Genomic DNA, 203,689 nt, shown 5'->3' with positions numbered 1-203,689 from the left:
AGCTAAACAACAATAAGGACCAGCCCTTGGAAGACTTTCAAGAAGCCTTCTAAAAAATCTTTCTCTCTGCTGGTATCCGCCTTGGATTGGAACTGATTTTGCATAGGCGCTGTTGTTGTTTTAAACTATTTTGTTATATATATTTACAATTGTCTCTTAGATGTGTACTTGTTTTTACTGGTCTTATATACATAGCTGTTTTATATATGTTACTATTTTTTACTACATAGAACCACAGAATAGTGGGAAGGGGCCTATAAGGCCACCCAGTCCAACCCCCTACTCAATGCAGGAATCCAAGTTAACGCATACCCGACAGGTGGTTGTCCAGCTGCCTCTTGAAGCCTTCAGTGTTGGAGAGCCCACCACCTTGCTAGGGCATTGGACCCATTGTCCTGCTGCTCTAACAGTTAGGAAGTTTTCCCTGATGTTCAGCCGAAATCTGGCTTCTTGCAACTTGAGCCCATTCTTCCACGTCCTGCCTTCTGGGGCGATCAAGAAGAGACCCTGGCCCTCCTCTGTGTGGCAACCTTTCAAGGGCTTGGAGAGTGCGATCCTATCTCCCCTCAGTCTTCTGCAGCAGAGTGCAGAAATAAACCCGGCCTTCAGTTTCCAAACATTTGTGTAGCCCCCTTTTAAAGCCGACTGAGGTAGCCAGGACCATCACCCCGCCAGCGCACCAAAAAGAGGGAGGGCATAGTTCCGTGGCATCATCTAGGGGCATTATTGACACACACGCTGTTGGAATATGTGGTTCAACTCAAACTCGTGGGTTGAGGCTGCATGGGGTTAAAAAAGGGTAGCTAGAGAGGAGACCTCCTGGTTGCTAGGCTAATACCTATCCTTTGATCTCCTGCTGACTCTCCCTTCCTGTTGGACTGATATGCTTAGGATATTGACATCTCCTTCCTCCTTTTCTTCTTCTTTCTCTCGAGAGGGAGAGCAGATATCTTCTCTTTGTCTCTCCCTCTCCTCCCAGCATGAGGGCAAACTCTAGGCTTAGTGTTTGCACCTCCAACTCAGCTAGTTAGCTAGATGTAGAACTCTTTCCTATCAAGTATGTACTTCCAGAATAAAGTAGCCATTTCTAATTTTAAAGCTTAAAGTCTCTGCCTGACTAATTCCAGGGAAGGTGTAATCTTTAGCAAAGATTCAAATAGACAAAGCTCCTCAGACGCTCAAATATCTGATTTTGCTACTCTGCACACCGCCCCTCTGGTGCCACTCTAAATGCAGCCAGAGGACTCGGGCCACGCAGGGTTCCCAAACATCTTTTCCTGCGGAGCACTTGAAAATCGCAGAGGGTCTTGGCAGACCGCTGAGTCATTTTTTCGGCCCTCTGCAGCCATTGCAATGTGCCGTGCTAGGCGCTGTATGATTTTTGTGGGGGTGCTTCTTTCTCCCTTACAGTGTGTTTTGTTCTGTCACTATTTGAATTTCCATAAAATAAAAATACAATACGGGGGGGGGGGGGAGAAGCAATACGAGGGCAATGAGAAACAGGAATATTTAATGCCCTGCCTGGGCTCCTCTACTTGTGGCAGCAACCATGCCTGCCGTTTGCTTCTCTCTCTCTGCCTGCCCTCCGCTCAGCCAAGAGCCTCCACCCTCTGGGACAATCTGCCAGGGAAATCTGAGAAGCCAACTCCTTTTTCCCTGCAAAACATCCAGCTTTTGGGTCCCATGGGAGGACCTGGGTCACCGTGGCCCCCGTGAAAGCAGTGCCAAGGGCAAAACTGTTTATCTAGGAGTGTGTTGTTCCTGCACAGCTGGCCATGCTGACATTGCAGGGAGGCCCTTTCCCCACGCGGAAAAACAAGCTTAACCCCCTGCTCCCCTGCCTCAGTTTATATCTTGTCTTCCTGATAAACGTAAATTATAGAGCTGCTAGGACAGGCAATAATCATCTGCACGGAACCCATATCCGCTGTAGGACAACTGGGCTGACTGGGGCTGATGGGAGTTGTAGTTGTTGGGAGCAAAGCACCAACACCAGTTTCAAGCAACCTGAACCAGTGGGGGGCAATGGACAGAAAGGCAATCTATTCTTCCCTCGGCTGATTCCTCCTCTAAAGTGTTGTTGTTTTTGCAGGCTTTGCTCCTCCCCTTCCTCCCTTTGTTCTCAGTTAGTTAGTAATGGCCCCCTGAGCGGAAGCCACATGGCTGCTTCAGCATCTGTGATGTTACCTCTTTGGACCTTTAGTTACTTCTTTCAACTGCCGGTCTTAACAGGCCAGTTATTCCTGCACTTCTGCATTCCTTGCAAGATATAAATATCAACAACTGGAACGGTAGTGCGAAACATCTGGAGGGCATTAGGTTGGCAAAGGTGGCTGGAGGGCCTACCACAGTTTTGGCACTAAATAAACGTGAAAGGTGGATCAAAGTATACTCGGGCACTTGGAACGCATCAGCCCCAGCCAGCATGCCCAATGGGCAGGACAGCTGAGAGTTGGAGTCCAACAACATCTGGAGGAACCCACAAGTTGTTCTTCATTCCTGCCCTGGAGAATCGTGGGAGAGGGCAAGACTAACTGGCTGGCAGGGACCCTGAAAGGGGAGCAGCTTGCAGGCAAGGATACACTGCAACATTTTGTTGCAGGCTTCCCGGAATCAGCATTTGCTTGGCTGGTTAGTACGCCCCGTCATTTGCCTTCCAAAACACGGCCCACCTTAGCAAAAAAAAAAAAAAGCCATTATCTGAGCCATGCACAGCCAGGGGAAAGGAAGATGTGTGTACATGCTTAATCCATTTGGCATTTGTATAAGTTTTCTTAAGAAAAATTAAAATATTTTCAGCTTTACCCGAGTTTTTCTTAAGAACAACAAACAAAACATGACACTAAACAACTTCTGAAGCGGCTGCAAAGAGTTACAGGCAGGCAGATTGAAAGTAGGTCACTGAGCAAACACCTGTACGGAGAAAAGTCATCACACACGAGCACATTCTGAATCAGCTACTGAGCTGGAAGGTGCAACCCCACAGGAATGAATGTCAAGAACATCTACAGTTCAAACCTAGTGTGCTATAGCGGGTGGAGCATTGACCCAGGCCTGAAGAGACCCAGATCCCCTCCAGCCATGAAGCCCATTGGATGAGCTTTGGCCAGTCACTATGTTTCAGTCTAGCCTACTTCACAGGGTTGTTGAGAAGATAAAAGGTCTATGTGAAGACAGGCACGCTACGCATGCTTTGTGAGCGCCCTGTTAGAAAGATGGGGTAGAAACGTAAACATACAGCATCACAGAAATCGCTTCCGGGTCTACAGTCCCAACTTCCTAGGGGGATATTCAATGAAAGTCCTACTCGGAGTAGACCCCTTGAAGTCAACAGACATGACTCAGATTCTTTGATTTCAAGGGGTCTACTCTGAGTAGGACTTAGCTGAATACAACCCACAGTTCTTAAAATTAACTTTTAGGAAATGTCAGCGGGCCTTGCAACAAAATGTTGCAGTGTGGAACGCTCCCTGTACAGGATTCGCTTGCCCTATATATTATGTTGCTATCCTGCCTCTCCTCAAAGAGTTCAAGGCGGCATACATGGCTCTTCCCCTACCCATTTCATCCTCACGACAACCCTGCGAGGTGCATTAGGCTGAGAGTTGGCAACTGGCCAAAGGTCACCTAGTGAGCTTCATGTGGCTGAGTGGGGATTCGTACCCTGGTCTCCCAGATCCTAGCCTGACCCTCTAACCACTACACAACACTGACTTGCCCATATGCCAGCCTTCTCTAGCTGTCATCGCCGCTACCCCCCAAAGGCTTTTGGATGCTTGTGGAAGTCACCCCAGCCGCCGTGGGGTCTCAGAGTTAGCCAGGACAGATTGCAAGGGACCCACAACAGCTCCAAGGTTGGGGGGACGATGACTTTGGAGCGGGGAAACAGGTGAAGGCTTTCCGCAGACCGCTCTCAGCTTTTTCTTGTCAGCTGTCGCGGGGATCATAGAATCATAGAGCTGGAAGGGGCCTACAAGGCCATCCAGTCCAACCCCCTGCTCAATGCAGGAATCCAAATCAAAGCATTCCCAACAGGTGGCTGTCCAGCTGCCTCTTGAAGGCCTCCAGTGTCAGAGAGCCCACTCCTTCTCCAGGTAATTGGTTCCATTGTTGTCAAAGCATTGATCAAGAGGCTGGGTGAGGCCCAACATCGCGCTTCCCTTCACAGAGGTCTGGGGCATGCTGGACGCTGTGCCAAACTATAGCTAAGCAGGAATATGAGGGCATTCAGGTACACGCAGTAAAAATTGCATCTGCTGCATTCCCCCCCACACACACAGAGGTCCTGCTGCACCCACGTCACTTGGACCTAAGCTTTGGTTTGGCTTAGTCCACCTCTCCCCCCCCCCGACAAACCATGAGCGGTTCTCCTATACTCACCAGGCTCTTGAGAAGGCAAGAGGCATCCCAACACCAACACCAGTGTGGGCAACACCAAGGCAGCATCCTGGGCCGGTCCAAAGTCAGAGTCCAGCCACGCAGAGTCCTCAGCAACAAAGGAGTCGAGGCAAGGTCACAGCAGTCCACAGGTCAGGGTCCAAGAAGTCTGGGCAGAGCAGGACAAGCGGAGAGGCAGGCCTGGGCAGTCCATGGCCAGGTCTGGAGTCAGCAGGCAATCAGGGCCGGTGCCTAGACCTTGTTCCAGCAAGGAGTTCTTTGAGCTAGAGCTGCTGGAACCAAACCCTCAATCTCAGCTGACTCCTATTACTCACCTTCAAGCAGTCCTTTACTCACAAGGAGACCTTGCCTGCAGCCAGGCACTTCAGTGGACGGGCCGGGTCTCCAGCTGACGCCTCTCTCTTGGGCTTGGGACCCATTTAGCTGTGATGCCAGTGGCCGTGCTTGCCCTGGGTGCAGCCGGCCCTCCCGTGGCCTTGTCGCAGCACCCTTGCTCCTCACCCCCAGGTGGATCCTGACCCAGGGCTGAGTCCCAAGGCCAGAGTCTCCTGATCTTCCCCAATGAGGACACCCCCGGCTGGGACCTTAAACCAAGAACAAACCTTAGTTGCTGTCTGTTGGGGTGGGTGCAGAAGCGAGACAAACCATGAGCCTGCCTCGGATATAACGCTACGATAAACGATGGCTGAGCTCTGAGCAGCACAGTGGCGGCAGCAGCAGGGGAGGAATGCAGTGGACTCAGTTTTTTCTCAGTCTTGGCGCAAAAAAGGCTGTGTGTGGCTGTAACTACCATGAAGGGACCCTGCACGTAGGAATTGGCCACCAGGCTCCTGGTTGTCACTGCGCTCCTGGTAGTGCCATGTTCAATTCTTGTTCTGAACATATAAAGCCCTGAAGAACCCCCAAGCTGTTTTCTTGCATGTTTGTATTATTTTGTTTGCCATCCGTTGGTATGTTTTCACTGATGGGATAGTTTGCTTTGTGATGTCTTTAAACATTGCAACACACATGTCATCAAACCGAGTTATCTGTTGCATTGTTATGTCTTGAAATGGTTTAGCATCCATGTAGCGATTTCCATTGTTCTGCTGTGAGCCGCTTTGAGCATATTGATATGGAAGAGCAACATACAAATCGTAACAGTAACAATGATAAAAATAATAAATGTGCAGATTCGGTATGTTCATCTTTAAACGTGAACGGATTTGAATCCCTCTCATCTAGGGAGGACTGAGCACATTCACTCGCCTCCGAATGCAGAGCACCCTTCGCCAACCTGGTGCCTTCCAGATGTTTCCGACTACAGCTCCCAACCCTCCCAACTGGCACAGGCAAGGGGCCGCTACGCCGTAAAGCGCAGATTCCTCCTCTCTCCAGCAACCTGGCGAGGGGCCCAAAGTGACACGCGTCCTGACAGATCTGCCCCGTACATTTCCTCAGTCAAAAGCCGCGGTGTAGCCATTTGCAACAGGCCCGAGTGCCCTCGAGCAGGGAGAAGTGCAGTCAATCAATAACTGAGCTTCCTTGGGATTCTCTCCTTCGAGTCCTGCCTTTGTGCCTGCCCTTTGCGCCACTCTCCCAGGCCTCCCCCCACCCCACCCGCCCTTACACTACCCACACACGCTATCTTCCATTCCACAGCTTCCTCCCCATTCAGCTGGAAAACAAGAGTGTTTTGGTGCTTTATATAGTCCGTCCCAAGGCCCCAATAAATCTCTTGTTTATGCCTCGCGAATGTTTACAGCATCCGCTGCCATCCTAGAAAGCTGGAGCACTGGAACTTTCACCCTCATCTGTGAGGGCCGCTGAAGAAGCAGGCCTGTGCAAAAGGGATGGTCCGGATTCTTTCCTGTTTCACCCAGCTTGGAATTTAGCGCAGACGCAGAGATGGCAGCTGAGGCCATTTGAGAAGCCTGTGGGCAGATCCACACACCATCCATTTATAAGCACATCCAAGGCACGTTTAAAGTGCATCACTTTCCCCCAAAGAATTCTGGGAATTGTGGGAGCTACAAATTCCCAGCACCCTTAGTAAACTATGGTTCCCACGATTCTTTGGGGGGAAGTTGTGTGATTTAAATATGCCTTGGATGTGCTTTCTGTGTATGGTGTGGACCTGCCCTATGCAAGCATGCTTCCAGCGCACAAACTTAGGAATCCTTACAACAGCCCTGTGAGGAAGGCCTCACCTGGAAGAGGAAATTCTCCATACTCCAGATCCTTGTTCTGTTCAAGGACTGTGTGCGCCATGATGATCGTTGAACAGTGAAACTCTCATAGGACGCAAGCCTTGCTCGTAGAAACTCCGTGCTTTCTCCCAGATGTGCTAGATGTCTGCTGTGCATCCAGCCTCCTAACTTCCAGCCAATCGCATTTCCAGCTCTGCAAAATTCCTTTCTGTTCTCATATGCTCATTCAAAATCCAAATGCCATGCAACTCCCTGGGCTTGCCTATTTCATAGCTGCTTCCAAGCTCTACAGAATCACTCTTGGCAAGCAGACCTGTCAAATATCTACAGGGATTTTTATGGGGACGTTAACATGCACTTAGAAACCTAGAATGTCAGAGGGACAAGCCTAATTTCCTTTCCTGACACTCTAGGTTTCTATGTGCAGGGGTTATTATTTTTTCTTTTGGCACAGAGGCACATTCCATCATGTGAAACCCCGGCCTGCAGAGCAAAACAATGTAGGCCAGGCTTGGGTCGCAAAGCAGACGAAGGTTCAGCCTCAGGGTTTCCTTACAACAGCCCTGTGAGGAAGGCCACTCCAGGCAATTGGCAAGGAGAAAAGTCAAGGGATTTTCCCAAGGTTGGAAGTCTGTCCTTTACCACCCTTTCTACATCTGGAGCAACCTCTATTGTTGGTCATGTCTCTTCTCTGGCCACCAGCCCAGAGGACAAATATGTATTTTGCTTCACAAACAAACCTTCTTGCCAGCAGCTTGTCTATTAAAATGATCACATTAGCACTTCCAAAAAATATATATATGTAAGAAGCAAACCACAGCCATCTTTCGAAACTGACAGGCAACAGTTCATTTCTTTATCAATTGCCAAACTTTTTTGAAATGCCAACTTTGTCTGGACAGGGCCTATGTGAACTAAAATGGACGCATAGATGTTTAAATGTTTGGTTCACGGGAGCTGACAAGGAGTCTCCATCTCACCGCTCTTTTTTAACTCAATCTTTCTAATGAAATTGAAAAAGTAATTTCTTGTCAGAAATCAAATTGCCACCACAATTGGTCCTTCCTCTTCTCATTCCAGAGGCAACATCCTGCTCCCTGCTCGTCTTCACCTGTCCAAAGATGGACGGCCGCTGCGTGTCAACCGCATGCACGAGCAAAGCCATCGGCGCATTACCAGCAGAAACCCACCTCTGCTGCAGCCGCTGCCTGCTTTTGCCTTCCCAAGAGTTATGAATATTGCAACACCTCTTTTCATCTCAGCTTCGCCTCCCAGGGAGCCTCGATGGGGCACGCCGGATGCCAGCTCTCCCTCTCCCTTCCCAGGTCTTCAATTATTTACCATTTTGCTCCTCCAGAGCGGCCAGGCTTCCATTACAGCTTCCATGAAGGCCAGGCCTGGTGCAGGGGCAGCCCTTTCCCCCTCCCAGAAGGCCACATTTGCTTTGGGAAACCTTCTGAGGGCTGCATGCCCGGGGCGGGTGGAGGCGGCGTGACAAACGTCAATATTACCTTTGTGCAGTAGGTTAAGTTTTGACAAGACACTCGCACACCCCTCTCTAATCTTCCATCCAGGCAAGCAAAGAGGCCTGATCAGAGTTCAAGGACACAGTGGCCAACCAGGCACAAACAGAGAGGGTGTGCAGCAGAGCCACGGAGAGGCGTTACCTGGGGAAAGTCCCAAGGGCTAGCTTGCTCCCTGTCCCTGCACTAAGGTTTGTGCTCTGAAAGGCCCCTTAGAATCATAGAAGAGTAGAGTTGGAAGGGGCCTATAAGGCCTTCCAGTCCAACCCCCTGCTCAATGCAGGAATCTAAATCAAAGCATCCCCGAGAGGTGGCTGTCCAGCTGCCTCTTGAAGGCCTCCAGTGTTGGGAGAGCCCACCACCCCTGTAGGTCTTTGGTTCCATGGTCGTACTGCTCTAACAGGAAGTTTTTCCTGATGTTCAGCCAAAATCTGGCTTCCTGCAGCTTGAGCCCATTATTCCGTGTCCTGCACTCTGGGATGATTGAGAAGAGATCCCGGCCCTCCTCTATGCGACAACCTCTCATGTACTTAAAGAGTGCTATCCTATCTCCCCTCAGTCTTCTCTTCTCTAGGCTAAACATGCCCAGTTCTTTCAGTCTCTCCTCATAGGGCTTTGTTCCCAGTCCCCTGATCATCCCTGATTGAATTTCCCACTTGTCCACTCCCGGAGAATTCCAAGATTCCTCTGTCAACAAAGGTGGTGGAGGATTTTGGGAAGCTACGATGGGCGCAGTCAAAACCCGCAGCTCGACTGTGCGGTGGACATTTTGTGATCTGCAATTGCCTCCCATATTTGCTCCCACAGGAGGCAGCGACAGCCAACAACTCGGATGGGCTTAAGAGAGGCTCTGACAAATGCATGGAAGAAGAGACTATCAAGGGCTACTAGCCAGGATGGCTTTCCTCCATTGCTTTTTCCCAGTTGCTGGAAATCACACGCAGAGAGAGTTGCTCTTGTGCTCAGGTCCTGCTTGCCAGCTTCCCATAATGGGCATCTGGTTGGCCACTGTGAGAACAGGATGGTGGACTAGATGGGCCACTGGCGTGATTCAGCAGCCAGGCCTTCTGAATTTAGGACAGGGAGTAAGTCCCACAGACCTAAGCAGGGCATACTTCTGTACAGACGTGTACAGGATTGCACTGCAAGGTCTTTTTTTTTTTGTTCAAATTCAAGACGTCCCATCAATGATGTTGTTCAAATTCAAGATGTCCTTTTACAAAACTTTGTTTCAGGCTCAGTTCATGCAATTCAGGTTCATCCACATCATCCTGGGCTATTCCCCCCACCCCCCCAGCATTCAGAATGTTCCAAGATGCTGGACTGAGGATTAAAAATATTCCTCAGACAACTAAGGAAATTTATTTTTTATCCCACTCAACAGTAACACACCAGAAGCAAAATAGTGTCTGGTAATAAACAACCAGAAGCGGTCCTGACTGATATCCATTTTCACTGAACTCCAGACACTGATGCACCCCATCTCCCATCAGCCTCAACCAGAACAGGCAATGGCCAGTGATGATGGGAATTGTAGTGCAGCAGCGTCTGGAGGGCACCGGGTTGGGGAACAATCCAAACTGATGGATAATTTGGAGATACCTTCCTTTGATCTGAGCCCTCAGCCGCTCCTGAGCCCATCGATCGATGTTGCAGAGCTGATGATGAAAGCTTTGCCGTTACTCCTGCCCAGCAAACCCGTTCTAGCCATGTTTAAATTAATCATTAGCAGCACTCTCAGAATTTGTGCAATTTGGTACTTAAAAGGCATCATCTAGATGAAAAATTAATCACCCTAAATGATAGATGGGCTGGCTTCTTAGGATGTGTGGCTTTCCAGCGATGTATGTGTGTGTGTGTGTGTGTGTGTGCATGAGAGAGACTTTATACTCCTTACCCTGGGGAGTGTTACAGCAAGTTGTTGGGTCTGTTAGCCTCCAAACAAATTTGCCAAGCATCACTCCTTTGCTTTCTGGCTCATTCCACTTGAGCGGGGTTGTGTGTTGCATATCAGCTGTGAGTGCGCATTGCAGTGTGTGACCGTCTTTTTCTTTTTTTAAAGCCAGCTTCTAGTCCTCATTTTTTAAAAATTAAACCAGAACTGTCACTAGAAGCTAAAATGATGAAACTGAAATTATCATACTTTGGACACATCATGAGAAGACATGATTCACTAGATAAGACAATAATGCTGGGGAAAACAGAAGGGAGTAGAAAGAGAGGAAGGCCAAACAAGAGATGGATTGATTCCATAAAGGAAGCCACAGACCTGAACTTACAAGATCTGAACAGGGTGGTTTATGACAGATGGAGGTCACTGATTCATAGGGTCAACATAAGTCGTAATAGACTTGAAGGCACATAACAACAACAAAGTCCCCATTTTTACAGTTATTGCTGGAAAGGCATTTTGCCAGCATCATATACAGCGGCGTCTAACTCTGGGTGCTGCACTTTCGAGGGGAATGTGGGTATTTCGTGGAAAGGCCGGGTATAAATCCAACAAATAAATTTCAGGGGCAGAGATATAGAAAACAAGTCATAGGAGGAAAGTCTGCAGGAACTAGGTAGGCATTTGTCTGCCTTGAAGATTTCTATCTCTAGTTTTACACATTTTAGCAAAATGATTAAGTCTGCCACATCTTCTGCATTCTTTCCCATATGCAAGACAAACATTTATGACATGATGACTGATACCACACTTGTAGCAGGCCTTTGCTGCTATTACAGGCCTCTGTGGCATTTCCTTTTCTTGGGGGCTGGTAGTCGTGCCAGAACTCCATTTGCTCTGAGGCTGGCTTACTTTTGGCTTTTCAAAGGTATGTTTGCCCTGTAAGGCATCCATTTACTTTTGCCCCAAAATCTTTCATCTGTTTTGCAGTCACTTCTTCTGCCCTGCATATATTCACTGCACACTCAAGGATTAAATCACTCTCTCTCAGTAACCTGGCTCTCAATCTGTCTGAATGCCACACTCTATGCGATCCTTAATGAGAGAATCACACAGCTCCCCAAATTCACAGGCCTGAGCCAAAAGCTTCAACTCAGTCACGTATTGGTCTATACTTTCTCCTTCACTCTGTATTCTAGTGAAGAACCTGTGCCTTTCATAAGTAACATTTCTTTTGGGCACACAGTATGCTTCAAATTTATTTTATATTTATCTGCATCATCATCAAACTGGAAAGTATTAAATACCTCTCTTGCTTCTTCACCTGCCACATGCAGAAATAATGCTGACTGGAGTCTCTCATCTTTCTTATCTGCTCCACTTGCAATGCAGCACAATTCAAACCCTTGCTTCCATCTCCTCCAATTCTCTGCTGCGTTTCCTTCAAACACAAACTTTCCTGGAGGCTTCAACTGGTCCATTTTTCACTGCCTTATGTTTTTAGGTAGTCTTCTGACACCATGCAATATTTGCAAGATTTGAAATGAGCCACAAATGCTGGTTAGAAGGAACAAACTTTACTTAAGTCTGTTGCAGCATAACCAAGAGCTCTACTTCCGTTTTCCTACTGGTCCCTCTGCCAACAGATTCCCCCATACAACTATATCTCATTCACTTGAGTTCCTACTCACATTACATAGCCCAGAGAAGACTAATGGGGGACATGCTGGCACAATTCAAAAGGCCTGGGGAAGGGGCCGTAGTTCAGTGGTAGAGCATCCAATGGGGTTGAGCGACAGGAGGGTAGATTTTGGTTGCACATTAGAGGCAAGCACCTCCATTCCCCTCCCCTTCTATCTGTCGATTTCTAGATTGTAAGCTCCTTGAGGGCAGGGACTTGTGCTTTCATTCTTTATACAATCCCATCAGCACTGATAGTTCTAAATTAACAGTAAAAAAAAAAAGCCACAGTACACAAATTCATCTATTATTCCGCAGCTGTTGCCACCCTGGGCTCCTTCTGGGAGGAAGGGCAGGATATAAATTTAATAAGCAATAAAAAATAATTAAGTTATGAGGGCCACTGTTTCTATACCCAGAATGGCATCATCTATGCAACCAAGAGGTAGGATTGGGGGAATCCCAAGGTTTGGAGAAGCACACTTTTTTTTTTAATTAAAAGGAAGAACACCTTAAAGGGGAACCCGAGTCAGACCTTGGGTCTATCTAGTTCAGTATTGCCTTACACTGGCTGGCATCAACCCTCTAGGGATCCATTCAGACAGCATCAGGAACTGAAGCTGGGGACTTCTGCAGGCAAGGCAGATGCTACGGCCCCTTGCCCAATTGCTCAAGTAACATCATGCATTCACAAAACTTGCCTTCGTTACAAACGGTGAAAGGGAAATGGCTGTCAAACGTGCGCCAGCAGTGCCCCCTTGTGGCTGAAGACAAGACACGTGCGCATCTCTTGGGGCAAAGAAAAGCTCCAGGCAGTCATTTGGAAAGGCAAGCCCAAACTGCAAAATTTTAAAGGGAAGTACCTTCTAAGGCCCTCCCTACACAAGCAAAAACACAACAGCTGGTGTTCTCTTCAAGTCATTCTCCCTATCAGCCCCATGGAAGAAAAGGGTCAGCCGTCAGGTCAGAACATTAAGCACAGCCCTGCTGAATCAGGCCAGTGGCCATCAAGGCCGGCCTCCTAGCCAACCAGATGCTCGTTACAGCATGCAGGACCTGAGCCCAACCGCGACTCTCCCCTCCTGCCTGTGGTTTCCAACAAGCGGCATTTGGGGACATGCCACCTTCGACTGCGGAAGCAGACACAACCAACGTGGCTAGTGGCCAGCCTTGTTGGCGGCCGTCGCTGTCTCTTTGTGGGAGCAAATTCTGCAGTTTTAACTCTGCTGTGTGAATTAGTCCTTTCTTTTGTCTGTCCTGATTCTACCAGCATTTAGGTTCATCGGGTGTCCCCGAGTTCTACTGTTATGGGAGAGGGAGAAAAACTTTTCTCGGTCTACTTCCTTCGCGCCATGCCCGATTTCACACACTTCTATCATGCCACCTCGGACTCGCCTTTTCTGTAAACTAAAAAGCCCCAATGGCGGCAACCTGTCCTCCGAGGGGAGTCGCTCGTGACAGCAACAGGCAAAGCACCTGAGAACGTTACCTTTCCACATTAGGCTTATACGTGGCATTGACTATAAAACGTCTAACAGGGAATCCTGCGTAATAATTCCTCCTCATCCACTAATGAAATGGGGAGAGTTCATACTCTTGCCTCTTTGCTCCCTCCTCACAAAACAAAACTTACCATGAGGTCTTGAAGCTTTTTAATTTAACCATCCCTTCAAATTTCTCCCTGCCCCCCAAACAGAAATCCTGTAATACACCACCCTATTACACAACTGCATGGTGTTTTTTTAAAAAAACTGAAGTCTTTTATTAAAAGTTTTTATTCAGATTTCTTAACAAAAAGTATATATTTATATATAAAAAAGGACCAACCCCACTCCCTCCAAAAGATAAAACCAAAAGACACACACACAAACACAGGATAACTGTTAGTCCTTGGACTAGTTTCGACTGCATCAAAGCCTGGCTTTTAAATTAGGGTCAATATATATCAAAAAATGTCATGAAGGGAGTGATGCTGGATATGTCCTCCCAGGGACGATGCAACCACAACTCTTAAAAATGTATCTGGATTATTTGGGGGGGGGCAGAGAGAGAAATAAGTCACGTGTGCAGAAACAAGGCTTTGAACCCCATATCTCCAGGAAGCCGCTTGCTTCTCACAGCAAAAGTGCGAGGAAGGGGGCAGCAACCCATCTGGTGGTCGTCTTCATTTGCACTGCCAACCGCTCCCAAGCGTTACCATCACTGGCCCCCACCCCCAGCGCAAGAAACTCTGAGAATTGGCACGCTTTGCAAGGAAAGGCAAAGACAGTAAAGATTGCTTGACGGTCCCCCTGTTTTTTTTGCAAAGCTACAATTCCTTTCTGAGAAGCAGCATCGGTTGGTTTGTTTCAAGACGGAAACCACGCTCAACGGCAACAAAAAACGCAGTGTACTGACGCCTCCAGAAACTGCCCTGAATTTAAGGGTACCAATCCCATTATCTCCAAACTGCACTGGCTGGCACACCTCTCTTCTTCCTCAAGGAAGCAGGAAGTGGGGAAAAAAGAGTAGGACGAGCAATTCATGGAACTCTCCCCGACGGACGGAGGCTATGCACAATATAAAAAATGATTGCAAAAATAAAAAATAGGACTTGGTAGCTATAATCAGCAACATTCTTTCAGCACAGCATCCAAACTTTCTGTCTTGCCCCCTTCATAAACCCTTTTTTTTGGGGGGGGGGGGTTATCTTATAGGATAACCTGCTAAGCTACAAGCCTCCTGTGGAATTTCCAAAAGTAGGGAAAACCCACCACAAGGTATGTGGGAGAAAGATGACATTGCGGGTTTGGCTTCTAAAACCCTTGGCCTTGTGAATCGCAAAGAGAGTTTGCAGAGGGGGGTGCAGGGCAATTCCCCCCCGCCGCCGCCAAAAAGAGCCCACCTCTGAAATAATACAGATGCCTTCAGCAACAGCGAACTCTCAAACTGAAATTGAAAAATTATACAATTATTTCAGGAAGGTTAGGCAATGCAAGAAGCTTCCTTAAGAGAGATCCGCAACCTAAATGAGTTACTGTGGACTATCGGAGATTGACCAGTGTGTTTGTGGGGGGGATGGGGGAATCAGACGATGGGGGTGTACCACATTACGGATGGCCCACAGGCCACAGATCAGCAAGCTGCCTTTAAAGGATCACAACAGAACATCAAAAATTATAAAAAAATCCAGTTTTAAGCAATTTTATGGCGTTGCAACAGACCTCATCCGAGATGCCCAAGCCATCCAGGGCTCTTCCATCACAGCCAGAAATTCCAGCTGGAGCACTCGTGGCCATCATCATCACCTCACCGATTTCTTTTGTCACAGACTTATTTCCAAAACCCAACCAAAACAAAAACGTTGTGCGTATCCTGGATGTTCGGCTTTTGTCCTCAAGTTGAGGCCAACTCCAAATGATGCCCGCCTGGGAGATCAGGGAGACCTGGGTTCGAATCCCCACACAGCCATGAAGCTCCCTGCGTGACCTTGGGCCAGTCACTGCCTCTCAGCCTCAGAGGGAGGCAATGGTAAACCCCCTCTGAATACCACTTACCATGAAAACCCTGTTCAGAGGGTCGCCATAAGTCGTGATCGACTCGAAGGCAGTCCTATCCATCTGAAGTTTACAACCAAAGCTGCCCCCCGCCCCCAGTGGAGAAGTAGTCATACCTGAGCATACAGGGCTAGATCAGAGAAAGGGGGGTGGAGGAAAAATAATAATAAATTGCTGCAGGCTTATCAAATGCACCGTCGAATTATAAAGAAGCCTTTGGTCGCAAAATACCCAAATAGAGGAGAGTTGGGGGGCCGCGAGGGAAGGCAAGATGTGAGCATTTCCAGGAAGAGAGAGGGGAAAAAAGCAACCCAACAAGATCTCCTGACACACCTAAACTGTATTCTACATCTTAAAAAAATATACTGTGGGTGTTCCAGCGATACAAAGGGGGTGGGGTGGGCTGGGAAGCAACGCTAGAGGTGGGGTGGGGTTGTGAAAGAAGAAATTTGTCGTCACAGTCTCACTTGGGAGAAAACAGCAGGAGCCAGAAAAGTCACAGTCCGTAAAACGGATTGGCTAAGAAGGGCAGGCGCAGTCAGTCGTCTTCCTCCTCCTCATCAGGATCGTCCTCTCCCTCGCCTTCAACCTCTCGTTTCCGCTTCTCCCCCCGTCGGAGATCTACGAAGAATTTTTTTTAAAGATTATTAAGAATGTTCAAGACTCACCTTTTAATAACCTGCCTTTCCCATCCATGAAGGCAGCTCCCCGCAACAGAATGCAAAGAACGAGTCCTTTACACTAAGTAACATCAGACTTGCATTTAATTGCTTGCCTATTCGCCATAGACGACAAGGAAGCTCATCCAGGCAAGCAATGCAGGCTGCCAAAGATGGAGGAATGGCGCACTCCAGGGCTCTTTTGAATAATAATAGTGGAAAAAAAGCAGGCTGGTAAAGTTTCTTGCTGGGTTAGTAACATTTGGGGACTTATTTCAGCCTTGTATTTTTTTTTTTTTAACCAACGTGCCTGGTTGCCGTAGGTGACCATGATTTCCACGCAGGCGAGTGAACGGGGCTGCAGTCAGCACAGGCTACTTAGCCTCTTAGTAAAAAATATTGTGGGCTAGTTACTTCTGTGAGCTTATTTACAAGGCTAGCTTAAAAGAGCACTAAGGAGACCAGAGATCAAATCCTTACACAGCTAAGAAGCTCGCTGAGTGACCAGCAGCCAGGTGTGATGACCTACATCGCAGGGCTGTTGCATTGTGGAGTAACCCCCACCAATCTAGGTACACACTACCCTGAGGTCATGAAAGGCAGTTGTTTCATTCAGATGAAACACCACAACTTTTAAGAACATCAAAAGGGGGGGTGACCCCCAGCAGTCAGTTAAGTTGAATGGCAAATGTGGTTACCGAAAAACTCAAGTAGCAAAATGAAAGAGAATTTCAGAGTCTGGGGTGGGGAAAGCACTGTTTGGTTCCATCTTCTGTGACTCCATCTACTGATGGATTCACTTTCCACTTCCTACCAGCAAGTCAAAAGAGCATACATTTGAAAGCTACATTTGCATGCGTATTTTGTTATCAAGAATAAAAACTTAATAACAAACACCTTTTATACGCCGCCCTTCAATAAAAACCCATCAAGGCTCTGCGTGCAAAACTGCTCAGGCGACGTTCACAAAGGGCTTTTCCACACATTATCGTGGGCGTGACGCAACATGCAACAACTACCCCGCAAGGTAGGCCAGGGCTTTTTATTCCTGGGCTGCAGCCAGGAGGCTAACAGAGAGTGTTAGTTTGCTTAGGGCCGCCTAACAAGGCCACAGCGGGGGGAAGGATTTGAACTGGGGACTTGAGATTTGTAGCTCACACCAAACCAGCATTTTAAGCCAAGAATCTCCAAATTATCCATTCTTTGGAGGGTGTAGAGGGTTCCCATCTCCAAACCACAGTTCAGAGCCAGGAGCACTAACAGTAACGTACTCACCTTCTTCATAGTCTTCCTCCTCTCCTTCCTCCTCCTCATCTTCGTCCTGAAGTCAAGAGAGGAAACGTTTAAGAATCCCACCGCACAGTATCAACTTCTAACTCCTCTCCAAGGTGGGATGTTCAGCTTGACAGAACCCCCAAGGCGCTCACCAAAGAGAGGGCAAACAATTTTTTATTTTTACAAAAAGAGAACTAGACATTTTGGGGAGGGAGAATAGCTCAGTCATAGAACATCTACGTTGCACAGTGAAGGTGGCAGGCTGAATTCTCAGCCTCTCCAGGTAGGACTGGCCCATGCAGACAATACCAAGCTAGATGGCCCCCATTTAAAACCAGTGCTTTCTTCAGAACAATGAGGTATCTTGCATCATCTTTAGACGGAGCACACATATTTTTGCATGCAATCGGTCCCAGGTTTTGATCTCTGGCCATAACCAGTTACAACTCTCTTGGGTACCAAGACTGAGGGGGAAAAAATAGACATACCAGTGGCCTGAGGTGGCTTCCTGTGTTTGAATGATCACCTGCAGCCTACTTGCAAAAAAAGTATTTCCCCTTCTTGCAAGATATTGGCTGAGAGGGAAATGCTGTTACTTGACGGAACGCCCAATGTTGCTCAGGGGGGAAAGCATCAACAACAGAATGCCGACTAGCGTTTCTGCAAAAGGAGAGACACCCCTAACCACTTACTTCATCATCTACCCCATCCTCCTCCTCTTCGCCATCCAGATCATCTTCTTCTTCTTCTTCTTCTTCATCAACAACATCTTCATCCAGCTCCTCCTCATCTTCTTCTTCACCTTCTAAATTGAGAAATGGGGGGGGGGTGCAAGACAGAGAATGAAGAGAAAAAAAAGATATCCCATGAGAGACTTGAAAAAGGGGATTTGGAGAGAGCAAGGATTATTCTGCCCAAAAACCTATATACACATGCATCTGCCCATGTGCGATGCCCTCAAGACTAAGAGTTTTTTCAGATCAAAGTTTGCCCAGGGTTGACAATTTTCAAGTGTTCCGCACACGTGGCCCTGGGTTCAATCCCCAATGTCCCCATTTTGGTGGGAAAGACCCCACTCCACACACCAGTCTTCAACCCACTACCAGTCACCGTAGACCAGTGGCTGCCAAACTTTTTTCACTCAGACCCCTTGAAAAATCACAATGGCTTTTGTGTGTTTGTGATCTGTGCGACTATTTTGTCTGTCCTGAGGGCTTGTTGGAAGAAACGAGACTTCGACAAAAGCTACAGACGCTGAGGAATCAAAGCACGGAGGGCCATTCTACCTTAATTTGGATCAGGGCCCCCAAACTCCCCCCCATGACTACTTCAAAACTGCCGAGGCTCTTGGCGGACCGCGTAATGATTTTTCTGCCTGCCGCAGCAATTTCAATGCACTGTGCAAGGTGCTGTATGGTTTGTAATTGTAATTTTACTACTCCTTTTATTTCTTATATGGCATATTACAATTGCATCCTGTATAATTCAAATTGTAACATAATGAAATGCAAGGTAAGGAAGAAAAGCAATGGCCAATCAATATGAATATTTACTGCGGACATGACACAGACCACCTGAATGAAGCTGGCTGGTCCATGGACCAGTTTGGAAACCCCTGCTGTAGACAGTCCTCAGCTAGGTGAAGAAATGGTCTGAAGCAGTAGAAAGCATTTCCCTATTTAAATCAGCTCTTTATTCAGGACCATGAGGACTGGAACCTTTCTTAGGGGAGGGCCACAGCTCAGTGGTAGAATACCTACTTTCCACCCAAAAGGTCCCGGGTTCCAATCCCCAGGCAGGGAAAGACCCTGTCCAAAACCTCATGTTTCAACAGGCAGCAACAGAGTTTTGCAGTACAGGTGAAGTTAGGCCTGACTGTGCCCAGGACACACTAGCAGAAAAATGAAGCCCACTCAAGCCCCATCTGCACTATATCATTTAAAGCAGCATCACACCACTCTCAACTGTCATGGCTTCCCCCAAAGAATCTGGGGAACCATAGTTCATAAAAGGTGCTGAGAATTGTTAGGAGACCTCTATTCCCCAAGTTCCCTGGGAAAAAGAACTGATTCAATTGTTAAGCCACTCTGGGAGTTGTAGCTCGGCAAGGGGAACAACTCTCAGCACCTTTAACAAAGTACAGCTCCCAGGATTCTTTGAGGTGGGGAAGCCATGACTGTTTAAAGTGACATCACAGTGCTTTAAATGGAAGGTGCAAGGCTAGATGGCACCCCACTTGGCAGTTGTTCAGAAGAGTTCTGCACGGAGAACATAGCATCGCAGGCAGATTCTTACCCTCTCCATTTTCGTCATACTCGTCATCCAGCCCATCCACCTCCGGGTCTGAGTCGGGGGCCTCTTTGTCGTTCGTATCAAAGCCGTCCAGGTAAGTGAGCTGGGGGAGGAGGGCAAATATGCTCTCGCGGTAGTTGATCAGCGTCGTCACTTCGCAGTTGAAAAGGTCCAAGCTCCGTAGGTGAGGGAGTTTCTTCTGCAAAGATGCCAGGGGTTAAGTGGGACATGCTCTACTCTGCTCTCCCCTGGAAGGATTATGAGTTTGGGACCCCTTCCCCCTCCCAAAAAGAGCACAATCCCTCGCAAGGCTTCTATATCCGGGAACTGCAGGGAGCACAGAATGGGAGCGAGACCCAGTCAGCCTGCAACAGCCTTGCTCGGAGATCTGCGCTGGCTGTCAAATTGTCACCGGGCCGAGTTCAAAACGTTGCTATTGATATATGAAGCCCTCAACAGTTTGGGATCCGATTGTTCTGAAGGACCACCTCACTCCATTTGTGCCCACTTTGATCTTTTGCAAGTGCCACATAACGTTAGTTCTGCACTTGCAAGGAAATCAGTCTTTTAGCATGGTAGCTTTTACACTTTGGAACTCCCCGCCCATTGATATGAGGCAGGGACCTTCCTTGTATCGTTTTTAGCACCTCCTGAAAAATGCTTTTGTTCAGGCAAGCCAGGCATGTATTTTAATGTGTCATTTAGTCATGCCTGAATGAGGCGTGTCCATTCATTTTAATGGGTCTACTCAGAGTAGATCTTAGCTGGCTACAATCCCAAGACTCTGGCCTCCCCCCCCCAAGCCAATTTCAGATTTTAAGATCTCTAAGCTCATTTTGCCTACCCACTTACAAATATATCGCCTTTGCATCCATGAGGACTAGGTACTTGACTGGGGATTTTAAGGCAAAGCAGCAGCCAAATGCTAGACAGCACTGCTAGGAAAGGGGATGAGGGGGACTAGCTAGCTTTCTCTGGGGCAACTCTGAAATGTTCCATCTCCTGGCCTTACTCATGGGAGAAACACAAACAGGCACACTGCTTGTTTCAATCGTTTCTGAACCTGCCCTCTTCAAAATGCGGGCTGTCTGCAAAATATGGTTACTCACCAGTGGTTCCAAGGTATTTATGTCTTTGATTTTGTTCCCGCTAAGATTCAAGTGTGTCAGGTTTGCGGTTTTCTCTGCAAGGACTTCCAGGCCCCCAGAAATGCGATTGTCGCTGAGCTCCAGCTGTGGAGAGGATCACCGTGCCATTTCAGAGGGTCCAGAGCAAATAGCTAGAATTCTAACCCGCGCCCCAAAAACAATAAACCCCTCCCCATTTTATTCTGCAGTCATCTTCTTTGCTGCCACAAGGAAAAGAGAAAAAAGTCATCCTAAGCAGTTTGCGGGTTCAAAGGGCTTTGTGTGCCTTCACTGCCTTCCTTACAACACCCGGTAAGGTTGGACAGAATTATTATTTCCACATGAATGTGTGCGTGGCACATCAAGGCCACAGGAACAAGTGTTCTGCTATGTGGCAAAGCGAGATCAGACTTATGTGTATAGTAACAATTTTGCAAATGTAAGAGGTTTCAATAGGCAAGTCTGGTCCACACGCCAAGACACAAGATTTAACAAACTCCGTGTAGGATTCTGCCAAATCGATACCTGGGGAGGCTACTTGGAGAAACTCACCGTATTCCTCACAAGCAAGGAGGATTTATTCTTTGTAGGATTTGACAAATTGATAAAATACAAACAGGTGTATTTTATTTCAGATACAAAAAGGACAAAGCAAGTAATATTAATGCAGCCAGAGCTGTGTATAGTTGGTGCAAGGATAAAAAAAAAATTTGGCGCAGAAAGCACCCAGAATCTCAACTCTTTTCTTTTCTAAGTTTCTAGTCCTTATGACCGGGTGGGTGGGTGAATGGTGCATGGATAATTCTGATGGTCTTAGAAGAGAGGCAAGGAGGGAGCTAAGTATGATTGGAAGGGTGGAGGGAATGTCCTGCTTGGTGGTGGGGGGGGCCTACAACAATGCAAAATAGAATCTATATCATTTTGGCATGCACACACAAATGCACAGGACTCTGTCGCTGGCCTGGCTGCTTACCTTACGAAGTTTATTGAGCTTAGGGAGATTGGAGACAGAGAGGAGGTTCACATTGATCATGCTGAGGAATTCGAGGTTTTCGAAGTCAGAGGAGAGACCGCAAATCTTCCCATCGTCTGAGCGACAGTTGTCCAAAACCAGCTCCTTTACCTAGGAAGGGGTACGGGGTTAGAAAGGGACCATCTCTCGGCACAATGCCGGAAGCCAGTCTCTCACGGCTCCTTAAGACAGGGGTTCCCAAACGGTGGTCCGTGGACTGAGCTTTATTCAGGTGGCCTGTGGCACGCCTGTGAATTTGTGGCCAAAGACGGGAGAGGGCATATCCACTGCATTCCATGTTCATCTTGATTCTTCACCTCATTTTAATTGTTGCAAATGGTCATACAATGTAGTAACAGCAGCAAGAAAAACGTCGTTAAAAATTAGACAGCATCTGACACAGCGTATTACAACGGCTACAAGAGTCAGAAAAATCATGAAGTGGTCCGCCAAGATCCTGAGCGTGGGGAGGAGGAGGAAGTTTGGGAACCACTGCTCTAACCACTACACCACACCGACTCTGGTGTACCCAGGAAATTAGTACTGGAATAGTCCCAGGGAAGCAGTGATTTTACCCCAGCACCAAAAATACATGTTGTGAAGAACTGAGTGCAGTTCTTAAGACGTCGTTTGGGATGAGAGCCAGGTGAAATCTTGCTCCTTGCCATTGGAAAGGCAGCATTTGGTCAGAGTCAGCCTCTCCTACCTGTAGTTATGGGGATAACAGCAGCCTACCACACAAGATTGCTGTTAGGGTTACAAAGATAAAATGCGTGCAAAGAGGTATACCAGCAAAGGAAACAGAACTCGGCACTAGCAATGAGCAACTGGAGACAAATCTGACCCCCTTTCTCCAATCTCCAAAATTAATCCCCAGCAAAACAAGATGAAACAGCCCCCGTTTGTTATCAGGATCACGTGTTGTCAGAATGACTGAATGGCGCCACCTGGCGGCTGCCACCCATGGGAAAGAGCCTCTTTCCAAATTTCAGCAGACATTCCAACACACACACCCTGCAAAAAATAAACCCACAAAGCAGACACACACACAAGGATTTAAATATATATTGTTGTCTCAACACCTCCATTTTAAAGCTGCTTAGAGGACTGGCTTGAAGCGAACTCCGTTGCAAGCTGTCTCCCCATGCAAAGATTTCTGGGTGACAGCAAGTCCAGTGCCAGATTAGTTAGGAAGCTCACTTCGTGCACTGCTAAGCTCAAGATTCTGTTATTGCAATGCCCTCTATGTGGGGCTTCCCTTGGGTCTGGTTTGGGGGCCCCAGCTGGTGCAAAACACTGCAGATAGACCAGAGGTCCCCAAACGGTGACCCATGGACCAGCGAGCTTCATTCCGGTGGCCCACGGCATGTCCACATTAAACATTCATGGGCATTTTAACTGCAGTTCCGTCACTTATCTCGTGTCTTATATTGCATGGCCGTTGAATCTAGGGCAACGCAAAACACTGTGAGATAAAATGCAACAGAAAAAAATAAAAGCACCAGTGAAAAAGCAGTTCAAAAATCACACAGCAACATCACAATTGCTCCAACCGGCAGAAGAATAATTCCGGGGTCTGCCAAGGCCACCGGCAATTCTCAAGTGGTCCGTGGGAGGGGAATCGCTGAGCTAGACTATTGAGGGGACAAGCTACCTACCGCCAACGCACCACTCTGCTGCTCAGAACCAAGCACTGGCTGCCCATGCGCCAGGTTCAGAGTTCTTCTCCTCATTTGCAAGGCCCTTTGCAACTTGCACCCCAGATTATCTCAAGGACCGCCAGATCCCATATATCCCAACTGGATCACTGAGATCTTTTGGGGAGTCTTTGTTGCTCGAATTATGGGAGTTGTAGTTCCAAAAACATCTGAGAGGTCACCATGTTGGCTATCCTCCTGATGTATACTGAAATAGATGGGACCATTCGTCTCACTAGGGATAGTCTGTGTCGGAATTGCTTTTTTTAAAAAAAGGTTTAAAACAAAGATGTTTTGAAAGCTTTTAAAAATGTTTTTAAGATGTTTTGTTGTAAGGTATTTTAAAGTCTGCTTTTATGATGTTTTAAAGTGTATTTAGTGCTTTTGTTTGCTGACCCGGGCTCCTGCTTGGAGGAAGGGCGGGATATAAATCAAATAATAAATAAATAGTTATACAGCAACTCCCAATGGGTTGTATTTCACGAAGCCCTACTCAGAGTAGACCCAATGAAATTAATGAACCTGTTAGTTATGTCATGCCCATTTACTTCAATGGGCCTACTGCAAGTAGGACTAGCATTGTATATCACACCAAGAGCTCATTTAAAATCTGCTCTTTATGCAGAACCATGGGGACTAGAGCCTTGCTCTATCTTTCCCTGACGGAAAGGGAACAGCTCAGTGGCAGAGCATCTGCTTTGTGTGCAGAAAGGTACTGGGCTCAATCCACAGCATCTCCACGCAAGGCTGGGCAAGACTGTGGCGCCATCTACAGAGCTGGTGCCAGTCAGTGTAGAAGATACTGACTAGATGGGGCTGATGGCCTGAGTCAGCAGGTGGATGGCTGCTTCAACGGAAGGTGGCCGAGCGAGCACCAGAGCCTCTCGGTGACTCAGGACAAAGGCTGCATGACCTGATCTGTCCAGCAGCAGCAATAAACCGGCTGTGCCGGCGGCAGGCAGGAGAAACAGACCGCATTCTTTCGCACTGCCCGACAAACAGATTTCTCTCCCCCCCCCCCCCCAGTCAAGTGGAAGGTGCAACCAGCCGGATGCAGCAAACTACCACTGAGATTGTGGTTGGGGGGGGGGAAGGAAGGGAGATGAGGAATGAGAGAGTCTGGTTGAAGGAAGCAAACGCCAAATGCACAGCCCACCCCAGAAGGAGCCCTGCAAGGCGACCAGTTTGGTGGACCATTTAATGTTTTTTTCTGCCTGTTGGGAGCAACTGTAGCAGGCTGCGCAATGCTGAATTGGGTGGGCTGTCTCCTGTCATCAGATCTGCAGATGTGCCATGGACCACCCGAATTTTGCTCGCACAGCATGAAACCACAGTTTGGGAACCCCTAGTCACAACCTACAGAGAACCCGGCCAGCGATACTGCCAATTTATAGAAGGCGTTCCTTTCACCCTGTTGCAGAAAAAGTTAAGGTACAGTTAAGGCCCTTCATGTTGATATTGACATTGTTTTGACCACATTATATATTTTGTTTCGTATTATGTATGGGCACTGAGTTATTTTCAAAACTTTTCTGGCCTATTTTGCATTACTACATGATAACTCCTTTGTAGGATTTCATACTGTTTGTATACATTAAATTTCTGATATTTTTTATAACACTGTATTCATGTCTGTACCTTAACTTTTTCTGAAGCGCTATACTTACGTTGAGGTAGATTTTAACTTCACAGTTTTCATTCCTTTTACCCTGCCCTTTAGGAAGGGGGGGGGGAAAAGGCTCTTGGAGTGGCTTTCAAAAATCAGTGCTACTGCAGCCGCTTTTCTCAGGCTAAAAACACAGCAGAGAAGGAAAGAGGGACAAAGCAAACTCTTAAAAGCTACGTTTCCATAAGGGCTGTCTTGTCTTGGGCAGCATTTAGGCTCTGTGTGGGAGTGTGTTTGAAAGGTTCCCCGATGGCCCAACAAACACCAGCAGTGTGGTGTAATGGTTAGCATGTCGGCCAAGGACCTGGGAGACCAGGGTTCGAATCCCCCCAACTCAGCCATGAAGCCCTCTGGGTGACCTTGGGGGCCAGTCACTACTTGTCAGCCTAACCTACCTCACAGGGTTGTTGTGAGGATAAAACAGGGAGGTAGAGAAGTGCATGTGCCACCTTGAACTCTGTGGAGGAAAAGTAGGACAGGCATGTGAGAAATTAATAATAAATTAATAAAAAGCATCGGACTGTCTGCACATACAGTCGTTCACATGCAAGATTCAGTGAGTGTACAGCCTGTGTACGTTAACCTCTGAACCACATAAATCAAGACTGGGACACACCTTCACACAAATACCAGGACCTGCAGAGAGATAGCTTGGACCTGTGTTCACCACAACGTGCGGACAAGCCTGGGGCACCTTGCACACAGCGTGTTTTTAACCTCGCTTCGTCTGCAGCAGAGATGCCCAAACTGCGGTCTGTGGACCCCCAGCGGGCCGCCTGCTTCATCCAAGTGGTCCGCAGCCTGTCCCTGCTAAATGTCTGTATCGAGTTTTCATTGCAGTTCAACTGCTTCTTTTAATTATTGTTATATTGAACATGAATTGCAAAGCAATAAAATACCACACAACGAAGCAGCAATCGAAAGCCAGTTTTAAAAACCACACACAGCACTGAGTGCCACAATGGCTGCAACAGGCAGAAAAATCCCTGCGCAGTCCTCCAGGAGCCTCCGCTATTTCGAAGTGGTCCATTGGGAGAGAGAGTCTGGGGTCCCCTGCTGCAAATTAAGGTCAAACTGCTCGCCGTGCTCATCGTCTCCAGCGATTGCAGAAGCCTTGTTTCTTCCAACAGGCCCTTGGGGTGGGCAAAGCTGCCACACACGTGACAAACACTCCAGCAACCGGCAGCCTTTCCTTGGCCTTAACAGGAACGAGAGAGATCAAGCATGGACAATACCAACGTAAAACTGAGATGCAAGAGAGCGAGGCTAAGATTAGCCCCAGTGTGGACGGTTTTTATTTCTGAGGGGAGGAGCAAAGGGCTATAGAATCACAGAGTTGGAAGGGGTCTCTAAGGCCATCGAGTCCAGCCCCCTGCTCAGTGCAGAAATGCACCTCAAAGCATCCCTGAGAAGTGGCTGTCTAGCTGAAACTAGTTTTAAACCCTGGCTTCGTGACTGCAGCTTTTTGCTTCACACCCCCCACGCCACGCAGGCTCCCCAGCAAGCACAGCTCCCTCAAACGCCCCTGTGGAACTACAACTCCCAGAGTGCCTTGCTGAGGGGGAAGCCACGGTAGCATCCAAACCAGCTGCCTTCGGTAGCTGCAGAGGCAGAATGGGCGCAGGTGTGCCCGCAAGAGAATGCCGATCCGACCCCACCATCGCATCCAAGCCCCTAAACCTCTTCTGCATTCACCGTGGCTAAAAAAAAGAAAATAAAAAGGTGGGGGTGCAACTTCATTGCGTCCAGGGCTAAAGTTCACTCTCCTTTCAAGAAGCTCCCCATGGGACTCAACAGGCATGCAGACCGCTTCCAGGAACTGGCAGAGGGCTGGGTCCTGCTCCCCCCAAAAAAGGGTTCCCACGGGGCAGGGACTCAAGAGGCCGGCCTCTTGTCTCTCTCTCCAAGATCCTAACCAGAGACACCCGTCCCCCTCCCTAAATGCACACACACACACACACAAACCAGCAGCCCCAAAAATATGGCTGATCCAACCTGCATCCGAAACACCTCCCTGGCTAAATGAGCCAGATCTGCCTCTGATTGAAGACACACACACCCGGAAAAACGGTTGGCATTGGCTTAAGATCCGCCCCCTCTCCAAAGAAACCTTCACCCACCCGCTGCAAGGGGGAGTGAGGATGATCAACAAGCACGCAGACTTCGGGGGGGGGCTCCTCTAGGAAGCGCCCCCGCCAAGTCTTCCAACAGCAGTTTCAACTCCTCCCTCTCCCCAGCCAGGCGTTCAAGCTCCCGACTTCACCCACGTTCACTCCAACTGGCTCTGATCTCGGCAGATCTTCCCCCCCCCAAGAGTCAGGCTTGCACGCCCGTCCAAACCACGCCGCCCCGCTGTTAAAGCCCATCTTGGACGACTCTTTAAAAACCAGAATATCAAAGGGCAGCCCCCCCCCACGTTTGGCACCCTTTGGCCTCTCCACCAGCCGGCTGCCCCGTCTCCATTTTTCCCTTGCCCCACCCTTAAAAAAAACCCTACACGTGGACGCAGGTCGCCATGCATCCACTCCTCCCCCCACCGACACACTCCTTTCTTTGCATTTTGGCTTCCCCCCGAAACCCAGAAAATACCGCTTCAGTTTTAACCAACCCCCCCTTTTATTTTGACATAGCAACGCCTTATTTTGCCAACCATCAAGGGAACCCTTTCCTTGCGCTCTCAAAAGGTCCACTGTGCTTTTCTCTCTCCCCCCGTAATAAAATCAGGGTGGGGATTATAATGTGTGTGTGTGTGTGTGGAGAATTAACCCTTCCCCCCCTGATCTCCCCCCCGGAACATGAAGATCATCTGCAGCTATATATAACCTCGCAGCTTTTAAAGTTCTTACTCAGCTCCACGCGCGCAGATTATTTGGGGGGGTAGAATCGCGCTTTTGGAAGGGCGCAAGGAAAGTGTTTACCGACGGGGGGGGTCAGTTTTTATAAGGGGAGGGGCCGATCTCACCGCCGCCATCTCCCTTCCCCCCCCCGCATTTTTTTTTAAAAAAAGGCCACGTGCGGTCGAGTTCCGCCTCGTTTAGAGGAGAGATCGCGCAAAAGCAATGGACTTATCCCTCTCCACAACTCTGTCCCACGTTTCCCAGGGTCTGGGGGATGCGTGTGTCCTGGCCTACAAGACATTTCCTCCTTTTTGGGGTGGGGGTAGCGCGCTCCCCCTTTCCAGCCATTCTCAAAACGCTTTTTCCAATATTCCTGGGTGGAGAAATTCTTTTTTTTTAAAAACCCACAACACAACTCTACCTCTCCAGGCCATCTCTTCTCTCTCCCCCCCCAAGGTTTAGACGTGAGAAGTCGCCAAGCAGGCCTCGATTTGAGCCCCAGAAACACACATACACACAAACCCCGAGGAATAATGCAAAAGAGACTCGATTCCCCCACCCCTTGCAAGGCACATCGAAAAGGCTGTGGGGGAAAACAGCCCCCGCAAAATACATCCCAACCCTCTCGTCTATTTTTTTTAATACGCCTATTCCAAGATTCCCCTAAAACTACTCTCGTGCGTAAAAACGCACTTTTGTAAACACAGAACGTAAAGAAGCGCATTTGGGTTATTTTTTGGGGGGGGGAGGACTTAAACGGGGTTTTAAAAGAGGTCGCGAGGAGGTAACCGCCTCCCCCCCTTTGTCTCCGAGAGGAAGAAATCTAAAAGGGGGGAGCGAGATAGAAAGAAGGCAAAGCGAAAACGATGAGGCGGAAAAGCTCTCCAAAAACTGCGCGAAGAGCATTCAACCTGGTGCGCCCAGGAGGCCCCAAGCGCCTCTCCAACATGTCGGCCGGGCACACGTGTGTGCAAAGGAGGAGGGGGCGCAGGAGGCGGGGGGGGGGAGAAGCGAAGCAAGCCGGGCCTGGAAGGGAACCGCGGAGCTGCGTCAGCTCACCTCGCTCGGCTTCTTGTTTCGGAGCTCCAACGTGAGCCGTTTCTTCATCTCCATGGTGCGCCAGCAAACCTCTCCAAACCGAGTTTTCTTCCAGGCAGGCAGGCAGGACGCACCCGCCGACCCCGCAGACTTTCCGCCGCGAGCTCTGGCCCTCCTCTCCGCCGCGGCTTATATAGCACCGAGGCGCCAAAGCCAACAAAAGCGAGCGAGGGTTGCAAAAGGCAAAAATAGAGCCGACGAAGACAGGAAAAGGGGGACAGCGACCCCTGGCGGGCGGGATCCGCCACTGCGCCGCGCCTGCCTCAGCGGCACACGCCCGACAGTGGCCCCTGCTGGCGGATCCACACCATGCATTTATTCCGCTATGATTCCACTTAAAAGTCGTGGCTTCCCCCACAGCATCCTGGGAAGTGTAGTTTGTGAAGGGTGCTGAGAGCTAAAAGGAGACCCCCCTGTTCCCCTCACAGAGCTACAATTTTCAGAGTGGTTTAACAGTCAGTTGCTCTTCCCAGAGAACTCTGGGAACTGTAGTTCTGTGAAGGGAACAGGGCATCTCTTAGCACCCTTCACAAACTACACTTCCCAGGATGCTGTGGGGGAAGCCACGACTATTTACAGTGGAATAATAATGGAATAAATGTATGGTGCAAATGTGGCCTGAATGAAGGAACAAAGGAATGAACATATTATGTATTTATTTGTTATACTTGCTCAGGCACCAATTTCTTAAACGGAAACTGGAAGCTACTGGGTTAAGGCCAGGTCTTCCCAGTTCCCACACAAACAAAGTTGCTGAGGGGGTTAGTGGTCCACTTTCTGATTTTTTGGCCTGTTGTAGCAGCTGCAATGCGCTGTGCTCCAGAAGATGCCGCATGATTTTGAATTGCCGTTTTGACTGCGTCTTTTATTTATTGAACAAAACTGATATCCCGCTTGCTTGTAAAAAGAGAAGAATCTAATGAGGTATCCAGAACACAGTCTTGTCCGGTTTTATTGGATGAGTTTCAGTTGGTACATCTCGAGGATGTGGACAAGGTGCTCGGACAGGTGCGGGCGACCACTTCTGCTCTGGACCCTTGCCCCTCATGGCTAATAAAAGCTAGCAGGAATGGAACAGCCATCTGGGCCAAGGAGGTGATTAATGCCTCTTTATGAGAGGGAGTGGTCCCACTCTGCCTAAAGCAGGCGGTGGTGAGACCGCTCCTAAAAAAACCCTCCTTGGACCCCAACAATTTTGACAACTATAGACCGGTAGCAAATGTTCCTTTTCTGGGCAAGGTCCTGGAGCGTGTGGTCGCTCGCCAGCTCCAGGCTCTTCTGGATGAAACTGATTATCTGGATCCATTTCAATCGGGCTTTCGGCCGGGGTTTGGTACAGAAACGGCCTTGGTCGCCCTGTATGATGACCTCTGTCGGGAGAAAGACAAAGGGAGTGTAACTCTGTTGGTTCTCCTTGATCTCTCGGCGGCTTTTGATACCATCGACCATGGTATCCTTCTGGGGCGACTCGCGGACTTGGGAATTGGAGGCACTGCTTGGCAGTGGCTGCACTCCTATCTTGGGAATCGCCTCCAGAAGGTGATGCTTGGGGAGCATTACTCGAGTCCCTGGGTACTCCAATATGGGGTCCCGCAGGGTTCAGTTCTGTCCCCCATGCTCTTTAATATCTATATGAAGCCGCTGGGTGAGGTCATCAGGAGTTTTGGAGTGCATTTTCAACAATATGCTGATGATACGCAACTCTACTTCTCCTTTTCATCTTCCTCAGGTGAGGCTGTCAATGTACTGAACCGCTGCCTGGCTGCGATAATGGACTGGATGAGAGCTAATAAACTGAAACTCAATCCTGACAAGACTGAGATGCTGTTGGTGGGGGGGTACTCTGCCCAGGTGGTTGATGTCAGACCTGCTCTGGATGGGGTTACACTCCCCCTAAAGGAGCAGGTCTGTAGTTTGGGGGTCTTATTAGATCCGCTCCTGTCACTTGAGGCTCAGGTAGCCTTGGTGGCACGGAATGCGTTCTACCAGCTTCGGCTGGTAGCCCAACTACGACCCTATCTGGACAGGGAGAACCTCGCCTCAGTTATTCACGCTCTGGTAACCTCTAGATTGGATTACTGTAATGCACTCTACGTAGGGTTACCTTTGAAGACGATTCGGAAACTTCAGCTAGTGCAGAATGCTGCGGCCAGAGTTCTTACTGGGACGAAGAAATTCGACCATATAACACCTATTCTGGCCCAACTGCACTGGCTACCTATATGTTTCCGGGCCAGATTCAAAGTGTTGGTTCTTACCTATAAAGCCCTTAACGGCATCGGACCGCAATATCTGATGGAACGCCTCTCTCGCTATGTACCTACTCGTTCACTGCGCTCGACATCTAAGGCCCTTCTCCGGGTCCCAACTCATAGGGAGGCCCGGAGAACAACAATTAAATCTAGGGCCTTTTCAGTGGTGGCCCCCGAATTATGGAATGCCCTCCCAGATGAGATACGCCTGGCGCCTTCTTTGTTATCTTTTCGGCGCCAGGTAAAAACCTACCTCTTCGCCCAGGCATTTTAAACTTTTAAACTTAAATTTAATTTTATTTTAAACTTAACTGTAATTGTATTTTTATTTTATTCGTATTTTAATTTTGTTTTTAAATATGTTTTATACTGTATGTTTTAATCCACACTTGTTCGTTTTTTAAATGTGGTTTTATTTTGCTGTACACCGCCCTGAGAGCTTGTTGCTATAGGGCGGTTTAAAAGCGTAATTAAATAAATAAATAAATAAATAAGAAAACCCTGTGAGTTTTCAAATTGTATTTTATTTGCACTGCAACTTGAATTCCATAGAATACAGTGTGAAACGTGGATGCAGAATGAGAGCATGGTGTGAAATTTGGAGAAGGGCCACAGCTCAGTGGCAGAGCATCCGCCTTGCGTGCAGAAGGGCCCAGGTTCAATCCCCAATGGCATCTCCAGGTAGGGCTGGGAGAGACCCCCCTGATGCTGCCAGTCAGTGAAGACCGTACTGAGCTAGATGGACCGAATGGTCTAATGCAGGTTCCTAGGTTCCCTACGATTCCCAAAGCAAATGAAAACAAGCAACAAAAATGGAAGTCCACATGTATATGTAATGTGCTGCTGACACCATTCAGAGATGCTGTTACCATGGGCCACCTGAGTAAAGCTCGTGGGCCACAGTTTGGGGAGCCTGGGTTCAGCCCACACAGACTACAGCAGCAAAACAAAATCAAAGAGACAAGATGAAATGGCTCACCCTGGGACTGCAAGCCCGAAGGCAGCAACCTCTGCCCTCGGCCGGGTAGTGGAGAGACACAGCTCAGTAGCAGAGTGCGTGCTTTCCCTGCAGGAAGTCCCAGGTTCTGTCTCCGGCATCGGCAGACACTACCTGAAATCAAAGAATTTCCTGATGGATGGTTGATTGTCAATTGATTGTTAAGAATTGTAGCTCAATGAAGGGAATATAAGTCCCCTAACAACTCTCAGCACCCTTCACAAACTACAGTTCCCAGGATTCTTTGGGGGAAGCCATGACTGTTGAAAGTGGTATGATACAGCCTTAAATGTACAGTCCAGATAAGGCCCCGTTTAAAAAAAAAAGTCTTGCGTGGTATCCAATGCATTTGTTTCTAGTGAGAAGAGTCTTCTCACCTCCTTTCACTCTGACTGGCTCCAATCAGTAGAAAAGGACCAGGAAGCACACTAGAAGACTCTTCTCAATGGCTAACATACTCCCCTTTCTCGCTGGTTAGCTCACAGGCTGCTGGAGACATAAGGTCCCTCCTGGGACCCACCTCCCAAAAAAGGAAAGGGTCTGAGACCACAGACTACAGAGAGCTTCCCATCCGCTGCATTGAGCCTGGGAGAAGCAGGGAACAAACACGCAACTGTCACCAGCTGCTCCGCACTGAGGAAAAGAGAGTTGGAGAGGTGGGCAAAGGAGACTCCAGAGCTTGCTCCAGCTGAGCTGTCCCCTCTGTGCGCACTTGCATGCATGTCCCTGCACACGCACATTCTCCCGAGCGGCACTGCGGGAAGGATCCTCCCAACTTGCTTCTTTCTGGGAGTTGCAGTACTGTGATGTTGCCCATGCACGCTGATGTCACTCGGTCATGAGGGTCCTTGGAAGGATCTGTCCTCAGAAAGGCTGGGTCTAAACACTACCGACGCTAACAGGAACAACTGCTACTATGACTGCATGTTAGGGCAGTGGGCGGGAAGGGGTCCACCGGTCCCTCCATCAAGACCAGCTTGGTCGGGCTCCTCTTCTCCCTGAACTGCACCCAGTCCTGCTGGTCTTGATAAGAAAACAACTATTTAACTTTACGAAAGCGTGTTACAGTGTTTGCTTTTTTCCCTCTTCCCGCCCTGTCCTTTTTTCCTTTTCTGTTGCGTCTTCTTTGATTGTAAACCAGACAGGGCGGATCTTGTCTTTGTGGATTGCACGTAAGATGCTCCAAGAGCCTTTTTGGCTGAAGCACAGGGTAGAAATGCTCTAAATGAAAGATCTTTTTTCAAAAAAGGATCAACCAACAGGCCTTAGAAAACCACAAGGGGGTGATCGAGCAAGCATTCCTTTTGCACTGCAGACGCCAAGGGTGCAAAGGACAATGGCATTTGTGCACGTGTCTGTGAGAGCATGAGAAACATCTCCTGGATTTGTGTTCTCTTTGCAATTTAGATTACAAACTGTCTACCTGGCTTACAGTCAAAGTCATCGCCACAGGGGCAATGTGGAAGCCTGAATTTTTTGGGGTGGAGGGGCTGGTTCCAAACACTGAGCTCTCTGTTGTCTTTATAACACCATACATACCAAGTGTTCGAGTTTCTGGTAGATATATATTGCACAGGAGGGCAGAAATTACTGGTCTGTTAGAGCTGGCAGTTGAAAGAAGAAAGGAACTTATGGTTTATTACCCCAAAGTGGTCAAGTCACATGTGCTGAAGCAACCACGCAGCTTCTGTTCAGGGAGCCATGACTAACCAACTGAGAACAGAGATAGGAAGAGTTCGGGAAGAAGGGGAGGAGCAAAGCCGACAAAAGCAACAAATACTTTACAGGAGGAATGTGATGTTCCTGCTTATAGTGTAAATATGGTAAGTGCTGTTTATATAGAAGACATATGGTAAGTGGAGTGAAAGAGGAGGGGGGAGTACATGAGCAGTAGAATGCTGGATGATTGGCTGAGCGTTTGAATGGCTGGGAGTATAAATGGAAGAATGACAGTTGAATCTGGGTGGATGTTAGTAGGGCGGAGAAGAAGGTGTCAGGAAAGAGGGAGTTGGAGTTCTGATTAATAATAAGTCAAGTACAAAACAGGAATAGATGAAACCATACGCTTGTGAAACATTCTAAAACTAATCTTGTTATTTCTGATATTTAATAAATACTTATTTGGTTTACCAAAGGCCTGATCCTTGGCTGGGGGATATACATACCAGAAGGGAGGGCAAGGTAATTACCAAGGCTGAACAGAAACAGTATCTAATGGTGGCAGCGGTGAAGGGAGGAATAATAACAATTCAAGTATCCAGAGCAACCCAGAGTTGTATGCGTTATCTATAAAGATACAAGGGGGTTGGGAACAGCATAAGCACGCAGTCACAAAAGTAACCAGCTAGAGAGAGACTCAGGCAAAGTCTCTGGGAGTATTGGTTATAGGACGTGACTGGTGGTGCTGCCTAGCAGGGGGATCTAGTGAGATCTGTGCTAGAGCGGAGTGAGAAACCATATAAAGGACGGTCCGGACTGGTGGTATCCCTGGTGGTGCCTAGTGAAAGGCAGCAGCCACAAGCAGGTGGGAACCTGACAGGGAGAACCAGGAAAGGACGTCACAAGGAACAAGCAGAGGGGAGAATAGATTACCCTCCACTGCCTTCAGGTCACTTGTGACATGCATTGGCACTTTACTCCCAGCACAAAGCCTGCCTTGGCTGTGGAGCCGGCCAGAGGAGAGACTGGGCTCAGGGCAAGGCCATGATGTCTGGCAGCTGCCTGCTGGAGCTGGCTCACTTCGGGCTCGGCTTAAAAGCTAGAAGCAAAGGTGCTGCTTTGAATTTTGATCCTTTTCTCCATTGTTGGAGAGCCACATACCTGAAGGCTGCCTCTCCCTACGTGAGGCCACACACCTTGCGAGGTTAAGTCAGCAGACTCTGGTTGCTGTTCCATCATTGTGGCTTCCAGGGCGAGGAACAGCCAGAAGCCAGGCATGGGTTGCTGCTAAACAGGCCCTCCTGCTTGTTGGGAGTAAAGCACCGAGACCTATTACAAATGACCTGAATCGGCAGAGTAGTTTGTTAAGGGTGCTGGGAATGGTAGCTCTGCACGGGACAAGCCGTAATTCCCAGGAACTGTGCTTTAAACATAAGTGTGCTTTAAATGTATGGTGTGCCTGCAACTAGAGCTTAAAAAGACTCACTCCAAGACACCTCCAGACTGCAACCAGTTTGTGGATATAATTCACTCCTACAGCAAGCAGCACATTTATGCCACACAATTAAAGTGGATTTAGCAGGGTTGCGCAACAAACTCATTTCCAAATATTGAAACCAGGGGTGCAGTCGTCCAGGGTCTTGGGACGAGTGTCCCAGCAGGGTCCCTTTGCATGAGGCAATCAGAATGAAAGGGGAGCATATTAGCCACTGAGAAGAGTCTTCTCACTTGGCTAACAACATGCTTCTTGGTCCTTTCATGCTGATTGAAGCCAATCAGAGTGAAAGGAGGTGAGTCAGTCACTAAGAAGACTCTTCTCAGTAGCTAAGACACACTGATCTCAATGAGTCTGTTCTTAGCAGAAGTTAGCTGGGTTCAGCCTACTAGAAAGTGTGCGTCAACACCCTGTGCTTGAACTTCTGATTTCGTTGAACTGATTTGACTGTTTTCAGACTCCAGGTTTGCTCTATTACATATTTTAATGACGAGTGGAGTTTTTTCTAATGTTCTGACTGAATCGCAGTTGGACAGTTTAATGATGTGTGTATTTTATAATAGATTTTATGTTGTAAATTGCTTAGAAACAAAGCTCCCAAACTGTGGCCCGCGGACCACTAGTGGCCTGGGAGCGTCATTCAGGGGGTCCATATCACCTCCGCATTTAATATTCATATTGGTTTTCATTTTTATTGTAATCGCTTATACTGCATTTGATTGCATCACAATCTGAATTCTATGGAATGCAAATTGTAATATATTAAAATACAATGTAAGGGGCAATGAAAACACAAATAAAAATCATGCAGCATCTCGCACAGCGCATGACAATTGCTACAAGAGACAGAAAAATCATTAAGGGGTCCACCAAGAGCCTTGGCAATTTTCAAGCGGTCTCTCTGCGTGTGTGGTGTTCAAGAACCACTGGCTTAGAAGCCATTGTGGCATATAAGCAGTATGTAAGTCTATCATCATCATCATCACCACCACCACCACCACCTGCCCTTCACCAAAAGGTCCCAGGGCTGGCCATAACAGTAGGAAAAAAATCAAAAACAGTTTAAATTACAATTCACAACTAGAGTCGGTCCTCATTGTTAAGGTTATATTTGGGGGTATGTGTGTCTTTGAGGTGGAAATTATTGTTTCAGACAAGAGTCATAGACTCCTAAAACTGCAGAGGGGGCCTTTAGTGTATCTGATCCAGGGAACTGAAGCTACAGTATCCCCAAAAGGGTCGCTGACCAGCCTCTGATGGATGACCTCCACTATTGGAGATCTCGCCAGCCTACTAGGGTATTGGTTCCATGGTCACAACTGTTGTTACTGTCACAAAGTTTATCCTAATGTCCAGCTGATATAAACTATAATATTAACATCAATATTACAATATACTATATTAATATATAATATATTATTATTAATAATAAAATATATATCCTGCTGTTCCTCCAGTAGGAGCCCAGGGCAGCAAACAAAAACACTAAAAACACTCTAAAACATCTTAAAAACAGACTTTAAAATATGTAAGCACAAAGCATCCTCAAAAACATCTTCTAAAAGCAACTTGAAAAACATCTTGAAAAAGCCATTCCAGCACAGACGCAAACTGGGATAAGGTCTCTACTGAAAAGGCTTGTTGAAAGAGAAAAAGGTCTTCAGCAGGCGCCAAAAAGACAACAGGGACGACGGCGCCTGTCTAATATTTCAGGGGAGGGGATACTAACCCTAACAGCCCTCACCACCAATGCCGGGCAAAGAAATCAGAATGATTGATCGGTTATCATCAGCCTTGCAGAAGACTCTCCATGCACATTTTGTGTGTATGCAAATCGGGGTGAATGCTCAACGAGAAGAGTCCCAAGGCTACTGGAGGCTCGCCCGTTAGGGCAACTGGAGCAGTTCTCCATCAACCTCAGCCTGCACCCACTCACCTGGGCTTCTTACTTGCCACCAGTTGGGGTGGCTGTGCCTGTCATTGGCGCCACCTACTGTTGGTCCTCCTGTTTCCCACCTTACCAGTCTCAACGGGCAACGGCTGCTGCTGCCCAAGGTACCTGCGTATGGGATCATAGCTCTAGAAATGACAGCAAGCATCGCAACAGGATGGCCGCCTAGCTCAACTCAAAAGCAAAAAAAGAGATGTGTCCTGAAAAGCCAGCAAAAAGGGGGAGTGTATTCTTGAGGCAGAGAGTTCTGTTGTCTGCGCACTGAGCAAAAAAGCCCCTTGTTCTGCATCCCAGCCAATCACACAAGGGGGCATCGCATTCTGCAATGCACTCTGTGCGGGGCTTCCCATGCACTCGAGCCAGAAACTGCAGTCCAGTGCAGAATGTTGCAGCGCAGTCGCCGAGAGGATCGATACCCTGTCAGCGGGTAACACCCTTGCTCAGAGATCTGCGCTGGTTGCTAATTTGTTAGCAGGTCAAGTTCAAGGGGTTACGGTTGGTATCTGAAGCCCTTAACAGTTTAGGACCCGTTTACTTGCAGGGTCGCCTTACCCCACTATTTGTGGAATTGGCCCTGTTACAGCTGCTGCATCATCCTGGTGTTGTAGCCGTAAGAAATCGATTGTTTAGCATGACATCACCACCTACCCTTTGGAACTCCCTGCCAACTGGCCCATCAGGCAGGTGCCTTCTTGTAATCTTCTACTTAAGCTATCCAGTCAGAAACATGCTGATGTGTTTTAATCTTTTTCATTTTCATTATCTTACACATGCTTTTAATTTCTTGTTTCTCTTCTTAAAGATCATTGATTTTTTTTGGTAAACACCTTAGAGGTTTTATTGCAATCAGGCGATACGGAGTTTTTGCAAACAGAACAATCAAATCTTCCAAGGCCACACAGAACTAATTGTTTTGGAGGTAGCTTGCTTTATGTCTCTCATGTGCTCACAGTTCCAGACTATGGAAATTTGGAACCCTTTGTTCTTCAACATCTGCCCACAATTTCTACTTCTCTTTCTCTCTCTCGCTTTCCCCCCTGCAAGTTCTTAGAATAATCTGCCCACCATCTGGGAGGGGAAGGATGCCTTAAATTAGCCAACTCTAGTTTTGGAAACTGTTAGGAAACTTTTCCTCAACTCCACTCACAAACATCTCATGCTAGTCTGGATGCGCCAGAGGGCTCCTCCGCAATAATCGGCCGTTGCATAATGGGAGGTGGAAGAACAAGACAAGTCAGCAGTGGTTCCAAGGCACTGAAAGTGACACTTTGCTGACACTTTGCACCCTCGTTGCTCCTGCAGCTGGTCTGTCGCTTCTTGCCCAGGTTTTGTCGAGGGCCCTGCCCTGCCGCAAATCTATGGCGGAGAAGTTGGCGTGCAGTGTGGCTAACCTCCAAGAAACATTCAATTCTGTCGGCATCGAAAGCTGAATCTATCGAACTCCCCCTTTCCAAAACAACATGAAAACTTAAACACAGCCATCCTTCCAAGTTTGCACTTCTCCAGATTTTGCAATGCACTTCTCTAGGCAACATTTGCAAAAAAGGAGACGGGTGTGTAAAAATGAATACAAGGGAAAATAAAGGAAAATGCATTAGATAAGGAGCAATTTCTTGCAAACATGTGTACATGATTCAAAACCGCAGCCAAAAATGTGTTTATTGGAGAAACTTGCATTAAGATGCTGGAGAATTTTCATGAGGATTTAAAATAAAAAATGTGGAGAACTGAATTTAAGGTTGGAAAAATGAAGAAAGTCAGAGAACTGAAATGGACAGATCTCTTCATCCCTACCCGTAAGAATGTCAGGAGAGCCTGGCCACCGGATCAGGCCAAAAGGGGCCCTTCTAGTTCAGCCTCCTTCTCACAGTGGCCAACCAGATGCTCATAATGGGAAGCCCACAAGCAGGACACAAGAGCAACATCATTTGTTGCCAGTTTGTTTCCGGGCCCAATTCAGGTTACAAGCACACACATCCCTTGTTACAAGGACCTCTTTAGATATGTACAAAAAACAATACAAATTTTTAATTAAAACGTCAGAATACCGATAACCTCAAACTTCCAAAACCAGGAGACATTGCTTGCACGCTCAGAGATGCCAGGTGAATGCCAGCAGGGGCCAAGGAGCAGGAACCTCAAGAGAATGGGAGTTTGGCCCTTGCAGTGATGTGTGGGCCCTTGGCAGGTGCCCAGCAGTGCCTACCTGTGGTGCCAATCCTGGAAGCACCTTATGCCTTGGGGACAATCCAACAACAGATGCAATGATGAAATGGAACAATGTGCTGGTGCCGATTCAGAGAAAGAGAAGGCCTGATGCGGTGAGATAACTACCTTGAAGTGTGTCGAAACACGTTTTCAGAGTGTGAAACAGTTCCAGGGCGCAGCCTCTGTGCTCACCTCTCCTACCCCAGGTGTCACACTCCCTCTGGGCCGCTTTCGGATTTGCCTTGCCATGTAGATGTGTATTTAAATACATGTCAAGCCCTGCCACTTGCAGAGGCTACGCAGATGCTGGAGGGAAGCTCCTCACTGGCCCATCTGTTGCCTTGGGCTGCCAATCTCGTCAGCCTCTCTGCTGAGGTGGCCAGACAGGTTGCCGAGTCAGAAGAAAACTCCACAGGCTGCCTGTCGCGAGCAACTACTCCTGCAAGTTCTTTCAACACCTGGGGTTTCCATCTCGGTGGAGATACAGAGTAGGAGCAGGTAGGACAAGAGGTGGCAGTCCCAGGAATGATATTATATCTAACAAGAGAGGGGACAGTGGAGAGGTGGGAAGGGACCCTTGCAAGCCGAAAGCCGCGTTTTGTCGTAACTCCTGTGGGGAATTTCAGCGTGAGAAGGCTAGAGGAACCAAAATGGATAGGGGAGATCATCTGGATAATAAGGCTGCAGTTACATTCGCTTACTTGGGGGGTAAGCCTCAGTGAACTCAGCGAGGCTTAATTCTGAGCAAACATGCATCATTGCCACCCTGACTCCAAGTCAAGCTTTGTGGTAGGAGTCTGCTGGCAGAGAAGGTGACAACATCTCCAATCACCAGTGCCTACAGCTGCATTGGGAGTCAGAGCAACTTGAAAATGCACGTCTCGTCGGAATTAAGGACGGCGTGCTTTCAGATCCAGAGGGCTCACTTCCGTGTCGGAATGGAAAGCTCTTTCCATTTTGGTCATCTCCGTTTCTAATTTTCCCAAAATGAAATTCACTTCTCATTTCTGGAGCAATTTCTTGTACGCAGTCCCCCACCCCCCCCGGATATATTCATTTTTGTGGACCCTTTTCCCTAACCGATGCATTTTTGCAAACTTTTGTTTGGTTGGCAAACTGCGCCGCAAAATTCAGAAAAGGCTGGATTTCGAAGGATGGCTGTGAGTTTCGGTTCTCAGATTGTTTCGGAAAGTGCGCGTTGGGTAGATTTGGCTTGAACTGCGAACTGAATCAAATGTCACCTACTTCTACATAAATAAATATAGACTCCAGAAGTTGTGGCAAGTCACTGCAACAGATCCTTTGCAATCCTGCTTCTGAAACTCCTTTTAGGAAAAGCCGGGGCATTCTGTTTGGAAAGTGGTAAAACTTCTGCTTTTCATGCAAAAAAAGGTCCCGGGTTCCACACGAGGAATCTCCAAATTGGTCTGACTGAAACCTGATAGGAATCAGTTCAGTGGGTGGCATTGCCTTTCACTGGGTCTAGCACCACCTACTGTTCATGTCCTTGCCTTACCCCAACATTCCATTTCCTCTTCTAAACTTCGATTCAGGATTTTAAAGCCGAATCTATCAAATGAGCACTTTACAAAACAATATGGGAACCGAATCACAGCCATCCTTCAAAATTTGCACTTATCCAAGCTTGCAATGCAATTCTCCAATGAAAGAATGTCACGTTCTCCAATGAAAGAATGTCTGCAAAAATGCATATATTAGGAGAAATTCACACTAGCATGCTAGAGAATTTCCATGAGGACTTTTTAAAAATTGCACACTGACGTGGAAAGGTGGAGAATGGGTTTTAAAATGGGAAAAGCAAGCCCTACTTCAGGGAATAGGATTGCCAGGGATCAGAGACAACTTACAGGAGAGTCCAAAGAATTGAGGCCAGGTCACAGTCCAAGATCAAGTTGGGTGGATGGCAGTCAACAAGAGAGACAAAAGCCAGTCACAGGTCAAGGTCCTGTACCCAGAGAGCACAGGCTCACAGCAAGTCAACAGCCAGCCAAACAGGCGGCACACCAAAGTTGTTCCAGCAACTTTCCCAAGGAACTGAAAGCTTTTATCCTAGAGCCAGCTCAACCGTACCTTAGGTACAGCTGGAGGTCATGAGAGCCATCTAAGGAGCTGGGTCTACTCATAAGGAAGCAGCTCCTTATGAGTAGCCCATTCATCTTGAGGGGTCCTTGCCTTTGAGATGGGCACTCTGCATCTTCGAGCTGTCTTCAGCTCAGAAGTGACTGAGCTTCTGCCTTTGGATCTGGGCTCTCTATAGGAGGGGGGCAGCTGGGGGGAGGGCAGGGAGGGAGAAATTCAATTCAGTTCACATTTAAAACTGGATCTATCAAACTAGCACTTACCGAAACACAGCCATCCTTTGAAATTTGCACTCACCCGAATTTTGCGATGCAGGCATAGATCATGTATCAGTGGACACAGCATACAAAAATGCGTCACACTGGGAGAAATTGCTTGCTAAAATATGTTCTGCATACAAAAAGGTGTTGGTGAAGGGAAACCCACACTAAAATGCAGAAGAATTTCCACGAGGATTGTGAAGAGAAAGAAAAAAATAGCAAATTGCTGCGGAGACACAGAGAACTGAATTTCAGGTTGGAAAACTGGGAACCTGAGAGAATGCAGTAATGGCCACCAGCTCGGATGGCTTTAAAAGAAGATTAGACAAATTCATGGAGGACAGGGGTATCGATGGCTACTAGCCATGATGGCTGTGCTCTGCCACCCTAGTCAGAGGCAGCATGCTTCTGAAAACCAGTTGCCGGAAGCCTCAGGAGGGGAGAGTGTTCTTGCACTCCGGTCCTGCTTGCGGGCTTCCCCCAGGCACCTGGTTGGCCACTGTGAGAACAGGATGCTGGACTAGATGGGCCACTGGCCTGATCCAGCAGGCTCTTCTTATGTTCTTAACTGAAATGGCCTAGTGGCGACTAGCCAGACTTCAGAGTTATACAGAACGCTTTGGTAGGCAAAGATTCTCATACTCCAGCTAGCAGCCAGGTAGCACAAAGGCAAGGAACATTATTTAAGAGATGTGGAAGACCTGGATGGGCAGGTTTGTTCCCCCCCCCTTAGGTGCTAACTAATTTTTCTGTCTCCCTGCTCCCTCTTTTTGGAAGCTCGTGTCAGGATGCCTAGTATATTTGCCTATCAAAGTGCTGAAGTCGACTGGTGTGAGGAGAACTTTGTGCACTCGCCGTACATCGCTGAATACTACAACACGGTAAATCTCCGCAAGGCAGTCTTTCATGGTGATGAGACATTGTTCATGCAGACACACAGCCATGCTTTAGGAATTGATAACCCAGGCCAGCCATTCTGCAGCCTGCAGTAATATTGGAAGGCCATGCTAAACCCCCAAAGGCCCAGTTAGAGAGGGGGAGGATGCCTGTTTTATCCCTCTGGGAGTCCCTGTTCCTAGGCGGCCATCATGCAGGGAAAACATTGCTTGTGAAAATGTGGACCTTAGTCACAATGGTAATGCAATTCAATGCAATGGAAGAAGCAACGAAAGTACAATGAAAAAGCTGGATAGCCAGTATGGCATAGTGATTACAGCGCTGGACGTCAGTTCAAATCCCTGTTTGGCCTCGAGGCTCACTGGGTGACCTGGGGCCAGTCACTGTCTCTCTTAGCCTAATCTGCCTCCGATGGACATAGGGCTGTATCTTCTGACTGAAGGAGATATCAGCCGGCTAGGAATCAAAACAAACCCTCTTGCATTCCAGCAACCTCAAAACTCCAGCATTTCAGGGTCAAACAGTGAAATAAAATGAAACAATCAGTGTTAAAACGTACCAAGGATTCAGGAGGGAGGTCGCTGTTGTTTCTGCTTCGGCGCCATTTCCCCCCGAGCATGTCTACCCCTCAGGGTTGTTGTGAGGCTAAATCAGGAGAGGCAAATGTTTGTATGCCACCTTGAGCTCTTCGGAAGAAAGGCAGAAATGTAATTGTAAATTTGAAAAACTAAAGCTAACACGGGTATTTAATGTGGACGTGCCATGGGCCACCTAATCCGCGCTCCAGTTGTCCACAGACCAGAGTTTGGGAGCGTCTGTGCAAGATCATTGCAAAAAGGTGAGGTCAGAGGCCTCGGGAGCCACTATCATTTCATGTCTTACGCAGCCCTGCTATGGGGAAACAGCAACCAGCACAATAGACGCTGAGCAAGTCAAGCTGGTTTCATCTGCAGATCCAGGTCCAGCAGCTTTGGAAGTGCCTAGATGGAGATTTTGCCTTTCCCATGGCAGGAGCAAGTCACAGAAACACCACGCCCTCCGATTCCCCGGCACCCAACACGCCAGAGTGTGACTGAGAGGGAGGCTTGCTATGATCTCCATCTTCCTGCACCCCACCCCAAGCCACAACGGAGCCAGGGGTTTCGCAAGGGTTCAACACAAGAATCCAAACATATCCTCTGGGCAGAAAGGGATGGAAAGATCTGTCCCTTTCCGTCCTCATTCTTCCAGTCTTAAAGGTGCTTGTTGGCATTTCTTCAGTACTTTGTGTGTGGGTGGCTGCGTTGCTTTCTTAATCCTCATGAAAATCCTCGTGTGAATTTCTCCTAATAAACACGTTTGCACACAGTTTTGACTAATGTGCACAGTTTTGCACAATTTCACCTAATAGAATGCACCTTTGGGTGTGTTATTCACGAATATATTCATTTTGTGTGAACTCTTCCCGCCCTAATACATGCATGTTTGTAAACATTCTTTCATAGATTGATAGGATAGTAAAGTTGGAAGGGGCCTATAAGGCCATCGAGTCCAACCCCTTACTCAATGCAGGAATCCAAATCAAAGCATTCCCAACAGATGGCTGTTCAGCTGCCTCTAGAAGGCCTCCAGGGTTGGAGAGCCCATCACCTTCCGAGGTCATTGGTCCCATTGTCATACCGCTCTAACAGTTAGGACATTTTTTCTGATGTTCAGCTGAAATCTGGCTTCCTGTCACTTGAGCCCATTATTCCGTATCCTGGCCCTCCTCTATGTGACAACCTTTCATGTACTTGAAGAGTGCTATTATCTCTCTTCTCATGCCCAGTGTCATGGCCCCATCAGAGGACTCCTCAGATGAGGACGCCTCGGGAGTAACAGCAGCAGACCCAGGAGCAGCAGGAGACATGGAGGAGCCTCCTGAGAATCCAGCTCCTTCTGCCCCTCAGCTGCAGAGCACCCCAGGGACAGCAGAGGCCCTGCAGCCAGACACAGACAGTGAACAGGATACTCCCCCCTCACCTGCAGAACGTAGACAGCAGGAGGTCAGGCAGAAGAGAGGCAGGCCTGTCTCCTTAAGGCCCAAACGCTGAGGGCTCACACCTGCTGTCCATCCTGCTCTTTATAAGGCACACCTTGGCTGCAGCTTGTTGCTGACTGCAATGTCAGGCGTGGCTTTGTGTAGACCTAGTTTCCCTGCAGCATCTCTTTGACTGACCTCCTTGGCAATTGATCCCGGACCTCCACTGACCTCGCTTCTGGACTTCTGACTCGGCAAGTACGCTTCGGATAGGCCTGGCAGATTTACAACCCGACTGCTGGCTAAGGACTTTCCTTCCCTGCCAAAGACCCAGGAATTTCCAGCCCCCCCCCCGGACACTGCTGATGCAGTGTAGAGCTGACACCCAGCTCTTTCAGTCTCTCCTCATAGGGCTTGGTTTCCAGTCCCCTGATCATCCTTGTTGCCCTCCTCTGAACCTGTGCTAGTTTGTCTGCATCCTCCTTAATGAACTTGTTCCAGTTTGAGAAGTGCATCACAAAATCTGGATAAGCACGAGTTTTGAAGGAGGGCTGTGTTTCGTTTATCATATTTTTTCGGAAAGTGTGAATTTGATAGATTTGGCTTTAAATGTGAACTGAATCAAAATTTCCCCCATCCGTATGTGCAGGCCAGGACGGCGATAACAGGATGGTGCGTGTATCTCTGCAGATGAGAATCTAATGTTTGTGTGTGGGGGGAGCTCATAAGCAGCTGATGGGAGAATCTGTAGCAGCCGGAACCAGAAACTGGTCAAGCCAGTCCCTTTGTTAAGGCACTGGTCCTGGCCAAGTCTGTTAAGCATGACTGAAGAGCCAGCCACGTTGCCACAGGAATAACTGGCAGGTGATGCTCTTTCAGGAGGGGGTAGGCTTCACCTCCCCCTCACCTGGCTGGACGCCATCTTATAGGCAGGAAACCAATAGCCCAGGAGGTAGACTTGGCTAGTCTGGGGCTGGGAGCCAGCAAGGCACAGAGTGGCTTGCCTCTCTCTCTGTGCTGAACCCAAAGTTATGGGTCTCCCCCGGCAATGAAGCTCACTGCGGGATCTTGGGCCGGTCACTGCCTCTCACCCTAACCTACCTCACAGGGTTGTTGCGAGGATAAAACGGGGAGGAGGGAGAACCATGTTTGCAAACTGCCTGGAGCTCCTGGGAGGAAAGGTGGGACAGAGATGTAATAATACTTCAGTAAACAATAGCAACAACAATAACGCGGCTGTCTTCTCATTCCTTGTTCCAGTTCAGCAACCTGTTCTTTTTCATCATGGCGCCTCTGATAGTATGGATGAGCCCCCAATACATGAATTACAGTCCGGTGCCTGTCCAAGGCCTCGCCATTCTGCAGGTGTTTATTGGTAGGTTGTGGGAGTATTAGAAATGTGCCCATTTTTCTTTCCTCAGATCTCAGGTCAGAAACAAGATTGTCTGGGTGGGTGCTTGGGTGCGGCTCCACCAGAATGAACAGCGACTAATAAATCCTATAATAATAATAATAATAATAATGATGATGATGATGATGATGGCACCAGCAAATGCAGCAGTGCTGACTAGCCACATTTTGAAGGATGTTAACCAGCAGTAATATACGTTGCCGTCTAAAGAACTGGAGGCACAGCTTGACCGTCTACAGACGGGTCTTTCAGAAAGACCATTCAGTGAATATATTTGTGAAAATACTGTACAAAAATGCATTCTGTTAGGAGAAACTGCTTGTCAAAAACTTGTGCCTTGCTCAAAACTGAGCAGACAAAAATATGTTTATTTGGGGAAATGTTCATGAGAGTTTAAACACAACACAACAAACAAACGGCAAATTGCTGCAAAAACCTGGGGAACTGAGCGTCAGATTGCAAAAGTAAGCAACACAGAAAACCAAAATGGACAGGTCCTGTCACCCCTGCGGGGTAGCTGAACAAAAAAGGATCTCAGGGCCCAGCCCAGTCACAAAAGCTTTTGTAAAATTTGCACTAACTAAATTTTGTATAAAGAAGCATATTTAGCCTGATTCTCATTTTCTTACGTTGAAGCCGCAGACCATGAAAAAGACAAATAATTGGGTGTTAGAACAAATTAAACCAGAACTATTACTAGAAGCTAAAATGCTGAAACTCTGTGGACACATCATGAGAAGACATGATTCACTAGAATAATGCTGGGAAAAACAGAAGGGAGTAGAAAAAGAGGAAGGCCAAACAAGAGATGGATTGATTCCATAAATGAAGCCACAGACCTGAACTTACAAGATCTGAACAGAATGGCTCACGACAGATGCTATTGGAGGTTGCCGATTCATAGGACAACGTCCCTGGGACCAGGGGGCCAAACTGTGCCTGGAAACATTTGCGACAAATCCAAATGTGTGCATGCTGTTTGGAGTTACCCCGGGTGGCAATGGCGAAAGCATCCTGTGCACACTTATAGGCCGCTTGTTCTTTCAGTGGGCTAATGACCAGCCGCATTGTTCAGGGGCAAGAGCGGCACGGTTCTTAGGACAGAAAGTGGGGCAGTGTGGCTGGTGCTGATTGGGACCAGCAGGGCAGGAAAACAGCAGTAGAGAGAGACCAATGACAGACAGTAGCCACCTCCGGATTGGTTGTACAGTAAGTCAGACGGCAGGCAGTTGGGGCCACCCTCGGCGGGGCAGGGCCCCATTAACCCTGTCAGGCCAGACTCCAGTGAGGTGGGGTCTCCTCTAAAGGCGCCCCATCACAGGTTGGACGGTGCGAGAGGTAACACAGGTCCGTCTGTGCCATTACAGGCGTGTTCTCCATCTACTTTCACATGACCCTCAGCTATGCAGGACAGTTGCTTGATGAGATCGCTATTCTGTGGACGATGGGCTGGTGCTACGCTTTCTGGTTCCCAATGCGTCATTTCCCAGGATTCATCAAGAACAGGTATGTAATGGGGGGGGTTGAGGAGAGAATCAGGAACCAGCTGCTCCTGTTTAAGCAGGGGGTGGGGAAGCTTTTCCATCCGGAGGGCCGCATTCCCTTCTCGGCAATCTTCCCAAGGGCCACATGTCAAGGGTGGGCGGAGCAATGAATACAAATATTACCTTTGTGTAATAGGCTAGTCTGTGTGCACATACACGCACACTGTTCCTTTCTGCCCTCCACCCAGGTAAGCAACAGGCATGATCAGAGTTCAAGGAAAAATTTCCAGCCAGTCAAAAACGTTCAAGGAATAAAGCAAGGCCTGGGGGAAAGGGGGCGTGGCCTGGGGGAAAGTCCCGAGATGGATGAACTCATGGGGCAAGGCAGGTTAGACGTTTCAGCACCATGGATAGCTCCTACTAAGGAAGTTGCTCCTAAGTGTTTCAGCACCATGGATAGCTCCTAGTGAGGAAGTTGCTCCGAAACTGGACTAAAGGGGCTTTTGGCCTAACCCAGCACGGATCTTATTTATTTATATTTATTTATTAATTAAACTTATATACCGCCTGACTAGCAATAGCTCTCTGGGCGGTGAACATCAAAAAATACAATAAAATTACACAATCTCATAATCTTATGTCCTTAGAAGCTCCCTGCCTCCAACCATGGGGTCAGAGCACAGCCGTCATGGCTAATAGTCATTAATAGCCTTATTCTCCATATATTTGTGTCTTCACCCTGTTGCTTGTTTTGCAAAGGACCCTCAGCGATCCAGCACACATACTGTGCTGTTTTTACCCTGACAGGGAGCAGTTCATGTCGTTGGTGGCCATTCTGACTGTCCTGAGCAGCCTGATGACCTTCTTGAAACCAGCCCTGAACGCTTACGCTCTCAACTGCATTGCCTTTCACATCGTCTACTCGACCTGCGTGGAAGTCAGGAAGTAAGAATAGGTGGAGGGCATTGCAACCATACAAACATTTGAAAGGCTATTTCAGGGTCGTCCACCCTCCTGTTCTCTTGACTTTGCCCCATTTACAATCAGTAATGTCAATGACTGAGGGCTGGACTTGTTCTGCATCTGGGGCCCCTTTTCCCCCTTGGTGGACATCCGATCTGTGTTCCTGAAGCATGTGCTCCAGCCTCTGAGTGATGATGTAGTGGTGGTAGCAGTGGGATCCCCAGACCAGAGAGAGTTCCTAGGGAGGAGTCATGGGCAAGAATGAAGACATCACCATTCCTTGGGATTCTTCCTCAGAGGTGACTTCTGGCGGAGGGATTGTCTTACTCATGGCTGCTTGCTGGGATGGTCCAAACAGAGGACAATTCCCACTTCTGCAGGACTCCTGCACTGATGTAGTCATGTCCAGGGTTCAGGTCCTAGGCAATGAAAGCCAGAACAGGGGCTCATACAGAGAGAAAACACAGATCTGTTTTTGTGGGTAGACTCAGCAGAGTCTTCAATTATTCAATTAATTTGGTCCATGTTTTTTTCTGTGGGACACTAACGGGCCCAGTCCTTTAGGAACGCCTGGGCTAATGGAAGGCTCTAACCATCCTGAATTTTGGCCTCTCTTCCTTAGGTGTAATAACCCCCGCGTCCACCGCCTGTTTGCAACAATGGTAGCATGGTGGATCATCTCCATTTCCTGCTGGCTAACTGATAAGTTTTTATGTGGAGTCTGTCAAAAGGTCAGCTTCAGCTACTTTCACAGCTTCTGGTAAGGAGAGGTCAAATATTTGTTCTTGGCTGCCTCACAGGGCAGATTGGGTGGTGACAGACTTCGGATGGACATTAGGATAAACTTTGTGACAGTAACAACAGTTGTGACAATGGAACCGATACCCTAGTAGGCTGGCGAGATCTCCAGTAGTGGAGGTCTTCCATCAGAGGCTGGTCAGCGACCCTTTTGGGGATACTGTAGCTTCAGTTCCCTGGATCAGATACACTAAAGGCCCCCTCTGCAGTTTTAGGAGTCTATGACTCTTGTCCGAAACAATAATTTCCACCTCAAAGACACACATACCCCCAAATATAACCTCAACGATGAGGACCGTCTCTAGTTGTGAACTGTAATTTAAACTGTTTTCAGTATTTTTTTCCTACTGTTATGGGTCCTTCTCGTGAAGGGTAGGTGGTGACGATGATGATAATATATTCCTTTTGAACACAAGTATACATATATTCCACTTCAAAGACACACATATCCCCAAACACACAGGGCCTGCTCTAGTTATGAATTGTAATGTTTCAAATGCATTTTAAAGTTGTATTTTAAATCGCTGTGGCCTGCCCTGGGACCTTCTGGTGGTGGGTGGGTTACACATTTAATACTAATACTAATAGTATTAAATACACATACCTCCCAGACACACACTTGCCAACATGAGACACTTGAGAGAGAGAGATTTTAGGACCCTCTCTAATGGTGAACGCAATTTGTTTTAAACTGTTGTTAATATTGTTGTGACCCACCCTGGGACTTTCTGGTTATACATTTCACAACAACTACCACCACCGCCGCCAGTTCTCCTTTTCGCCACGGGTCTTCTGCCTGAAAGAGACACGTCCCCCTGAACACACACTCAACAAGGCATGTTTCTTTTAACCACAGGCATGTTTTTATCAGTGTGGCCCTCTTCTACTGTGCCAACGTGTGCATGTACTTCGACGTCGCATTTGAACTGCCAAGCGCGGAGCCAGACGTGGAGTATTGGCCCAGCAACACCAGCTTCATATCGATGCCTTACATCAGCCTCCCAAATCTGCATAAACAGTGCTAGCGTGGCCTCAAGATCAAAGACGGTCCGAGGAGACCTGTGCTGTCCCTAACATGTCCAAAGATTGCATCCAGTGTAGTGCCAAGTTAGAAGCCACTTAGCGGTGTGTATGTTCTGCTTGTGAAATGTTTTGCGCTAACCAGATGCTGTTGTGCACAAGCCGGCTGCAGATCACCATGTTGCGCTGTAGATTGTGCAATCTGTTGCATCAACAGGTTTCTGCTAGTGCAGCTGTTGGGTTGGATTCCTCTGTCGCGCAGTGGTGAAATTCACACACCCACTAGTGCAAGAGGCCTTGTGCTAGCAAACAGAGAACAGTGGGTGCAACTCAAAAGTATTTAAGCTATCTATTCAGGGAGGCCATTGCTGTGAGATCTGGAGGGGCAACTGGGAATGTGGGACGGACGATACTGGACCATACAATTTGCTCACCCCATAAGTGTGTTCTGCCTCGTTTCCCTATTAAACTACATTTAAAGAAAACTGCATACATGCATTTGCATGGGAATTTGTATTATTTACTCTCACAACAACACATTTTAAAAAGAGGATGCATTTCCTCTCCATACATTTGGAGAAGCACAAAATCCAGTGGAAATTTCCAATCTGCTCATTACTCTGAGAAGTGCAGATCAAGAGCCCTTCCAGACAGGTGTTTTATGGTGGGTGGGGTCTGCAACATCTTTGTGACACATAAGTGCATCTGTGACGGATTTTGCTCGACTTCCACTCGTTCTGCAATCCTTCAGCAAGGTTATACTACAACATTGCTGTCCGGAGGGTCTATAGTGCAGTCCAAGTGGGACACCACTTCTGACAAGCGGAGCTTATGACAACTGAGAGGCAAGATGGATCTGCCAGTCAGTGTATCCAATAATGAGTTAGGCAGAGAAATGATCAGGCTTGGAATATGGTTTTCTATATCACCTAAGAAAAACTCAGGGGCACTTTGCCCAGATACAGCGACTTCTTTCTCCTCAAGAAAAAAAAACAATTCTGTGTATGCTCAGAGGCACTTAGGTACCAGAAATTTTATAAGAGAAACAAAGGACCCAATCCTAGATGCTCCTGATCAGATCTTTTATTTTCATTCTCCATCATGCTTATTCCCCTCCACCATCCCTTCCTCTCCCATCTCTGAAGGCCTCAGAATGTTCTACTGCCAACCTGGAACCCTTTCCTGAGTAACCATCAAAACAGAACTACTTGTTCTCCATGGCAACAGCCTCCAGGAAGTCAGTCCTCGCGGAGACGTCCCCCCTCCCCTCCGCAAAGGGCGTCCAGATGGGAAGACTGCCCTTCAGCACCACAAAGGGATTATGCAGCAACCCAAACTCTTCTACCCGCAGCATGAGACGTACACCCCCAGGCCTTTAGACCAACCGGACGGCCACCCAAACCAACCCTTCCCAGCTTTTGTCCTCCCTGAAAACCTTGCCTCCGTAGGTAGGATAGATTTCAGCCAGTGGTGGTTTTCCCTTGGCCTTCAGGGATGCAGCTAGTGACCTCGCATCAAGCCCAGATGCAGCCTCCATGACAAATGCCTAGGGAGTCTGGAGAGCCAAAGGTTCCCCCACACCTCGTCCAGGTGTTTCTGGGCTTCAAGAGGGTGGCGATGAGGGAGCGTGTTCTTGGGTCATCCCCTCCCCTTCCAAAATACAGATTTGCTCCAACCTCCTTTCCTTTCCCCTGCTAGTGGCAGATCCAGATATTCTGTCGGGCCAATTTCCCACCTAGTCTGCACATTTTTTGTGATAAGCATGTCTTGCATATAATTGCACCAACGTGCCACATATGTTGCTGCAGACTGCACCATTTTGCTACAGAAGGAAACACGGTGACAGTGCATTCCACCAAAACAAATGCCTTTTCAAATGATATTCCATTATTTCTTGGTGAGGGGTCAAGCACAGGAGGATGAAATTCCATGTGGGATCCAGACCCACCCCACGCCACAAATTTGGTCTAGAAAAAGAGCTCTTCCGAAACACAAAACCACACGTAAATACACAACAGCTTTCTGATGCACAGAGGTAACAGGAGAGTAAAGAGCATTTGAGAGCAATTCAGACTCACAACTGAGATCTTGCAAAACTCATTGCAGAAAGATATGCACAAGAAGAAAAGAAAGAACGCCCAACCTGTTTGAAAAACAGATAGGAACAGAGGTCAGGACAAGGCCAAGCAAAGCAGCAGTCTAAAGGAGCCATTTGCTTTGATTTGGATTCCTGCATTGAGCAGGGGGTTGGACTTGATGGCCTTATAAACCCCTTCCAACTCTATGATTTGGCTGAGAACTGAGCTCTTGCAAAACTCACTGTAACACAGACAGAGAAGGTCCCAGCAAAAAGGCACAATAGTTTTGTATTCATAGAATAGTAGAGTTGGAAGGGGCCTATAAGGCCATCAAGCCCAACCCCCTGCGCAATGCAGGAATCCACTGCAGGAAGGTCGGCTATAAAAGGCAAAGCAAAGCAAACTGGCAGCGTAAAAGAACAAGGCAGCTTGCAATGCAACTCTTTTGCTAAGGGCCCACCCAAAGGGCAACCCTTCGCTGAGCCCCTTGGTGCTCAAGCCAGAAGCAGAGCAAGAAGGTCGTAGGGAAAAGCAGGGGGGGAATGACAAGAGCAGACGAGAACAGCGGACAGAGCACGAGGGGTTTCTTTTTATGTGTGTTGATGTTACAGGGACACCCAGTTTGTACCATCCCCACAATCAAGAGAAGGATCTACCCCCAGCAGGTAACGCTTATGCGGTGCGTAGACAGGAAGAACTAAGGGGAGGGAAGATCAACAGGTATCCTTGAAAGAAAATTGAGGGAATTGCCCTTCTGTCACCTGCTGTATCAATCATGCCAAATCCATCATTTCTGATATAATAATTTTTGGTCGGTTTTCTCTGTGGCATAAACTGGTTTCTGATTTTTCTTGCCATGGCGGGGGGGACGGGGGACGCACAGGAGCCCTGCTGAACATAGGACAGGCACACTCATTTTTTTCCACAGGGCATCTACACAACCATCCCATCAGTGACTTCCTGCGTTTCCCACCTAAATTATTCCATCTTTTCTCAGGCTGCCCTGCCAACATTTCTGACTTGTTTTGGGTGAGCAGAGCAGGAGAGCAATCTGTGCAGGTGCAGCCGGTCCCTCTGCCAGATTTTGCAAAGAGGCTGGAAAAATTTAAAGTGGCTTTGATATGCTGTTTTTTTAATGACATTTTAATTAATGCTAAATAGCTTCAAAAAAAAAAAGCCCAACAGACCTCACCGCCTCTCCCATTCGTTGCAACGCGTTCCTTCCATTTGTCTTCCGTCTTCCTGATTTTCTTGCCACGCTTTCGGACTTCTTAAACTATTATTTGCAAACTCAATGCAGTTTCCAGCTTTTTAAAAAGCCTTGGGAGCAACCAGGCAGCAGCACTGAAATAAAGCAAGCGCTTTAGCACAACTCAAAGAATCGGTTTTAAAAGAAAACAGTGACTTAAAATGATTTTGTTTTTTTTAAGAAATGGCTGATATGGGGAATTGACCTGATATGGCTAAGGTTATGCCTACTCTGTGGAACTGTCCTTGAAGACAATTTGGAAACTTCACCTGGTCCAAAATGAAACAGCCAGATTACTGGCTGGGGTTCCCTTTAGATCTCATATAACCCATTTTAAAACAACTGCATCGGTTGCTGGTTCATTTCCGGGCCCAATTCAAAGTGCTCACGTTAGCATGTAAAGCCCTAAACATAGGCCCCAGATATCAGAAAGGCTGCCTCCTACCCTACAGACCCTCTTGGGTGCTGTGAGCAGCAGAGGGGGGGCCCTTGATAGTTCTGCCACCCTCAGAAATTCAGGGAATGGCGGCCCGGGAAAAGGGCCTTCTCTGTGGCAGCCCCTAAGATGAGGCGCTCCCTCCCCGCAGAAGTGCACCAGGCAACTTCACTGTACAGCTTTCAGCAAATGCTGAACACGCACCTCTTCACCCTGGCCTTTGACACCTGAGATGTATAGCTTAGAGCTTAGAGCTGAAGAGTATGATTGGGAAGACGAGGAATGACCCGTCTGGAATCACCCTGAAATTCCAGATTTTCCCTTATTTCATTGGAATCATGGTGTCACCACCCTAGATTATATCACCTGAGAAAATTGTACAGAATCAGCCAAAGCCAAGAGACCCACATTTGGCCTCTCTGCCAGGGTAGGCAACAGCACTTATCTGGGCCCTGCTCTGTAATATTTAGGTTGCATCCATCATTAGTCATACTCAGAGCGGACCCATCAGAATTAATGGACTCAGCCGCTCTAATTTCAGTGGGCCCATTCTGAGTAACACTTAAGCTGGATGCTAGCCTTTGGAGTGTATTTACAAATAAGCAGCTTGAGCAAAGGCAAATCCACTGCCCACCATCACAGTCCCCCAAAGGATCCGTTACCAGAGCCCAGGGAAAACTGTCCTCCTTTCATGGCTTCCGTCTCAAAATTGCGGCTTCTCTTACAAACTTAGCCTTACCCTCATCTGCAGAGGGCAGCAGAGAGGAGACTTTTTTTCATTTGAAGCACTTTTAAATACACCTCCCTGTCCAGCTCTTCCGCCGAAAACGTCCCCAGTACAAACCACTTCTGCCAGTGCATCTCCCAGTCCTGGGCAGCGTCTGATGCTTCCTGCCCCAGTTGCTTGTCTCCAGCATAAGCAACTCAGCTGGGACTTGCATCCGGGTACATTTGCAGAGGGTTGCACAAGAGACACTTCCCTAAATATCGAGCCATTAGTCCCAAGGGTTAGGGACCTCAAATTTGGGGCCCAAATGAGGCCCTCAGAACTCTCCCCCAGGCCATGCCTCACATCCTTTTGGGGTGTTTTTGCTTGGCCAGAAATGAACTCCGATCGCGCCGCTTGCTTGTCTGGATGATGGGGTGTGTGTCTGTGTGTGTGTAAACTAGCTTAATGGCCAAAGCTAGAAATTGTTAATTATTCTGCCCTCTTTTGTCCTGGGCCTCTCCCACCGCCAGCATGCAGCCCCCTAGAAGGGAACGCGGCCCTCAGGCTGAAATATGCTCCTCGCAGGAATGCATGGGAGATCAGCACCGTACATTCAAAGCACATCCAACACACATTTAAATCACTTCCCCCCAAAATATATCATGGGGACTGTGCTTTGGTTCTCCTGTTGTTTCAGAAAGTGCGAATTTGATCGATTCGGCTTCACATGCGGACTGAATCGAATTTCTCCCCCACCCCTAAAGCCTTCCTAAAGTGTCTAAAGCCTTCTGTCATTCATTTTACTCTCTCCCTCCCCAGGATTCCACATGGCTCCCTGCGGGTGCTTCTTTGACCCCCGGATTTACCGCATCGAGTGGGCGACGGCCAACTTTGTCCAGCCCTCGGTGTACAAACTCTCCAGCGGGTCAGGTCCCCCAAACACGTACCTCCTGGACAGCCAGAAATACCTCAAGGGCCCTGTCCAATCAGTCCCGTATCCGGATTACCAGCCTGCCACCAACAGCCCTCAGTTCGTTTTGCCCTTCTTCAAGCCTGTGGGCCCCACGGCCCACTTGGTGGATCCCATCGGCTTTGTCGGCAACCCTGCCCATGGATCCTCCTTCATGGAGGCATCCTCTCTCCACAGCGGCCTGGTGCTGCAGACCAAAGAACACAAAACCCTCACCATGGTGCCCGGGCTGAATCTGAGTGAGCAGCCTGCCCCGGCAGGACCCTACAAGCCCCTGAAAGACTGCGATGATTTGCCCTTCCAAGCGTACAAGGTCTTCCCTCTGGAAGAGGGAGGATTCGAACGAAATGACCAGACTCTGGATTTCACAGAGGACCCTCCAGTCCTGAAAGCCCCTCCTGAAGACCACCAAACTGCTCTCAGCATGCCAAGCGCAGAGATCATGACAGAATCGGAGGCCTGCGTGGACTTGGAGAGCCTCATCACCAATGGGAAACCATTGGTAGAAGACGATAATGAAGAGTCCTTCAACCTTCCTGACAAGGTCCTGCTGGAAGATGCCATGAAGCTCTTCGACTGCTCCCCTGTCAACTCTGACACGGAGGCATCCCTGGATGGTTTCAGCAACGGTGGCCCCAGCAGGCACCTGGGGGACAACCTGAGGGACAGCTGCTTCTCGGGCGAAGATTCGACCAGCGACATCCGGTCGCTCAACTTGCCCGACGAGCTCTTGTCTTTCGATTACAGTGTGCCAGAAATCGTCAGCGCCGTGACAAGCTTGGATTACCTCTACGACGTGAATGTGTTTGAGGAGGAATCGCAGTGGGAAGGCCAGCCAGCCTCCCAGCCTCTCTCAAAACACGACTTCCACGAGGATCCCGGGGAGAAAACAAAGTCCAGCACTACAACCGCCAAGAAAACAAAATCTGCTGCTAGCAAACCAAAGGGGGTGTCCATGCAGGGGGGCGACAGTGAACCTCAGGGGCTGGAACCCACTGCCCTGGCCAGCTAACTAAACTTGGGGTTGTCTTGTTTGATCAAGGATGGGGACAGGGTTAGCCCCAGAGACCCTGCCATTTTGTCTATTAAAAAAAAAGAGCTTTGTAGAAATTTGAGTTGTCTCTCTGGGAGGACTCACTGTGTAAATTAAATCTTATATGGAATCCGGTTTTAACTTACATAGCTCCCCTGCACTCATGCGAATTGTAGTTTGGGTGGGTGGGGGAGTCAAGATCCTGCTCTCCTTCAGACTACAGTTCCCTGTAAAACAGGCCAAGGCTGCATTTTCCAAATGCACATTTGATCTGGTATAAGCTTATGCAGTGATAACAGGAAGCCTCTTTTCAGAATGATTCACCTTGCAATCTCTCTACGTCAGAAGAGATTTGATGAGCCAATCATGCTTAATTTTTAATAAATTGGCAGGGACCGATTGGAGGAAAACAAGCACAGAGCAGGGTTAGCTGTCTGCCTCCTGGCTGGCCAGAGGCTCCTCTAAACATCAGAACAGCCTGCTGGATCCGGCCAGTGGCCCACCTAGTCCAGCATCCTGTTCTCACAGTGGCCAACCAGATGCCCATTATGGGAAGCCAGCAAGCAGGACTGGAGCACAAGAGCAACTCTCCTGCGGTTTCCAGCAACCAATATTTGGAAGTATGCTCCCTCTGAGGGAGGCAGAGCATAGCCATCGTGGCTAGTCGCCTTTGATTGCCTTCTCCTCTGTGCCCTTGTCTGTCTCATTCTCTTTTGAAGCCCTCCAAGTTGGTGGCTGCCACTGCCTCTTGTGGGAGCCAAGTCCATAGTTTAACTCTGCGCTGCGTGAAGCAGTCCTTCCTTTTGTCTGCCCTGAATGCCATAGTGCAGCGGGATGAGGCAGAGAACTGACTAGGCTAAAGGGCAATACTGTACGGACATCTGGCTGCATCACTTAAAATAGGACGCTGGACACGCAAGGGGGTGGTGAGGTAACAGGGGCGTCGCTAATTGCACGGAAGGTTCAGGGCCCCTAGACACAAATTTGCATAAAATTTGCAAATACTATGTAAATGTACGGACACAAATTTGAAACTTGGACATCACAGAAAGCCATTCAACGTGTTGCCTGTCCATATAAATCCCTCAAGTTCATTTGCAGCGGACGCCAACTCCGTTCCTCTTCAACTAACTTGATTATTTCTGGAGAGGTAGAGGACATGTTTTTTCAAGCAATCAGATAAATACCTCCCACTCCCAGTTGAATCCCCAACAGATCCTGATCCAAATCAGTCCAGTTCCTCTTCAGCTCTCCCCATTTGTTGCCTCCAAATCCTCTCCAGATAAAGTCGCTTATAATTAATTTCAAAATTAATTTATTCCCGCAAATCGGTATTTCACTCGGTAACCCAGATCACACACTCATACGTTCAGTTCCCCCCTCCAACCCCCCCCCCCCAGAAACACTTAGAAATAAGATTAGTGACCTGTGACTTTTGGGGGAGCCTTTGAGCGCCCTTTAAAGGTGGCCTGGAGTGGGTTAAAGGAGACCCCTTCTGCAGTCCCCTGGCAGCCCTCATGCCCAACACCACCTGAGGGCATCACTATCTGTGCCAGGCCAGTTTCCAGCCCAGGATTTTCTGGCTTACATTGCCTTCCCTGGTGCCCATTTGACAGGGAGCCCAAGCACTGCATGGAGCCACAGCTGGAGCCAATTCAGCCGAATTTTGTTCACCATCTCACCTGTTCCCTCCAGGCTCCTGAGGCGGTAAGAGGCTTGCCAACCACACCACCGCCGCATCCTGGGCCGAAGCCGGAGTCCTCAGCAAGGGGGTCGAGGCAAGAGGCAAAGCAGCAGCAGTCCATAGGCAAAGCCGGGCAAGTGGAGAGGCAGGCCTGGCGTCGGCAGGCGATCAGGGCCGGCGCCTGGACCTTGTCCAAGCAGCTCTTCCAGCCCAGCACTGGGGCTTTTCAGCCGCAGCTGCTGGAACCACACTCTGAGCCTCAGCTGGCTCCTGTTCATCACCCTCAGCCAGTCTTTTACTCCCGAGGAGTCCAGGTCTGCAGTCGGGCACTTCACCAGACGGGCCAGGTCTGCAGCAGACGCCTCTCTTGGGCTTGGGACCTGTTCAGCCTCCATGCCAGCAGCCACGCTCACCCTGGCTGCAGACGGCCTCGTTGCAGGACCCTGCCTCCCCAGCCCCAGGGGGAGCCGAGCAGTGCAGTGGCAAATTCAGAAGTGCAGGGCCCTTCATGTTACTCACGGCCACAGACCCTCTCATTTTATTTTTATGCTGCTGGGTTGAGAATGAGATCTTTGTTAATGCCTTCTCCCACAACAACAGACGTCCCTAGGAGCCAATCAGCATGAAAGGGGAGAGGGTTAGCTACTGAAAAGAGTCTTCCCAGAGGCTGACCTGCCTCCTTTGACTCTGATTGGCTCCAACCAGCAGGAAAGGACAAGGAAGCATGTTGGAAGACTCTTCTCAGTGGCTAACATACTCCCCTTTCATGCTGATTGGCTCACAGGATGCTGGAGACATTGGGACCCTGCTCCCCAAAGAGTAAAGGGCCTAAGACCCCTCCCCAAGACTCTGGACAGCTACGCCGCTGGTGGAGGCTGACCGAAGGCTGGCTCTAAGGCTGGTGCTTCCTGATCTTCTTCTGATAAGGACTCCCTCAGCAGGGACCTGGCACCAACCATCCTCCTCCCTGCAGAGTTGTGCAAGGGGCAACACTTCGAAGGAGGAAGAAGCTGGCAGGCAAGGCCACCCCCTAGGGTGGATATCAGTAAGAAGGCCAGGAGGCAGATGGGGGCTGGCAGAGGGCAGACTGAGGTGGGTGGCACAGCAGCGCCCGCTTTGCCCTAATGGGCCAGCCTCCATTGTGGAAGGATTTAAGAAATCTTGTTTTGTTTTTTAAAAAATCCAGTTTCTTGGCATCACGCCAGTTATGACACACAATTAGCAACTGTGCAAATGGCTTTTTTTTTTTAAAGTTAAATTTGTTGGGACTAAAACACCAACACATGTTACAAGTGACAGAAAGGTAATCTACGGCCTGCTGATTCCTCCTCTAAAGTGCTTGCTGCTTTTGCAGGCTTTGCTCCTCCCCTTCTCCCCAGAGCAACTGGAGATATACTTTGGTTTGGGGCAGGGGCTTATTTTATTTTAGGTCTAACAGTTATAAGACCTTTGACATCAATGTCTGTCTCATTTCCAACACTGTCACTGCAGGCACACGCCGAGAGGTGGAACCCTTCCACTACTAAACAATTTAAGAGAAAAAGCACATTAGACTGTGCCACAGTGTAAATTTATTTGGCAAGTAGGGGGAAGCACAGAGGGCCCCCCAGACACTCCCGCATCTCTGCCTCCCCACAAGGCGCAACGAAAAGGAACGGGTCTCCAGGGAGCCAAGCGGATCTGTATCACAGTGGTATCTAGGGAGCCCTGAAAGAGACGGGCAGGTTTGGGGCTGCTGCCAACCACCCCCAACCCTGCATCACCCACCCGTCCCGCAATCCACTCAGGAAGTCAGTTAAGGCCAAGAGTGCACGGGGGGGGGAGGGAGGGAGGGAGGGAGGGAGGGAGAGAGAGAGAGAGAGAGAGAGAGACAGACAGACAGAGAGAGAGAGACAGAGAGAGAGACAGAGAGAGAGACAGAGAGAGAGAGAGAGAGTTCCACTTTCAGCACGGAAGGGATGCAGGCATCTCCTCTGAAGAAAACAGTCAGCCATTGACTCCTTTGCAGCAACTGCACCGGGTTCTCCCAGCCACCAGAGCCACCTCTGGCCCGTCTGTGAAGACCAGTAAGTGTTAAAGAGGAACTAAGAGGCACTCAGATTGTGCAGGAGATGGAAATCCAGCCTTTGGGATTCCAGAAAGCTTTGGGAATTTCTCCCCCTTTTCTTCTTGTTCCGGTGTTGGAACAAGATGGAGCGTCTCCTGCTCCGCTCCAACTCTAGATCTCTTGCAACGAGGGTGCCGGATCGTTCCGTTCGCGCTTCACGAGCGGCTCGCCGGAGCATCGGGAATCCCCCTCCGCCTCGCTCCCCAAGTCGCTGATGTCATCTGCAGGGAGGGAGAAGGAGACAAGCCACAGCCTCAGCACAGAACCACCAAGTCCAGGCTGGGAGGAGCGAGCGAGGGAGCAGATCAGAGGCAACAAATACCTTTATCCAGCAGGGCTGGGGACATGGACGCAAGGTCGCTGAACTGGAACAGAAAAGAGGGGAGTTAGCTTTGGCTGGAAGGGAGTATTCAGAGCCTCCCCTTTCCGCTCCTCTCCCCCTCACTACTCCTTGGGCATTTGACCCTCTGCAGCTGCTTAATGCTATCAAGGCCAGCATTTTGCTCACCCCACTTGGCTCCTCGGGGCCTTCCTTAGCCAGCAGTCTTTGGCCTCCCCACGCCCCACTTCAGAAGCCTCCAAGCCAAGCCATCGCCTCCCAGTGCCGCCCACACTGGGGATTCCCAAAACGCGGCCCGTGAGCTTCATTGAAGTGGTCTGTGGATCTGAAGACACGAGAAGAGCCCTCCCAACATGCTGAAGCTCCGCCTTGGCTTTTAACTACATTCTTCTTGTTTCTTTTGGCATTTTACTGTATCACAGCATGAATTCTAAAGAATTCAAGTTGTAACGTGAGAAAAACAACAGGCGAGAATAAAAACACAAATTAAAAAACACACAGTGTCTAGCAGCAGCGCAGGACAATTGCTACCACGGGCAGAAAAATCCTTAAGTGGTCTGGCAAGACCCTCAGCAACTTTCAAATGATCCAATGTGGGTGGGTGGGTGGGAGAGTTTGGGAACCCTAGATTACACTGTCAAGCAAGGGGCCCTCCAGGAGCTAAGATGCTGGGGGTGTAACCCTGAGACCTTCGTCATGAGCGACAGCACTTCCCTTAAAGATAAAGATCCCGGACCTCATGATTCTAAATAAGGGGCAGTTTTAACCCAAGTCAGACCGTTAGTCCTTCTAGCTCAGTATGGGCTGAAATGGATGTACTGAGGAAGGATTTAAGAGATCTTGCTTTGTTTTTCGTCTGTCTTCACAGTTTCAGGCAGGGAACATTGCCAGCCGTATCTGGAGGGCTCAGGGATTGAACCTGGCTGCATTCAAGCAATGAAGCCCCATAGCAGAAAGGGGGGGAAAGGCTACTTCTGGGTTGGCACAGCCTTGCAGAGCAGTCGCTTCCAAACTTTTCTTCTCCCACGGATCACCGGGGAACTGACAAGGGTCTTTGTGGACCATTGAATGGGAGGTATGGAGCACTAGTCCTAGTCAGAGTAGACCCACTGAAGTTAACAGACGCAAGAATGCATTTGAGTACAGCTTGATTCCCCCCCCCACTTGTTGCAGCAATTGTAATGCGCTGTGCCAGACGCTGTGTGATTTTTAATTGCATTTTTGATTGCTCCTTTTCTCACATTGCATTTTCTCGCTCATGCAGTTCTAGAAAATTCACGTTGCAAGCGTCCTTTACAGACCATGCCACGGACCACCTCAACAAAGGTCGTGGACCACAGTTTGGGAACCCCTTGCTGCAAGGCTGCCGGATCGGCTTTCGCGCAGGGGCCGGACCTGGCTGTAATTGGCCCTCACCTCTCCCATCACAGCAATGGGCGTCTCCCCCGTGGCTTGGGCGACGCGGTGCTCCACCAGGTAAAACATGTATTCGTCGTAGAGGAGGCGGATCAGGTGGAAGGAGCCAAAGCTGGCGGCGCTGCGCAAAGTGAGGTCGCGAATCACCATGGAGCTGTCAGTGGGGAACAGGAGAAAGACACAAGCTTTTCAGCACTGCGCAGAATGAACTTATGGGGTTTGTTGCTGCACAAAGGACAGGCAGATGACTATGAAAGGGGATAGGTCAGGACCGGTTGCGCAGAAGAGGGTGCAACTTCTCAGCAGACAGGAAAAAACCAGGGAGAACAGGAAGAACCCGTCCCAATTTAAACGAGGGTGGCAATGGTCTGGCTGACCTTTGCAGGAATTTATTGCTATCCTGGAGAAAGCCCTGATGTCAGGAATGATCGGGCAATCCATATAATCACAACTCAAGGTTCATCAAAGAGAATAAATATATTCTTGGGAGAAGACAACTTATCGGTACACCAGCGTAGCGGCAAGATTGGAGCACGTATTGGCCACCAAAGAAAACGCAACTGGTCCACAACATGACTGTTTGTCGCACAAGACGTGGCTTGTCCCACTGTCGCTGGTTGCATCAGCTGTTATTTGGATGTAATTCCACATGTATGTTCATAACAATGGGATTTTAAAAATGTTTTCCCATTGGTGTATCGGTTTTCTGTATTTTTATACACATACTATTTGTCTGAGAAGATTGAAGTTGAATATTCTTTTTGTGTTGTTTATTTATTTTGACATTGTATTTTCTAAACTTAGGCCACATTCACACCACGCAGTTGTTGTTCTATGATTCCACTTTAAACAGCCATGGCTTCCCCCAAAGAATCCTGGGAAGTGTAGTTTGCTAAGGGTGCTGAGAGTTGTTAGGAGACCCCCTATTCCCCTCACAGCTACAACTCCCAGAATTCCCTGGGAAAGAGGGTCTGACCATTAAACCACTCTGGGAAATGTAGCTCTGTGAGGGCAACAGAAGTCTCTTCATAAATCTCAGCACCCATCACAAACTACATTCCATTTTCTTTGGGGCTGCAGGGGAAGCCGTGACTGCTTAAAGTGGAATCAAAGTGGTATAAATGTATGGTGTGGCTCTAAACATACAAACCCAATTTTGTATGGTTATTCATTTCTGGAGGTTGGGCTTATATTTCCTTGTTCTTTTACGGTATCTGGCAACAGAGACACCTGTGCAGGGCTTACCTGTAGAAGGACCACTTCAGCAAGAACTGCCTGGCCGCCTTCGGGAAGTCGGCCCCTCCCTCGTGGTGCTTCAGGACGTGGGTCACCACGTTGTCGAGCCAGCTGGCCCACTGGTCCAAAGAGCTCTGACGCTGGAGGGTCAGCTTGAAATCCTGCTCCAACTTCTGCACCAGGCCCTCCTCGCACTGGCACACCCACGAAGCTTGCTCCTGGCCAGGGAGGGAGAGAGGGGCACGCAGACGCACGTCAGGAGCACGCAACCCATGCTCTGACTCTGCCAGCACTTGCCATTTGCCACCCTGGGCTCCTTAAGAGCCGGGATATACATTTAATGAATAAATAAATATATAACAGAAAGCACGTTTTAAAAATCCTATCTGAAATTGTTCACAGAGGTCTTCTGGCCATTTTGAGCGCAGGTCTGTTCAGATGTGCCTCATTAAGTTTCTGAGATCAGGCCACTTTTGAGCTGCTTTTTTTCAGCTAAAGCTAAAGATTTAAAGATAAATCCACCATTTGCCCGCCTGGGTCTTTAGGGGAGTTTCCATATCATGACTATCAAGCGAATGAACGAAGCCCAATCTGCAGATTCCCAACCACCCCTGGCATCAGCCTGAAGCCAACCCTACGTGAGAACCTCTGTTAACTGTGGAACAGTTTAGCATTTATTAAATTTGGATCCCACTCTTCCACCCAAGGGAGCCCAGGGCGGCAAGCATCAAAACGCTAACATAATACAAGTTAAAGTAAAAACATTTATAAAACATTTAAAAACATTTCGAGCAGCTAAAAATGTATTAGGGGTCAGGTGGAGATTGGGGGGGGGTTGCACCCTCTGCCCTCCCCAAATTCAGGAAATGCAGCTTTAGAAAGCTAAAAAATTTCCCAGAAGACACCACTCAGCATGGCTGCCTCTCACAGGGAAATGGCTTGGGCTCACCTGGACGTTAGTGAAATCCACCCGGTTGAGGTCGCTCAGCATCTGGTTGATTTGCGAGGTATTTTGGAGGACGGCACGGGCTGCCTGGGCCAGGTGGTTGAGAGATGTGTACCGGCGGAGCGTCTGTGCGAAGGCACTCACCACGCCCACCTGACGTGCCCCGGGTGGGAAAGAAGAGAAAGTGAGGCCAAAACTCTGAGAATGTGAAGTGGAGTGTGGATGAACCGTCAGTCATGCTTCCTTCCCTCCCTGTCCCCGCGAGGTCCTACATTTTACGAAATGCGGTCAAGAAAAAAACCCGGACAGGTCCCTGCCCTCAAGGAGCTTCCAGTAGAAAGAGGTTTGTGCCTTGTCTTAGGAGTCTTCTGCTTACAGACAAGCCTTCACAACATCGATCTCTCTGTTTAACCAACCCGCATTTACTGATGCCTTACTGATTTTCTAATTATGTTGTTTATAGCTGCTTTCATAGCTTCTAATTAGAATTTTGCATGTTGTATACTACCCTGACATATGAAAGTGCAGGTTATAAATACTTCAATAAGTAAATAAAACAAGGAAGAGGGGAGAGGGGGACAAGAGCAATTTTGTGCCTGTTTTGTTGAAGGCAAGGCCGGGGAACCTGCAGGCCCCCAGATTCTGCCGGGGACCAATTCATATGGGCTGCGCTGACCAGAACTGATGGGAGCTTGAGTCCAATAACATTGTAATAAACCATTAGTCACCCTTAGTCTAATAAACCTGGACATTATGTCAGCTTTGGGGGGGGGGATACAGAATTTAACTGCCTGAAAGGGTGGGGGTTGGGATGAGGGACAGATCCTAGGATAGGTGGGAGGTAACCAGCAGCTGGAAACTGCAGGAGGGGAGAGCGCTGTTGTGCTTAGGTCTTACTTGCAGGCTTCTCCTAAGGAGAATCTGTCTGGTCACCATGAGAACGGGATACTGGACAAGATGGTCCTGATCTTGCCGGGCCGTTCTTATGTTCTGTTCTGGTGTAGTTGGAGGAGCTCATGGGGCAAGGCAGGTTAGATGTTTCAGGACCATGGATAGCTCCTAATGAGCAAGTTGCTCCAGGGCATTTCAGAACCATGGATAGGTCCCAGTGAGCAACTGGCTCCAGTCCTGGACTAGAGAGGCCATTGCCCTGATCCGGAGGGGAAATCCTGATGTTCTTTACCACCCAGCAGACCAGGAAGCTACCCACCTTGGCTACTTATTCACTTTCCTATCTGGTGAACTGCCATCAGGTAACCTCCTGCTTTACTATAAAGGTCCTTTAAGCGCACCTACGACAGGCAGCAAGATTAAGATTGAGAAGGTCTCTGCCTGGCATCAGAAGGGCAATACATCAGGGTGGCAAGTGACTCTCTCTAGGGGATTCTGCCACCAAAAAGCCCCCCCCAGGAGTCAGATGTTTGGGGGAGGGAGGGGCTCCACTAGAGATCTTAGTGTAAAGGTAGATTTAAGGGGTAGTTCAAATACCCCATTGCTAACGGCTCCACTTCCCAATTCAGAAGCCACTTGGACTGGAAGATGAATCTCCTTCTTCACCACATCTGGAGGGAGGCGGGCTAGCTTAAGGGGCTCAGGATTATCCATGCATGTTCTGTCCACCACCTGAGGCAGGCACCTCACTCTGCCAAATGGTAGGGCTGCACCTGGGCTTTAAAACAGTCAAAACCAACTCTGTGGCTGCGGGACCAGGAGCCGGCACAGTTGGCATAGCAAGGCATATCATGACGCCCGGGGCCAGTTAGCGATCCAGCAGCCGCATTCTGCGCTACCTGCACTTTCCGAACAGTCTTCAAAGGGCAGCCCCACATACAGCGCATTGCAGTAGTCCAGCCTGGAGGTTTGCCAGAACATGGATAACTGAGGCCAGGCCAATAGGTTGCAGGTGTCCCAAACTATCCATAAGGAAGGAAGGTTGCCTTCCACACGCCTCTGTCAAGGAGCCCTTGTCACTTACCTTGGTCTGGACAATCTGCTGGGGGAACTCGCTCATGGCGTTTATGAGCCACCCTTCCAAACTCTTGGCGAAGTTGCGGATGGCCTGGGTCAAAGTGCCTGCCAAGGGGCAAAACTGGATGTAGAGAGCACAGCCTTGCCAGACTTTGTTTAATTTATTAATTCATAAGCATTTCCATCCCACCTTTCCTCTGAGGAGCTCAAGGTGGCATACAAACAAGGTTCTCCAGATGCTGTCCTCACAACAACCCTGTGAGGTAGGTTAGGCTGAGAGACAATTACTGGCCCAAGGTCACCCAGGGACCTTCATGGCCAACAGGGGATTTGAAACCGTCTTCTTCCACGGCATATTCTGATGCTTTAACCACTACGCTACACTGGCTCTTAACTGCTTAACTGGGAAAATGTTCATTGCATTCTGTATTTTTTCTCTCTCTCTGGGTGTGCCCACATCATACATTTAAAGCACATTTCTCTTTCCCCCCCCTCAAAAAAAAGAATCCTGGGACCTGGCACAGAGCTTCAATTCCCAGCACCCTTCACAAACTACAGTTCCCAGAGCTCTTTGGGGAAACCATGTGCTTTAAATGCAGTTGGAATTTTTATATGGTAAAGCAAATGGGCTTTGTCTGATTAATTTTAATTTGTAGAAGATCAACGACTGGCGGGGGATAAAAAAATGGAAGCCAGACTGCCGCAACTGAGATCATGCAGGTGCTGTCTTATATACCAAGTGAGACCCTTGGGCCCACCTAGCTTGGTATGGCCTACTCTGATTGGCAGCAGCACTCCAGACAGGAGTTCCGCCCCCCCAGCTCCGAGCGTACCAGGAAATGCCAGGGACCTTCTGCATGCAAAGCAGGTACTCCACCACTGAGCTTCTCCCTCCCACCCCCAACAAAAAAAATATAGCATGATCCTAGTCCTCATGGTCCTGAATTGAAGGGCTATGGCTCCGGAAACTAAAAAGCCACCGATTGCTTGCACAGAGTGGGCCCCTTCAGGATATAAATTCAATAAATAAATAAATATAGCAATAACAATAATAGAGACAGACAGACCGACCGAGAAAGAGAGAGCCACGCTCTGCTCCCTCTGCACTCACTGGGCACAGGCCGGAGAACATCTGGGATGAGGATCTCCACCAGGGTCTGGTACAAGACGTGGTCGCAGCTCCGCATCCATTTCATGATGGGGTCATACTTGCACATGGCCACCAGCTTGTGCCTTGGGATGAGGGCCTCACACGGCTCTTCGCTGCAGAGGGAGGGACAAGGGGGAAGAGGGGACTGAGGGGAGACAGGACAGCGCTGGTGCTCCCCCCTCCCTGCCCTCTGTGGGTCAGCTTTGGCAGGTGGGCGGGAGTGCCCGCTTATCCGTCACCTGAAGCCGTGATGACATGATTAGTTGGGTGAGGGGGGTGGAGGTCGGGCACAGTGTCAACCCGCTAACCGTTTTACCTGGAAGGAAGAGCAGCAGAGGCTTCGCTGGCGTGAGGCTCGGAGTTCCAGAAGGACTGCCACAGCTTCTCAATGTAAGGGAACTGAAGGGTCATGACGACTTCTACGTTGGCCTGAGGAGAGAGATGCCGCGTCAGATCCTCCAGGGAGCTTTAGACACCACGGCTTACCTCCCAGGGAACCGGGGAAGCAGAAGTTCACGGGGTTCCTTGGCCGGATGCCGACGAGGCAACCCGTGCGCCTTCAGGCGGCTGGTGCCCCGCTTTCTAGGATCACCTCGCAGTGCTGCCGGTAGAAGACCTGGAGAGCCTTGAGGTCGTTCACGTCGATTCCCTCCTGGAGGAGGTGGTTTTCCAGGTCCAGGGATGGGAATTCAGCAAGGCCGCGGGTGACATCTGTGAGGAAAGGAAAAAAGAGGAAAGAAATCCGGGCAAGACCTTTTTCAGGTAATCTGCCATGTCAAAACGAGCAATCGAAACTCAAGGAAAAGTGTCGTGAGAAAGGAGGATGCAAGTCAAGCCCCGAAAACCTGGAGGTTCAAATTCCTCACAGGCGTGGAGTGCTCGTTTCCATCTGACGCTCCTTTGCCTTAAACGGAGTCAGACTGTTGGGTCATCCGGCCTGACTGGTAGCGACTCTCCATGGTTACTGGCAGGGAGTCCTTCCCAGGGGAGACGCTGGGGATTGACCCTGGAAGCTTTGCATGCAAACCAGGTACTGTGCCACTGGGCTACAGCCCTTCCCCTAGAGATAAAGTAAGATTCCAGTCCTCATGGCTAGGAGCAAAGTGCTGACAGAACAAAAGCCGAAGTTGTATTAAGTCATTCCATCTATCACTGCGCTGGCTGGGAGTGACTCTCTTAGTTTTCTGACAGAAGTGTTTCCCAGCTCTAAGCTAGGATTAAACCTGGGACCTTTTGCATGCAAATCGCTGGCAGTTTCCCCCCAAATAAAATAAGATTCCAGTCCCCAAGGTTCTGAATAAAGGGTGGATTCAAACAGCAAAGTGGGAAGCTACTTTATACCGTTGGTCCATCTGACGCTTATGTTGGGAACCTTTGTCCCTCCAGATGTTGCTGAACAACAACTCCCATCAGCCCCAGCATGCATGGCCAGTGGCCAGGGATGATGGGAGTTGTAGTCCAGCAACATCCAGAGGGCCAAAAGGTCCTCCTCCCAAGTATATACAAACAGGGGATTCATTCTCTGCATGTGAATCCTTATTAGCAGGTTCGAGGGAAGCTCACAGCTTACAGAAATACAAGTATCTATATCTATATAAGGGAGGGGCACTCCCCCCAAAATACACAGTGAGGACTGAGCCGGCTCACTGGCCCTGGAACGCTGAGTGGCTGGTGGTGGAGGAATGGAATGTCTTGGAAGAGGGGCATGGCTGGCCGGCTGCTCTGAACAGGTTAGAATGCGCTGCAACATTTCGCTGTAGGCACATTATCGTTACCCATCACAGTTTCTCACCGATGAACTGCTGGTGATGCTGGCTCTGGGCAGCAACAGACTGCTCGGGCGTGGTGTGGAGGCTGCTGTTTGAACCACCCTCGGCCATGCCCTCCATCTTCTGGGAAGGTCTGTACCTGCAGGAGGGGTGGACGAAACAGCCAACGTCAGCTTGCATGCAGTTCAGTTCCCAGAATTCTTTGGGGAGGAGGAAAGCAGTGACTGTTTAAAGGGGTGTAATACTGCTTTAAATGTAAAGTGCAGATAAGGGCTGAGTCTTGGTCACATGTCCCCACAATTCCTTGAGGACTAGCAACCTGCTGTTATGGACTAGCAACTTGCTGTTATTTTTAAAACTTTTTTAAAAAAAAAATGCATGCAAGCGAGGTTTTGCACTCCTATACCCAACAGCCTGGGCTTGTACCTTTGCTTCTGGTGGACTGGTTGCTGCCTCATGGCCATAAACTGAGCATCTTCCTGCAAGCGATTGAGCGGGGAGTCTGGCTTGAGACGGATGCCATAGTAATGGTATTTGGAATTTCCCCTGGGTGTTAAATAAATCAATAAACCAGTGAATTCAACAATAGACAAGCCTGCTAAAACAACAATCCAGCCAGGACAGCCAGCACCATGCCAATACAGGTAGGCCCTCCTGAATTTCAGCAGCGAGGGCGTTCCACAACACTGGTGCCACCAGTGGACAGAGCTGTGCTCCGCCTTACCACACACCCATACTCAACAGGTCGCAAGGCAACACTAACTGGGTTCCATTTGTTCTGTCTAGCCTAGTATTGTCTACACTGACTGGCAGCAGTGCTGCAGGATTTCAAACAGGAGGAGTCTCCCAGCCCTACCTGGAGATGCCTGGAATTGAACCAGGAACCTTATATATGCAAAGCAGCTGCTGTAACCACTGAGCCATGGTCACTTCCTTAGGGACTAACCACTGAGGCTCCTTAGGCTCTAACCTTTGAGCCATGGTCCCTCCCTTCAACATTCTGAATAAAAGGCTGGTTTTAATGGGATCCGAGGGAGCTGCCTTCTGCTGTCAGCATATTGGACCATCTAGCTCACTATTGTGTACACTGACTGGCAGCAGCTCTCCGAGGATCTAAAACACATGGGGATGGGGGTATTTCCCAGCCCTATCTAGAGACGCTGGGGGTTGATCCTGGGGCCTTGGCCATGCAAAGCATGTGCTCCACCCCCTTCCCCTAAAAACAAAGTAAGGTTCCAGTCCTCAGGGTTTTGAAGAAAGACCTAGTCAGACCATTGGTCCGTCTAGCTCCATATTGTCAACACTGACCAGCAGCTGAAGAAAAGGCTGATTGTAATGGGATCAGAGGAAGCTTCTTTCTATCTAGTAAGATGATTGGTCTATCTAGCTTAGTACTGTAAACACTGACTGGCAGCTGCTCTCCAGCTTTCCGGCCTACTGAGAGTTGCCTGGGATTAAACCTAGCAAAATGGTGTGTGTGTATGTGTCTTAACCCCCCCACCCTCCAAAACACCCCTCCCCTCTCTCTGCAGACCTCGTCCCAAGCCGACGCGTCCTCAGCCCCATGAAAACAGAACGGATCAGCTTGCCGAAGGAGGCGGCGTTCACCGGGTCCAGCTTGTGCTCTTGGCAGTGGCACAAGTAATGGCTGTAGAGGGAGCTGCGGGGGAGGCTGACGCCTTCGGCCGTCTCGTAGTTGTCCAGCAGCCACTGCAGCTGCGGATTAAAAAAAAGAGAGAACAGAGCGCGGGAAATGAGGAGGAAAGAATTATTCAAGAGAATGTTGCCTTTGCGGGGGGGGGGTCCTGTTCATTTGCACACCTCAGGCACTCCCAGGTGGATGTAAAGGAAGCCCCCCCACACCAAATAGCCTATTTCCTGACTATTAAACCAACCCAGAAAAGGCAAAGGGGCAGTACGCCACGCTAGCTCTACTCAGAGTAGACCCAGCAAAGCCAATGGACACGACTAATTTAGGTCCATTCATTTCAACGGGTCTTCTCCGATTAGGACTCCGTTGACTACAACCCCAAAACGTCCGTTATAGCTAATGCATGAAAGGCCTGTCCCCCTTTTCCTGAAATTATTCAGAGAATCTTCCAAAAGTAGAGTTGGAAGGGTCCCATAAGGCCATCAAGTCCAACCCCCTGCTCAAGGAAGGAATCCACTTAAAGCACCCCCGACAGGCAGCTGTTAGGCCGTCCCAGTAGCCTAAGTTGCCATATAACTGCCTTTCGATAAAAACCAAAAGCCATCAGAACCATAAAACATTGACATTAACGTGAATTGCATCCCAGAGCTTCAACACATTTCCGGAGCTATTAAGACACAGGAACCAAATGCCTTATCGATGCTCCAAAAGGCATCATTAGGATACCGGGGGGGGGGGTATGCAAGTCAGCTCTACTCAGAGCTGAGCCATTGGAGTTCATGAGCCTAAGTTAGTCATATCCATCGTTCTCATGAGAGATGAAAGATGGGATTTGGAGATGTTCCTTCTTTTTGCAAGGTCATGTTTATCAGAAGGGGGAAAAAAATGTTGATAACTTCATTTGAATTAACAACACCTGGCTATGATTTTTTTTTTTTTTTGCATGCTTTATAATCGGGTGCCTTCTCAGTTGGTCATTTGAAGCATTTTAAGAAAAAATTGAACGTATTCCCAGAGATTCCTGCAGTACGTTTCCTCACTTTGATTTGAGTAAGTATACGACGTCTTTTTCAAATTAATTCTCTGCCGGCATCTTGTGATTTTCCACCTTTTTGGTCTGGCCAGGCTTGCTTGCTTCAGACAGGTGTTAAGTTCAGATTGGATTAGTTGTGTATTAACACATGGACCACATATATTTCAGCTCTTTGATTATTTACATATCAATTCATTCCATTTCCATTCTGCCCTTTCGCCAGAAGGAGTCCAGGCAGCAGCCACTGGTGGGTCCATGTCAGTGGGGCATCAAAATCAGCTTCGGGTTTTAGTCTGGCCTTTCAACGAGCTGTCCAAGGTGCTGAACCAGGTTTCAGCACCTTGGACAGCTCCTTGGAGGTAAAGCCTGGAGCAGATTCCACTGATCCAATGACATGTAGCCACCAGCCACCACCGGGCTCAGGGCGGCAGATGCATCAATGATAAAACATTTTTCTTTAAAAATAAATTCTGAAACCAATTAAAAGCATTCTAAAAACTGCTTCTAAAAACACTGCTTCCCCTTGTCACACCCCCGGTGCATTACTTGCCCCCCTTCCTTCTTTCCTGTCCCCCTGCAAATAAATTAGGGAATCGAAGAAGAGATTTATTAAGGACTAGGCACATGCAGTTAACGTAGCAAGGAGCGAGAGGAGAGGAAGGCAGAGGAAGTCTGCTGCAACTGAAGACGGAAAATGCTGCGGATACAGAACGCATTTCTGGAAGCAACAGCCGACCAGAAAGAAGCGCCTTTATATGTCGCACCCACAGGTGGTTGGTGCACAGAGGGCTGAGGTTTGCATTTTGCCTGTGCTACGATAATCCTGGATTGTGCACTTAAGGTGGCATTTTTAGGTGGCTGACTGCATTTTGGGGTTGTAGAGCCTGCGTGTGTGTGTGTGCTCACTTGTGCATGAAAGCAACGCGTGCACTGACAGATCCATTTTGAACTGTACTGTGTGTGCGCATGTGCTATGGGGTGCTATTTTCTGTGTTCCATTTCAGTAGGGCTTGTGACAGGGGAACATTCTAGTGGACAGGGGGCCCTTTCTGTCCACGTATGACCCTCTCCGCCACCGTGCCTAGTGGTCCCCCTCTGAGCTCGCCCCACACATTCATTGGCAGACTCGGATCAAAAGAGCCCTGTCATTTGGCACCTTAAAGGCAAGGACTGACTGGACTGACATTCAGGGCTGAGGATGGCTCCTGCCCACAACAAGAAAATGTGTTTGCTTTCTCAGGCACCCTGCAAGGCTTGGCTGCTTTTAGCTGCAGGAAAATGGGAGTTCTCCAAGAGACGGAGGCAGCGTGCAAAGGCCAAAGACCAGGCTCCAGCGGAGGCCAGTGGCTCCGATGTTGGTGGGGCGGTGGAATCCTCTTTGGGTTCTTTCAAGGAGCTGTCCGAGGTGATGAACTCCAATCCAAAAATAGGCTCAGAGCCTTGGACACTCCCTGAAAGCCGGACCTAAAACCCAGAGCGGATTCCGCTGCCCCACTGAGATTGGAGACGCCACCAGGCACTGCGGATGCACAGAGCGTCGGGAGTAGGGATGAGCGGGCGGACGGGAGCGTAAACTTACATGGCTGTTCAGCAAGCTGCTTTTGTGCGACGATATGCCTTCGGCTTTTTGGAGGTTTTCAATCGCCATTTCAAGCTGGAAAAGAAAACGGGGGCAGCAGGCCAAAGAGAGATGAAGAACGGGAATCAGATACTCCACAACAGGCAAAGGGACACGATGGCACCATTAACTAATGCCCGAGTAATGGTTAAGCCCTTCCTTCAAACGTGCAAAGTGGAACTTGGGGGGCGACAGACATGCAGGAAAACGTAAATGTGTTGGGGGGGTGGGAGAAGGCATGCAAAGCCATTCAGCGCAGGGAGGGGAGGGTGCAAAAGAGAAAAGAAGCGCATCTGCTTACCACCTTGCGCTGCAACACCTTGCGCTGCAAATACATACATACATGTATCCATGTATGTATGTATAACAGGCTTCTATACCTCATTGATTTAGACCAGGGGTTTGTAACCTGGGATCCATGGACAGGCATCAGGGGGTCCATGAACTGGGTGCGAAAAAAGCGGGGGGGAACAGAGGCCTCCTAACGACTCTCACAAACTACAGTTCCCAGGATTCTTTGGGGGAAGCCATGAAAGTGGCATGATACTGCTGTAAATGTGCAGTCCAGATGGGGCCTTACTTGTCTTTGTCTGGCATTGGCTGTGGATCCACCCACTGTTGGACCCCCTGCCTCCCGCCCCACCAATCCCAACAGGCACCAGGTGCTGTTGCCTTCACCCCTCCTGGACACCTAACACACAAACACGGCCACCCTCGAATGCAGCTTAATCCGACCTTCAGGCCGCACAAGGGGCAGCAGCACGGCCAGGCAAGGACGTACCGTGGCCGGGGAGGAGCGCGAGGAGTGCGAGAGGGCGTGCCTGGCGCTCTCCATCCCGCCGTGAATGAGGTAGGCGCCCGAGCTGGAGACAATCTGGCTTCCCCCGAGGTCCATCGCGATGCCCACCATGCCGTGCGAGGGGATGGCTGTGGGAGACGACGGGCCTGTGCTCACCTGAGCGCTGCCGCCACCGCCGCCTCCCCCCTGTGCTTCAAAGTAGGAAGAGGCGCTGCTCGGGGTGTAGATCTGGGCTTCTGTGTTGTATGAGTAAGCGGCACGTCTGCCCCGGGGCGGGAAGAGAGGCAAGAGAAGCAGTTTAGTTATGGGCACACACAGGGAGGCTTTTTCACCAAGCCTGTAAAAAAAACGGCTGGATCAAGCCAAGGGCCCCCCGTCCAGTCCAGCATCCCGTTCTCACAGTGGCCAACCAGACACCCCAATGGGGAAGCCCGCAAACAGGACCTGAGCGCACGACTTTGTGGTCCCGAGCAGCTGGCCTTCAGAGGCAGAGCACAGCTGACCTCCAGGCCCTCGTTAAGAAGTCAACCGTGTCACAAGAACTTGCATGGCAATGGCAAGCCCCTCTACACTAGAGGCAAGTCTCTTTGTGCTTAGTGGGGCTTCCTCCCAGGTAAGCGCGCACAGGTTGGCAGCCGCCCCTTCGGTTTAGGACTGGCCTTGGGGGAACCTGGGCTCTTTTGCCTTTCATAGCTGCATCTCTACCATCAGGACCAGGGATGGGAAGGCCTGTGCGTTGCAGCCCTCTTCATTTTTTATTTTTTCCAATTGGGGGACAGCTGCCTTCTCATGGTAAACGCGGGGTTGTCCGTGTGTGTGAGAAACAGCAATGACGACACTGTAATTTTGCGTTGCGCCTCACCCCCAACGGGACTGCCGTCCTCGGCGCTCTCTCAGGGGTCAAAATGTGGCCCCTGTTCCAAACAGGTTGGCGCCCCCTGCTGTAGGCTCCCATGAGCTCTTTGGAGGAAGAATTGGGGGGGCGGGCAAGAGGGAATGTCATGAATCTTGCACGCTGCCCCGTATTTTAATAAATGAAGGGGGGAGAAGAGACACCCACTTACATGGTCCCGTTGGTGTAGACGGCCTCTCCTGCCTCTACGTATTGAACTTGAGCTGGATAGACATGCTGCACTGTTGGCACCTAAGAGGAACAGCTGCACGTTCAGAGGGGCATTCGGCCCCAAATAACGAGGAAAAACGATTCCAAACGACGTGTTTGCCAAATTGCCTCCTCCCTTTCTAGTTCACAACAGGCCTCACTCGTTTGGGTGCTCTTAAAATCTTTGCACCGGGGACTGCATCTGAGCTCTACTCAGAGAAGGCACACGGAAATGAACAGGCGTGACTAACTTCGGTCCGTTAATTCCGACGGGTCTACTCCGGAAAGAGCCTCTTAGGCACATCAGTTCCAATGGGTCTACTCTGAGCAGAGCCGCATCAGCTACCACCCCGGTTAACCTTGGGTCATTTCAAAGCTGACTTTTATCTGTGCTGCCGCGTTTATGCTGGCTTTGAGATTTTGGGGGGCGTGCGCCCGGCTGCGTTTGTGTGTTTAAACAAACGAAAGCAAACAGTTGTTTTCTACTGTTGTTGATAAGCAGGCTGTATTTTGAATGAGTCTGTAAACCACCCGGAGGTCTTGACTGGCCGTCTAGACATTTAATTAATAAACATAAGCAAAGAAACAAGAGCAGGCAAATCGAGAGCAAATAAAGCGATGCAAGAAGACAAGGGCTGGGCAAATACGGCAACGTTGGCTTCTCATTTTCCCAATCCTCCCAGTTGGCTTTTTTTTTTTTTTTTTGCAAAGCACTCATGAAAACTCTTCAGAATTTTAGTGCAGATTTCCAGGCTGAACATATCTGCTTCCATGTATCTTTTTAGCTAGGGGAAGGGCTGTGGCTCAGTGTCAGAGCATCTGCCTCACATGCAGAAGGTCTCAGGTTCGATCCCCGCTTGCATCTCCAGCTAGGGCTGGGAAAGACTCCTGCCTGAAACCGTGAAGAGCTGCTGCCAGCCAGTGTAGACAAGACTGAGCTAGATGGACCAATGCCCTGACTCAGTCGAAGGCTGCTTCCTAGGTCCCTATTTAAAACCAGGTCTTTATTCAGGAGCATGAGGACTAGAATCTTTTATCTTTAGGTGAAGGGCTGTAGCTCACTGTCAGAGGATCTGCTTTGCACGCAGAAGGTACTGTGTTCAATCCTCAGCATCTCTAGGTAGGGCTGGAAGAGACTCCTTGCCCAAAACCCCACAGAGCAGCTGCCAGTCAGTGCAGGCAGCACTGGGCTAGATCGCCCAAGGATCTGACCCAGTATATGGCAGCTTCCTAGATCCCTAACCACATTAAATCCACCACTCCCCAAATCCACCTGCTTTAATCTGCTCCCACCTATAGCACAGAACAATAATATATGTTCCCACCTATAGCATATATAAAAGGAGAAACTGGAGTCCGGTTCTTAAGACGAGATTCTGAGGGCCAATTTGGCCCCAGGGAAGGCCAGCCGAGAATCTAGCCCGGGACAGGCCCTTATTTTGCTACCTGAAGCTGCAAAAGCAATCAGGGGCCAGAGAAACCGAAAGAGAGAGAGAGACTATTCTGCAATATATACTTGTGGAGTTGGAGAAGCAGCTGGAAAAGGCGTTAGCTGCATCACAGGGACACCTTCCTTCCCCGCTAGAGCTGAAAACAGAACTTTTGGGGGGGACTGGGGGAGAGACAGAAGAGCCTCAAGGAAGAAGTCTGAAGTCTAATTTGCTGCAAAAAATATCCCAGATTTAAAACAGAGCGTAGGGCCAGCATGTGCAAACACTGCCTCACCGAAAGCGAAGATTTAACCCCCGTTTTGAATTTTGCAGGGGACACCAGGCTTTTAAAAACTCATGGCCTGATAATAATTATTTGGAGAAGATCAGACTTGCCCCCCTCCATTCTAACAACGAGATAGGAACATAAGGATCTGCCTCAAACTGAGTCAGGCCATCAGTCCATTGCGCCCAGTACTGTCCGCACTAACTGGCAGCGACTCTTTCCAGGATTTCAGACGGGATTCTCTCTTAGCTCCACCAGGAGACGCCATTGGGGATTTGAACCCGGGACCTTTGCATACAAGGCAGCTGCCTGCAGCCCTTCCAGAACAACCATGGTTTTAAAAAAACAATCAGCAGTGGTTGCTGCTCCTCAAATATGGAACCGTTGCAACTTCAATGCTCTGGTAAAAGAGAGACACAGACAGACTTGGGATTTGGCGAGGGAAGGTGCAAGCGTTTCCAAAGAGTGCGCTGTTTTTCCCATTCATTGCTGCACCTGGAAAAATGGCAGCCTCTGACACAGGCAGCTGGCCACAGCCTCGTCAGATGCGGCGATGAACCTCTGGATGGTTCCAACGGACACCCTCCAGCACCCTTTGAGATGGTTGTTCCAAGGAACAGTCTTTTCAATTGCTTCTGGAGGTAGTGGCAAGCTTCTCCCGTTATCTGCAGAGTTCTTCCGTTTAGGGAGAGGCAAGATATTTGGAACAGCTTCCACACATGCACACAAAGAAAAAAAATCCCACCCTGAATATCTACTAGTAACCAGCAATGGATGTATTTATTGAAAAGGTGGCTTTATGCACAGAGGACCTTTGAGGATGTGGTAGATTATGTGGTAGATTACACCAGTGTGGTGTACTGGCTGGACTAGGACCTGGGAGACCAGGGTTCAAATCCCCACTCAGCCATGAAGTACACTGGGTGACCTTGGGCCAGTCACTGCCTCTCGGCCTAGCCTACCGCACAGGGTTGTTAAATTAGGAGGGGGAGAAGCATGTTCACCACTTTGAACTCCTTGGAGGAAAAGTGGGGTATAAATACAGTAATAAACAAACAAATATATCAGTGAGCAATGGCTGAATACATCTTCCAGAGGGGTAAATCTTGCATAAACCTTGACATTTTGGAGAGCAAATCATGGTAATTGTTATGACCTAAGGCAGTGGTTCACACTGTAAAACATATAAAAATTTTCTGGTGCACTTCGTGTACAAAATTAAAAATATATTAATATATTTTAAACTATGAATAAAAATATCTTAATAATAATACTTTCATAATATTCACGGCACACCTAGCCACCTCTTGCGGCGCACCAGTGTGCCCCAGCACACCGTTTGAGAATCACTGACCTAAGGTCTGGACTAGGGATGGGTAAGAATTCTGATTCAGTTTCCATTTAAAGCCGAATCTAGCAAATTCGCACTTTCTGAAACAGTAGGAGAAGCGAAACAGGGCCATCCTTTGAAACTGCACTTATCAGATTTAGCGGTGCAGTTTCTCCGAGCAAACAAGGTTGACAAAAAATGCATCTTTAAGCGGGAAAGTGTGCAAGAAAGCAAATCTGAGACTGAAACCAAACTACAAAAAGGCATGTTAGGGAAAGCTGCTTGCGGACACGTGCGCATTAGTCAAAAAGCCACACAAAAGTGTGTTTCATCAGAGAAATTTGAGCTGAAATGAAGATGAAAGGATCTTTTTTTAAAAAAAATTGCACATTTCTACAGAAATGTGAAGAACTTAAGATTGGAAAAACATGGAGAAACAATCAAAATGGACAGATCCTTAGTTGGAACAAATCGGTTCCATCTCTTCCAACGTTCCGATTTTCCCACTTGGTGTTCGCTGGCGCCCAGGCTTCTCGAGTTGGGCTTGTTTTTGGGGCGCTGGGACTTGACAGAAAGCGACAACAGAAAACAGCAACAGGGCATGACCAGCCGCGCGGTGGCACTAGAGATCAGGCACTGCAACTGAATTAAGGGTTCCCGGCAATTTTCAGAGCCTGTATTTTGGAATCGGGAAGGCTGATATTCACTGCAAAACCACGTTTTCCCCCCAGTGGAGTTTCAAGGTGCCATATAGCAATTCTAAGAGCATTTTAAGCAGTCAGTCAAAGGCTGTTCTATTTAGGCAGGCTTTTTGTGCTTGTTTATTTAAAAAATAATTTTTGGCTCTTGTGGTTTTCCATCTGCTTAAGGCAGCCTTTCTCAACTGAGTGCTCTCCAGATGTTTCGGACTACAACTCCCATCATCCCTGTGGCTGGCGGGAGTTGCGGGCCAGCAACACTGTGTGGGTGACCAAGTTCAGGAAGGCAGGCTTCAGATACATTCTGATTTGACTGTATATTTTCGGTGCCCCCAAACTTTGAGAATGCCAGTCAAATACCGGGTCATAAATATTCTTTTGGCTGCAGCACACCAAGCAAAATTTTATTTTTGCTTTTCATTTTACTGTACAATTCCACGTTAGCTCAGAGTACAATGTTGATTTGGAACAGCTACATCCAAATGGCTTTTAAAGATGTTTTAAAAGTTGTGGGTTTTTTTTTAAAAACAATACGTTTTGGAGATGTTTTATTTTGGTATGTTTTTAAGGATGGTTGTCTCAGTATGTTCTAAAGTCTTTTGTTTTTAAGATGTTTTAAAGTGCTTTTGTGTGCCACTCTGGCCTCCTTCTGGGAGGAAGGGTGGGATAGAAATTAAATTAAATTAAAATAAATAAAATAAAATAAATATTTTTATTTTCTGTAGTGAGTCTGTGTGTTATGAAAGCTTTTTTTTTTATTGCAGCTAATCTGTGGCCTTAAAGGAGGAAGGAGAGAGGAAGAAGAAAACTAATTCTTTTTCCCAGTTTGCAAACATTTCTCTGGAAACAATCTTCACTCATGGACAGTCAGCCGGCGAGAAGCTACTTACGTTCTGGCCCACAAGACTGAACCCGTCAAGTTTAAACTCATTCACAGGTATTTTAAAGAAGCGTGTCTCCAAACATTTAATCGCTGAAAAGGTTTTTTGTTGTTATGTGCCTCCAAGTCGATTAAGACTTATGGCGACCCTACAAATCAGTGACCTCCAACAGCATCTGTCGTGAACCACCCTGTTCAGATCTTCTAAGTTCCAGTCTGTGGCTTCCTTTATGGAATCAACCCATCTCTTGTTTGGCCTTCCTTTTTTTCTACTCCCTTCTGTTTCTCCCAGCATTATTGTCTTTTCTAGTGAATCCTGTCTTCTCATGATGTGTCCAAAGTAGGATGACCTCAGTTTCATCATTTTAGCTTCTAGTGATAGTCCTGGTTGAACTTGTTCTAACACCCAATTATTTGTCTTTTTAAATACATTCAAACACAAAACTCCGGACAGTGAAAAATGCAACTGGGGCATTACCTGCTGCGGGGCCTGCTGGACTCTGGGGACGGAGAGCTGCTGCATTTGTGCCCCTTTGGGAGCGGAGCCTGTCGCTTGCACCAAAACCCTCTGGAATCGCAAAACAAACATGCATACGAAAGTAAATGTCTTTCCATTTGCACAAGGACGTCCCTGCTAATGTTTGGGAAGGGCCGTAGCGTCTGCCTCACATGCAGAAGGCACCAGGTTCAAGCCCCCATGGCATCTCCAGGGAAGGCTGAAAGAGACCCTGCAGAGCTGATGCCAGCCCATGCAGACAATACTGCGCTAGATGGTCTGTTGTTCTGAACTTCCTATGTGTTAAGGGGAAGGCCGCAGCTCATGGGTGGAGCTTTGCACAGAGGAAGTTCCCCAGTTCAATTCCCAGCACCTCAAGGCCGGCCTAGGAGAGACGCCCTGCCCGAAACCATGGAGAGCCGCTGCCAGTCAGAGTGGACAATACTGGCTTGGTATAAGGGCAGATTCTGGTCTTCCTAATGCTTGAGGCAATGCTCAAAGCACATGTTAAAAAATCCTCCACCAGGAAACAGATCAGGATCCAAATCATACAAGCGATAATCCGAGAATTAAAGTGCCGTGTAGCAGGAGTCAACAACCCCAGAAGTACGGCCCATCCCATGTTCCGTTGAATGAAATATACAACCCCTGAACATGGGCCCATTCTTCCCAGCTCACCTCACAGGGGCACTGTCGGGAAGAAAGAGAGAAAGTTCGAATGCATACCAAACACTGACTCTTTTCAGACGTGTCAAACTATGGGTTGCACTAACCATGGTTTAGAGGCCAAACCATGAGTGGATGGATGGGAAGGAACAGGCTGAAGCTGAATCCTGATAAGACTGAGGTGCTACTCGTGGGAGACAAGGGAGGGTTGGGAGATGTTGACCTGGTGTTCGATGGGGTGAAATTGCCCCTGAAGGACCAGGTCCACAGCCTTGGGGTTGTTCTTGATTCCAAGCTGTCCATGGAGGCTCAGATTTCGGCAGTGAGCCGGGCAGCTTGGTATCAATTACACCTCATTCGTAGACTGCAGCCCTACCTTCCTGCTCATCAGCTCCCACTGGTGGTACATGCCCTGGTCACCTCTCGGTTGGATTACTGTAATGCGCTCTACATGGGGTTACCCTTGAAAACGGTCCGGAAATTACAACTTATACAAAATGCTGCGGCTCGACTACTTACAAACTGTCGCCGCCGGGAACACATCACTCCAGTGTTGTTCGACCTACACTGGCTTCCAGTTATTTTCCGGGCCCAATTCAAGGTGTTGGTATTAACCTTTAAATCCCTATACGGTCTCGGCCCAGTTTATCTGATGGAGCGCCTCCAGCGCCACCAACCATGCCGCCCAACAAGATCAGCCACACAGGACCTTCTCTCAATCCCGCCAACTAAAACAGCTAGGTTGGCGGGGACAAGAGAGAGGGCATTTTCAGTGGCGGCCCCCACTCTCTGGAACTCCCTCCCGTATGACCTTCGACATGCCCCTTCCCTGAATGTATTCCGCCCAGCTTTGAAGACCTGGCTCTTCAGACAGGCCTTTGGGTCTTCCGGGGAGGGTTAAATTTTTACAACGAATAGCCTACTACTCTGTACTGGAACTGTTTTATTGTTTTATTGTTATATTGTATTTTATGATGTATTTTATGATGATGTAATGTATTGTTGTTAAATTGTACGTCGCCTAGAGTGGCCATTGGCCAGATAGGCGACCCACACATTAAATTATTATTATTATTATTATTAAACCACAGCTTGAGCTTCCACAGAAAGCAGGCAGGCCACGGTTTGGAGCTGGTCTTTTCCCACCTGCTCACCTCTCCCATTTCTATAGGGCAGGGGCGTCTGGAGGCAGAGTGAGGGTATACCCATGGCTGGTCAAACGAGGCATTGCACCAAACCATGGTTTTCCAAACTCCTCTCAAGCCATAAAGAGCCGTTGTACAGATGTTGAAGAAAGATCTAGCCACAATAAATCTGTTTTAGGCTTTCAGATGTCACAAGAGTCTCCTGTGCGAGACTTAAAAGGTTTGCTACCCCTCTGGGATATCAAAACATGGTTTCCAGTTCTGACCTCCTGTCCAAAAGTATGGTTTGCTAATTTGGAGATTGCGCCAAACTGTAGTTAAGCTTTGGATTTGGCACAATGCCCGAATTAAAATTTGCACAGCCTTCTCAAGCGCTCAAGGTGTTTTGTGTTCAGTCATCTTAACGATAATCCTGTACAGTAGGCCAGTATTAGTCTCCCTTCCTATTGCAGATGGGGGGGAGGGACTAAGCTTTAGTGGGAGTGGCTTTCCTAGTGAGATCAGCAACATAACATTTATTAACAATATAAAACAGTTGTTAAAATGACTGTTAACGACTTGCCCAATTCACTTAACCACCCAGAGCACTTGCATGTGTGACGAGGACAGGTGAAAAGACAGTGACAGCAAGGGGCGAGGGACTAGACATGGGGCTCGATAGGTGCCCAATAATGCCTACTCCTGATGGCAGCTGGGAGGGGGGTAGAAAACAGATGACCCATAGACTGCACAGAGTATGATGACAGCTTTATAAAATTGGGGGTTGGTCTGGATGTTTTTTTGTGGATCCCCTTCCAACCTGTGAGTTTGATTCTATAGCTTGCATTGGGGAGGCCTGTTGAACTGGTCAAACCAGCTCTTTTCATAAGTTAATAGTTCTGGCCAAGCTAGTCTCTTTGTTCGCTTGATGGGCCTGATTTACATGTCTAAAGATTTGGTCCAGAGCAGTCACGTTGCTATAGAAACTCTTGCAGGAGATCAATCCCCTATCCCCTCCACGAAACAGTTTTTTTTTGGTGTGTGTTAGTCTGATGTGGGGCTGGGAGATGGAAAGACACAGGGAAGCTTGCTCTGTGTGCTGAATCCCAAGCTATGGCTTTGGGAAGCCTCCCCTAGAAAGCATCTGCTGGAGGGTTGATGCCAAGAATCTTGCCATCTCACACTCATGTTTATATGTTTCAATAAACCGAACCTGGGTAAGCGCTGGCACCCACGAATGTCTGGCAATGCTCGGAGACTGGAGTGCATGCAACAAGACATTTATCATCGATAAGTTAAAAAAAAGGTTCAAAGTTAAAGGAAGCCAGCAGGCATCACTCAGAGAGGACGAGGAGGGCATGCAACACCATACCTGCTGAGATGCCGGCACCGGTTGAACCACGGGGGCTTGGACTGACGCCGATGACCGCAGGGCCACGGGAGTTGCAGAATCTGAGCCACCCTCTGAAGCCTGCATGCCTGGCTCTAGGAAGAGAGATGATATAACTCTTAATTAATGGCAGAAGCTATTTCCATCATGCCACAAAGAAAGCACCCACCAGGAAGGAGCTGGCTGGTCTCTTAAGGTGCTCTATGGCCCTCTGGAGCGGGGGGGGGGGAGGGCTGTCATATATATTCAAAACTAGAGAAATAAAGAACAGTCCGCCAAATGGATTTGTGCCGAGTTTGGAATTTGGCAAAGGGGTCGTTTGGCTTAACACAGACCCAGCTTGTCAAGAGTTTTGTTTAAAAAAAAGTATTATTATTATACATTTATAGGAAGAAAAAAAGAAACTTGGAAAAGTTCCTCAAGTACAAAAATATAAGCCTCAAATGCTAATAATAAGAGTTTTGCACAGATTGGAAAAAAAGTCTACATTTTGCTAAGCTTAAGATCTTCAGAAGAATCCATTTCTTATCCTTCCTACCCCAAATTCAGCATGGGCCGTCCTGACCCTTCCCTCTCTTATCCTGGCAAACTCCAAAGTTAGTCCGCCGAACCATTTTCTGACTATAAGCCACAGAAGAGGGCTTCCCAAACTGCAGTCCGTGAGCCACCCCAGTGCTCTGTAAGCTTCACTCAGGAGCCCACGGGATGTCTCCGCATTAGACATCCATGTTGGGTTTTAATTGCATTTTTGTTACTTCTTTCACTTCTTACATCTAGGCACAGTGAGTTACAGTTGTTACAACAGGCGGAGAAATCGTGAAGTGGTCTGGCTAAGACCCTCAGCAATTTTCAAGTAATCTATGGGGGGGGGACTTTGGGAACAACTGCCATAGTACATTACCTCCCCTCCCACTTTTTCTCAGAAGCCTGAGCGAGAGAGATGACCTAGGCTACGTGGGGAATCCTTGGCAGACAGGCACAACTTGGATCTGCTCCCATAGCTCGGTGGTAGAACCTCTGCCTTGCATGCAAAAGGTCCCCGGTTCAATCCCCAATGGCATCTCTAGGTAGCGCTGGAAGAGACCCCCTGCCTGAAAGCCTGGAGTGCTGCTGCCAACCAGTGTAGGCAATACTGAGCTAGAGGGACCTACGGTCTGACTCAATGTAAGGCAGATTCCCCTACGCAGGGCTAATCGAGCTCCCTGAACTAGAACAGCCGGTCTAATCCACTTACACATCTTCTCTGCGTAAAGCGAAGCCACAGTACATAAGCGGGGAAATTTGCCAAGCAAAACAAAACATAACCATTAAAAAAATGTAAAACACGACCGCCCTACGGAATTATTCAGGAGCAAAGCATTCAGTGGGTTGCCCTAATATTTTTTAATTTATTACCCACCAGGTGCTCCCAGGGTGGGTCACAACCATGTAAAACACACCGCAAAAAACCCCACAACAATTTAAAACAAATTGCAATCGCAACTGGAGGAGGTTCCCCCCCCCTAAAACTACGGGTAGGAAAGAGAGTCACAAATAGATGCTGGCTCTTGCGTCATCGTCAAGCGAACTCTGACTTGCAAGCTAGCTCAGGGACAGATGGGAGTCCCTAGAAACCGTCTCTGTTTACCCTGAGCTTCTTCGGTATCCAGGCAGAGAGCATGCAACAGGAAAAGGAACTATTGGGGAAAAAAGGAGCAGAGGAGAGAGAAAAAGGAAGGAAACAACTTCTGGGGTCTATTTCTGGCTTTGCCACGTCCCGTGACCCTGGAGAAGCCACGGAGCATTCGGAACGGGCCCCCGTCACTCTGTTCTCCAGATTGCCGGTGTTCAAAGTATCATTATTACTGTTGCTAATTATATTTGTCTGTCGCTTTTCTTACGGAAGTGACCCACACTGACTTGGGTTAAAAAAAAAGTTAAAACCAAACACAACACAATCCTAAAACGCACCTATGCACTACAACCAGTTAAAAGCCAAACACAATCGACCTAAACAAAGAACACTTCAGCATCACCCCCTCAAGCATTTTAGCACCCCTTGCTCTCTGCCTTTTACAAGTGTAACTACATCTTTCTTTCCAAAACCAGAGCAACCTGAAATTCACACCAGATGCTACAACTGAGCGACGGGCAGAGGACCGCCAGTCTCCAAAAGAGGCATCACAGACAACAGATCTCCACAAGCTGCTGAGGTTTCCACTGTGCACCATCTCAGCCTGCAAAGAAAGGGGCAGCTTGTGGATATCCCAAAAGCGTTTCTTTGAATAAGACAGTGTGGTGTAATGGTTAGATTGCTGGACCAGGATCTGGGAGACCAGAGTTCAAATCCCCAGTCAACCATGAAGCTTGCTGGGTGACTTTGGACCAGTTAGCCTAACCTACCTTACAGGAGTGTTGTGGGGATAAAATGGGGAGAGTATGCCACCTTGAGCTCCTTGTAGTAGTAATAATAATAATAACTATTTCTCAGGGCCTGTTTGTGTTTTTTTAAAAATTATGAGCTGGCTATTATAAGAATTTAAGAATTGGGTGCCTCACTTTCCTTCTCTCCCTTTTGTGTCGTGTCTTTCCCCAGTTTTTCAGATTTCAAAGTCTGAGGGCAGGGACATTTGAAATGATAGACAAGCTGTTCTGGGGGCTTTCTGGATAAAGATCACCATAGAAATGCTTTGAATAAATGCAGTGACGACCGTGTCGTTTCCAGCCCCGGCAAACTTTCTGACCCCTCCACAGTCCTGCTAACATTAAAAAGCCACGTAAAGATTTTGCCAGCTCAGGCACAACAGCCCAGCTCCACGACACAGCAACAAAAGCAAAAATGATTCACGATGGTGGGAGACGGCACATTTCGGACAGCTCGGGAAGCCTCCTCCTGAAACTCAGAAAACATTTCCTCTCCGCCAGGCTCGGTTTCCCCTCAGCAAGAAAGGGGAAAAGCAGCTCCCCCACCTCCCCTGTCAAAGTGGGAGGGGGGCACACAACGGGCTTTGCAAAGCGATTTCGTTTATTGCTGAGCGAATTCAAATAAGGCTGAGGAGACAGGAAGACAGAGGAAACCACTTGCAGAACAGCTGTTGCCAACTCCAAAAACCAATTTTGTTGCTCTTCCTGGGAGAATCGAAGGATCCGGGGCTTGCATTCAACTAAGAAATGGACCCACTGAAATGGATGGGCCCAAGTATCGCGGTGTCCGTTCATTTCAGTGGATGAGTACGGCCAACGCTGGCATCCCCCTCCTGTTTTTCTTCTCTTGTGGCCCCCACCCCCTCTGCTTTTTTCTGATTGTTTCTAGGACGATCAGGTTGTTGCTGTTCGGTTGTGCGGGTCTGCCGTCCTCCTTGAAAAAAACAGATGAAAATTCCAGCTTCTTTTCAGTTACTATAGAGAAGAAATAATTATTTTGCTTCCCTCTCTGCACAACCCCCCCCCCATCAACCCCGCCAAAAAGCCCTCATCATCCGCCCTGGAAGGATTGACAAATCAGCCTGACATATTTAGTGTGCTTTCGAGCCAGTTTAATGTGTCTGTGTGTGTGGGGGGGGAAGTGGCCGGGAGTTTGTGGAGGGGGGGTAGATGGCATTGTTTAGTTTGGGAAGCATTCTATCCGTTGCTGGGCAACCGGCCCCTAGTTACGGGAGTGGACTGCGTCGCCCAGGGCAACCGTTGTTACTCAATCAACAATGTGGACTGGTGCAAACACAGCTATTGCTGGCTCCTGTCATTAATTGAACATCTGCATGTGCTTCTCTCTCTCCCCCTTCCACCCCTCAACCCACCCCCACCATTAAAACTGGTGGAAGACAGATAGATTTTAAGGCTAGAGTTTGGGGGCAATTATATTGGTGCACAAACGCCTGGCTCCAATTGATAATATTGTTGAAACCGTGGATGCAGAAGCTCCTGTTGTTGCGGGGGGGGGGTGTCATTTTTTTTAGCATCCAAAAATCCTGGCTAGCAAGGAGCGAGCAAGGGGGGGGCGCTGCAGGGTGGAGACGGAGAAGAAGGACTTTCGGGGAGAGGCGGCTGGTTTTTGGCTTCCAAAGCAAAACTTTCGCTCGGCCCGAATAAAGCCTCTTCTGACAGATGGGCAAGTCTGATGTGGCCTGTGAGGAATCCGCCACCCTTTTCCAAACAACACAACTACCTGGGAAAACTTGCTGGGAAAAACAGGAGCCACAATATACAGTGACAGTGCAGTAGGACAAGCTAGCTTGAGGACGGAGAATTAAACTCCAGCGAGAATTATATATATTATAATATACACACATGTGTATATAGATATGTACACACGCACACAACAAAATGGGTACAAAACATTGATGATGATGATGATTATAGACAACCCTTTATGTTTAAAACTGCTGAGAACTGTGCTAAAATGTTTGGAGAAAGTGTGCTATCCGGCCCATGCTCCGATCCGCACATTGGCCTGAGAGGTGCGGATCAGCTTGGTTTGTGTTGGATGGATTTCAGAGAGGATTAGACAAATTTGTAGCGGAGGATAAGGCTATCATAAGCTGCTAGCCCTGATGGCTCTGCTCTGCCTCCATGGTCGGAGTCAGGATGCTTCTGAATAGCCGTTGCTGGAAACCGCAGGAGGGGAGAGTTGCACTCAGGGCCTGTTTGCCGGCTTCCCATAATGGACATCCGGTTGCCCTCAGTGAGGGCAGGATGCTGGACTAGATGGGCCCCCTTTGCCCTGATCCAACAGCAAGGCTCTTCTGATGTTCTTATTTATGAGAATTTGCAACACTCAAAGTCCTTCAGCATCTCCAGCTGGGGCTTGAGGCGTAGTGCTCCAGGGTTCACATCCCGGTTTAGCCAAGTGTTGGGTGGGATGGGGGCAGACAACATCTCCAGAAACTCTCATTCAAACTCAGTGACACAGCTCACCCCCACCAAGGGAGAAAAGGTCTGTAAAGCAAGGAGGAGTGTGGACACGGGTCAATTCACTTATTCATTGAGAGCGAGTGGGAAGGGTTGTGTTTTTTTTTTTAAGAGTTTTCACGCCAGAGAGAATCACGGCAACGGGGACCTCCAAATGCTAAGGGCACATCCACACTTATAGAGCATTGCTATTGTTTGTATTTATTAATTGCTTCCCTTGCAAAGCAACCCAAAGCAACTCACAAAACATTAAAACCGGCTGTAACAAACTGACCCATTTCAAAACAACAAGCACATGACAACAGCCTAAAAACAGCGGAGATCAAAGACGGGTCTTGCAAGACCTGCCACATTAAAAGAAGCCGCTGATTGCTAAAGCCATTCAGATTAAAGGTCAAAAGCCCAGGGTCATAAGGAACGTTTTCGCCTGGCCTAATGGTGGCACCAGGCATACCTCCCTGGAGAGAGCGTTCCACAAGCGGGGAGCCACCACCAAAAAGGCCCCTTCTCATGACACCACCCTCTGCATCTCCCCTGGAGGGGGTGCATGGAGGAGGGCCTCATATTTGCACACAAATATATCATTCATGTGGAGAGAAAGGTCTTCTCTGTGAAGCCGCTGGTGCAACCCCTTAGTGCCAATCTTTGCCATAACTAAGCCTAAAACAGACGCCACTGAAACAGATGCAACTACCCGCCCTTGGTTACCTGTGTCTCACTTCCCCCCTTTCCTCTGTCCCTCCCCGTGTCACATTTTAAACTGGAAGCACCTCAGGGCAGGGACCCGCCCTATTGCACTCTGTAAAGCCCCACGCAACAAAGATAATGTTATATGCCAATTTGAAATCCCTGCATGTCACAGCCCAGCCAAGGGCTTCCCTCAAGGCACTCAAAGGGGAGGCGCGCAGGTCCACCGCGCATCAGACGGACGTGAGGACGGAAGCAACATCCACATGCCTTGCAAGTTCGGTCCCATCCAGCCCATACGTTTAAAGCTCACGGCGTCCCTACCCCCCCCCCGAGAATCCCCGGAGCTGTCGGTTACCCCTAACAGAGCTGCAATTCCCAGCACCTTTAACAAGCTACCTAGAGCCAGTGTGGTGTAGTGGTTAAGGTGTTGGACTACGACCTGGGAAACCAGGGTTCGAATTCCCACCTAGCCATGAAGCTCACTGGGTGACCTTGGGCCAGTCACTGCCTCTTAGCCTCAGGAAAACGCTATTCAGGGTCGCCATAAGTCGGAATAGACTTGAAGGCAGTATATTTACATATTAGAGTAGATAGTCACCGTCTTTGTTGTCTTTTTGGCCCCTACTGAAGACTTTCCTCTTTCAACATGCCTTTTTTTAAGCAGAGACCCTTATTGCAGCCTGCATCTGTATTGGAATTGTTTTGTTGTTCAGATACTTCTGTTTTCAAGAATTGTTTATAAAGATTTTTTTTAAAAAAAAAAACATTGCTTTAAATGTTTTGCTGACCTGGATCTAAGTTAGCCATGGCCATTAATTTCAGTGGGTCTACTATGGTGTTGGACTACGTCCTGGGAGACCAGGGTTCGAATCCCCACCTAGCCATGAAGCTCACTGGGTGACCTTGGGCCAGTCACTGCCTCTCATCCTCATGAAAACCCTATTCATAGTGTCGCCATAAGTCGGAATCGAAGGCAGTACATTTTTTTTTTAACAATCTACAGTTCCCAGGATTCTTTGGGGGAAGCCATGAGCCTTAACACGACTGAACTCTGGAGTTTGGGAGAGCTATTCAAATACTTGCGTTCGTGTCACTGGGTGCTATTTAACGCTAGTCTGACTCAGACACCAGAAAGGGGGAGGGGGAAACAGGACTGAGCGGAAATGGTTCCCAGCAATTCCTAATAAGTTTTCTAAGCCTTCATTGGCTCTTCCTCAGTGGGAATTCCATTGAAAGGGCGACGGTGGGGCGAGAAGGATTAGCCAAACCTTCTGCCAAAGTCATGAAATAAACACAAGAGTAGGCATGAGCGAATCTGTCAATTTCTGTTCCTCTCAGGCTCTCATTTTTCCAGTCTTAAAATCAGACAAAAATTCTGGCAAAGTCATGAAACAAACTCAAGAGCAGGCACAGGGGAATCTTGTCAAGTCTGATCACCCCCCTTCTGCTTCTCATTCTTCCAGTATTGCATTTCCATAGCACTTTGCCATTTATTTATTTTTTAAAAGTCCTCAACAAAAAAAACCTCTGAGATTTTAATGCAAAGGTCATTTCTTGCACGCCAATTTCCCCTTGCAGAATGCACTGCTGTAAGTTCTTTACACAAATAGATGAATTTGCATGCACACTTGGTCCACGCATCCTTGGATGCATTCCTCGGCTGCAGAACTGCACGGCAAAATGTGGAGAACGGCAAATTTCAGAGGACGGCTGTGTTTTTGCTTCGGATATTGTTTTGGAAAGTGCGAGCTAGGGAAGCTGCAGAGGGCAAGTCCCGTCCTAGGAGAGGCATTCTCTCTATTATCCTTCATACACAGGGTAGAACGTTTCTTCGAACGTGGCGCCAGCGATGGCTCAGAAATTTATTTATTTGCTTATTTAGGGGATTTATATACCACTTTTCAAGGGGGCCTCAAAAAGTGGTCTCCATTTTTTTACAAATCAAAGCGGTTTAAAACATATATAAACACAGAACAAAATCACAATTATTTTTGAGAGCCAGTGTGGTGTAGTGGTTAGAGTGTCAAACTGGTATCTGAGAGACCCAGGTTCAAATCCCCACTCGGCCATGGAGCTCACTGGGTGACCTTGGGCCAGTCACTGTCTCTCAGCTTAACCTACCTCACAGGGTTGTTGTGAAGATAAAATTAAAGGGAGAACTATGTTTGGATGCTACCTTGAGCTTCTTGGAGGAAAGGTGGGCTATAAATGTAATAAATAAATAAATAAAAATCAGAAATCATTAACTACCTATTGCAGAAAGATATCTTCTCAATTGCCTGCATAAGCCTGGTGACTGAGAAAAGTTTTCAGCAGACATTTCAGTCCAATACACACTTAGCTGGGAGTAAGACCACTGAACCCAATGGAGGTTACATCTGAGCAGACATGTATTGGATTGCAGCCTAAACATCAGAACAGGCTTTTCACATTCCACAGGACAGGACCGATGACACTAAAGACTTGATTTATTTTTGAGTGTGTCAAATGAGCCTTGCTAACTCGGGGGATTACCAACGAAAGCTGGCAAAAGGCACTCCTAGCCACAGAGGACACTTAGAATCATAGAATCGTAGAGTTGGAAGGGGCCTGTAAGGCCATCCAGTCCAACCCCCTGCTCAATGCAGGAATTCATCTCAAAGCATACCCGACAAGTGCCTGTCCAGCTGCCTCTTGAAGGCTTCCAGGGCTGGAGAGCCCACCACCTCCCTAGGTCGTTGGTGCCATTGTCATCCCCGCTCTAACAGTTAGGAGCCTCAAGAGATTGGGAGGTATCTGGAAGTACCCCCAAGCAACCACCTGCTCCTTCAGAGAGTTCCCGGCCACGGGAACCACCCAAACAGCCTCCGTCTTCCCAGGATTCATCGGCCCTCCTCCAATTCTCCACTGCATTCAGACATCAACCCAGAGCTTTCACAGCCTCTCCTGATTCAGATGTTTTGGAGAAACAGAGCTGCGTGTCATCAGCACGACCGCTGACACCTTGCTCCCAAACTCCTACGGACTGTTCTCATCTATATAAGCATCAACTAGCACCAATGAGTGGCTGGCACAGTCTTGAAAGAGGCATTCTGAGCATTTTCACAGACAAGAGGGAATGCCTCTCTTAGAAGAAGGCACCCACTCTGACACGTAGGTACACCCTGTAAAATATTAAATATTAGACAGGCGCCATCTCTGTTATCTTTTCGGCGCCTACTGAAGACCTGCCTCTTTCAATAAGCGTTTTGAGTTAAGTCTGCGTCTGTGTTGGAATTGCTTTTTAATATGTTCTTAAACCTTCTTTTTAAAAATGTTTTTAATCTTAGACGATGTTTTGAAAGCTTTTTTTAAAGAAACATTTTTAAAGATGTTTTGCTTTAATGTATTTAGAAGTTTGTTTTTATGATGTTTTAAAGTTTTTAGTGCTTTTGCTTGCCACCCTGGGCTCCTGCCGGGAGGAAGGGCAGGATATAAATCTAATAATAAATAAATAAAAATAAAGGGCACCTTTGGCTTCAGAACTAGTGCTTTCACTCAGCCGATTCACCCACAAAGGGTTCTCTAACTGAGCGATATTCCTGCCGAAACGTCTTCCTTTACAAAACTTGATCAAGGCGTGAGGCAACTTCTTTAGCTGGAGATTCCCTTCTTCTGCTGTCGAAAGAGACAAGATCATTTAAACGTTGAGCCAGTGTGACACAGATTCACTCATCTTTCATGTTTACAACCAAGGAGGTTGTAACCACAAATGTCTAAGACGGGCATGTGTGGGCTAGTACACAATCATACGGGCCACCAGCTAGTGTAGAGGCTGGAAATGTCAGCGATTCATTTTGGGACTTTCTGCACGCAAAGCCTCATTAAGCAGCGATATAATTATTTGAACATAGACTTCATGTGTCGTTCTTTCTGTGTGCTTTAAAATGGAAAACAAGGTAGAATAAGGTGTTTTGCTTCTGGAAGAATTGCTCTCAACTTTGTGGTGAAGCATACGTTCATAAAAATGTGTGCAAATCATGCCAATAGCATGGAAATTTGAGTCTGACCTGTTTGCAGGTGAGGGCCAAACAGTCACGCAAGACAACGCACAAACCAGCTCTCTGTGGATCAAGCAAACCTGAAGCCTTTACATTTCCATACCTGCCAATACAATTGATGGGAAGTTCTCTTGCAGCTCAGATAATATGGCAATGTTTTGCTTGCAAGACCTTAGATCTGAGCTGTGCAGCCGCTTAGATGAGTTAGCAACGTTTGCATTTACAGCAGGAACAGCAATCTCACTGAGGGCTCTGCTCTAATGTAAAAACTGAGGGTCTATATTTATTTGATCTCCTTCACTGTAAGGTTCCAGTGTAACGTCCCATGGTACAAAACTACGATATTAAAATCAGTAGCACGGAGCAGCCTGCCACCTCTTGTGAAAGATTATTTGGCTTCACATGGAAGAATCCAGGAAAACACCAAGTTAAAAAAGCCAGTTACTTTGCTGGTGTTAATTTGGACTTAATGTCCATTCTAAGTGAAGGCATCGAGAGATAGAGCAACTGAAAGACAAGACTCAAAACGTCCCAGCACAAAACGAAAAGGACGCCATGTTTGTGTGTGTGTGTATCTGAACAACAGTCTCAAGTCAGGCGAGGTTGTGCTCTCCAGCAGCAGGCCCTGGCACGCCAACCAGACAGAATTCAGCTCCAGCACAAATGCTAGCCAGACTTTTAACTGTGCTGGCATTTGAGACTTGAGAGGGGAGTGAACCTTTTAAATATATCTCAGCAGCCATCAGAGAGAAGAATCCTTTGGCTGAGCAGGAAGATAAACTCTGCCCACCCGACCGCAGATCTCCGGGCTAGTACAAGAACATTTCATGACAGAGGGATCTCAGGACCAAAATATTCCATCAATGAGCTTTGAAAGGAAGACAGGGCTTTCAAAGTTTGTAAATCCCCCCCACGCGCCCAGTAAGCCCTCTCCAGCACTGCAAATAGCCATGAAAAAATGTGGTTTTATTTTTTTCACAGCCACGAAGGTTTGGGCTCTGATGCAAACTCCAAAACTTGAACCAAGAAAGTAAGCTGATGCTCACTTTGCGTTTGCACTCAACTCTGCATAAAGATTTTAGAAGAGTATGGCTTTTTCCTGCCAGCCATTACTGACATCGTTTGAACTCTTGTAGGTCTCACAGGCTGCAAATCTCTTTTTAAGTGGACTCTGCGAGTCGTTGCCTATTCCTTAAAACATGGGCTGGGGGGGGGAGCAGGGAAAAAATCCTAATTATTTGAGCCAGCCACCTAGGAATTTGAAACATTTATTTAGGCCCACAGCTTGGAATGCTAGCAGTGGCGCCTAGGAATTTGAGATTTTCCCCCCCATCCCTCTCCGTCCCAGATGGAGAATGACAATTAGACATTTTGTACGATACTTTCATCTGTGTAAGTTGATCACCATGGAAACATCCAGGTCCTTGCCCTCTGACTAAAAAGGTTTAAAAGCCACGACGTTAACTCCAATTTCTCTTGGATTCTGCATCGCCTGATCTCGCCTTGCATTGAAACTGTCACACGGTTTGAGAACCAGGAACCCGAACTGCAAAAAATCTTAAAACATGTATGCGGCGGCGGAGAGGGGCCGATTCAATCTGATCCTGCCAGCTGCCTTCGACACCTTTAATTTGAATGTGTAACGAGGTATTTGAAATGAATCAAGGAAATGCATTCTCATGGATTGATAGATTCCAGCCCAAGCGCCTGTCCTAGTTTATCGGGCCCCAATCTCCCCCCTCCCCACTTTTATTTACACTCTGGTTTACAAGAGCAGCATAGGCAAAAACTAACCAAAATGAGATAACTCGATGTAAGCGAGCCAAGCCACATAGATAACAGTTCTGTGGAGCTAGGTGGAGCTTCCACCAGATCGCTCTAGCTGGGATTGACTAAACAAGACAGGGAGATGCAAGAGCTTTACGATTCCAGGGCTGCAAGCAAGGTCCGGTATTTTTTTTAATTATTATTATTTTATAGAACTGGACAATTTTTTGGCCGGTTATAAATAAATCGGCAGAAAGTTGAGCAGAGGGTTAAGCACACACACTGGGAGAATGAACAGGGACGGGGATATCTGATGGGTGGGGGGAAGCTGGAGGGCCACCCTCTCCAACGTATTTTGCAAATTGCTCTGAGAAACCGTGCACACGAAAAGCAGGGGACGAAAAGATTTCAAACCAGTGAAGAGAATAAAGAAACAGGTTGGCGAATAGGCTGCTCGAGCCATTACAGAGCTGCAGGGAGCAGAAGAGACATCAAAGGGAAATTGCAGACGGAAGATTCGATCCACTGGAGGGAAATTATTCTGCTGCTTGCTGCTGACGGAAGCACAGAACTGGGCATACACTCCTGATCCTGCTAAACTCTCCTAAAGTGTGGGGTTTCCACAGTTTGCTGTTGCTGCTGGTTTGAGACAGAGGAGCTTTTTTGTGGGACTCCTTAGAAAGAAGTAGGGTTACTTTAGATTTTTTGGGGGGGGGGTCTGTCTCCTCAGTGCACCATTACTTTCCGGCAGGCTTTCAGCCTTTCACCTCTCTCTACCCTTCCTCCCCAAAATCCAGAATAGCTTAAGCCACTTTCTTACAAGCACTCCCTTTCCCAGCCTGTATGGAGCGAGATCTCTTTCTTCTGCTTCAGAATAGCACCTTCCCGCCACCAATCCAGAGTCACTCCAGGTTCTGTCGCTCTGCATTCAGAACACACCTTCCTTCCATCAACCCAGAGTCACTTTGCTGCCCTCCCTTTACCAGTGCTTCAGAACACCTCCTTCCAAATCCAGATTCGCTCCAAATTATCCCAGTTCCCTTCGCTTCCTTCCTTCTCCACTACATGAAATCCAACTTCTTCCTAACACCCCCCCCCAAAAAAACCTGCCTTTTCCTGCTTCCCCAGAGCCTCTCAATGATCCCAACTGGGATCTCTCCAGCTCTGATCCCGAGCCACTTCGGATGACCCCCCTTTCTCTAAACCTAAACAAAAAGACCGCATCTGATGCTAGCCCGACTCAAGAGGAGACCCATTCAGTGCACAAAGCAGGACTCACTTCGGTCCACTCATTTCAAGGGATCTACTCCGAATAGAACTTAGCCAGACAACACAACCCAAACTTTCCCAGATCTCTAAAGTTGCACCCCCCCCCCGCCCGCAGAGCCCTCCAGTCTCACTCCCGTCACAATCTGGAGTCACTCCAGGTGTTTCCCTCTCCGAAGCGAACCCCACCCCACAGCACCCCTCGACTGCTTCCCACCCAGTTCTTCCGGGGGTGGGATTCACTCCCGGCCACAATTCGGAGTGAGTCCTCACCTCCACCCCACCCTCCTCCTCTTCTCCCCAAAACTCTTTGGCGCTCACTCCGCAGCACCACCGCCCCGCCTACCTCGGTCACTCCGGCGTCACTCCGGCTCCTCCTCCTCTTCCTACCCGGGGGTGGTGGCGGCGGCTAATTCGGAGTGACTCCGGAGTAGCCTCCCGAGGAAAGCGGAGCCCGTCCCCCAGCTTGCTTACCTGCCGGGCTTCCCGGCGGCTCCGGGCTGCGCTGCGCTCCGGCGGTCGGGGTTGCGAGGGGAGGCGGCGGCGGCGGCTCCCGTTGGCAAGTAACCGTCTCCAGGGCTACAGTCACTATGGCGCCTCCTCGCGCGGGGTTTCGAGGCAACTGTTGCTAGCCTCCCGCGTGACGTCGGCACCCCGGCCACGCCCGCTCCTTCCCTCCGGGGCTCGCTCTGATTGGACAGCCGCGGCGGCCAATGGGGGAACGGCGGGACCTTGCCGCGCGCTCCGGCGCCGGGAGGGGGGGAAGAGACGTTTCTGAGCGTGTGCAGAGAGCGCCTACTTTTCTCTCCCCTAAGTTGTATGTTTTACAAAACACCATATATATATGTATTGGTATGTTGGCAGCTGATGAAGGCGGAAGCTGAAACGTTTTGTTAATATAATAAAAACCTCTGTTTGGTTAATCACATATATATATACGGTTTTGAAAGCAACAACTTCACCCACGTGACGCTTCAGAAGCCACAAATCGGCAATCTTAACAAAAAAAAGTGGAGCAATCAGTTGCAAAACATTTCAACACAGAGGCTCACGCCTGTTGCACTTTTCTCTAGCAGCCACAGAGATCCCAACTGATCCAGCAGCATTAACTGAGACGGAGAGCTTTTGGATATACTCTCTGGACACATTGGCACCACATGGCCAGTACTTAGCTTAGCTTCTACCAATGAAGCCCCTCTGAGAATTCCATCCTCAAAGCCCTTTAACTGCCACCTTGATAACAGCATTTGTATGTTAGCAGCTGATGAAGGCGGAAGCCGAAACGTTTTAATACAATAAAAACCTGTTTTGTTAATCACAATTACATGTGCGTGCGTGCGTGCGTGCGTGCATGTATATATATACTGTATAATACACACACACACACACACACATACATGCAGACACAACTCATGGGAAGTGTAGTTTAAACACCCTCCCCCAGAACTGCAATTCCCAGCACCCATTCGATTATATTCATTTTTTTAAAATATATATATTATTAAGGGAAGGGGAGGGAAGGGAAGGGGGGAGAGCCCTGCCAGAAGTTCTTTATTATTTTCTTTATTATTTGTTAACAGCCAGATTTCAGGTGAACATCAGGAAACACTTCCTAACAGAGCGGTACGACAATGGAACCAGTGACCTAGGGAGGTGGTGGGCTCTCCAGCGCTGCAGGCCTTCAAGAGGCAGCTGGACAGCCACCTGGGGGGATGATTGGCCCCTTCCAACTCTATGATTTTATGATTACTATTTTTAAAATTATTTTCTTGTTTATAGCTCAGAAACAGTTTTCCTTCTGTGTATGAAGCAGTGCCAGGCAGCTGCGTTTCTTCACTGCTTGCTCAGTTGTTTTCTATTTTCATGTTTTTGCCTTTTGTTTCTTATTCTTTTCCTTCCCAAACTGGCAATGACCTTATTTTGATAAACAAGTGTCACATTTCTTTGCTTCAAACTCATACCACTTACTACTAAAATAATACAATATTCTAAATTATGGTGGAATTTCTTCCTGATTAAATTTACAAACTGATTTGTCCTAATGTTATTCTTAGGCCTGAACACATCTGATACTTTTAACATACACAGACTGTTTTTTCCCTCTCTGCTAACAGAACATTTAAACATCGATACGTTGATTTAGTTTACAAACATAGATCAATCTATGCATCCAAACAAAGTTGAGGCACACTCAAATGCAGCAAAGGTGTTGGGTCAGCAAACCATTGCATAATAATCGGCGGGTATTCCAGGCTGAAGGTACGAGTCTCTTAGCTGCCATTAGGGCATGTAAAGCCCATTCTTACTATTAATTGCATTTATATCCCACCTTTCCTCCAAGGAGCTCAAAGAAGCTACACACATGGATTTCTCTTCCTCCTGAATGTTATCCCTCTAACAACCCTGTGAGGTAGGCTAGGTTGAGAAATCTAGTGACTGGTTCAAGGTCAACCAATGAGCTTCATAGCTGGAGCAGGGATTTGAACTGTGGTCGAAGGCTCAACCTTAACAAAAACTACAGCTCCCAGGATTCCTGGTAAAGTCGGGGGGGGGGAAGGAAGGGAGATAGGAGAAATGTGCTTTAAATGTATGGCGTGAATGTGACTGTTCCTTCGCTGAAAAGCTTCTCTTAAAATACGCAGAGTACCTCTACAATTTGACTGGGGGGGGGGGAGAAGGGCAAAGTATCTCCTGGGCATATACAGAGTACTTTTGCTCCCTCTCTGACAGTGGTTAAAAGGTGGCTCTACACACAACTTAAGAAACTGTGCTCTTTTCTCAGATGCCATCCGATGACTGACAGGGACGTAGCTCCACCCACCTGTCAAAGTTGGCCGGCAAGGGTGGTGGTGACAGAGAGCAGACAGAGCTGTCCAAAATCTCTCAACAAATACCAGCCCTAACTAATTGCCGGGGTATGTGTGTATATATATACACACTCTCAACAAGGCTAAATCCCAAATTTAATCTGCCCCAATAAAAACATCCCACCGTCCACCCAACCCTCATTTACACAGGGCTATTGTCTAAGCCAGCGGTTCCCAAACTTTACCGATCGAAAACTGCCGAAGGTGTTGCCAGATCGCCTAATGGCTTTTCTGCCTGTTGTAGCAATTGCAATGCGCCGTGGGCTATGTGCCACATGAGTTTTGTGATTTTTATTGCTTATTCTCATCTCCTATATATTGTATCACAATTAGAATTCCATAGAATACAATATATATATATATATATATATATATATATATATATATAAATATATATATATATATATATATAAATATATATATATATATATATATATATATAAAAGCAGGAATAAAAATACAATTAAAAATCAATATGCGTCTCCAATGCGATGGATGTGCAGTCTGCTGTCTCCAACCAAAAATCCATAGAGACGCTGTGGACCACCAGAATCTCAGTGGCCCTAAGCTGTTGTATCAATATTAATTTGGCTCTATCATATCCTTGGGTTAGAGAAAAGGAAATAGAAAATCCTAAATTCACAATAATCAGGACCACCAGAATGAAGCTCCTGGACCACTGGTGGTCCACAGACCACATAGTTTGGGTAACCCAGGGCTGCGGCCAAGGAACTAGATTCTTACTGCATTGAGCCACCAGTTCCTAGCTCTCATTTGGGGAGTGGGCAGACTCCAGTCCCCCTCTCCCCCCCGAGGCTGCACCCCACACAACCTGCTCAAACACGACCACAGTTAGGCGAGCCCTTGCCTACACTGTGTCCCAAAAGAGTGGCAGCTGCTAACATTCATTACAATATTAACATAAGCCACAAATATTAACAAGATCATTTCTCACCCGCTCTTCACCATCAGATCGCAGGGCAGGTTAAAGCAATTGAAAAATGGTAAAACAAAAATACAATATTAAAAACCAGTTTAAAACCAGCTACAGTTAAAATAATAGGCTGGGTCCCAATAGATTTATTCACTCACACACACACACACAAATCATCAACAGGGTAAAGAGGTGCCATCTTCACCATACAGCAGAAACTACACAGTCAAGACGTCAGATGTGTTTTTGGTGGAGAGGGAGCTCCAGCACTTTATAGCTCTATGGGGAAAATTGGAGGAGTGGTCTTGCACCCTGTGTCAGCCTGCAACTCAAACCCTATACATGTTTTACCGGCATGCTCTTTTCAGCAGTAGCATGTTTTAGTACAAGAACAGGAGGCAAGTCAGAGGCAGTAGGGTAGTGGCAAATGCAGAAGTGCAGGGTCCCTTCATGATAGCCAGAGCTACGCCCCCTCGCAGCCACACCCCTTCTAAGATTATGCCACCTAATATTACAGAATAACCTGCTGCTTTCTGCTTCTCCGTCCATGTTAATGCCTTCTCTCACAACAACAGATATCCCTAGGAGCCAATCGGCATGAATTGGGAGTGTGCTAACTACTGAGTAGAGTCTTCTCAGTGGCTGACTCACCTCCTTTCACTCTGATTGGCTCCAATCAGCAGGAAAGGACAAAGCAGCACGCTAGAAGACTCTTCTCAGTTGCTAACACATTCTCCTTTCATGCTGATTGGCTCACAGGATAACTGCGATGTAGGGACCCTGCTCCCAAAAAAGTAAAGGGTCTAAGACGCCCTGAGACCCTGGATGACTACACCCCAGGCTAGAAGGAAAAAGGACAGCCAAGACTTGAGATGTTCAGACATTTATTAGACACTCATTCTCTGCAGGGCAGGATGGGGGTACATTATCCTTTTCCCACATCAAATGTAGTAACCTAGTGCCTTTTTTTTTGGAGGGGGGGTAGAATATCCTAGAGCCTATTAGACCCTTCCCACATCATTTTAACCAGAGACATTCACTTGCAAACATTTCCCCTTTGTGACTGGATGAAATCCACAACCACCAAATATTTAACGCCGTTACAGTCCAGAAGTCTTTTCTTTAAACACCACAGTTCTACCCGCTCTGCCACAATGCCTCCCTCCATATCACTCCTGTCCTCTGCAGGGTGCAACTCCCTAGACAAATAAAATAAAATGAACGATCCCCACGTGTTATTTCTCAACTCAGTGGCTCACAAGAGCACATCATCTTTCTTCTCTGCGACAAGGTTAACAGCTCCTTTTTAAATCACCGACAGCATAAACAGAATCCTTGAGGAACAAACGCAATCTCCCTGAAGAGTCGACTGGAGGTAGGTTTTACATTTGCAGTGAAGCTGGCAAATACAAGGCAAAGAGAAAAACAAAACAAGTAACGCGCGAGAACCAACTCAAAGCCGTACTGGATAGGCACGCATTCTCCAGTGACAGTTCCAGAGTAAGATCGCAGCATCGGAGAGCACAACTTTCAGATTACATTTTAGAGTCTGGTCTTGCATGTCGGGGATGAAATCAGGCAAACTCCCGGAAGGCAAGGCAAGTTTATGGGCCAGGATTCAGTGTTACCTCGGTGGCACAGGAATCATTGCACTTGGCTGCCAAAATGACAGGGCCTGCTAACACGTGCACACACACACACTCAAGTTGGGCCTCATCAAGTAAACAGATTCCAACCATCACCCAAATAAGAGTAAGTCCGCTGGGTTTCCTTTTATCCATGTGTGAAAGAATCGACAGCAGGTATCCGTTGATGGGTTGTTGGTGTTCTTTGCGGCGTGGGGGAGCATCTCAAGGGAAAAAAAGCTAACACAACTATACACTTACAATATTGCTCCAAGGAAGTCAGTTCAGTGGGCAGCAGGTTTTACTGCAGCTGCCTTGTGAGTTTGCTAGAAAAAGCACCCTGTTGAGACATATCCTGCAGTTTGCATCTCTTAACCACAATTTTTCCTTGTAATCAGTGAAGAAACACATTTTCTGTATAGTCATTTCAAGAAAGGGCAAGCAGTGAGAGAGGGAGTGAGTGAGTGAATGAGTGAGAGAGAGAGAGAGAGAGAGAGAGAGTGTAGACAGAGACGTGGAGGAAAAAGGCAGAAGGCAATTCTTGCAGCCATCTTCAACCACACAACTTTGCCGAGGTGCAGAGGCCAGGACAGCAGGCTGAAGCCCTGTCCCAAGATGGTTTCCAAAACCAGCCCAGAGGAGAAGAAGAGAAAAGCAATGAATGCAGCTAGCCTTTTGCAATGAAAACATCCGGTGGGGCAGGGAAGGCAGAGCAGAGAAGAGAAAAACCCAAGCTGGATTCAGGGAGCTGCCTTTATTGAAACCTCGTTTTCAACCAAGGAAGAAAAAAAAAAAGAGATGATGTTTCTCTTTCCAGAAGAAGAGAGCGCGTGCCCACGCGAAAACAGGTTCACATTTGCAAAGGACAGCAGTGAAAGGCAGAGACTGGACTTTTAATAGAGGCAGGCCGGAGGTTATGCGTTCATCCGATGATCATTTGGCTCACGGCATTTCTGCATAAAGCTGGTCTATCTGCTGTTTGTACATCTTGGCCACAACCGGCCTCTTCAGTTTCATTGTGGGGCCTGGAAAGAAGAGATTGTGTGTCAAGTTCCCCGCAGGAAGGGTTGGAAAGTTGCACAATGCTTGCGGGCTTCCCAAAATGGGCATCTGGTTGGCCACTGTGAGAACAGGATGCTGGACTAGATGGGCCACTGCCCTGATCCAACAGGGCTCTTCTGACATCTTTAGGGAGTATTAGACAAACTCAGAGAGAATATTAATGAATAATCCTTTAGGGAGTATTAGACGAACTCAAGGGTATTAGACAAACTCATGGAGAATGAAGGCTATCGAGGGCTGCTAGCCAAGATGGCTATATATTACTTCCAGTATCATAGAACAGTAGAGTTGGAAGGGGCCTATAAGGCCATCAAGTCCAACCCCCTGCTCAATGCAGGAATCCAAATCAAAGCATTCCCAACAGATGGCTGTCCAGCTGCCTCTTGAATGCCTCCAGTGTTGGAGAGCCCACCACCTCTCTAGGTAATTGGTTCCATTCTCATATAGCTCTAACAGTTAGGAAGTTTTTCCTGATGTCCAGCTGAAATCTGGCTTCCTGCAACTTGAGCCCATTATTCCGTGTCCTGCACTCTGGGATGACTGAGAAGAGTTCCCGGCCCTCCTCTATGTGACAACCTTTCATGTACTTGAAGAGTGCTATTATCTCTCTTCTCCAGGCTAAACATGCCCAGTTCTTTCAGTCTCTCCTCATAGGGCTTTGTTTCCAGTCCCCTGATCATCCTTGTTGCCTTCCTCTGAATCTGTTCAGAGGGGTTCTACGTGTGAATACCAGTTGCTACATCCTGAACTTTATTTCAGGGTTGGGCGTCAGTTTCTTTCAGTTTAACATGCCTATCACATTTGGACTGGGATCTCTGGATTTGAGTACCCTATTTTGGACTGGACAAGGTGGTTTATAACAGATGCTACCGAAGGTCGCTGATTCATAGGGTCGTAATCGACTTGAAGGCATATAACAACAACATTTTGGACTGGAGGTGTTCCTGTACCAAGAGAAGTGAAAAGGAACAATCCAATACATGATAAATTTCTGAGTGTCTTTACCTTAGCTGGCCTCAAGTGTCGAGTTGTTATCATTTTTATTTTCAGCTTGTTTTGTACCAAATGGATTTTGATACGCTTGTATATTGTATTATGTTTAGGTGTATACATTAAATCTAAATACACATACACTCAAAGAGAATCTGGTTGGCCACTGGCCAGATCCAGCAAAGCCGTTCTGATGTTGCTATGCACTAAATTCCCCTGGAGTTGCCAACACTCCCAAAATTTTGCCTGCCTGTCCCTCCTTGCCACAAACCTCATGCCTCATTTCACTTTTAATTTGTATGCCAACCTTTCATCAACACTGTACTCAAGGTGGTTTACCACCACAGAAATGACAAAATATAACTACAAAAAAACCCAAAAACCAACCCACACTGCCATACTTTAACGATTCAAGAAGTAACTAAAAAGAAACAATTTGCAAAATTCAAGAATCCATTTCACGTATTATCATACCAACAAAATATCCGGAAATGACAATGAAGCCAGGGATATTCCTACCAGATAAGCCCACAAAGAGATGCTGTGTGGGTGCTTCCATTAAACCCTTTTCTAGGCCACAACGACAGCCTGGAAATTGGGCCCTTCCTGGCTTTACCCACTCACCTAGCTCTCCCCCTGAGATGGAGAAGTCCTTGTCCAACAGGACCCACTTCTGGATCTTCTGCGCGTTCGATGTGGCTTGGTCGTTGACCGACGACACCCCCTTCTGGATGGCGGTGTAGACAGCGGGGTCTCTGGTGCTGACGATGTCGGAGACTTTGGTGGCCTTGCTGCCTAGCTTGCGACAGAAGTCGATCACCTCTGGCGTCAGCGCATCCTCTGGTTCTCCAGTGTCTAGGTTCACTTTGCACTGGAATAGAAGAGCTCTGAAGTACTACATTCACAGGCCACATTTTTTTTAAAAAAGATGTTTTTAAAGCTTTTTAAATAAATGTTTTTAACATTCTTTTGTTTTAATGTATTTTAAGGTCTTTTTATGATGTTTCAAAGTGTTTTTAGCGTTTCTGTTCGCCGCCCTGGGCTCCTACTGGAAGGAAGGGCGGGATATAAATCAAACAACAAATAAATAATGATAAAATAAATAAATTCACGCCACACATTTATTCCACTAGGATTCCACTTTCCCCAAAGAATCCTGGGAAATGTCATTTGTTTACAGTGCTGAGAGTTGTTAAGAGACCTCTATTGTCCTCACATTCCCATAATTCCCAGAGCGGTTTAACAGTCAGTCCCTCTTTCCCAGGGAATTCTGGGAGTTGTAGCTCTGAGGGGAATAGAGGGTCTCCTAACAACTCTCAGCAACCTTCCCAAACTACAGTTCCCAGGATTCTTTGGGAGAAGCCATGACGGTTTAAAGTAGAATCATAGCGGCATAAATGTCTGGTGCGGATGTGGGTCCATTGGCACATTGGGGGTAATGCACCCAAGATCCTTTCCACTCAGCTGAGAAAAATGAAATGTGGGATGCACCCGGTGGTGCAATTTTTTTTAAAAAAAAGTAACCAAGAAACTTTGTGCATCACTGCTCTGTGTCAGAGATCCAGCAAAGCTGAATCCTGGGAGATTCAGGGGAGACTATACAAAGTCCTCCTCCATTATTATTATTAGATTTATATCCCGCCTTTCCTCCCATCAGGAGCCCGGGCGGCAAGCAAAAGCACTAAAAACTTTAAAACATCATAAAAACAAACTTTAAAACACATTAAAATATATTCAAAAAAGTTACTTAAAAACATCTGCTAAGATTAAAAACGTTTTTAAAAAGTACATATTAGAAAGCAATTCCAACACAGATGCAGACTTCATGCAGCGCATCATTAAACTATGGAACTCCCTTCCACTGGAGGTAGCAATAGTCACCAGCTTGGAGAGCTTTAAAAGAAGATGAGACAAATTCAGGGAGGATCAGCCGACGGTGGCTACCAGCCACGATGGCTATGCTCTCCTCCACAGTGGGAGGCAGGATGCTTCTGAATGTATTTTTTTCCCCCAGAGAGATAAAGGGCCTCTTTCCCTCGGCCTTCAGGTCTTGAATTACGGCAACGGGATTACATTTTTTGGTGTTCAACACCACAAACAAAAATACAGCGGAAGGAGGAAAGGGGGGAAATGGGGACTTACCTTCAGAGTCATGAGCATGATGAGGAATTTGGCCTTGTCACCCACCAACATGACGTTGCTGAGGATGGGGATGGCCTCTTTGATGGCATCCTCAATAGGGACTGGAGGAATGTTTTCTCCCCCTGCAGTGATGATTAGCTCTGGAAGAGGGAGCGAAAGCATAAAGTGGCTGCCAGCATCCTATACACACCCCTCTCCCTTGAACTTCCGGCATGCAAAGTAGGCGCCCTGCCACTGAGCTACGGTCCTTTCTGTTGACCATTGAACCACACTGTCACTGAGTGTTTTTCCATCAAGTCTGAAAGTGTGGAAATCTGTAGCTAAGTGAAGTTATGTCTTTGCCCAGTCTGGGAACGGATAGCCAAGGCCGTTGTCATGGCAGCATCAAGATAGACTGGGAGAGTTCTAGCAGTTATCTGTGTTGAGCTGTGTCTTCTGTGTAATGTCTTTGAACTAAGAACTTCTCTCCTAGAAGGGGGGATCTTAAAGCCTTAAGCCATAATGTCTTAATAAAAGACTCTTAACCTGATCTAATGCATCTGAGAAGTTTCTTGAGCAACTTAACTCCAACGTAACGTATGCTGTTTCACGCAACAACGCACACACTTCAACACTTTCCCTATAAATAAAGCACAGTATCCTCACAGCAACCCTGCGAGGTAGGTTAGGCTGAAGAGACAGCGGCTGGCTCCCATGGTCACCCAGCGAGCTTTGTGGCCGAGGGGGAATTTGAACCCTCCCAGGCCCCCAGGCCGACACGCTAACCACTAAGCCACGCTGGCTCTCTGTTGCATATTGAAAGATGTCCCTCCACAGTTAGCAGACCCGGATTTTGAAAAGGGCCAAGATTCACCGGCATCTAAGAGTCTGTTTCCTGCGAGGACCGTGAGAAAGGGGTGGGTGTGGTGGAATGGGCGTTACCTTTAATCCTCCCTGTGATATAGAGGAAGCCATCCGTGTCGTGTTTCCCAAGGTCGCCTGAGTGCAGCCAGCCGTCGTCGTCAATGGCCTCTTTCGTTTTGTCTTCCATATTCAGGTAGCCCATAAAGATGTGACGGCCGGAGAAGCAGATTTCGCCAACGCCTTCGTTGTCGGGCCGGAACAGCATGCTCTTGCAGCCTGTGATCTCCTTTCCGCAACTGGGAGAAGAAAGCAAGATGGACGTAAGACAGACAAGGGCTCCATTTCACCAGCCCCCAACCAGGGAAAAAAGGAAAGAAAAATAGCTGCCATGTTTTCATTTATTTACTATTATTCTCAGGGCCGGCGCCAGGCATTACTGGGCTTTTGGGTACAAGCCCAGTCCTGGGCCCTTGGCACCATAGCTTCCCCATACAGGTGGGTGCAGGGCTAACAAGCCCATCCACGCACCCCACTTACATTCATTCTCATGTTGTGCGCGTCGCGTGCATGCCTGCCATCAACCAAGATGGTGGTGGAGGCATCAGCCTCTCACTGAAACCCCCGCTGCCCTCTTGGGTGATGGCAGGCATGTGCGGACAGTGCACATGGCATTCACATGGACAGGAGATGTAGGCGGGGTGGGAAGACAGGCTTATTGAAGTATTGTGGTGGCTGGGAGCTCCCTCTCTGCAATCCGCGTCACGGTCAGCGTGTAGGACCCGACACTGTCATGGATCACGGAACAGGACCGCCACCCTCCCACCCTTCAGGGGCCCCTCGGCCAGGACCCAACCTGGCCACCCTCTGGCGCCGGCTCCGATTAGTCTAAAAACTTCTGTTACATTTCCTATCAACAACAAGATGAGGTCAGAACTCAGAAGCAAGAAAACAAAAGAAGAATAAAATTAGAATGGACCTCCCAGCGGACCAAGTACACATAGTAAAAGTAAATAAATCCTTCGTTCATCATCCGTATTACACAAGAATAAAAACAGACACCTCGGTTTCCTCCGTGACCTTGTGTGGATGCTGACTGATCAGCTATTTCTTAGTCGCTGCTCAGCAGCACACCGTAATTTTTTAAATTAAATTTATATCCTGCACCTTCCTCCAAAAGCAGCCAAACATTTTGTGGGTTTGTTCTTATTTTGCCCCCCACAGGGTGTAGGAAGATATTTTAATAACTCTGAAAACAAACCAACAAGTCCTGCTAGCGGGCTTCTTCCCATTGGGGACATCTGGTTGGCCACTGTGACGACAGGATGCTGGACTCAGTGGGCCCCCTTTGGCCTGACCCAGCCACAAATTTCTTATGGTATAAGCTTTCTTGCAGCTGATCAACTGTAGCCCACAAAAGCTTACGCCACAATAGATTTGTTAGGCTTTAAGATGCTCCAAGACTTCGTTATTTTTGCAGACTAAGGCCTCCTCTGCGCTACATATTCAAAGAAGCATCATGCCACTCTAATCGGGCATGGCTTTCCCCAAAGAATCCTGGGAATTGTAGTTTGTTATGGGTACTGAGAGTTGTTAGGAGAACCACCTATTCCCCTCACAGAGCTACAATTCCCAAAGTAGTTTAGCGATCAATCCCTCTTCGCAGGGAATTATGAGAATTGTAGCTCTGAGAGGAGAACTGGGGTTTCCTAACAACTTTCAACACCCATAACAAACTACAGTTCCCAGGATTCTTTAGGGGAAGCCATGACTCTTTAAAGTGGTATGATACTGCTTTAAATGCATAGTGCAGATGGAGCTTCACTTACCTTGGATTTATACATGTATCCAAGTGTAGCTATTAAATCTAGAATGGACTAATATCAATCCAATTAACATGCTTCACTGAATTATGCAGTGTAGTTTTGGTACAAAACATGGGCACAATTTAAAAGCAATTTTTTTAAATCAAAAAATTCAGGACAGAATGTACCTGTGATCAAGGGCATGCAAAACTGACACCAAATGGAAATTATCTTGTTAGGGATGGAAATTCTGCTTGAACTTCCATTCCTACCTTGTCAGCCTGTACGAGCTCGAATGGGAAGCCGTATGAGGGCCCGAGCTCTCACTCATGCCGTAGAGTTCATACACAGGGATGTCGAGGCTCAAGAAGTATTCCAAGGTGTCCTTTGTGATGGGAGCAGCCCCTGTGTAGCATTTGGTGCAGTGGTCCAAGCCCAGCGCCTTCCGCACTTTCTTATAGACCAGTGTCTTGGCCAGGCGGTAATTCAGCGGGAGATCGGTAGACCTATAGAGATGGGACAGACATTGAATACAGAAAAGGATGACCCAGGTTCAGTACTCAGCATGTCCAGGTAAAGGCTGAGAAATGACCCGTCTGGAACTCTGGTCCACCGCTGACAGTCAGTGAAAACAGTATTAGTTAGGGCACAGGTCTGATACAGTATGCAGCAACTTTCTATAAGGCTCACGCAACCATCCATCAAAAGCAGGGATGGGGGGGGGGGGACATTCAAATTCAGTTCGCATTTAAAAGCCAAATTTGTCAAGTCTGCACTTTCTGAGTGAGAACGGAAACTAAGCCGTCCTTCGCAGTTTCCGCTTCTCTGAACTTTGTGCGGCAATCCTCTAAGCCAAAAACATTTACAAAAATGCGTATGGGGAAGCGGGCATAAACATGAATGTATACGCGAAAACACACAAACATGAGTTATATGAGGAGAAACTGCTCAGAAAAAGGTGCGCGTGGGTCAAAACTGCATACAAACATGGGTCTTATTAAGAGATGTTCGCACTAAGAATCCGATTTTTTTCCATGAGGATTTAAATAAAAAAATCGGCAAGTTGCTGAAGAACTGAATTTAAGAATGAGGAAGTACACCAGCTCTTGGGGCTTCTTGCAGGTGGGGGCCCATGGGGGTGCTCGACGCCACCCTGCACGAGACTTTGCTGCAGGAAGAAGATCTCAGCAGGCTACAGCACCCTCACCTGGTACAGCCCCCCAGGAGTCTTCTTGCACAACCCTATCATAGGGAATTAAGAACCGGGGTAGATGCAACTGATCCGGAGGGACAACGGTCCCCCTCATTTTTCCATCAACGACAACGCTGCACAGCCCCCTCCCTGCTCTTCCAACCCAGCGATTCTCAGGTTCTGGAACTTGGCGTCGCCCCAGATTGCCCCAGCTGCCGACAGAGCACAAACTGGCACATGTCGAAATGGCAGGGCCTTCCCCTTACCCGTTGATCCGTTTCAGATTGGTCTCCAGCCCAACGGCTTTGGCCCAGACGGCAATTCTCCTCTTCAGCGCAGAGGACTTCGCCCCAACGGACTTCATCTTCTCTTGCATCTTCTCCCAGACGCGAGGGACCCCCAAGAACGCCGTGGGGTGCACTTCCTTGAGAGTGTTCACCAAAGTGCCCTGTGAAGGTATCAGACATAAGGCGGTGCAAGTTAGGTGGGGAGAGTAGCCTCCGCTCGGAGCTCCGAGTCCAAGAGGTCCCAGGTTCAAATCCTGGTTGTTGTCAACATTACCTTCAAAGCATCTGGTTGGGCAAAGCATGTTTGCACCCCAAACGTAATCGGGAGCCAGATGTCAATCATCTGTGCGGCAACGTGGCTCAGCGGAAGGTAGCTGACCACCACCTCCTGACGCTCGGTCGCTCTGCTTATGCTGACATACTCTCCTCCGGCGCGGGCAGTCCACGTTATCTGGAAGGCAAATACCCCAGGAGACTTTTGGAGAAGCAGAATGGCACGGCTCAGGCACACAGAGAGAAAGAGAGAGATTCCCCTGCCGTATCTGAGGACCAGGCTACCAAAAGCTGCAGGTAACATGGGTGTGCAATAATAGTCATCAATAGTAATCATCTTTATTGTCCGCCATTCACCAAAAAAATGCTTTTTTAAAAAAAATTGTATTTGTTTTTAATGTTTTTAATTGTTGTAAACCACCCAGAGGGCTTCGACTATGGGGTGGTATATAAATGCAATAAATAATAAATAAACAGGACCCAGGGCAAGTTACAAAAATGGAGAACTCAATCTTAAAAACCACACAGAGCAAATTGCAGTCACAGGAACAGGGTCTTTGTCTCCCACATTTAGGAGTTTTATTTTATTTTTAAAGGAAATTTTATCGGAATAAGAGTGAGCCCAGGAATCAAATAAAAAAGTGTGTGTGTGTGTGTATATATATATATATACACACACACACACACACACATATAAATATACACACACACAGAGTTATAACAAAAGAACATCACCATCTCATCTTAATAATATTATTTCCTACAAAGTTTTACCTGGCAAGCCAGAACAAGGGGGAGGGGAAGTAAAATCAAAAGAGTAAAAATAAACATACTGAGTTGCGTTCAAATGAGTCCTACTCAGAGTAGACCCAGTGAAATTAGTGAACTGAAGTTAGGCTGCAATCCAGTATGTCTACTCAGAAGTAAGCTCCATTAGGTGCAGTGGGACTTACTCCCAGGTAAGTGTGTATTGGATTGCAGTCCATTAACTTCAATGGGTGTAGCACTGAATACTACCCACTAGATCTAATAAATTCAAACTCAGAACTTTGTGAGGATAAGACAACATTAGACTAACTTCCTAACAATACAGATGGTTTGATATTGTTCTGCGTTTTATTATTCGGATACATAATAGCAATAATAATAAACTCCACTTTAATGTTTTACTCAATGTCAACATGCACAGTGCTTTAGAGTGCAAAGACAAGATGGCTCTGCCCCAAGGAGCCTCCAATCTAACAATTGAACAGAAGCAGGAAGGAAAGGCTCAATAGGAAAAATCTCCAGCCAATTGCACATAAAATGGAATCGAAGCTCTACTCGAGGCTGCATTTCCCCCTGCCCCAAAAGACGTCATCTGCCATGACCAGACTTCAGAGCAAGGAGTGTCCCTCCTACCCACCCACCCACCCCTACATGCCCCCAGCTTGGAAACAGACTCAACAACAGCTGCATTCCTGCCTTTGCATATTCGGTGGTTCCTTGCGCAACTTAACCGCCTGCTATCTGATCCAGGAGACCAGTTCCGCCTCCCGCACAGAGCCATTCCTGGCTCCCCAGGCCGGCCGCTTACATTGTCGTGACTGAGCATGGTTCCCTTGGGCTGTCCCGTCGTCCCCGACGTGTAGATCAGAGTGCAGCATTGGTTGGGCTTCTGGGACTCTATGATCTTGTCAAGCTGGTCGTCGGAGACGCTGCTCCCGAGGGCCATAAATTCACTCCACTGCATAAACACAGAAGAGGCCACACACACCCCTTGGTTAACACCAGAGCTCGCAAAGGAAGGAGTTTAGTTTTAAACTGTGGGATTTGCTTCTACAGGAGGCAGCGACGGCCACCGACTTGGATGGCTCTAAAAGAGGGTCGGACAAATCCACAGAGGAGGATCAGGCTATTAAAGGCTACTGGAGATGATGGCTATGAACAGGATATGCTGGATTAGATGGGCCATTGGCCTGATCCAGCAGGCTCTTTTATTCTTATCCTGCCCCACAGATTAATGCACATCACAGGATTGTTGCAGAAAGAAGGGAACACACACATACACACACAGAGAGAGAGAGAAACTGGCACTTAGTTGCAGCTTCCCAAGGATTTTACAAGTTCCTAGTCCTCATGAGGTTGCAGAGACAATGTGTCTTATAGGAATAAAACTTGGGGGGGCAAATAGTACAGATGGACAGGGGCAAATAGGAGAGAAGGCAGTGCCAAGCAAGGCTTCAAAAACAATAACATCAGCATTTGTCAGGAAGTGAAGGGAAACAGGAGGTCCTCACAGTGTAGAGATTTGGTCTTTTCTCCTTGAGCTCTTCACCATACTGGATGATTGCTTTCACGAGAGGCAGCTTGTCCTTAACCTAGAGCAGAAAGATCATAGAATTAGGATGGGACCCTTAAGGTCATCCAATCCAGCCCCCAACTGGCAGTAATTTCCATAACTCAGGTGCAGGCAGAGAGAAAGAGAGTGAGAGAATATAGTAGTTTGATATTATGAGCTTCAATTCCTATCATCCCTAGCCATTGACCATGCTGGCTAACACTGATGTGAGTTTTGGGAGTCCAAAAATCAGTCAGGGAGAAGGTCCAACCCCTGGCCCATTTGGGTCAGCCTTTTTTGCCTCCTTTCCAGCTCTCTGATATCCTTCGAGAAGGCAAGACTGGAGCCAACCCAGCAACGCCATCAAACCCATCGGTCTATTGGCATACTTTTAAAAAATCCCTCACAAGATGTGTCAGCCGTCCCTTCACCGCCCTCTCCCTTTGCTATTTTTTCTAGGTCAGCATTGTTACCCCTTAACAGAGTGATGCAACAGCCAACGCTGCCCACAGAGAAAGTCTCCTATTGACAGGCCATTGTTTTGTGCAAGAGAGAGCGAAATCAAACCGCACCGAGGCCCCGCCCGCATTAAACACTTAAAGCGGCATCTAACTGGAGGGCAAATTCCATTTCAGCAAAAGAATCCACGCTGCCAAGCCGTGAAATAACCTAGGCCCCATTCGCGCTCCACAGCTGAAGCAGCACCATATCACTTTCAACAGCCAGGGCTTCCCCGCCAAACAAATAATCCTGGGAACTGTAGTTTGTGAAGGGCGCACGGAGTTATTAGGGGATCCCTTTTCCCCCTCACAGAGCTACAATGCAGACTCATTTAACAATCAATCCCTCTTCTCAGAGAACTCTAGAAATTGTAGCTCTGGTTGGGGAATGGGCATCTCCTAACACCTCTCAGCACCCTTCACAAACTACATTTCCCAGGATTCTTGGGGGAAGCCTAACTAAAGTGTCATGACACTGCTTTAAATGTCATTATTATTATTATTTCTTTATTATTTATAAAATTTATTAGTCGCCCATCTGGCTGGCTGTCCAGCCACTCTGGGCGACGTACAAAATAGGCATACAATACCTAGACATTAAAAATCTAAAAACAATTAAGATAAAATCTAGCCAACCCCAAAAGCCTGCCTGAAGAGCCAGGTCTTCAAGGCCTGGCAGAAACTCATCATGGAAGGGGCATGGTGGAGATCATTTGGGAGGGAGTTCCACAGGGTGGGGGCCACAACTGAAAAAGCCCTCTCTCTAGTCCTCACCAGTCTGGCTGTTTTGACTGATGGGATGGAGAGAAGGTCTTTTGAGGCTGATCTTGTTGGGTGGCATAGCTGGAGGCACTCCTTCAGGGCCGAAACCATGTAGGGATTTAAAGGTCAAAACCAGCACCATGAATTGGGCCCGGTAAGCAAATGTAAGGTGCACAGTGGTTGGTATCCCAACCGCTGCAGACAAGGACCAACTGATAAAGAGTTGAAAGATGTCAGGGTACACTATGGCAAGCTGATCTTTCTCCTCTACCTGTCGTGAAGAGGTTTTGGAAAAATTCAGAAACCTTTTCTGCCTCTGCCCGGCTGCATATAAGGATAGTGGAGAAAGTCAATTTAGTTCACATTTAAAGCAAAATCTACCTAATCTGCACTTTCCAAAACAATATGCAGAAGGAAACAGAACCACAGCGTCAAGATTTGTACTCCTCAGAATTCTACCAAGCACTGACCGTGAAAACCCTATTCATGGGGTTGCCATAAGTCGGAATCGACTTGAAGGCAATCCACTGCCATTGCATGCAAGACAAAATTGCATACAGAAAACGTGTGCATTAGGAGACATTTGCATTCAGACACAGATGAATTTTCATGAGGACTTAATTTTATTTTTGTTTTATTTTGCCAATTGAGCTTACGACTGGGAAAGGGAGAAACCAGAACTGACGTATTCACCCACCCCAGTTGCAGATGGGTGACTGGTTTTTCCAGAATTTTTTCCCAGCTGCAATTCAGAGGAAGTAGTTTTGTTTTAAATAAACAGGTTTGGGGAGAATCCAGCCCCAGGAGACAGATTTCAGCAAAGCTCCCCCAGCTATGAGAGCACAGGTGAGAGGCAAAGCCGTTATCGCATCTCACCTCCAAGATTTTCTGGAGCTGTTTGTCATTCTCCACGACGATGAAGTTAGCGCCACAGTTGTCCGCAACGTACTGGCAGGCGTCAGGAGAGTTGGTTGTGTAAATGCCAACGGCAAACCCCCTGTGCAGAAGAAACCAGAGAGAGAGAGAGAGAGTCTCAGCCAGGAGTGGGGAAAACCTCCAGAGAATGGGCCAAACATGCCCCCTTCAACCTCGCTATCTGGCCCCCAGGACTCTCCCCAGTCCATGACCCCTCACAGGCCCTGCTCCAGGTTAGAAGTGTTGGGATGCAACTCAGCTTGATAGGGGGGTTGCATGGGCAACAGCAGTGACAGCTGGTAGCTCCAAGTCAGTGGAATCCACTCCGGGTTTTACTCCAAACTTTCAAAGTGCTTCAGCGCCTTGGACTGCTCCTTCAAAGCTTGGATTAAATCCTGGTCCAGATTCCATTGCCCCACTGACACGCAGCCAGCAGCCGCCCTTAGGAAAGAATGTTTAGAAAGCAGAACCTCTGCACACCCTAGACGGTCTTTCTGACCTTCCTTCATGTGCTAGTCCGATACTCTTCTCATTTCGTCCTCCCACCTTGGGAGACGAGACATCTCTGCTTTGTCTTTCTCCTGCCGAGACGGGACAGCAAGCAAGGCGCTTTGCATCTCCAACCCCAGTTAGCTAGAGCAAGGATCTTTGCTAGCCAGGATGTCTTTCCTGTAATAAATGCAAACTCTCCTCTTTTCCTAGACCCAGAGCCTCTGTTGGATTGCATCCAGGGAAAGCTGTGCGCCTTCAAACCAAGCTTCGTTCTGCTAACACTCCGCACCCTCCTTGAGTGTTTTTGCCCTCTTCAAGTCCTGGAAAGGTTGCCACACAGAGGAGGGCTGGGATCTCTTCTCGATCGTCCCAGAGTGCAGGACACAGAAGAATGGGCTCAAGTTGCAGGAAGCCAGATTTTGGCTGAATATCAGGAAAAACTTCCTAACTGCTAGAGTGGTACGACAATGGAACCAACGACCCAGGGAGGTGGTGGGCTCTCCGACACGACAGTCATTCAAGAGGCAGCTGGACAGGCACCTGTCGGGGATGCTTTAATTTGCATTCCTGCATTGAGCAGGGGGTTGGATTTGATAACCTTATAGGCCCCTTCCAACTCTATGATTCTATGCCTGGGCGGAATGTGCCCTTGGAGGGCAGGTAATCAATATCAAGATAGCCTTACCCAGCAAGAATTGCTCCGATGTCTGAGATGAACCATTCTGCGGAATTGAACCCCAGAATACAGACTCCGTGGAAGCGCTGCAGACCCAGCTGTAACACAAGAGGAGAGACTCAAGCCACCTTCTTCTAAAAGATACTTAAAGGTGGTCTAAAACCAGGCAACGAACACAAGTTCACTGACCACCAACACAGACTCGGGCAGTAGTAATTATTATTATTTATTAAATTTATATCTGCCCTTCTTCCCAGTAGGAGCCCAGGGCAGCAAATAGAAACACCAAAGACACTCTAAAACACCTTAAAACAGACTTTAAAATATATTAAAACAAAACATATTTAAAAAAAACTTTAAAAACATATTAAAAAGCAATTCCAACACGGACGCAGAGTGGGATAAAGTCTCTACTTAAAAGGCTTGTTGAAAGAGGAAGGTCTTCAGCAGGCGCCGAAAAGGTAACAGAGATGGCGCCTGTCTAATATTTAAGGGGAGGGAATTCCAAAGGGTTAGTGCCGCCAGACTAAAAGTCTGTTTCCTATGTTGTGCAGAACGGACCTCCTGATATGATGGTCTCTGCAGGAGGCCCTCACCTGCAAAGCGCAGTGATTGGCGGGGTATATAAGGGATAAGACGGTCTTTCCGGTATCCTGGTCCCAAGCTGCATACGGCTGTATACACCAAGCCCAAAACCTTGAACTTGGCCCTGTAGCTAATGGGCAGCCAGTGCAATTCTTTCAGCAGCGGGGTGACATGTTGGCAAGACCCTGCCCCAGGGAGCATTCTGAAGCTTCCCTGCCCACCCGCCCCACCTGGACCACTCGAAAGTTGCTGATGGTCTTGGCAGACCACTTCATCATTCTCCTGCCTGCAACAACAATGCGCTGAGCTGGAAGCAGTATTATTTTTATTTACATTCATGCTTCTTTTATTTGTTATGTGTTCGTTGCACAACAATTTGCATCTCATAGAATTCAAATTGCAATACAATAAAAAAATTTAAAACATAAAAGAGCAAACATGAAATATAAATATTTAATGCGGACAAGCGGTGGGCCACCTGGATAAAGTTTGTGGACTTACCGGTGGTCCGTGGGCCACAGTTTGGGAACCCCTTAGACTCAGGGCTTATGTTGTTGCCCACATCTGAGTTTCTTCCCGGATTTTTTTGTGGGGGGTGTGTGTGTCAGAGGGAAGGGTTCTGAATTACCCAGCCTTGCTTGTGAAGCAGCAAGGGCATAATTGGGGGGACTGATCCCCCAAGCCGTGACTTAGGTAGGTTCGCCTTCCAACATGAACTGAGTCACTTTTCTCCCCCATTCCCTAATTCGGACTGCAAAGATCTAGGTTCAAACCCCCACCGAGCCATGAAACACACTGGCAGACCTGGAGACTGATCGCTCCCATGTCAGCGGGGCAGCGGAATCCGCTCCGGGTTTTAGTTTGAACTTTCTAGGAGCCATCAAAGGTGCTGAAACCTGTTAGGAGTGGATTCCGTGGCATTGGGCCCCCTCAGTCTCCACTGCCTACTGCTAACCACCAACTCTCAGCCTCGCCTACCTCGCAGGGTCCTTGTGAGAAGAAAAAAAAGAAACTACCACATACACCACTCTGAGATCTTTGACGAAGAGAGAGAGATCCAAAAGGTACACATTTGTTCTGTCTTCTCATCCACCCTGCCCCATCCTCGAACCTGTATAAAGCTTTTGGCTGCCGCCCGGCATTCTTCATAGTACTCCTTGAACGTCATCTTGGTCCACTTGCCATTCTTTTTGGAGGCCAGCGCAGGGAAGTCCCCGTACTGCCTCACGGCATCCAGGAAGAGCTGGTGAACCGTGATGGGAGGCTCACAACCAATACCGCTTTCATCCATCCTGAGCTTGACTTCTCCGTCACACTTGGTGGCCCACAGGCCTATAGGTGGTGGTGCTGGATATCCAGGGAAGAGAGAGAGAGAAAGCAATCAAGGCCATAAATATTGGGCCTAAACCACCTTTCAGGCATTACCCCCCCAACCTTCTCCTACTCCAAGCACAGGGAACCTTTGACCCTCCAGACGTCACTGAACGACAGTTCCCCTGGGCCCCAGCAAACATGGCCAATAGGCAAGGATGATGGGAGTTGTAGCTCTGCAACATCTGGAGGGCAACACCTGCCCTACTGGCATAAGAGCTTGCTGGATCTGGACAGAGGCTCATCTGGTTCAGCATCCTGTTCTCACTACAGTCAAGCAGATGCCTTTTCTGAAGCAGGAGCTGAGATCAAGAGCAAACTCGACCTTCCTGTGGTTTCCAGCAACTGGTATTCAGAAGCCTCTGACAGTAGAGGGAGAACATAATGGGCCATTTAGTCCAGTATTGGAGCCACTTGCTGACTGGGAGCTATCCATGGTGCTGAAATGCCTGGGAGACTCTTGCTCTATAGGAGCTATCCACGGTGCTGAACCAACTACCCTCCTTGACCCATGAGCTCCTCCACTGCACCAGAACAGAAGGTAAGAACACAAGAACATAAGAGCCCTAATGAATCTGGCCAAAGGCCCACCTAGTCTGGCACTGTGTTCTTACAGTGGACAACCAGTTGCCTCTATCTGGGAAGCCCACAAACAGGACCTGGCCACAAGAACACGGAAATGTGCGTCGGCGGAGGGGGAAATCAGACATTCTCTTGCTGGGAACAGAATGGTACAAGAGCGCCAAGCTGGAAGATTAAAAGCATTTGGTGGTCCCCCTCTGGAGATCCCATGCGAGGAAGTGGACCCCCTGCTTTACAGAGCACTTGCTGCTTGGAGGGCATGCCACTCTGCCCTCTCTCCCTGCCCCATTTATACCTTTGCACAATTATCCCAAATGTTCTTGAGTGCACCTGAAGACCCCAATCCCTCTCCTCCCCACTCTGAAAAGGGAAGCCACACCTGGGTACGTGCTCGACTCCTGGAACATCTCGCTGCTCAGCAACGCTGGGAATGTGCAGAAGCCTCTAGCGTGAGGATTTGCCTTTGCAGCCATCACACACACACACACCCTCTCTGCAACAAACACACCAGCAACTTTTGCCTACCTTTGGATCGGAACATCTCTGCTGTTGACGACTCGTTTTTTCCAGCTGGCTTCGGAAGGTGGTTTTCAACGCTGAGAAGGGAACAAGAAAGGGGGGGGGGATGGAGACCAGATATTTGCACTGCTGTGACCCAAAGCAGACTGAAGTTGCTATGAGAAAGATGCTCCCCCTTTCCCCAGTCACAATCTTTTCTTTTTTTGAAAGCTGGACTTCAGACATGGTTTATCCCCTGTTAAGAATACATTTTGCAAAAGGCAAAGGCATTTGCTTCTTTAGTCATTGACAGAGAGCAGGCTTCGCAACAACACTTCAGTGATACGTTTGGATTTGATGGTAAGAAAACATCTGTGATGGAGGAAATTCCTATCAGACTTTTATTATATGACTATGACAGCAAGATTTTTGGGTGTGTAAAGATGGAAGATGGAAGATGGACCCAATATGGATAATGACAGAAGAGCGATTTAGAATTACTGGACTTAGTAGATTTGATGAGTTGGATTAATTGGCATGTTTATTTAGAAAAAAAATTGATTAACATATATCTCAAGGATTGGAAACTTCTCTTTGACTTTTTGTGGAAGATTAAAATGATATGATGTTAATGAGATTTGAAACCAACTAAGATAACCGTTGGAGGAAGGTGATTTTATAATCTATTAAGAGATAGGTTTGTTATATATTATAGATTTATAGCTGAACTATGACAAATCGGAAGTCAATATTCTTTCTTTTTTATATATATATATATTTTTCTTTCTTTTTGTATTGTACTAGTTATTGATTTGTGTTGTTTTCTTTTTGTATTGTTTTGGTTTTGAAAACTGGAATAAAAATTAATTGAAAAAAAAAAGACAGAGAGCAGGCTTCAGCTCAACAAACCTCCCCTCTACATCCACTTTGGTTTCTAGAAGCAAAGCAACTATCATAAATAGCCATCCCGGCAAATCTGGGGGGGGAAAGGGGACAGGGCTTAATTCCCTCCCCACACACACACACATACAGTCTGTGCACATTGCAAAGTTGCTACTCATCAACATTGTGCACCTCAGGTCATCCAGAGCTGTACCCATGGATGCTGCACATCTCAGGTCATGCAAAGTGGCTACCCATGGATGTTGTGCACCTCAGGTCATGCAACAGGTGTTACTATTACTACTACTATCTGGAGATGCCATCAAGGACTGAACCTGGGACCTTCTGCAGGCAAGGCAGATGCCCTATCCACTAAGCTATGGCTACATCCAGATTTAATGTTACTGTAACTATTTAAGAGAAATTCTGGGTTGTGTCTAACATAAGTAACAGTCAGAATAGACCCGCTGAAGTTAAACTGAACTTGGGACCTTCCTCACTGAGCTATGGCCCTTCCTTAAAAATAAAGTCAAGATTCTAGTCCTCTTGATTCTTACTGAAGGGCAGGTTTCACTGGAAACGCAAGAGGCTGCTTTATACTAAATCAGACTTATTGGTCCATCTTGATCAGTACTGCCTATGCTGACTGGAAGCAGTTTTCCCAGACTGCAGGCAGGGCGTCACTCCCAGCCCTACCTAGAGATGCTTTTGGGGATTGACCCTGAAACCTTCTGTATGCAAGACAGAGGCTCTACCCACTGAGCTACGGCCCTTCTTGCAAAAGAAAGCAGCAATCAGGATGACAACTGCAGGCAGCCTAGAACACCAGCTTTTTTTTTTTTTTTAAAGCCATTTACACACACCCTGTAGGCCGCTCCCGTCACCCTAAAAATGGCAGCCAGGTGCTGTTATGCTTTCAAGCGCTTCCTTCTCATCTCAATGTGGCATTTTTTTCTGTTTCGGGCTGCGGGGAGGGAACAAGTGCCACCAGGAGGTGTTTGGCTCCTGTTCTTTGGAAGGCACTGGTCTTAAAAACGCTTGTCCCCTCCCCCCTGTGCCCCCCTCCCAGGAGGGTGTTTCTGCAGCGGAGGTCTTCCCGCTACTGCTGACCCCAGCGGGTGGCGTTCTAGAACCCTGCGCTTGTGATGTCATCCGCAGAACCACAACCCCCCCCCCGAGGGTTCTAGCCTTCATGACACCCACATCAAAGCCACCTTGGCAGCGTTACCTTGCGGCAGCGTGCCACAAACTGACATTTTGGGGAGAAAGGAAATAATATGAAATTCTTCTAGAGCTCCTGAAGCAGGGCTGGGCAAGAATTTCGACCTGCACTTTCCAAGATATTGTGTGTGCCGAAACACAGCCGTCCTTTGAAATTCGCTCTTATCCAGATTCTGCAGGGCAGTTTGCCAACCAGACAATGCTTGCACAAAACAATTGCATACATTAGGGGAAAGAGTGCAAAGGAAAAAGAATAGGTGAGTGAAAACGACACGCAGAAGCGGCATTACGTGAAGAAAAACGGCTTGCAAAAAGAAGTGCACGTTCATCCACAGAACATACAAAAATGTGTTTATTAGGACAAATCCAAAACCAAAATGCTGGAGAATTTTCCTGAGGATATTTTAAAAAAATAATAATTCATGAATTCCTGCAGAAATGTGGAGAACTGGATTTAAGAGAGAACGGAGAGAAGCGGAACGGACAGATCTTTCCATGTCTATCATAAAGTGTCCCAAATATAGCGCACAGCTGTGACGGATCGGCACAGAGGCTTTGGCGATGTAGGAAAAGACTGTTACGTGGATATCCTCAGGGTGCCTTCAGAGTGACAGCAACCGCAGACACAGGAAGCTGTTGTGTGCCAAGTCAGACCACTGGTCCATCTAGCTCAATACTGTGCGCACTGACTGGCAGCAACTCTCCACGTAAAGCTGGGAATGTCACCCACTTGAAACTTTGGAGAGCTGCCGCCAATCAGCACAGACAGTTTTGAGCCAGATGGACCAAGTGGTCTGACTCTGGCATAAGGCAATGGAAAACCGTCGTTTCCACAGCCAAGCACATCTGACGAAGTTGACTGTAATCTGGGAAAAGCTTTATGCCGTAACAAATTTGTTTGAAGCTTTTCAGGTGTGACAAGATTCTTTGGTTGCTTTTATCAGACACTCAGATCTCAAGAGAACAGAACATTTTGAAAGAGCAGATCGCTGGCGTGCTACGAGCAGAGCTTGCCAACGTGTCAAGATGTGGGACTTTGCAAAGAGAAACCATAAACTATTGCATTGCACATTGAGTTAACCTCATTTGAAATCGCTGAGGTAACCATGTATTAATTGAGTTGCCCTTCGTAGGTCTAAGAAACGTTTTCTCCAAACCTTAGAACACTGTTGCTGGCAAGACTGAGAAGTTTGGGGTCAAACTCTTTTTTTTCTTTTCAAATTCTTATATTTAAGATAGCTTGGTTGGAAATACAACCACTTCAGTCGTCTGAGTAAGACACGTTTGTCACAGCCGTGTCATAGCTACAAAAAGCTGCTCAAGAAATTTGGCCTTCGAGAAATCTGAAATCGTCATCCCGTGGCATTTTGCACTCCCTGACTATTCCAAGAAGTTCCAAACTGGGGTATGTGTGTGTGGAAATGTAGCACATAAATACATTTATAAACGTGCCTATTTCGAGAGGAAATGCACAAACAACATTTGTAAAAGCTGCAATGTTTAGTTGGAAATGGAAAGCAATGGGGCACCACTGCACCAACTCAGCGTGCCCTCAGCCAGCCCCCATCTGCCTGCTTTCTTACTTAAAGCCTGTCCAGGGGGTGGCGTCGCCTGTCACCTACCTCCTCCTTAACTCAGCCAGATAGGCGGATGGGAACTAAACTAGAATTCATTGGCTCTGGCTCTACCTAATGTTGGGTTCCTTGCCTTCTGCCTCACCAGTCCCAATGGGCACCAGCCACCATGTTTAAGGGTTTGTCATGTAGTTTCACCCAACCTGGTGCCCTCCAGGCGTTGGCCAGGCTGACGGCAGTCGAACACTGTCTGGAGGGCCGTCAGTTTCCCTTCCACGCATTCAAACATAATTGTATATATCCCAATTATTATCCCAGTAGTTGATTAACAATACATGCACACTTGACCATTAAATTATTATTTTTATGATTATTTATTAAATTTATACCAAGCCTTTCCTCTGAGATGGAGCCCAGGGCAGCAAAGAAAAAAACCACACACACTAAAAACACTCTAAAACGTCTTAAAAACCAAAAGACTTTGAAACATATTAAAACAAAAAAGCTTTTAAAATTTCTTAAAAAGCAATTCCAGCACAGACACAGACTGGGATAAGGTCTCTACTGAAAAGGCTTGTTGAAAGAGGAAGGTCTTCAGCAGGTGCCGAAAAGATAATAGAGGTGGCACCTGTCTAATATTTTCTCATTTTTTATTCTACAAGTGAACCTGCCTTGGGGTGGCGGGACCCACCTCTCTCTACTAGAGTGCAGATGGCAATGCAGTTTGCAAACTGAAATAGTGGCACATTTTCCTTCACAACCCTGGTTAAAAATTTAAAAAACACAACCCAGTTCTAGGGTTAAGGGCTTTTATGACTCAATTGAAACCAGAGTTCCGTTTGCACAAGAAAGCCGAGATCCAGCCCACAATGCAGGTGCCGGGGGCCTATCACAGCTTGCAAGTACCTTCTCACCAGCAGGGTCTCAATCGCCCCAAAGCTACCTTCTTTAACAAAATGCAGTTTTGTATATTATTTTCACCAACACATGCATTTTTGCACATGACTTGCCTGGAGAACCACACTGCAAAACTCAGGCAAAGTGTGAATTATTTATTTATTTATTTATTAAATTTATTAGTCGCCCATCTGGCTGGCTGTCCAGCCACTCTGGGCGACATACAAAATAAAAACATACAAATATATTAAAACATTAAACATCTCAACAATGATAATAAAACCTAACACACCCCAAAAGCCTCCCTGAAGAGCCAAGTCTTCAAGGCCCAGCAGAAGCTCATCATAGCGAGGGCATGGCGGAGATCATTTGGGAGGGAATTCCACAAAGCGGGGGCCACAATTGAAAAAGCCCTCTCCCTAGTTCTCACCAGTCTAGCTGTTTTAACCAGTGGGATAGAGAGAAGGCCTTTTGAGGCTGATCTTGTTGAGCGCCATCCCTGATGATGTTGGAGGCGCTCCTTCAGATAGACTGGGCCAAAACCGTATAGGGTTCTAAAGGTCAGAACCAACATCTTGAATTGGGCCCGGAAAACAACTGGTAACCAGTGCAACTCCTTCAGCACTGGAGTGATGTGATCTCGACGGTGGCTGCCTTTAATCAGGCGCACCGCCGCGTTCTGTACCAGTTGCAGCTTCCGGACCGTTTTCAAGGGTAACCCCACGTAGAGCGCATTACAGTAGTCTAGGCGAGAGGAGACCAGGCCATGTACCACAGATGGGAGCAGATGGTTGGGAAGGTAGGGGCGCAGCCTCCGTATCAGGTGGAGTTGATACAGCGCCGCCCGGCTCACAGCCGAGACCTGAGCCTCCATGGACAGCTGGGGGTCAAGAATGACCCCCAGGCTGGAGACCTGGTCTTTCAGGGGCAATTGTACCCCATTTCAATGGACGGCTGTGTTTCTGTTTGCATAATGTTTCAGAAAGTGTGGATTTGGTAGATGCGTCTTTAAAAGCAAGCTGCATTAAATTTTCCCCCTCGTCTCTAGGGACAACCAACCCAGCTTACTATTAGAGGTGTGTGTATATATAGATCAATAAAAATGTTAACCAACCTGGGCAAAGTGGCCACAGAGACATCATGAAGGGAAACTGAGTAGGCCTGCTGGATGGGATATTGCACAGAGGCTGCAAGAGAGGAATTCACTACTGCAACTTGAGTTGCCATCTTGCCAGGTGCCTCTCTGAAATACAAATTATGGTTAATGTATTATCATGATGATTGATTGAATGCATATCTCATTCTTCCTCTTAACCAACTTAACAAGGAAAAGAAATGCATACTAAAAACAGTTCAAAGCATTCGAAAACACAATTACAATCAAAAACATTCTAAAACACAGCTTAAAAATGTTTTGTTCAACAGTGATCTTCAGGGTGCCGGGAGCTGTCTCTTTCAGCCATCAAATACCTGGGTAAAGAAGGATGTTTTCAGATTCCTCCTAAAAGCCAATAATGATGGAGACAGAGGCACCTCTCCGGGGAAGGCAGCCCACAAACAGGGAGCCACCACTGGAAAGGCCCTGTCATGGCTCAGCGCCAACTGGGCAAATTAAGGATTGGAGGATGTCCAGAGAAAGGAGCCTAAGGTGTTCAAAGATCTGGAAACCCAAGTCCCAAGAGATACTGTTGAAGCAGACAGGTATGTTTAGCCTGCAGAGGAGAGGGTCAAGGAGAAGACACGATTGCAGTCTTCAAATATCTGAAGGGCTGTTGAGCAGAAGATGAAGCAGACCTGTTCTCTGCTGCTCAAGAAGGCAGGACCAGAAGCAATGGGGGAAAATTTGCAGGGAAGCAGATTTTGGCTAAACATTAGGAAAAATTTCCCAATGGTAAAAACTGTTCAGTGGTGGAACGGGCTGCCTCAGGAAGTGGAGGGCTCCTCTTCACTGGAGACGTTTAAACGGAGGCTGGGTAGCCATCTGCCAGGAAGGCTGAACTTGAAAGATCATGCACTTATCACAGGGCTAGGCTAGATGACCTTGAAGAACCCTTGCAGCTTAAAAAAAAACAAATTCTGGATGCATGGCTGTTTGAACTATTTTGCTCACTCCACTCCATGGCTCTGGTCTCCGCCAATGCCGCACAGTGGTTAAGTACGAGCTTTGAGTGCCAAAGGTCCTGGGTTCACATCCCGGTGACTTCATGCAGGGTTGGGAAAGAGACTCCCTGCTTGAATCCTTGAAGAGCTGCTGCCAGTCAGTGCAGACAATACTGAGTTAGCTGGACCACTGGTCTGACTTGGTATAACACAGGAGCACGCCTCTAACCTCCACCATATTTCTTTCCCTTCCAAACAGCTGCCTCCTTGTCATAGAGATCTAATGAAGGAGAACCATTTCTAAAACCATCAGGGGAAATGATCCACTTCCTGTTGCCCCCGCCCCCAATAAAGGATTGCTTAATTGTATGCCCAACAGTCCCAGCCACACTCCAAGGGATCCGTGCAGACCAATTTACGGTGAAGACAGAGCCAACCAATTACCAGAGTCTTGTATGCTCACAAAAATGATGGAATAAGTATTTCTCTTTTGGGTAGGGACGCTTAAACTTACTATCTGGCCAGATGGAGCATTCTTGATCACCCTAAAGCTCGCTAAAACTCTTTGTGTGATGCTTATTAATCATTCAGTGGCTTTTGAATTTCTCTTTGACTTTGGATTTTACTTTATAAATTCAAACGCTGCTGACCGATTAATACCTTCTCTCTTTTTTTTTTTTTAAACAGCCGACTGAAAGCATCACACAAAAGTAGTGGTGAGCGACCTTTAGAGTGATCAAGGACGCTTCGTATCACTGAGTTTCCAAGTGGGTACCACAGTAACAGGGGGAAAATAGCTGCAACATAAATATTTATTTATATATTATATTGATATCCCACCTTCCCTCAAAGGAGCTCAGGGTGGCATACGTGACACTCTCCCTCCAAATTGTAACCTCACAACAACCCTGCAAGGTAAGTTAGGCCAAGACACCACGGCAGGCCCAAGGTCCCGAAGTGAGCTTCGGGGCTGGGTGGAAAGGTTTGAACCCTGGACTCCCAGCTCCTAGTCTAGTTAAAAAGCCTGCTGAAATGTGAAAAGTCTAACGTTTGTGCCCAACAAGTCTAATTAAATCCAGTGTTCTTTCGGTGGTCGAGGGGAGCATGAGCGCAGCTACTTCAGACACTTCCTCTTGGTTTAAACTGGTGCCCACTAGATGTGAGGAGATCACAACAACTGATGTCATGCCTCGCCGGCTGGAGAGACACCCTCACCCCACACTCCTTCCCCCTCTTTTTATGGATGCAAACCGGTCGTCATCACCACAGCTTTCTGCCTCCGGCCAATTTCCTCTTTCCCGCTCAGCATTCCAAATGGAAACCGTTTCCATTTCCGAGAGAGCGAGAGCCGCACTACTAGAAAACACTTCTGCCCCGCTGTAGGAAATCCGGTCATGACCGTATTGCTTCCCGCACAGAACAAGAAGCTCCCGGCGTGCAAGTCTCTCTCACATCAGGTCTGAGTGAGGAAGAGACAGACAGAATTAATGCCCCACATCCGAAGCGGAATGGCTGACAGCTAACATCGCCACACTTGCAGCTTTCAAAACCCAGCTTTGCTCATTTCCCTTCTATGGGCTCGCTTATTTACCTACTTGTCTGGCTCCCTGGTTAAAAATTAAGGAGCACTTGCTATGTGTGAAAAGCCAACTTTTTTTGGCAAGAGATCGTGCAGGCGGTCAGTCGACACTTGTTAAGGGTCCAAAACACACAAGAACACAGCCACCGAGACATAAAAATGGGACTGTTGACCGTTTCACAATCCACGCAAGCAGAGAAATCCAGCACAGGACATTATTTAGCATCCCTGAGAACTACAAGCTTTGGAAAAGATCACAAACCAAATGTTAGTCATACTAAGAACAGATCCATTGAAATGGAAGGACGTGACTGACTTGGGTCCATTAGTGTCAACAGGTTTCCTCTTAGTGGAGTGTAGCTGGAAGCAGAGAAGCTCTAATACACCCTGCTGTGCAATATTTTCCAGGATGATCCTTGGAGCCTCTTCTGGCGATTCTACCAGAGGGTTCAAATAAGTCCATTATTGAGCAAATCACAACATTTTTGAATATGGCTATTTTTAACCAGATCATCTGACTCTGTTGATACAATGAACAGTATCCTGTATATATTTTAAGTATATTTTTAATATTAAGAAGTCTACTTTTCCTATTCCTTATATATTCTACTTTCATATTTTGTATTTTTGTATCTGTGGTCAGTTGACTGTAAACAAACTAAACCGCACTACTCTACTTAAGCTGGAGGCAAGGTTCTAGTCCCTCAAGGCTGAAAGTGGGCAAACAAGACGAGGAACCTCACGATGCCAGGGCAGGAGGATACGTGGGATGGTGTGATGAGCTTACACAGCAACTTTCTCCACCCTGTAGAGCAGCCTCATGAAGTGGCTATTCATGTGTGGTCGCCTCTGCCCGGGAAAAAAGTCTGCTGTAGGTGACTAGGCAGGAAGACAAGCTAGATTTCCCTTCCTTTGAAGGCCACAAATGATTGACAGAAGCCTATTTTGGAGAGACATATAGCTTATAATTTTCTCAAATGTTTTGAAAGCTTTTTTTATCAAACATTTTAAAAGAGGTTTTGTTTTAATGTATTTTAAAGACTGTTTTTATTATGTTTTAAAGTGTTTCCAGTACTTTTGTTTCCTGCCCTGGGCTCCTTCTGGGAGGAAGGGTGGGATATAAATCAAATAAATAAACAAATTAATTACCTGCCCAGAAAATCTCAGAGTGGATCACAATACATATAAATCACATTGTTAAAAAAAAAGCTTAAAACAAGGATCCTCGAAGTATATACCTCAAGCATCAGAAGGCAGGGTGGTGACGTATAAGACAAAAGCTGGATATCTTATCCTAAAATTTTGGCCGGCTCTAAGCAGCGCAGAGGACCGTGGCTCTAGGACAAACAGACAAACACAGCAAAGGGCTGAGAGATCAAGCCCCATGTCCCAATTTAAAAGCTGGATGTGTAAAAGCTTGCCCTGCAGTTGTGCCAAGGTTAACACAACCTTGGGTAAACATTGCCAGCATTTTATTTTTGTATTTTTTTGCCATCCTGCAGCAAATCCTGGCCCTGACGGGTGGTTACTTTGCCCTCTGATGTTTCAACAGAGCTATTTTAAGGCTGGGGAAATTGGTCAACCAGATAACCTATGCAGCCTAACGCTTCAGCAGACTTCAGAGCAAAGATAAACATAATCAGTGCCAGCAAAAGGAAAAAAAGTCTTCCTGTTGGGTAAGTTTGTCCTTCAATTTCTAAGCCATTTTAAAGATCCTGTATAAGATGACGGGAGGGGCTATTCCAACCTAGTGACCCTTCAAAGTAGGCAAGGCTGACAAAGGAGACCCACAGGACTGAACACAAATTTGAATCGGGATCTTCCCAGATACAATGCTCTTCACCATTAAGCCATACTGCCTCTCCCAGATTGTCCCATTCAGAGTGGGAACCACGAGGCTGAGACACAGGTGTAAACGCGGCAGCCAGGCTATTGACGAGGACCAATCGGTCTGCGCATATAACACCTGTCCTGGCCCGTTTGCACTGGCTACCTATTTGTTTCCGAGCCAGATTCAAGGTGCTGGTTTTGACCTATAAAGCCTTACACGGTGTGGGACCACGGTGTGGAACGCCTCTCCCGCTATGAACCTACCCGTTCACTTCGTTCAGTATCTAAGGCCCTCCTCCGGGTACCATCTCACCAGGATGCCCGGAGGATTGTTACCAGATCTAGGGCCTTTTCTGCAGTGGCCCCCGAATTGTGGAACAGCTTACCTGAAGAGATACGCCTGGCGCCTACGGTGCTTTCTTTTAGGCGCCAGGTTAAGACCTGGCTGTACTCCCAGGCTTTTTAATGTTTTTAATGTTAATGTTTATGTCTATGCTTTATTTTAATATTGTTGTTGATATATGTGATTGATTTTATTATAATATTGTATTTTTAATCTGTTTTGTACACCGCCCAGAGAGCTACTAGCTATGGGCGGTCTAAAAATGAAACAAATAATAATAATAATAATAAATTCTTGTTTTATTAAAGTAATGGATACATCAAAAGCAGTGTGTTTCATAGAGAACACTAAACTAACTCACTGGAATTCCCTAGCTGCACTCTAGACATGCTCTACAACATAGAAAGTTGACTCAGCAGCTCCTCCCCTGGAGCTGTAGGCTTAAGCAGGGAAAGTTCGTGATCTTAATCTGACTCCTTCTCAAGTCCTGCCTCTGACCGGTCCGTTTCTCGTGACGCCGAGCGCGGGGTGAAGGGGGGGGCGTGCGTCCAATGGCTCATCCGACAGGGCCTTGGCAACAGTCTCGATGTCAAAGGGAGGTTGCTCTCTTGGCGCCTCCGAGAACCGCTAGGCAGAGGGGAAGGGAGCGCACCCTCCTGAGTAGCTTCCAACGGCTGTGTGTCTTGGTCTGGGGCACGCCCCTCTTCGGAGAGCGTGCCATCTGTGGGAACTGACCCTGGCTCAGACTCACTCCCACGCCCCAAGTCCTGCGGAGACGCAACAACTCCTGGATCTACCGCTCCTTCTGACAGCTGGGGAACTTGAAACTCATGCGTTTCCCCTCCCTCACCCTCACGGAGGAGTTGAGGCTCAACACAGATGCAAGCTATTTTTAAAAAAAGAAATCTTTGGAAAGAGATCTCTCAATTGCCTTGCTACGCACTCAAGAAGCCTTACTTATTTGCAGAAGTCAAACGACGGGGAACACTGCTTTTAAAAAGTAGCTCAACAGGACTGTGAGCAGTATTTAGGACTACGCCTGCTCAGAGTAGACCCACTGCTGTTAATAGACACAACGAACTTTGGCTCTTTAATTTCAGTGTGTCCACTTTGTGTAGGACTTAGCATTTAAGTTTTATGTAGGACCCCATGCATTTAACGCACTATTTATAAGCAGTGATGGCTTCCCCCAAAGAATCCTGAGAACTGTAGTTTGTGAAAGGTGCTGAGAGGTTTTAGGAGAGGCGCCCTACTCCCCTCACTCCCCTGAGTGTTTGAACAATCCCTCTTCCCAGGGAATTCTGGGAATCACAGCTCTGGGAGGGGAACGGACGGGTGTGTGTCTCCTACTGCCTCTCAGCACCTTTCACAAACTACAGTTCCCAGGATTCTTTGGGGGAAACCATCACTGTTTAAAGTGGCATCATAGTGCTTTAAATGCATGGTGCAGATGTGACCCAAATCCTGCTCGTTCAGAGGGTCTTACTTCCCAGTACAGGCGTGCAGCCACAGAAAGAGCTTTTCGCTTCCCCTGCCAAGATTCCCACCAGAGGCGTCCGGCGTTTTCAAACATTGACTATATTATATATAGTTGCCCGCCCTCTGTTCGTCATTCCTGGCTGACACTACCAAAAAAAAAATACATAACCCTGTTGCTCAGTGCCGGCTCTCTTGCACCTGCTGTTCTGATTACGGATGCTCCTCCGCTACAGAATCACCCAAGCCATTTCCACCAATGGGAGGCCTGAAAATTATCATCCCAGTGTCCGTCACGTGCCGGCAGGCCTCCAGAGATACTGCTGCTGGGGTTACCAGCGTGCATTCACCCCTCCTGTGGGCGGTGAACTCATGAGCCGTGACTCTGCCTGCTAGTCAGCCTGCAGATGTTACTCATCTCTGCACTCTCACCCACAAATGGAAAACATACACACACACAAATCCCTCCACATACACGTACAGAGCAGAATTTGGAGGGGAAAGTGCAGCTGTTGGCATGATAGCAGTGGCTGCGGACATCCAAGGAAGCCGAGGGCTGGAAGGTTCAGGAGAGACCGAAGGAAGAACTTCTCCACGCAGCACCTAGTTCAACTGTGGGATTTGCTTCTCAGTTAGTCAGTAATGGTTCCCACAGCTGATCCAGCATGTATAACTTGACCTCTCTGCAGCAATAAACATTATGTTTCTTTATTCTGTCTTAACGGATGCTGACCGCCTCTGTTGACAGGTCTTCATCTAACAGAGTTCAGCTTACACAGGTCTGGGTTCACATCCCACCTCCAGACACATGAAACATCCAGGAACAAGTCGCCCAGAACTACTGAAGGCTTTCCAGGCACCACAGAGCTCCGTGACCTCACATCTATTGCCTTAACCCAGGAGCAGAGTGGTTTTCCCTCACAGGCACAGCATTTTTTTTTTTTTTTAAAGGGCACGTTCCTCCTAATTTGCAACTAAACACTCTCCAAAACACACACATCCTTCTGCAAGCCATCTCTGTTGACAAACTGCAGCAGAAACCAGAACCATTTTTCTTCTCAAAAGAAAACCAGCAGCTCAGTGGCAGCACATCTGCCTTGCACGCAGAAGGTCCAAGTAGGGCTGGAAGAGGCTCCCCGCCTGAAACCCCGGCGAGAGCTGCTGCCAGTCAGTGCAGACACTACTGAGCTAGGTAGACCAGTGGTCTGGCTCAGTGCAAGGGCTGCTCTCTTCCCCACTAAACATCCAGCATTTCCTAAGGCAGCTTTCTTTACGCTAAAGCTTCTCTGCTGGCTGCTGGGAGCCTGTCAGACCCACTGGATCAGTATTGCCTACACTGACTGGCAGCCGATCTCCAGGGCTTCAAGGCAGGGAGCCTCTCTCCCAGCGCCACCTGGAGATGCCACTGGGGACTGAATTGGGGGCCTTTTGCACGCAAGGCAGCTGCTCTGCCACTGATGGGGTGTGTGTCACCCTTATTGTGTTGTTTATATTCGGTTTGCATTTCACCCTTCCTACCAAAGGGGCCCGGGGCAACAAAACAAAAGAGCTCTCAAGATATTTTAAAAGAATTCAACAGCTGCCCAGCTATAAAGTTTCAAGGCCGCCAGGAACAAAATCTATCGGCCTTCAAAGCACGTGAAAGGTTTGAACATTCCCCCCGGGTGTTAATAATGAGGGAGACAGATGCACCTCGCCAGGGAGGGCATTCCATACAATGGGGAGCCATCACAAAGAAGGCCCCGTTGCGAATCAGCACCACCACCAGCCCTTCTGCTGATCGCGAGGCCTGAGATGGCAGATCTCGGGAAAGGCAATTTGTGTATTGGGGGGGCTGGGGGAAAAAGAGCATGCATATGTGATTGCTCCATTAGGAGGCAAAAACCTTGATAGCAACATTTGCCAGTTCTCTGGGCGTAATACTTGAGCAGTAAACAAGCATAAGAAGACCCTTGCTGGATCAGGCCAAAAGGGGCCCATCTAATCCAGCCTCCAGTTCTCACAGTGGCCAACGAGATCCCTTAACCTGAGCGCAAGAGCACTCTACCGCTTAAAGACAGAAGACCATAGTTTTAACGATACAAAAGAAGACCAAAGGGAGTTCATATCCCTTATTATGCCAGATCTACCTGTAGACACTGGAGGCTTTCAAGAGGCAGCTGGACTGCCACCTGTCAGGAATGCTTCGATTTGGATTCCTGCATTGAGCAGGGGGTTGGACTTGATGGTCTTATAGGCCCCTTCTAACTCTACTATTCTATGATTCTATGACCCACAAAGCAGCCCTATTCTCCCCCCCCAATTTTTTCCTTTGCCATTAAATACCTAACGCAAAGAAGAATAGAATGATAATGCATGAAAAGTGGCTAAACAGACGTCAAAAAATTGGTTTACCACATGCTAAAACAACTAAAGCCAGAAGATGCCTAATCACACATCCCTGTAACTCATGGCATTGATGAGCAGCAAAGCCTTTGCAAGAGATGTTCACATTAGCAGTCTTCTTTTAATGCATGCGTTCTACTCTCCATATTGTTTAAAAGGTAAAAAGATTTTTTTTGGGGGGCAGCAAAATCCAAGATGTCAATACAGGCTAGGACAAGGGGTTGCCTCTTCTAGGGCCCCGAGCGAACTCAAGCCAACTTTACGCCTTGGCTCACAACCAAGAAAGTTGCAACTGTACAAGTGGAGGCAAGATTAGCAATGACAACTGCACACATTCAGAGACTTCTGGGGGCAGAGAACCAAGAATGCCAAGAGCCCGCCTGAAGTTGGTTCCAGCCTGATTTCGTCCACGCAGTTGGGTTCGGGGAAGGCAGGAACGCACCTGGTCAGGATGTCAGCTCAAGCCAGCCTCCGTCATCGGAGACGCAAGCCTGACAATCAAAAGCAGGCGTGGTGGCAGCCTAATACTGCTGTAGTCGCTGGACAGATTGGAGTGACGGACAGCCTGATCAGCCGCCCCCCTCCGTCAGCTTGTTCTTTTTTACATACAAATTTTAAATTTTAATTTTTTAAAAAAAATACACAGGAGAATGCAGTGTATTTTGAGCTCACGTGGTTGGTGGGGCACCATCAGTCGAGACAGCATTTCCGTAATGGGCACCTGGTTGGCCACTGTGAGGACAGGATGCTGGAGTAGATGGTCTAGCTGGCTTTGCTTAGACTAACCCTAAAATCCTGGGGGTAGAAAGACGCGGGACGTCACGGCAAAGTCTTAGGAAACATCTGTATGCAGAGTTAGAGCCTTGGTCCACCTCGCCCAGTGTTGCCTACACGGACTGGCAGCTCCTCTCCAAGGTTTCAGACAGGGAGTCTCTCTCCCAGCCGTACCTGGGAGGGGTCATACCTGGGACCTTCTGCACGCAAGGCAGACGCTCTACCCCTGAGCGACAGCCCTTTCCCCCAAAATGAATCCTGGGTTGTTGCAACATAAGGAACTGCCTTGTACAGGCATACCCCGCTTAACGTCGCTTCACTTAACGCCGCCTCGCTATAACAGACATGCTCCATACGCCACCATACCCCACTTAACGTACGCACGCTTTGCAATTAGGGACACTTAATGGCATGACGCCGCTGCAATCTAGTGGCGATTGCAGTGCAGTACATGCATAGATAATTGCTTCACTTTAAGTACATTTTCACTTTACATACACGCTCCGGTCCCATTGCGTATGTTAAAGCGGGGTATGCCTGTATTGAATCTGACTGTCTAGCTCAGTACTGTCTACACTGACTGGCAGCAGCTCTCAGGAGGTCCCTCCCAGCCCAAACTGGAGATGCCGTTGGGGATTGCACCTGGGACCTTTGGCAGGCAAAGCAGATGGTCTGCACCTAGGCCACGGCCCACCCCCCTAGATTTGCACCTTGGTTGGTGAGAGAAGGACGTTCCCAAGGGCAGGAGGGTGGGGAGGAAGGGAATTTTAAAAGACATATTTTTGGATCTGCACCAGCGGTTTGTGCTTTGGGGCAAATGCAGGCAAGGCCTGCAGCTGGAAGAAAAAGGGGGGGAAACAGGCACACGCCCCCCAGAATTAAAAGGCAACCTTTCCTTTTAATTGCACTGATGCAATGGTGCAGCCAGGTAATTTTTTTTCCAGACTCCAGACTTCACAGTCTGACGGCCGCTCTTTAGATGATCGTGTGCATTGCTTCCAAGCGCAGTGGGACAATCCTGCTGAGTTCTCCCCCAGCGATTCTGCTGAGTGGGTTGTGCCGCAGAACGCTACCTTCAAAGCGCTACTGCATTGAAGGATAACTTCAGTGAGGGGAAGGTGGCATAGTGGTTAAAGCGTTGGACGAGGACCTGGAAGGCCAGGGTTCAAATCCCCACTCAGCCACTATGAAGCTCCCTGGGTGACTTCGGGGACCAGCCGCTGATTCTCAGCCTAACCTACTTCACAGGGCTGTTGTGAGGATAAAATGGGGAGGGGGGGACCCATGTATGCCACCTTGAGTTCCTTGGAGGAAAGGAAGGCTGCAAATCTCCTAAACAAATACTGTTTTGTATCGAGCCATTTCCTTTTTGAAGCAGATGGTTAATACCGCTCAGCAATTAAGGAAACAGTTTGAGGTTTACATTAAGAATTCTACAAAGACACACACACACGGAGAGCCTCTAATGCTCCGACTCAAAAAAACACAAGCGTAGCAGTTCTACCCTCACACTCTAAAGAGAATTTAAATCAGCCTCCTTTGGGTGTGGGCCCAAAATTTCAACTTCACCTCCTTGGAGGACCCAGAGACCTCACCCTCCGGCACCCAGGCTGGAGAATTTGCAGCCCCCCCCCCTCCAGACATCGCTGGACAAAGCCTCGCATCATCCCTGGCCCACCGGTCATGTGGGCAACATCTTGCCACCTTTGCTGGGCGGCTCTTACAGCACTGGCTGGGTAACTTTAAGCCACAGCAGTCTCTCCAAGCCTACCTTGCAGGGCTGTTGGTGGATAAAGGCAGGGGGAAGAAAGAGGACCATATACACCATTCTGAGCTTCTTGAAGGAAGTATTTAAAGTTAAGTTAAACGCTGAAGGGCTTTATTCATTGTTACTCCTACTCAGAATAGAACCCCCCCGAAGTAGATGGACATGGTTAATTAGGGTGCATTCATTTCAGCGGGTCTACTCCATGAGGAGAGTTTCGCAGGACAGACAACCCTAAATATCTCCACGCCTCCCTTTCCACCACATTTTAACTCCTTTGTTAGGATAGTTCCCTCCCCCAAAAGCAGCGCATCACTCCAGCCTCTCCAGATACTCTTTGTACCCATTTCGCAGAAAGCTTCCGCTCACCCAGTCCCGCCCTGCCCCCCAAATTACAGGCCACCCAGGCACCCAGCCGCCGCCTCTCATTCCTACTGCGAGCCTTTCTCCCTATGCAGGCGTTTTTGCACGCGTCGAACTCTCTCCCGAAAAAAGCGGGAAAGCCCACCTGACGTACCTCCTCGAGCAACCACTCTAGAGGAAAAAAACCCTAGCCCCCCTCTTTCTAAGCAAGCTAGTATGCACCCATTTTAAAGAAAAGTAAGCCTTTTTAAGGGATTTATAACCTTCCCCTCCAATAACCCCCCCTGGGCAACTTCCAAAATGTCAAGGCACGCTAAGCCTTTCATCTTATCTCCCTCCCTGAAACGCACAACATTCTTCTCGACCTCAGAAATCACACACATGACGCCCAAACACCCCTCTTACCTGCCTCTGACAGTGGAAAAGCTCCTGCCGCAGAACGAGCGCTTAGCCGGGCTCCTTTTAAAGGCTGGAGGCAAGACCTGCCCCGCCCTTTCACATCTCCAGCGGGCCTACCTCAGTCGAGCTTCCTATTGGCTGGCGAGAGACGGAGGCGCGTCCACAGTCGAGCTATTGGCTATCGTACGGCCGTGCGAGGCAGGCGGCGCCATCTTGGGAGAGGGCAGAGGCTTTTCTCCCCTTCCCGGCTCAACCTGGCTTCATTCATCTGCCAGCAGCGAGCCACGCCCCCTCCTCCTCCCGCGCGTGCGTGCCACCTGGTAACCCTCGCCATTGACCTCCCCTCCTGAATGAATAGCTGGCTGAAATGATGGTAATGAATGAACCGGAAACTTAACCCACGTGCCTGGGTTGTGTCTGTCTGTGAGTAAAGGGGGGGGGGGGAAAGTATCACAAGGAGGCCAATTTCAGACACAGGGCAAGTGACCGACGGAACTCCCTGGCACAAGATGTGGCGATGGTGGCCATTGCAGCTTTGGCACATGATTTTTATTTTATTTTTTAAAAATTATTTGTAAGACTGTTAACTCGCCTACTGGGTCATACTGCCCCCAAAAGGCAGTTTACAAGCCTGTAAAACGCATGAAAATCAATCATACAACCAAAGACCAAGCCTGCCTGCTATCTTGTGGAAAATGGTGAAAGGTGACCCCTCTCCCAAGAAAAATTGGGATAAGGACAGGGCCAGAGTCCTGCTGTATCTTGCCAAGGGAGTTTCCCATCAGAACTAAATACTGTAGCTAATCATCTGCTATTTAAACAAAAATACTTAATAATGAGTTTGGTTTTGTTTTAAAAGTCATTTCAAAATTTCTATTTAAAAATATTGAATAAATGTTGCTGTTTCAAACAACAGAGAACTGACTCTTTGGCTATCGTAATTAACAGCCTGCTTTGTAGGTTACAGCAAAACAGCAACACCCACAGAGGCCTCTTTGGGTTTATCTCCGTCAGCCAAGAGTGGCTCCTGGGGATTGCCAGCAGGTCTGCGCAGCTGAATTCTAGAAAATGAACAAATCCCCATGGAAGGTTGCCAGGTCGCTCGCTTTGCACCTCCCCTCCAAGCTCTGCTGCTGCTTAAAGTCCAGATCACGCAGCAGCGGGCCGGACCGCAACATTTAAAGCCCACATTTGAAGTCCACAGCCTCCCCCAAAGAACCCAGGGGGCGACTTTGTCCAGCTTCGCAGGGACTTTGACACAGCTTCTGCTCGGGCCACGCTCTCCGAAGGAGCCACGCTCAGGCCGAACCTGTCCTGGGTAGCGGCAGAGATAGAGAGCATGGGAGACAAGCCGGCTTTGCCTCGGAAAAACTCCAGGCGCACGTTGAGAGAAAGCAGCATAACACACCCCGTCATTTGTGACACTCTCACCTTTATTTCAGGTTTTCCTTTTCCTATAAAACTCCTCCATAAATCTCACAAAAAAAGAGCGCAAAAGTCAGGACAACCCCTCCACACACACACCCGGACCCCTTAACTTATTACAAATATTCCTCCCCCCTCCCACCCCTTTTCCAGGTTTTATTTCTTACATCTGAGCAAAGAAATCCCCCTCCCTCCCAGTACTTGTAATATCCTCAATACATAGACCAGGTATTTAATACCTGTGGTTCCATCAGTAGACAGCCTAAACAAAAAAAGTAAATTACACACCAGCAAGAGGATTAAGTACTCGTCCACCTCCTTCAAGAGTGCAAAATTCCCCTCTCTTTTTGTTCCGAAGGCCTTGACACACTCATGACCCCCACTCCCCACCCCAGGCCAATTAAGACTCAATAAGTATTATGACTGTTCAAGGAGTGTGATCTCGGTCATGCGCACTTCACAATAAAACAGGAAAAAATCCAAATACTGCAACCGGTATACATTATAAGCAATTTTTGTTTGCATAATTTTCTGGTATTGCTAATCATGAGGGGTTGGGCACAGAGATATGCAAACCCTTCCCCCCAACCATGGAAATCTTAGCCAGCTCTTTGGGTTCTAGATTTCACCAGGCATTGCCCTACCTACTGGCAACACTATGGACTAGATTTTTGCTTATTTTAACTTTCTTTTTCTGGGGGAAAAAGAACAAAACTTCCTGAGAATCTCAGGAAGATTAATTAACTCTGGGACCAGCAGCACCTTTCATCCTTAATGGCATTAACGAAATGGCAGTGAACATGTGATGCTGAATGCACAGACAGATCTCTCCAGAACACTTTTGAGCTCAAAGCATTGAAGAACAGAACCATTTCTGAAAAAACACCTTTCAAATCCTACTTCTATGGGAGGAAACATCTCCGAAAGAGCCATAGAATCAAAGAGTTGGAAGGGCCCTATAAGGCCATCGAGTCCAACCCCTTGCTCAACACAGGAATCTAAATTAAAGCCTTTCCTGCTGAAGTCGCTGATGTGCTTCAAAAGCATCAGAGTGGACACCGACTGGAGAGGACTTCAAGTGTGCTATCCGTGGGTAACATGAAGGGGTCAAGCTGCATGGAGGGCAGAGATGGTTTTTGAGACAAGCCTCACCCCACCTTGGGCTATGAACTGATCTCTTTTCAACAACTGCTCATGATGGAAGAGGACAGAGCAGTTCAAGGTGGTAGCTGAACAGCTGCGCCTCTCTGCACCCAAGTTACGGTAGTTCCAAGACTCTTCTGGACCAAACCCTTCCTGTAAGACACTTGTACAGCACATGGAACTCATCCAAATCTCTGCTGAGCACCAGGGACAGGAATTGCCTGAGGGAAAACCCAGCCAAATTTGGAGCACAAATCCTTCCATGCTGCCTGAAATTGGGGAGGGGGGGAGGGAAATTTGAGGGGAACCAAACCCTTGTGAAATATTTGTTCTGTGAAAGTTGGACAGTGAAAAAAGTGGGTAAGAGAAAAATCAACTCATTTTAAATGTGGTGTTGGAGAAGAGCCTTGTGGATACCACGGACCATGAAAAGACAAATAACTGGGTGTTAGAACAAATTAAACCAGAACTATCACTAGAAGCTAAAATGATGAAATTGAGGTTATCATACTTTGGACACATAATGAGAAGACATGATTCACTAGTAAAGACAATAATGCTGGGAAAAACAGAAGGAAGTAGAAAAGGAGGAAGGCCAAACAAGAAATGGGCGATTTCATAAAGGAAGCCACACACCTGAACTTGCAATATCTGAACAGGGTGGTTCACAACAGATGCTGTTGGAGGTCGCTGATTCATGGGGTCGCCATAAGTCGTAATCGACTTGAAGGAACTTAACAAAAAAAAGCTGAAATCAATGTTTGCTGCATAAAAAAGGGTGTTCACACCTATCCTTTCCCACTAGAAAGAAAACCTTCCATTTCTACTATTCCTTGGTCGAAATAATCAAACTGCCATTCGGGTTTAATCACACATGGCCAATCAGATCAGTTTCATTTTTAAAATCCTATCTGTAAAGTGGCAAAGAATTTTTTTTTTTAAAAAGGGTATGCTTAGATCAGTCTGGCAAATAAAAGCGCAGCGGTGAGAGTACAGTCCACTTATTTCAACTGGCCTTGGTAAGCAGCCAGGTGAGAATGCGTGGCTCCCAGGGCCTGACAAGAGGCAAGGGCTGCTCCTCCCTCAAATCACGGACAAGCAGGGGCTTCTCTGACATCGCACTGAGGCTCTAAGGCGCTCAGCGATACCTCACTGTCTCCCAGCTTTCTGAGCACCTCCAAAGCTCAGTATCACTGGGGGGCTACCTCCTCTCTCTTGGGCCACACTAGCCGTGCCATCGCTCGCAAGTGTACTTCTGGATCCGAGAAAGAAGCCTGTAAGTTGCCAGTCCACACTGTTCCATGCGTGTTTTGGAAAGTGTCCCGCCTCCCCATGCCTGCCTGTTAAATCTTAGTGACACATAGACAGTTTAACAATCTCCAGATTATAACGTTGCCCTGTCTACCCTACCCTGCCACAGCGGACGAGACATCTCAAAGGGGAAGTGTTTCAGCAAACAGCAAACTCTTCGGTTGCCCTGTTTTCTTTTCTGTTGGCACAGCAGAGCCTCTCTGGGAATCCACCAATTTCTGAGGCAGCAATTTGTATGCCTGAATTACATATTCCGGAGCTGCTGTTCCACACATAACACTGAGTATATCTGTAATAATTAAGTGGAAAACTGAAAGAATTCATGCTTACAGCGGTACCATTTTGTGTGTGCCAAGATGTACCCAAATCGCTCCACACTCTCAAGTGGCAGCATTGTATGTATTTTGATCCCCCACCCCCCATATTCCTCTTTAAAGACACAAAAATAAGAACAGGGAAAAAAGAGCTTTCAAGTTTCTAAAAATTTCTCATCTACTTTAAACATGGCCTCCCTCCCCTGCCCCACCCCCCAACAATCCCGCAGCTTTAAAACTCCTAATATTTCACATCTACTTAACACCATTGGGCCAAAATGAAGAGAAGGAATCAGCTACTTTTTCTCAAGTTCCATACAAAGTTTTAGGGGGAGAGGGGCAAGACTGGCCCAACCAAAAAAGAAAAGAAAAAAACCATAGCCCAGGTTCAGGGTTCCCCAGTCATGCCCTTTAACCCAGAGGAAAAATGAAGGTAACAGAGGAAGAGTTCTGTCAGTTTCAAGGGATAAAGGAGGTAAGGGCAGAGAGAGATCATAAAAAGACAATATCCATTTGAAAAGACACCTCATTCTTTACTTTTAGGGCCATTTTTCAGAAGCCGGAGAGAGCCAGGGAGGCCCTTCCAGCTACCCATGGATGGTTTCACTCGAGGGAGACACACACACAAGAACACCACGATGGACCCACAAACACAGCAGCTGACCTAAGAGAATCTACAACAGACTGGAAGGGGAACGGGGAGGGGAACAGCACAGTCACAAAGCCCCCAAGTCTGATCAACCAGCGTTTGGGCTCCAGCCCAACTGGAAAGCCTCAAAGGCTTTGGGGATTTTTTTTTTTAAAAAAAGGATATGGAGGGGCGGAGAAGAAAAATAGGATTAGGAGGAAGCCTTTGGTGACCAAAACAGCCACTGGGGGGGATCTGCCATTGAGGCACCAATGGAGCAAGAGAAAGCTGGGGACATTCTTAAAATCTACAAAATACTTTTTTTTTTAAAATAGTGGGAAAAAGTTTCTTACAAATGTTCACTCTCCCCTGCGCAACCGCCCCTCCCAAACACGAGCATAATAATACTGAAGTTTGGGGTGGGTGGAGGCCGCTGTGATCAAACAGAGCCCCCCCCCAAATGCAGCGATGTGTAGGGACACTGCCCTGGAGGCAAACGCGGCTTCACCCTCCCTGGGGTGCCTTGTGTCCTCAAAGCAACTTCCAAACCCAAAGACGGGCAACGCTTGGGACAAGGCGGCATCAACTGAGGGGTTTGGAAGCTGGGGAGGGCTGCGCGGGAAAAGGGGGTTGGGAAAACTCACGCTTTGCTTTGGAAGGAGGCAACCTGACAGTCTCCTTTTTATAGTGGTGGGGGGGAGAATTTGGTCACTGTTTGAATGCTTACACTGAGGGCCTCATCTTGAGGCTGCGTGGCTTCAGCGCTCAACCGGAAGAAGGCGGAGGCATTGGTGAGCTCCGAGGGCGCTGCGGGGTACTTAAAAAAATGTGAGGGGGGATATGTTAATTTATACACATATATACATACACACATGCAAATTCAGAATACCAGCGTCAGAGAAGGCAAGCTGACTAGGTTCCCACACCCCAATTATAAATTATTTCAGCTAATTTGCACCCCACCCCAAATCAGTTTCCCATCAATCCCTTCACCCCCATTCATCCTCTCCCAACAGATCCTGCTCCAAGTCAACTCAATCTCCTTTCAGTTCCCCCACTCGTTGTCCCCAAACCATTTCCAGATAAAAGTTACCTTTAACTTAATTTATTCTCTCCAAATAACCTTCTGTCACCCAGATCACCTCCCTCTCAAATTCATTAGCTGCCCAGAAACCACGTGGAGCACTCAGAAAAATAACTGGGGGGGGGTCTGCACCTCATGAGTGGACACCCCCCCCCAATTAGCAATGCCCCTGTGAGGTTGAGAGGGGAAGTGTTTCAGCAGACACAGCAAAGTGCTTGGCTGCCCTCTGTTTTCTGTTGGCACAGCAGAGCCTCTCTGGGAATTTCCCAATTTCTGAGGCTTGGAATCATCGGCCAGATCGAGAAGTGTTGCAGCTGAGTCACTGCAACAGGGCAAAGAAGCCCTGGAACTTGGCATTTTATATCTGAAGACAAACAACCGATGGTAGACACACACACACACACAGAGAGAGAGAGAGAGAGAGAGAGAGAGAGAAGATTGAAACAGGATTTGGGGTCAACATGACCTAACCCAGATCAGCTTATTATTGCCACACTGGACATTTTCATTGTAACTTTTACATGATAAAAAAGGGGGTTGAGAACCATGAAGAAGGGACTAAAACAACAGTCGCCCCCCAAAAAACAACTACTGTTACTCAGCACACCAGCCACGAAGCCCCCACCCCCAAGCACTCCCTTTAGGCCTCCTAAGAGGGCTCATGGCAGAGGCTCTAACCCACCCCCTTCCGCCTCAACAGGCACATGGCGACTCATCCACCATCAGCAGCCGCGTAAGATTTGGCAAAAGATTAAGACTTGGAAGATGAGCTGCGCCTCTAAAATGTGTGTGTGCATACCTGAGGGCCTCTCCCCTCCACGCTCGATACACCCAACGCATCAAGGCTTAGCCAAGCACAGAATATTTACAAATATTCCAGTTAGTGTCATCCGGCACCTACCAAAGTTTGTTTTCAAAACCTTGTGACGTTGCAAGTGTTTTCCTTTTTGTTTGTAACAAAGTAAAGGAGAAAGACAAACACACAAGAGATACTCCTGTGAATCTGCTAATCTCTTCCCTGCCACCAGAGACTGACTGGGGGGCGTTTCTCTAACAAAACAGCGAGGGAATGCATTTTGGCAAAAAGCGATTCAAACACTGACGGTGAAGAAGATGAAGGAGGGGGGAAGATACACAGATCGGTCCCTTTTCAGAGAACAGAACACCAAAAGGTGTCAAGGATGTTTGCTTGGCTGCCAGATGCTAAAACAGGTCAAACTGTACTTTACCCCCCAAATCTGCCACTGCAATTTCTTTTTTTTTTTTTAAAAAACAGAACAAAAAGTAATCAATGCCCCCCACCCATCTCTTTTGAGACTTCAAGACCCAATTAGGCCCTTCGTACACCATACATATATATAATATATATATATATATATATATATAAAATAGACAGCGTACAATAATGTGGTCCTTACAGTTAAAGCAGATCAAAACTGGGGGTTTCTTTTGAGGAACTGGATCCAGCCCCCCCACATCTATAGCCTCAAGTGCGAGACGGCAAGTGCCTTCAGGGAGCGCAAGTCACGTTTCAGAAACCTTCCCACACACGCCAGAAGGAGTTCAGGCCCCTGGCGTTGCTGCACCCAGGATGTGGACCAACTCCACAGTATTCCACTCACCCGCCGGAACCACCATGCCCCAAACAGGGTGGATATCTCTGGGCAAATCACCTGATCCGGCTGCCTCAATGCCTACTCTGATGCGGTGTGAGCATCTTTCCGTGTAACCTGGGGGTGGGTGGGGGGTAAGCCTCACACACTGCAGGCAAGCCTGCTAATGTCTGTAGGTTCTGCGGAAATAGCAACTGAACTTTATCCCGAGCTGGAGAGGATGCCTCAAAAGAAGTGCATTCTTTTTAAAAACACACACACGTCAAGCGTCTCGTTCTAAAATGTAAGAAGGTGGAATTGTGAAAGCAACAACCGGACAACCAAGAAGGGTGCAGTGGCGAGGCTAGGACCAGCGTCGTTTTCACTCTACCGGCTCCGAGAAAGCTTCTGAAGCAAGGGAGGGCAGTTTCGCCAGGGGCGAGCGCTCGGCTGAAGCCCAAGAAGAGAAGCGCAGTAGCTAGTAGCGGCGGCAGCAGCGTGTTCCTAGAGCGTGGCTGATCCCTAAGACAGTGCTTCAGGGGAACCGAGAGGATAAGGCGGTGGCCAAGGTCCGCAAGTCCATTTCCCGGTACCGTAGAGATGGGGGTTCTGGTTTCAAAAAAGAGTGTCCTGCTTCAGAGCCAAGGGTCACGTGGCCACGGCCTCCAAGTAGCTCTGCAGCTTGCGGACGGTCGTCTCGTCCAAGGAGAACAGGTCGAAGTCGAAGGTGGTGTTGGTGACGTTGAAATGTCCAGTTTCCTCAATGAGATTTACAATCTAAGCCAGGAGGGAAAGAAAGGACCAGCGTTAGATACAGACACGCGCATGTTCCATGCCAGCTCAAGATGGAGAAGTTCGGAGCCCGCAGCAGCAGCGCACACGTCTCTTCCCTTGTGCACACGCTCTCTCGTTGCCTGTCCTGCGGCTGAAACCCAGACTGAGCTCCCGGGGCCAGGGGTTCTGCCTTCACACTCTGCGTATGGCTTTTAAAGCGCCATGCACAGCGAGGGCAGACTACAAGGTGTTCATAAACCTGTATGCTTCAAGTGAAACAAAAACAGGGGCATGTAGGTTTCGGGGTGGGGCGTCGATTCTGCAAGTGAAGCATGGCTAATTGGGGGGAAGCAATGGAAAGGAAGTCAAAACAATTAGGGGTACAAGCGGTATATGCACCTAACGCAGGCGGAGGAGGAAGCCCTGGGGTTTGCAGAGGTACACTGCTAAACGCTCCCACTGCGGAGGCAAACAAAACATAAAGCCAAAGGAAGGACTGAGCCAGGCTCTGGACAGAATGCTGAGCGTTTGTGTAACCCCGAACAGGAGGCGCGTATCTTGCAGGTATCTTTGTTACCGGTCCCGCTCGTGTTCTTAAGTTGCACCATGCATCCATACTACAGAATCGGGGACTCCTCGGCTCACAGCTAGCGTTTAAACCAGCGCTGAACACAACAGCTACAAGCATGAGAGATGGAACAAATCTGTTGCCTTCCGATGCATGCCACTTCAGGAGGAGAGTTCAGTTTGTTTATTTATTTATTATTTGATTTATATCCCGCCCTTCCTCCCAGCAGGAGCCCAGGGCGGCAAACAAGAGCAGTGTGGCCCTGCAGCCAAAGGGCGTTGGCTCCCTCACGCCCCACCCCCGGCGCCTCCTCACCTGCTGAAGCACGTTCCGCTCCCGTAAAGCCATCAGCCTCCGATGGAGCTCCACCAGTTCGTCAGTGTAGGCCTTGGAGAGGGGAAGGGAGAAAGGTTACCAGGGGCATGGCACTGAGGTTTCCTGGAGGAAGAGACGGGCATGTGGATGGGAGCGTGCTGGATGGGTCCCTTGTGGCAGGGCAGGGGAGCACCTGGAGAGGGCTGAGAGTCACAGAGCTGGAAGGGGCTTGGAGACTCTGCACTGCAGGGGCCAGGGGAGCCTGCGGACCACCAGATGCTGCTGGACATTGGCCGGGATAACTGGGGCTGATGGGAGTTGGAGTCCCAGCATCATCTGGAGGGCAAGAGCTTCCCCTACTCCAGATCTACAGCATTCCTAACAGATGGCTGGCTGGCCGGCCTCTGCTTGGAATGCCTCCAGCTGTTGAGAGCCCAAGGCAGTTTCCTCCGCTGTCAAAACTGTTAAAAGAGCTTTTGGTAGATATTTAACTGGTCTGCTAAGACCATGAGTTGGAAGACTAATGAAACGGAAGGTTTATTACTGCAAAGAGGTCAAGTGATACATGCTGAAGCAGCCATGGGAGCCCTTGCTAACTAAGACAAGGAACAAAAACAAGAAGGGGAGGAGCAAAGCCAGCAAAAGCAAAAAACACTTTAGAGGAGGAATCCACAGAGGGAAGAGTAGATTGCCTTTCTGTCTATCCCCCCTCCGGTCCCCAGTTCAGGTCACTTGTAACATGCGTTTATCCCACGTTTTATTGAAATCGGCTTCCCTGCCATCCCCAGCCACTAGTTCTAGCCCTGCTCTCTGCGGCAACTGAGAACGACTCCGCCCCTTCTTCTGCATGGCAACCCTTTGGATATCTGTAAACGGCTATCCCGTCTCCCCTTAACCTCTCCTCTCCAGCTCCTTCAGCCTTTCCTCTTAGGGACTGCTTTCCAGATCCCTCCACCATCCTGGCCGCCCCCCTTGGGACAGACTCCAGCGTCTCTTACGTCCGTCATAAGATCTGGTGCCCAGAACTGTGGGGCTGTGTGGCTCAGCAGCGGCAGGGCAGAGCAGAACAATGACTTGTGATACTTGCCATCTGGATGTCGCTCTTCTCTATGCCTTTTTTTTTTTTTTTGCTCTGAAGATGGATGACGTTGGGATTCACTTGGGGCAGTATCCAACCAAGGTTTACTTAGGAAGAGCCCCACTGGAATCAACAACTGGAGGGCACCATATTGGCTCCCTCATGGGCTCGATGAACTAACAGCCCGGCTCTGCAGAAGGCAGCTTTGCACATTTCAGAAAAAGAGAAAGGCTTCAGCCTGTTTGGAGCTGGCTGGGTTTCTCCTAATCAGCAAAGGGCTCCCCTCCACCAAGTGGTGGCCTCCCCTCCCCTTCTTTCCCTCTGCAGTCCAAACGCTCCTCTCCGTGGAGGTACCTTGTCATAGGTCCCTTTCTTCAGAATCTTTTCTGGCTTGCTGCACGACTCTGGGCTCTTCCTCCCAGTGACCTGGAAGCAATGAAGAGAGGGGCATGCTCACAAGCTCGTTCGGAGGGAATAAAAGACAAGAGTTGTGTGGCGGGGGCTACAAGAGGGCTCCTGATGCCCAAAGCTGGGCACATCACAGCAAATCGGCTCTCCTTCTCCTCCTCGCAATGGAGGAACGACAAGCCAGTCCCACCCCAGCCCCTTGAGAACGTGGGCCCAAGTCGAGGAGAAGGAACTCACTCTGTCATGGAAGCTTAAACTGCAGCTTAAACTGAACACGGTTTCCCAGGTTGGATGCAACAACAAGCTGCGGCTAGTTTAAGCTGGAAGGTGGATGCGGCCAACTGCCAGAGGAGAGGAGTGCGCGCAGGCCCAAGCTCCATCACACGGTGCTATACAGCTTGCTGGGGGACCTTGCTTACTACAGCCCATCAAGAAGGATCCCAACCCATCTGCGCTTACCTTGTTGTTAGGAGGGGGCAGTTTCTGGCTGGGAGGAGGCTCCCGACTGGGAAGGCAGGAGTCCGTGCTGTTGTCGCTATCGCTGTCGCTGTGGCTGAGCCTGAGGAGGCAAGCGGCAGGAGTGAGGAGAGCAGAAGGGAGCGGAGAAGCAGAGAGGCGCAAAGCGGACGACGGCCAGCTACGGTACTGCTGGGCGGAAGTGGCTTGGACCAAAATGCTGCAACAGCTGGCGGGGAGGGACCTGCATGCCCAAAAGCAGGCTCTCCCCGAGGCCCAGAAGCTCTTAAGGGCTGTTGCGCTGGGACTCCGGAGCTGAAGAGCAGCGGCACGCTCTGGCCCTAGCCAGCGGCTAGGGAGGGAGCGGCTGCAGGCAACTCATTTCCCTCCCCGCCTCCTTGCCAGAAAGAGTCGTCTGCTCCAACCACCAGTTGCCCTGCGAATGCAGAAGGACAGAGGGAGGAGGCTTTGGCCTCATGCATCAGCCAAAGGAACAAGAGTCACCTGGGGCTATTCCAGCAAGAACCTGGGCATGGGGAGATCAGCCTTTTCTCCCTTTCTCCCCTCCACTCCCCTTTCCTTGAGCGTCCCTATACACCTGATGGGAGTGGCTGTCCTTTGTGTGTGTTTAAGACGACGCCAGCGCTTTGGGAAGACGACCATTGGCTTACAAGCTGATATGAACACAGCAAAGCAGCCAGTAAATAAATCTGATCCGTTCTCACCTGGCATCCCTGCTGACAGGGGTTGCCTTGATCGCCGCCTCTTCCCCAGAGGAGCTGTCATCATCGTCAGATTCTTCCGACTGGAGGTCCTCGACCATGGAACGCAGCGGCCCTGGAGGTCAGAAACCGGGGGGGGGGGGAAGAGAGAGAGAGAAACAGTTTAAAAACAGGCATCATGATGGGAGAATTCGGGTTTGACACTAAGTGGAGTCGTGCTGTGCTGCTGACTGGGAGTCAGCGAATTTGGCTCCCTTCAGTTCCGACGGGTTTTTCCTGGAAACACAGCAGGACACAACCCGAAGGCTTCCCAAGCCAAACAGAGCTGGCCTGCAAACCATGTATGATGGCCCAACATGGGCACATTTAACCTGCTGTTCTGCCTGCCTGCGACAGCAAAACAAGACAAGGAGAGGCAGAGGGGCATTTTTTTTGTGTGTGACAGCACCTACGCTTTGGAACTCCCTGCCTAGTGACTCCAGGCAGGCGCCTTCAGTGTAATAAATAAGTCTGCATCTGTGTTGGAATTGCTTTTTAATATGTTTTTAAAGCTTTTTTTAAAAGATGTTTTGAAAGACGTTTTATTTTAGTATGTTTTTAACAATGCTTTGTTTTAATATATTTTAAAGTCTGTTTTTATGATGTTTTAAAGTGTTTTTAGTGCTTTTGTTTGCCTCCCGGGGCTCCGACTGGGAGGAAGGGAAGGATATAAATGTAATACATAAAATATTCTTTTTGTCACCTAACACTTTTTGTTCAGGCAAGCCTATCCAGACGCATATATGTTGACACGTTTTCATCTTTTAGTCTATTGCTTTTAATTGTTTCAAAAATGGTTTTAATTACTTGTTTCTATAGATCATTTTAATGGGGTTGTTTTTGTGAACTGCGGAGACGTTTTCTACAATCAAGCAGCAACCTTTTGTTTGATAAACATAAATAAATACTGCATGGAGGGACGCAGAGAACTGCCCAACAGTCAAGTGGGACTGCGTCACTCCTCCGAGGTTGCACCATCTCTTCCGTTCTAGAGTGAAACCATTCTGTTGCCAGCAAGGCCAGCCACACATTTCAAAACAAGAAGCTTCTCTCGCACCAAGTAGATTCCCCACCCCAAAGAACTCGTCCAGAGCTTGAAACTCCGTTTGGGAAGCCTGGGCTAAATGCACCTATTTCATGCTCTGACTAGTTGCTCTCTCCTTGTGGCACCTGGGCTCTTGTCCCACTACCCGAGGGTGGTGCAACAATGCTTCTGCCACAGCTCTCTCCTGGAGCCCTGGAGCCTTCAGAGGCTGCCACACTGATCATTCTGAACAGTCCTCACCAAGACTGGCACTCGCATAGGTCTGCCAGTCACTCCTCAGGATCCGCCCAGCCCTCTCTCTCCTCTCGAGGAATCCCTCCCAGGTAACGGTCACAACAAGAGTTTGCCTCCCTCTGACCGAACTGCCTCAAAATCCTCTGTGTAGCGTAGTGGCAAATACAGAGGTCCCTGTTTCAAATCTTGCCTCTGGTTGTCCTAGGAGGGGTGTGGGGAACCTTTGGCCCTCCAGGTGTTGCTGAGCCACACCTCTTGTCATCCCTGACCATGCTGGCTGAGGCTGATGGGAGTTGCCACAATTCACCCTCATCTGCAACGGGAGGCAATTGTAGCCTCCCCTGCTAGACTGTTGTCACATTTTGTATTGATTCCAATGTATATAAAAAAGACTGGCACACCTTTCCTCTTAATCCCTCCCGTCCTTGAGTGTCTATTGAGATATGTCTCTCTGAAAGGCTTTCAATACAGCTAAAATGTACACTGTTCCTCGCCCTTTTCCAGTTTGTAACATGAGAATGCCCTCAAACGTTTGAGTGCAGAAGTAAATTGGGTGCTTACAACATTATTTTCTTTTTGGTGTTCAGACCAACGGCTCGAGTCCTGAACTCATGTTTAAAATGCCGGGGAGAGAAAAGACAAAGGAAGATGCAAACGCATTTCTGTACCAAGAGAGGTGGTTTGACATAGCAGCTGGGAGACAAAGGTATGATTTAGGAAGTCCTTGGTTCCAATCCTGACCCTGGCAGGAACTCACAGCAAACCAGACTCAACATCTTCCCCTGCAATACGGGGATAACACTGACCTACCTGACAGAGTGGTTGTGGAGACTACAGCAAGATTAACGTGAAACGCTTTTGAGACACTCAAAGCAGCGCTGCTATGCGCTGTTTACTTGTTCAGTGCAAGTAGTTGCCAGAATTAGTATTAACAACTTGCTTTTGTTAATTAGGGCAGTCACCATTATAACCACAAAGACTACAAATTCAGCATTTATCACCATGGTTGCTCTTCCTACAGACCCACATTTGCTCTGATTTCTTGTCCCCCAGAAGCCTGGCTCCGCGGGGGGGGGGGGGGATGAACACATGACATAACTAGGGGAAAGCAGCAGCCCAGTTCAATCCCCAGCGGCATCTCCAGGAGAAAACCCCTGCCTGGAATCCTGGAGGGCCGCAGCCAGTCAGTGTAGATAATCCTGAGGTAGTTCCTATGACCCTCATTCCCAAGTGACAACTAATCACACCAAGCGTAGAGGACACGAGCACAGGATGGCCAGTGCGTCAAGTGGTGGTATGGACATTACAGCTAAACTGGCAAGTCTTTTGCTAGCCCAAAAGTCTTTAGCTTCCACAAAAGGGGGAGGGGAAAAAAAGAGAAGCTGCTTTTTTAAAGCTTCAGTCAGGAGGAATGGCTATTTTTGCTGGGTGCCGACTCTCATCACCCCTGACGCTGACGGGCCCTGTAGTCCAAAACGTCTCGAGAGCGCATGGCTGGTCTGGCATTTTAAAGAGCGGGAGGGGGGGTCTTCCCCAGCCGTGCCTTGAGATGCTTGTACTGAGATCGACGAGGAACTGGTGAAGCTGACACATTTGCGTCTGGCCGAGTGGTGTGACTTTCAAGACAGGCGAGAATGTTTCTTAGGAAAGGAGCAGCAACCACAGCTTCACCAGGCCCAGAAAACCTTGAGAAGAGCTGCTGTAAGTCCAGCAGCTGAGTTGACCACCCACCAGCCCCACAGCCTCAATGGACCCTTCTGCAGCATGGGGGGTAACGTTGTTGATCTACCTTACAGGGTTGCGGGAAGGCAGGGGGAGCCAATGTACTGCCCCCCATATCTTGCTGGAGTATACCTCCCAGTAGCCAGCACGGCAAAACGGTCCCAGATGAGAGGCGCTGGGTGTCCAACAGCTGGAGGGCACCACGTTGGCTACCCCCGTGGTAAGGATTGCTGGGATGATACACATCAAGGGGTTTCAACGTTCAGAAAGCACAGCACAGATGCTAGGCTTACGAACTGGCTATCGTTAGTTAACCACGATTAACAACGACCTCGCACTCGTACACCGTAGGCTTAATTGACATCAAGACTCACGTGAGGTTTCCAAACAGCAACGCACCTTGGCTGTGGTTCTGAGACGGCTCGAAATCAGAGTCTGAACTGGAGTCGGAGCTGGAGCTGGAGTCGGAAGGGCTGGATGGGGCAGACTTCACCCCGCAGAGAAAAGGCACAAGGGAAAGAGAGAAAAGAATCTCAGGCTTGTGGTCTGTACAGCAGAAGAGCAGAGAGAAAGGGAGATGGCATCTGTTCCTCGCTCTCCCTCCTTTTCTTATTCCCCAATGAAGGCTTTCTAAATTTCGGTACTATTCTTTAGTAACCAAGAGGACTAGCTTACCGAGTCAGAAGTCTGGGCAGCTTCCCACTTGGGACAACTGAGTCAGAGATGAGTAAGATCCCCCACGGTGAAAAAACAGGACGGGCAACCCTGACCTCTTCCATCTTTGTGTGGCAAAAACCTTCTGGCTCTCTTTGAGCAGCCACATCCCCAGAGGCTCACCTTGGGTGCACCCCAACTTCCAGTACGGCCACGATTTTCCTAGCCACCCTCCACCAGCCCTATTCAAGTTCCTCCTCTAACTCTTCATTCATTTGCTTCAGCCTAGATATTTTTCTCTATCCTTTTTGTTCTTGGTGTGGAAGCGGGAGACGCTATTTTGTCTTTTGTGATCTCCAAGATAATAACACTAACACTACTACTGCTACGAATATAATGCACATTCAGCCCATTTAAAAAAAAACCTAAAAAGGGCTGGACTGACATGCTTAAGTTTTAGCACTGGGGTAGAAACTTTGGTTATCACTGATAAAAAGAAAACAGATGCAGGGGCTTGCATTCAGTGCCAGTCCTTCTCAACGTAGACCCACTGCAGTTAATAGAGATGGGCATTCATTTCCATGGGTCTTCTCTGAGTAGGGCTTAGCTGAATACAACCCAGAGACCGACACACGGGTTTCTGAAGACCGAAGGGGGCTCGGCCTGTACTCCCAGGAATGGGGCGATGGAAACTGACCGGTACATCCCGCGAAACCGCCACGGACCCTCAGATCTGCCTCTGAGGAAGCCTTCACAGTTCCACCATCTGGCCGGACCAAGACTCAAGCAGAACTCCAGGGCCCAAGCAGCCGTGCCTCTGATACGGGCTGTGCCTGGCGGATGCCAGTGGGCACAGCCCTGCCAGGCTGCACAGGGAAGAGCCCGGCCCCTCACCTCTGATTTCAAAGACGCGTCCTCCTCCGAGTTGGACTCCTCTGCCACCGCCACCTCCGGGGGCTTCTTGACGGCCTTGGCTTCGCTTTCTGGCTTCACCTTCTCCGCCTTGGCGCCAGGCTTCTCCTTGGCCGGCTTCTTCTCGGCGTGGGATGAGGTCCGGGGGGACGTTGCCGGGGCGGTCTTGGCCCCTTTGGAGCTGTTCTTCTTTGGCTTCTTTGCGCTGGGCTTGGGAGACTCCACTGCGCAGGGCCTCTTGCTGGCAGGCTTTGCCTCGGGGGGCGGAGGGCCGCCCTTCGGGGAGGTGTTCTCCAGCTTGGGCTCCTTCAGGGCCAGCTTGGGCTCCTTGAAAGCAGCTTTCGGGAGGGGCTTCTCCTCCTTGGGCGTCTTGTTCTCGGCGGGCTTCCGGGAGGAGTCCTTCGCGGGTTTGCTTGGCTCCCTCTCGAGGTCCCTGGAGGAGGCGTTTTTGCTCTCCGAGTCTTTCCGGGGCCTCTCGCGATGCTCACGGGTGACCTTGTGGGGCTTGGAAGCTTTGCTGCCATCTTTGTTTGCCTCCTAAGTGCCAGCAAAGGAGGAGAGAGAGAGAGAGACAACATCAAGGAAAACCCCAAACGCCAGAGCAAACATGCAGGGAGGGTTCAGACAAAACAAGGCATGGACTAGAATTTCAGAAAGACCACGTACAACTTCCTACGTAGGAGGGGAACTACTCAAGCTTCTAGACCTCACCGTTTTGGAAATACATTCCCATGCTCTTCCAAAGCGACTCACCTTTGACCCGTGGGACGGTTTGGTCTTCTTGGGATCAGAGAAGGCAGAGAGTGGTATTGTGGGTAACATGGGGTAGTCAGGACTGGGTCTGGACACAGTTTCTGCACCTTCCGGCATGACCATCACCTAGGAAAAAAGGAAGGGCACACTATTATCAGTCCCTTCCCTAAGCTGGCGGCAATCCCTTGCCACATCTTTGTGCCAGCCCATTCCAAATGTTAAATCTCCATGGCGTGCAGGGACAATTTTTCTCGCCTGCTCTCAGTCTGATGCCTGTTCATTGTGGTATGTTCTAGCACAATGGTTCCCAAACTTCCCCCCCCCATAGACCACTTGAAAATTGCTGAGAATCTTGGCACATCCCTTCATGATTGTTCTGCCTGCTGTAGCCATTGCAATGTGTTGCACTAAATCCAGTGAAGCTCATGGACCACGGGTGGCCCACAGACCACAGTTTGGGAACCCCTGCTCTAGTATTATGGGAGAGAGGGAGGGGGCAGGAACCTCCCTGGTTACTTCCCCTGCCTCAGATATCCACTGCAGCTCATCTACCCTCTTTTTTCCAAAAGGCTTAACAGCACTTCTCAAAAACCCCTTTTTCTATTTTCGTCCGGCTAGGGAGACACAAGGTACAGCAAACGGTCTTCACCTGCACCACACAATGCCTGGTGTGCACCTGTGCACCTTGGCTACTCACCCCCCCAGCCTTAATTAATTTTCGGCGGAATTCCTTGGTGGGGTTGTTGAAGGTCAGCTTCTCGCAGCGCAGGTGGTTGACAGGCGGATTCCCCTCCAGGTTCAAGAAAAGGTCGTAGGTGAAGCAAACTTTCTTCGGTTCCTCCTGAAAGCAAAGGAGCAAAAGTGTCATGAAGAGGTTTCCCTCCTGACAATGAGATACATATAATGTAACTGCCTCCTGCAATTGGTCCCTGGGTAGCTTACAATCATACTAAAACACACTGGTAAGACAAACAACACAAGCAGCCCAGGAATTCAGCAGAGAGAGAGTGCAACACAGTTCAAACGTCAACTCACACACATGACACTAAAAGACTACAATCTGGAAAATCGGGAGGGCGTTTGACAAGCCAATCTTCACCACAGGGGAAGCCCTGTCCTGGATAAACTCTGCCCACCTCGCCTCCAAGGAAGATCTTAACAAGCAGGCAGGTCTGTGTGGGAGCAGGCGGCCCTTCAGAGACCCGAAAGGTTTGCATAGGCTTTCTAGGTCAAAACAAGCACTCTTAAGCACCCCTGGAAATGTAGAGGCAGTTGGGGAAGACCTGAGAGGTATGGCAAGAACACAGTCCCATTGCACAGTTAGCGGCTTGGTCGTGCTACTCTGAACCAAGGGAGGCTTCTGGGTGGCCTTTGGAAGGAGCCCACGTACTACGCCTCACAGCATCTCAGCACTTTCTTAAAAAGGTGTAAGCTACAACATTAAATGGTAACCTGAACTAAAATTTGGTACTGTCAATGGGGGTCAGCTACACTGCTTCGGGGGCCAGCCAGTCCCCAGGCCCACTTGTTTTAAGGGAACGGAAAGGGAGAAGGAGAGAATGAAACAATACCTTATTTTTGAAGTGGACTTCAATGGGCATAATGAAGCCGGCATACCCAGACTCCTCCACTTTATAAGGAGGCTCTTTGCAGACTGAGAAGAAAAACAGAAGGAGTGTTAAACTGTGGGACTGAGGCAGCACCGCTGGACGGCACAGCCAGTGTAAGGAAGGTCAGCACAGAAAGTAGGTGATGTCACGCCAACTCCTCCCCCGCTCTCAGACTAAGCACTTCCCCACCCACGCGGAAGCCACAGGACCATCATTGATTATTATTATTATTATTATTTATTACATTTATCCCGTGCCTTTCTTTCAATGACAGAAACCCAAGGCGGCTTCCATCCAGGCACTGGCCAGACCCGACCCTGCTTAGCTTCAGCAGGGCGCTGGCCTCGTGTGCCTGCAAACCACAGCCTGGGGCCATCCAGCACACAGTCTGCGGGCTTTCAGGCAGGGGCCTCCCCCAGGCCCTCCTGGAGAGAACAACAACAGATAAAGCCTCTGGCCCTTTGGACGTTGCCGGACAACCACTGGTAAACAGGGCCACTGGCCAGGGCCAAAGGGAGGGCCAAAGGCCGTCACTTCTGCTGTAAGGCAGAGCGCCTTCATGCGAGCCAACTGCTGCTGCTCACCAATGGGAAGGGCTCCCCTGCTGCAGGTCTGAGGACGCAGCTGTTTGCAGCAGACCCTGCAGGTAGTTCTGGCCCCCTGGCAGATCCTGATGGGAAAGGTCATAGGTCAGTTGGCAGAGCACCTGCTTTGCACACAGGCGGCCCCAGGCTCCATTCCCGGCATGTCCAGGTAGGGCTGGAAGAGCCTCCCTGCCCGAAACCCTGCAGACCTGCTGTGGACTTCGTTGCAGACCCCCCTATATGCCAGGCTGGGAAACCTCAGAGCTGGGGGTCAGACGCAGCCCTCCAGGCCTCCCTGTCTGCCACTCACCACGTTTCGGTTTAGGGAAGCTCTGATGCAGCCGGAAGACGACCCTCTCCACAAAGTGCTGGATCTCGAACTGTTCGGGGCCACGCACAAACACCATCCAGTCATGAGTGAACCCCTCGGTGGTGGGCTTCTTTCGCAGCTGGGCGCGGTGCCCCAACTCCAGCTTCACCTGGACTGTGCACTAGAAAGGGAGAAGAGAGCATGGCTTCAATAAACAGGACCTGGCCTACACATCATACCTATCTGTATTTCTCCAAGAGGCAACAACCTCCAACTCTTTGTTCACTAGTTCATCTCTCTTTGCTGTTTTGATGCTGAAATGCATCACGGATCGTTAGCCGAAGAGAGAGAGGATAAAGCACGTTCTCTTGCAAACAGTCTTGTTCTAAATATATTTACTTATTTTCAGTAAAACTTAAAGGAACTGTGCTTATCTAGCCTGAGGAAAAGCCGACTGCACGGGGAAGGCGAGGAACCCTCTCAAATCTTCAAAGAATGGCTGTCGCCTACAAGGAGGCAAAGACCTTGTCCTCTACTGCCGTGGAGGGCAAGACTAGATCAAATAGACTTCAAGTTGCAGGAGAACAGACTTCATCAGTGGAGGCACGCGTGTGCGAGCGCAACGAGTGCGAGCGGTGAAGTTCCCTGTTCGGATGCTGCCTTCCGCCATGAGTGTACAAGGAGGCAGCCGTAGGCCAGCAAGGCACACACAGCCTTGGGCAACCATGAGAAACGATGGGAGACAATCAGACCTTGCCTCCTTGACAAAGCTGTTGGCTGGACTCCAACAAGACAAGACATGTGAGCCATCTTCAGTGCTACATAAACACCACAGACATCACATCTTCAAAATGACAGCAGCTGCCCTCATCCTGCCTCCCTGATGAGGGAGAGAACCCCCACTGCCCCCAAGTGCAACAAAGCCTCTCCTTCCCCACCTTATTGTTTTTAGTGGATATTTACATCTATGCACACATAAACATACTTACATATGCATGTACCTCCCTTAATTGTGGGAAGAGCAGGCCACCCCCTTTCCCAGAAACACCCCATCCCCTTAACTTTTGGGAAACAGGGCTCCTCCCCCCGTCCCCCCACAAGCTGATATCACAGAACTGAGATGGGGAAAGAAAGACTGAAAGGGATGTCAGATCTCCCCAAAACACAACCAGGCCTGTTCCGAACCACTTTAATTCTGGGAGCAGAAACAGCCCCTCCCTCTAGCGATAACTGGAAGAAGGAAAGAGAAGAACCAGGCTCTCCTCCTGCTGCATTCGAGGAGGAGGAGGGAGGGGATCCCAGACCTCCTATGGAGCCAAGCCACCAGTCCTTTTCTGGAGTGGATGGGGGCAAAAGGTGAAAAGAAGCTCCTCCTCCTCCTCTATTCCCATTTAACAGTTGGAAAGAGGGAAGCAGAACCTGGCTCTCCTACTAGGCAGCCAGACCCTCCCCCAAAACATACAAGCCCCTCCCCTTTCACAGCTGGTGGCCTGGAAGCCCCCCAATGGTACAGAGCCACGCCCCTTCTGGGATGAGAAAAGCGTCCATGGGCAAGCCCCTCCCACAAACCAAGGGAGGAGGAGCCTGGCTCTCCCACAACTCCCCCTTTCTTCCACTAAGGGGCGGCACAAAGCCCCTCAACCCTTCCACGTCTGGGCTGCCTGAGCGCCCAGCAATGGAGCCACGTCCCTTTCCTGGCAGGAGAAGAGCAGTGGCCCCCAGCAAGCCCCTCCCACAACCTCAGGCAGGAGGAGAAAGGGAGCAGGCAGGCACTCCTGCAAGGCAAGCCTCCACCCCTTCAGGTGGGGAAACCACTCCTCCTTTGACAGTGGGGGCGGGGCCTACGAGCCGGCCAGTGGAGCCACGCCCCTTTCCCTAAGGCAGGCGAAGCCCCACCTCCTTTCATAAGAGGCGGGGCCTGCTAGCCAGCCAGCCAGCAGAGCCACGCCCCTTCCCCCTCAAGCGGGCGAAGCCCCTCCTTCTCTCGTAAAGGGGCGGGGCCTGCAAGCCAGCCAATGGAGCCACGCCACGCCCCCTTTTTTCCCCGGGTGGGCGGGAGGAAGGCACGAGCGCGGCGGCAGCCCCTCCCCCGTCCTCCTCACCTGATTGTCCATGGCTGGGCCCGGCCTGCCCCTTCCTCTTTCCCTCCTCCTGGGCTTTCGGCCTAGCGTGGCCTGGCCTGGCGCGGCTCCCCCTCAGGGCTGCTCCTCCCCCTCAGGCCACCGCCGCCGCCTCATGGTTCGGGGCCTGCCGAGCCTCTCCCTCGCTCGGTCTCTCCGTCGAGCTCTCCTCAGCGGTCGGCCCCAGCCCGCCTCACGTCTCCCTTTCGCTTCTCCCTCCACCACCACCACCACCCTTACACCGGAAACGGAAACCCTATCCCCACCACAGGCTCGCACCGCCCTCCAGCGACAGGCAGCCGCCGCAGCCAATGGGAGCGCGCGCCAGGGCCACCAATGAGGAAGGGGAATGAAAGTCAAACCAATCGGCGGTTGATGTTGCCGCACGTGCTGGCCAATAGGAGAGGGCGAAAGGCGGGGCAGCGTCGTCAAGGAGACCGTGGAGGGCAGGGGGGAGGAGGGAAAAGGCGAGCGCGCAGTTGGCCTCTAACGGCTGCCGGAGCGAAGGCGCTCTAAGTAGAACGTGGCAGGGCGCTAGTCCTCATCGAGGCGGTTCTGCTCTTAGGGGCGCTGAGGAGGAATTCTCTCTGTCCTCCGGGAAAATGAGTCGCTTTCAGCCCCTCTGCTAAGGGGGCGATGCGGAGACTCTCTACGCATAAAGGACTTTATCCCCGTGATTGCAATTTGCTTAAAAAATATTGTTTTGCTTTATTTTATTTTAGTTACATTTCTATCCACCTTTCCTCAAAGGAGCTGAAACAGGCGTAGGTTTTGGCTATATTTTGACTGGGTGTGTGTTGTGTCATTATATGGAATGATATCACACTGTGTTTAATTGATATTAATGATTTATGTACCTCCCTCCCAGGGTCATTTGGGGACAGGCAGATCTCATAAATAAAGTTTATTTTATTATTACTTATTATTTCCCCCAAGAAGCTCAAGGTTGGCGTAGAAACATAGTCCCTCCCCTTTCCAATTTTATCCTCACAACAATCCTGTGAGGTAGGTTAGGCTGAGAAGCGGCAACTGGCCCAAGGTCGCCCAGTGAGCTTCATGGCCGAATGGAGATTTGAACCTTGCTCTCCCAGGTCTCAGTCTGATACTCTAACCACTACACAACACTGACTCTCATTATCATCAACCAATCATTATCATCAACTCTCATCGTTCTTGACCAGTGGCCATGTTGGCAGATGACAGCTGGAGCTTAAAAGATTGGGAAGGCCACAGCTTGTCAACCCCATGTCAAGGAAACAAACTGTTATGTTCCCCATTTCCCCCCACCCCGTGTCAAATCCCACCACCTTGGCACAGGGACCTCATGTTATGAAAACAGCAAAAGGGGTTGCAGAACACACACAACATATATATATATATATATATATTTAAAACAAGCAGCTATCCAAACCGCTGGATGACTGCCGACACGCTTGAAGAGCCCAGGAGAGACTGCAGGCAAAGTCACTCTTGAAATTACACACTACAGCCAAATTAAAAATAGAACTTTAATTTTTTTTTATTGAAAACCAAGAGAGCCATGAGATGTGCATTTACTTTGGAAGTGAAAACAGCACTTTCCCTGGTAGCTCGGGGTCCTACTTGTAAGAATTTGCCTTGTGCTTCGGTAGGAAAGAAAAACAGTCAGGAACAGGACCTAAAAGCATCTCGCTGCAAGAAGGGGGGAAAAAGGAGAGGGAAAAACACATTTTTGGGATATGGATCTCTTTAGATTCTTCCACTGCTACACCTCTGCAAGAATGTTTTGCGCATGAGATCTCTGCTGTGGAATGAGAACCCCACGCAGGAAGCCAATTGCCGTGACAGAAATCTCCAATGTGTACATACTTAGACTATTGCAAGTTCCCCCCACATCTCTACATGGATCTAGAGCACTGATTCCCAACCTGGGGGGCCTGACCAGCAAGTGAAATGCGAAGTCCGTGCGAGTGGGTCACGGTTTTTCTAAGTCAACCCAAAATAATTATTTTGCTTGAGGTCCTCCGCTGGTGTGATGAACGTCTCTTACAACTTTCTGGTTTGCTGGCATGTATAATGCTAGGCTGACATTTGTAACCACACAACGGAAAGGTTCGAGTCTTACATTTTAACGCTTGCGAACTGCTCTCTGGTGGCTAGCAAAAGTGAGGAAGACCTGAGGCCCAAAATTCATTGGATAGTAACTAAATCTGGACTTATGGGTCACTGGGGGATTGGGAGGTAGGGGGAGGAAATTAAGGATTATGATCACTCTCCTTTTTGCAGTTTCTCCAAAGAGCTCAGAGTGAGTTTTCTTTTTAAACCTCCCAACAACCCTGTGGGGTAGGTTAGGCTGAGAGATCAAGGTCGCCCAACCCAGATTTCACAGCTGAGTGGGGATTTGAGGGTGTGTTTCCCCATATCCAGCCCCAGCACCTGAGCCAACGCAATATGATGGTTCTCAGATCTTGCACTGCTTGGCTAGAAGGGTTTTATTTTGATCTGGGGCAGCAAAGCTTGTTCTTTTCTTCTGCCCCTCTCTACCTACCGAGACAGAGAGAGAGAAAGAGAGAGAGAGATGCTCTGCAGAAGCAGGCACAATCAAAACTGCATTCTCTCAGCTAGGTAAGAATCATCAGACTTTGTTTCCAAGCTTTCTGTAAGCTCCACTTTTGACTGCTGTAATATGCTCTATCTGGGACTGCCCTGGGAGACGACCGAAAAGCCTCAGCCGGTGACTTCTCATCTCCTTGTAGATAGGAAGCCATTCAGCCTGTGTGGAATCAGCTGCACTGATGTATGCTCCACAGGCTGAGACCTGGAGACCTGGCCTGGTTCTGCATCCATCTCCAGGGCAGCCTGCACTCTGTTCTCCTCCGCCCTCCCTTCTCTGCACGACTGACACAGTTCTGCACTTTTAACACGCACAGAGAACTGCCACCGTTGGGCCCCAAAGGCAAAGTCAGAACCTGTTACCTGATCTTAATCCAGTCACCCACATTGTGGCTTGCCATTAAGGTCTCCAGGTAGTCCCGGCCCACGTAGTAAGGAGGCCTCTCGTTAATTCGCTGAGGCAGGCGCTCCAGTAAGCCGGCTGGAATATACCTGTCCAAAGCAAAGGGGGGGATGGGATTGTAAGACCTGTAATAAACTCATTTTCTATGGGAGTAGCGAGATATCCTCATCACCGCCTTGATGTTTTTTGTTTATTGATTGATTATCCTCACAACAACCCTGCGAGGTAGGTTATGCTGAGAGGCTGATTGGCCCCCAAAGTCACCCAGTGAGCTTCGTGGCCGAGTGAGGAATTTGAACCCTGGTCTCCCAGTCCGAAACTCTAACCGCTACACCACGTGGGCGTATGTGCATCCCACAAGGAGATAATATTAACAAAATTAAAAAACCCTCACCCATAGTAAGTCTGCTCCTAGGTATTTGGTTAGGTTTATGAGATTCGTACATCCCTTTCCCACCAACTCCCAAAGCGATTTACAATCAAAATAAAACTCAGAAACATTATTAACAACAGGATTTAACATAACAGTTGTTATCACTGGCACTGCCAAAATGCCCCGGGGAAAACACACATATTTGCCTGGCACCGAAATGATGACACAGCTGGGATCAGGCGGGACTCCAGACAACATCAGCTTCATTGCAGCAGGCTTGCTGAATCCGGTTCACAGCCTCTGGCCCAGATGCTTAAGAACCTAAGAAGAGCCTGCTGGATCAGGCCAGTGGCCCACCTAGTCCAGCACCCTGTTCTCAGTGGCCAGCCAGACGCCCATTATGGGAAGCCCGCGAGCAGGACCCAAGTCCAAGAGCAACTCTCCCCTCCTGTGGTTCCCAGTTGCTGACATTCACAAGCACACTGGCTCCGATCGTGGCCTAACCCCATCTATTTTAAAATATATGCACCAGACTCTCTAAAGCCACAGAAATGGCTATGCACAGGGATTTCCTGCAGCAAATCACTCTTAGCAGCAACAAAATGAGACATAAGACATGACCATTTGTTGCAGAATCCAGCCTTCTCTTGACACAAGATTTCAAGCAGCACAGAATACCATTTCACGACAACCAACTCTAACATCACTGCTCCAGTTTTACCCTGTGAACTGACATAAGCCCTCTACAGCAGTGGTTCCCACCCTTTTGGGTATGATGACCCCAAGTCCAAATTTACTTGTGATGCTAACCCATCGATTAACTTTGAACCCTAAGACTTTAGCTGCTGTCAGTTTCATGCATTTTACCCAGAAGTTTGCTTTTTTAAAAACCATTACTTATTATTATTTAATAATAATAATAATATCCTGCACCTTCCTTCAAAAGAGCCCAGGGTGACAAATATCTCAATACTAAAACAATACAATTAAAAATTCTAAAATTAGTTAAAGACAGCCTTCTAAAAACAATCTTCTAAAACCAGTTAAAAAAATCCTAAAAGCAATCGTCTAAACTAGTAATTTCAGAATTGCCAGGGACTTGAGGCATCAGGCAAAAATTTACTTAATGTGGAATTGGTTGAAATATTTACAGCATGTACAAAGTTATTCACAGTTTTATTATCATTTGCAAAAAAAAAAGTTTGAAGAGGTATTTATCATACCTGTTAAGGATTACAAGCAGTAAATATTTTGGCTTTAGTTATGAAGCTCAGGCTTTGTGACCTGCTTGTGGGTCTGGGAAAAGCTGCTCCAGAGAAACCCGAAGCCAGCTGTTACTACCACGTGGCGGGAAAGACAAAAATGCAGGAATTCAGCTCGGTGTGAGGAGGAAGAGGAGCTGGTACCTGCACAGAAAGGACAGCCACTCCAGCATGAACTTCCTGGTTTTCTCCACGCCTTGGGTGTCCGATCCCCAGTGCTCCAAGCCATAGTTGGTGAAGTCTTTAAGGATGCCGAGCCGCTCGCCTGACGAGATGTCCCAGTGCCGCTGCTCTTTGATTTCAGTGAAGATCCAAGGCTTGATCAGCGCCCCCCTGTGGCCAGGAAGAACAACTACTATGAGAAAATGATGACGCCAACCAGAGTCTGCAAGGGCGTGCATATGGAAATGCTCAACTGTGGGGAGTGGCCGGCTAAGGACATAAGGAGAGCCTGGCCGCTGGATCCAGCCAAAGGCCCATCTAGTCCTGTACTGGAACAACTTGCGCACTAGGAACTATCCATGGTGCTGAAACACTTAAGCTGCCTTGCCCTACGAGCACCAGAGCAGAACCACCTGCTGGGTGAGGCCGGTGGCACATCTAGTCCATCCTTCTGTTCTCACAGTGGCCAACCAGATGCCCATTATGGGAAGCCCGCAAGCAAGACCTGAGTATAACAGACTCTCCCCTCCTGCAGTTTCCAGCAACTGGTATTCAGAAGCAGACTGCCTCCGGTTGTGGAGTTAAGAGCACAGCTATCATGGCTACAAGCAGTTCAGAGCCTTATCCTACATGTATTTATCTAATGCTCTTTTGAAGCCATCACAAGTGGAGGAGAGCGCTACTGCACTTGCGTGCTTCCCATTGGTTGGCCACTTTGAGAACAGGATGCTGGACTAGATGCGCCGCTGGCCTCACCCAGCAGGACTCTTCTTACGTTCATGCAAAAAGAAGCATCATGAATAGGAAGATCTCCATCACAGGGAACATATTTTCCCTGCTCTTATGTAACAGGGTAGTTTCTCCTCCAGGCCATCACAAAGAAAAGGAGGAAAAGACACTTGCCGAGCAATCATAATCCCTGAAACTCCGGTCTGCATGGCTTGATTAGCATCTTCGAAAGACAAGATATCGCCATTTCCTGTCACAAAAGAAAGAATAATCCGTGGAGTTACCAAACAATCTCTAACACTTCAGATGTTACAAGCACATTCAGGCAGCACAAGATGTAAGCATTAAATAAGGGACCTATTTATTGGAAGGCGTTTCTTCGCCCTGAACGTACTTCCTTGAGCACCCCAGAATCCTTGTGTCGAGAGGAAAGGGGCACAAGTATAGGAAGGGTGTGTGTTCCAAGACAGCGCAGGCATGGCCATTGCTAGAGACGAAGAGGCGAGTTTTCGGAAGAACGTTGAAATAGGGAGGAACGGCACCTTGACAGAGAGAGGGAGGCAGATCCGTCCCGAGTGGTCCGAGGCTAAAGCTGCAGCAAGGGGCACCCAAAAATATCTCGTCTGTGCCAGATTCAGCACAAACGGAGCACAATGCTGAAGGGCTGAAACCAGCACACAGACAGGACAGAGCCACCTACCAAAAAGAGGCATCGGGCTGGCAATTTTCGCACACTCCGCAATGTATTCCCAGTTTGCTGCCTTTGTGTACCGCTGTTCCCTCGATCGGCCGTGAAGCTGACAGGGTCGGAAAAGACAACAAGGTAAGGTCTCTACTTAAAAGGCTTGTTGAAAGAGGAAGGTCTTCAGTAGGTGCTGAAAAAACAACTGAGATGGCGCCTGGCTAATATTCAAAGGGAAGGAATTCCACATGGTAGGTGCTGCCACACTAAAGGTCCGTTTCCTATATTGTGCAGAACGAACCTCCTGATAAGATGGTATCTGCAGGAGGCCCTCACCTGCAGAGCGCAGTGATTGACTGGGTATATAAGGGGTCAGACGGTCTTTCAGGTATCCTGGTCCCGAGCTGTACAGGGCTTTGTATGCCAAAACTAGAACCTTGAACTTGGCCCGGTAGCAAATGGGCAGCCAGTGCAATTCTTTCAGCAGCACCCTAACCCTAACCCTCACCTGCAGAGCGCAGTGAATGGCAGTGAATTAAGGAGATATACAACAGGGGTGGGGGGGTGTGGCAAGATGAATACAGGCATACCCCGCTTAACGTCGCTTCACTTAAAGTAGCCTCGCTATAACGTACATGCTCCATAAGTCCCCATACCCCGCTTAATGTTCGCGCGCTTCGCAATAACGTACATTTTATTGGCATGACGCCACTGCCATCTAGTGGTGATTGCATGCAGTACAAGTGAAGACAATTGCCTCACTTAAAGTATATTTTCGCTTAAAATATACTCTCTGGTCCCATTGCGAATGTTAAAGCGGGGTATGCCTGTAAATTAAAACCTGGCTAGCCGCTGCTGGAGACAAGATGCTGGGGGTAGATGGAGCCACTTTAGTTTAGTCAAGATTTTTTTAAAAAAATGTTGCTACTTATCCAAATGTAGCACAAGGAAGGCTACTGTACCGTAACCATAGAGGCGCCCCATTCACGGAGGTTAGGAATGAGTTTGTGGGCCAGGTTGGCTCTCTCTTGCACCCCAGTCCGGATCTTCACAGTCAGGGGGACATCCAATACCTGGCAAAGAAAAGAGGACAGCAAGGCAGGCAAAGTGGGCGCCGGAAGCTGATTGGGAAGAGGGAGAGGGAATCTGCTCTTCGCCCAAATCTTTCATCAAAGGCTTCTTCAAGTATAGAACATAAGAAGCTGCCTTATATATAGTCAGACCATTGGTCCACCTAGCTCAATATTGCCTACACTGACTGGCAGCAGCTCTCCAACTTTTTTCGGTCAGCGGCAGAGAACCTGCTTTGCACGTGGGAGGTCCCAGGCACAATCCCTGATGGCATCTCCAGGTAAGGCTGGGAGAGACCCCTGCCTTGAAACCCTACAGAGCTGTTGCCAGTAAACAACACCGACCTAGATGGACCCATGGCTTGACTTGGTATTAGGCAGCCTCCCATGTTCATCTCGCACGGGCCCCTGGACATATGCATCATATATTGCACCGCTGATAAACGCCCAAAGCCTGCGGACGATGTGAAGCTACGCAAAGACAAGTTGCAGTCACAGGAGGCAGCAGCACAGGGAACAGAAAGGCAGAGGAAAGCCAGCAGCATGGGCAGGAGCCAGCCAAGAAATATCCCCCCACCCAGACTGTCACAGGCCTGGCCGAATGAGGGTGGAGTGGTGAGATGGGAGAATCGGACTTTGAATGGGCTGACGCTTCCCCGTTGAGCCACCAAGTGCGCAGGACTCTGAGAATTCTTGAGCCACCGAGCGCACAGGACTCTGAGAATCTCGTCCTGGACAACGACAGTTCTGCCCCTGAAGCTCCGGTTACCTATGAGGAGGCTCAGCCCACTCAGGCAGTTGCCATCCTTCCTGAAGGGCCCCTCTCTCAGATGAGGAGGGTCCTGGTGAGGCACAGCGGCGGCCCTTGCCTTGCTCATGGAAGCACCAGCGCTGGCTAGAACGACACGCCCCAACAGCTCCCCTGAGGTGAAGCTCTCAGGCGAGCGCATGCTCCCAGCAGCGACACTCAGTTTATTTATTTATTATTTGATTTATATCCTGCCCTTCCTCCCAGCAGGAGCCCAGGACGGCAAACAAAAGCACTAAAAACACTTTAAAACATCATAAAAAGACTTTAAACAAAACATCTTTAAAAAAGTTTTTTAAAAAACCTTCCAAAACATCTTCTGGGGAAAAAAAAAAGATTTAAAAAAGTTTTTTAAAAAGTTTTAAGAACATATTAAAAAGCCATTCCAACACGGACACAGACTGGGATAAGGTCTCTACTTAAAAGGCTTGTTGAAAGAGGAAGGTCTTCAGCAGGAGCCTAAAAGATAACAGAGATGGTGCCTGCCTCATATTCAAGGGGAGGGAATTTCAAAGGGTCGGTGCCACCACACTAAAGGTCCATTTCCTCTGTTGTGCAGAATGGACCTCCTGATAAGATGGTATCTGCAGGAGGCCCTCACCTGCAGAGCGCAGCGATCAACTGGGTGTATATGGGGTGAGAGGGTATTTCAGGTATCCTGGTCCCGAGCTGTATAGGGCCTTATACACAAAAGCCAAAACGTTGAACTTGGTCCGGTAGCAAATGGGCAGCCAGTGGGCAGCAAGTTCACGCAAGCAGGGTGCCCGCCCAGCCTTACTTAAGCAGGGTGAGTGGGCAAGACTAGTTGCTGCGAAAGTGCAGTGTTAGTCAAGTAACGAACCCTGTGCGACCTGTAAGCTGATTCATGAAGCGCTCTGAACTGAAACCTCTTAATAAACCTATTAAAGAAAAGCTCAGCTCCTCGTCCATGACTGACTTCAGGACATCGACTTACGTAGTTCATGCCTCGGACGATCTGTTCGAACTTGTTGGTACGGTTCATTAATCCACAGCCTCCTCCCTGGGAAGAGAAAAGAGAGGAGGGAAGATCACACAGGGGGGCGGGGGAAGCACACACAATCGCAGAACTGGTTTCAACTCTTGATGGTCTTGGCTACTGGTTCACTGGCTTGTACGTAAGAGATGGGAGAGACGTCAACGCCATCTAGCTCAGTATTGTCTGCACTGACTGGCAGCCACTCTCCAGGATTTCAGGCAGGAGATATTCCCAGCTCTGCCTGGAGATGCCACTGAGGATTGAACCTTACAATCTGAATTCTGTGGCAGGATACAATAAAATACAATACACAAGGAACAAAAGAACCAATTAAAAATACAATTAAAAATCTTACAGAATCTAGCACTGTTCATTACAACCGCTAAAATGGGCAGAAAAATCATTAAGATGTCTGCCAAGATTTTCAAGCGATCCTGGGTGCGTGCATGTAGGTTGGGAGCCGCTGCTTTCACAAGCGCTAGGATGCTTGAAGGATTCAATGGGCTACCTTGTTATAGATGAGGTCAATTGGGCAGCCAACATTAATGTCCACAAAGTCCACTTCGATCGTCCTGTTCAGAAGCTCAGCGCATTTGGTCAGGGTGTCCGGAAAGGCTCCTTCCAGCTGCAGAGGGGCAGGGTGAAGAGAGGCACCAAACTCACAGAAGCAGCTTATGCGCCAAACTCTAACCATGCTATTTATTTACAAGGCCCTTAACATTTTGGGTCCAGGACATCTTAAGGACCGCCTGATCCCTTACATCCCTGCCCAGATCACTGGGATCTTTGGGGGGGGTCTCTGTTGGTGGTCCCCCATGGCTCAGATGCACGGCTCCTAACGACTAATAGCCGTGCTCTCAGTGTTGTGGGCAGAGCTTGGAAAAGTTACTTTTTTAAACGACAACTCCCATCCACCCAATCCACTGGCCACGCTGGCTGTGGCCGATGGGAGTTGTCGTTCAAAAAAGTAACTTTTCCAAGCTCTGCGGGCCCCGAGCCTGTGAGATTAGGCAGGCACCCCTCCTTGCTGAACGCCAGGCGCACGAGAACCACTTCCCTATTCCAGCAGGCAAGTGCTGCGGCTTCTGTTTGGTCTCACGCCAATTTCCCTGTTTTACTCCGTCTGGTTTCTTTTTATGCATGCTGCTTAGAAAAGCAAACAATTAAGCAGCAACGGAAACGCCTCAGATAAATAAATAACTACTGTCTAACTCGCCTTTTTGAGGTTCGCACCCCACTCGAGGTGGCTTACATAAGTTGAAGCCACGATCAAAATAAATCGTTACCAGTAAAATACGATAAAGAAAAAGCCATGCCAGGGTTAAACTATGATTTGGCATAAACTGCACATCTGCTGGAGCTGGCAACTGCCTCCGCTTAAGATGGCTTTTAAACAGGGATTCCCGGCCTATTAAGACCGATTTGTCTTTTAAGGAGGAGACCAGCCTGGTACCATTTACTGGCCAGAGGCAGGGGTCCTGGGACTGCGGTGGAAAAAGGAAGCACATCCTGACCTTTGCCACTAGCCAGGGGGACAGGGGCTACTAAGAGGATGCACACAATAGCATCCAGGAAGAACATGGCAATGAGAGGAAGGTCAGCCGGGCCCCCTCCATCGGCAGCAAGGGGAAACGTGAGCCACAGAAGGAGCAACTGCTTCAGTTCTTGCTTTGCTGTTCCCTCCTCATTCATCCCCCCCCCCACTTTTGGACCATCCCTCAGGCAGGGTCCGTCTTCAATCTACCTGGACGCCAAAGAGATCCTCCGTGTGGTGCCGCTTCAGCAGTGCCCACTCAGACGACTGCCCCTGAAGCAAATTCGTACAAACAGCCATCTCCCCACAGGTGACGTCTGCTCCGTATCGCTTGCATATTCGCCGGAAAGGAAGGTTGCCACACTGAAATCCACGGGAGAGATAGGAGGACAGAGCTATTTTTTATGCAAGTCGCTTAGAAATGCGTATGATTAAGAGGGTACATAAATGTTTTAAATAAAAATAAATACAAATTATTAATATTATTATAGACTTGTTAGTCGTTTGTTACCTGAAGGTCTCCAAGCAGGTTGTGACATATTTAAAAACATAAATGCAAATACATTATACTATAAAACCGAAACAACCCCCATGGCAGGCACAAGAAGGTAGTGTGCTGGCCGAGCAACAATTCATCACCCTTTTAGGCTGCAATTCGATACACGTCTACTCAGAAGTAAGATCCACTGCGTTCAGTGGGACTTAATTCAAGGTAAGTGTGTACTGGATTGCAGCCTCAGTCTATCAAAAGCCTGGGGGGAAAAGTTAAGTCTATCTGGCACCAAAAAGATGTCAACAAAGATATCAAGAGGACCTTGCTGGGGAGAATGTTCCACAGACAGGGGGCACCACTGAAAGGGCCCTCTGCCTTGGCACTGCCCTCCAAGAAGCCTTCCCCAAGAGGGCAGACATGGAAAAAGACTTAGGGGTCCTGGGTAGGTTCATATTGGGGAATTCCGAGTGTTTCTCATGCTGTGATGGCCTGCAGAGCAAGCAGCGAGTCTACTCACCGTTGTTAAAGGAGCTAAATAAAGTTTGTCACGGAGATCCAGCTGCAAAACAAAAATTATTTATTTATTAAGTGTTATATACTGCCCTTCCCGCCAGAAGGCGGCAGCAAGGGGAAGGCCACACTACCTGAGTTCTTATGTCTCCAGTGAAAGGAGTTTAGGCTGTGGGGCTGGGAAAAGCCCCTCCTCTTGAGAAGCTGCTGTCAGTCAGACCAGGCAATACCAGGCTAGGCAGACCAATTGCCCGAATCGGTAGGAGCTAGCTTCAAGCGCCACGATCTGCAGCTACGCTTTCGTCCTGTTAGGCAGGACAGGCAACAGCAGGCACTGAGACCGTGACCTTCCACGTGCCAAGAACTCTGTTGGTCTTGGAAGGAAGGAAGCTCCTAGCATCTCCAGTTCAAAGGAGTTCAGGTTGTGGGGCTGGGAAAAGGCCCCCCTTGACTGAAATCTTGGGAGACTTGCTGCGACTTAGAAGACGGCTTGCCTCCCAGGCTCCTCGAGTCCTTTTTCTCAACTTAACACAGCCCTTGACTCCGCTCACCTTTTTCCTCTCGCACGGTCTCAATTTCACAAGATCTTCATCCGTCACGGGGCCAGCCATTTTGAGAGCAGGTTCCACCGGGGCCGCTGGCTGACTTGGACTCTCCGCATCCTCCAAGGCGGGTCCTTCTTCCGGTGACAAACAGGCGACTTCTGCCACCTCCTCTCCTGCAGCTCTGAGATCCACGACTCCTTCGGAAGCAGAAGAGTTTGTGATCTCGCTCTGCCTTGCTTGGCTCCCAGACCCCCTCGCGTGGTTGGGCTTAGCTAAGCGACAAAGGTACGCGCCGGACTTGTCAAAAGGAAATTTCTTTTTGCGCAGCTGCTGCTGGAGTTCTTTGCCAAGGCTGTTCTTCACCACCGCCGGCTTCCCTTCCTGCTGCTTCAAAACGCTTTCGTTGACCATGTTCTCGTAGTTCTCGCCCAGGTGGGCTCCAGCAAACCGGCAGGTGACCCCGTACATGCACTTGCCAAATGTCTTGAAGAGCACGCAGCGGTTTCCGAGGTCCGGCAGCTTTGTGGCCATATAGTCTTTGATGCTGTGCAGGAAACGGCAGCGGGAGCCATAGAAGCATTTATCGGCTCGCTCCTTCAGTGAGAGAAAGAGTCCCACCATTTTTAATATATTATTATTATTTATTACATTTCTATACCGCCCCATAGCCGAAGCTCTCTGGGCGGTTTACAACAATTAAAAACATTACAAACAAATATACACATTTAAAAACACTTAAAAAAAAAACAATTTAAAAATGCATCCTAAAATGCCTGGAAGAAGAGAAGACATGATACAAACAAATCACAATGCATGCTCAATAAACAGCGAGAATTATATAACCTCTCCACAAACTTTGTGCAAACAAATAATGGTGAATGCTCAAACAACAGCTTGTCTGGAAGTGATGAGGTTTTGACTGCATTCTTGAGTCCTGCTAGATTATTTTAAAATGGCATTCCAGTTCCAGGTCATGCCCTGGTCATCTCTACCCCCCAGACTTTTTCTCTGGGCTCCCCTCAATCCCCACGTCTACTCAGCACTCTGCGGCAAACGTCATTCCTTTGGGGAAGGGCCATAGCTCAGTGGTACAGCATCTGCCTTGCATGCAAGCTTCAATTGCCAATTGAACGGGGCGAGACTGTGCTCGGACCATCAAGGGGCAAGCTTTCCCGCCTGCCTTGCCCCACCCCTCTGCCTGGCCCTTATCAGGAGGAGCTGCAGACTGAGATGTGCTGCTGTTTTGCCCCCTGCTCTTAGTGACATTTTCTGGAGACTTTACCAAGACGATGACTGCTTTTTGTTTTTAGCTGGCGTTGCTTTTCAGAAATGTTATAATCTTGTTGGTTTGAATTCTTGTAGATTGTGTTGTTTTGATTTGTATCTATGCTTTTCAATTTGTGTGTGAGCCGCCTTGGGGACCTTTTTGGCCGAAAGGCAGCCTAGAAATAAACACTAACATAACAATGACATCTGCAGCAGGTAGGGCTGGGGATTGTCTTGTGTCTGAAGCCCTGGAGAGCCACTGCCTGCCAGGGTAGACAGTATTGAGCTACATGGATCAGTGGGTCTGCTTCAGTATAAGACAGCTTCCTTCGGGGACGTCCTTAAATCTCTACAGTTTGCTCCTAGATCCAGCACAAGCTTCTCATCCTCACCTTCAAAGGCCTCCATGGTTTTGCCCCTTGTGCCTGTGTTCTGATATCCTGATACGGTCCTGCCTTCGCTCCTGCAGCTTCATCATCCTCTGACCCCACTCACCATTATTATTATTATTCCACCCACAAGGAGGCCAGGATGGCAAACAAGCGATAAAACATCTTAAAAACAAAACTTCTGTCAAAAATCTGAAAAACAAAATACCTTAAAAATATCTTTAAATTCAAAAAGTAGAAAAAGAGGAAGGCCAAACAAGGGATGGATTGATTCCATACAGGAAGCCGCAGACCTGAACTTACAAGATCTGAACAGGGTGGTTCATGACAGATGCTACTGGAGGTCACTGATTCATAGGGCCACCATAAGTCATAGTCGACTTGGAGGCACATAGCACATGCACATACTGCTTTAAATGTATAATGCAGATGGGGCACTAAGCTGGGCGCCTCCAGAGCACCTCATCCCCACCACACAGGTTTTACCTGGACTACCGAAGGGCACAGGCGGTTCTTCTCATAGTGATTAGGCTTCACACACAGGCGGCTCTTATTCTGCCCTCGGGCCCTCTTCTGTCCCCCAGTCTCCTTTGTGGCTTTGCTTGCCTCTTCCGGCTGGCTTCTTTCTTCGTCCTTGCTTCCAGCTTCTTCCAGCTTCTGCAGTTTGGCAGGAGGCTCTCTCGGGTCTCCACTGTCATCATTCTCTGCGATCGTTCTCTGCACATCGCCATTGTTTTCATTCTTCAGCTCCCCTTCCTGATCGAGGTACACGTGGAACTTTTCTTTTGTAGAGAGGTACCTAGAGGGGGGAAGGGCTGCTCATTAAGATTTGTGACCATACCCCAGAGATAGGGAGCCTTTGGCCTTGCAGATGTTGTCGGACTACAGTTCCCATCAGCCTCTGCAAGCGTGGCCGATAGCTAGGGAGGATGAGAGTTGTAGGCCAGCAACATCCGGAGGGTCAAGGGCTTACCACACATGCCATACCACATCACCCACAAGTGGTGCTTTCTAGAGCCAGCATGGGGGGTTACTCCTATGGAGGGATATCATTGTTGAGCTTTATCTATTTACTGGTATGTTTGTTTTAAATGAGGCTTTTAATAACAAGAGGGGGGGTTGCTATACAGTGACAAAATATTTTCCATACTTCCCCCCCCCATTCAAGTCTACAGAATCCACTGGAAGAATCGGTCTTTTCTCAAACGTCATTTAATTTATTATTATTACATTTATATCCTGCCTTTCCTCCAAGTATCTCAAATGGGATACATGTTTCTCATCCTTCCCATTTTGTCCTCACCACAACCCTGCGAAGTAGTCCAGGCTGCGAGGCAGTGTTTGGCCCGAGGTCACCCACTGAGCTTCATGGCTGAGCGAGGGACACGAACCCAGGTCTCACAGGCCCGAGGCCACACTCTTACCGCTACACCACTCTGGCTCTCAACTCAAGGAGAACCCCCCCCCCAAATTCTCTGAAGTTCAGCGCATTATTATTAATATTATAATTAATGTCATATCATTGTTACGCTATTTCCTAAAAGCAGCTTGTGAGGGAAGGCTATATGGGGGGGTTAAAGGGGGAGTGGAGAGAGTTTTTAAAAGGAGACCATGAAATGGGAGTGTTGGGGGTCTCTGTGGGTGGTTGAAGGGTGGGCAGAACCTGGGGAGGGGGTTATCTAGGGAGGATTTGGGATAGGGGGCTCCCCAATACTCACTGGGCCTTGATAGGGGCCACCCCTGCAGCCTCCATAGCAGTCAGGGGGGGCAAGTCCTTCCCCTCCCCCAGCACCCTTCGCCTTCTGAGCAAGTCAGCAGGGGAGCGTCATCATAGATGCAACGTCCTAGCGCGGCACATCGTGGCTGAGTCTCCCTCCACATACATGCACGCACACATGGGAGGCACTTCCTGGCTAAACCGGAACTGCGTTTCTTCCTAGGTAGAGGAGGGCGGGGTTACCTTAACGCCACCGGAAGCTGCGTCTTGGGAAACGCCGTATAAACAGGAACTGCTCTTCTCCATGTAAAGCACATGGTTTTTCCTCCCTCCCTCTCCGCAAAGAATCCTGGGAACTGTGGTTTTTCTTATGGAAATTGTAGCTCTGGGAGGGGGCAACTACAGTTCCCACAGGATCCTTTGTGTGTGAGAGTGAAATAATGTGCCTTTTTTAGTGTTTTAAATGTATGGTGCTTTTTTTCTTTTTTAAGATGTCTTCAAAGCTTTTTTAATAAATGCTTTTAAAGATGTTTAGTTTTAATGTATTTTAAAGTCCGTTTTTATGATGTTTTTAGTGCTTTTTGTTGCCGCCCTGGGCTCCTGCTGGGAGGAAGGGTGGAATATAAATCACAGAATAAATAAATAAAATAAATGGGGTGGATGTGACCTTTTGTAGCTTTGGTTGCAAAAGACTAAGGCTGCAATCCAATACATATCTACTCAGAAGTAAGCTCCATTGGGTTCAATGGGACATATTCCCCAGTGCGTGTGCATTGGGTTGCAGCGCAACAGGGCTACTCCACCTGGTGATTTTATTTATTGATTCAACAAAAATTTTATTATGCTGCTTAGTTGTGGATAAGCAGTTTACCAAAATGTGTAAAGGATCAACAAAAGGAGTTTAAAAACAAGCAAAAGCAACTTAAAAAACAACAACACTGTTTTTGATTATGAGGGTGATTGTAAGAATATCAATAGCCCAAAAATAAATAAATAAACATTTCTCCTGCTGTCGCTGGTCTTTATTTTTTTATGTAATTAACCAGATTTTGTAATTAACCTCTTGATTTTGTAAGAACACCTCTAAGCGGTTTACAAAAAGAATAAAATGTTGAGACTATCAGGAAAAAGACCATTTCAAAACGTGTTGAAAAAAAAATACAGGCATACCCTGCTTAAAGCAGCTTCACTTAAAGTAGCCTCGCTATAAAGTACATGCTCCTTTCTTTACCCCCCAGCATATGCTGGGTACTCATTTTACCGACCACCGATGGATGGAAGGCTGAGTGGACCTCGACCCCTTTTACCGCAATAAAGGACACTTTATTGGCATGACGTCGCTGCCATCTAGTGGTGATTGCGTGCAGTACAAGTGAAGATAATTGCTTCACTTTAAGTACATTTTCACTTAAAGTACACTCTCCGGTCCCACTGCGTACATTAAAGCGGGGTATGCCTGTATAATTAAGATCAAGAGTAAGCTAAAAACTTCAAACCTAACCTACCTTCCCCCATGAGCTCCTCCACTGCACCGTAAGAACGCAAGAACATACGAAAAGCCTCGCTGGATCAGGCCAGCAGCCTGTCTAGTCCGGTATCCTGTTCTCACAGTGGCCAACTAAATACCCATTATGGGAAGCCCCAAAGTGCAAAAGTAGCTCTCCCCTCCTGGGGTTTCTAGCAACTGGTATTCAGGACCATATCGCCTCCAACTGCAGAAGCAGAGCATAGCCATCATGGCTAGCAGCCGCTGATGGCCTCCTCCATGAATTTGTCTGAACTTCTTTTAAAGCCATCCAAGTTGGTAGCCATCACTGCTTCATGTGGGAGCGCATTCCATAGTTTAACTATGTGCTGTGTGAAGGAGTCATTTCTTTTGTCCGGAATCTTCCAACATTCAGCTTCACTGCTTTTCTCTATCCACATTCTCCACACCATGCATAATTTTATACACGTCAGTCCTGTCTTTTCTCTAAACTAAGAACCTTCAAATGCTTATAGGGGAGTCACTCCATCCCCTTGATCATTCCATTCCTTAGGATGGGGAGATTATGAGACGTTGAAGCCTCTGGCTTTTGCATAACTGGAACCTAGCATCTGTACAGAGGTAAGAATCACATCCATTACTCTGTCCATTCTTACCCCTGGTGCTTCCCACTACTGACATGCAGCCCCTGAGATGTTGCTCAGGAGGAGATGCAGCGCCTGGGCTAAAAAAAAACTTTCCCCAGTCCCTAAAAGCAATGGATCAGAAAATTTAGAAAAACAACTTGGCAACACATTGCTCCTATGCCCCAAAAGATTTTGTGTTTTCTGTCATTCATCGTTCCATATGAGTGTGGTGGGGATTATCTGGATGTGAGTTCTGGTATGGGGTTTATGTTAAGAATATCAGTTACTTCCTCTGCTCTTGTGTGTTCTGCAGCCCAGATCTTTTGAAGTGAATTGGGTCATGGACCTCTAGCCTTGCCACCTTGCTTGCTAGGTTTGATTTTAATTCCCTTTTGATTTTGTCCTTGAACAAGAGCCCTGTGCCGTTTACTTAACTATGAGATTTGGTCTGTCAAGTTTATTTTAACAAATGACTCTCTTGCATTTGCCTGTCAAAAGTCTTGTACTCAAAACCATCTCCAGGCCAAGGGTATCAAAGCGATGGCTGCATTTAATTAAAGACAAAAGAAAAGAAAACGGAGCAATTAACAAGCTGTTTCAACTGTTGGAGTAACTCAAATCCCCAAAGCAATTTCCACGGGCAAGTTGAGCTTCTCCAAGCGACATCGCCTCCCCTTTCAAGTTCTTGTAGTTAGTACACAAGCCACACCACCAAAAATGGTGAATTGGTACCAAGTGTGCTGAATAAATGTTGAGTGTGATTTTTGTTTGTTTGTCAGTTGTTGGAAAATAGGTGGGGGCCTTGCTGTGGCTGAATTTGGTCCTCCGTTCCCAGTTCCTTTTCCAACACATTGCAGTGTGAATAGCCTGCTTAGTTTATTTGACCCTACACCACCAAACAGGAATTATGATACCCAATATATATCTCTATCACCAGGAAACTCCTTCGGGATGCATCATCATTCTCGGGGGCAAAAGCATTGGGCCACCCCATATGACACTTTCATACCACCAGGGGTACACCACCCGTACAGCATGCCATAGAGTTTAACTCACTGTTTCTTTTTGCGCAAGGTGCTGTCAACAACTATAGCAACGTCACACACAAAAACCCTGCACAATTTCTCACATTAACTGACATGTTTGTTTAGTTTCTCCTGGGCATATATGGTCTAACTTGTTAATTTTCAAAATAGTCATCATAATGATCATCTGTCTTCTCAAACCGATGTTGACCATCCTCTGTACTCAAGTCCTGGTTACCACATTTTTTCTGGCTCGGTGTGTTATGACAGCATGACAACAATCATGTGCAAATATAGCATAGAGAGATAAATCTACTTCCTTTTTATATCTAAGAACCCAGATTTAAATATTTACCCGTGTAGATCACCCTGTCTAATAGCAACTGTGGGCCGTGAGCCCAAATGGGGACACACTGATATGAGAGGGAGGTATCATCAGCATGCTGAAGAGGGGGGGGAATCCAAGGGTTGCAGCAGTACAAGAATTATTTCCAAAATAAAACCCACAAGGGCACACCCTCCTACAAACAACAAGCCTTTATGAACCCGGTTGTCCAATTATGTTAAATGTCAGCTGGCAAAGAAAACTGGAAAGCCATGGGATGGAATGGAGTATTCTTGAGGGGGGAGGACATGGCTGGAACATACCCTGAAGGGAACCATGCTTTTGTGGAGGTGATATCACTTCATGCCTCTGAAGAGCAGACGATCCTGTCCCTGAAAGCTTGCACAATAACAAATCTGCTATGTTTTTTAAGGCGCCAGGAGGCTCTTTCCTGGTATTGCTGTACAGCAGATGACCACTGCAGCTAGTCCTCTGGAAGTTGCTAGCCCTGCCTCGTGCCATCTCTTTGCCAGATCCAGCCCTCTTAGCCAGGCCTGGCTTTTTTCCCCTGGTTTTCCTAGAAATGCATTGGAGGACTTTCCCCTTTGGAACAACTTGCTTAATCTCATTCACTTATGGCCCAACCCCCATTTTAAATGGCCTGTGCTTCTTTTTTCTTTTCTTTTTTTCCGTGCAAGGCTCATCCAACTCCACGAAATGTTTACAGTCTTAAAAGCCTGTTTTGGCTCACTGCTTACTCTACGCCCAGCCTCTCCTCCTTAGCCGACTTGGCCTCTGTTGACCTTTCCTCTCTTAATACACATCCGGCACCAAGTTCCCAGCTGGCTTGGTCGATGCTCCCCCTTACGTTCCAAGACTTTGTGTCCTTGGACTTGTTCTCCTGGCTTGTTACGTCCCACCTAGCTCTATGTTGCCTACACTGACTGGCAGCCACTCTCCAGGGTTTCAGGAGTCTCCCCCAGCCCTACCTGGAGATGACGTAGATTGAACCTGGGACCTTCTGTGTTCAAAACAAGAGCTTTACCACTAAGCTAGGGGAAGGGACATAGCTCTCTGGAAGAGAATCTGCCTTGATTGAGGAAAGTCCTGGGTTCAATCCGCAGGTACTGCAGGGACCGAGGGGGCCTAAATCAGATCCATGGATTAGAGGAGAAAGCTGTCAGTGGCTGCCAGCCACAATGGCTATGTTCTCCATCCACTATTGCTCTGAATACCAGTTCCTGGGAATCACAAGTGGGGAGAACACTGCCGCTCAGATGTCCTGCTTGCTTGCAGGCTTCCCATTGAGGCATCTGGTTGGCCACTGTGAGGACAGGATGCTGGATTAGACGGACCACTGGCCTGATCCAACCGCCAGGCTCTTCTTAGGCTCTGGGGCAGACAAGGCTACTACGCAGTTCGACAGCTACTAGCCACAACGGCTACATTCTCCCTCCATTACTGGGGGCAGCATGTCTCTGAATGTCAATCGCTGGGAATCACAGGTGAGGAGAATTGACATGGAAGCCCCAAGAGGAGCCCAGATCCTTTGAGCGTGGCTACGAGTCATATGCATGCGTCTGTTGCAATGCTGCAAGGACTGGGATGTTGCTGGAAAGCACCCCTAGAGGGCAGCAAGTCACAGTCCAGAACTGCTTCTGTGTGATCCTCTATCCTGGACACTTTCGCTTTTTTTCATCTTTATCTCCTGGAGGAGGGGAAGAAATTTGTTGAACTTCACATTTCATAGAATCATAGAATAGTAGAGTTGGCAGGGGCCTATAAGGCCATCAAGTCCAACCCCCTGCTCAATGCAATATAAAGGCAAACGTAAATGATTTGCCCTTCCCAAAACGATACACGAATTGTCTCTCTGTGAGGGGAATGGGGCGGAGGATCCTAAGACCTCTCAGCCCCCTGTACAAACTACAGTTCCCCAGATTTGTGAGTGTGTGTATAAACCATAGATGTTTAAAGGGGTATGATACTGCTTTAAACGTATAGTGCAGATTAGGGAGGGGAAGATCTGTCAGTTTCAGTACTCTCTCATTTTTCCAATCTTAAATTCAGTTCTCCTTGTTTCTGCAGCAATTTGTGGGTTTGCTTAAAAAAAAACCCTTATGAACATTATCCAGCCTTTTAGTGCAAATTTCTCCTAACCAACATATTTTGGTAGACAGTTTTCACAAATGCACACATTTTCGCAAGCAATTTCTTCAAATATAATGCATTTTATGCACACTTTCCCCTAACAGATGTATTTTTCTACACCTTGCTAGTTTGGTTGCAAAACTGCAACATTCGAACAAGTGTGGATTTCACAGGATGGCTGTGTTTCCGTTCTCATAGTGTTTTGAAAACTGCGAATTTGATAGATTCTGCTTCAAATGCAAGCTGAACTGAATTTATCACCCATCTCTAATGCAGATGGGGCCTTACCTGTCCCTATTCCACAACATGCCCTCCCAATTGTGAGTCCAGCGCTCCCTTGCCATCCTCTCCTTTCCTGCCATTGTGGGGAGAGAAGCACTTAACTTTGCTGAAGTTAAAGCTGTTTGCAACAAGAGCAATGCCTGGCCACCTTCCTCTCCCCCCGGTTGGCCGGCCACTTCTGTCCTCTGGTTTCCAGGCCAATCACTCCACCACCTTGTAAATGTCACCCAGCATCCCTGCATGCTTTTATTATTTTGGTGTGTGTGCGTGTGTCCGTGTGTATTTGAATTTCCCAAAATAGCCCTTGCTGCTTTGAGAGCAGAGATGGATGCGCCCAGTTCCAATCGGTGTTGGAATGTGACAAAGAAATTTGGGCTGCTGGCCAAGTGCACCATTCATACGCAGAGCAGGCCAGAGTTCCTCAACCTTGGGGCCCCAGATGTCGATGAACTACAACTCCCATCATCCCTGGCTGTTGACCGTGCTATCTGGGGATGATGGGAGTTGTAGTCCAACAGCCTCTGGGGACCCAAGGTTGAAGAACAGTGGAGCAGACCCTTTGAAATCAATGGGCATGGCTGACTGAAGTCCATTTATCCCAGTAGGTCTGTTTTGAGTCTGAGTTAGTCAGATGCAAACCCCAGACCATCTGTTTGGCCCAGACTGACAGCCAGAGAGCTTTTGACGCTCACCCTGCCACCAACACCCTGAATTATTTCATCAGCCCTTTTGAAATATGGAGCTTGACTTCCGACAGTTATTGCCTTAGAACCGGGCCAGAATGGAAACATTTGCACATCCGTACCATTAATCCAGACTGATTGTGTCACATACACACACGCTCCCACCCTTCGTCATAGCTAGATGGCATCCAGAGCAGATCTAGAAATGCACAGATCTAATTTCCTCAGAGTGTGTTACTAATATCCTTTGTGGTGATTGCAAGGCAGGTGGCACATCAAAAGTGTCGTTTGGCAGATTTGTTTGTTGAGCATTCAGTAAAAGGGTGGAGGGAGAGGGAGGGAGAACTATACCTACAGGGCTTTAAAAAAACATAAAATGAAAGTGTTGCGCTACCATTCTTAGCAGACAAAAAACCCACTTGTTTATTTTATTTATAATTGCATGTATATTCCACCATTCCTTCAAGGAGCTCAAGGTGGCATACAGTCTTCTCCTGCCTCTCAATTTTATCCTCGCAAAATCCCTGCAAGGTAGGTTAGGCTGAGAGACTGACTGGCCCAAAGATACCCAGTGAGCTTCATGTGGCTGAGTGAGGATTTGAACCCTGGTCTCTCTCAGGTCTCAACCTGACACTTTAACCACTACACCACACCTGTTCAATCAATCAATCAATCAACCAGCTAGTTATTATGGTCAGCCAACCATTCATTAAAGTGGGGGGGGGATACCAAATCATCGCCTCAGGAGAACAAAAGTAACTAGTTGGCCATTAACTGGTCTGATCCAGCAAGGCTCTTCTGATGTTCTTAAGTAGGGATGGAAGGATTTGCCACATGCAGTTATCTCAGTTCCTCATTTTTTCCAATATTAAAATTAGGTTCTGCATATTTCTCCATCAATTTGCAATTCATTTCATTTAAAAAAATCCTCATGAAATTTCTTCAGTATTTTAGTGTGAATTTATCCTAATAAACACATTTTTGCAAGCAATTTCTCCTTAGAATACATTTAGATGCTATTTTCACTGATATATTCATTTTTGTGCACGCTTTCCTGTGATTGGTGCATTTTTGGTTGGCAAACTGCATTGCAAAATTCGGGTACGTGTGGATTTTGAGGGATGGCTGTGTTTCAACTCGCATATTGTTCTGGAAAGCACAAATTTGTTCAGTTCAGCTTTGTGGTCTAAGAGCTTCATTCAAGCGGTCCGTGGTATGTCTGTAAAAATACAATTAAAAATCAATCAGCATCTACTCCTGCACATTACAATTGCTTCAGCAGGCAGAAAAACGATCGCGTGGTGCACCAAGACCCTCAGAGATTTTCAAGAGGTCCATGGGCAGAAAAAACATGGGGGAACCCCTCAAAATTGCTTGCAACTGTTCCACACACTTGAACATTTTGCTGCTCTCTGTGTTGTGCAATTTAAGAAAACCAGCATGCCACAAAAATGAGGAATGTCACAGGGTGGTGAAGATAGGCAAGGCGAGGAACAATGCGATCTAGATCCAAATCCTACCAGGAAGCTCACTGGGTGACCTTGGGCCACTTGCCAGCTCTCAAACTAACCTGGCCTACCAGTTGCTGGAAACTGCAGGAGGGGAGAGTTGCTCTTGTGCTCAGGTCCTGCTTGTGGGCTTCCCATAAGGGGCCTCTGGTTGTCCACCATGAGAACAGGATGGTGGACTAGATGGGCCACTGGCCTGGTATAGCTGCAGGGCTCTTCTGATGTTCTGGTGCAGTGGAGGAGCTCAGGGCAAGGCACTTCTGGTGTTTCAGCACCAGGGACAACTCTTCGTGTGCAAGTTGCTCCAATACTGGACTAGAGAGGCCACTGGCCTGATCCCACAGCCAGGCTCTTCTTAGGTTCAACTCTTAATGAGAGCTTTTTTGTTACTGAAAATAATAGTTACCCCCCCAAAAAACCCATAAGTCACTGAATGAATATTTATTGTTACGGTTCTTAGCAGACCAGCAGACAAAGATACAAAATGAGAAGTTAAAAACAAAATAAGGTTTGATAGTAAAAACAGTTAAAACAATTAAGCCCAAAGTAGTGCTGGAAGTAAATTCCTGTTGAGGTCAGTACTATATTAGTGCTCAGTAGTCAGAGTCCTTCTGCAACGTATGGCCACCACGCAGAAGCTTGCCACCTTGGCGGTCACTTCTAAAGTGGTGTCCGATAAAAGACATTGGACATAAAAGGCCTCATCCCGGCCGGGGATACTTTGCAGGATAGGGGTAATAAGGGCAAAACGTAGATCGCGGTAAAAGGTACAATGGCCACAAGTCACTATAACTCCACAGCAGCTTGGAGGCCCCCTGCCTCAACTGCTTTTGACATCTTCTGTCACCTCCCCCTCCAAGAGAGCTTCCTTGATCATCCTCTGACTCCCTGCTGGCTCAACAAGTATCAGTTTACTCTCATGTTGACGCGATCTAATTAGCCCTGGGTGTTGAACCTGGGCGCAGGGGCCTGGGTGACCACACATGGTGAGGCTTTGATGAATGGGGAGATCTTCCCGCTGATCCCTCGTCCAGCCTTCAGCCATTGCTTTGACCCAATATAAGCCATGTCGGAGGTCGCTCAAGGAGAAAAGCTCTTTGCACCAACCCTTCGCCAGCTGTCCCAGGTCAGACAGATGGGTGGAGGTAAAAGATCTCCGGTAAAAGATTAGATCTCACCTAATGGAAACCTTTGCCCCCAAATCCCATTAAGGGCCCCTTGTCTTCTTCCACACTTCCCTCCTGCCCGCCCTGGTGGAGATAAGCGCTGATGAATGAAGCTTCTTTGATTCTCAAGTGGACTGCCTGCTTTTTCTCCTGCCCGACTGCTGCTGCCCAGGACAAGATAAGGCAGCTGTCTTCAGGCAGCTCCGGCCTGGTGTCAAAACTGATGGGGACCATCTGCGGGGCTGAAGAGCTTTTTCAGTTGGGTTGCTTGCCTCTCCTCCAGAAAGAAGCCTTGTGTTCTCAGCCTTAGGATAGCAAATACTGGATCAAGGTGCTGCTTAGGCCGGTGCCTGCAGGGTTGCCAAAGGACAACATTTGCTTAGGGCCAGTGTGAAGGCTGGACACCAGAAGCCGCTCCCAGGAGAAGTGACCGAGCGGCACATCCTGCCGACTCCTCACTCACGCCAAAAATGGGAAGCACCCTGTGACAGATGAGCGAAAAGGAGAAATAATTCTCAAAGTTGTTCAAAAACAAATTCTTTATTTTGACTAATTGCCCAACGGGTTTGGGCCAAACGGCCTTGGTTGAGGGGCTTATTTTTAAAGCTTTTTAAAGAAACAAACCGATCTGCACAGCTTCTGTCCAAACTAGAAGGGCAAAATCTCATCCACTCCTGACTCAAAATTATAAAATTAAATAAAGCTAATGTTTTTGGGCCACAGGAAAACTCCTTTTTCCAAGTCAGATCAGTGATAAATAAGAACCAAGAAGAGCCTGGCTGCTGGATGAGGCCAGTGGCCCATCTAGTCTAGCATCCTGTTCTCACAGTGGCCAACCAGATGCCCATTATGGGAAAGCAGGACCTTGGAGAGCTCCTCAAAAACTTGGATTAAAACCCGGAGTGGATTCCACAACCCCACCGACTTATCGAGTTTGCGGTTCCCGAAGCACAGCCATCGTTCGACATGTGTGCTCCCCCAAATCGTGCAGTGCGACTCTCCAGCCAAGAAACATATATAAAACTGCACACACTAGTGTAATGCGAATCAGTGCATACGTTAGTGGAAACAGTATGCAAAAACGCATTATGTTTGGAGAAATTGCTTTGCTGCATTGTGTACGGAGGGAAGGCAGAGCCATTGTGGCTAGTAGCCATTGATAGCCTTATCCATTTGCGTCCCACCAGCCTTCAAAGGCATATCTGTTTTTCCAGGTGTTAGCTTGATCTTCTACCCTGTTTTAATTGCTATGTTTTAATGGGGCTGTTTTTATTGCATACTTTAATTATGGGTATCGCATTTTCATTGGATTGTTTTATTGCATATTTTAATGAAGATGTCTTTTTACATTATTGTGTATGTTATTCATGTCCTGCAGTTGGTTTCTCTATTCTGTGAACAGCTTAAGGAGTTTATTTTGGCATGATGTGGTGTATGAATTAATACTAATACTAATATATTGCTTTTATATCCTCTCTTTTCTCCAAAGAGCTCAATGTGGCATACAAACATGGTTCTCCCCCTCACTGAATCCCCACAATAACCCTATGAGATAGGCTAGGCTGAGAGGCAGTGACTGGCCCCCAAAGTCACCCAGTTAGCTTCATGGCTGAGTGGAGATTCGAACCCTGGTCTCCCAGGTCCTAATCAGAGGCTCAAACAGAGAGGGCCTTTAAAAAAAAACTGTACATGCTGAGGATTGAATCTGGGACTGTTTTGCATGGATCCTTTCAGGCTTTTAGATTCTTCCTTCAATGTGCCACATTTTAAGAAGGGGATTGACAAACTGAGGCCACTAGACCTGGCGTCTGAAACCTTGAAGAGATGCTGCCAGTCACTGTAGGTAGTACTAAGCTAGATGAACCCAAGGTCTGACTCAGTACAAGACAACTTATTATGTCATTATGGTAATCAGAATTCTGGACTTCATGGACCTTTGCTCTGATCCATTAGGAATCTTCTTTACATTCTTTACAGAGCTTTTTTTGGGGGGGGGCAGCAGGGATGATGTGGCAAGTGTTGTGGGGGCAGGGAGAGTTTTTAACCGCCAGCTGCAAATCTCGACATCTGCAGTACAGATGGATGAGAGACCAGCCTTAGCGGAGCATGTGTTTTGCAGAAAGTGGACGCGCTTCAGCATCCTGGGTTGAGGCAGTGCCACCGCTGTGTTCCGTACAGCTTCAGGCACGCCCGTGGCATTCAACAGTAGCACAAGGGTGGGAAATCTCTGGCTTGAGGCCAATCTTGGCTCACCTGGGGTTTCTAGTTTGGCCTTCAAGACCATGCCCACTTGCCTATTAGCTGGTGTCACTCTGATAGGTGGGTGATGTCAGGTGATGAGCAGGGGTGTGTGTGTTGGGTTCAATCCTGCATTGGCTGCATGTGCCAGTTCCTCACAAGGCGTGAGCAGCCAAAGCAGCAGGATTTAACCCCCTGCTCATCAGATAATGAGCACAGGGTTAAATCCTGCTCAATTTGGCTGTTGCCCAAGTAGCAGTAGAAAACTCACCAGTCATGTAGCCGCGAAGGGTCAGTCTGAGATGATAGGGAGCAAATGGGTTTCGAAGAGCAAGTTCTGGGAACTCCCTGGAGCAATTTCTGGGGTTGACTTTTACAGGGTCAGTTTCACAATGAGGGCGGAAGATTGAGGTCTTTTTTTTCTTTCTTTTGCAATATTGGTCTGTGCACAAACCTATAACTTCGGGAGGACGGACTTCAAGTGGATCCCATTCGTATTTCCAACTTGCAAAGAGTGCACGCCTGGTTTCAGTTTAGAGAAAAAGTGAGCATAAGGACATAAGAAGAGCCTGCTGGATGAGGCCAGTGGCCCATCTCGTCCAGCATCCTGTTCTCACAGTGGCCAACCAGGTGCCTCCAATGGGAAGCCCGCAAGCAGGATCTGAGCAAGAGGTGACAGGATGGAAGTGTACAAAACTACGCACAGCATGGACAGAGTGGACAGAGGAAACTTTTTCTCCCTCTCTCGTAACCCCAGAGCTCATGGACATCCCATGCGGCTGAATGTCGGAAGATTCAGGACAAGCAAAAGGAAGGACTTCTTCCCGCAGGGCATGGTTTAACTACGGAATTCACTCCTGCAAGAGGCAGGGATGGCCACCAACTTAGACGGCCTCAAAAGAGGATTAGATAAACTCATGGAGGATATCAATGGCTACTTGCCATGATAAGGCTGTGCTCTGCCACCATAAACAGAGGCAGCGTGCTTCCCAATCCCAGTTGTTGGAAACTGTGGGAGGGGAGAGTTACTTTTGCACTCAGGTCCTGCTTGCGGGCTTCCCATAAAGGGCATCTGGTTGGCCACCGTGAGAACAGGATGCTGGAGTCGATGGGCCACTGGCCTGACCCACCAGGGCTCATTTTAGGTTCTCTCTCCCCTCCCATCTGTTTTGTATGGAAGAGCCCAATGGTACCATCACCAGGAGATACAGTAGCTTGAGAGGGAAGACCTGTCGATTAGTTGCTGGGAGCTTGTTTTCTTTCCATCCCACCCCCCCTCCCAACAGAAATGGGTTTCTCTTCAGCCACAAATTCATCCGATTACAAAAAAATAAACACGCCATTATAGCTGCTCCATGCTCACTCACATCTGGCTTTCATCTATGTAATCTAAACAGTTACTGGATCACCAGCATGTGAGTAGGCCAGGTCTGGTTTTGAGAACCTATATACAGTGCCAACACTCTGCTCTACAGCGCACGAGCCCGTTTCTTTCCCTGGATTAGGGATGGAGTCTTTCCCTGGATTAGGGATGGAAAAATCTGTCAATTTAGGTCCTCTCTGTTTCTAATTTTTTCCCAGTCTTAAAATTAGGTTCTCCACATTTCTGCACCGTTTTGCTTTAAAAAAAAATCATGAAAATTCTCCAGCATTTAATGTGAGTTTCTTCTAATGAACACATTTTTGTAGGTATTTTTGACTGATGTACACATTTTCCTCATCATATAATGCATTTTTGTGTGTCATTTCCCCCCTAATAGATGCATTGTTGTTAAGGTTGCTTGGTTGGCGAGCTGCATTGCAAAATTTGAATAAATACGAATTTTGAAAGGCGGCTGTGTTTCGGTCCTCGTATTGTTTTGGAAAGTGCAAATTTGATAGGTTCGGCTTGAAATTATTACTAGAATGTGGACCGAACAGAACGTCTTGCCCTGGATTTGGGAGTACCTTGCACTTGTTCCTCTCTAAGCGCTCCTTCGAGCAGGGGTGGAGTGAGGCGCTAGCTAGTAGCCATCAGCCATCAAGCCCCATCAATGTGCATCCACAGCACATGATTCGAAAGTGGCATAGTTGCCCCGGGAGCCTTCCATTGTTCTCTGTGCATGGATAAAAACACCGCAGAAAGGAAAGGTCAAACTGGATGTGACTGTACTGCAGTGATTCCTTAATGCCTTCCTCTGTTTTCGTAACAACAGATGTACTCCCTGGCTGCTGCATAGCCAGCTGTTGCAAAGATGAAAAACAACGGACCCTTCCAGAACGTTCCATCAGCCTGTCCCCAAGAAAATGCCATTTTCATTGCTTGCGGGATAAACAACTGTTTTGACTAAGACTGTTCTTTTGGTATTTAAAAACCAGGATAAATCAGACATGTGTGTGGAGATGGCCATAAAGGAAGACAGGGCTGGTTTTAGCCTCCCCTAAAGATGAAAGGATTGGTCAGTTTCCATTCTCTTCATTCCTGATCTTTCCAATCTTAAACTCAGATCTGCAGCGATTTGATTTTTTTTAAAAGAAAATCTCTCCTGAAAATTTTCCCCACATTTTACTGCAAATTTCTCCTAACTTCCTTCGTATGCCGTTTTGACTAATGAGCACAGTTTTGCAAACAATTTATCTTACTAGAAGGCCTTTCTAAGTTATTTTTTTAAATGAATATATTCATTTTTAGGCACACTTTCCCCTAATCTATGCATTTTTGTAAACATTGTTAGGTTGGAGAATTTTGCTGACCATATGGTCGTAATAAAACTATCTATCTAGGTTGGAGAACTCCATCACAAAATTTGCAGAAGTGCACATTACAAAGGATTGCTGTGTTTCAATTCTCTTGTTGTTTCGGAAAGTGTGGATTTGATAGATTCGGCTTTAAATGATAACTGAATCAAATTTCTCCCGCATCTCTAGTGTTTACATTATTCCTGTTAGCCTTTTGTGCATCCCGCACTTTTCAGAACACTTTCCTAACTGCAAAAATGTCATTTTTTTTGGTTTTGTATTTTTTAAAAAGTGGATTTGTTGTGTCAGCCTGACAGAGCCCTGAGAGCCAGTGTGGTGTAGTGGTTAAGGTGCTGGACTATGACCTGGGAGACCAGGGTTGGAATCCCCACATAGCCATGAAGCTCACTGGGTGACCGTGGGCCAGTCCCTGCCTCTCAGCCTCATGAAAACACTCTTCATAGGGTCGCCATAAGTCGGAATTGACTTGAAGGCAGTACATTTATGTTAAAGTTCTGGTCTGACCTTGAATCCCTCCCCACAAAACACTGATAGTCCAGAGGTACCCTCAGTCATTCATCAAGTCATGTACATGAGTAGGTAATATTAATGATGGGTAATTAGTAATTAGTAGCTAGGGATGGAAAGACCTGTCAGTTTCAGTTCTCTCATGAGCACCAATAATCCTGGATGCGTGATAAAGAGGATGTCTGGAGGAGCTCTGTGTTCAGGGAAAACACCGCTGGCTTTTGCGTCAAGCAGTGGAGCCTGGTCCATTTGGGCTACTGAGACACTGCTTATTTCAAACCAGCCCAGGATACGGCACTGGCTTCTCCTTAATTTCAGGGTTGCCCTTGTAGAACTTGGCAGGGGGGCGGAGGAGGGTGGGGGCAAAACTGGGATGTGTTTGCTCCGCCCCTCATTGGCTCTGGCTCTGCCTCCTGTTGGGCACCCCGCCTTCCACCCCACCCGTGCAAAAGCGCACCAACCGCCACCAATGTGTTGCACGACACGCCTGCAATAAAGCCCTGGTCTGGAAGCTGACCTCGGTCCTGAGAGCTCCCACCTGCAATTTGAAACCCGGGCACAGGGGGTCACCTGGATGACAATTAGACTGCTGTCCCTCAGCTTTCCTAACGTGGCATGGCAAAGGAGCTGAGAGAGTGGTTGTGCGCCATGCGAAGCTAGTTGTGCTTCCTGTGGATGGGGAGGTCACTTCCAGTGTCTGCCTTCTCTAACTCAGTTTCTTCTGCATACATTTAGGCCCCACCTTTCCCCCAAGGAGCTCATGGTGGCATACTTGGTGCTCCCCTTTTATCCTCCCAACAACCCTGTGAGGTAGGTTAGGCTGAGAGGCGGTGGCTGGCCCCCAAGGACACCCAGCGAGCTTTGTGGCTGAGTGGGGATTTGAATGTGGCTCTCCTGGATTTTGGTGTAACGCTGTAACCGCTGTGCCGCCCCGGTTCTCTCTAGGCACCTGCCCTCCCTCTCCTCCTCCTTTACCGCAGAGTGAATCCTCCAGCCTGACTGTGTAAACTTTAGTCCTCTCTTTCCACTTTTCTTTGTTTATGTTCCAAAAATAAATACAGGAATTGTTATACGAGACCCTTCAAGTTGCTTTTGGCAAGGGTTTTGGGTCGATTGTATCTATGTGTGTGAGAGAGCGAGAGAGAGAATGTGCAAAAGCCAAATGGTGTGTTTCTTTACATAATTATATCTTATTACCACTGTCAGATAAACAATCAAGATTTGTGGTGAGCTCCATGACACGTGGGGTTTTCTTGGTTGGGTGTGTGTGGGTTTTGTTTTTTTTTTGCAATCTCTGGGAAGCTGTTGGAAAGGAAGATTCAGCATGGAACAGAGCCTGGGTCCTGGGGCTTAGGACAGGGATGGAAATCTTTGGGCGCAAATATGGCAAATATCTCTGAATACCACCTGCTGGGTGAGAAGCCATAGAGGAGGCCACTACATGCTAGTTCTCTGTGCTCGGTGATTCCTGCCGGATGAAGACAGTGAATAATCCTACAGCGTCTAGCAAAGCACATGACCCTTCCTGCAGCAGGCAGAAAAAATCATTGACTGGTCTGCCAGGACCCTCAGCGGTTTTCAAGTGGCTCGTGGTGGTGGGGAACGTTGGGGGACCACTGCCCTAACCTATGCATTTTTGTAAACGTTGGTTGGAGAAACTGCATGGCCAAATTGGAATCAGTGCAAATTTGGAAGGACGTCTGTTTCGGTTTGTTTGGTGACATGCAAATTTTATAAATTCAGCTTTGTATGCGAAGCAAATCGAATCCCTCCTCCAACCCAACCTGACCCTCTTGCTGTTTGTTTACTGCCCGTTCAGCCTGCATTTCCTTCAAGGATCTCAAAGTGGTGCACGTGGTTCCCCCCCATTCTTTTACGACAGCCCTGTGAGGTAGGCGAGGCATACGATGGGGCCTCAGCAGAAGCTGGTTTCTGTGCCGTTTCTGACAAAGAGGCCTCAGAGGTTGTGTCGTTCTCTGTGTTCCAAAATAATATTGTGAACATTGCATAAGAGACAGCTGGTTTTTAAAAGCCCCCTTCGAAAGAAGAGTCTGGACTTGCCACGACTTTAAGGTACTAGGACCTGAAGAGTCAGCCGCTGCAGCTGACATTTCTGTGATGCCTTCCGAGAGACACCTCGCAAGCATTCATCGTCAGCCAAGAAGTTTTCAGGAAACATTTTTTAATTGTTTAGCGATTAAGTGATGCTTAACTTCTTCCTGCCAAGGCTAATCCTATTTGCATTGGGTGCAGTACTGCCCTTCTCTCCCTCCTGATGTGAAATTAATTACCCGCCATTTTGTACAATTATCCATGGGGAAATATGGTATCTTAATTAACAGGTTCCTTTCTTCTGACTTAACGCTGGGTAGATTATCCAGCACCATGGAGACAGTGCCATCTGGAAGCCCCTTTGATTGACTGACATAATTGGGGGCTGATGTTTCTAAGACATGCTACTCAACAATTTTTCCGGGTGTGCAAGATGGCATCGCTTTGGGGGACCAGATTCCCCCCCCAACCTCCCAAAAATCTCATGAAAACTCAACAGCATTTTAGTGCAAATTTCTCCTAACGTAACTCTTAGCACCCTTTGCAAACTACGGTTCCTGGGATTCTTTGGGGGAAGCCAGTTCAAAGTGGTATGGTGCTGCTTGAAGTGTCTGGTGCCGCTGGGACCTAGGAATGGGCAAATGTGAGCTTCTGTTTCTTGCTTTCCCCCTGCAAGGTTGCCCAAAAGGGAATGCCACCCTCTGCCTGAAAACCTTGCTCCGCCTTCTTGCCAGTCTAGTTTTCTATGTGAAGGGGCATATGTATTTTCTGTACAGATGGGACACACACTAGTATGGAGAAGCATTCTTTCATCTGAGCCTCCTGGCTGCAGCCTGAAGTGGAACTCTTCTGACAGCTGTCACTCATCTCAAGGAGAATGAGGGCAAAGTTTTCAATACGCCCATGCCGGCCAAGTCTATCTTGCACACCCTGCACTTGACTCCTAGTGGATTAAAAGAATAAAGGGCTTTCTTCCACCTCGGGGGGGGGTTAAGTGCTGTTTAGTGTGCTAATGCTAAAAATGCTGGCTTAATGGTAGCTGGCCTGTAGCCTTCACACGCAACCGAGGCGTTTAATGGTTGCCTTTTTCTGGATGATCAGGTTTGCGGGCAATCAGGGGAGGCACCTAGGGGCTCGTTCGTGTTGAGTCGGCGGCAAGGTTGTTGAAGAAGAGAGTGTGCCAAGGGCCCCTGGTGGGGACTCAGGGAGGCATGAGTCTGCGAGGACCAACGGAGGAGAACAAGCGAGTGTGCCGAAGTAATATCCAAGAACGCTTGATACATACATACGTACACATGAGGATTTTCTCTTTTTTACAGGGTTCCTGAAAGAGGCTATTTCTTCGGTTGTAGTCAACTAAGTCCTACTCAGAGTATTGTAGAATCATAGAATAGTTGAGTGGGAAGGGGCCTGTAAGGTCATCAAGTTCAACCCCCTGCTCATTGCAGGAATCCCAGTTAAAGCATCCCTGACAGGTGGCTGTCCAGCTGCCTCTTGAAGGCCTCCAAGGTTGGATAGCCCACCACCTCCCTAGGTCATTGGGGGAATGCACCAAAGTCATGTCTGTTTACTTCAGTGGGGTCTACTCTGAGTAGGACTAGTGTTGAATGCCACCCTATGGGAGCCCAGGGTCATCCTTAAAAAAAACTGCCTTCCCGGATCACAAAAAGGCCCATGGAGTGACTAGTCCTGCATCAACATTCCCATTCTGGCCAGTTGGATATCTCTGGGAAGCCCACAAGCAGGGCGTGGCGTAAGGATGGCCAAATCTGAGCATTTCAGTTTCTCTCCCCTTCTCAATCTTAAATTCAGTTTTCTACATTCCCAGGTCAATTTGCTTTTTTTAAAAAAAAACCTATGAAAATTCATGAGCATTTTAGTGCTTTCTTCTAATATGCGTGTTTGCCCAATGTACACACTTTTGCAAAGTAATTCCCCCCCAATACAATGCCGCCTTGCATGTTATTTGAACTAACATATGCATCTGAAGGCATGCTTCAATCTAGGTGCATGTCGAGAACGGCACTGCAAAATTCGGAGAAGTGTGGTTTTTGACGGATGGCTGTGCTTTGGTTTTCGGAAAGTGCAGGTGAGGCAAATGCGTCTTGAAATGCAAACAGAATTGTATTTCTTCCCCCATCCCATCGTCTAAAGCACGTTCCAAATCTAAATTTCTGGGATTTGTCTCAGTGATCCTGCAATGTCTATGTGCAAACCTCAGGGCCAGCTTTCCGTGCCTTCGGAAGACCCTTCTGAGAACAACCCAGGAGTTGTGGTGAACTTTTCAGCACTTGTTGAGAAGACTCCAGAATTTCTTCACCACCCCCCGCCGCTAGCTGATGCTTCCAACCTCTTTAAGATGTACTGCATTTTGTGCCTCTATGCTTCTCATCCAAGAATTTTTATTACTACTAGCTGTGTACATAAGTACGATTGTCCTAGAATGGGCAGAGATTCATCATGACTCTATTGTTAGGGTTTCCTTTTAATGCCTTTGCTTTGATTCATCTGTTGTGCCATGGTGTGGAGTCTGTGGGCTGCTTGACATTCCAGATGACTTAATTGCTCAGTCTTTTAAGGTTTACGAATGCTTGTCCACATCCAGGCCTCAACTGCACTATACGATTAAAGCATCATCATGCCGCAGTCATGGCTTTCCCCAAGCATGCTGGGAACTGTAGTTTGTTGTAGGTGCTGAGAGTTGCTAGGAGACCCTTATTCCACCCTTACAGAGTTACAATTCTCCAAGGGGTTTAACAATCACCCCCTCTTCCTAGGGGACTCTGGGAATTGTAGTTCTCTCAGCACCCTTCACAAACTACAGTTCTCAGGATGCTTTGGGGGGGAGCCATGAGTGTTTAGAGTGGCATGACACTGCTTTAAATGTCTAGTGTAGGTGGGGCCTCAGTCCACGATTTCAGGCCCTCAAATGCTTTGCAATATTGTTTGTTTTTAGGTTGTAGGTTCTGAATACCACTTAGAAATTGTATAGATCAAGTAGTTTAGAAATGCTTTTAAATAAGTCAGTAGGATGATGCTGATAAAATATAATATGAACAACCATGGATGGGGAAGAAATTTGGTCCAGTGAGCATTTCAAACCAAATCTGTCAAATTTGTACTTTCCACAACAATCTGAGAACCAAAACACAACCATCTTTTGAAATTCGCCCTTTTTTGTGAATGTTGTGATGTGGCTCACCAACCAAATATTTACAAAAACGCATCTGTTTGGGGGAAGCTTGCATCAAAATGAATAAATGAGTGTAAATAACATGCAGAAATGCTTTAGGGGAGGAGAAATTGCTTGCAAAAATGTGTAAGTTGCTTATAAAAATGAGGCTTTTTTGGAGAAATTCACAGCAAAATCCTAGAGAATTCCCATGAGGTTTGTTCTTTTTTTTCTTTTAAGGGAAGTGGCTGCAGAACTATGGAGAACTAATTGTACGATCTGACGAATGAGAAAGTGCGTGAAGCGAAAGTGACAGAGCTTTCTGTCCCTACGAACAATCCAACTCCGCAGTTTCTCCACTCTCAACTCAGTTCCTTTCTGCTGCTTTTCTGTGCTAGTTCTCTCCGCTTGAAGGGGGGGGGAGCCCAGATATTGGGGGAGGGAGGAAAGCAAGAAGGGATGAAGCTAGCATGCTTGTAAATGGGACAGTTGGCCTCAGTGTGGTATTTTCCGTATTAGCAAAGTTTCCTCTCATGCCTGTCCTGAGATGACATCTTCCAGGGGTCCCCAGCAAACGTGACATTTGAGCATCTCATCCTTGGCCTGTGTCAAAGTCTTGACAATGCTGATGGGAAGATGTCCTCCTTGGCTGGCGCGGGTGGGATTTGAGCAGGGGCATGTGTGCGCACATGCGCGCAGGGGCGTATGTTCCACTGGAGGCTCGTCACTTGCGTTCGCAGAAATCTGCCCTGACAATGTGTGGGAAAAGGGGCCTGTGTTTTCTTCCAGGCTTTGCAAGGAGATCTGAAATACATCAAGGTCAGCCTTGCCTTCAGCATTTTTTTTTGGAACTTCTTTGCAGGGTCCTAGTTAGTCCTGGAAGATGGAATGGAAATAAAATGGGCTGAGGGAGGTCTGTGGGATTCAGGAATCGGTCAAGCTTTGCGTTGCTGGATTCACTGGGGAAAAGAAGCCAAGGCCACAAGATAAGAGTGAGAAGGACTGCTGGGCCTTCAACCTTCCAGGCAGTCCCTTGCAAAAACTGGGGATTGGGCTGTGCCAGCGAGCCATGCATGGGCTGTGAGAAAGATGAATTAAAAGGCTCCTGTGAGCCAAAAGGGCCTGCCTTTTAGGGTGGGAAAAATGGCAGAGGACAGGTTTCTGTTTAAATCTGTTCAGAACCATGAAGACTAGAGTCTCCCTTAATTTCTTTAGCGGACGAGCCACTGCTCAGTGGCCGAGCCTGTGTTCCTGCTTAAATCCGTTCAGGATCATGACTGGCATCTCCCTTGATTATTATTACTTTTTAGCAGCAGCTGTAGGTCAGTCATGCAGGTGGAGTGGGCGGCACAAGAGAATTCAAAGGCAGGGAAACTGAGAACGGTTCAATTAGGGAGTGGAATTTTCTGCATTCTTGTGGCTAAATTTGAATCCTGGAGGTGTGGAATGCCGGATGGAGGGAACGGAATGGAGGTCATCAATGGAGCCCCAAACTGCTGTTGGTCAATTTTGTGCTGGCCCCGTCGAGTAATGATTGTGGCATGCCTTGTGCACCCAGCAAGAATGTGGTGTGAGATAAAGGGCCTGCCTCTACTGCTTGTTCTCCTGTAACTCAGTTGAGGAGTAGGGATCCACCTGTCTTTTCCCATCTGCACTGAAAACCTCTGGGAGCTGGTGGAGGCACAACCGGAACATGTGTCAACATGGTTCCCTTTCCCTGCCTGTGTCCAAGGACAAGACAGATGTCCATTGCGAACCCCCGAGTTGTGGCTGCATCTCACATGATCGGATTGCAGCTGCAGGTGCTTGAGCTTGGGATCTGTGGGCCTGATGCTGAGTTGTACCAGGGAGATAATGTTAACCAAGACCACCAATCCATCCTCAGGAACAGAAAGGATTTGTGTGCGTGCGTGCACGCCTCATTGGTCTCACCTATTCCTCTGCAAGTATGTGACCAGGCTGGAGCCTCCTTCACTTCTTCTGCCCAGTCACCAAAAATGTATTTTGGTCTTGGAGGATGAGCAATATTTTCTGTGCCACATCTACATGAAAGAGTTGAGAAACCAGGATCCTCTTTCTCTTCAGGGGGAGAGGGTGACCGAGAAAGAGTCCCGTCTCGCATTGCCAAGACGTCAGTTAATTTGTGATCATGTTCCATTTAACAAGACAGCCTAAATATTTAAAATAGATTTGTGAGTGCGGGGGCTGCGAGATCTGAGCAAAAGCACACTTTGAGAGGTCCCCCGGCTGATCAGGTTACAGCAAGCCACAGATGGAAATTATTATTGCTCCGCGCTAGGAGAGGAGAAAGGGGGCACGTTGTTTTTTTATTTATATACTCTGGTGTGACAACAAGAAGAAGGCAGCCTTCACGAAGATGGAGGCAGCTGTTTCTAAGCCTGATAATTTAATTCTGCCTCTAAAACTAAAGTAATTGTGAGCAGGTGGGTTGGGTTGAGATGCACAGCACCACTGGCAAAAGGACAGTTTTGGCAGCTGGGAACATATAGGAGACGGCTGAACCGGCAGAGCGCTTCCAGGCAGCCCGTTTGTTGAGCATTGATCCTTGTTTGTTTTCAGGAAGGCCAGACAACGTTGTAGCAAAGCAAGTGTCATTCCCACATGTTTGTCCTGTTCATCTTCCTGTCCCCTCCCAAACAACTTTAATCACACACCCTGAATTTGCCAGTGTGCGATTGAATCCCACCTGGAAATAGCGACAGCCTGGAAGGACCCGGTGATGAAATTTGCTACCACAAGGGGCAGGGACGGCCGCCAACTTGGATGGCTTTAAAAAAAGGAAAGGACAAACTCATAGAGGATGAGGCTATCAATGGCTACTAGCCATGATGGCTATGTTCTGAATCCATTGTCAGATACAATATGCTTCTGAATACCACTTTCTGGGAGCCATAGGGAGTGCTCTTGCACTCAGGTCTTGATTGTGGGCTTCCCATTAGGGTATCTGGCTGGCCACCGTGAGAACAGGATGCTGGACTAGATAGGCCACTGGCCACAGGGATCTTCCGATGGTCTTGTGATGAAACAAGGAGGGAAAACACCAACCTGAGAGCTTCATTAATTCTAGGGGTCAAACCTGGGGTCTGTTTTCCAGTATATACTGTAGTTGCTAGCCTGTGGTTCCGGTGTTATGATCCTTGTTTTGGCCAGGCAAATTTCTCTGGCAGGCTGGAGGACCCAAACAGCCGTCTCAGTAAATAATTAAATTTAAGTCCTAATTTTCCCTATGGACGATAGGTCTATCTGTCCATTTTGGGTCTCTCATTTTAATACAAAAATGCATTGCATTAGGGAGCACTGCGTACAAAAATGTGTACGTGAGTCCAAACTGCGTACAAAAATCTCTTTATAAGGAGATGCTGAAGAATTTTCATGAAGCTTTTTTTTTTAATGCAGAGTGCTGCAGAACTGTGGAGAACTGAATTTCAGATATGTCCATTTCCCTTCTCTTCGTCTCTCATTTTCCCAATCTTAAATTTGGTTCTCCACATTTCTGCAGTAATTTGCAGTTTTTTTGAAAAAATCTTTTTTAAAATTCCTCAGGGAAATCCTCCAGCATTTTAGTGTGAATTTCTCCTAACAAACACATTTGTGTAGGCAGTTTTGACTCATGTACGCATCTTTTGCAAGCAGTTTCTTATCATACAATGCATTTTTGCATGTTGTTTTCACTAAAATGTTTATTCTTATGCACACTTTCCCCTAATATGTGCGATCTTGTAAGTACTGCATAGTTGGAGAACTGCAAAATTCAGAGGAGTGTCTATTTCGACGGATGGCTGTTTTTCAGTTCTCAGGCTGTTTCGGAAAGCGCAAACGTGGTAAATTTGGCTTGAAATGCGAACTGAATCGCAGCTCCCCTCCATCCCGAACTTCAGATTTGGGGAGGGGGGATGAGAAATGGAAGAGGGGCAGATTCTTCCATCCCTGGCAGGCAAAGTGCGCATCTTTTCTTTGCCCCTTTCTCTGCTCTGCAGACGGGACTCCGAAAGCTTGCAAAATCTGTTTGGCAGAGGTGATAAAGTGGGATGTGCGTACACAACACATGATGTCTCTGTTGTAGCCCTTTCAGCACTCTGAATGTAAACGTGTCATCTGTCTTCAGCCTTACAGATCGCTCCCATGGCAAAAGACCCTCATTGTCTCTCTCTCACCCACATACACCCCCCTCTGAGTTGATCATCTGACTCCACCTACCCCCATAATAAGCCACCCCTCTCCAACCCGGATTTCCCCTCTTCTCTGTATTCAGAACTCAGAGGAAATGCCAAAAAGCTTTCAAGTTGCTGTTGCCAGGGGCGACTGTTTTTATTGGGACATCCACATGTCAGGCACATGGATCCAAAAAGGCATGACGGCTCTTAGCAAGAGGCTTCCCTTCCAGCCAAGGCCTCGTTTCCGTAGCAAGAGGTTAGGATAGAATCGTAGGGTTTTAGAGCTGGAAGGGACCCCTGGAGGTCATCTTTTCCACCCCTCTCTGTTCAGTGCATGTTCTTGCAATGACAGCATCTCAGAGCCACCTCTGTGCCTCCTCCACAGGTGGAATAATTGCAGGCTCAACCAGAGGCAAGGTCTGAGGAGGATCTCGATGAAGGGAAATCGCAGATGCCAGCAGATGCACTCACAGACAGCACCCAGCTTTTCAACCTGTTTATTTATTTATTTATTTTATTTATATATGTTTGTAGGAGTACTGGCTTGCTCGTGCCACCCGGTTCAGAGAAACCTTCCCCGTGCAAATAAAAGGCCCGCTCTGAGCCTGCTTGAAGGGTCTCAAGGGGCATGTCTAATTTCTGCGATAACATCTTAGCTTGAGTAGACATGCTTAGTTATGCTTGTGTAGAGTGCGGTCTAATCTGTAAACTAATCTATGAAATGCTCGAAGCTGAGATTCCACGTTGAACATAATGGCAAAAATCACACCAGTGAGTCCGAGGGTGAATCGAGGACAGCGAGGCATTTGAAGACAAGCTGGATTTGGCTATGCTGTTTCCCCTGCCTTCTACGCAGTGTGGAGAGAGAGGCACTCTACACATGCTTAGAAACACTGTCTCACTTAGAACTCATCCATATGTTCTGGGCTTGAGCCTCGATGTCTGAAACGGGTTCCAGACTGGGACAGATGGGCACCAATCCTGTTTTTGTTTTGCTTTGGTTCATTTGCCTTTGCATTCCACTCTGCCTGACTTCTGGTTTAAGCCAGAGAATAGCATTTGTAATCTGCACCCTGCTTTCCGTTATAAATTGGACATGGTCCTGTAGCAGGCTAGAGATCTTCTTAAATAAATATGAATCCCAAGCGGCTTGCATCAGATAAAACCAGAGTATATAAAACATCCAGTCTTACAATTCAAAACAACAGATTCCGATAGCGTTGCAAAAATCAAACACAGAAGGCGTCAGCGTGAAAACATTGACATTAAAACCTTTCTGAAATTAATTCCAGGATCGGAGGCTGCACATAGCTGCCTCTGGTTTCAGCTTGCCCTGTTCATTTGCATCTTCCCGCCCATGTTACCGACACTTGAGTCTGCACTGAGAAAATCGTGGCCATCTAGTTGTGATCATACCTGTGACTATGTCGAAATCCAGGACAGTATTGGGATGAGGAATCCTGGGCCTGGGAGCCCAATGCAGCCCTCAAGGCCTCCCCATCTGGCCCTCGGCACTTTCCCAGGCCACCCTCCTCTTCCCAGTCTGCACCAGCCCTGCTTTGAACCCTCTGTGGGTGGGTGTGCTTGGAATGCATCCCCGAACTCTGATAACACCTCTTGCTTGCTCACAGGGCATGTCAGTTTGTGTAGCAATGAAATGCACTTCCATGGCTCCACCCATTTTGTCTCTGGCCCCACCTCCCCCCCATGTTTCAGAGTGTGAGTTTGATAGATTCCACTTGAAATGCAAACTGAATCTAATTTCTCGCCCATCTCTAATGAAAAGGGAAGGAAATGGACTGCCTTCCAGTCCATCCCGACTTATGGCAACCCTATGAATATGGTTTTCTTGGTAAGCGGTATTCAGAGGGGGTTTACCATTGCCTCCCTCTGAGGCTGAGAGGCAGTGACTGTCCCACGGTCACCCAGTGAGCTTCGTGGCTGTGTGGGGATTCAAACCCTGGTCTCCCAGGTCGTAGTCCAACACTCTGACCACTACACCACACTACAAGCCTTTTCTGTTATGCCCCTCCCCATGTTTCCAAAACCAGAAGACACTTAAAATGGTAAAAACAACAACAACTATACTACGGGGATAATGTGCCATATTCATCATAATAATTCTGAATCCAGGTCAGCTATATAAAGGCTGATATCCAGAAATTTAAATCCTATGAAAAATACACACACAGTTGATGTTTCAAACTGGAGTCGCTGAAAAGCCTTGAGATTTTTAATTTTTTTTGCAGCCCTCAGATTTTACAGGGAGGTCAAGCGGCATGGGCTATTTTGGGGGCAACAGCCGCCTGAAATCCAGGACAGATTTTATCCTTTCAAGGGCTGGAGCCATTCTTGTGGCCCCCAATGTTTTTGGTGTTTCTCCCCCCAAAAGACACGCATTATTGAATTATAAGAATGTAAGACTTGCTTTTAAAAGTTCTTCACACAACACACAGATAAACTCTGGGATTGCTTGCACAGGAAGCAGTGATGGCCACCAACTTGGGTGGCTTTAAACGAGGATGAGGCAAATTCATTCAGGATATGGCTAGCAATGGCTACCAGCCACAATGGCTATGTTTCCTCTCCTCTGTTGGAGGCACGATGCTTCTGAATGCCAGTTGCTGGAAACCGCAGGAGGGGAGAGTTGTTTTTGCACTCAGGTCCTGCTTGCAGACTTCCCATCATGGGCATCTGGTTGGCCACTGTGAGAACAGGATGCTGGACTAGGTGGGCCACTGGCCTCACCCAGCAGGGCTCTTCTGATCTTCCTATTACTGACTCTCCTCTCCTCTGGCTTAATCTCCTTTAAAAGCCATTTAAGATGGTGATGGTCATTGCTAGGGATGGAAAGATCTCTCCGTTTTGGTTGTTGCAGTTTCTCATTTTCCCATCTTAAATATTTCTGTAAAAACTTGCTAAAAGGTTTTTTTCCTAAAGAAAAAATCCTCGTGAATATTGTTCAGCATTTTAGGGCAAACCTCTCCTAATAAAGACATTGTTGCGTGCAGTTTTGACTAACATTTCGTTTGCATTTAAAGATGAACTTGCCTAATTTGCACTTTCCAAAAGAATATCCAAACTGAAACACAGCCATCCTTTGGAAGTCACGGTGCTCCGAATTTCACAATGCAGTCCACCAGCCGAGTGATCTGCTCAAAAATGCATAGATAAAAAGGCATGCGCTCATGAAAACAACATCCAAAAAGGCAGAGCTTGGAAAAGTTACTTTTTTGAACTAAAACTCCCATCAGCCCCAGCCAGCATGGCCACTGGATTGGGCTGATGGGACTTGTAGTTCAAAAAAGTAACTTTTCCAAGCTCTGCAAAGGCATGGTATTGCTTTGCAACAAAATCTCTACATATGGGAAAGGTGCTTACAAAAAATGTGTATATTGGGAGAAATTTTGCAGTAGAATGCTGATGGGTTTTCAGGAGGACTTAAAAAAAAATCATTCGCAAATCATGTGAAAATGTGAAGAACTAAACGTAAGACCGGAAAAACAAGGAACAGGAACGGACAGGTCCGCTGATCCCTAATGCAGAATGCCCTTGCAGATCTGGGCTGGGGAGGGCGGGAAGCAGGCCTGTCTGCAAGGAACCCATCCACACCATGGGCATCCCTCTCCTCCTTGCCCCCACCCATCCACCCGGGGTCCCCACCTTTTCCTCTGCGGCTGACGGCCGACGGCCTGCCTCGCCTCTTTCTCTGACATCTGGTTTGCAAGCTGGAATTTGTTTTATTGCCGATGACTCAAGGCCTGTCGGAAAAAGTGTCCCAGAGGTGGTTCCAGAGGTATTAAAGGGGCCTTAGGTAGAAGCCGAGGAGAAGCCGGGATGATCCGAAGCCGTCCTCCGAGAGGAGGCTGACAGGATGTGAGGGCGAGCGAGAGATAACCAGACACGGATTGCTGATTTGGCCTCTGCTGTTGAGTTATTGTGGTTGTGTGTGTTTTTTCACACTTCCTGTCGTAGAAGGGAAGGTTGTGTGTGCTGGGAGCGGAACACTTTGGATTGATGACGTGGTTTGAACGATTCAGAGTGCATCCGCAGTAACCCTGACGATGACCTGGTTTGCTAGGCCGGTATCCCCTGTAGGGATGGAAGGATCTGTCCATTTCAGTTCTCTCTGTTTCTCATTTTTTCCAATCTTAAATTCGGTTCTCCACATTTCTGCAGCCACTTTGCAATTTTTTTAAAAAAAATCCTCATGAAAAATTTTCCCGAATTTTACAGTGAATTTCTCCTAATAAACACATTTCAATGCATTTGGACTAATGCACACATTTTTACAACCAATCTCTACCGAATGTCGTATAGTGTTCTGTTTTCACTCATACAGTCATTTTCTTGCACACATTTTTATGCCCAACATATGCCGTTTTGCAAGCATTGCTTAGATGGCCAACTGCATCGCAAAATTCGGATAAGTTCAAATTTCAAAAGATGGCTGTGTTTCAGTTCTTGTGTTGATCTGGAAAGCGCAGAGTTGGCTTGAGACGTGAACTGAATCAAATTTCTTCCCCATCCGTACTTGTGGTTGATTTGGCTTGACAAAACAAAGATGGCGGAGATAATAGACCCTGTACAATATTTCCTGTGGTGGTCAGAGTGTCTGACTTAGGACCTGGGAGACCAGCGTTCAACTCCCCACTCAGCGGTGAAGCTCATTGGGTGACCTTGGGTGACAGTCACTGTCTTTCAGCCTAACCTACCTCACAGGGCTGTTGTTAGGGATATAATTGGGAGGGGGAGAACCATGTTTGTAGGCCGCGTTGACCTCCTTGGAGGAAAATGTAATCATATTACATGATGCTGCCAGTCAGTGTAGACAACACTGAGCCTAGATGGACTCAATGATCTGACTCAGCATAAGGCAGGTGCCCATCTCCCTTCCTGCAAGTCACTCCTCAAAACCCAAACACTTCTGCGCAGGTGCTGGCTTATCCCTTGCACAGTGTTTATTATTATTATTATTATTATTATTATTATTATTAATTAAATTTCTATACCGCCCCATAGCCGAAGCTCTCTGGGTGGTTTACAACATAAAAATCAATATACAATGTATAATATACAATTCATATTTGGTACAATTAAAAGGAAACACAATGCATCATATTTTAAATAAACATAAGTAGACATAAATCTCAACAATGTACATAACATAATAACAGAATAAATAAAACAAGCCAAACATAGCAATTATAACAATATCTACAACATATTCTCCAATGTCCACGTTAATTCCTGACTGTACCCACGTTTTGACTCCATTTGCCCACACTTTATTCGCCTCCTGGGTTTCCCCCTCTCTA

General features: G+C 48.0%; 6 protein-coding genes across 13 annotated transcripts; 2 read left to right on the top strand and 4 right to left on the bottom strand.

Annotated features, from left to right (window-relative positions):
* Window positions 1-15,539: 15,539 nt before the first annotated feature.
* LOC133372615 (acidic leucine-rich nuclear phosphoprotein 32 family member B-like) lies at window positions 15,540-29,049 on the bottom strand. The gene is made up of 7 exons (XM_061601483.1): window positions 28,842-29,049; window positions 21,544-21,693; window positions 20,553-20,675; window positions 19,447-19,642; window positions 17,844-17,956; window positions 17,152-17,197; window positions 15,540-15,838 (listed from the first exon to the last, which is right to left on the bottom strand). Exons 1-7 carry the CDS (start codon window positions 28,893-28,895, stop codon window positions 15,756-15,758), a joined length of 765 nt encoding a protein of 254 aa, XP_061457467.1. The 5' UTR covers window positions 28,896-29,049; the 3' UTR covers window positions 15,540-15,755.
* Window positions 29,050-39,692: 10,643 nt separating this feature from the next.
* Window positions 39,693-50,859, top strand: ACER1 (alkaline ceramidase 1). Of its 2 annotated transcripts, XM_061600918.1 has the most exons (7): window positions 39,695-39,940; window positions 42,580-42,683; window positions 45,959-46,073; window positions 47,477-47,615; window positions 48,401-48,538; window positions 49,179-49,316; window positions 50,211-50,859. In XM_061600918.1, exons 2-7 carry the CDS (start codon window positions 42,591-42,593, stop codon window positions 50,377-50,379), a joined length of 792 nt encoding a protein of 263 aa, XP_061456902.1. In that variant the 5' UTR covers window positions 39,695-39,940; window positions 42,580-42,590; the 3' UTR covers window positions 50,380-50,859. The 2 variants fall into 2 exon arrangements, with proteins under 2 accessions (XP_061456903.1, XP_061456902.1); XM_061600919.1 differs by lacking the exon at window positions 42,580-42,683 and having other exon boundaries at window positions 39,693-39,940.
* An 836-nt stretch (window positions 50,860-51,695) lies between these two features.
* Window positions 51,696-56,828, top strand: PRR22 (proline rich 22). The gene is made up of 3 exons (XM_061601815.1): window positions 51,696-51,822; window positions 53,064-53,117; window positions 55,666-56,828. Exons 1-3 carry the CDS (start codon window positions 51,696-51,698, stop codon window positions 56,826-56,828), a joined length of 1,344 nt encoding a protein of 447 aa, XP_061457799.1.
* A 3,548-nt stretch (window positions 56,829-60,376) lies between these two features.
* RFX2 (regulatory factor X2) lies at window positions 60,377-137,015 on the bottom strand. 7 transcript variants are annotated; one of them, XM_061600535.1, is made up of 31 exons: window positions 136,910-137,015; window positions 125,004-125,132; window positions 119,343-119,413; window positions 117,976-118,211; window positions 116,289-116,377; window positions 115,073-115,193; window positions 112,894-112,974; window positions 112,191-112,340; window positions 110,616-110,792; window positions 110,321-110,502; window positions 109,135-109,368; window positions 107,139-107,356; window positions 106,218-106,357; window positions 104,700-104,946; window positions 83,951-84,063; window positions 80,771-80,860; window positions 75,631-75,710; window positions 74,549-74,828; window positions 73,729-73,803; window positions 71,000-71,181; window positions 69,892-70,011; window positions 69,489-69,604; window positions 68,289-68,407; window positions 68,013-68,125; window positions 67,658-67,809; window positions 66,554-66,651; window positions 64,582-64,731; window positions 63,642-63,850; window positions 62,397-62,550; window positions 60,963-61,005; window positions 60,377-60,861 (listed from the first exon to the last, which is right to left on the bottom strand). In XM_061600535.1, exons 2-31 carry the CDS (start codon window positions 125,114-125,116, stop codon window positions 60,752-60,754), a joined length of 4,263 nt encoding a protein of 1,420 aa, XP_061456519.1. In that variant the 5' UTR covers window positions 125,117-125,132; window positions 136,910-137,015; the 3' UTR covers window positions 60,377-60,751. The 7 variants fall into 7 exon arrangements, with proteins under 7 accessions (XP_061456519.1, XP_061456522.1, XP_061456520.1 ...); XM_061600538.1 differs by having other exon boundaries at window positions 74,723-74,828; XM_061600536.1 differs by lacking the exon at window positions 136,910-137,015 and adding an exon at window positions 134,275-134,382.
* A 1,467-nt stretch (window positions 137,016-138,482) lies between these two features.
* On the bottom strand, window positions 138,483-158,959 carry MLLT1 (MLLT1 super elongation complex subunit). The gene is made up of 12 exons (XM_061601139.1): window positions 158,687-158,959; window positions 156,585-156,765; window positions 155,652-155,734; window positions 154,778-154,921; window positions 154,081-154,206; window positions 153,310-153,864; window positions 152,161-152,248; window positions 148,725-148,836; window positions 148,003-148,102; window positions 147,490-147,561; window positions 146,058-146,129; window positions 138,483-145,177 (listed from the first exon to the last, which is right to left on the bottom strand). The coding sequence occupies exons 1-12, from the start codon at window positions 158,696-158,698 to the stop codon at window positions 145,049-145,051; spliced, it is 1,674 nt and encodes a 557-aa protein (XP_061457123.1). The 5' UTR covers window positions 158,699-158,959; the 3' UTR covers window positions 138,483-145,048.
* Window positions 158,960-160,198: 1,239 nt separating this feature from the next.
* On the bottom strand, window positions 160,199-174,455 carry DUS3L (dihydrouridine synthase 3 like). Its single transcript, XM_061601390.1, has 13 exons — window positions 174,238-174,455; window positions 173,006-173,318; window positions 170,871-171,458; window positions 170,327-170,368; window positions 169,527-169,679; window positions 168,291-168,407; window positions 167,741-167,806; window positions 165,870-165,980; window positions 164,926-165,022; window positions 164,400-164,475; window positions 163,479-163,667; window positions 161,660-161,788; window positions 160,199-160,375 (listed from the first exon to the last, which is right to left on the bottom strand). Exons 1-13 carry the CDS (start codon window positions 174,270-174,272, stop codon window positions 160,303-160,305), a joined length of 1,989 nt encoding a protein of 662 aa, XP_061457374.1. The 5' UTR covers window positions 174,273-174,455; the 3' UTR covers window positions 160,199-160,302.
* Window positions 174,456-203,689: the final 29,234 nt, after the last annotated feature.

This window comes from Rhineura floridana, chromosome 18 (assembly GCF_030035675.1).
Source record: "Rhineura floridana isolate rRhiFlo1 chromosome 18, rRhiFlo1.hap2, whole genome shotgun sequence".
In the NCBI taxonomy this organism is placed as follows: Eukaryota; Metazoa; Chordata; class Lepidosauria; order Squamata; family Rhineuridae; genus Rhineura; species Rhineura floridana.
Note: the sequence above shows the minus strand (reverse complement) of the source record. Positions and strands in the feature narration are given on the sequence as shown.

What these genes read in the sequence shown, in the direction of transcription:
- RFX2 (XM_061600535.1), bottom strand. Translation starts at nt 125,116, where the DNA reads ATGGCAACTCAAGTTGCAGTAGTGAATTCCTCTCTTGCAGCCTCTGTG. An exon ending in ATCGGAGCAATTCTTGCTGG is followed by an intron (nt 115,194 to 116,288) that starts GTAAGGCTATCT and finishes TCTTCTGCACAG; the next exon opens with GGGGTTTGCCGTTGGCATTT. An exon ending in TCTACCGGCAGCACTGCGAG is followed by an intron (nt 68,126 to 68,288) that starts GTGATCCTAGAA and finishes CTCTCTCCTCAG; the next exon opens with GCCAACGTAGAAGTCGTCAT.
- MLLT1 (XM_061601139.1), bottom strand. An exon ending in ACGCGTCTTTGAAATCAGAG is followed by an intron (nt 152,249 to 153,309) that starts GTGAGGGGCCGG and finishes TGCGGGGTGAAG; the next exon opens with TCTGCCCCATCCAGCCCTTC. An exon ending in GTCTCAGAACCACAGCCAAG is followed by an intron (nt 148,837 to 152,160) that starts GTGCGTTGCTGT and finishes TCTGACCTCCAG; the next exon opens with GGCCGCTGCGTTCCATGGTC.
- DUS3L (XM_061601390.1), bottom strand. Translation starts at nt 174,272, where the DNA reads ATGGAGGCTGCAGGGGTGGCCCCTATCAAGGCCCA. An exon ending in AGGATCTCTTTGGCGTCCAG is followed by an intron (nt 168,408 to 169,526) that starts GTAGATTGAAGA and finishes GCCCCTCTGCAG; the next exon opens with CTGGAAGGAGCCTTTCCGGA. An exon ending in GGGGCGCCTCTATGGTTACG is followed by an intron (nt 165,023 to 165,869) that starts GTACAGTAGCCT and finishes CGACCCTGTCAG; the next exon opens with CTTCACGGCCGATCGAGGGA.
- LOC133372615 (XM_061601483.1), bottom strand. Translation starts at nt 28,895, where the DNA reads ATGGAGATGAAGAAACGGCTCACGTTGGAGCTCCGAAACAAGAAGCCG. An exon ending in AGCTCAATAAACTTCGTAAG is followed by an intron (nt 20,676 to 21,543) that starts GTAAGCAGCCAG and finishes TCCTCTCCACAG; the next exon opens with CTGGAGCTCAGCGACAATCG. An exon ending in AGGATGGGGTAGATGATGAA is followed by an intron (nt 17,198 to 17,843) that starts GTAAGTGGTTAG and finishes TCTTGACTTCAG; the next exon opens with GACGAAGATGAGGAGGAGGA.
- PRR22 (XM_061601815.1), top strand. Translation starts at nt 51,696, where the DNA reads ATGCAGCAACCCAAACTCTTCTACCCGCAGCATGAGACGTACACCCCC. An exon ending in TGAAAACCTTGCCTCCGTAG is followed by an intron (nt 51,823 to 53,063) that starts GTAGGATAGATT and finishes TTGATGTTACAG; the next exon opens with GGACACCCAGTTTGTACCAT. An exon ending in GAAGGATCTACCCCCAGCAG is followed by an intron (nt 53,118 to 55,665) that starts GTAACGCTTATG and finishes CTCCCTCCCCAG; the next exon opens with GATTCCACATGGCTCCCTGC.
- ACER1 (XM_061600918.1), top strand. Translation starts at nt 42,591, where the DNA reads ATGCCTAGTATATTTGCCTATCAAAGTGCTGAAGTCGACTGGTGTGAG. An exon ending in TCGCTGAATACTACAACACG is followed by an intron (nt 42,684 to 45,958) that starts GTAAATCTCCGC and finishes TCCTTGTTCCAG; the next exon opens with TTCAGCAACCTGTTCTTTTT. An exon ending in ACCTGCGTGGAAGTCAGGAA is followed by an intron (nt 48,539 to 49,178) that starts GTAAGAATAGGT and finishes TCTCTTCCTTAG; the next exon opens with GTGTAATAACCCCCGCGTCC.